Genomic DNA, 209,900 nt, shown 5'->3' with positions numbered 1-209,900 from the left:
GGATCTGTATTGGGGAAGAATAAAATCCTCATCTTGACATCCCTAAATATCTAAATGTTATTAAGGCAATACTTGAAGATAATGTCAGTGAACTTGTGGCTAGTTTATGCAGAATCTTCCATTTAATAGGGAGCTATACTGAAAAAAACCTGATGCCCCTTAAAAATTAGACTTAGAACATTTTAGCTGTCTGGAGATATTTAGGATTGTCAAATCACTGAGTCAGCTATGAACTTATAGTCAGGCCCACAAAAGTGACTTAATCAAATCTACAAACTGTTGAAAATTTGGGGCATGCTGTGGTGGCGCAGGGGGTTAGCACGCCCCACATTTGGAGGCCTTAGACCCGCGGACGTCGCGGGTTTGACCTTCAAAAGTGGCGCCGGCTCAGCTGGCTGCTTGCAGACGCAGCTCCCGTCGTGTGTGTGTTCTGTGAATCTGTGTATAAAAGATTCTTGCTGTAACTGCGAAATAATTTCCCTGCTGGGATGAATAAAGTAATTCTTCTTCTTCTTCAAATTATCTGCTAAAATATAACAATTCTTAATTTCCAACACAGAGTTACACGAAGCAAGGCAAACGGATGGGTGATGTGTTAAGAATCCTGTTATCCTGGAAATGAGTTGAGCTACAGTGTTTTGAACTTGTTGTAGGTGATAGAAAAATATTTTGACTAATATTCAAATATTCACACCAGGACTTGATGCAAGAGTGGAGAAACACATAATGTGCATACTTGTTTTAATAGCTGAATATTGTTAGAGCATTTTTTAGAGCTGTCATTTTAAAACAAGAAGATTTAACAATATGTATAGCATCAAGGCAAAATTACAAATAACACGGCATGGCTCCTGTCAGCAACCAGTCACTGGAAAGACTCCCTACTCATTAGCAAAAGTGATTGGTGACAAAACATGTTTAAATTTTGTTGTTCCTGTTTTTCTCAGAAAGTAAATAAGGCAAACCCCATATTACCAGTTACCACAGAAATGCCTTCAGGCAGCACGTCAGATAACATGTTTCTTAGTGGCCGCCTGCAGCTGAGGACTAAGTGTTACACCGAATATGATTTTTATTCAGGTTGAGTTTGCTTGTTTGGGCAAATCAATGCTTGCTTGTAACTTCCAGAATTGTGTGTGCAACAATCCTGGTGCGATGACATGATGCCCTCATGCCATTAATTATTTAACTTAAATAACAACTACAAAAAAGTTGTTGTATAAGCAAACTTAGGAGACAGCAGGAACATTGATTTTCCACAGTGTCTGAGTCACATCTCCTTCAATAATTTTCACCACCAGCGAAATTCAAACCTCACAAAGCTTTCATGCTTTACACTTTGCTCAGCATCTCTTAAAGTGACAACACTCACCGATGGAAATAGCTGGCGGGAGAAATCATATTATCACTTTTACAGTTTTTATCTTGAGAACTTGAGTGACAGCACAGCCTGTGGTCTGCACAACCCACAGGTTTTTTGCACTTCTAAAAGGAATTTTTAAGTTATAAAACAAATCCATCTCTTCAGAGCAAATATGACAATTATTCATTTACCCCTCAAGATATTGCTAATGTTTCCTCTTTAGAGGCAGAAGCAGTTGATATTTTTCCATGTCATCAGCCTTCTTTTATTTTTAACTTGAGAAAATGTAAATTCATTTTACTACACATTGAAGTGATCCTAAGTTGAGAAAGAATATTGCAGATATTCTTTCTTGACGAATCTCTTCATTGTCTGCTTGAGATTAATAAAGTATTTTTAATTTAAATTGAATCTGAATTGAACTGAGGGGAAGAAAAACAAGAGCTGAAAGATGGGAAATGATCCAAACCAAATCATTATGCATTATCATGCACAGACACACTGTGGCATATTTCTCAAATGAGTAACTATTCTGTGTCATATTATGTGTTTATAGGGGAAAAAAGAGGATTTATACTAATTACTACAAAAAAAAGATTAATTATGATAAGTTGATAATTTTTTACACAAAAGTTTTGAAAACTACATTTATGCACAATTCCAAAATCAGCATGGTTTGAGAGAGGTAGGTCCAGAACCCATCCGTCACTAGAATTCAAAAAGTTGATATACAAGGTATCCATGACACCTGCAGAGATTCCACCAGAGATAAATACTGGAAATAGATCCTTATTCCATCATTGAGGGACTGCAAGAATGATCAGTTTACCTTGAACTAGTTCTCTGTTTAAGTTTCAAGTATTTTTAGACAGAAAGAAATACGGCACTATTGTCAAATAAGCTTTGAATAGGCAGTTTTACCCTCTTAATTAAAAGTGTAAATGTATACAATGGCCAACAAGCCCGCCTACAGTGAAATTTTAGCACTCAAAATGTCATGATCTGTGTCTTTCTGTGTTTATTTAGAGTTTTCTGTCCCCTTAAGTCTCTTCGTTGTCCTGTCCTCCCCTTGATTGTTCCCAGGTGTGTCTCGTTTCTATGATTACCCCCAGTGTATTTAGTGTCACCTGTGTGTCTGTTCTTTGTCGGGTCCTTGTCGTTACTTGCCGCCCTTGGCGTTTGTCGTGCCGTTCCTGTGTGCCCAGTCTATTTTTCATCCCTCGTTTACCGGTTGCTACCGGCGTCGAGCCCTGGCTTTAGCTCGGCCGTGCTGCCCGGCATTGGGACTGTTTTGGACTGTGTGTTGCCTTATTAAATTCCTTATTCATCTTACCTGGGTCCACTGCATCTGCCTCACCACTCTCACCACCCGCACTCGCTGACAGAAGGACCCGACCAATTGTACGGTGAGGCACGCTAATTACATCATGGACCCAGGGGGCTTGCGGAAAACCATAAAGGACTATGTCGAAGAGGTGGCAAGGCCATACTCTGCCCGTCACCGCCTGAATATAGCCACACGCTTGGTGATTATGCTGGACGAATGGATCCCGCGACTTCCGCATCTGGGGCTGGCGGAGTTGCAACAGGAGGCAGAGAGGGAGTGCCTGACGGCGGCTGCCGTGCTGAGAGGTAACCCTCTGCCTCCCAATCCGCACAGTTTCTCCGCCAGCCCAGATCCAGCTCCAGCTCCGGGACCAGCACCCCCAACCGGCGCAGCCGGCGCACCCGAGGCCGTTTCAGCCGGCGTTCCAGCCGGCGCACCGGAGGCCGTTTCAGCCGGCGTTCCAGCCGGCGCACCGGAGGCCGAATCAGCCGGCGTTCCAGCCGGCGCACCGGAGGCCGAATCAGCCGGCGTTCCTGCCGGCGCACCGGAGGCCGAATCAGCCGGCGTTCCTGCCGGCGCACCGGAGGCCGAATCAGCCGGCGTTCCTGCCGGCGCACCGGAGGCCGAATCAGCCGGCGTTCCTGCCGGCGCACCGGAGGCCGAATCAGCCGGCGTTCCTGCCGGCGCACCGGAGGCCGAATCAGCCGGCGTTCCTGCCGGCGCACCGGAGGCCGAATCAGCCGGCGTTCCACCCGAGACCCTGACCTCCAGCGTTCCACCCGAGACCCTGACCTCCAGCAATCCACCCGAGACCCTGACCTCCAGCGTTCCACCCGAGACCGAGACCCTCAGCGTTCCTCCCGAGACCGAGACCCTCAGTGTTCCTCCTGAGACCCCGACTCCCGAGACCCTCTGCGTTCCTCCAGAGACCCTGACCCTTTGCGTTCCCTCCGAGACCCCGACCTTCTGTGTTCCCACTGAGACCCCCTGTGCTCCACCAGAGACCCTGCCTCGGGGGGCTCGTCGTCGCCGTCTGTGGGCGGCCCCCGGGACTCTCCGTTGCCACCTCCGGCGCCGCGGACGGCCGCTAGACCGCCTCCGGGGTTCCCGCCTCCAGCGCCGCGGGCGACCGCCGGACCGCCTCCGTGGTTCCCGCCTCCAGCGCCGCGGACGACCGCCGGACCGCCTCCGTGGTTCCCGCCTCCAGCGCCGCGGACGACCGCCGGACCGCCTCCGTAGTTCCCGCTGCCGCGGACGACCGCCAGACCACCTCAGTGGTTCCCGCCTCCTTTGCCTCCGCCCACCCTGTGGGTAGTTTTTTTTTTTTTTTGTTGTTTATGGACTCTTGGCCCTTCTTGTTTTTCCGCCCACGACTGTGGGTTGTTTTTTTTTGTTAGTTTGGACTCTGGCCCGCCGTCCGGCACCCCTCCACCCACCCTTGTTGGGTTTTTTGGGTTTTTTTTTTTTTTTCTTGGGCGTCTGGTAGCCGCCCTTGAGGGGGGGGTACTGTCATGATCTGTGTCTTTCTGTGTTTATTTAGAGTTTTCTGTCCCCTTAAGTCTCTTTGTTGTCCTGTCCTCCCCTTGATTGTTCCCAGGTGTGTCTCGTTTCTATGATTACCCCCAGTGTATTTAGTGTCACCTGTGTGTCTGTTCTTTGTCGGGTCCTTGTCGTTACTTGCCGCCCTTGGCGTTTGTCGTGCCGTTCCTGTGTGCCCTGTCTACCTTTCGTCCCTCGTTAACCGTTTGCTACCGGCGTCGAGCCCTGGCTTTAGCTCGGCCGTGCTGCCCGGCTTTGGGACTGTTTTTGGACTGTGTGTTGCCTTATTAAATTCCTTATTCATCATACCTGGGTCTACAGCGTCTGCCTCACCACCATCCACACCACTTTCATGACACAAAATGAGTTAAGGGGCTGCAGAGAAGACAATTTATCACACACCAAAGCTCTAAAAATAAGCTTTCTATTTTTTTTTTGCCTCTTTCCAATGATGAAAGATCATGAGCAATTTAGATGTTGGGTGACCTGGAACACAGTTTTTGCTTGAGTGGCTTGAAAAATGGCACACTAGTTTATACTGCATGTTGTAGGCATGAGCCAGAATGAGACTCTCCGTATTGTAAGGCATAAGAAAAAAAAAATATATATATATATATAATTTATAATGTGATCTCATTAGCAACTGCTACAAAACATTAATTATAATAGTAATAATAAAGATATGTGTAACCTTTATTTATTATTTTAATTTTCATGCACAAATGCAACATAAGAGAACACAGCTGACAGCAATATATTTTGGAGCTGGAGCAAAACCCGGTGTTGTTTTTTGTTGCTTTAGCCCAGCTGCTTTAAGAGTTGAGATATTGTCCTTTCAGATATGGTGTTGAATTTACCTTGGTGAACATGCTTTTTATAAGCAACTTTCATTACTATTATCTGGAAAGAGTCTTCCCTCCGACCATTGACATTAATTATTATCCATGGAACAGTCGCTCATTGGATTTCTGCAAATGTGTTTTTGGGAGGGTGGGCAGGGGTTTTGTTTTTTGATGATGGGAAATGTTTTGAAATGGCTACATTTGTCTTTTTTGGTAATAATATAAAGGTTTACTAAACTTTTTTCAGTAAGATGACCTGCAGTGCAAATCAGTATAGGGTAAAGGGCCTAAAGCTGTATAAAACCCCAGTCATTTTGGCACTTTCCTTTAAAACACTCGCGGGTTGTGAGAGAAGGGGAAGACATGCAGCAAAGGTCATCGGGTCGGGACTCAAACATGTGACGGCCATGCTGAGGACGAAGGCCTCCATACATGGGTTGCGCTTCATCCCCGCGTCACTGCCACACCCCAACGATTCAGTTGTTATAGTATTTACTGCACTATGTACCTCATAGTTATTCTCATGCTGCCTTTTGTTTTATTTTGCTGTTTGAAGTTTCAGAAGAGCTGCACAGATACCACACAATGTTGCTTACTTTTGGATTACATCTGTAGTGCTTGTGTTGATATCTACAAATATTCACTCCCCAAACATTCTGGCCACTGTTCCTTCTAAGTATTTTTCAACCATTAAATGTGCATAAGCTCCTTAAAGCAATGCCTGCATCTGTACTGCTGAGCTGAAGAATCCTTCCCCCGTCACCGCATCTAAGCCACTTTGCTCACCTCACCAGGAAGAGAGAGAGACAGAAAAGGAGAGAAAGATGGGGTCGCACTCCAGGATAATAACAGCTGTTAAGATTTTCCAACTAAAAAGAGATTATAGGCCACATTTGGTCTCAAAAGGAGAAGGGGCCATAGCATATTTTAGTGAAAAAAAGCTAGGCTGAAAATAATTTAAATATCCTAACAACAAGCATGTGAAGAGTTTGTAAAATCCCAACTCAGCTTAAGCTTTTACATATGCCAGTAAATGTCTGACATTTTGCCGTAGTGCTCTGACTATCTTCTTATGTGCGTAACTGTTCAGGTAAATGTAACCACTGAAGTCCTGGAGCGGGAGAACAGCAGTATTCGCTAATGAGAAGGCGTGTCTGTTTCTACTATTAGATACTGGAGAAAGCTTCATATTTAATGACATTCTCTATAGCACACTCAGCACTGTCTAACACGCTTCCACACTTCTTCCTTTCTTATCCTGCTGTCTGAACTACGCAATGAGTTTATTCTATATCTGACTTAGTTGTGTTTGATATGCATTTATTCTGTACCATGAGAAACACCACTGAGGAAACCTACACAGGGGTTTACTTTAGAACAATGGTATTCATCACTAAAGTGCTTTGGTGTGAATTGTAAGCCCCTGAAGCCATTGTTATAGATCAGAATCATCCCGACTATAAAAAGGATGATTTTTTTTTTTTTTTTACCACAGCGGGTAAAAAAAGACATTAGCATCAGTACATTTCTTTTCTTTTTTGTCTTTCTGGTCTAGCAAAGCGACCAAAACTGTTACGTAGGTCCTTTTGGAAATTTGGCAAAATTTCCAACAGAAAATGTCCAGCTTTCCTATTTGTATTTGAGACATATTTAAGAGATTTGAAATATTCAACAAAGTAGTTAAGAAAGAGCGTAAACAATGGAGGGGTATTTTTCTATTCACATGAGTGAGGAAAGTATTCTCTCAAAATGATCATACGATTGATGACGTCAGAAATGTCAGAGTCCAAATTGTACATGAAATAAAGTACATCCTAGATGTGGTAAAATGTATACGACAGATGTTAATGAGACCCACATATCAATATCAGACCAGAAAACATTGGCATGTTGGCAACTGAATAGATGAGCTGTTGTTTCCAGTTCAGTGAAACAGTTTTTTTAGATTTAGTGTCAAACCAAATGCTCTTGAGAAAGAAAGGACTTTATAAATTGCAATCGAAACCATGTTTTTAATTTTAAGAAACAAAGATTTGACCTCAGCAAATTAGCTAATTTTAAATTCCCAATTTAGAATGCTTATGCCTTCAACATCTATAATACTTGAGGGAGATGGCTAGTAACTCAGCTGCAATATTAAAAAACAAAGGACTAATTGAGCATCTATGGTGAATACCGTAAATGTCATAATTATGATTTCCATTTTTTTTTACCTCTCCTCAGCTTATCTTTGTTTGATATTAACATTTTATGATGATCTAAAACACTGAGATTTTAAAATACCAAAATCATAAAAATCGAATTTAATCTATAGTCAGCGTATCACCTCACTGCACTGTGTTCCCTGTTTCTACTGTGAGAAACCTGAAGAACAGTAAAATTAAATTTAGTAAAAATTGAACAACTTGTCCTCATTCCCAGGGTTTTTTGGCTGCTTTGTCAAAAGCCACTTCTTTGCTTGAGTTCTGCACAACGTGTCCTTTGCAAGCAGTGCCATAAAGATCTGGCTATAACATCCGCCTTGTTAAACAGGCAACATTGTCCACATAAAACAAAAAAGGGTAGCTGTGCAGCCTGTTATAAAAGATTGAGACCCCTCTCAATTCCAACAATTTGTTTAAAATACATTCTTTCACAACACAGACACAAACATATGATGCTGTCTGACACCATAGAGTTCTTCCTATTTGTTTTTTAAAGAACATATTGGACTTCCGATTTAATTTGAGTTGCATATTTTTCCGTCTTTCCAATTTGAGATGGCTATTTGCCCAGTCTAACCAACCAATATAAACTTCCAACGGGTGAATAGTGCCAACTTCATTTCTTTAAGCCAGATATTCAACATAGTGTGCCACTAGAAGCCTGAGCAAGTTATTTTTTTGTTGTTTTTTTTGCACTTCATCATCTAACACAACAGCAAAATTGGATACCGAGGGTGTCAGGCTGTCATTATATTTTTTCCACCATCGCAGCTTCTAAACCTCATGTATAATGTAGTGTTGTCTCAGGAACTTAGACCTTAAGACAAAGACAAAATGTGTATTCGGGTAAACGTGAGAAGGTATTGTTCTTCTGTTCTAATTAACTGTATCACAGCTGTGCCAAAAATACACACAAAGACTAATTTGTTTGAGGTATGTGAAGATGGAGAAGAGGCAATCTTTAGATACCACCCAGATCTGTGGTGAGAAAGACCCTGAAAACCTGCATAAATTACTGCAGTATTTTTGCACAGAAATCCCTCATTCCTCAGTGTAGTGTGACCTAATTCGTTGTACCTGGGGGACCCAGCAGCATCTTTAACTCCCCCTCCGTCTCATATTCAAACTCATGTGAAGGCAAAGCTTTGCAGCAGAGCGCAGACCTTGATGATGTGAAGTGAAATGCAGGTCGCAGTGAAAAAAGAAAAGACGTCGTACTTGTATGGAGTAACTGGAAACTGATTTGAGTTCAAAATGTGTGCAATGTGTGTTTGCTTTTGATCCAGCAGCAAACATTCTTCATGACCCCATCTCTGTACATCATGTACTGAATGAACAATGTTTATTGTACTGTTTTCACTTATGTGTGCAATCTTTACGTTTTATATTAAACTACAACAAAGGAGCCCCTATAAACAAGTATATATTCTTCATCGAGCCTTTGTAGGTACGGATACTTAGATTCAACTGTTTGCAGAAAAAAACGATGCAAATGCAGAAAACAAAGATTTGCCTTTTATCCTCCTTCACTTCTACCTTATGTACAGTGACACTTCATGAATGTCCCTGTACATGTTTTCCTAAAAGACATAATTATGAATGATCCTTAAACTCTATGTCATTATTTTATATAAATCTACCACGCACCAGCAATTAGGACTTGAGTCTTGCATTTTGTGGGGGCTTGCCGGTACCCACAAAATGATGCCCTGGGTGGTTGCCCATGTTGCCCCTATCAGAAACTGCCACTGGTGCCCGGTCACAGCAGGTGAACTAAATTGCTAACAGCTAATATGACAATGGCAAATGAAGTTGTTTTTTTTTGTTTGTTTTTTTCTACTTGAGAATTTGGACACATGTAATTGTGATCTTCAAATAATCAAAATATGCAACAAATTTGGAAGGGATCAAGGTAAAATATGGGTTGGTATGTCTGTTTTAACAAGGTGTGGCTAAAAAGTCTTTATCATTGTAAAACCTGAAAACACAGAAAATAATTTCTCTAAAAGTCAGCTTTCCTCTCAGACTAGTTAAACTGCATCACTGCAATAGGTCATTACAGATTTTTTTGTCCACTGATGTGAAAAATGGCTGCCTCCCACAGCTTTAACCTCACTCCTGCAGATTTCTTTTTGCCTTTCTGCTTTTCAAATCTATAGGTGATTCAGACTCACATCTTCCACAAATTCTCAGGGGACACAGAACAAAACCAAATAAACCTAAACATACACAATATTGTGCTCAGAGGCTCACCATTTCTTGTACATCCTTGTTTTAAGGCTCTTCAAGCTTAATTTCAAGCTTTAATTTGGTTAAAAGAGAATATGCAGCAAGTGAGAAATGTCAATAGTTCATGCAGTGGAGCTTGATGCTTCAGCAGAATAAGTCCCTGAGAGCAAAGAAAGTCTACTTAACATGCTTAACAATACTGCAACTTCCTGAACCAAGCAATAGGAAGGCTGTAAAGACTGAGAACTTGATATGCAGACAGGCATGGCAGGACAACAGCAAGCAATAAACATGCTAATTTAGGAAAGTGTAACAACCACTTATCTGGAGCCAAAGAAATGTCACATCAAAATAGCTCATAGCATTTTCTGCACATCTGCAACCAACAGAGAGGCAGGAGCTCAACGCTGCAACAAGCACCCAGGCAGAAGGTTGAGTGTTTAGTTTTTTGCCGTCCACCCACAACTTATAAAATATTAAAGGAATATTTGATTACAATAACATGATCATCACTTCTGGCATTTACATATAAAGTGTAAACTTTCAATGGAATAATGCCTCTGCCAGAGGACAGGATAATATTGTTGGTGGAAAATATCTGGAGCCTTTTATTTCTTTGGCCCGTCACTACATAGAGTATGAAAGATGGTGTGTGTGTGTGTGTGTGCGTGCGTGTGTGTTTGTAATGTGTGCCTTATTAGAATACAGACTATTTCACTTTGTGAAAAGGAGAGGAAATGTGGAGAAATATTAAACTGGATATTACCACATGCAAGCCAATTGAGACTTTGCGTTTCTTTGAGGACTTCACTTGAGCATATCATCTATAAATATGAAACTAGGTATTTCTATACCCAAGTCTTTTGGTATGTTTAAATCTTTAAAAGGCACTTGGCATTGATGGAAAATGTATGCTGTAAGCATTGAAAATTATTTCTCTCACTGAATAGCAAAGCCACAAGTGGTTCTTCTCTGGAGTGAGATATGATAATTCTTATATCTTCCCAACGAAGACATACTGTACATCTAGAAGAGAATGTTGCTCATAACCTGGTGATTTGAAAAGCACGACAGAGACGTTACAGGATTCCAGAAAGAATCACAAATCATGTCAGATAAATTTTGGGTGATTCTGAAAAAGCAATTGTGGGATGATGAAATGGCAGCATGATTGCTGGCCATCAGTTTGTTTGTTTCACTACATTGACGTCCTTGAAGAAATAAACGGGTATGCATGTCTGTAATGCATACCAGAAGACACTAGAACTTCCATCCATCCATCCATTTTCTGTGCACCCTTGTCCCTAATGGGGTCGGGAGGGTTGCCGGTGCCTATCTCCAGCTACGTTCCGGGCGGGAGGCGGGGTTCACCCTGGACAGGTCGCCAGTCTGTCGCAGGGCAACACAAAGACATACAGGACAAACAACCATTCACACACAAACACACACCTAGGGAGAATTTAGAGAAACCAATTAACCTAACAGTCATGTTTTCGGACTGTGGGAGGAAGCCGGAGTACCCGGAGAGAACCCACGCATGCACAGGGAGAACATGCAAACTCCATGCAGAAAGACCCCGGCCGGGAATCGAACCCAGGACCTTCTTGCTGCAAGGCAACAGTGCTACCAACTGCGCCACTGTGCAGCCCACACTAGAACTTATGCTATAGATTTCTCTTCTGACAGCTAGAATCTGGAGGGTGAAGTTCCAGTAGACCGCCACAGTACCTCCTAATAGAATTGGAAATGTGCCACAAGAAAATAAACAAGGAGGTCTTGCTTTAGGGCAAATATTTTTCTGTACTGGAACATATATTGTTAATAAGCACAAAAGTCTTTGTCATCTGAAGAATTTTGAACAACAAACCTATAGAACAGCCAGACTGTACACTGACACTGGGGGGATTGCAGAGAAAAAACCCAATAGGATTTTTTGATTGGCTGTCATTTGTGAAACAGTAATACAGCAATTCCTGTCCTTGTCCAGCTCTTTTTTCTCAAACATATATTTATTGAATTTTTTTGTAAAGCAGGTACAACATAAAAGCAGTCCCAGTAACAAGGCAAAAAATGCAGACTAATCAAACAACATATAATAAAATCCATCCATCCATCCATTTTCTAACACCCTTGTCCCTAGTGGGGTCAGGAGAGGTGCTGGTGCCCATCTCCAGCTAACGTTCTGGGCGAGAGGCGGGGTTCACCCTGGACAGGTCACCAGTCTGTCGTAGGGCAACACAGAGACAGACAGGACAAACAACCATACACACACACACCTACGGAGAATTTAGAGAAATCAATTAACCTAACAGTCATGTTTTTGGAAAAAAATATAATAAAATAAAAACATATAACTGAATAAGCAGCTGACGGCAGTATATGTAAAAAAAAAAAGAAAACAGAAATAAATTACTATGTTAGGTAAAGAATGGATCCCAAGGACTATAAAATAAAAAAAGGCTTATACTTCAAAGCTTTGTGCTTCAAGTGGAATCATACCAGCCACAGTCTACTTCCACTGACTGAGGGTGGGGGCTTTATCACTGACCCATATGGCGGTATTTTGTTGCGCAGATCAGCAGGAAGCTCCTCAATCAGTCCCAACAAGAAAGTCCTTGTGCTCAGATGCAGACTCTGCTTACAAATTATATCAAACCGTTGAGCTATTACACCCCAGAACTGTTAAATGTAAGGGCAAGTCCACAAACAGAAAATAGATGATCCAACAACAGATTGACATTTAATACAGAGTTCTGACAGCACTGGCTTCATCCTGTATCTGGCCTCAGGAGTGAGATATGTAGCCTATAAAAGATCTTAAATTGTCTCTCCCAATAGGAGTTAGACACCAGAACCTTTGAGGGCCGCACAAAGCCTCCCAGCTCACAGCCTCTATTGTACCCACATCCGTTTCTCATCTGCCTTTTACTTTTACAGTGAGATTGTTGAGGGCCCTATACACTTTCTGAGTGAAAGATTTGAGTTGTATATTATTCACCAATAGAGATTCTATTGGAGAGGCTTTTCTTAAAGTAATTTGAAAATGGTCAAGACAGTATCACAATGAACCGATCAGGCAAATTGATTAAGTTGGTCATCTCCACCTGTCTAACTACAGAGTGGTTACGGAGAGATTTGTCTTAGAAAACGGCAACAATCAGTGGTTCCTTGTGAAATGCAGATCGTTAGTATCTGCAAATGTAGCTTTATATTCCACTTTCATGTGTAACTGGAGACCATTTTCTCTGTGCTGATTTAAAGTGAACAATTTTCTGTAATTCCTTCATTTATTCTTCAACAAAAACAGACAACAGGAGAACATGCAGATTATGGACTGCTCACCCCAACACTGAAGCAAAACAAAAGTATGAAGACACAATACATAGGGCTCAATGTAATTTCAATGTCTTACCTTGACACATTTGAGTTCTGTATTGGCAGACAAGCACTACATCTGATGAGCAGTGTGATTCCCAGCTATGGTCTTTTCATCAAAACTCTCCAGAGGAGTGTGCTCAATTTCCCTTTAAAGTATTCCAGGTGTTTTGCAAAGACTGAACATAGTTGCCACTGTAATGTTAAGTATATTGTCACAAGTGTCATATTCATGTTTGGCTCATGATTAGAAAATTTCATGATATGAATCTTGACTCCTGCTGCAGAGGAGAGAAACTAATGTGAAGTTTCTTTCAAATAACAATGTGGCCCCAAAATATGAGAAGACAGAAAGTAATGCCAGTAAAAAAAAGAAGAAAAAAGCAATAATAGTTAAAGAAACTTGAATCAGAATTTATTCAGAATCGGTTAGAATTGGTAGAATTGGTGCAGATAAGAATTTGACTTAATTTTCCTACACTCAGCTTACAGGCAAAAGTCAAAACGATTGGTTTAGAGCTTCCAGACCTTAGAAAAGATGTCTGGCAACAATTGCTGCCGGTGGGATTAAATGGGGTAATGTCTGTAAGCTTAACAATGTATTAACTTCAGACAAGATACAAAACTCCAACTTGTAAACTTGTGTTTACATATACAGTATGTGTATGTAAGGGTGTACATACAATAACTGAAAAAACTCTTGGGCATACTTGTTTAAATAACGTTCATGCACAACACTGGGGGAACTCAAGGATTTAGTAGGTTGGGGTAGAAATCAACTCAAAACTGAATCACTCATAATAATTCTTGCCTTTTTTTGATGTGATTAAAAGCACTGGAAGGAAAGCTCATTAGAATATTAGCCGTGTCAATGCAATCAGTGGGATTTGTGCATCTGTCATCTCAAAATTGTACATAAATACATAATCATGTGTCTTCAGTGTAAGCAAGAATATTAGCCTTTTCCTTCGTAGCAAGTGTTTGATCAGAAGAATAGAATAGAATAGTGTTTATTGTCATTACACCCTGAAGCACAACAGAATTGAGGTTGCTCCCACTAAGCCACCCGTAGCCATCGAAGACAAATAGTCATTAAAAGGACAAAAATTGGCAAAAAACATGAAGAGAACTAAGGAATAACATATTTTTTTTTTCTTTTTTAAATTGGTACTTCCCTAAAAATAAATGAAATTGCTGGGAAGCGTCAGATTTTTGCTTTTTTTTTTGTTTTGGGGTGTTATGGGATTCTGTTTTTACTTGACTGTGTCTGTCAATGAATGTTAGCAGTTAATGATGGTCCAGGAGAAGAAGTTGTTGGTTAGTCTTGTTGAATGTGAAATGCCTCGCAAAGGGTAACAGTTCAAACAGGGCAGAATGTGAGAGGTCTCCTGTGATGCTGTAGTTTTCCTGAGGCTACAGCATGTTGCAATATGCTTCAGGGTGGGCAGAGGGCAGCCAGTGATTTTTTTAGTCAGTGCTGGTCTAGTCGGTGACAGTTTCCACTCGTATGCCATCGATGAGGAGAGGAGCAGGGTCATTTTTGTTTTTTATAAAGTCCACAATAAGTTCTTTGGTCTTTTTGGACTTTCAGAGTCTGGTTGTTTTCTGGTGATCAGGTGGATTTTACTCCTTATCCTGGATTTTATTTCTTGACCCTCTTCACAGATAGGCTGACTATGGTGGTGTCATCTGCATATGATGCATTGTATTGGGTGGGTATGAGAGCAGCCATAGATTGTTGTTCTACAAAGTATTGATTCCAGGGGATTAAATGGAACGAGATGCCACATTTTCTGAAATGTCTTTTATAAAAATCTGTAAATTTGCTCCAGTCTTACAATTAAGCTCCTTTTTTTTTGATGGTCTTTCAAATAAAGCCACTATAAAACACATATACAGCAGTTTTTGGTTGTAATGTTACACAGTTTGACAAAAACATCAAGTGGTTTGAATACTTTTGAAAAGCAATGTAGAAACCTAATTGTCCTTCTGAATCTAATACTGTTAGTTTATAGCACAGCTATTCAAAGAACATGAACAAGTGACATTATATTTGGAAAAGAAATGACTAAGCATGCTTCAAAAGTCTGCAGCAGAGAATGTCAGATTGCTCTTTCATTAAACATCACAAAGATCTTGCGGTTACAGTTTGACATAATTTCTCACTGACGAGAAATCACAAGAGGTTTTCTCCAGATCAAAGTTCACTCTCATTCCAAAGTCTGACAATCACACATTTTACTCAGATTTTTTTATCAAAAAGATTAATATTCAAAAATGCTTTTGTGTTTTATTTCAAATTTCCTGTATCAAAATAAACCTCATTTTAGTGGTCATAGTTGGAATGATGGTTTGTGTGTTGTTAGGCCGGGTGGGGTTGGATGGTGTGGGATTGACTGATATTAAGTGGTTTATGGAGGGTGTGGGACATGTTGTGCTGCCAGTAAAGTGCTTTATCTGTGGCCGTAATGTTCTGTTGTGAAATGTTCTTGTTCCAAAACCAAACACAAATGTTACATTTACAAAAACAAATTAAATAAATGTAAATCTTTTCCACTTTTAGCAATCCATCAATTTTGTGGTCACCATTGAACCACCAATATAATTTGAAATTTGGATAAGGAGCTTCAGTCTTTTGAGATCACTGACTGTAGTTTATTGTAAGTCAAACAGGCGGAACAATAAACTTTTGGTCTGCTCCACTGTTTTTCCATTAGATGGAGAAGCACTGAAAATCTGCTCAGACAAGATAAGAGGTTTCTCACATTGCTTCTGCTTGAGCCACTCATCAGTTATTCGTGTGGTGCTTGTCCACCTCCCTGCCAATGTCCTCAGTCCTGGCAGAGAACCAACTATTGGTGACTTAATTTCTTCTCATGCATTGTACTTTTACCAAAGAGACTTAAAGAGACACATATGGTGCCGCACTGAGTCACAAATTCAGCAATATTAATTTACGCGAAAGCAGTGTAAAAATTGTCGTTTTCCCTCAAATGAAAACTATTAGTACATAGTATATTTTACTTCTTACTTTTTTGGCTCAGTAATTTACTTCCAGACATCCTTCCTTCGAGGATGTCTCCAGCTGGCACTCACTGAGAGCCTCTGTAATCAGAACTGTGACTGTAATAATAATAATAATAATAATAATAATAATAATAATAATAATGGAGGAAGTAGGTTGCAGTCTAAGAGAGAAATTCAAATGATTGATTTGTATAAGTGTATTGCCTTTTCTGTTGACGGTCAGAATATATACAGCATATAATTAAGTCGTGTGTAACTTGTGCAGTGAGCAGAAGAGTTATTCAGGCTTCAAAACACATGTGGTGCTTACATACAATGTCTTATTTTTGTGTTTGCATTCAGGTTTTGCAGTGGAATAAAATCAAAATTTTCTTATGATCTATATTGTGCGAAAAAAATACTGTACAAGTGAGCATTTTGACCCTGCCATACATTATATGTATATTCTCCAATATGCATTTTATATCCTCAACATGTGAGGTGTGTAGCTGTCTTTTAGTACTTCAGAAATTAGCGAGAGTCAAACGTTTATAATCACATCTCACCAGATGTGATTTATCTGATTTTTTTTCTGTAGAAACATTTAAAAACAAGCTTTAGAACCATCCCTGACTGCCATTTGGACAGAAAACAACAGAAAACAAAGTAATGTTTTCTGTAGGTTTACTGTATGTTTTTCAAAAGGACAAACATATAGTAAGAAGATAGTTCACAAAATAACAGCAGCACTATCTGAATATTTTCCAATAATACTAAGTAGAGAGTGAACACAGCAAAGCAGACAAGGTAGTGTATATCTCCTGTGACCTGTGGCACCATAAATATAGACATTGCACAAGATAGTCTAATAGACTCTTACTAATAATAACCTTTATCAAAAAGGAAAGCCCACCAATGACCTGCTCAGTTTATTAGCCTCAGGCCAAATCCAGTCCTTCAGACGAGCTAACATGGAAATTGGAAATGAAATTTGTGAAAGTCTTAATTCTGCACTGGAAGCCAATTGTGCTTCTTTTACTTGAAACAAAAGAAGAGATATGCTTTTATTGCAAGGCCACCGTGTTCCTGAATTCAGTAGCAAAGTGAGCTCTCTTGTACAGTCCTCCAGCAGTGCTGCATTTTAACTAGGCACTCTGTACACAGAGACAGAGAGATGTGATTTTCTCCAAAAAATGCCAGCTTGGGCAAAAAAAGAAAGCTTAATGTGGAGTTTTTAAAAAGACATGCATCTATGGATTTATTTAGAGAAGTCAAAGGTAGAGTACTGTGCTAAGGTTGTGGAAAATAGTCAAACTTATTCTCAACTTGCAACTTGAATTTAAAATATCAGACTTAAACACACCATGAAGTACAAAGCCTTGCTTATTTTTGACTGTTATTTATGTACATGATAGATATTTTTTGTATAGTAATTACAAAGTTTCAGTTGTCTGTGTGGTGGTTTGCATTTTATTATCCTATAAAACTCCTAAACAAATATTCTATTAACAGTATACTTTAAATATGTTCTTAGTTTCAGCCAGTGGCTTGGCACATTTGTTTATGTGACCCTTTGTGCAGATGAACTGCCTGCACCTGTCCTAGTGTATAAAACTCCCTAATCAAAACTGTGAGCTGGTTCCACAAGTCAGGACCTGATAACTAAAACCTGTCTATTTTCAGATTTTTCCTGGCACTTCAAGTAAACCTACAGTCTGAGAATGAGTTGTTTTCTTAGGAATATAGAGAAGAATGGTTTTGCTCAGATGGTTCTATATTTTTCGCTGTCTGAATTCGTACCTTTAAAGAAGTAAAACATTTTTTAACACTGGCCTAGTTGTATTACTCTATTAAAAACTGGATAAATATAATTTCCTATTTTAACTCACAATAGAACTCTCAGTGCAGTATGTAAGATCAGCAAACGGCTTCTCAGAGTTTTTCTCTATTTTGACTTAACATAGTAAAGATTTACTATAGCCACCACAAGAGTAACAAATGCATTGACTAGTTTTAAAGCACTCGGGGGCATGATGTTCCATATTAGGTGATGTTGGATCAGTCTGATGTAAAGTAGAGAAGAAACCAACCTATGGATGAAAAAATACACTTTCAGTAGCACAGTTTCACAAGGCTGTTTAACCTTTTGTACTTGTAGAGAGAATATAAATATTTTGAGAAAAAAAAAATCTAGCTGACATTTTGAATACAGCAACCATCTTAGTCTATGTATTTTTGATGGTTTACTTCTATGGTGTAGTCTGCTGTGCATGCAGATAAAAGCAGTTCATTTTAGGGTGATAAAAACATGAAAAAATTAAATTAGCAAACTAATTACAGACAAATTGAAAACTGTTTATTTCTCAATATGTACATCATCCCATTAAATATTGCTTGTTGCAGCTGCAGGGTAAGATTAATCCATTTAGAGTGATATATCTTAATGGTTAATTTTATATGCATGTGTACCAACATTTTCATTGTTGTAGACAAATATGTGTTTGTTTTGAAATCGCAGAAAACTCTGTCTCTCTCTAAAGATTGCTAATGCAAAAGAGTTTGGGAATATTGAATCACATTAGGATTAATATTTCCTAATGTGGTGAATGACTATATCCATGTCCAACTCAGGTCTCAAGTCTTTAGAGACTGAAATGGACATTCTCAGGTTGCTATTCTACTTCTTTTGCCCAGACTTTACAAATGCCAGTGATTAATGCACCCTTCTCTACCAGAATACCTGCACCTCTATCAAAACTGTGATTAATGGTACTGTGAACTATGGTGCTTCAGAGAAGACAAAATAAATACATTACTTAACTAATTTATTCTTGCTGAGTTCTTATTCTTCCACTGCTGATTACGTAAAGTAAAAATTGTTAATGGCAGTTGTGTCCCAGATCTCAAGTCCAATTTCTGTCTAGAGTCGAGTTGGGAGGCCAAATCTGATGTCTTTGGATTTGTAACTTAAGTGCAACTCTTTTTACCTGTGACTTGTTTTAAAATTGTACACAGCAGCCATAACAAAAAGCAAACATTTTTTTAATTTTTATATGACTCCTTTCTAACCCCTTTTTATTCTAATTACACCAAAAAACAAGGGAGGAAGGCAAACCTCCTCTTGTCTAGTTTACCTTTGGATACCAGGGTCTCCAGACATAATACTGTTCAGGAAGGAGACAGGTTCTGTTCCATAAAGTAAAATGTGTTTTGTTGTTGTCAACCCTTGAGCAAAAGTAAAAGACATTTTTAAGATTCTGGCTGACGCTGCTGAGTCATCATCCAAAGCAAAACGAGTTCTGTGCCAACATGATCTGATAGGCCAGTCAGAAAAGCAGAACTTCTTCCTCCAAAAGCAACATAAAAAAGTCAGATTATAGTTTGCAAATGCTTTCGGGGACAAGGATTTTGAAATTTAAAACATGCTGAAGTTAGAATTTAAGTGTTTAACCTAAATAATCATTGTAAAAAAAAAAAAAAATCGGAAAGCTTGTTCATCTAAGGTAGTGGTTCCCAAAGTATGGGGTGCGCCCCCTAGGTGGAGTGCAGTGCCATTGCAGGGCGGGCGCGGGAACCGGTATGGATAAAGGAGAAAAAAAAAACACAATTATACAGAAGTGTTTCACTGTAAAGATGGTTTGTAGTTTGTTTTGTTGCAACCTGAAGTGTGAAATAAATGATGTGTACAGGTTTATGTCTGGTTGAATGATATGTGTGCCCAGTAGATTTTTTTTTTCCTTTTTTTGGGCGGATTTTTGGGAACCACTGATCTATGGTAAGAAGTGTCGCTTCAGTAATCAATAGGTCCATATTTTTCCATTCGTAATCCCTTTGGAGGCTGTAAATTATCTCACACGGGAAAGCTGTGGGATACAAGAGGGACAATGCCTTCTGGGATTTCACATTGGATCATCTGATCTTTTTGAGTTACTGCCTCACTTTTGGTTTGATCAGGAGAAAATCAGACAGACTGTGTTATTAATAAAATCAGTGTGCTTGTCAGGGACATTAAAGGAAACTGAACAATTACATGTAACCTCACAGTGAATTTGAAAAGAAAGCTGTCATCTGTGACAGCTTTCCGTCACTCATGTTTTACACCCATAAGATGTTAAATACTCCATAAATTAAAATATTTTCGGTAGCTGTAGATATAAGCTTAACATATTTGTTACAAATAAAAATGAGATAGTGATTTAATGGTTGTGTCAATGCTGGATTTCTTGTTCAGTAATGAGCTACTTTTATTTTTTAAACAAGTGACAAAACTGAAATATAAGATTCTATTTTTGGTTATAAAAGATCAAATTGCACACTAGTCAGTACCTCACCAGTCATAAACTTTACTGCATGTCACTGCTCCCAAGACTCTCTTCAGACCATTTTCTTTAAACCAGAACTATTGCTATGCGCACCAATTTCTGAAATACTCAGATCAGCCAGTATGGCAGCCATGTTCAAAGTAGCTTAAATCCCATCTCTTCCCTATTCGGAGACTCAGCTTGAACTTTATTAAGTCATCTTCTCCCAATTTAGATGCTGAAATGCATTGAATTATTTTCATGCAATTGGTTGTTTTACTATCTCTTATAACAAACAATTGAAAAAGTGTGTAAATTGAGCAAGTGTAGATGTTGACTCATCAAAGAACAATGCTAAATTTCATCCAAGCCAAGAAAATAAATCCACCCCTTGACTGCAAGGCAAATATAATTAATTCTAATTCATTTACACCTGCAAACTACATTCAGATGTAATTCCGCTATCTCTTTGAATGCAAACACAAACTCTGCATTGGCCTGGAAATTAAATAATTCTCCACATGCCTGCATTAGCCCTAAAACCTACATGTCTTCCCTTATCAAGGCTTAGGGAATTATGTCATGCGTTATCTAACTGGGGACCCAGTAGCACGCCAAAAAGACAAACTCATTTACATACCCACATCTCCTGTTTACATGGCACCCATTTATCATCAAAGACAACTTTATGGATAGGTTTTTCAGGCAGTGAGCGATATTAATCAAACACAGATCTAACAGGAAACAGAGAAATCACAAGCCAGAGGGCAGCAGTTACTTATCTGTATGTTGGAGGCCCATGTCGGGTAAAGATTCCATGCAGATAATGTGCATAAGTGAGCAACAGCTACGGGAAGAAGACAGAAGGTGTTGCAGGATCAAAGTTGCTTGAGCTTAGGCATTTTGGCTTTTCCTGCTGTGCTAGACTGCATAACATGGATCATATTTAAGAAATAGATTATACAATATGTTTTCATGAAACATTATATGTTTTAACTTTGCCTGGGATATCTACAACATCAAAACTAAAAGAGCATAATAAAACCACCTGCTGAGTTTGTTGTATTAGTTACATTGCAAACATATGGTAGATGTGTATATAGTGTATGTTTTCATATTACGTGCTGATACAGCAAACTGGCTTTCTAAGATTTATTAAGGTGATCTACTACACATTCTGAACTGCAGCATTAAATAATCTGTGATAAACATTAGAAAAGAATGCCGAGGAGCATAGCCCACAAACTGTAAACATCCATTGTTCTTAGGATGTCAAGGCTCTGGGGGAAAATCTTTCAAAATGCTAAGCGAGAGTAACTCCTGCAGATGGGGAAAAGATAGCTACACCAATCTCTGTGGGACAAATGGGTAAGGTCACTCTCTGGCTTAAACTCAGGAAGTAAGATTCCATTCTAAATAATTGTAAAATATATAATACAACATGTTTTAGTGCTTCATCAGGCCTGGAATTTTACAGATGGAAACAACAAGAAAACACTTGCATAAGGTCTCTGTTCACAGAACCAGCAACATCTCTCCTGACACCCACCGCCAGTCTGCTGTATTGTTCACATGCTGTCCCCAGAGTGAGTCAATGTGAGCTAGGAGTGAGAAACGAGAACAAAAGCAAGGAAGACAGGCAGTGTATTACGAGGGGGTATTTTTATTGTCAGTATATGTACATCCATACAATAAATTAGAATATTATTGAAAAGTCAATTTATTTTAAAAACTTTATCACTAAGAAAATACACTGTAATGATTAACTACACACAGATGGATATTTGAACATCTTTATTACTGTTAAGATGATTTTCTTCCTAAATATGAAAAAAGGTTTAAGAGTATATACTGTATATATTTATTTAAAAATAGAAATGTGGGCTTTATTAACAGTATGTTTAATACCTGCTTAAAAGTGCTTTTAATCTGACAAACGAGATTCATCAGGGCGTATATTTTATTTGATTGAGTGTTTTTTTTATTAGATCAGCATTGTTTCTGCTTTTGCTTTAGTTCTGCTCTTTCTTAGTGATTCTAGTTTATTGTTTATTTCTTGCCTCTAGTTATTCTTTTAAACTTAGTTTAATTGTCTTTGTATATCTACTCATTCTTTAGTGTTAGGTTTTTTTCCTAGTCCCCTGTGTACTCTCCCTTGCCCTGTGTGCCACTTTCCCTCTCTCTCTCCTTGGCCTGCCTTCTGCTCTCTCTCCTCACACCTACAATCAGTTAACCAACCAGCCCAGGTCCATTGTTCCACCTTCACTCTCCCAGTACCTACACACTTTTGCTCCTCTCACTGTTTGCTAGTTCTTCCCGTGATACTCTATTAGATAGTCTAGTGGAAAGAGTACATGAAGTATTTTTTTTTTTTTTTTTTGCAAAAAGTGACTTAGACCATTATTTCAGAAAGGTGACAATATACATTAAGTATTTTCCACTTCGATTTTGAAATTGAAAACAATCTGAAAGTTGAATCAAATTGTACCTGAGCAATGGAAGCTGGAGCAGCTGACAACTCAATCAATTATAGAGAAACAAAACAGGGACTGAATGTCCAAACCTGCTCAGTGCTGATTTGATGTTATGCATGCAGATAGATTGGAAATAAGCCACCCATCCCGAAGATGAAATGGGTAGGAAAACATCAATTTCCCATGTTTGGAGTGGCACTCAGTCATAATTACTATTTCATTTGCCTGACGAGCCTTCTTGAAGCCATATGCCGACGTTACTGCCATATCCAATAGTGGTTTTATGTATCAAATGAATACATAGAGATATTAAACAATGTGGTGCTAAAGCTTGGATCTTCATTTATTTCAAATAAAGCTGCTTACATACACTTTAATTTGCATGAGAGAAGTAAAGACTCTCAATTATTTCCCCCTAAATAACCCTTTTCTACATTCATCAATATTATTTTCTAATCCCTGAAATGGCTCCAGGGAGTGGTTTTGATTAGAAATCTGTAAACAAATAAAAAAAGGTAGCAGAAGACTATAAATAAACCTAAAAAGCCTCTCGAACTCATCACCACACACTAAGTGATTTCACTCTTTTTTTGGCTTGTGGTAACAGTGTGATAATAGTTTGATTTCTTCAATTTATTTCAAATGAGTGGCCAAACATTACTCAAGTGATGTGATACTTTTATTTAGATATAATGAAGCCACAAAGTAAAGCAAAACCAAACAGGGTGTTCAGCTGGTGTTGCAAACATTTTGTTTACATTTTGTTTATTCCGTCACAATTCTCAGTAATGCAGTGAGCAACGATCCAAAGCATGCCAGAAATCTGACATCTGAATGGCTTAAAACAAATCCCAATCAATCAATAAAATCAATCAGTGCAACTTAAAATTCTTCATAGAATACATATTTTACCAAACCACAGACTCTATTTTGACTCTGATTTCTGTAGAACATAAATTGGGACTTTGACATAATGTTTTTGACATGTTTGTGGTTGCAGAAATGTTGGTCTGATATTATTTGTGAAATACAGAAAATATTAGGAATATGTGTACGAATGAGTCTTTTGTAAAATTGTGACCTTGAATGATAAAAAGAGAGTGCATTGCTTACTTTTCCTGCAAGGAAAAATATCTTGATGCAATGGACTAGTGCGAGAGGATCTACTGTTAAAGTTTGGCAAAGAGTACTGCAGGACTTAGTGCCATTAGAATATTTGACGTGTGTCTTACATTGTAGGACAGAGTTTTTCCTCATGTTTTGGGAACCATACTTGGACTAAGTTGGACAAATCCATTATGCTTCAGGGATTTGTCTAACTTAATGTACTTTTGTTGTTGTTCCTTATCAACATCCTCCTGTGTTTTGTGTGGCACACTGGGTCTGAGCTGTTATGTTATTATTTTCTGAGTTATGTTGTAAAGTTCTAAAAATCAAATATATATGCAAAGAACGTCTGGGTATAATTGAACTAAATCAGAAGGAATTAATCTAAACAGAATCAGAATACACTAAACAAAATTGAAATGAAATTATTCATGGCCTTGACGTGTAACGGAAATCCTATCCATCCAAAAGATAAAATTTATGCTGCACAAAAATCCTGCTGTTATAGCTTATAGAAATAAATTGAAGTAATTGTGCCACAGTCTTAATATTAATACACATGTTGCGTAATTACAATTGACTTCATTTTATGTCACATTTATTATTTTGCCATCTTTAATGCTCTGAGTTGAAATAACCTTTATTTCATTAAGGACATTTTACCACTTGTGTTTTCATTTTTGTGGCCTTGCAAAAATATAATTCAGACAAGAACTATGACTGAATGAAGAGATAATAGCATTAAGGCATTAATTCCCTTGAACTTTAAAATAAGTTTCTTAGAATAAAGATTCATTGCATAACCTTGTGCTCTGTTATGAAGATCCAGTGGTTTTTTGCTGCTCAGGTTTGTTGAACATGAGAGAAATGGATTAGCTGGAGCCAGAGGAGTATAATCTCTTCTGGCTGACTAAAACATCCAAAATATAGCCTTATGGCAGACCCCTTGATCAAGGCAGAGAACTGAAATAACAGGTAGTTTGTGTGTGAATTTATTAGACTTGATGGACAATTTAGTGACAAAATGAATAAAAAGTATAGCTTTTTTGTCTTAAGGGCTTAGTTTAAATATTATATTTGATTTATCTTCTCATTCTAATGTACTTATGAATTTGGAACAGATAATCATGAAGAATTTTTTGTATGTTCACATTTCTGACTTTGCTGTCAGCTGTTGTCATAATGCAGTTCCCTATAAAACCGTCTGCATGATGCTGACATAAAAAAAATGGTCTGATATTGAGGGGTTTAAAGTAATGTCTATTGTATGTGTATGCATTAACATATGGGTTTGCATACACACTTGTTTGATAACTATTTGTCTGTTAAAATATGTAAATGAGTGTAAATATGTAAGCATCAACCATATGGACTCCTAGCATAACCCACATGTGTGCAATTAACTGTGGTAAGGAGGCAGAACCAAACTGTGACTCGGAAACTGTTCATCTTTTTTATTTCATGCAGGCCCCCTAAGATTTGTGGTTTCTATGGAGATGAGTGTGGGTGGAGATACTGAGGACTCAAGAGAGACCTTTTCCTTGCTCAGGTTCTGTTACACTAGTGGTCCAGCTTGCATTCAGATTAGTTAATTAATGTGTTTGAGCTTGCATAATCATGCTCATCATCGTAAAGCAGATCATTATTCACATACCTCCAATGAAATCCACAAGATGCATATATATGTATATATATATACAGTATATGCATTTGTCCAAGTGATGCATTTGTTTAACTTGTGGTTAGCCTTAAGTTATCCTTTTAATGCGTCATTTATAATAATCTAATTTTTGGCCTATGTATTTTTGACCACTTTTGGTTATGAACAGAAATGTAAATTCTTTTTTCTTTTCTTTTTTTGCAATATGCACTTTTCAAAAGAGTCATAGAAGGAGCTAAAATGCATTGAGACATTGCAATTATTGATGTACCATGCATAATACTATACATTTATTGAACACTTTAAAAAAAAATTAAGTAATGTTGTATCAATGCAATGTTGCCACATTGCAATATCACTAACAGGATATTTGTCAGTACACCTACAGAATACAAAAACAATAATCCCACTCTGAAACATGACCTGTTTGATCATCAAGATACCTGAAACTTTGTTTTCTTTTGTCCTTGAGCTTTACCAGGCAGCAAATCCTCAGTTTCTTCAGCATCTTAAACTATTTCAGCAACCTTATCCCTTAGTTTTCCTAACTCCCTTGTAAATGCACTGTCACTTGCATCATGCTTATCTGAAAATAATATTAGCCACACTACCTTTCCTGTAGATCTATCTGTCAAGTACAGAAAAGCCATGGAAAAAAGCTAGGTGTTATTTTCACATTTGAAGTAATCTACTCTAAATATTGTTTTGGCTGCAAAGAACAAAAGCACAAGTGACACTCTATTAACAAAATTTTTTAATTTTTTTTGCAACAATTACTTCTAAGGTAAAGCTGCACAATGTCCACTTTAATGAAAAGATGAATAATTGCAATTCATTCAAACATAAAATAAATATTTTGTGAAACATCAAAGGGCTGGATATGAATTTGGGAGGTGCTCCTCATTTCTGTCTGACAGCTAGCCATGTGTGTTTACATATTTTTTTCATGAACTTACACTGGTAAGCCAGCAGGTGACAGAGTGTGGGCTCATACATGAGCCTGCAGTGTACCACGTACATCCACACAGATTCAGGAAGGACTAATAGAGTTTGAATAGTTGTCTGCTGTAATGGAGATTTTCAATGAATGGATCACTTTTATTTTCACCAATACTCTGCAATTACCGAACTAAACTTTAGAAAACGTAGATAGATAAATATTAGTAAGTAATCTATACATATTTTCAATTTGTTTGGTATTTTAATGAAAGTATAAATGCTGTGCTGGACCAGTAGTACAAACTTTGCATTTGCAGGTTCTCTTACGCCATCAGTCACAGCTGTTTTTCAGTTCACTGGGAATAAAAAAAATAAACTTGTGGAAACCTAACACAACTCCAGAATGACTGTTGGAAAAAGAAAATGTTAAGCACCTTCTTTGAGAAGACTGACACAAGAGAATTTGACTTTTTCTATTACAAAGAAGAGTTTCTGACTGTCTCTGACACAGCCACAGCCAATGTAGTTCTTTTACATAACATCTGAATAATTAAAATACTGCCTAATCATTACTTACATTGGAGTAGGGCAAGTATTCCTTACTAGTTGTCATATTTCACTGATCACACATTCAGTAGGACTTCAGCAAGCTGAGTTGGTGGCACCTCTGGAATTAGGGAAGCTGTCTGCTGTCAGGTTGGTAGGTGGTGAAGGTGGAAGGTTAAGTTCTATTTTATGGTAAAAAAAATAGTTCCCAGGTGTCAGTAGCACTGTGAATCTTGACAATGTAGAAAGCCTTTTCTGCATCAGTCAGGGAAAAATTATGATAGCAGTGCCTGGAATTGTATTAGATCTGCAAGATTTGTTGTGTTTCCTTTCTGCAGCTCTGAGGTTGGTGACTGCAGGATATCGTTTTTACCTGTCCAGTTTCCAAGACAGCAAGGTATTCTAAGGTGATATATTTAGTTATCGATAGCAGTTGTTTGTATTTCTGTTGATTAGAAAGTACCAGGTCTGTTTGACCACCTCACCCAAATGTACAAGGGGTTTGGGAGAATGTACGGTTGTCCCAAAGTGCAGCAAGGGTAGGCTTGTTCTTGGACCTGATCCAGGTCTCAATGACGTCCAGGATATTAAGTAACAAGTGGTTGACATCTGCAGTAATCAGCTCTGCTGACTTCCAATAGGCAAGTCCACTGTCCTACAGACAAGTAAGTGGCACAGAATGAAGTGTATTTTAGCATAATGTAACCCTGCTCCTCAAGGCACACTGACCTGCATGTTTTAGATGCTTACCAGCAATTCAGCAAATGCCTGGACCATCAATTGAAACCATGTGTACTAAAGCAGAGAATGGCTAAACATGTGTCTTGAGGACCAGGGTTGAAAAACATTGATTTTGAGACAAGAACTAACCCCTCAACCTAGGCTCACAATTGGATGTAGCGATTCAAACGATAGATGATTGGACTTGGCTGAGTAGCCACATAGTTCCTTGTAACAATGGGTTTCAGACACTTTTTCAATGGCATGTTTTAGCAAAGTCTTTGAGAAACTTAGTACGCTACCAGATATTCAAGATTGTTCCATCTAGTTTCCTAATGATAAAATGCTGAAAAAAACTAACTTTGAAAATCAGTGCCAGATAAACAAACCATCCTTGTTAATGAGGAAGCTTTGCCAGAGTTGGCTTTGTGCTGCAATGTAATTTTTTTCTGTTGATAGCTTAGCTTAACTTAAAAAACAACAATATTTTATTAATTGTCAGTTTGAATAAAACAGCGCCCTTCACATAAAATCTCAAATAAAAAAACTTAATTATCTTAAAGGTTTTTCCTTGGTTTTAAGGTGGTTAAACATGAAATAGGACAGACAGACTGACTTTGTTAATGTGACCTTAACACACATTAACAAAGTGTTAATGTGTTAAGGCAATAAAAAACAGCAAAACTTATCCTCAAGATAAAAAGAAAACTGTACACCATTTCTCTCTTATGTGGTTTTAGTGACTTTCTTAATCCCTGTATGCAAAGTTACACACTAAGTCTAAGAGATGTGTTTCTTTTATTGCCATGAAATCCTGGTATGAAACAAATAACACCTATAAATGGTTTTTAAAGCTAGGATTAATGAGGGTTACAAGTGTAATGATGTTTTTTTTAGTTTTCCTTTCATTCTAAAATGTAGCTTTATTGATGTGTATGTATGCCAGTCATTGCACTTTCTGTAACATAATGGTTAGTGTGTAATTATTGATATACTAAATGTATTTTTTCTGTGATGACTGAATAAAATGATTACTATTTGAACAACTGCATTGTTATGGTTAAGATCAAAGCACATTCATCAGAACGGTCCAGTCAAAATCCAGGCTCAGATTTATCTTAAGAATATGTAGGTAACTTTAAAAATGCGAATAGCAATTTGAGGCTCTTTTGAGGCTCTGACTGAGATTGAACCGATTCTCTGAGAAAAATAAGTCAGGAAGAATGAATACTTTTCAGATATTTACTTTTAAAAAAAACAACAAAAAAAAACATTTATCCTTTTTCATTCCATTTTAAAATTAAGTCCTTCTTTTTGTTAACTATCATGTAAATCCAAAATTATAAAAACATGAAAGAGATAAAATGACAGTTTTCAATGCACCTGTATACTGTAATATTAATATTACATACTGTATAGTTTTATGGAAACACTGAACTGATCATAAATGTTTACTAAATAATTTTTTTTTTTAACTTTATAGACTCATATTATCCCCAGTAGATGACCTCTGAGTTCTTGGGAAATCACAATTTATTTTTGTATTATTGTAGCACATGTCAGTCACAAATAAATCTACTGCATGAGCTAAAGGTCATCATCACTCACACAGAGAGTGACTAATCCATTTGTCTGTCTCTTGGAAATATGGACTTTAAATCAAACCACAAGGGAATCCAACTTCAGGAAAAAATAATTTCAAATGAAATTGCTTTATGACTCATGGTCTTCAGACTCCTGCTCGCTTGTAGCTGAATAAATTAAATATGTGTCTAGACCAGGGGTTAGTAACCTTTACAAGCCAAAAAGATGTTTTCACCTTCACGCCAACTAAAATAAATTTTTTCCTGAACCGCACAACCTACTTGATCGTTGGAATGACTTTAGAAGCTTTATGTAGGTTCTCTGTGTTTAGGTTTTGAAAGAAAGAAAAACATTGAGCTTTTCTTGAACAGAATGAGACCCAATGAGTCCTTTTGGTAAAGAAGAGACTACCGCTTAAAAGATCAATGTCCAACCTGGTGAAAAAAGAAGACTGAACTAGAAAAACGATTTCATCAACAATGGGATCATATTATTTTCCCACTTTATAAAGAAACTCAATGTGTAGGCACTGACGATCTCTAAGTTTTAGGGTCAGAGGCTACAGATCCCTGATATAAAGGAAGGTTCCAGAAGAAGGCAGACAACAAGTAACAGATTATTACACAAATCCTTCTGAATCTTTTTTAAAAAATATGAAAACATTACAGTTTTAGTGTTTCCATGAGTCACAAACATAATTTTCCATTCAGACTCTAGTTTACATATTACAAGTTGGATGAATGAGTCAAATTGCATCCCCTAATTACACTGTGGTGTTTGCATCCATCAAATTACTTAATTACAACCACATCCCTGAAAACACATAGTTTTACAAACATCTGTAATGCACCACAAGAGAGGATCTTCTTTGTATCAACAACCATCCTGTTTATAGCTGTCTCTGCTGGAGCAGATGCTGCCAGATCTTGTGATGGAAACAAACAACCACAATCATAAAAACTAAGTCTGGAAGAAGAGACATGATATCTATAATCACATGTCTTGGGGTAAATGGGTTACTAATCCCCACAAACATGTTGTTTTCAGCTATGTTGTACAGTACCACTGCCACTGACCAATACAACATCAACAGATTCCTCCAAAAGAACTTTGGCTTAAGGTAAAATAAATATAAAAAGTCTGTCATGCACTTATATAGTGTCAATGTTTTGGAAGTTGGAAGTTTGTAAAACAGACCAATATATGAACATCCTCCTAAACTGACTGTCAACAAAAGGAGAGCATTGTGTAGCTAAGAGAGCTTTGATTACTCTATAAGAGTAGCAGAGATTCACAGCTCAGGTGGGAAGCGGCATCTGTAGAAAGGAAAACCAGCTGCACACTACACAAATCTCTCCTCTGGAAGAGGAACAAGAAGAAAGTCATTGCTGGAGTAAAAGTATTAAACATCATATTTGCCACAGGGTATGGAAGAAAACCTCATTAGGTCAAAATTAAACTTTTTACACGCTAAATAACACTTTACATAAACCTAAACACGCCATTCCCAAAGTGAGACATGGTGGTACCCTAATTATGCAATAATAGATTAAAACCTGTTAGTAATTCCACAAGACTGGTGGCTGGGGTGAAGGTTTAGCTTTCAGCATAGCAACAACCTTAAACACACAGCTAAAATGACAGCTTTCAAATCAGTTCATTTAATTTTATTTATGTAGCACCTGTTCAAGATTTTACCAGCTCAAAACAGGCAAACATCTACTTCTGTACACTGTGTATACAAAAGATATAGTCATTTCAAGTGCTTTAAATAGGCAGATTCATACAATAAATATATTAGCTTTGGTCCTACTTATAAAACAGTGAAGTCAGCTTCAGTTTACAATGTCAAGTGTCTAAAATACTAATTCTAAATTCTGCTGGTGTACTTTGCAGTATCCCCTTATAATTAGCAATCATGTGGTGACGGTGAAAAATTATTTTTTTCTTTGTCTTGTGATATTACATAAAATTATAATGAGCAAATCTGAAACAAGTTTAAAGAGGAGCAGTATATCATAAAATATGCCAAGCAGTAGTACTTGTGGGTGTTTTAATATATATACTGAATCAGTGATAGTCATGTTCATAGTAGAGCTTGCAGGCAGGATTTAATGTCAAATCCCAATAACACATTAAAAAACCCTTTGCCCCATGCAGAAAAAAAAAACAACAACTTATTGATTTGTATACAGATACAGCCCTATTTGGTGGTTTGTGTTTATTGCAGCAATCTGGTCTGAACAATACAAGGTAGAACACTCATTAAATTAAATCATCATTCTCAAAAATGAACATGCATTTTCTGTCCTCACCTTTAACACTGTTACAGCTCTTTTATCATTTTGGAATCTGTTTACAAAAGCCTTAAAGCTATGCTGTGAATGAATTTTGTTACATGTATTCTGTACTCAAACATAGCAAAATTACAAAAGGATAAGCCAAACAGTGTAGATGTTTCAGAGCTACATAATGCCAAAATATAGCATAATGTAACATAACACACTACAGTCTCTTATCAAATTTTTAGGTTTATGTTTGCTTTCAAAACTGTCCAGATGTGGGCTTCACAAAACCTTTGAAGGTAAGCTATTGTATCTGACACTAAGCTTTCAACAACAGATTCTTTGATTCCTGTAAGTTAACTCTGTCAGTAGACTGAGATACGTGGTATTTAGAGGCCTGGTCAATGCCTTGTTCGTCAAGGATATATAGTAAACTATCTATTCTTAGATAGTTTAGTATAAAGGGTTACATTATGCTAGTTTAGTGATTCTTTTCAAGGTCCTACATTTTTACAGTTGCATTCAATATATTTAAATATTATGAAAAAAAAAATTTCCATAATATTTGTACACAATAAAAAGAGTAATTATACAAAACTAATACTATGTTTTCAAGCCTTTATTGTAAATTGTGATGGTTTGCTGCTCACAGCTAATGAAAACCTGACATTTAAAATTAGAATATTATACATACAAATAAAATACAATCAAGCTTTCACAATAGAAAAAGATGAGATTAGAGAAAAGTATCTTTAAAACCTGCTTAAAAGTCATTATTCTCAAAAGGTGCTTTTAATCTGACAAACAAGTCTCTTGTTCTTGTACATTCAGTTTGATTGGACATTGAAGTTGTTTCTCCCGTTGCTGCCCAGGCACCAAACACAAGTTCATTATGCATTTTCCTTCATATTATGTTTTAAGAACTGCCAAATATTTTCTGCTAATTGATATAAATGGTCATAAGATTTAGATCATGACTGGAAAATGGGATACCAAATTCAAATAATTGAATTGAGCTTCCTCTGTAAGCTAGTCTTATCTTGGTAGACCAATATAGGTTAACATACTTTCTGGTTTACCTCAAAATGAAGGGTTTTTTCCACTGGAAAGAAACTTCTGAGCAGACCCAGATGGCACTCAAGAGAATTTTACACCATACTGGCCTGGGAATAATTCAACATACCACAATGAGATAGGAAATGTCCCTGGGGAGAGCAATGTCTGGGTTTTCCTCCTTTGCACGCTGTTTTAAAATATAAAAATCACGGTAGATTAAGTCAATCCATGTTAAAGCTCTTCTGGTTCAAGTCTACTCTGCATCCTCAGAATTTGAACCAAACATGGAGAACCAGCAAGCAGTTCTATGGTCCTCTCATCTTGATTAAACTTCCAGAAGACTCAAAAAAGCTGAAAGAATGAGTTCCTTTGAATCAAGGCTTGAAACCACTTTGCTTAAAATTGCCTTTGATTAATATTAACTGAACGACCATTAAATTAGTCTATGTTCCAGCTTTCAATTACTTTCCTTACTATGCCACTGCAGTATAATGTTTTTTGCCAAATATTTCATCATGTAAAGCATTTTGAATTGCCTTGTTGTGATGTGCTACACAAATAAACTTGCCCTGCCCTCCATAAAACAAGCTCCATAAAACAAGCTCCACAAAAATAGCCAGTTTAATGGCAACTCCTAAGTTGTAAATTAGACACCAACTTCAGAGTCAGCAGCCATAAAAGCAATATTTTTCACACATAATTATCACAACAACTATATTTGTTTACAGTTTTATAGTGGGCACGCCACAATAAGGCACACATTCTTAGTCACGGAACATGTGGGTAAGAAATAGAAAACGCCTTCAAGGCAGAAGTGACAAAACCATCTAACCTGGGTGCCCTGTTAAGAAAGCCACTCCATCCACATCAACACCCTTCATCAACTGTTTGACATTGTACAAAATATTTTTTTTCTTCAAACAGGAAAAATTGTTTACCATCATGATTTTTTTTTTTTTTTTTTTTCAGTAATCAAAAATTTTCTGAGCCACCTCACCCATTTCAACACCCTTCATCAACTGTCTGACCTAGTGGCATGTCTACTTACATGCCAATAGGTGAACACTGACAGAAGCAGAGGTTTTACTACAACAGTATTAAGGATTTACAGTAAGAAAAACCCCCAAAATAATCACTACTAATTAAACATAGGTTTGCATCCATTGTTGGCTGAGTCATTTAAGGTAAGGTCATTTTATTTACATAGCACATGTTCAGCAGCAAGGCAATTTAAAGTGCTTTACATGAATTTAAAGGAAATACAACAAAATAACAAACCAAGGGAAAGAGCAAAAGAAGAAAAAGAATCTAATAATGTTGATTCAAACATTATCAGTTTATACATTAGTATAAACTAGATACTCATGTCTGTGTATTAAGCCTGCAATAAGGTAACCTGTCCAGGATGTACCCTGTATATTCCTTGATGGCATCTTGGATAAGCTCCATTGTCCACCTCACTCCTGAAGAAGACAAAGAGAAAACATCAACTTCCTGCTTTATAATTTTGGAGGTTTTCAGTAAAGTTCAGTATTGTATTTATTTAGATTTAGATTTTGTGTGCAGTGTCAGGTAAAGTAATTCATTCAATAGAAGCTGATACGTGTCACTGTATTATGCATGCAGCAGAAAATGAGAAAATCACTGTAGAGCAGAACATTAGAATAACATATCTGACTCTCCTACAAACCCAGTCACATATTATGATTTCTAGCAATTTATTCCATCTGAAACAATGTTTTCTGGGTCCGGAGAATTGGGACAGAGCCTTTGACAAACATTGATACTCTGTAGACTTTTTAGTGGAAGAGGATGGAACAAACAATAAAGCTGTTATGGGATGGTCACACTATGGAAATTGTTCTTTGGACAGCATCTTAAACTCTAAGAGGTAGCAGAAAGATCTTTTGTGTTTCTTTTGCTATGTACACAATTATTTATTATGATTTATGATTAGAATTTAGATTTGTATAACCTGAATAACATTTTAAAATAAAGCTGCTTCTCTGATTTTCAGTACGAATATGTTCACATGAATATCATGCTTTTATTCTGAATATCACAGTGATGGGTTCTAACACAATGAAATTGTATTACTAATGAAGCTCTAATGTTAGTATTCAATGTGTTTGCTTCAGGAAAAGCACAATCCTAAGTGGAATGCCAAAGAGAGAAAAACATGAGCTGATGCCAGCTCTATCCGTCACCTGGGACTAACAGAAAACAGAAGAGAGAAACGAACAAGGCTGGTAGGGCAACATAACTCTGCTTGGTGTCCCAATGCTCTGAACGGAGGGAAGAAGAAGATACAAAGCAATATTCTCTTTGGAATTAATTCACTGTCTCTTCTCCAAGAGCATCTAATTTAGTGTTGCTTGCCTTCCTTTCTGGATCAACATACCCCTTGCTCTCTGTCTCCTTCATCGTCTTCATCTGTCTCCTTTAGTATCTTGGGTTCTACTGCTCTATGACGTCCTTTCCCTGTTTCCACCACTGCATTACTATCTTTCACTCTGTTCCTGTGGTGTTCATTAGGACATCTGTTGGAGCCATAGAGACAAAGAGAGAGACACTATGAGAAGAAGCAGGAGATGTGTGAAGTAACAGAAGGTGTGAGTAGAAATGGACTTGTTAGAAGGAAAGGGGATGGGAAGGAAGAGGGAACATACTGTTGGAAAGCGTTTCCTACTAATAAGCCTAATAAAAGACCGTCCTAATTAAATCCTGAGGAGTGTGTAGATTTCAAGGCAACATTGCATGGAAAGCCTTTATTCTCCAATTTGGTTTCAATCCAACGTCAATTCATTTTTTTTTTCTAAATGGTGCTAAAATCTTTTTTTATGTGGATAAAAGAATTAAATGTTTTGTTCTTCACAAAGTGAGAATTATTGCAAGGCAGGATGGATTTGCCACTCCTATTCCAACTCAAACTTTTACCAGAAATTAAAACATAACTTGCAATAAAAACAGCAGTAAATGAGTCAATGAGAAGGTCACTGTGATTTTCAGACTGTTGCTCATCCTAAATGCTTCCCTGTGGTCCAAATGAGGATGGATGTGGGAAAAGAGGGTCCAAATCTCTGCCTTTCACAAAAGCCAGAGGAGACACAAGGGTAGAAGAGGCAAAAATGAGCTCAAAATAGAACTAATTGTAACTGGGATTTACAGATCCCAGTAACAGCTTCTGCATTTGCTGTGTAAGGTGACAATGAGGGAGGAAGTTAAGGGGCTTTTTCTCAGCCTCACCAGCTTTGATGCCATTGGCTAGTTTTCTTTGATCCTTTTTCTCCATTTCTCAACTGTTTTTCTCTTTGTTGTAGGCTCGTTGTAAACTAATGAGGTACTTTGTTTCAGTTTCATGATTATCATGCACACTTATATTATGCTTTCCTTTCAACAGCTGGTTTCCAAACCAGATCCGGACTACTTCATTGGCAAAACATGACATTTTAATATATATCTTCATATAGTGCCTTGTGACAGGAATCACACTCCCTGAACTTTTTTACTACAGCAACACAGTTCAATGTATTTGTTGGAGATATGTGGCCAGCTGTCCATAACAGTAAATTCTAAAGTATTTCAATGTAGCTCTTGCAGAATCTTTAGGGTTGCTGTACTGATAGAAGGTGAGTTTCCAGCACAACCTCTAGTGTTTTGCAGCCTTTAACAGTTTTCCTCTACTTTCTTTACCTATATTCCCAAAAGCTCTGACCAACTTCCCAGTCCCTCCTGAGTCCCAATCCCATGATGCTCCTACAAATGTATGATGTATTGAGGATACTGTGCAATTTCAACATGTTTGTTCTGTCCCCTAAATAAAGTCATATGCTGCCATGTAACTTGCAAGCAGTTTTCATTTGGAGGACATTTTAATATATCTATATTTATTTGCATTTTCATTCTCAGTATTAATAGTCCACAGTAATTTTATTTTTCCTTTCGTAGAAATTGTCAGCTCCAATCAGAATCATGTTGCAGGGAGACACAGGAAATGGAAACAGTGGTGGGTGGTGTTTTGGTTGTAGGAATTTCATTAACATGATATTAAACTTGAGTATACCTTCCTCATATGATTTATTAGTCTCCGCCAACTGCGTAGCTCTTTATCTACATTAAATCCTGAGACACTTGATGTGTTAAATGATTCATGATGATGAGCTTGGACACACCTCAAGGTCAGACTGATAACATCAGGATGTTGGATGATGACATCAGATTAAAGGAGACATTATATATCCTTAGTTTAAGAGTTGACATACTTTCTTCAGATCCTGTTAAAGACAACAGGTGTTCGCAACATTTACAGGTGGTACTGTAGACTTACAGTACCACCTGTAAATGTTTCTTTAAAGTCTGTTTCAGGGCACAGATTGATAAACGTTTTTCTATTATGTAGTTTTATAAGCTGCATAATGGAAAAACAAGAAAGTTGGTTTTGAATATTCACTTTTGTTGACCAAAGTTGTATGGAGAGTTATTTAAGGCAGAGGTCAGAGGTAGATCATAAGTGGACTTAAAAATGAATAGGCCTAACAATAATTTTCTAAAATATGAAGCTGAAGTTAAAATGAACTAAAATCTGTCTGAATGACATTTTCTTTATCAAACCAGGCCATGAACAAAGAAACACATTTCAGTTCTGTTCAGTCAAGTCTTTGTGTCCAAATCCATCTAACAACCAATAACATACAATTGGGTTCACAAGAAGAATTTCTAATTTATTGATGATAGAAAACGATTATTTTTAATTTGTGGCCAGTGATTACATTTGCTTATTTTAATCAAGAATGTCAAGTCATTCCCAAGCCCAGTGTCCTTAAAGTTCATCAAGTTCTCTATGCTTTTGTTGCTTGCCTACCTCCAAAACATCAACAATCCACCGTAGTGTTTCTAAGTCAGAATAGTTTACTTTTCATCATAGGTCTAGTTGACTACTCTCCAATCATAACATTTATGGTTGTGACTAGAATTGTAGAAGGTACTTCAGAAGCTGTTTGGTAAAGTAATCATTTTTTCTGCCGTTGCAATCATGTAGTTTTTTTTTTTATCTTAGAGTGGCTACTTAATGTTTGTTTTACATTGTCTTTTTGTTTTGAAAATTGAAAGTACCCTCACCAAACAACTAAATGGCACATAGGCAGCTGTGATATGCTGTATTTTCTGGTTGCTCGGATTTTATGCAATAATCTTTCTGCCTCCCACTGCAGAGTTGGAGACACAGTTCAGTTTGTCATGATCCTGGGGTGTTTGGGTTTTGTGGATTCGCCTGTGTTTGTATTTTGATTATTATTTATTCACACAGGTTTTTGCTTAATGTTTTTTTTTGTTTGTTTGTTTGTGAGGAACATTGTGATCCATATGTCTGTAATGTAGGGGCTGCACAGTGGCGCAGTTGGTAGCACTGTTGCCTTGCAGCGAGAAGGTCCTGGGTTCGATTCCCGGCCGGGGTCTTTCTGCATGGAGTTTGCATGTTCTCCCTGTGCATGCGTGGGTTCTCTCCGGGTACTCCGGCTTCCTCCCACAGTCCAAAAAAACATGACTGTCAGGTCAATTGGTTTCTCTAAATTCTCCCTAGGTGTGAGTGTGTGTGTGAATGGTTGTTTGTCCTGTATGTCTCTGTGTTGCCCTGCGACAGACTGGCGACCTGTCCGGGGTGTACCCCGCCTCTCGCCCGGAATGTAGCTGGAGATAGGCACCAGCAACCCTCCCGACCCCATTAGGGACAAGGGTGAACGGAAAATGGATGGATGGATGGATGTCTGTAATGTAGTTAGCTAGAATAACATCATTGTTGACCAATGTCTCACACTCCATGCATGAATCTGTTGTTCAACTGGAAAGTTGCATCAGTCACTTCTGCATCCTAGGTACACAAAGGCGCATTACTGTGGATCCTTGCTGATGTAATGACCATCACTGCTCTCAATAAGATCAATAAGTCTTTGTAACTCTGCTATTTGCAGTTTTCTCATCAAGTAACATTGCTGCTCTTATTTACACATCTTTGTTGTTTGAAGAGTGTTTACTTCCTGTAAATAGTCTGTTATTGTTTTTTTCTCTTTTTGCACTTATGTTCACACGTCTTGTGCATTTCTCTTCTCTAAATTAAGTCGGCTGCACATGACATTTAATTGGTATGTTATGTTTTAATAATTTCTAGGTATCATTGTCATTAAATGTGTCCTTATTGTACAGTCTTCTATGCTTTTTTTTTAGCATATGAAAAAGCATATGCTAAAAATGTGCTTTATTTTTAACATATTCTAAAAACACGTGAATTTGAATGTCCTCAAATACCTTAAGTTACTGCCCTGAAAAACAGTGGTATTGTAAAATGTAAAATTGTAAAATGAGAATGCAAGCAAATTCACTGTGAGAATATGCTGGCATTATCTTTAACCACTACTGACTTTTTTGGTGTGTATCATCTGATGGCACAAAAGACAAGCACAGTCAATTACATCTCTATTGTTCTATGATCTGTTATATAGCTGGCAAAGCTTCCTCTCCACCACAGAGCCACAGATAACATGTGGCTTTGTCAAGCTGGTATTCATTGTGACTCCTCAGTGTTTTGACACTTTGACTGGGATCCAAACAAACATGTTAAAACATTGATCGAGGCAGTGGTAGACAATTATCTCCTACATGCTGTTAGGCACAATGACAACACAGGTAATATTTTTTTGTAAAGAGTCAGGGGTCTTTAATGACACAAGGACAGCATTTCCAGTAAAGCCATCTGTCTAACAGCAGGATAAAATGGTAAAAAAATATTGATAGTAAATATTGATTTTTCTTTTAATCTATTTCTTGCTACAACTGTCCACATTATTATTACTACTAGTGTGTAGGAGTATTCCTGCCTGTTTTGCAGAGACAGAAGAACCAAGCTGCAGCCAACATCAGGTTGCTAACTGTGAATAAACACTTTTTTCTGACAACACTTCTTCAAAGAAATCAAATTATCACTTTCTATAGTTAGCATCAATGTGTTACTGCTGGCTAGCTCAGTCAGAGACCTTGTAAAGGATCCAAGCATCCACTATTCAAGTGAGCTGTGATGTGCTACCTTTTTATTCCTTAAATATACTTGCTAAGTTATTTGGCTGACAGATCAATTTAGATTTTAAACTGAAAACTGCGAGGTGTGATATATTGCTCAAGGGCACTTGAACATTAAACTGCATTGTAGTGGTTCTAGGGGGATTGCTGCCGTATTAGATACCAAACTAGAAGTTTACTTAGGAAACTCTGTCTTCCCCAGTCAGGATTCTGACTCCATTGGCCAATGTTGCTATATTTCTGACTCACAACTATAATGTCCAACTCAGAATATCTGACTTTAGATTAAAAAGTAATTTTTTTTTTTTGATCAATCAATTACTTTATGTTTACAAGAGCACTATTAAAATTTCAGTGTTCTGTACCTACAGGGCTTAATAAATGTTCTGATCACATCGACTAATATTTATGTCCATTGATTAAAGAATAGAGCAACATTCCATGAAGGGCTGTGAATAAACTGAACAGAAGAAATTTGATGCGTTTGGAGTTTCCTGCAGCTGAAGATATGTCCATTCACACCTGGATAGAGTGTGATGGGACAGCAGAGCCTAAATATTTTTATTTAATGAGTGGATGCACCTTTTGTGAGTTTAAGTAACAACTCTTAGAAATCTGTGTGCAGAATTTATAGATTCATAAGGCAGGGTTGGGTCACAGTCGAGCCTCGGTGTTTTTAGAGTGGCATTTTTTCCTAGATTTAACTAAGATTGACAGTTTCATCCCCATGTCAAACTGTGCTTCAGCACCCACGTTGACCCTGATGTGCTCAGTGATGTGTGACTGTGGCAAAGAAAGTGTTACATATGTGCCAAGCAGAGCTATGCAGCACCCTCTGTATTTATTGACTGAAAATGTGCTATAAAATAACCCTTTCACTTCATAAACATAATCTCATACTGCAAAAATAATAAAAGCCTCACCTTTAACTTATGTTATTTTTATTTGTTTATTATGGATAAACATCTATTATTGGTAGATGGTAGATGTGGAAAAAATGTGTTCATGTAATGATTAGGAATTGTTTAAGATACTGCGGTCCATTAATATTGGTTTTAAACAGAGCAAAAAATATTACTATCTGAAAGTCATGAGTGAACTGTAGACTCAAGTGACCAGGAAATGTTTTATTCCAATTTCTTGATGTCCAACTTTTATTAACCTTTATGAATTGTAGCCCTAGTTTTCTATTATAACCTGATTGAAGTGTAACTTGGTGCTCTTCTGCCACTGTAACCCATCTATTCCAAAGTTCCTTATTGTGCATTCAAAGGTGGCTTTTGATTCCAAACACCATGCCTGTAACAGGAGGTTCTTTGAGATGTTTTTGCCTTTTATTGTCTGTGACCTCTGGCGTTATGTTATTTTCTTCCATTTTTTCCCCCAGAGGTCGTCCAGAGCACCATTAATGAAGAAAAAAACAACAAAAAAACATCACTACAATCTTTACAACAAATTACAACAAAAATGCACGGTTTAAAAACCTTCGTTAGACTATTTATTTATTTCTATTGCAGAGTTTAGATACAGGAGTTAACATTATTTTCCATATTCGAACCTTCATCGGATTTTATTTTGTAGATGCAGATCGGAAGTAGCGACTCTCACGACACCCGAGGGCTTGACGGCAGATGTCCGGGAGCGCGGAGCGCACACGTCGCTCTCTTCACTACATCGCACCACTGCGGTAGGATCGGGGTGGCATCAGCAGAGGAGCAGACGGCAGGTAGCCAACACAGTTCACTTGTTCCTGCTCCGCGCAACCCCAGAGGCGACTTTATCACTTAGGAGGTACTTTCCCTTGAAAGGACATACTACAGCTGCATCTCCCAGGTTTGTCCCTGCAGCCTGGCGAGAGCGGGGGAAGGAGAAGTTTTGATCGTGTGATTTGTGTGTGTGTGTTTTTTTTTTTAACCACAATCCCTGTAACCTTGGAAGACTCACCTGATTGCTGTGCGAGGATGGGACCGCTACTCCCTTTCATCGTGTTGTGTTTGAGCGCCGCTGTCCCACACCGTGTGAAAGGTGAGTGGGAGAGTGAAGCTGTCATTATCTCATTTTGCGTTATTTTGAGTCGAAGTAAGAGACTGTGTGCAAAATATATTAAAAGTGCTGAGAATTGTAGTCAAAGAGAAGAAGATGCACGAAACGTTATGTGGGTCTGTATTGTTTGCAGCACCCTGTTGTGTTAATATGTATACACGTTCACGACCCATTAGTTAATGGGGTTACATGTGTTTCTAGGACACTTTTGATGCAGTCAGAAGGATGAAAACATTTCTTTATCCATGGATATTTTTACTAGAGGGATGCTTACCGCGTTAGGCGCACATAGTTCATATAAAAATGGGTATTTCTGCGCTCCCTTCTCGAAATGTGCATCAGCTGCTTGTCTGGATAAAATATGCTGAGCGGTCAGGTTTAACTGCCTCTACTAGACGATCACCCCCTTCTCCTTAACAAGCTGGTTTCTGAGAAAATGAAGACAGATAAATAAAAGAAAAAATGTTGTTAGTGGAACAGAGAAACTACCAAAATGAGAATAAATTGCTCCTTCCTTGGTTGCTGCAATGTTATTGACCAGGATGACATCACGAAAAGGTCAATTAGGCACTTTACATCTAACCTGGAGTTTTAGCATTAACAGCCAGACTATCTTCCCTACAGAGGAAATTGCTTCGTGCTTACAGATTGACCTATACACTTTAATATCCATTACAAATCAATCCACATCCTCTTCTTCTTTTAAGCTTTCCGTTCTTTGGATGTTGGGAATGTTTAGGCTTTTGCCTGCCTTAATGTTGTTCATGGTCAGCACAAAAGCAGTATACCTGTGGGATAGTATGTGAAGAAAACAGTCTGCAGTTGCGCTAATGGAAGTGGGTCATGCCATCCTCCTTGTCTCTATCCATTTAACGACACACTTGCCTCAGGAGTCACACATGTCAGGCAGACCTCGGTCTCTAAACAAGGAGTCTGCCTCGAGCAGACTTTCTAAGGCTCCCTGAGCCACGGTGTCAACTCAGTGTCAACCGTTGCAAAACATAATACTCCCTTGTAGACTGGCATAATGAGTCTGGAGGAGAAGAACAGAGCTCTGGTGCTTTGGGTCGACTTCTTCCAAGGCTCGGAGAGTTAAAAATATACCTTGGCGGTACCTTAATTAATCCCAGTAAAAATGTTTGACATTATGAAGTGAAATTCATCTAACTAGCTATGAGCTAGAATGAGATTATCACAGTATGATAACCTTGAGTAAAAACACCAAGGTTTCCTGATGTTTAGACAAAAAATGTTTTGCATTATTGTTTCTTTTTAAAACAGAAAATCAACTATTTTTCATACAGCTGCTAAAATATTGCAACATATGTAGCATTCTGTTGGAAGCAAACCTTTGAAAAAATGGATGTTTTCAGGAAATGAACGTCTGATCAAAGTTACATGCTCTGTTTAATCATTTTAATCGGAAATCTAGCAATGACGCCTGAGAATTATTAATTAAGTTACACTAGGAAACAAAAATGTCTAAAAATGGAGATGTAATGATTCAAGGCTATCTTCTTGGGTCATAAGTCTACAATCTGCCACTTTACAGACATTCAGCACTTAGTTTGGCATCTGCAGTTTCAAATGTAGACAAAGCAAGTTTAATTGTATCATTTCTTCACTAGGAAATTCAAAGTGCTTTATAAGATAAAGGGTAAAGGTTTTTCTCACAACTCAGTTTTTTAGGGAGTTCGTTTTAGAACTTAATGTTACCTCCTGCTGTTTTGAGGCAGCCCTGATACAACCAAGTAAAAAGATCTCTGAATACCAGAGGTGTCTAGATAACTGGCGAGAAATCTGGATTGTATTCACTGCTGATGCTCTTGGCTTTTAGTCCAATACTCAGCACTCAAAATCACTTGATAAGATTCACTTCTTTCATTTCCATGCTTGTGTTTTATGCAACCACGTACATTTCCAGTTGACCAAATTTGTCTTTCTTGAAAGCAAAGATGTAGAAGTTGTGCCTTTGCTCGCTGGTCAGTGGAGGAGGGGCACCATTGTTTTAAGCCGTTATACTGATCAGGTTTAAAGAATAAACAAAAATCAATCTGGCATCTCAGTAAAAAATGGTAAAACAAAAGTCTATGATCTGCTGATGTATGTATGTCCAAGGAATGTACATGATACAAGATTAAATATCCTTGAAGGCAACATTTCCTGTAACATCAGATGGAGTCCCAGAGATACAGAAACCCTATGTAGATCGAGGAAACGTTGCACTTATCCGCAGTCATTACTCAATGATAGCTGGTGCCTTCAGAGATAGCCCAAAAAACAAACACTATTGGTGATGTCACACAGTGCCACTGAAATAAATTGATGTGCCAGAAACATTGCCCCCCCAGGTAAAAACAGACTGCATTGTTCCAAGACTGTGCGCAATACATCACATCGTCTGGTCCTGGTGCTGACTCTCACACATTGTTTGGTATTCTGCCTGTCAAGCTTGGACAAAGCACAGGGTTGCACTCAGTGTGTGGAAATATAAGATGCTCTCCTCTCTGTACAAAGACCTAATGGAATTTTTTGTATTTTTGCTTCAGGTCGTATTGTAATAATGTACAATTGATGGCTTTTAGGCAAATGGTAAGCCATCTTGATTAGCAGCGTAATTGTCCACATTCAACAAATTATGATTAACGGTAATGTTGCTGCTTTGTTTTGGTCAATGGATTCCCTCTGAAACAGACAAACATTTTCACAATCAGTCATAGAAATGTCATTGCTAGAATATTAAATAACTTCTTTCAGCTTAAGTCTGGATGGATTTTCAAATTCAGTTTAGTTCAAAACTACTTTATTAATCCAAGGGTGAAATTAAATGTTATAATTCACATGATCCAAGTTTCTTCAAAAAGTTGTTTTAAACACTGATGACCTTTGGGTAGAGATGACCTCATGTAGAGTTCTCTATTACTACAGATCTCAAGAAGCCTCTGACTGAAGACACTGTCGTTGTATCAGTCTGATGAAGAGGATTCTGTAATGCTCATTTTATGAAGAATCTTTCTTTGTACACTAATCTCCAGACGTTCGATGGCAACCTGCTTGTAGGAGTAGGAGAGCCTTGAAAAAGATTGGTTTGACATCTTGGCACCTACCAAATACTGCCACTGTGAGTTGTTACGTGGGAGAAAATAAGGCTTTATTTTTAATGTGTGCTTTATGCTGCCAATGTCCATCCATCCATCCACCCATTAAGCTGAGTTCAGCTAATAGGAATCTGATCTACATGTTTTGTTTGTTGGATTATGTTTTTTCATCGTGACAGAACAAAACATTGCAAGCATTTCTGCAGTTAAGAACTTAAACCATCTAAACATCTCCTGTTCTTTCCTACCACCAGCTGCGAACCTGACATCAAAATATTTAAACTTGTTGTATGAGGCAGAGACTGACTCTTGACCCAGAGGTTGTAGTACACTTCTATTCAACTGAGAACCATGGCCTCAGGATTAAGCTGAACAAATAGGATTAATGCTAATTATGTTTGCCAAATAATTACTAGTTGTTGTACTTAACAATTCATATTCTGCACTTCCCTGAACAGAGAGATATGACTTTGTTTACTATTTAATTGCTAATTCTTGAATACATATACATCTAATAGGAATTTATCTGAAACCTCGTTAAATTTCTTGGCCTGTGCAAGTTCTGGCTGAACTTTGGATAACGACTTGCAAACCCTGTCCAATATGCCCTTCATCCTGGTTTTAGATGCAACAATCTTCAATTATGGAATAAAGGTCAGGACTTTGTCAGATCACCATCCCTGATAACCGCAGGAATCAATGTGACTCAGTAGATGCCATCCTGTGCATAAGAAAAATTCTCCATAGGAAACTGTGATGCACTGACATTGGCTTAAATTATTTTGGGATATATTTGTGGAACTTAATTGGGCTATTCATCGTCCATTCACATGTTCCTTAATCCCCTTAATATTTGACGGAGAGGTCATTTCTCTCTTATGGTGACAAGTTAATGGATAAAGTGCTACTTATGTCGTGATGTAGTCAGACCTCTGCTGTCCTGCCTACATTTCATGCTCGACTTAATAGGAGGGCACTAGGGGGACGGTTATAGGGGATTCAAGGACACTCAGGCGAAGAACTTTAATAAAGGTATGGCACGAAGGTGGCAGTGTTGGTTGGAATATATTCTTTAAATCAACACAGCTTCATGTTAGATTTTGGAATGAATCTAAATAGGTATGTGAATATTTTTGCTGTATGTTTTTATCTTATTTAACCTCCAGTAATTGAGTAAGCACGTGACTATTCCACAGTCTCTTTTGAAATGCTATGCTGGGCTTCAGGCTCATTTCTCGCTTTTTAAGGTAACTTGCAGCTTATCAGTTCCACGTTTGTACATCAGACAATGGAAAAAGGAGAAATGTTTAAACTCCTCTCATGGAAAAATAGGCTTATAGGCAGTAAAAATAGCTTCTTTTCATGCACAACTCTTCTTGTTTTTTCTCCCCTTTCAAATCATTATCTGCTCTTATTCACACGAGTCTGGAAACATTGATTGTAAAACCGCTCAGACATGTTAAAAGTATCATTTACTGATAGCAGCAGGCAGCATTATAATGGTGGGTTTAAGCTGTGATTTTATTTTTTTCTCCCCAGCATTATATTAAAGCCGGTGTCAAAATTCAAACCGTGGCTCTGCCAGGAAAAAGAGGACCCCTGAAAATAGTAAAAAAGATTATATGAGTGCTCTTTTTGTAGTGTCAGTTCATGTTGAGTGTACATTAGTTGTTCTGCTAAGAACATGGAGCAGCCTATCATCTCATAGCTCAAGCTTTCATAAGACCGCACACTGGTTTTAAGTAATCCCACTGGGTCGTGATAAATGACTCAACTGTGAGAAGGCTCACAGTGTGTGTTTAGCAGAAAAAGAAAAAGAAAACAGATAAGTTTTATATAGCCCTGTCTGAAATATATGCACTGTGGAAATCTTTGTGTGTGGCTTTGCTTGCTCAAATAAAATATCCAGATTGTAAATACCAACAATCCAGATTAGTTTGAGTTTAGTGGACAACAGTCATACTTGTTTGTTAAAGCCTAAATACAAAGTAAAGTACCCAGAGCTGACCGGACAGAAGCATTAGTATCCACATAAGAAGAAATATCAATAGAAACAGAAATACCTTTTATTACCCCACAATGGGGACATGTCTGACAATGGGGAAATGTCTGCTCAGATATCAGTATCCTCCCCTTCATAAGCTAAGTTGCAGTTTTTTAACTACTTTATCTTTATAATCTTAAAGGTATCAACATTTTCAAAAGCTCACCATAAATTCATCACAAGATAGCACTTTCTCTGTCAGAGGGTTGAGTCTATTCTCTCAGTTTGAGCTGAGAAATCAAATACATTACAGTTTTTACATCACATTTTGCTTTATTCTTAACTCTGTGATAAGAATGACATTTTTCTGTCTATTTATTGTTATCAGGCATGGCCTGGTTACCAGTATCAAGATATAACAAAGTATTAAAAAGTTAGTAAATAATTTATCAAACTGTTTTTATGGCTTCCAGTCCTTTCAACAACATATCAAAGTGCCAGGGTGAACAGAAGTTCTTAAGCTCCGTGGAGCCGAGGGGATTGCTGCCCTGCTTCTCTCTGACCAGTTGCTGTACACTGCCTGTCAGCTGGCTCAAAAAGGACATTTTTCCTTACAACATAACAAATTCACCTGCTCATAGAGGGAAGTTAGAAATATTTCTTAAAACACATCAAAGCTGCAGTTGACTAGCTAGGAATGAGTAATTGATGCAGAGTCAAGGACACAGTCCTGTGGGCTTTCTTAGGTAGACAATTGTTCACTAATTGTCATTATATAAACATCATCTGAATTTGACTATATTCTAATATAATTATAATCAAATCATATCCTTTATGAATGAACCTGAATCAGTCTGACTTGGTCTCATTAATTTGATTGCATTGTTGTAAATTGGATTTATGTATTCCTATATATTTCAATTTGAATTGAACCTATTTTGTATAATACAATATATACAATTAATAGAAATACATTTAAATATATTAAATTGAATTATAAAACTGACCTGAAATAAGGAGCAGAATGACAGACCAGTATAATTATTGACTCAATGAATCTAGTGTTCTATTTTTTTGCTTTAAAATAAAGATAAAATCTAAATGCATGAGAAAATATCTTACTGTAATCACTATGTAAGCAGCAATTGAAAAAATTCCTGCTTTTTTGTTTCATTTAACATGAGTGTGTTAATTCATGCTGCCATTAAACCATAGTAAAAACTACTCTATTGTCAGACCATAAGAATCTCACATATGCAGGTATGCTAGTTTGGTAGATGCAGCAACCAATGCTAAAACAGAAGCTTTTTCAACAGTTTTACCCATTATGTCTAAAATACATCAATTCCACTGAAAGACATTGTTTTAGCTGCCAACAGGGATGAAGACTGATTGGAAACATGGGGAGAATGAGTGGATCTGACAGGAGGCATGAAAGCAGAGATGAGACAGAGAGTGAGCTCCTATTCTAAACTGTTGCAGGAGTTAGTTGGCAAAAAATAAATAAAAATAGGGCCCTGGACTGTCAGTGGTACAGAAGTGATGTGGAGCCTCTAACAATGATGAAGTATTTTTCCATCCTCTTTTAGTGCTTAGACTATTTTTTTAGGCTTGTTCCTGTCAATGTCACTGAATATTTTTGTAATTATTTTCAGATTACTTTAAGTTTTTCACAGTGATGTGTACACTGTTGGCCACAACTATTGGCACTCCTAATAAAAATGCATGAACATTCTTAAAGTGGCTGTAGAAATAAAGACTCTCATATCATATCCAAACCTACAGAGAAAAAGAAAAGCCATTAATACTAATTAAAAGTTTCTGAATCTCTCATTATCCTAAAATGTAATGCATAAATTGAAACAGTGCTTCAATTTTACTTGGAATTTATTTTAAAGGAATTTGTTGGATTTCTTCAACCCAGCTGAATAAGCTCTACTGTGGTGCAAGAAATGCAGAGATTGAAGGAGATTGTGAAGAAACTCAACATAATTAGTCCAACCATTTGTAGTGAAAAGCATTCATAACTCCTTTCATAAAACATCAAAAGATTATATTATTTTGTAGCTTAGGAATTACATGAATGTAAACATATCTTTTTTGGTGAAGAGGATTGATCATCTTTCATGATCAAGTTTGTGTCGAGGCATTAAGTTTGTTAGTAACATAAAGAATTATGGTAAGCACTAGCATGTATCCTATTTGTTTCTTTATGCTGACTGCTTTTGTTTATTTATTTGTTTTGCTGTGGGAGTGGTTGCTCAGAGCTCTGGGCCTGACTGATTTGTTGGAGTGGTGTCACGCCAGCATCAGCCTTTCTTTATCAGTGTTTACCAGAAGTGTACCTTCTCATAACAGATCAATAAGCAGAATAACTGATTTTGGATTATAGTGTAGAACCACAGCAGGTTCTTTAAATCTGTGGAGGAGGGTAGGTACAGCTGGATTAAGTTTTACTGGCTGACTACTGCTTTGGGAAAGTGGGTTTAAGACTGCACAGTAGCTTTTTCTGAGTTAATGCCCCACGCATAAATGGTTAGATGAGGCAAAAACCATTAAATGTTGCATGCTTAAACAGAAAGTTGGCTAAATGGGCACATTTTAGGGATGTTCTTTGACTGTGAGGACATGAAGTGTTTTAGTGCTTGAGTGTGGGTTAGTATTATCCTTCCCATCTCTGAAATTTTCTTCTCTAGGAATACTTGAAGGTTTTAAAAAACTCTCAAGTAATTAGGGATTCTTTTTTTTCAAAGTTCTAATGATTTAAGATTTGGAAAGGATTTTTATTTTCAACCATTTGAAACCAAGGCATGGAGCATTCTGCTTGTATTTATTACAAATATGCTGCAGATTTCATATATGGAAGCATTGCCAGACCAAGTGGAAATTAAGGTCACAGCAGATAAATTTGGTTTGTTATGATAAATTTTCCCCAGTTGGATTTTGCAACATCAATACATTTTTAGTCATCTGATTTTAGATCAAATGATTTAGCATGTTGTATTCTGAAATTATTACTAACAGTAGGAGATAAAGAGATACAGGCCTCCACATTCATTATGTAAACATTGATCCTGGACAGTTAATGGTCTTAACAGTTTTTTTTCTTCTTTTGACAAAGAAGGTCTCCCCTGAAATAAAGTTTGGACAAAGCTACCATAATCCTTCCACAATGCTGTGACAAACATATAAAGTGTGTTGCAAGTATTCACTCCCCTCACAGAAAAATGTTTAATCCATCATCTGAAAATGGAAAGCGAATGTCACAACCGCAAACCTACCGGGACATTATTGTCTCCCAAAACTGATAGAACTGGCAGTTCAGTTTGAATTTAATTTAGTTTCACTAATTCAGAACAAATGTCACCTCCAGGCATGACAAAACAAACGGCTACAAATCAAGGAGAGGATTAATCACAAAAATTACATAATAACTGTAAAGGAGCTGAAAAGGTCCATAGATTAGGTGGGAGGACAACTTTCAATTGTGTTCTCCACAAATCTGGCCTTTATGGAAAAGTGGCAACAAGAATGTTATGATTGAAAGGAAGCTATGAGAACCTCTGATGAAAATGTTCTTAACGTAATGTGGGCTACATAAACATCCAGAATATGGTGCTCTCATACAATGTGAAAAAACTATATAAACTGCCATGAGTAGCATTAAAACACACACCACCCCCATGAAGACAGTGGTTGCAGCATCATGCTGTGGCATTTTGTTTGTTTCATCATCATCTGGCCGGAGCCTGGCCAGATGATGATGGAACGATAGATGGGGCTAAATATAGGACAATACTGGAAGAAGATCTGTTAGAGGCTACAAAAGACTTAAGAGTGTGAAAAGCCTTCAAAACTGATTATCAGAGCAAACGATTTAGTCTGACTGGGATAGAGCTAATTTGCTAGGATGAATGGAAAAACTTCAATCTGTAAATGTTCAAAGCTAGCAGAGTCGTACCCTAAAAGAATTGTAGCAAAGGTGGTTTTGCCACAATTACAAAACCATCTTTTCTAATTGTAGCAAAAGGCGATTCTACAAAGTCTTGATTCAGAAGCGCTGACTGCAAATGAACACAATAATGTTAGTTTATTTGTAACAAAAATTAAAACTTAAAAAGAATATGTTAATTTAATCTCTTTCTACAATTATGCATTATTTTTGCCCCATCACACAAAATCCTGATAAAGTACAAGGGAGTTTCTGGTTATTATGTGACAAAAATGTAGAAGAGCTCAAACAATGTAAATACCTTTGCAAGATACTGTTGCTGTTTTAACTTATCTTTGAGCTAATGCTGGATGCAGGCTATGCATTTGTGATTTTGTGTGTGCACTTCTGCGTGGGTCTCTGTTTGCAAAGTTTGAAGATGTAACCCAGAAATGTCACTGCAGAAAGTTAAGGCAACAATTCAGACTGTTTTTGCACATTGCTGATGTGAATCTATATTTCTCTCATTTTCAAAAGCACAAAGAAAAAAAAAAACACTTTTATTTATCATGCCAGCCAGATGGGGTTTTCTGATATTTCTTTTAAATAAACTCCATTTTGAATTGAAAGCTGGAGCCTTGTGCTTTATCTTAAATATAGATAAGCCTCTAATGTGTTTTTAGGAGGCGTATTTAGGGTAATGGCATACCTACTGAGAGATGAAGTGCAGTGTTTAGGCAAATATCTTCAGCCCAGATGTTTTAAATTACCCCTTGGGATGCATGGTGCCATACAGGAAAATAGAATGAGAAAGGTAAAAGGCTGTGAATCAGGATGAAAATGTACTCTAATGTGGAATTCAATGGACGGAAAACACTCATCGTCAAACATCAAAGTAGGACCCATTCAAAAACTGAAAATTATTCTCCAGTGTGGAAAAAGAACCCGTCGACATTTAGAAGTTAAGGCAATAGTTGCTACCAGTTGCAGCATCTTTTAGTAGTAGAGTGCAGAAATGAACCTAATAACCTCTTTCTTCTTTTTCTTTATGTATTTTATTTCAGTAATATTGTACATTTTGTAGGCCTACACAATCCTTGAGAAATTAATAGGCAAGTAGTCATGCTTTTTTCCCATTTTTAAACGGAGGAATTTAGAGTTGTATAATTTTTTGGAAGAAAAGGAACAAGAGAAGGACAAAGTAAGATCATGCCAGGCATTAGAAATGTTATTTTTTATTCGACTATATTCTGTTTTGCCGCAAGGCTTCATTTTGCTTCAACCCCGTAATATCACCAAGGGCAAGCTAAATTCTTTTGCAACCACTTGTGTAACTCATACCACTAAGTGATAAAACTCAAAAGAATGGAATGAAGGGTTCCTCCCAAAAGAGAAGAAATGTCCCAAAAATTTAAAGTAACGGTTTTATTAAAAGATCATGCCTACAGAGAGGTCAGCATAGCTTATGTAACTTCAAAGGTATTTTGTAAACAGCAAATTAAACAGGGAAATTGAGAAAATATTTAATGGATTGCTTCTATTTTGGGTATAGTTGATGTGTTTTACCTCACAGAGATTTAAGTCTACCCTCTTGAAACATCAGAAGGAAACATTTAAAAAAACATGTTATGAAATGCATTTTTTAGAGGTGCAGCACTAATTAGTACCTTTTTTTTAATTGAACATGTCTTTAATTAATAGGAGTCCATATTGCCATATATTCTACTAAGCTTCCCTGAGTTTTCTGAAGAACAGGCCCACAGTATTATGGATTATCGTAAAAGTAGCCATGCAGTGATTCTGATATTTTCATCCTTTGTTGCACAACTGACACACCCTCAAGTCAGTAGGGTTAATGTTGTCATTGAAGAAAAGCTCACAGTTCCTGGCAAGATCCTGGAAGTATTTAGTGATCTTGTCACAGTAATAATTGTGATAGTAGATCAGAAAAGGCCTTTTTCTGACAAGCCTCCTAAGCAGCTGATAGGTATGTAGTTAGCATCTAATTGTTGTTATTTAGACTCAGTGACCCCAAGATGCTGTTACACTACCAATGTTTTTACTATACAAGCAGTTTTCAATTAGTATTATAATTTTTTTAAATGAAAAAAAAATTTAATCAAAACCAACATAGCACTGGAAAATGTGCTATGTTGAGACTCTCTCCTCATTAAGTCCTGAATCACGTGTGAAAAATAATATTTGGAAAGCTGAGTTAAATCTCACAATCATCACCTCGAACTGATTTCTGCAAGGAATCATCAAAATAGACTCTTTCTAACAACATGAAGTAGGCTAGTGGATCTTAAAAAAGGAAAACTCAATACACAGGGAAAAAGTGACAGTGAACTACAGAGAGAGCCATTATTGACAATATTTCCATTTATAAATTGAATTATATTTGCAAACAAATTTTTGTAACACGACACTGCAAGTCACTGTTCCATTTTTAACAGTTTATTATTACTCTATTGGTGGATATGGAAAAACTAAGCCCGGGATTCGTGAAGATCAGCAATATACGGTACTTTAAATGTTCTCAAGTCTTTCCCATTTGGAATCGTTTCTAAAATAAATGAGCCTCCATGATCATATTGGCCTATTTAGTGCCAATATGAGGGGCACTGATGAATACATTGACTATAAACGGAGTTTTTTTTCTTAAATTGTTAATTTCTCAGCAATTTCTTTAAGGCATTTTATAGATGACTTAGTAACTGATAAGAGTTAATAGCGATAGGTCTTACATTCATTGGATGAGGAAACAGGAAACACAAAGTGTTTAAATGTTAATTGGAGTTCTGTAGACCTCATAAAAAGGTTTGATGTCATAATTATTGTATCGGTTATTATATAAAATTAGTAAATTTCCAAATGGAGTATTTATTAAGCCCTCTACTTCTAAGGTTTGTCTTTCTTCTTCTGGTTTGCTTCTAAGCTAAGTCTTTCCACAGTTTTGTCTGTGTATTATTTACGGGTATTTGAAGCTTATTAAATATTTACTTGTGTGACCTTTCTAACCTGCCTTAGTAGTCTTAGCCTGGAGTGCTAGTACATTCTGAAAATAGCGTGTTGTATTATAATCCTGAAACTGGCAGGAGTTTAACAAAAAAATATGTCAAAGGAGGTTGAAAGTTTAAATACTCAGTTCACTGTATTAAAAAAAAGGAATATTTATAGCATTTCACATCCTCTCTTGTTTCCTCTCAGTGTATTACACACAAAGTAGATATTCCATGCACAACACACCGATGTGTGATTTAGACAGAACATATCCAACTGATCTTGTTTGATGTTATGAATAAAATAAGTGACTAGGGTTTGCCTGGAATTTGGATTAAGCTTGTATATTATTGGGACATGAGATTGTTTATTTTTGTCTCACAGTATTTACTGTGCAGTAAATCCTTCAGTCATTTCAAGGATATTTGCAAAGACTAAATTATGTTCTTTGCACAGATTAAAAACAGACAAGAAATTATAGAGTAGAAGCTGTTGCATAATGTTTGAAGGTTTGATAATCACCTTGTAAGACACATCATCGCACATATAACCAATGCATACATGGCGTTTTCTCTTTTTTTTTCGCTCGCTGGCTTTCTGGGAAGGTCATGGCTAGAACATAAAGCTCAGTGAACGAGTGGGTAAGCAGGATCAAGAAAATTTAATTTGTCAGGCTTGCCCTTTTCAGTACATACAATGCACAGCTTAGGCCAGTGGGTTTGATATATGAGGGCAACAAATAAGAAAAGATGTTTTTTTTCTGTAACTCCATCCATCTTTAATATACTTTTGATGTTGCAGAGGAACACCGTGCAGTATCTCTTTAACATTTTGGGCTGACTGGGAGTTTTAAGTTTAACAAATAAGCAATTTTGCTCTGTGAATGACCTGCCAAGTAGGATCTTGAAAAGTGAGGCGTATTTGGTTTGCAACCTTGACCCAAACCATGATTTTAGGACTATATGTATTCCCAATGTGAACTTTATTGAAAGACAACAGAAAATTGAATAATTTTCTTCTTTGTTGTGGATGTAGTGTGTGTCTGCATCATTATATGATGTCATGCTTCTAAGATAATTTTCTTTTTTTCAATCTTTTGAGTATCAGTTTTCTCTTAAATATATCTTTAACACGGCACCTATTGACATGAGTGACAGGAGCAACATGGCATACAAGAGAAGCTGTTATTTTCTTACTGAAGGATATGACAGTGAAAGCTTTAATCGGTTTGATGTGTTTTGGAGAGTGGAAAATGTGGTCACATCACATTCAACTCAAAATGGAGAAGTACACAGTAGTTACATTTCATTTTAAAGGGATGCACACATTTATGTTTAATTCATGGTGTCTTAATGGGTTAAAAGCCTCCGTGCTCTAAATAAATTTGGGTGCTTCTTCTGATCAAGCTGCAATGATGCTTATTAAAATTAAATGTTTGTCTGGGGGATTTTGGTTACAAATAGTTTAGGGCTGAAATGATTTCTTGAGAGATTCGGGTACCTCGATTATTAAAATTTCTCGAGGAAAATTTATTGTTAAATTATATTTTATTATATAGCGCACAGTGTTACAGCCGGGTTATTACTTGCTCTGCGCAGAGCTCTCTCTTCCGCCTGAGTTGTTGACGAAAGCTAAATGTTAGCAGCATAACGTCCAGTTTTCAAGTTCGGCCGTGGGGATTTTATTGATCGGTGATAATGTCTGGGTCTTTGTCGTTTTTCGGGGGACCAATAAACATCCTTAAAATGACTGGCGCGATGCCTGGAGTACGGCAGCTTTTCTCCTCTGTGAGCTGCTGCATGGGGCAGTTCAGAGCGAACGGCGGGGAAGAGCTGTAGGTGTATTTATACAGGTGAGTGGATAGACTGAACGCTGCAGGCGGCTGCACATTAGATGATTAACGTAAGTGTAGCTTTACGGACGAAGCGGAAAATTTATTTCATATCATTCCGGTCTCAACAAATGTGTGGCGGAGTGCATTGTGACGGTACATAGCTGGTAGATGTGTTTCTGTGTGTGACGAACGAAGGTGTCAAATCCCGTCGCTAACATGAACACAAAAGCTATAAATATCTGGGCAAGGTGAGAGTTCATTTATTAAATTGACTGAAGATGAATACAGAAACGAAAAGCTGGAGTATAGGCATGTTTTCATTTGCATATTTGTGAGCCTGCCTCTTTATTATTAAATTGAATATAATTTCGGATTTCTGTATAACCTTTCTTCAGGTTAACTTAGAAAGTGAGCTATTATTGTTACAGGTTAATTTTCTAAACTACAGAAAAGTTGTTAGGGAAGCTCAAATGTAAAAAATTTGACTGATATTGATATGCGATAGTAACACTGCTCTTATGTTAGATTTACCAATGTTTTTTTTTTTTTATTTCTTGATTAATCGTAAGAATAATCAATAGATTACTCGATTACTAAAATATTCATTTACAACAACCCTAAAATAGTTAACAAATTTAGTCAAGTGTGTTTGTGTTTTGCACTAACAAAGAGACTTGAACAATTAAGTCTTTTTATTTGGTATGTGGGAATAGGCTTTATTTAACTTTTAAGTAATTTGACATAATCAACTCTTATTTTATTGACAGAAAACTGTGATTGTAGGAGAACTACTGTATATGTAATGACGACAATCTGGTGGTTAGTTGTCATTATTAATTGGCTGTAGAATACAGTGAATCACAGTCGTCATTGCAACATCAATGTGTGCTTTAACTGAAACCAAAGGACTGCCTTGATGCAACATTTGGTTGGATATTATATCAGTGCCATGCATGAACATTCTGCTTGCCACTGATACATTTGACCAGTTGGACATATTTCTAGCAACCAAGATGCAAAAACTCAGAAGGTGATGAAGAAAAAGCATGAAAACTGATAGAATCTGTTATAACTGTAATGTTCTCCAATACTATCACAGTTATTTTTTTTTTTACATCGTACTTAAAATAAAGATTCCATACATTTCAGACTGTCTTTAAAGTAAATTGTTTATTTCCGATTTGATACCTCTGCATCTCAATCTATAAAGCACATTTGCTCGAATGCAGCTGAGACTGAGCAATAAATCTCCGCTTGAGATTCACCAAACAACAGAATTGAGATCAGAATTTTCAGATTTTTCCTGACTAGTCATTGTTTGGTTAAATTGTTCTATTCCCTTACTTATAAAATGCATCAAGATTAAGAACTCTTACTTATTCTTTTAATTAATGCATCAAGCAAGAGCATCTACTATGTTGGCTTTTTTCAGTTTAATGGAGATCTATTAAAGGTCTACTTAATGCATAAATAGGCATAATGTGTAATTAGACCATCCTCTGTTGGATTAAAATATTAGCATGTCAGTCAACAAACACAAAGCACTTTTTTCCCTTTTATATTGTATAGACCTTGAAAAGAACATAATTGGCACTTCAGACTTCTATGGAAGTTGGACACCGATACTTGTAAGGAACAACCTTACTAATGTATCTCTAATGACTGCAGTTAGTTTTTTATTAGTATAAGATGCACTGTTTTTGCATTAAAATAACACTGAAATAAGGAGACGAATGGCAAATTGACCTGGACCCATACTATTATTCCAATGTGTTTTTTTTCAGAGCTTAAGAAGATTTTGTGTTTTATTATTATGACAGCTCCTTAATATTGTCTGAGCTTCCAAACTAACTCTTGACCAATAAGTAGTCTTGCCTTTGAACATAATTTAAAAATGAAACTATAATTAGTGACCTTAAGAGGTGTTTATACTTGAATACTATTTAGACAAATATTCCCCTCTGTTTGCTTGGAAATAATATGAAACTGACTTCAGTGTACATTGGTTGTCCTTGACAATAAAGCTAGGATGTTATTTTAGCATTGCATTTTGACCATTAGGAAATGGCTATCATGATTTTGGATGATAGATTAATCAACCCTGTGATTGGTTGTAGGAAATCTAAGAATTATTTTTTTTGTAGGCTGAATATTTCAATTTAAAATGCTGCTGCATCCTTTGGGAATTGTGAATCACAGTCACAGAATTTATTTGTATGCCATAATTTGCCTCTCATCCAAAACGCTACATGGGAAACATCACTGAAACAAGAGTGCTAATGAGGGAAAACACTTAATGAACAGGGTCAAAGAAATGCCTCTGTGTGCTGTTAAATATGTATTATTTCTGTGCATTGACGCAAACTGTAACATTAAATGTGTTTTCCCCTTCCCTGTTTGACTTTCCTCGCCGGTTAATCCGACGTGGCACTTTTCATCACTGGCACCGTCTTTTCCTTCACTGTGAAGGATTCAAATGAGACGTGAGTGCTGCTTCTCCATACATGTTTCATGAGTCTTTTTAGGCTGCTCCTGGAATGAAAGCGCAAATGTGTGAGATCTTGTCTGGAAAAAAGGGTACAAAAGATGGGAGGTGTCCAAGTTTGTAATGAGGCTAGCAAGATCTCCTGGCTCGCAAGCAAACTAGGGCATCTGTAATGAGTGTGAAGCGATATGAGGAGATGTGGGGGACAGGGCAGAGACAGAGAGGTGTTTTGCAAGCCTGCGTTCAGCCACACGCTGTAATGTCAGGCGTCCAAAAGATGCCTGGAAGAAAGCAGATGTCAATCATGCTGTCGCTCCCACTCAAAAGAGATACTGGAAGCATTGGTAATTATGACTGTCAGCAGAGCCTAAAGTGTCGTTTTCCCACAAACTCTGCTAGCATTAGCCTGCATGTGATGGCTTGAGTCAGTTTTTGTTCTCATTTTTTGCTGCTTATTTATCAATAAAATCTTTTTAAAATATTTAATTTTGAAACTGAAATTATTTAAAATGAAATACCACATTGCGAAATTGGTGAGGAATAGAAGCATATATTAGGAATCAGGTGAAATAATTATGAAGGCTTATCAGTTTTGCTGGCTCCTAATTAGTAGGGACCTGAAATAGATTGTTTGAGGAATGATATTAATTATCACAATCCATCAAAGGGCGTTGTTGTTATTCTTTCTTGCCAGGATGTGATTTACAACAGAGAGGAGATTGTTTATTCACTTAGGCCTCTTGCACCTAATCTTGCACACATTTTGAACTGGCAAGTTAGGAAAGTACATGAGTCATAACCTAAAAGTAGGCTTATTTTTTCACTTTCCTTCAATCATTTTTGTTCTAGTTTGTTGTATATGTTGTCATCTATTTTCTATGTTGCTTTGACAGAGCTATGTTGCAAGTTACTCTTCATAATTTCAAAGGTTTCCATCACTGTTCAAATGATTTCCATGGTGATTGCATTCTGTTTTGGCTGAAAGGGATAATAAATACTATCCTATTAATATTGTCCTTAAATGGGTTGCATCAGTTGCAATTTGGAGGCTGCATGAAATAAATTTCTGATTGAGAGCCAGGAGACAGGGTTAGGGGTCACGTAACTATCGACTTTTCTTGAGGAATCTGTTTGATCGTCATCCAGATATCGCCTAGTGGTAGTTACTCAAAATACACTTTTGATTTTAGAGAAATGTCTTATACTGTAGCTGTATATTTTGAAAACCAATGGAAAGGCTTGTTAATGGAAAAGGTTTGTTTGTGTTTAACTTTCAAGATTTCTTGATGTTTCATCTCAAATATGTTTGCCATTTATGATACATTTGCAAGGGAATTGCTCAAATGCATAGAACTGTGTTGAACGTGTTAGTATGTTGAATTTCACTTGATCCCGTTTAATACTAGAAGATCAGGAATAAAAGTTTTAGACACAGGATCAATATTACATTGATAATTCACATACACTGGCAAATCAAAACACTACTGCAAGTACTTACTTCACAACATGGCATGGCAAAAAAAATATTCCCTTTACTCCCGTTTCAGAGGAACATAAAGCCTTAAAAAGCTCAACATCTGATATGTCTCTGTAGTTATAAAGCCCTTGAACATCTGACTTCATGGTTCATACACATACACAGGTTATACATTCACCTCAAAAGAGTCGGAGTCCCAGGTTGCTTGAAAATCTCGTGAACCCTTCATGCCCTGGGCTGAGTGCATTATCCCTGCCCCTTGCCCATGATGAGGAGAGGTATTGATCCTATGCTGAGACAAAACCCCTCTGTGCACCTTTGCAGGGCTTAAGGTTGTCGGAGGCAGGATGCAGAGTAATGAAAGCACCAGAAAGCAGAGACGGGACCAGCTTAGACCCAACCAGTATTGAGACCTTACCACTAAAGAACAATACATTTTGGCATTTTTAAACCCCTAAGTCCAAGTCATTTTGTTTGTTCTTTCTCGGAGCTTAAATACACACATTGTACTTTAGTTTTTATGGTCATAAAGATAATTTAGGGCTCTTGTGAGAACATACGTCCCAGGAATAACTGTGCTTTACTCCCACTATAAGGTCGAAATACTAGCAAGAAAAGGCAGCAGAGAAGGAGACGCAGAAGAAAGCATCTTGTGGCAAATAAGGTTGATTAATGCCAAGGACTCCAGATTTCTTGTGAGACGTTTCTTTGTGGTGGTGATAGCATTTATTGAAGCATCAAACCTTTCAGTGACCAGAGATCAAACTCATATTTCTGATAAGCGATGCTCATTAGAGCTCACAAAATCTCTATTTTGTGGTGTGGCTTGCGTAGAGCAGAAGAGATAAAAAAAAGAAAAGCAAATTCATTGCAAGCATAAGATATGTTTTGAGAGTGAAATCATTTAATCACATCTTAAAGTTTACTTAACACTGTCAGAGACCTATTATCTGTCCGTGAGTTGGTACAATTTTCAGAGTTATTATTCAAATATATCTTACATGCTTTGCTAAAAATGCCACAGATTTATAGTATATTCCAGTTCTTTGCATATATTTTGACATGGCACAAGATTTATTCTAGTTTCCATCACACCAGCCTTAAAAGAGATGGAATGAATATTCTCATATCCCTGCAATGATGAACATCATATGATTTCTGATGTACACTTGAAAAAAAACCCACGTCAAAGGCAGGACTCTGTCTCCCTCTTTTTCTCTGAGCTGCAAATATTAGGGCCTTGATGTTTCAGCAAAGGGAATACCAAACATCCCTGCCCTTGTGGATCACTTGTGGCTACAGCCAGAGCTTAATACTGCCATTATCTCTTCTACACATGCCTTGTTATCCTCTGAGGTAAAGGAACTGGAGCGGTGAAGGAGCAGATTAGCTCTTAAAAAAATTAAAAGGTTTGTCAAAATACAAAATTTTTTCCATCCAATAACTAACCTGCCTCATACTCAACCTGTATTTTGTAAACTCTATGGGGAAATGAAATGTATTCATGTGAAGATAAAAAGCTGGTTTAAATTAAGAATTTGAAAGTAGATCAATTATTTGTATTTTGGAATACATGAAAAAAATAAAAATGATAATTCTTTCACTATTTGCAGTCTGATCTAGCATTTATATTTCTAAACGAATCTCGTATGTAATAGCCTACCTTAGACTAGGCAGATAGCAAGCTGTGGGCAAAATAACTGAACATGAATTCAACAATTTTCTATTTATGATGTGACGACCTAGCATAAGTATGATTTGAAGATACAAGAGTTAGAGCTTTGTGGGCAATTTCTATTTTAAGTTATGATAAAACATCTTAATGTGGTTTGCCCTAAAGAACTACAGTATTACAAGATATGAGAAAACTTATTTTATAAACGCCTTCTTTCCGTGAGTCTTCATGAATTCTTTATATTAGGAGCAAGTACATGGCCAAGTTGCCTGTTTCAGTCAATTGTGTTTTACTATTTTAAAATGTCTTTTTTTAACACTGTTTTAGTATCTTATTCTAATGATTAGGTTTGTGCTTCTATATCTCTACGTCTGTGTGTTTATACTATGTATAAACACACAGACATTTTACCAACTTATTTTATGTTTTATCTTCACTTGCCCTTGTAATAACGATCTAGATTTATTCTATTTATTTTAAGACCTATAACCCCTGAAAATGTTCATCTGCCTTGCAGGAGAGCGAAAAGACTATACCTTTTCATGCCTTGTATGTGCTCATTTGCTGATTTCTCAGAAGCCCATAGGTTTATTGACTTTGTTTTTTCTTTTGCCTTCAAACTCAAGAAAGAAACACTTGTAAAACTGTCTGTTTGAATCAAGTAAAGTAAGTAAATATCGATAAAAAATATGGAATGACTATACTTGTGCTCAAAATAGTACAATGTCTTTTTCTGTGTTTTCATGCAACTAACTTGTTTCCTGTTTGTTGTCAGTTGTAATGGTAGTCATTTACACTGAACTGAGAATTAATAATAATAATAATAATAATATTTCCAATATATACCATCATTGATTTTTATGATTATGTAGGATTGACAGCCTGACTTAGGTAAACACTTACACAGATATTTGATGAAGAACATTTTTTAAAGAATGACATGAATGAATAAACTGTATTTTTAGGTTCTAGCCTAATCATGTGGCTAAATGAATTAAAATTTAATTAGATTTAGTTTGCAGTGTGGTTGCATCATCGGTGAACAGAATCTTAGAGAGGAGGCACAGATGGAGATGAAGAGTGTAACAGAGAGGATTCCAATGAGATGAATTGGAAACTGTGCAGAAACTGTGACCTACTCGATTCAATTTGAAAAAAAAACTAAGTAATTTACAATGTAGATGTTGTTTAAAACCATTTTGCATATCACTGTCAACAGTGTCAGGGCTCCATATTTCTCCTTGGTGTCTTACTTATGCTGACAAAAATTTAAATATTAAATTTAATGTGGCTGGTGTCCTTTGTTCATTCTGGTAAAGTTAGGGGTATTCAAATGAGTAGTGCAGCCCGTTTTAAATTCATTTCAGATTTAATTAACCTAAATACAGTGCTACTGTTGTCTGAAATTCCCTTTTTTTTCCACGGCTGAGCTACTGTACATGCCAATGTTCTACGAACACGAGAAAAAAATAATAATACCAGATCTATTTAATTCAAATTTATTTGTTTTGATTTATTTAAAGTTTTCTGAACATTAGGCTGTTTCCGTTGGCTTACTAAAATCACGCTGTCTTTTTAGCCTTCTAGAGAAATTTAGCATTTTCAGCCTTCTCTAAACATCTCCTTTGTCTTCTCATTTCCCCCACCCTTAGGCCAAAGCTGGTTTATTCCCTCTAGCGATTACATCCAATTAGGAGCAGCAAGGCTTTCTCCCCTCCTCCCTTCCCACACTCACAACGTGGAATACAGTGCAGTGAATCAGGGCTTTCTCCTCTTTGATGTGAACAAATTACACTTCATACACACACTTGGCAAGGAAACAAAGGTTCAGTTTTCTCTTTCAAGTAGGGATTCTTTGTCATTTGGTGAACAACACGATGCACAATGAGAAGAGAGACAATTTGATGTGGATTGATGATGATTTTTTTTAATGGCTGCTAGTTTCATATTGGATGTGGATAACTGCAAAATACATAAATGTGCATATTCAGCAGAAATTGGAACTCAGTTTGGTGTCTTAGACACTTGACTTGACTTAGTCGTAACTCAAAACTTAACTCAAACTTGTCTTGAGTGTAACTCAAATACTTGAGGAATATTTTTGATATTCACTAACTCACCAATCACAAGTCTGGTTTCTGAAGCACATGCTTTTCATTTATTGCCAAGAACATCATACATTAGGGTGTGTGAAAGTATTAGTGTTACTTCTGTTCACCATTTGTGGTTTCCCATTTTAATATTTCTTTCTCTCATGCAGATTACTCTTTCTTTACAACGAGTTCAGTTGAACTTAACGGGTCAGTGCATATGAGGAATATTCATGAAAAGCTTCAAACAACCCTTCTTTATAAATTCAAGATCAGTGGTAGCAAAACAACTTAAATTATACTCCTTTTACCGTTTTCATTTTTTTAAACTGTGAAGTAAAGGATTACGATGTAAGCATTTATGAAAACCACACTTTGCCCTCTTTAAGTCTCCTCATTATGTAGATGTGTAAGTTAAAGCCATGACATTCCTGCTGGTAGTTCCTGCAGATGTTTGCATTTAGTGTATCCAGAGTTTATGCATGAGGTTCTCGTGCTGCAGGTGTTAAATTATTAAGATAAAAACTGATTCAAATAATAAAAGATCGCAATCCTCACTATCTCTGTTTAACCTTTAGAGAGGTCTTTTTAATTTTGGTTTTATAGTTTTGTTTTTTTATATATTTATATAATATGAGGTAACCTTTTAGAGCTCATTGCTTAATAATTGAAGTAAACATTAGTGTGAGATACAAAAAGGGTGGAAATTACCATAAAATTTCTGGGAACGGCTTGTGCTGGATAATAGGCTCCATGTGCTTCGGCATTCAAAAAGCTCATTTGGTTTTGTTTAGTTGTGTTAAACACTTCTGAATTTGACCTGCATACAAGAGGCGGGAGGCAGCAATTCTTTTCAGTGTCAATAGCTACTTCATGATAATTTCTTTTTTAAGGTTCTATATTGTAAAGGTTTTTTTTTTTTTGGATAACCTACAGACTTAAAATTGTATCTGTCTGCTATAAGCCTATTTATTGGGCCAAGAAGATTAGTAATTATTAGTGGCCAACTGGGTCCTACATCAGAGAATACAAAGTTTATGGATAATGCATCTCTGAAATGTTATGTTAGAATTTGCTGAATGTTTTGTCAGTATTTTAGATTTGACCATTTAATTGGGACTTTCAGTTATTTCATTTTCTGATGTGTTTCATATTTGTGTACACTTAATAAAATAAGTGTTGATCTTGTTATCTTTTGGAATATTCTCTGGACTGTTCCCTGTATTTTCACACAAGAAAGATTCTTATAAACCTTGTAGTATATGAGATATATTAAATTTTGTGGTCGGACTCAATTAAATAAAAAAATAGATGTAATTAAATAATAGTTGACTTCTGTGAAATTGCATAGAAAAAAGTAGAAAACCTCAAAAATAGCCAGGAAATCACTCTGGTGTCATTGGGGTATGATTTTGGGTCACCTCTGGTAATGAATTGTGGTACCTTTATTGGACAGTGTTGCATTAGTGGCATTATGCATCCTCTTTTCTTACTCCTTCTCAGAAAGCACGAAGGTACAGTCAATCAAAAAGTCAACACCTATTCAGACATTATGTTTGTAGACTGTCTGTATCTTGATAAGGTCCTTACCTGCACAGACAGATCCCCCCTCAGTGCCCAATTTAACGCATCAGGGCTAATTTTGTTTGCCCCTTTTGACCTAGGTGAATCTCCGGGACCTCATAGAATAGATGCAGGTTCTTGCAGGAGAGAATACAAAGCGTGAACAGCTTCCTTCCATACAAGTTCAAAGATACAGACATTATCTGTGTACCCACATTACCATTTGGCAATAAGGTCACATTCATTAAAATATTCATAGTCATTATAACAGTAATTTGTTCTTTCAACACATTTAGTATTGTTGTTTTTTCATAACTCCTTCTGTGCACTTAGCAGCTTCTGTTGGCATGTACAGTGATGAAGAAAAACAATTAGTCATTCCACGTTTTGTTTAAATGTCTTTTTTTTTCTAAATATTTGCACTTTAATGTCACTTTATTTTAAAAAAGCTCTAAAATGAAATATAACGCATTCTTGTAACCCAGATGGGGCTCAGAGGCAAAAAATAATTGCAATATAATTCTAACATGAGGTGTTTCTTGTTTCGTCTATAGCGATGCGTCAAAGAGACACTTGTTAATAGAGGTCTAACCTGGTTGCCTGTTCCTGACAAGAAGGTAAAATGAGGATGGATGGGTTATTTACTTGCAAAGAGATGGTGCTTAACACTTCATTTGACATGCCAGGGTACCCTGCTGCACCGCCTTGCCATTAGTTGGTACAGTTAATGATAAGGAAGTGCCTCAACAATGCCTCCTTAATTATTGTTGGTACTGTAACTGTGAGTCATTTCACAGCAAGCCACCCACTCCATACCAAGATGAGTTAATGTTAATAAGCATGGCTGTGATGGAACAAACACTTTAAAGGGTGATAGTATGTGGGAGAAAAATGCACGCAGAGCATCTGTTCAGGGCTGGGGAGTAGCTTTGTGCGTGTGTGTGTGAAGGAGGTATGAGAAAAGGTGATATCTGTAGTGCTAATGTGCAGCACATACAGTGACAATGCTTTGTGCCTGAGAACAATTTAATTCTGAACTTTTAAGACTATTTTTACTGTTATTTATTGGAAAAGAAAGCAATGTTCAAATTATTCTGTTGTTCAGTTTATGCAATTTCAGTTCTACTGCTGTATAGCAAATTAATTGTAATAATTATAAAGACTTGATAAATATGCACAAATGTATACTCACTGGCCATTTTATTAGGTTTCTTTTGCTAAATGCCAGTTTGCTCCACCTTTTTGGCTTTCAGCACAGCCTTAATACTTTGTAGCATAGATTCAATAACATTGTCGAAATATTCCTCAGATACTTTGGTCCATATTGACATGATAGCTTGAAATAGTTGCGAAAATGTTTCATCTGCAGATCCACAGTATGAGTCATCTGCTACACCACATCACAAAGGTGCTCTATTTAAATTAAATCTGGTGGAGGCCATTGGAGTGCAGTGAACTCACTGCCGTGTTCAAGAAATCCGCTTGAGATAAATCAAGCTTTGTGATAAGGGGCGTTGCATTGCCGGAGGTAGCAATCAGAAAGTGGATACACTGTGGTCATCAAGGAATATACATGGTCAGCAACAAAACTCAGGTAGGCAGTGGTGTTTAATCAACACCATATGGTACAAAGGAGCTCAAAATAAATAAAACAAATGCCAGATATTTATAATGTGAGACACTTGACACATGTAATCAGAATGTCAGTTGAGTATTTTTTGTCAGTTCTGACGCTATTCTGCTAACTAGGAGTCACAGATCCATTACCTAGATTGTGTTTATATGCTGTCATGCACTCCACTCAAACCAGGCAGGATACATTTGTCTGTGTCTTGGTGCTAGATGTAGCTGGCCCTTTTGTATGGTTGATTTTATTTGATTATTGATTTATACAATCCTTATTAATGTGAGAGAGTATACTTATTTTGAAGAAGTATACTGCTACAAAAATGCATGCAAAGACACCAGAGTAAAATCTCACACTGCAACCTGCTGTCTGGGACCATTTGCAAAGTTGGAATAGAAATTATGTAAATGTGCTTGGGGAATGGCTAATGTAGAAACACCTACTGAATGTCAAAAACTCTGTCCTGGTAAATAAGTGACATTAAGCTCAAGTCCCTCTGCAACATTTCCACAATCCATGAAGAAAATGTAACTTATGTGGAGATGGCTGCTATCATAGTTCCACCTGCTGCAATGATTGTTTTGACCCTTTACTCAGACAAATGGAGACATCAAAACCGTAACAGGGCTAATAATTATGATAAGTAAACGACAATAACAGTTCAATGTGACTATTTAATGCAAAGTGACCCTGCTGATAACAGTCCACATGCATTGCATTAACCTTAACAAATGACTCTTAGAACAATTAGAATTTGACTTATCTCCTTTATTCACAGTATCAATGGTAATGTAAATTATTTAATGTAATTCCATTTTTCCAAGTTAGTTCAAAGTGGCTTGTGAGTCACATTTAGCGATGATTGATACAAGAACTTATAAGAAATGTACTTTAGTTTTTGATTTTCTTCTACCTTTTCAGTCCATTTTATTTGTTTGTAATGACTTAGTTTGGGTAATCTCGCTGAAATCCACACTTTAACTTCCCTACATGAGTTAATTTGTCTTAGACGTCAAAGCTCAAAGCTAGAAATGATATAGTCGAGCTGAATACATTCTGCTTTGAAATCATAGTGGATCTGCCTGTTGTGAGAGTTGTGTTAACTTCTATAAGTTAACACAATTAAGCTTCTCATAGTGTATTTTTGTTTGTGTTAAATTGACATGTTTAAAATATCAAGTTGTCCACTCCTATATTTTCTAATGGTTTAACAAGATATTAAAGCTGCAATCTACATTGTGTTTTATTTATGTGGGATCCCAAAGATTTGACTTTAGGGATCTTATTATCATTTTGACCTCCAAGTATGAATAAAGCACACCATTAGTTAACATTCTTTATTTTCAGCTGACACCAAAATAACAACTTCATCTTATATTCAATAAACGATCCTGTAGCTTTATTTCTTCATTCACATTCACTAATGCTTAACTGATTGCTACAAAAAAAGAACCCACCTCTCTCTAAAAGCATTCAAGTATGGTTTAATTTTCTAAGATGCATGTCATAAACCACAAAACCTTAGGAGCGATGAGCACAGTGGAGATATTCCTATTGACTATTTCTTTAGATTGCACATAGTAGCATGGTGACAATTTTTTATATAATTTCATAAATGATACAGCATTTTCAGCAGAGGCTTTATACCACATCTCATATCACTGCTGCCTATAAAATGTTCTTAAACACAGGAACAGAATGAGGATTCATCTCTTCGCCACATTGTACCACTATTTGCAGGCTCAGTAGACAGCATTATTCCCAGACACTGGAATGTCCATCTTTATATAACTTCATGCTGTGAAATCTGTGATTGCATTAAAGAAGTCTTGCAGTGTGACAGACAGATGGGTACACTCTGAAACAAGCAAAGTGTTTCACTTTCAGTGTTTCAATCATTTGCCTTTGATTTAAAAGGCAAATCTGCCTTTTAAATCAACCCACAGTTTGTTTGACTACTGTTCACAGTGTTCCAGTTTGTCAGATGCCGGGTTTTTATACATGAAATATTGGCTAGAAATATGTCATTACTTTTCACTGTCTGAAAATGAACGTCATTATTAGATTGCATATTAACGCTAATATCTATCTGGTATTTCACTAACTGAAGCAGCACACATTTATATGGTAAATGAAGATGCTCTCTGGTTTGAATAGGACATACAAAAAAAGGCTTTTTAGGATTAAGGGGCTTTCATATTTGAGTGTTAGAATGAAATATGTCTGCTAAAGAAAAAAAACTAAAGATTAGGCATAATCACACAGAAGAGAGAATTTTAATCTTAATTCTTTGAATATTCTCACACGATTTGGCTAATAGATGAGCAGTATTTCAATGAAAGACTAAAATATCTGATTCTCTACGGTAATTAATTTGGTTCTGCTTCTCACTTTTGGTAAAATTATAAAACTATTGTATCTAACTTTCCCCTGGCATCTGAGTTTTTTATTTTTTAATTTCTTTAACAATTCTTTACCTTTTTCCTGGAAGAGTTTGAACAATTTTGAAGATTTGTATCGAGCAGATAAAAATGTTGTCTGCTGTTTGACAACGGTTGTTACTGGTGGTCATGACAGTGTTGTGCATAATTTGGTTTTTAGCCATTTAGTTGTAGGGAAGCCTATTCCTTTAGCTTATAAAGGCATTTGGGGTATGGTTTATGGAAAATGTTGCAATCTCCATCTTTGCTTCGACTGCTTTGACACAAAGTTTTACTGCTACAGTGGCTTGAGCGGCCCTAAGCTGGCCACAGTTGATTGCTTCACTCTAGTGTGCACCTTGAGTGTGATGCACAGCCTTACTTTGTTTCTGGACTGTATTGAAAGCTCCCAAGACTAGACATTTAACTTTGGTAATTTAGTCAATCATCATGACTCTGCTTATAATTTGTTTCATTATGAAATGAAATAACAGGTTTTTTTCCCTGACAATATTAGATAAAGAGTGGTGCTCTTATCCACAAGAGATAAACCTTGTGATGCAGCGTATGCTGCGTGATTTCACACATCTATGTTGAACACCAGCCAAGTGTTTTGTGTGCCTAGTGTTCTTTGCTATCTTGTGATTCACTACATCAACACTTGGAGAGAGAGAGAAAAAAACACCTTCATGTTCTGCTTCTTTATCTTCTCTGCATGTGTATTTATGTGTGGGTGTGAAGCGTTGTCTGTGCTCGGAGGCATATGTTTTATTTTCCTCTTATTTATTTATTTTTTTTACTTGTTCATTTGCTAGTGTGTAATTATGTGTGTATACAAAACATGTCTTAAGATTTTTCAAGTTTCTGCCTTGACCCCTTGGTAAGTGAGGAGGGAGAAAAACTGCAGGAAAAAACCGTCATGAAGCGAAACATGGAACGGCTTGGTTGGGGATTACGCTGGTCCGAATGCATGAGGAAACACCGAGGGGAGCTTCTGCTGCCAGACAGATGAGAGGCTGACAAAGTGCTCAGGCTTTGTATGACTTTGGTCTAGGCTTTCACTCACATGCAAAGCAGTGTGAATGGCTGTGGTCCACAATTACATCTGGTCTTTTTAAATACATGGAGTCACCTTTTCCTTTTTTGGTATGAAGGACTTTGATTTAAGAAGCAGCTTTAGACTAAGTGGAGGTCTTGACAGATATGTCATTACAGAACCTTTCTGCTGAGACTGATTTCTTGAAAGGTCCATGTTGTGGCTTTGTTTTGTTTTTTATTTTTAGAAACTAAATTCTGAAACAATCTCAATTTCAAACAGGAAAAATGCAATAAATACAAATATAAAAGAGGCAGAGAGAAGAGAGAAGAAATAATCACCCCATGCTGCCTTTCCTCATGGCTGGATATCTCTCCAACTGCCTGCTTTGTGTCTTATGCAGACTTAAGCCCTCTATATGCTAATATCTGTTTGGTATTCAGTTTAATTAAGCAGGCATTGGTAAGCTGTGTTACTGTCAGTGCATTATAGAAAAACTAAAGTCATGCATATTTTGCTCGACAGAGCAGCAAATCCTGTACATTCAGCCCCTGTTTGTTCATCCATTCATCCATCCATTGGTTTATATTTCTTATCATCTCCTATAAGAAATGCCATCTTTCTGTTATCCCTGCATCTAATGCCTTTAGCTTAGTTCCTCTGTATCAGCTTGCAAGCACAGTTTTTGGAGCAATTTCATGGGTTATGATAGAGATTGAAGATTTTGTTAATGATGGTAGACAGGCCAAATCTCAGCTGTGGAACTGGACCAGAGCCTCAAATCTCAGGATGGAGCAAACAAGTGTGAATGCCACAGGGGCTAATCCTACAGCGGTTCTCAGTGATGAACGCTTATTAGTCAAATGCAAATGACCAGGACTGGGAGTCTAAACGAGGGGGTGGGGGTTTATAGGGCCTGACTCAGTGCCAGGTTATGATTTAGAGTAACTTAGTGTTGCTTTAGTAAATATGCTGCTTTGCTGATGCAGCGCTCTACAGATGGCAGCTAGGTCTGGTTTTGCATATGTTATGCTCATGGGAATCGCATGCTAAATGTGCATATGGCATTGCAGTATATGGTTAATAGTGTAGCCAGATCAGCAGTGTTGCATACAAACTGCTGTCCTGAAAACTGTGACACAGTCGTAATAAAGCTAACATATATTTTTTCATCTTCCTCTCCTTTCCTTTTTTCCCTATACAGCAGCAGATGGTGAGGAACCAACTTCTCCAGGTAGGGAAGTTTTAATTCTTTGTAACATAACCTCTGTAACTTACTCACTTTCTGTTTATTTATTTGGGCTTGTTTGTGTGTTTGCTTTTATGCCACATTAAGGTTGACAGGAAAATAATCTACCACCGGGGAGCTGGAGAGTGAAAATGAGAGATTACAATGTTCTATGTTTTTCAGATGTTTATGCACCTCTTGTTCACTTGAGCATTTTAAAAACATCCATGATCCATGTGGAGATTGTAGACGTAGAGTTTGAGGAACTAATTCATGATGACCTTCTTTGCACATGCTCAGTGTTGCTTGCTCTGCTGGACACTGCAACAGTCAATGAGTAAATTTCACAAGTCGTTTGTTTTGCTTTGATAACTATATGAGATATGTGCCCCAGACAAAATTGAAAATACTTGGACTGATCAAACCAGAGCTTGATTATTAAAAGAATGGATTACCCAGGACACCATTCATGTGAGAACTGCATGTTTGCCATTTTAAAGACTTCTTTATGTAATAGATGCCAAGCTTTTGCCACCACTTTCCACATCATGAGTATTTCAGTATTGTATTTGATACTTTGCTCATTGTTGATGGAGATTATTTATTTAAGGACAAAAAAAAATAAAAGAACTTGATAGGTTAAGATTATTATAGGATTCAGGATTGTGGGGACTTACTGTATTTATATATTAGGGTATTGAGTCAAGGAACTAAATGTTTTTAGTTCATATAACATGTCTATGAAATTCTCCCTAAGTTCTCTCTTACTGATGTTTTATCTGCTGTAGTCAACTTGCAAATGATGTTGAATCAGGAAAATACACGATTACATCATTTTTGCAATTCAGTTCTTAAAACTGTCCTGTTTAGGATTTATCCAAACAGTAGACTTGGTTAATGTTTTATCTTTATCGCACAAAGTCTGAGTTCCAGAAGTTCACATTTCAACTTTGTCCTCTGATTATTTTTTGTTTGAGTGCTCACATTTTTTTTCATTATCATCAGAGCAGCAATGGGATATAGACATGTTTGAATCTTCACTTTGCATATAACAGCATTGTGGCCATTAATGCATGCCATTAACTTCAGTCTGGGTACAAAGTGTGTGCTTTGTGTTTTAAGTCAGCTCTGTGCACCCCAGTAATGTTTAAGTACAGAATGCAAATTAGAGATGCTGGTCTAATTTTAATAATATAACATACATGTGTGAAATTTTTTCTATGAAAGCGGAACCACAGCAAATTAAAAAAAATAAAGTAAATGCTTTTAACTTCAGCACTGATATGGTTAAAATGTAAACGCAAGAAAAAAAGCAAACATACAAACTGCATCTTCAGCATCTGTTTGTCTTTATCTGCAAATGTCATTATTCTTAATCCCTGCTGCGTATTTGAGATTAAGTTGGTTAAATCAAGAGGGATTGGACATAATACCCATGGAATCAAAATAGCTTGTTTTTCTAATGCAAAGACATGTGTAATCTGTGACTCGAATCACTTAAAGGATGTGAGAGAACAAAAATTAAACAACAGCATTGTGGGAAATTATCAGTTAAAACACCTAATATTACTTATTTTGTCATGTCAGATTATTTAACATTATCATACATACATATTAACAAGAAACTTCTGTTGTGAGTCAGTCACAACAAAATAATTATATTAAATATAACTTGTCAGTGCAAAATTATTCCTTTGAGGAACTTTTCTCTTTCAACACTGAATATATTTACAATATTGAATTATTATTGCAGTTATGTTTTGCCATTGAGCAGACAAAAGCTCCACGTGTATCTTAAAAACAATCAAATAAAATATTGCAAACAATAGCAGGAATGTAAACACTTCAGGAGTTTGTTGGGAGCAGTGGTGGTTTTAATTTTGTGCCCACTGACCTGGAACTCAACTGTAGGAGAAAATAGGGCAGATTGACATGAAAGGCCAAATTACTGTTGACAGTTTTGAGGAATTAAGCAAATCAGGACCAACATATTTGTAATCTGCATAATCAGATCCTTTGATTGCACAGATCAATCTTATTTCAGGGGGTAGGAGATGTGGGGTGTTCTCTGTATTTTCTGTTAGCCAAAACTCTAACTCAAAATTGGACTTTTTTATTATTAAGGAGACCCTTGGGGGGTAGCTGGGTATGGCTTTGACATTTCCATGGCATTTTCCAACTCTTGCCTTCCTCTCGATCCTCCTCAACTGCCGGATGATCCCCAGCATGACCCCTCCTTTTGGATATTTTTTTGACATATTTCAAACAATTTTGTTTCTGCGAAATTCTTACCACCGTCACCTCTGAGTGTTTTTTGTTTGACGCTGTGAAATGCTGATGGGTTAAAATGGTAGATTGGGAAAGGACCCTGTGAATAGGAGGCCAGGAACTTTCTAAAAGCATAAGCATGGGGTGGCACATGCTGAGAGCCTGGATGTAATATTGGTGGTACGATGCCAACTTTCATCAGAGGAGGTGCAGGATGGGTGCATTCACCAGGAAACCTGTGAACCAATGAAGCCATCATGGAAAAAAGAAGCTGGGTTAAAATAGATTTGACACAATTAGGCCATGTTAGATTTCTATGTGATGTTGATGAGTGCACAGTCAGATCAGAGGATCTTACATGCAAATTTCACACTCATGAGACAGGTGAAATCTGTGTGTGTGTGAGAGGGGGTGTCTGCGTGCGTGTGTGTCCTTTGAATAAAGATTTTCTGAAAGGCTTACAAGGTTTTTGATAGGCTGGCTTACCACTATTAACTCAGCACTTTGTAAGACGAGGAAAAAATCTAGTTAAATCCGAAGCAGAGTTTCATATTCAGTTATGCTTTCAGTGAGACTCTTCAGTTTTGGCTGCTAAATCTTGTTGAAATAACACATTTTCAATCTAGAGGACTAAAGTATTATTCTGGGCAGCTCTGTTCTGAATAATATTTACTCCTCTTGGTTAGGATTAAGACTTATTTTCAAGTGCTTTTCTTCTGTAAAATCCAATATGACCTTGTGTCCTCTTTTGGGAATAAAACTAGCCAATAGCACAGGTGGGTCTTAATACATTAGAATATTACTAAACAATTTATGTATTGCAGCAAAGTCATAACCATCAAACTAAAATGAACTAAAGGCTTGAAAGACCACACAACATTGTCTGTAATCAATTTATATATTGTGACTTTTCTTAATTGAATTACTGAAAACAAATGCTTTTCAACATTACTGTATTCATTTCTGTTTGATAAATTGTTTTTGGAGTCTTTCTACGCCACCTGCTAGTCTGTCATATTTTTTTTTGCAGCCACAGAAGAATCTGTAATTCTGTTTTCTCCCTAAGAACACCAGCAGTTTTTGTAATGTCAGATTTACAGCAAAATGTTTGTGACAGCTTCCAGCTAAGATGTAAAGCTACATATGCACCCTTAACCTTGAAAAAGTTAAGTCCTCCTCATTGATCCTCAAAGGAAGCAGATAATGCTCTCCCCTGTTTAACCATTGGTCAGGTTTTTGCAGCTGATTGATTGGCCTTTGTTTTGCAGTCAGAAAAGAAATCACAAAGCCAGCGCTGGAAAAGACACAGGATCCCATCAATCTTTGAGCGAGCATTGGTGTATATATCACAGTAGCAGCTGACATTCACACTAGAAAGCCTCTAATAGTTCCTCTGGACATGCACCTCACATTCATTCATCATACAACATACATGAGTGGAGGGAGCATCCACTGACAACATGCTATATACCTTTCTAGCATTCCAGTTTTGCCAATAATGACTTTTAGTGTTTGTGGGTCATTAATATTGAGGAAGGATATCAAAATATTCCACATACTTAGGTGTTTGCATTTTCTGCAGACAAATAATTGTGTGTTGCATTGATGTCTGACATCTTCTTCACAAGTTCAAAATTCAGACGTGCAGCATTTATATTCCAAGTTTCCATGTTTCCCCATGCATGTGTGGGCCTTATTCATCTTTATTCTATTAATCTTAAAATTGTCCTGTGGCTCTCTGACTAATTCACGCTGGAAGTGCAGTCGCACGACTTGTTTTAAGGCAACATGACTGACCTCTTCACCTGTTTGTGCACATTGGCCATTCGTAACAGTTTGCTCTCAGTGTGTGTGGCACTCGCCAAACAGAGCAGCAAGGTAGTGACTGAAAGCATGTCCATTTTTACAGGCTTTAAGCATGGTTTAAGGGAATGCTTGATCGCTAAATGTTTGATGACAATGGGCCAAACTTTTCAGTTAGAGTTGTATCCAGAATACACTTCCTCTTCAAACTCTTCTTCTGCTACTATTGATCTTAGGGGGCTTTTATTAGCAGTTCAGAATAACTTATCTAATGTTCAAAATAAGAACAGTTCCAGTTTATTTCATCCTGGTTTTCCCTCACTCCCTTTTAGTTACAGCTAAGCTCTGCAGGAAGAATAATCGCTATTATGATACAGACTAATGGGGATCCTTAAATAAACAAGTAAACAAAAATTCATACCCCTGCAAATTTAGTCTCAGAAAATCTTCATTCAATCAAGAAGTTTGTTTCTGATAGGAATTTCTTAAAAGATATCTTAAAAGATAATAAGAAATAAAAAAAAGTTTAAATTTGAAAAAATCACTTTGCTTTTATATATATTCTGCGAAAATATCACACCTTAAAAGATACGTATGCCTTTTTCCACAATAAAAAAGGACAATACTTATTGCTAATACAGCAGCTAAACAACTTCTATAAATGCTGGCAAGGTTTCTTTGCATATTTTCTCTGGATAATTTGACAATTTATCCTTGTGATGAGCTTTAATTCTTTGAGGTTGGAAAGCCTCCTTACCTCTATCCTTATCTTCACCTCCCTCCAAGTTTTTATATTTTATTTATCTTTAAATCAAATTTAAGTCAGTACCTTGATTGGGCTGCTCCAAAACATTGCCTCCAGTTAGATAAAACTTAATATAAGTAAATTTATGTTAAAGCTGCAGTGGAGAAAAATCAATATGCCTGGCATTGATGCTTATTTTTTCATGCATTTTTCTGCTGAGCACATCTTCAACCAACACTGTAGACTTTTTCAAGTTGACGCACAGCTTCCACGGCTCAGCAGATGACAGTTCAAACCTCTCCCCTTTTTTGTGATACTGTCAAATTTTGCACTTGTGGCTTTTAATTTGTCACACTAACTTAAGAGAGCACGGTAGTCTCACCCTTGGGACATTTTGTTGTTTATCACTTAGAATGAAATAACAGCCTTGTCAGAGCATTTTATTTTTTTTTTACCACTGACATGTGCCTTTTCAAAAGCAGAGCTGAAGAGGCACAAAAAGGAGGGAACTTCAGAAAAAAACATGCAGTGGGGAGAAAAAGAAATACTGGCTTGTTTTGATTTTCATGTCAACACATGTTTTACCAGCTTTGAATTAAATATTGACCACCATATGAACCCATATAAATTTCCTTTTATATCAATGTGTTTATATTTAGATGTATTTGTTGCTATCATTCAGAGATGGACTTTAGAAGCTTTTCTAGCCTTAGTTCTGAAGCAAAAAACCCCGACCATGTTACCATGATGTGCTTAATTGTATATTTGGTTGTTTGTTGATTAAAATATCCATTTAATTTCATTTTTAGGAGAGGAGAGTAAAAAACTTGCAAGTGGAAAAGTGTTCAGATATTCCTTTTTTTCTGATTTGCTATGCACTCACGGCCCTGCTATTGTTCCCTGCAACCGAATAATAAAGCAAAAACAATGGTCGTGATGAATGGGCCAGTGTGTACACAACCAGTATGCATATACCTAATTACCATGAACATGAATTCCCATGCAAATTAGGGATCACAACAGCTTTTTGTATGCCAAGCTGTACTGACCAGGGATTTGGCCAGGTAAAACATAAACAGCCACTTCTTTTCTGCAGGCAGGCTGGAATTGTGTAGCTTTATTGTACTATTTTTTTGTTTGTTTGTTGTTTGTTTGTAACTTTAGTTTAATTAGGAAGAGAATGTTAAAACAAAACAAAAAAAATAAGAAAGATAAAAACAAAAATCTATTTTACATGATTGTTCTGGGCTATACAGGAACAAAACAAGAAAGACAAGATAACTTCACCCAGTTTAGGATACAGTCAAGTAATAAAATTCAACATTTTTGTCAAATTGAACGGTGAAGTGCCAATAGAGCAATGAATGGGCCATTGATACACCTGGGGGCAGTTGTTCACTTTCAGCAGGACAACAACCCTGAACATACAGTTAGAACTACAATGTGAATCCAGTCAAAATCCAGAAATAAATTCAATTGAGAATCTGTGCCAAGACTTGGACATTGATGTTCCCAGACACTCTAACCTACCCGATTAATTTTGCAAACTTCAAACTTACAATATTCATGGCATAGGTGTGGAAAACTGGTACAGACGTGCATTAACCACTCTGTAGTTGTAAATGGAGCAAAAGCTGATTTTACTATGTGTTGACTGGGAACTGAATGCATTCCACATATTGTTAAAAAGCAGAAAACCATGGGTTTCTTTCCTTCCACTACATGATTACAGTCTATGCTCAGTTAGTCCATTACATCATATCCTAAAAATTGGAGGTTTTGGGTTGTAATGTGAAGGACTTCAAGGAATGTGGATACTTTTACAAAGCACTGTATGGTATCAAAGATTTATTTATTTTTTTGTATTTATAATCAATGTGAAGTCAAGGACTAAGCATCCTGACATAAGATATTTCCATAGCCATTCAAATGTTTGAATGTTTGAAATTGTAAATGTTCATGTTTAAATGTGTCATTAAGTTTTAACTTAAATGTCTAAAACTATTTTGGCAGCAACGGTACTCTTCTTCCAGAATGATACTACAGCTTGGCACAGCCAGTCTTTGAAGTTTTCTTCTCTTCTTTATTGAAGAAAGATTTTTTTTTTGATCTGAAACATCAGCACATTTTTATTTTCAGGTCCTTCTGGGGCTGCTTTACAGCACTATAATCCTAACTGGGTCATTCCAGGACTTTTACAGACTCTTCCTGAAACCACTCCTGTGTTCTTTTGCTAGACGTTTTAAGGAACTCTCAAAAGGTTTTTCATCAACTTTTTTCCCCCCTATATATTTCTGCCTCTCCCCTTTCATCCCAGTTAAATTACCTAATGTACTTTTTTGTACATTAGTATGTACATATTATGCGATGATATTATTAATATTATGCGATGATATTAAGGGGTTGCTATGAAGGGCCTTATTTTCTGAACACAAGTGGTTGGGAAGTGTGTACACATGGTGGCACATTTTCTTCATTTGCAAAGAGGATTTTGCTTTTTGTGTTCTGATGTTCCCAGAAGAGCCTTTTGGCACCTGAGTGGCTTTGTGGATTTTATTTATTGAAGGGGAACGGCTTCTGTCTTGCAGAAAAGTGCAATAAATGCCGTATTGCAAATGGCTGCCGATATAAATCTACTTGGCTGCTGACTAAGCTCTTTTTCACATGGATTATTTCTCTTTTTCTAGTTTTACTTCAAAAAGTAAGTTCCATGTAGCATACATTTAAAATTGAGGTGTTAAATATTACATTTCAATTGCACATGACATAGGTAGGAAACATCAAACTAAGTGATCAAAATTGTCTTCGGTCTGTAATTTTTGTCTTCTTTTTCACCAAACGGTGAAGCACTGCTAAAATTAGGATTGCTTTATGATCCAATGAAAAGCAATTTATAATAGCATCCACTCTCACACGAAACAGGAATTTTTAGTCACCTTTGTAGCCAACCTTAATCTGTTGGATAACTTTCTGCAACTATGGTGTCTGTACTGTTGGATATTTTTCAACTTGCCCGTCAAACACTTTTTCTACTTGCATGTAATCTTACAGGGTATTTTTGAATAAATGTATGTGTACAAACTTACTTTAAATGAGTTTTCAAAGCTCATGAAATATTATATGCTTTTCTTTTATGTGGCTCTTAAATCACTGTGTGGGTGAGGTTGTCTACATTTTTACTCATTTTATTGTCAGAGAGAGCTCATAATGAAACACAATGCACTCTGACAGAGTAAATATATTACCTATTTGCAGTATGTTTTTGTAGACTTAGTAAATGAGAATGTGATAAATGAAACTGTGTATGTGTTTTCTTTCGCTCCTGCACAGGTCCTTGTCATCCAAACCCCTGCCACAACAGAGGAACTTGTGAGATCAGTGAGACTTACAGAGGCGATACGTTCATTGGTTACGTGTGCAAGTGTCCACAAGGCTTTAGTGGAATTCACTGCCAGCACAGTAAGTGTGTTCTGTCTTTAACATCCAAACTCAATTTGGCATAATCAATAATTGAATAAATACAAACAGCATGTTTGTAGAGATTCAGATAACTTCTGCTTTCTCTGCAGCACTGGTGTACCAGAAAATATATTGCAATTTTTCTTTTTGATCAGTTTTTTTCCACACAGCGAATTACCTTGTGCTGTGGATAATTTTGAGAGATCAGTCTTAGCAGAACATGAGGTTGGTTGAAGAAAAAAGAAAGCTGAGCTCGCTTTTTTTTGTTCAGAATCAGACTGAGTTGGCTGTGTTGAAGTAGTGCTAAGACTATAATAAAAAAATGTGTGCCTCAGTAACAAGTTATGAGGAAAAAAGAGTATTTCAACTCAAAATATATCTTGACTACTAGAATCAAATGTTCTCATATAAAAACAGAACAGATGTGAAATTAATTGAGTTTGGAAGATATTCTTATTAATAGCAGCTACACTGTCTAAAGTCAGTAAGGTCTCCAAGCGTTATGTAATCACACAGTTATTTCACTTTGTGTTCTTCACAGTTTAATGTATACATCTGTGCTTACAGTTTTAGTTTTTTTTACTTCTTTTGTATGTAAAAGTCACGGAGGCCATCGCTGTGGGATAAAAGCTGTTTGTCAGTCTGTTGTTGCTTTATCTTACTGTGTTGAATCATTTTCCAGATGGAAGCAGATGGTTTCCTCAGTACATGATGTACATGATTATGCTGCTGCCCTTCTTTTCTGTAGTCTGATTGTTTACTGAGTGTGTTTAGGTTTGGTAGCTGTGGCTTGATGGTGTGCTAGGTTACATTCACTAATCGATGGAGGTGATGGCAGCTGGAAAGCTTGACAAAAATGAATTCTTAAAATCGACCTCAACCCACATTACTTGTAGACAAAAAAGCATCTCTGCTTGTATAGATTGATCATTTTCAGCTATTTAGGAAGTAGAGCCTTTGTAATATTTTGAATAGCAAAATTTAATTTGTTTATTTGGTTGAATAATAATTGTGAAGTAAAAAAAAATAACATGGGCTTCAATTATTATTTTTTTTACAAATACTTGATTCCAACTGTGTGTAATTTAACCTCACTGTTCTCTAAAGGAGATCAAGAAATAATAACTAAAATTGTTTTTGCATTCCATTAACTCTCACAGCTTCAATTCTGTATTAAGGCTGCAAAACAAATTTAACAATAAATGAAAGATGTGTCAACTCCATCCACTGATCCATTATGTATACTTTCTCAATCCGACTCAGGGTCATGGGAAAAGGTTAATGCTAATCTCCTGCAGTCAGTGGGTGAGAGACAACATACACCCCGGAGGGGACACCAATGAGTCAGTAACAGGGCCAGCATATATGACAAACAGGACAAACCATCCTTTACTCCCACATGCAGCAGAAGAACAAGCAAACCATACATAGGAATGCAAATATAAATTATGAAAGGAAATAAAATCCTTAGCTCAAAGGATAATCAACAAACCTACTTTAAAATATAATAACATGGAACCTACATTAATAAGGTATTGTATAATTTTGAATCTATGTATTTGACTGTGTCTATCTGCGATACAATCCAGCGTCTCATAAATAGACCAGATTTTCTGGCTTTCCCATCTGCTTGTGTGCTTCGATGAGCATTACAGAAGTTTGAATAACACAGTCGTCTTTCCCTGCAGGTGCACTTTTACAGTGTGCAGTGACAGGTTGAGGGTTTCATGATGCAAACCTTGTGCTCAGATGTGTGCTTATTTGTTTAATAGAATATGAGAAATAAGCACAGAGATAAGGGGAGAAAGAGCGTCTCAAAACATCAGCTTTAATAGTTAATGCAAAATGCGAAACAGTCTCTTACAGTAGTATTTTTAATCATTACGTATTTTCACATCACAGTTATCTTTTGTATTCAATTTCAGGTGACAAAACATAAAATTGGAGACACCGTATAAGCTGCATGTCATTTTCTTTATTTATACCTCAAACTGTGGGAAATTGGCTAGTGCATCATAATTCATTTATTGTTTCCTATTAAGCCCTAATGGTGGTGAAAAACTGATTTGATATGGGCTGAACACACATTAATGGCTGCAAATTTCCCTCATGGTCTTTACAGTTAAATGAGAGCCAGTGTGCCTGAATACATTAATAACCAAATCTGTGTCAGGGTAATTCCTCCCAATAAATTATCAGGGCATTAGAATTATTGTTTCTCCTGGAACAGTGGTTCTCAGCCCCTGTCCTCAGATCCATTGCCCTTCATGTTTTAGATGTGTCCTTGCTCCAGCTCACCTGATTTGAATTATTCCATTGCCTCCTCAGTATGGCATCAAGTGCTGCAGAAGCCTGTTGATCCCCGTATTCATTTAAATCAGGTGTGTGGCAGCAGGGGAACACCCCAAATATGCATTGGGTCCAGCATTAAGAATCATGGTCCTCATAGACAGATGAACAGTCTCTGCATGGTCTGGTATTGGTAGACCATACAGAATGAATGGATGAATGACTATTTTTGTTATTTAGTTTAAAGGCCATTGGTGGCGCTGGACTTTTATTTAGGAGTATCTAAGTAAAAAGGGACTCAATACATATTCACTGCACACTTTTCAGAGTATAATTTGTAAAAAAATAAAAATAAATAAATAGATCCTTCCACTTCATAAATATGCACCGCTTTGAGTTGGTCCATTACATAAAAGCTCAATAAAATTGTGTTAATGCATTTGGTTGTAATGTGACAGAAAGTTTGAAGGGTATGCATGCATTTGGAAGGCACCTGTATAGAGAGTTAAAGAAAAATCAGGCACTTGCAAGGCGGAACAATAATGATGGGTTTTCAGTCATACTACAATCTGGAATATCTGGAATTGTGTGGAGCTTCAAACCTTTTTGATATAAATTATCATCAAAGTTACAATCGTGCTTGTGAAAACCGGGGTTAACGGGTTAGTGTCACTGCTTGAGCCATGATTATCACCAAGTCATTTATCTTTCGAATAGTGTGGCGTCATGTCCCCGTGGTGACAAGAGAACAAGTGTGCCGTTATTGGGCGAGTAGCCAAACGCTATAATGAGCTGTCACAGTGTGAAGATTGGGACTGATTGCCTCAGACGTCATGAGGTTGCAGATCATTTTTCGGGGACGAGTTTTCAGTCTGTCAAGGGCAAATGCTTTGTAATCTGCTGGAGATGTAGTTTTTCCAGGCAAAATGTTTTTTGCTGCCATCTTACTACAAAAACAGTTTGATGTTTTGATGGATATAAACAGGATTGATGGGATGTAGTTTGCCTGATTCCCCTTGGTTTATTTGTGATCCCTGCTATAAATCATACTATAAATTTTACACTTGTTTTGATTGTTTTCAAAGCTTAAAAGCAGAAAAAGAAAGAAGAAATAGTCTGGTTAAATTTGCTCATGGAAGACAATTACTCACCTTCTTCCTCAATATTTCTCCAACCTTTCTTCTCCAGCAAGTTCTTTGAACAGATTCCATCTTGGCTGTTGATCAATGTGTCTTGAAACACCCCAGCAGAGCAAGATTGATTAAGGCTAAATGTAGGATGTGTGAAGTGCTTTCTTTTTTAAGCTTTGCCCCAGTGTTTGATCCTGTATTGACAGTCGATATCATGCTGCCTGATTAGTCCTGTTGCTTGGACAGGGCTTTTTGTCACATTGAAAATCAGATCCAGTTTTACAGCTTTAACGTCATGTGAAAGCATTGAGAAATCATGACTGATATTCAGTCCACATGGGGCAGACTATGGGCTGACTTTCATCAGGCTGGAAGAAAGAAAGTGACTCTATAAAGACTTGCTGTGTGCTTATTTTCTTGTGCCCTGTTTAGCACTGCATCACTGAATTGCTTAGTGTACATTGCACCTTCAAAGAAGGAATCCAATGGTGACTCCATTTTCTTTTCTGGCAAATTTTATTCCCTCTTTTGCCCTCCAAGTCTCTTTGTGTAAACTGTTTTTTAATAAAACAAGAATACACACCCCTACAACCCAAGGCTGTACTGAAACTCAGGTGTTGGAACCTATGCATATTTTAATCCTTATATACAGTATATATACTGGCTTGGATTGATTACAAGAAAGCCTATGACTCAATGCCGCATACTTGGATCATTGAATGCTTAGAGTTGTATAACATCAACAAGACTCTGAGAGCCTTCATTGCAAACTCGATGAGGCTGTGGAAAACCACCCTTGAAGCCAACTGCAAACCACTTGCACAAGTGTCCATCAAATGTGGCATATACCAAGTAGATGCTCTGTCCCCGCTACTGTTCTGCATAGGCCTGAACCCCCTCAGCCAAATTATCAACAAGACTGGCTACGGATACCGACTCAAAAATGGGGCCAACATCAGTCACCTTCTCTACATGGATGACATCAAGCTGTATGCCAAGAGTGAGCGAGACATCGACTCACTGATCCACACCACCAGGATCTACAGCATGGACATTGGGATGTCATTCGGACTAGAGAAGTGTGGTCGGCTGATCACCAAGAGGGGGAAGGTCATCCGCACAGAAGGGGTCTCATTCCCAGAAGGAACAATAGCAGACATAGAGGACAGTTACAAGTACCTAGGTATACCACAAGCAAATGGCAACCTCGATGAGGTCACAAGGAAAGGAGCCACAGCTAAATACCTCCAACGAATAAGGCAAGTCCTGAGAAGCCAGCTCAATGGCAAGAACAAAATCCGTGCGATAAACAGCTATGCCCTGCCAGTAATCAGATACCCTGCTGGAATAATTAGCTGGCCAAAGGAGGAGATAAAAGCCACGGATATTAAGACTAGAAAACTACTAACAATGCATGGAGGGTTCCATCCCAAATCCAGCACCCTGAGACTGTACACGAGCCGCAAGGAAGGAGGCAGAGGACTAGTGAGTGTGAGAACCACAGTCCAGGACGAAACAACTAAGATCCATAAATACATCAGGGACAAAGCCTCAACAGACAATGTGCTCAGTGAATATCTCAGACAACAGGGAACGGAGGTTGAGGTGCCAGAGATACCATCATGGGAGGACAAGCCCCTACATGGGATGTACCACCAGCAAATAACCCAAGTGGCTGATATCAGTAAATCCTACCAATGGCTGGAAAAAGCTGGACTCAAGGACAGCACAGAGGCCCTCATCCTGGCCGCCCAGGAACAGGCCCTAAACACCAGAGCAATAGAGGCCCAGATCTACCACACCAGACAAGACCCAAGGTGTAGGTTGTGCAAGGAGGCCCCTGAGACAGTCCAGCACATAACAGCAGGGTGCAAGATACTGGCAGGGAAAGCGTACATGGAACGACATAACCAAGTTGCAGGCATAGTGTACAGAAACATCTGTGCAGAATATGGACTGGAAACCCCGAGATCAAAGTGGGAAACACCCCCAAAGGTGACGGAGAACGCCAGAGCTAAGATCCTGTGGGACTTCCAGATCCAGACAGACAAAATGGTAATGGCGAACCAACCAGACATTGTCGTAGTGGATAAACAACAGAGGAAAGCCGTTGTGGTAGATGTAGCAATACCAAGCGACTGCAATATCAGGAAAAAGGAGCACGAGAAACTAGAGAAATACCAGGGCCTCAGGGAGGAACTGGAGAGGGCCTGGAAGGTGAAGACCACAGTGGTGCCTGTGGTCATCGGGGCCCTCGGGGCAGTCACCCCCAAACTGGACCAATGGCTACAACAGATCCCAGGAACAACATCAGACATCTCAGTCCAGAAATGTGCAGTCCTTGGCACAGCCAAGATACTACGCAGAACCCTCAAGCTCCCAGGCCTCTGGTAGAGGACCCGGGCTCAGAGGATAAGAACCACCCGCGGTGGGTGAGAAGGGAATTTTTTTATCTACAACAGCTTTAAACGTTTGACGTTAGTAAAACACTGCTTGTAGGAACTCTTTCAGAAACACTTATCATTTCTTTCACCTGCAACAGAAAGCGAAGGGATTTCCAGCACCAAAAACAGTTACTTCTCAAACCTGCCACTACGTCACAGGAGGTGATGCTGCACACTAACTGCACATATACAGTATTTTGTGATTGCAAAGGAAGGGAGAGAGACTTTGTTAGCAGGCAACAGGACGATGCAGTCTCAGAGGAAGGGGGGTATTTTTGGGTTTGCTGATTATACTTCCTCTCTCCATGATTGAGGTGGTTGGGGTTTTTCTCGCACTGTGAAGCAGCGCTGTTAAAGTCAATCTAGCCAAGATCGCGATGAAGCATGAAGTGCTTGTTCTTCTACTGCTGTTGCTTTTCAATGTTCATGGTATATCACAGACCTTTAAAAATTGGATGCAGGTCTGAAAAACCTTGTTAAAGTATTCAAATCTTGAGATTTTTCTAATATTTTCACATTACAGCAACACATATCTTTTAATTTTCTTTGACTTCCATATGATAAGAGTGTCATGATCTGTGTTTTCTGTGTTTAATTTCGAGTTTTCGGTGTCTCTGTGTCTCCGTGTTATCCTGTCCTCCCCTTGATTGTTCCCAGGTGTGTCTCGTCTCTGTGATTACCCTCCCGTGTATTTAACTCCACCTGTGTTCTTTGTTCTTTGTCGGGTCCTCGTCTAATGTGCGTTCGTGTTGTTCCGTGTCCATTCCTTTTTACGGTTGCTACCGGTGTCGAGCCCTGGTTTCCGCTCGGCCGTGCTGCCCGTTATTTTGGACTGTGTTATTCTGGACATTCTTTATTAAATTCATTATTCATCCTACCTGGGTCTAAAGCGTCTGCCTCACCACTCCACCTCACACCGTTCCCTGACAGAAGGACCCGACCAGAAAGTACGGTGAGGCGCGCTTTTTTCCCCACCTGCTACCATCATGGACCCAGCAGGTTTAATGAAAACAATCGAGGACTATGTAGCGGTCGTGGCAAGCCCGTATTCAGCCCGTCAGCGACTGAATATTGCCACGCGCATGGTCCTCATGCTGGACTCCTGGATCCCGCGACTTCCGCACCTGGGTCTGGCGGAGTTGCAGCAGGAGGCAGAGGGGGAGCGCCTGACGGCAATCGCCGTGCTGAAAGGTAACCCTCTGCCGCCCAAACCGCACAGTTTCTCCGCCAGCCCAGATCCCGCTCCAGTTCCGGGACCAGCACCTCCAGCTGGTGAATCAGCCGGCGTTGCAGCCGGCGCACCCGAGGCCGGATCAGCCGGCGTTGCAGCCGGCGCACCCGAGGCCGGATCAGCCGGCGTTGCAGCCGGCGTTGCAGCCGGCGCACCCGAGGCCGATGCAGCCGGCGTTCCAGCCGGCGCACCCGAGGCCGATGCAGCCGCCGGCGCACCCGAGGCCGATGCAGCCGCCGGCGCACCCGAGGCCGAATCAGCCGGCGTTGCAGCCGGCGCACCCGAGGCAGGATCAGCCGGCGTTGCAGCCGGCGCACCCGAGGCCGATGCAGCCGCCGGCGCACCCGAGGCCGATGCAGCCGCCGGCGCACCCGAGGCCGATGCAGCCGCCGGCGCACCCGAGGCCGATGCAGCCGGCGTTCCAGCCGGCGCTCCTGACGAGACCGAGACTCCCAGCGTTCCTTCCGAGACTCCCAGCGTTCCTTCCGAGACTCCCAGCGTTCCTTCCGAGACTCCCAGCGTTCCTTCCGAGACCGAGACCTCCTGCGTTCCCCACGAGACCGAGACCTCCTTCATCCTACCTGGGTCTAAAGCGTCTGCCTCACCACTCCACCTCACACCGTTCCCTGACAAAGAGGAAACAATGAAGATAAGTGGTCATCAGATTTCTATACAGAAGAAAACTGAAAAATGTGGCTACAAATTCGTAGCCAGCCCTCCAAATTTGTAGAATCAATATCACTGTAATTACAGTTGTAACTAATCATTATTGAAATTCTTCTGAGCAAAATAGTTAACCTTTTTAATTAGATTTGATGAAAACCCCTATGAACTCTGCATGTATGTTTACAGTAATTCTACTGTGAGCTCTAAAATCAGCTCTAAATTATGAAATGTTGTAATATAATGTTGTGTGCAAAACCATAAGGGATATCAAATGAACCAGGAGTCAGTACTGATCAATCTTATTGGTGTTGTCAGCACATCATGCCATAGATATATTTATTTGTGGATATAGATGAATAAATAAATAAAAGGTAAAAAATATATATATACTGTATAATACTGCATAAGAACTTCCCTTCACTTAGTTCAAAATAATTCTTCATAAGAAAAATGGCTTGCACATAATGAAATGAGATGTTCATAGCAGGTTTAGCCCTTACAACATGTCCACTTTTGTTTTTTTATTTTTTTTATTTCATCCTTTCATTCATCTTATCTTGAGAGATATTTAAATGTAACTTTAAGCTTATTGCAGCACTTTTTCAGTCAGTTCCTTGTCTTTCTATCCATTTTGTCTCAGTTCTGCTTCAAGTTGTGAGCTTTTTGTTTACAATTTGATTGTTAATAATTTACAAGTCAGTATTACTTTTATGGACATTGATTTAAAAGAAAAGGTAAGCTGAGCCTGTACATCTGTGATGACAAATGTGATCAGATTGAAAATTTGGGCACACAATAAAGTTTGTATTGGTGCACCTAAGAAATGAAGTTAGGTCCATCAGTGCAGTAAACAAACAATTCTCTAAATCACTTCTAAGGACACAGACACACAAAAATCTATAACAAAACATAAACAATGGAATCATTAGCATATATATTATGGGAACATATAGAAATTATCCTTGAAATATATTTCTCAGATGAAAATATTCAGAAAAATTAGTTTAATAACACAGCCTCATTCAAACCTTTTATAGTTTCTATCTGTAAAAAAAAAGCCTGTTGTCTTTCAGTGCTGATGAAAGCCTCAAGTTGAAATAAATTCAGAACCTGAAGATTAATCTAGTACATGCATCAACACTTTCTAACAAATCTGAGGGGGTTTCACACAACAGCTGTATTCTTACTGAATAAAACACATTGCACTCTATCTTTTAAATGCAAAGAGGAAAGAGGATGTTTCACAGTAAATGTTGCTGGACACAAATTCACCATGTAAATTTTTATTTGCAAATAAGTTTTTTTAAACTATTTCTTTGCACTTCACAGATGGGCAAGACTATGTTTATCTGTCGCATAAACTCATGTATTGACATTTGGAGTTTTGACATGACTAAATTCAAAAATATATTAAGTGCATTGAATGATTTTAAGATACTTTTAAATGAGAACATGAGAGCAAGAGTTCTCATGCAATGATAAAATTATACCTTTTTTGTGAAAGTTTAACAGATTAAAGATATGCAAGCGGAAAACCTGTTACTTTCGACATTTGGCCTATACAATTACTATTTTCAGTACTGAATCTTCCAAATTGTTGCTGTGCCCACACAGTGGTGTTCTTATTTATCTCCACTGAGAAGCCTCTTAAAGTTGTGCCGCTATTTAGTATATAGCCCCAAGGGAAAGTTGCTCATTTGCCCAAATCCACAAAATTGCCTGGATAATACAAGCAGTTATGCTAAATTCTGATTAAGCGGAGATTTTCTCTTCAAGTTTTCGAAAACATTATAGTCCTGGAGCAAGCTTAGCTTAATGGATTATGATAGATTTACGTATAAGTTAAGTCGGCAGAAAAGTTTATTAAGGACAAACTCTGTGAAGTCCTTTTTTTTAAATGGAGAAAAGTTAAACTGTTCTCCAAATAAACAGAAGCTCTGGTTTATTCATGGTGCCTGAGGTTTGCACTTGCAGGTATGAATTTGTTTCATTTCACCAGCCTTTGGGTTATAAGAGTTGATAAGTTTTGCTGCAATTATGCTAATCTCCATGGCAGCCGTGTTTTTGGTGCATAAATTAGCAGGAATAACGTTTTAGCTGAAGTCTGTTCACTTAGTATAAATTGGTCTGTGCTCAAATGTAGTCAGATACTTAACATATTTTTGTCGTACTTCAATTAAAAAAGTCGTAACAGCATAACAAAAAAAAAATATATCACTGTGTCAGTTTGGATGATGCACTAAAGAGCCTGAGATTTTGCTCACAGATGTAAAAGTGTCCCAGCACCATGGGGTTGCCTCAGATTGAGGTCGAACACTTTGCCTCAGGGCTATCCCTGCTTTTATATTGGTGTGATGCCAAGCTGTGTAGTGAATGCAGGACATTTTCAGGGCCGTCTCCACTTTGCATTCATAAGCCCAAGTCCCACCCACTGCTTGCAGTTTGTGGCCACAAAGCTGTATTTACAGGAGGAAATGAATGTCTGTGGCAAGGGTCTGAGACCCAGCAAACCAAAGTAGTGACCACAAGCGAACAACCGAACTGACAGACGTTAAACATCAACAGTCTTTGTGAGAGACAGTGAGTGTGTTTGTGGATCAATGTGGAAAGATGAATATAGCTGGGAGGTATCAGTCATGTTGTTTGAGCTGCTGTATATTTGTTCTCAGATTTTTCAAAGCATCGCCCACTCATGACTCTGGAAACAGCATAGCTCCTCTTTATGCAATGTTTCTCACAGAGAAGTCAGTAAGTGGAACTTAATTATCCCCTTTTATGTTTTCCATGTGGTTCTAAATCTGCAGAGTGCAAAAAAAACAAAAAATGAAAACACAGATGCAGAGCAGGATATAACCTTCCATGTAAGGCATAGTGTGAAAGTATGTAGGAAAAGAAACAAAAAAGAAAGAAAATAATAACCAAAATGTCAGTATTAAATAGTTTTTGCTGTAGGAATTGCAGCAATATTCTTATCTCCTAAACCTTTTCAGGTTTTGTCATATTGAAACCACAAACAATGTATTTTTGAGGGAATCCTATGTGATAGAGCAACACAAAGTAACTCACAAAAGTTAATTTTTCAATTCAATCAAGAAGTTTGTATGATAGGTCAGGCATCTCTCCAAAGATAAAACAAAGCACGAGGAGTGTTGATTATAGTCCAGATATGTTAACATTACTTTCAGTAAGAATAGATATCCACCCAGGTGTCCATCCATTATCTAAGATTGGATGGACGCAGGCAAAAGGTGGGGTCAGAATAAACAAGTTGGTGAAATTATCTGCAATTACCATTAAAGTTTTACGATGTACACATGTTTTCTATTTTTTCTTTAAACATATCAAAACCTGATGTCTTTGTTTCTTATTATTTGGCATTGCTTGGTGTTTTTCTGTACAATCCTAATAACACACATTTCAGTCATGAAGATGGATTCAGGTAATAATCAGCTTGAAATATCGATTTCAAAAAAATTGTTTGTCATCTAAGAAAACATATCTAAGTTGTTTCTATGCATTTGTGATAGGAAAAAAAAGAAAAGTCAGTGAGAGATGCCTTTGTTTCAGTATTGTTGAGGCTGTGAGGGCGCACTTTGTGTATATTCAAACATTTACAAAAGCTAACAGGGGAGCTCTCATCCACTTTCACTGAGTAATAGACAGTTTTCTGAGCCCCCTAGGCTGACAGGAGCATTTGATAGTGTTTTACTAAAGTCATTTGTTGGAAGCAAAGAGTCCTTTTTACAATATGTTTTGAGCTTACACAAGAAATAAACAGTTGGGCCTCAAGCCATGAAAGACTGACTACACAGGCTGGCGTAAAAACTATTAACATCACAGTGAACTGGATGAACCTACTTTCAGTTTTCAACAGGAATAGGAGGAGTTTCAGGAAGGAAACTATGATGTCATGGGGACCTTATAACCCCACGACTAGGACAAATATGCCCTTTTCACAGCATCACTGCATCAGGAAAAAATCTCCTCTTGCACTGGTAATTGGTGAAGGTGACATCAGGGAGAACTGAGTGTGCAAGCCCCCCTTTTCTCACTGGCTTAGAGAAGGCCTCATTCTTGTTCAGGAGCTCAGGATCCATCAATACAGGTTACTGTTTGAGTATCTGGTATCTACTTCCACCAGAAAGAAAAAACTTTGATTCTTGTTTTATTCAAAATTCTGCAGAAATTAGAGGTTCCCCAAAGGTGCTATCAGCAACTCCACACTGGCTGCAAACCCCCCGATGTATAAGAGAAAGCAGCCTGATGTTGTTTGAGAGCTGAGAAATGCAGTTTCACCGAGACTGGCCACCTGCCAGCTAGGTGCCACTGATGCTGCACAAACCAGGGCTAAGAGGATGCCCCAACCTTCCAAGCTGACCTTCCATAGCTGCTGCTAAATGGTCTGCCGGTTTCTTGGACCTGAGCTGAGAAGGAGATTCTGGGAGCAGCTGCTTTTTCCACCAGCCTCTAGGAAACAAACCCTTGACCAAGGGCTACAGCTTGTTCAAGACCAGAGCTGAGGCCACCCACATTCTTAGTAAGCATTGTCTGGGCAGAAACAATAGCTTAGGAAGATCAGCTCACGTTTTTTTAATTATGTATTTTTATGGTATTTTAGTATTATTTGTTGCTTAGAGCTGTCCCAAATGAACAGGCCTCAGAGCAGATTTTTCTTTCTACATAACATAGCCTCAATAATGTTCTAAAATGTCTAATTTTCCTAAAGCTAATGGCAGCTGGACTAAATGTGGCTAAAGTTGCAGCATTCTAAGCGTAGCTTTTCCCTGTTTGTGCAGTCAACCATAGAAAATGGCTAACTAATGTTATTTACAGTACTTTAAGCTGCCATTCTGGTATTTTAAAAGATAAAATTATTAATAACTGTGCTAACTGATGAATAGATTAAGAATCAGTTCTCCAAAGTTTTGTCTTTGCATTATGAAATGGTATTTGAAATACATACTAAGTGTCAGTTGGTGCAAACGTCTCGTAAATGAGCCTGGTTTCTCAACATTTATAATTCGCAGTGAACTATGACATCATTGCATCATTCTATTGATTTCTATTTTACCTATTTTTTGTGTTTTTACTGTTTTGCTAGTTTCATCATTCTTTACCTTTTCCTGTCGTTAGGTAAGTGTTGCTAGCATAACAAGTTTGTTGCTTAAAGCACTTAACTTTAAGGTCGAGTTCTTTTTATAATAAGCTCTTGTATTTTAAAGTTAAGTGTCTCCAGCAAAATAATGACCAGCATTCTCTTGTTGTTAAAAAAAAAATACAGTACTGGATTTATGCCATCAGCTATTATTTTAAAACATAAGCCTTACCAGGAAGGTATTTATGGACAACAACTGACACTGAATTATTTGGCTATTATTTCCCTGATAATCAGGTGCTCCCCCCACTTGGTAATTTTGATCTAAATTACAAGTTTTAATAGTAATTTCCCTAAGCAATTGTTTGTAGTTATTGATGACCAAAACTAGACTCCAATTGCGGCAGAAGATAGATGTTTGTGGGCTACATCCACAAAAATCATTAGGCTTAGAATTATAAGCCTAATGATTCTAACTTCGCTAAAGTTAGAATAATCAGGCTTATGAGATAACAAATTAATGTTCACAAAATTTAAGTTTTAATTGAATACTTATTCCTCTGTGAAATAAAATCCCCTTGGGAAATTCATGTTTAATCATGTGTAATAAAGACATTGTGGAATCATACACAAACAGTTTAATATCTCATAGATGTTGGTGCTGTGTTATGAATTTCTTCCACAGCAGAACAAAACATAAGCCCTTTGAATGGATAAAGAAACCAGTTTAATTTCTCTACACCCATTCTGTCCTGATTTGGTCAGAATTTGTATCACTAATGTCAGAGTCCTACCGTGTGGGAAAACTAAATATTTAGTTTACGTCCGGAAACACAAAATGTATTTGTGTCTTAATTGCAACAAAAATGCTTCTTTCAACTTCTTTGTGTTACTTTGCTATTTTGCTGTTCTTTAAAAATTGTTTACTCACTCATACGTCCACAAAGAATAGCTAAAGATTTCATAAGCCTTGTACGGAGCCTTGTGGAGGAAGCCCATTAAAATGCTGTCTACATCGTTTTAAATTGTGTGATTGTGAGCGTGAGTGGGAATAAAAATAGCAATAGGTATTTTGTTCCATATAACACAGTAGGAGTGTAACAGGTAAACCTTCTATGGATGCAAACTCGACTAAAATCCCACCTGTATAGGATTGCATTTAAAACGTAATCAATTACAAATTTATTGATGAAACTTGACTTAATGTCGTGTTTTGATTGTTGATTCTATGTTGCATTGTGTTTCTGTGTTTGATATGTTGTAAAGCACTTTGAAATGCCTTGCTGCTGAAATGTGCTATACAAATAAAATTTGATTTGATAATGAAGGACAAGGGTTTTATAATATCAGCCCGTAGTCTCTGGTGAATACTGTCTTTTAGAGCTCTATCACTGCTCTCTGTTGAACTTACTCTAAATATTTTTTTAAATATTGAGTGAGCTGGTGCTGCTGTTAACCACTTATGTTGTTTCCATAATTTTAGATAGCATCTTTCAAATTTGATAGCTTTCTATAATGCCGCCCTGAAGATTTTTTTTTCAATGAAGTTCTAATAAATAAATGCAGTCTTCTGCAAAACAGGGTCAGGGGGTATTTTATTTATTTACTGGTGTAATGCAGTTTGGTTGCTAGTTCAATCCCTTCTCTGTCCAACTCTGCTGTTGTGTCCTTGGGCAAGACACTTCACCCACCTTGCCTGCTGGTGGTGGTCAGAGGGCAACGGTGGCACCAGTGCATGGTAGCCTTGCTCCCTGTCAGTGTGCCTCAGGGCAGATGTGGCTACTACCCAGTAGCCTGCCACTATTTGTATTGTTTTCATTTCTGTGGACTATGAAGTCTTGTTAAAAACAATGCTACAGCATCATCCTTTTTACTTATCTGGTAGCACAGCATTTGCTATTTCATGTCCAGGTTAGCCAAGCAGCCAGATAAACTAACTTTTATTGGTCTCCTCATCTGTATTGCATCTCTTAGCTACAATATGCGCCACACAGTGTACAGTTTACAATGTAAATTGTACTAACATTATCCCAATATACAATCAACATGGGGTATGCATATGTGTGTGTGATATACACACACCTTGTTTATGGGTCAGAACTTGATGTTTCACAAAATCAGCTTAATTTCCTAACAGTTTATAATAACATATGTGGCAAGATGACAGACTACAAAAATAACTACAGTACTGCTATGCTGTCTTTAGTTAGGTTTGCGTGCAACTGCTTTAACGAGTGGAGTTTTGATCAGCAGAGGGGCTTGATAACTCTTGACAGACCTCAGCAACTTAGTGGTTTCAAAATGTAACGGCAGGCTAATTTAATTAAGCACATTTGTGGGGTTAGGATGATTCATTTTTAACATATTGGTAATCTGGCATAATTGTGGTATCACGGGGTAGTTTGGCTTGTTGCAGCACTTGTATCTGGCAGTACTTGGCAGAATGTAGATATAAATACACTGTACAATTCAAAGCTTCTTAATTGGATTGACTGCAACCCACTAAAGATGCATTTTTTGTCTTTAGAGTAAAATAAGGAGTTTGGATGTCTTGTGCTGTAAGTTCTCGTGTTTTTAGTGATTTACTTAAAGTGAACACAGCTCATCTGTATAGCTGTAGTGTCTCAAAGGGTGTCCGTGCAAATGAAATAAGCAGGTGGGTGGAAACATAGTCTTGGAACAACAGAGCAGCAATACTCAGACTTTGGGCAAATAGATTTCATGACTGTTTACCCATACCAAGAAACCACCAGTATGTTAACTCCTGTGGTGATCTTAGAGATAAGGCACAAAGAGAAAATTCATTGTTCTCAGATTTACAAGTTCCATTTGGTATGGTTTCTGCTACTTCTTGTGATTCAGATGTTTTCTAAGCTGAATGTACAGAAATGTACAGTTAAAGTGAAAATTCTTCCCCTTTAACTATGGAGGCTTGTAAGCCATGATAATATAACATGACAATTGTATGTTTTGAATATTAATGCTTTTTGTTGGTAACGTGAAGTTTTTGTGTGCTTTCAGGATACAGGCAGGTTCTATTTAAGAAAGACATACAGAAGGAGGAAGACCCAGTTAAATATTGTTGTTGAAAAGGTGTTCCAAGAAAAATATCTATTTTCTCAGTTATCTTGCTGCACTTTATCCCCCATTCCTAGAGTTTTAAACGCCATCTGTTGCTCAGAGGCCAACCATGAAAACAAGCTAAAGTGAAGGTGTTTCAGAGCACTCTAGGTACCCCACGGACATGAGTGTTTACTTTTACTCGTGGAAGTTAAAATGCTTCATCAAAATGTTTTAGTCCACATCATTTGTTTGCATAATGAAAAATAAGAATGTATAATGAGTTGATAAGACTTTGGCAAGATGTACTTTAGATAAAAAAAACAAAACAAAGCAACAACTTTATTTTACAGTTTTTCCAAGTCTGAATCCCCAAGACTTCACAAGTAAAATTGCCCCACAGCTTAAACAGCTCTATTTCCGATTATTAGCTTAATATAACAGCTATTTAGCTCATTGCTTATTAATGGTTGATACTAAAGTTTCTTGTATTCCTTTTTTGTCTTCTGAGCCCACTAGTACTCATTCACCTGCTCTATAGTTGATGTGTACGAGTTGTAGAGAACGAGCTGTTACCATGGCCTAATTGTGTAAGGTCTTCCTCGGTCATTTTAGCTGTATTGCTACTTCTTGGCCCCTGCAGTAAGGATGGACCTGTTGGCAGATGGCCAACGCATAAATAGAGATGCGACTCCAAATCCCAGATGGGAGAAAAGAAAACTCTCGCTCAGCCTTGCCCGAGGCTTTTGGCTGTCACTGAAAGTCAAAGCAGAATGCTGGAAAACGTTCTGCCTGACTACACAGAGCTGCATTAATTCAGTACAACCAGTGTGGATTAATTAGTAACAATTTGATTTTACTATTGATGGTGTTCTTTTACTGCCGTTTACTGGGTTGATGGTCATGTTAAATGTCTAACATCATATTTGTATTTTGTAAAGTGCCATTATTACTTTAGCTTGATGTGTTGTCTTAGATTTAACTGGAAAATGACTCTGTATGGGAAAAAAATCTAATCTTTTGAAAACCCTTTCCTCAAGTATTCATGCAGTGCTGAACAAAAGTTCAGTAGCCACAAAAGAAAGATCAGGAAGGAAATGTATGAATAAAATCTATGTGCAATTTACTTTCTTGAAACCAATCATGCATTGTAATTGGGCAACACAATTCTGTAGAAAACCTTGCGTAATTGATTCAGAATCTAACCCATTCTTTTTGTTTTAATAGATATAAATTGTAATGTAAAGTTTTCTTAAGATGTTTAATTGCTTATTAAATTCTTTGTGGCAGCTTAATTCCACATTTCGCCCTTGAACATTAATGAAATTATAATTTTGTATTTGATGTTAAAGATGTTTTTGAGCCTTGCAGTGAGCTTAGAGGACAAATGAGTCACCAGTTTCTGCAAACATTGCACATTTTGGCCAGAACAATAATGATAAAAAATGTACCAGAATCTTTCATAGAAAAAAAGGTATTATTGTTGCAACAGTTAAACTGAAATACAAAGCCAGATTTTAAAACTTGAATCTCACAAGTGTGTAATTACCATCAACAACCATGTTAGGTGCGATGTCAGTTTGCCAGTCCTCCAACGTTGGTTCATCTTTGCACCTTTGTGACTCTCTTTCACTGCTCTCGCTTGGAATGAACAAGATGCTAAGCTGCTACTCAGTGGTGATGACATGTGCAGTTAAGGTGACATAAGATTATGTGGCAGTAGTACACATTTCAGAGCTTTTCTGCCCACATTCTTCAGTGATGCCTAGATTGTGCCAATGAAATATGTCAGATATTGGATACTTTATCTTGGCTTCAAAGTGTGCACCATAAAGTTAAAGACCTGTTTCCTTTCAAAACAACAGTGGCCCAGTGGTCTTGTGATTACTGATGACTGGTGCCACCGAATATTTTTCTCCTTCCTCTGCATGGAAATATATATCAAAGATTCACATTCATATTACCCAAACTCAGTTTTTCTATTTTTTTTTGTGCAGAAGGTACTGGTCATATTTTTTGCTAAGCTGTTATCTTGTAACTGCCATGAACTCACCATGAATTATCTTGGAGCTTTTCTTGTGGACTTTTTTCAGCTTGTTTCCTTTAAACATCGGTCAAGCAATTAACTTTAAGGAAACTGAGCTTTGATATTTGTGAATGGATTCAGAATTTGATGACTCTACAAATGCATTTTACTTCCCACCCATATTGCTAATGTTGGAAACCTGTGTTTAGTTTCAGTGGCAGTAGTTAAAGCTGTATCTGCACCTGTATAAAGTACTTGCATTCCCTATTTCATTAGTATTTAGAATGAAAAAGTCAAGGAATGATTTGTAGTGGTAATTTTATTAGTTGCACTTTTACTTCTTGGTTTTACTGATTAGTGTTACTCTGCACAAAAACAGAAACTGCAAAACAAAAAAATGGAAAATAAAATACTGTTAAATTTAGTAAACTGACTGCAAAAAAATTCCAAGTTCAAGATTACCACTAAAGTCCACTAAAGAAGGGGTTTTTTTTATTTCTCCTTTGTGTTGAACTTTATAGATTTTTGTTCATGAATATCCTGCACAGAATAGCTTAGTTTGATAGGGTGGAGGTTTTGATATTACCTTTTTGTTTTGCCAAAATGCTCATCTCTGTAGTTGCCACTTTCAACTGTGTTGGTCCAGGAACATTTGCCTTCACATGAGGAAACCTTCCTTACAAGTTAAGAAATCTGCTCTGTTTCTAAGGATAAACCTCTGCTAAAGTATCTGCACAGCTTTGAGATCAATAAAGCCACACTGATTTATTAAGTTGTGAGAGTAAATACTCTCAGTGTTTGTCATTTTGTATTTTTTTATTTCATTTTATTGTCAAACACTATGCCCTCAGCAGATATTAAAGCTGATAAAGCCTCATAGGAGCAGACATCTTCCTGTTTACCTGTCACCTCCTTACACAATTTACCTACATGTCATTTAGGCATTAAATTTAGGGTGTTTTGGTGACGGTAAGGAGCTTTTGGCTTTGGCTTTGTTGTCTGAGATCCTAATTCCCCTCACACACCTGCTACTGAGCCTCCATCTCTGAGCTTAAAATGACACTTAAGGCTTTCCTCTGAATGTCATTGTGCTCCCAAGCTGAGGGCTCTTCACATTCTGCACATCCCAGCTCTGCCGGATCCCCCAGTCTGCATGATGAGTGTTTTGCTCCTCTGATACTCCAGCCTCTCTGCAATGCATCCTAAGATGTCTTTTCAAGGGCTTCTGGAGTGCCACTGTGAATAACTTCTTGCTAGGCTAATCCCACTTCAGAGAACATGTCCTTGCAATACTCCAGTCCTAATCCTACATTCACAACCTCATGCATCCTCACCTCTCTTGAATCATGCAGCATGTGACTCTGTAAAGGTTATATTGTGATTAAAAGAATAACTTTTGGATACGTCACTAGAATCAATGCTCATGCTCAGCCTAGATGACTATGTTGGACCTCACATATATCAGTGTAATAACATAGTTCAGGGATGTGAGGTTACGTGATTCCACCAGAGCCCAGAAACAAATCCTGTCTTATGAGATGATAGCCGCTTCAGTGACACAGGAAATAGCAAGGGAGAACTGACAAGCGTGGGTTGTCAGGGAAGACAGACACTTCCTTGTTGTTTCTTCTATATTTGACTCAACCTGTTGAGAGAGGGCATGTGTCGACCTCATATTGTGAGGACTAGACACTTTTCACTGCTCTAGGACCTGTCAGACAAAACATCTGAGGCTGGTTGACTAGAAGATGCACTTTTGAGAACAAGTCAACACCTCTGAGTTCAGTAGCTTTACAGATCTTTTCAGCATAAAGTTATATTCATCTAAGACAAGGTGTGCTGACAATACTGGATGTTCAAGGCTTATAAATTGCAGACTAAACCCACCATGAGCTTCCAGTTATAACATTTAAACTAAGGAGCAATGCATTCAAGATACTGTGATTAAATACAGTGGGAAACACATTTTTATTATCTGTAAAAACAAAACTGTTTTCTTTGCACACACTGATGTGTTTTTGTTTATCAGTGTTTAAAACTAAGTGTGAAGAATGAGGAATGTCAACAATATAAGCAGAAATACTCAGGCCAGACCAAACACTTCTACAATGACACAGTAATCTCTCTGTCTATTTTATTTCAGTACTCCTTACGGCATTGTTTTTTGAGCAAATAAGCAATATTGTCTGTTCTTTATTGCATTGATAGTTTACAGTACATGGTACCTTGCAAAATTGTTCATAACCCTTAAATCTTTTTCACTGTTGTGACAACCACAAACTGTAAGGTATTCTATCAGTATTTCTTGTTGTTTTACAAATGAAGATCTAAAAAAGAGTGTCATACATTTGTTTTAATCCCCTGTGTGCTGATATTCAAAACTAAAATCAAACTTGATCTGCCTGAGAAAGTTATTTATTCATTTCATAGACTTTCACTGTATGCAATTTAGTATGTCTGTCTTTTAACCTCTGAGGCCTAAAGTGAACAAACAGCATTACGACGACCAGTGGACAAACCAGACAGATCATGAATAAAATTTTGGAGAAATATAAAGGAGGGTTCTAAAACAATATTTCAAGATTTGAGCATCTGATGTAGCACTGGTGAACTCGACATCTAAAAATGTAAAGTGTAAGGGACAGCTGGATAACGGCGAAAACACAGCCATCCATTTTTAGAGTGACAGACTGGGCAAGCAGAGGATTAATCACACAAGTGGCCAGGGAGCCCACGGCAACTCTGGAAAAGTTTAAAAAAAAAAACTACAGTTCAGATTGAAAATTGGTTGACAGGACAACTGTTAGACATACCACCAATATGGCATTTATGGAAGAGTGGCAAAAAAAAAGTAAGTATTATTTATTTAAAAACAGATGATTACTTCCAATAATGTATAGCGGTTGGGATTAATTACGCAATAGGCATAAAAACCTTGCTGCCTATCTATCGATACCTAATGACATAGGGTTGAATCAGAACGATCAAAAGACAAATAAATCAGTCTGCTTTTTAATGGAGAAAGAAAAAAAAATAAACTCCCCTGGAGATAATTATGCATCAGTACATGAAATATGTCAATATAAGTTTCTGTAATTCTCTGACTTATACTCTGTACTATTTCTAAACTGTATGGCTGTTTTGCCAAAGAATAAAAAGGTCTTTATTGAGCTTTACCCGGCCTCTGAGTGTAATTTAATGAATGAAGTGGCTGCGATGTAGAAGCAATACTGCAGGGACGCTACCTTTCATTTAGCTAATTAAGTTTGGGGGCTTTATGAGTGTGAGAGGATTACAAGCTATTAGCTGGTATTTATTTCAAACACTTGTGTGATTTATGGTATTGTTTGGGGCTGTTTAGACTTTCCAAAGCAATTACATGAATCTGCATATATTCCAATTAAAACAGATCTAAATAAAACCCAGCTTTGAAAATTACAATTGCTTTGTCTTTGACTGTCAGTCGACACAGCGGATGGAGATGGATGGAGATTGTCCTTACTGCATTTTAGAGTAACCTTCAACCACCCCCACTTCCCACCATTAAACACAATACCTTTACAGGTGAATGAAGTGGAAATCTAATTTGTTGGTCTTTGTGTTTGTGTGCCAGTGGCAGGTGCAGGAGCTGAGGAGGTTAGCACACCGGTGACCCCCTCCCTTTGCAACCCTTTTTCCTGCTGCTCCCTGGACACAACACAGTCAATTTAGCTCTCACTGCAAAAGATACTTCTTGACAAACGGCACAATTCATTGCTTTCATTATTGCTCAATTGAGACATTTGAGGTGCAGCAGAGGAGTAAATCCAGGTAACAGGCCAATACAGAGAATTGATGAGAGCCTTACCATGAAGCACTGAAATGCTTGTTTTATTCTTTGAAACCTTTATGTTTAACATGCCATTGTTAGACATATGGGGTTATTTAAGAGAGTGATAAAACAAGATCTTTTATGTTTCTATCAATATTTTTATTGTTTGAAGTTTGTTCATCATTGAACCAGACGTTTTAGTTCTGTCTCAGAATTGTGTATCTGTCTAATATGTCATTGGTTTAAGGAAATATTCTGCCTTAGGAAAATAACTCTACAGCATCAGCCTTCTTCATATTACCACTGTAGCATACGTAATTTGATCACCAGCTAAGCCAGGCAGCCATGGAGTTTTGGGGAAATTCTGCTGCAGGAGTCCCACAGCTGTCACACTGCATGAGTACCACACATTTGCCCTGTTATGCCATTTACACAACTGTGACTAAATATTGAAGCAATGTGCTAATATCAACATTACATGTAATACTGTGCAATAGTTGAAAGTAACAGTGAAGCTGACCTCCAGTAAGTTTTCTTGAACTTGGTTAATGATTATCAGAACATTTGGGAGCATGTATAGAGCATTGATATTTATTTCCAGATGGTCACTTGATTTGTTTTAGTATGAAAAAACATTGTAAGAGTGACATAATGACATTAGCAACCTAACATCATAGTTTAAAACTTTAAGCTCCTTCTCCTTAATCTCAGTACTCATGCACTATTCAACAGCAACATGCTTCAAAGACAAGATTTAATATTTCACATACCTTCTTCATTTAAACCTATGTACCATGCAGTTTTCAATGTGGCACCATTCAAAGGAAGACATGAGTGTAACATTAGTTTTAGATTACTTTCTTTGACCAATTTGTGATTATCTGACTTTATCTCTACCACAATATAATTATATTACCCTTGGAATGCATATTTTTAAATTAGAATTGATATGAATGGTTGGATTTTTATCATGAATTTGACACTTCAAATTAATTTGGACTGGTTTCAATTCTACATACATTGGTATTAATTGAACATAGTTGTCTTGGAGGGCAGAACTATTAAAAAAACAAAACTTTTAATTTAACTGATAGCAAACAGAAATACAAGGCACTGCAAAGCTGATAAACCTTGTGGATGTTAATTAAATTTGATAATGTCATAAAACCAACAAAACCCTTTTTTTACTGTCACTACTATTAGGGGATGTTTAAAGGAATCCACTCTATTTAACTGCCATGGTTTTTTACTGTTTAGTGTGTCCATCCATTGTAGAAAATCTTTAGGAGAGCCATGTTGTTAAATTGTTACAACAACTGTCGATAAACTGAACCTCTTAGTTGCTTGATTTTATGATCTTTAATGCTTTGATTAAAAACACCTACATTTAGAGTAGTAATTGAGTTGCAGAGAACTAATGTTTTAAGGACCTCTCTGGTTTTGTCACATTGATGGTGTTAACAGTAAACTTAGTTTATTTACCCACACTACTAATCTACACAACTGTGTATTTTTCTCTGTTTCATCTTCCTTCTTTACATTGGTTTCCATCTCTCCTCTTCCATGCTTTTAGTCCCATTTCTAATTTGCAGCAGGTTGATTTAACAGCATCAAGTGAAGTAATTCCCTTTCTTTCACTTGATTTAGTGGCAAGTCTCACCTTCCCCATACTGATCTCCTGGGGCTGATGGTTTCTCATGAAAGTGCAACGAGATGAGCTAGCTGTGTTGTCTCTCCTTCAATGGGTTGTGGTGCTCCAGGCTGTTTGAGTGGCCTCTCCATTTGGCTTTCATCCGCATTTGATCCTGGTGGTCTGAGCAAAGAAGAATATGAACTGAAACTTGACAAGCACATTATATAAGAAAGTGGTATTAAGACTAAAATGAAATAAAAGTGGCTTGTGCTGTTATATCAGCGGTCTTTAAAGTGGTTGTATTTTTTGACTTTCTCCAACTTGCACTGAAGAATTCTTGATCAGCCTAGGAAGCGCTTTACAACATTTGTTTATTATAAACCTTAAACTCCTCAGTGCGAAATAACAGATGGCTCTGCAGGCACTCAGTACCAAGAATATGTTTTCCTCAGTGTTATATTAAGTGGCCATAAAATCACATTTTGTTTTTATTGCTCCACCTGGTAATTAGAAGAAAGCAAATATCTCTGTACAAATTATTGTGAGATTGTGACAGAAAGGCATGCTCACGAGAGTTCTACTTAATAACTGTTTTAATTTTTATTATTTTCACCATAACTGCTTAAATAAGGGCTTATTTAGGCCTGGCAGTAAAATAAATGAAACGCTTCAGAAAGGTTTATCTAATGTTTTTCTGGATGCGCTGGAGTTAAGCTAGGAAATAAGTTATTTTTCACAGTTGAACATTATTGCAAGCCTTCATGTCTGTCAGACTGAATCCCTCTTGATCAGCTTCCTTCTAATTTTCCCATATAAATAGTTTGTTATTTAATCTAACGTCAGAGAAAATCAATGGAAGCAACAATGATATTGAAAACAAAATTTTTTAACCAGATTTGTCTACAGCAGGTGTGCTCAACTCCAGACCTTGAGAGCTACTGTCCTGCAACATTTAGATGCATCCTTACTCCAACAGTCTGGGATCAAATGGCTGAATTTCCTCACCAGCAGTCGTTACGAGCCATTCATTTGATTGACGTGTGTTGGAGCAGGGATCCGTCTAAAAGTTGCAGGACTGTTGCTCTGGAGGACTGGACTTGAGCAACCCCGGTCTACAGAATAGTTAAATGAATAAATTATTTAATTACAGCTATAGGTGATGTTAAGATGACCAAACCCTTTTAGTACGTGTTCCAAATGTCACCACAGCATTAAAGAATAAAATGAAAATGAACCCATGATGGTCTGAATTCAGACCATCATGGGTTCCATCTGAATTCAGACCATCATGAACTGTGCAGGATTCAGATTATGACACAAATGTAACCCTAAATCCAGACTCTATCAAACATGATACCAGATAAAAAGATTTTAATTTACTGTTCTTTACTTCATTGCTGTATGTGATGCTTTGAGAAAATGTTGATTAATTTTACGATCTGAGTGAAAATTTTATGTTTGTTTCTGTTATAATGATTCTAATTTAGGAAAGGTGATGAAAACCCAAACTTATAACATTTCCATGTTACATAACGTAAAACAAGAAGACAGTTATGCAAATGTAAGCAAGTAATTTTCTTTGTATAGTGACTTTCACTGATAAAACGACAAAGTGCATAAAATCACAGAATGCATAAGAAAAGAACATTAATTAAAAACTTGTCTGCACAAATATGGGTTAGCTGCATCTTAGCTCACTCTCCTTGTTGACTGTTTCACTGAGTGTTTTGCTGGACAAGTCAACATTTTTCCTCATGCTTCTTCTGGCCATAGCTTACATTTCTGTAAAAACAAAAGATAGTTTTTGCATTCTTCTTAAGTATAAACAAAATTTCAAAGAAATTGATTTGTGTGACTGCTGAACATAGGCACTGGCGTGTTCAGATAATGGATGGATGAATGGATGACTTGAATTGTGTGTGAGCCAAAGTAATATAAGCATTGCTTTTGAATTGATTACTAAAATACATTAAGACTTTGGACCAGGTGTGTTTTTTTTTCTTATAATATCAAATATTTTGATCATTAATGAATAAGAAAGTATTCAGTTCATTTCATTCAGTTTCAAGTATTCAGTTTGGAAACTGGATTTGTAGAACACTACTAGAAAAATATGACCAAATGATATTTGTTGAATATATTTTACTGAAATTGAACTATAAACTCAATTTATTTCACTGCTCTGAAGTACACATTGTTACACCTAGTATAAAGTTCTCAAATTAGGCTGCAAATGCAAACATTTGTTTTGGATTTCATTGTATAAAAGGACTGTTTTTCTGTCTGGAGCTTCTATTTTGCAAGATTGTTCATGTTTTATCTGGCTCTGCAGCTCAGTGGTTCTGGATGAATGCATCAAATAACACAGTTTAGAGATAAGAAAATTAGCTTCTGACATCTGGCATGTCCAGTACAACAAAACCTGAGAAAAAAAGCCTTTTTCTGTGTAAAATGCAGTTTCCTTTTATTACCCAATTGATAATGAAAATGTTGCCATATATAATGGTGTGGAAATTAGAACTTTCTTTAGATAGGTTGGAGGTTGGAAAATGTTTTCGGAAATGGTGAAAAACATTAAAATGCAGACAATAAACAATTTGTTAAGACAAAATGAAAACAACTGAGACTGAAGTAAATCCTATAAATATAACCACAAACTGGGAATGAAATACATTGAGCTTCTTCGTCTCATTTTATAAAAACCTTAAAAAGTATAACTTAAGAATATTCTTAAATACCTTCAACTCCTCTTCAGTCTTTTGTTTTAATGTGATTTTTAGACCACTATCTTTAATAATCTGTCGTATTGTTTATTCATTAAAGCAGCAGACAGATGGTTGTATTTAAAACTGTTGACTTAGACATGATTCTATTCTCTATCTAGCGAGAAGGTATATTTGTTCTAAAATATACATCATTATTTTAAAAACTTCTTCAGCAATTTACTTTTTTAGTGTTGTCTTGGGTTACAAATTAAACACATTAGTTTCTCTGGTCACAGATGGTTATGTTCAAAGATAAGACTGTAAGACATTTCTGAAAAAAAAAAAAAATAAAGAAAGAAAGAAAGACCACTACAAAAGTGCCCAACTGATTTAGGATCTCAGAGAGATGAGATCATTTTTCACTTCCTTAAGCTTTCTAAATCTATGACCTAGTTACATATTCATGAATCCAAACTGCACCTTTGAGTCCCACACTGCTCAAGGTATGTTTTAGAGGATTAAAAGTCTTTTGCAGCCATAGGCAAATTTGGAAATCATTACAGATTTATTCAGAAGTGACTGAAAGTTCACTTCATTCCCATCCCTCCCCATTTAAATCACTGCTGTCATTTCATGCTCTTATCTATGCTGATAACAACACAGTGAAAGTATGTGTAATGGAGTTGGGTTCAAGTTCTGTCACCATGGTTATTTGAATGAGAGTTATTTCACATGGCTATTATTGAGGACAGTTGACCATTGGCACTCTTGATACTTGAATTAAATGAAATTAGTTAGCTTGATGAAGAACATCTGTTAAAGATGCTAAATTCCCTTTTTCATTTCAGTCTTGGTATTTGCAGTCATTGCAGATGTATATGAGATCAGCTGGTGTGAATCAGACATAAACAAAGGCTGCTAGAATTACTTCTTTCTGCATAGAAAAGAGCATAAAACACAGTGTTTTTTTTCTATAAATTCTGGAACAGTTTCATTTTTTTTCTCACAAAACAAACTACATTGCATCAACAACATTAACTTCAAATGCAAAACATTTATGAATAATAGATGGCAAATTCCAGGATCTGCTTTAGATATTGTTGATATAAACTCAGTCTGACAGACCACCCCAAGTTATTCTCGACAGATTTTTATTCTTTAACCAAACTCATTAAAATAAAAAAAACATGTTATCTCCCAAAGTTTTTTTATTATTATTTGATTTGATTTACAAAAGAGAAGTAGCCAGTGTCAGTCTATTGGAAAAAAAAAACTTTAATGATGTGTATCATAATTGTTGCTCTCAAGATTTAAAAATTGTACCTAAAGAAATTGCTTTGTTGACTGATAGATTATTGTGTATAAGGCTGCCAGAGTCAAGGTTGTGTGTTTGTAAACCTGGGAACACCATCCCACCTGTGAAGTATGGAGGTGGCAACATCAAGAATTGGGGCTGTTTTGCCAGAAGGAACTGGTTTATTTCATAAAAGTAGATGGCATCATTAAGGAAGAACATTAAGTGGAAATATAGATGTCTAAAGACATCAGCTAGGAAGTTAAAGCTCAGTATAAAATGGGTCTCTCAAATGGACAGTAAACATACCCATACAGCCAAAGTGGTAACAAAGTGGCTTAAAGACAGCTAAGTAATTTTTTTAGCATGAGCATCACAAAGTTGATCCTACTGAAAATTTGTGGGCAGATCTGAAATGTGTATGCAAGTGAGAGTGACAGCCTTCGAACCTGACTCAGCTACACCAATTCTGACAGAAGAAATGATCCAAATTTCCAGCAAACTATCGTGAAAATCTTGTGGAAGGACACCTAAAACCTTTGACCCAAGTCATACACTTTAAAGGCCAAATACTGTATATGTAAACTTGTGATCTTGAAAACATTAATAAATAAATCTCTTAAATATTTTTTCTCTCTAAATTGTGGCATTTTGCAAATAAAAATAATTTTGGTAAATCTAAATGACCTAAGTTTGTTAAGTTTGATCCGATTTATCTTGAAACAGTGAGAAAAAATTGTGTATTTTTATTCAGCGCATGTAAACTTCTAGTTTCAACTGTATATTTAATTGTTTCTACTTTGATAGGTGAGTAAACTGATATGATGGACTGATTGATATGTTTGTTGTTCTATCACAGTTTTTTTATTATTATTATAAGATGCTCAACAGTAGGTTGAACTTGGGCTCTGCCAACCCTGCTGGTTTCACGGTTCTTGGTTTGAATATCACCAGAAAAGACTAAACTCCCAGATGATTGTGTAAAATAAAGGGCAGCTGCTAGGCCAGCTTGTCAATTTAAGTTTGTATCAGCTGAACTGAGGAAAATAGACAGGACAGAAATTGAAGTGACAAATCCCTGAGATTTCCTTTTGAAGTAGTACACATGGGTGAACAGAACAGATGCAGGTGTTAAAACTTGGATTAAACATGTTGCATTAAAATTCAATCAAGGCGTCATTTGATGATTTAGTTAAAAGATAGCACTGTATTTGTATGAAGGTCTCCACAAATCAAGCAACACTAAGGAAAGTCAGATGGTTCTATGCATTTTATTTTAATCTGCGTCAAGCCCATTATGTCTGATTATCTGTGCTAATAAATTAAAGGAATATTCTTTTGTGTTTCTTGTCTGTCCTCTCTTCTAGATATCAATGAATGTGAAAAGGATCCTTGTAAGAATGGGGGGATTTGCACTGATCAGGTTGCTAACTACTCTTGTGAATGCCCAGGAGAGTACATGGGAAGGAATTGTCAATACAGTAAGTGATGTTTTCTTTTCACTTCTTTAGAATTGCAAGTTTGTTAATGAAATTAGTTTTCTGTCTTTAGCAAAGCCATCTACTGTATATTGCACATCAATTGATGGTGCTTCTACAAGATGCCCATTATTTAATGAAGCTAAGTTCATACATTTCTGCTTACCTTCCTATTAAAGGTGTAGGCTGTGAGACAGAAAAAAATAATTAACTGTGTTCATCTTCACTTTTTTCCCCATTTATTTTTGTACAGGTTTCTCTTCTCATTTTATCCATCGCTGTCATGTAGAGGATTTGTGTGTCTCTATCTAGCAACAACACAAGTGCTGAACACAGCAACCACAGCGGCTCTCACGCAGATTACTTTTTGGCTGCAAAAATATGGATGTGGAGCTTGTGATTTTTGATTTTCTCTTGCACCTAAGACATGTCAAAGAAATTTCATTATATGAACTCAATAGCAGTTTGGGGCGTATTCTGAAACTTTAAATCCTGACATCCTACAAAATGTCATTTTTTCTGAAGTTAAGGTCTCATGAATCAATCTTAAAATGTGGTTAGCAAAAACATGCTGTGTAATTAAAAGCTAAACATTTGGTTTGTGAATGAACTATTTACATGTCAAAATTCTGCTTCTGCAAGTAAACCAAATCAAACCTTTGAGAACTCAGGCAATGTGTTAAAAAAATATATTTGTTTTTCTTTCCCAGACACAGTTTTGTCTGTTCCCACAATCGTGTGCTGCATCACTATCACATAACCAAACAAATACCACATGACCAACCTCCTCCACTCTCCCTCCAGAAACAAATTTCAACTAGATAGAAATAAATTTCAGTATTTATCGGACTGATGCCTCTATGTTACAAAATGAGTAATATTGGTGGATAACAATGTTTATGCTGATATATACATCCATTCCTCTAATGTTTGAGGGAAATTACTACTTTTTGAGCTGACTTTAAAAAAATGAAGGAAGGGAGCAGAAAACCAGTTTTCACCTGAAATGAATCAAAATACTTTGAGAAGCTTGATTGTGTTAATGATTAAAATTACATATGACATTCCACTTAAGTTTACAGTACACAGAGGGATTCAGCATTTTACCCTCAAATTAGAGGTGGAGTGGGATTATTATAGTTTACTTGGGATTTGTGTTTAAACACATTAGATTTGACATAAAACAATGATCAGAAGGTGAAAATGCAGACTCTCAGCTGTAATTAGAAGGGGTTTACACCTTTGGAAGATGAAGTGTACAGGAAGGATATCTCATTAATAAGTATCCCAGAGGGCTAATGTAACTGGGTCTAAAAGTCCTTCATTCTCTTGCTAATATAAATATCAACAACTCTTAATAACCCTGAAGCTAGAAGTCTGTACTGTAAATGTATTCTCTTTGTGCTTCTTTGATTTAAAATTTGGTGCTGCAGGATAGCCAGATTTGTGTTACTCGTCTGTGTTTTCTCTCTGTAATATTCAAATGCTACTTGATGTTGTTAAACAATAATATTAAAAAGGAGTAGCTGTATGTGTTGATAAACTCTCTTTAAATGGTCTTTTCCAAAATTGTTTAAACATCTGTTTTGAGGTCGCTTTTTGACAGAAGCATCAAAAAGCAAAATGAACAATTGCTTTGAGCTCAAAGCAATTGTTCATTTTAAGCTTTGCTTTATGTTGGTGTCAACAACAGTGAAGAGTCAATATAAAATATCATACCAATTTAAAACAAGTACATATTTAACTGCATAGCCATTTTAAAACATATTATACTTTAAAAAAATATTGTCTAATTGCAAGTGTAATCAGTCCAAAATATGTTTTCTTGATAGAATTTTGCTACCAAAGTTTGGTAGCCATTATCAGTTATGCCTAGTTCACATGGCAAGATTTTTATGCTGATTTTTGTCCCAGTTTTTCCCTTCTGGCCCAGTTATCGGGATGACTCTTAAGATGATCTTAAGAGATTTTCATGTCATGTGTGGTGTGCTAAGAGTGATCTGGTCCACTCGGATGGACATCATGACTGCTCCAATCTAAAATTTGGGATTTTCAACATGTTGGATTGTCTTGGCTTGACATGTGTATGATGTTCCTCCAAGAACAAACAAAAAAATAGCTTGTTGAATGTGACGTTTAGTCAATCAGAAAGCAAGGTGACATAAACAGAGGGAATCCAAAATACAGAAGACACAACACCACCAGAAAGCCAGTCTGATATATTGATTTTTCTCTTTTAAAAATAGTTCACAAGCTATCACATTTGCTTCTTCCCAGTTGGCCATGTTTGTGAACTCTGAACACTTATTTGGTATCGAGAGGTTTTGTGAAATTTCCGTCTGACCTTTGAATGTTGGTGAATGAAATTGGTTTGTGTGGCTTGTTGCTCGTGCTGTGTGGCTATAAGACCAAAACTGCTATACTTAAGTCATTGTATCGTTATGTATGTGGTCTCAGATTTTGAAGATTCAGCATCAATTTTAAATTCACTTCCTGTGAACCAGCCATCAGCAGCCAAAAATGCAGTTTCTGGCTGTTAAAAACTGATTATCACTATTTTACATAATTTAATCACATTTCACTAACTGAATGAACTGGTTCATATCAAGGCTACTAAAACAATCAAATCATAAATCCACGCTTGGTGTTACATGTTAAAGTCTGTATGATAGGAAGCCTCTGAAATCAGTAATCAGCAAAGCAGACAAAATGTTGTACTTGTGCTTCTTTATTAATAAGTTTATTCATTGTGGAGCTGTATGTGTAAGCTGAAATATTTTGAAAAACCACTTCGGGACTCTATCCACAGAGAGGAAATAATATCAGCTTTGTTTCATGATTTATTACAGCCATGTGCAGGATACCATTTACTGGATGACCACGTCACAGAAATGTGTCTATTCACTAGAAAGAAGGTTATTAAAACAAGCCTTGGATAGAGTTCTGCTACTGCACACCATTTGATGTTTGCATGTTTAGGCTCACTGGTCACTTTATTAGGTACTCCTCTTTAATTGCACAACACAAATAGAAAATCAACCAATCACATGTGAAAAGTAAAATGCATTTAGCCATTTAGATGTTGTGAAGACGACTTACTGAGGTTCAAGCTGAGCAGCTGAATAGGGACTTAAATTACTTTGTCTTAGTTGCTGGTGCCAGATGACCTGGTCTGAGTAATCTGAAAATTGCAGATCTGCTTATGAATGGTGCAAAATGAAAAAAATATCCAGTGTGCAGCAGTTGTGTGTATTAAAATGCCTTCTTGATGCCAGCGGTCAAATGAAAACAGCCAGATTGCCTTGAGATGATAAGGTGGCAACAGTAGCTTTAATAACAACTTGTTGCAACCAAGCATATCTGAATGTATAACATGCCAAACCTTGAAGCAAATTGGCTACAGCTGCAGCAGTATGCCAAGTGAAACTCCTTACAGTTTGAAATAGGAAACAAAGGCTACAATTCACACAGATTCACCATGATTGGACATTACCAGCCATATATAAATAACATGTGAAATCTTCTTGGTGGTCAGGATAACAGACCAAAAGTTGGTTTATGTAAAGTGAGTTATTTGTCTCTTTTTCTTCCTACCCAAAGATGGGAAGTAAAATGTGATTATTAATCATAATTGAGCTTGAGGAGGACATGATTGTGAGGGGTTGTTGTGTTTTACAATGCTTTTGTGCTTAATATGTTTATGTGAGTGGAGTCAAACAGTTGTTTATATCTGTGTAACACATTGGTATCTATTTATACATTGACCAGTCTGGACAGCTTTTGCTTTTTCTGGGGTTCATAATTTGTTTTTTTTGCCACCAAAAATCAGCGCAAAAGTTCCTTTGTCTTCTTTTTTTTTCCTTTTTATTTAATTTATTTGTGGCCCATTAAGGTGTAAAACAAACTTAATTTTGTACATTTTCTCTAATCAAAATGTGCATTTAGTAATAATATAATAAAATGTGTGTAAATCAAATCCTAGATGAATAGATTTAGATAGCATCTACCGTGCTTTGATATGATAAAGATTTATAACACTGACCTTTTGAGATTCACTCTCAGGCATAGGAATGTTGAGGTGTCAGATAAAATTAGACTTGTGAGGAAAATGTATGTAGGTGGAGGGGATCAGGTGTGACTGTGTAACAAAGCAGTTTTTCTTTCTGCATATCCAGAAAAATGTTGTTAATATAACTGATAAAGCATGTTTCCCAGATATGTGAGAGCCAAGGATTGGTTGTGTTCCAGCCTTAGGATGTTCCCTTTTTGCATCCAAGAAAAACACAATGTCATTAAAATGTTCTGCCTTTAAAAAAGCAGGATCTTCTTGTGAGGGTTGTTTGTTTGCTTTATCCCTTCTGGAAAAGATGAAGACTGTTTTAACTGATTGAATATCTGATATATGCATCTGATACAAACACATGTCTTCTTCTCTGATTTGTTCCATAGGCCCACCACTGTGTGTGGGCAATGGTTTATGCAAATAGTGCATTTTTACACTCTATACTTCTTTGTTGGTGACGTTGTCACTGTTGCTTGTCATATTGTGACAGAGATCAGTGTTTTAGTAAAGATCTCTGAGTTAATAAAAATGAAAAGTAAAAAGTAGTATCAGGTCTTTTAGCTGCCAAGACAAACCACCGTTAGATATGCAAGAAACAAAGTATAATCATAAAATAATCGCTTACAACTGTCCTACATTATCTTGAATCTAATGACTCAATCTAGCATCTAATGAAAACTGTCTTTCTATATAATTTTGCAGAAATAACATGTGATTGAAGAATATTAATATATAGTTGTGAGTTTACTTTAGAAAAGGAAGATACCTTATCCTTTGGTAGGGCCTCTTTGATTAATAACCTTAGGGCATGCAACTTTTTATTTTCCTATTTTGCTATTTTGTTAAAAAATTTTAAGTGACTGCCAATTGCCTATCAGATTTGAAAACTTAACAGCACATAAATATATATTTTTCCTTTTCCCCAACCTCATTTGACACATGTTGAAGCCCCGCTATATGGCTGACATCTGTTTCATCTGTTATCATTCTTTCCCTTATCAACTCTTACTGCTGCATGCTCATTAGTATTGTTATGTTGGCATTAATTTCAGTTGGGTAGTAATTTGTTAGGGTCTAGGCAGAGCTTGTGGGAGATGGATTCAGCTGTCACTGCACGCCAGTGTTGGTGTTAGCGATGTGAGCTACCGTGAGGCTGATATATGCTTAGAGGGCAGCAGGGCAAGGCCCGGGGGCCAGCTGCCTCTGCTGCACTGACGAACGACTGGCAGGCAGCTCGTTAAGACTGGCCCATCATTGCCACAAGGTGAAAAGGAATGTCGCTTTGCAGTGGTGTCTTGTCACAACATCCACATATTATATCCCATGAGAGTGCTACCAAAGAGGTATCTAGGCAAATATTACATTACAGTGACACAGCATAACATAAGTCCAATATGTCAGCCTGCACAGAAAAAAAGACCCTTGTTTTTCACCTGCAGAATTTCAGATTTAGGTTGTTAGCATATTAAGAACTACCACAGCCAATGAGAGCAAGCCTATTGGAGGCACACACTTAAAGTCAATCAAATTGGAAATACCTACTTAAACTTGTTTCACGTGATCCCAAACGTTGCACTATGCAGTACAGTTAAAAATCCTTCATGTCTCTAAACAATTCTTCACATTTTATCACATAGGGCCACACACATATTTGTTTAATTTTTTTGTGATGGACCAAAATAAAATAGCACATACATATATAAAAGGATCAAGTAACATGTGTATCACATATGTAATCTGATTCCTCCAAATTGAATCTATTGAATCACTGTCAGAAAATTAAATAAATAAAAGTATCCTGAATGTCATCATTGGTGTATGAGTTAGAACTCAATCACAAAACTCTAATGGACAATGTAATGCTTAAAAAGTGCATTGAAATATGAAGAAGTTTTTTTGTTTTGCAACTTGGACTAACTTAACTTTCATAAAAAATGTTTGAGAATAGTCTATTACAAAATGCTTGCAAATAATTTTCAGGCAGTTTTTGAAAGACAAATTATAACTAGTTCCAATAATTCTGGGTTATCTTTCTATTGAACTGATAACTTTGGAAAACTTTGAACGGTTTCAAGAATATTAAATTGGAAGGAAAATTGCTTAGGCAGCTCCCTTAAGGCCTCTTTGCACTACAGGGCGTGGTTGCGGTCGCCCCGTCCCTATGTTACTCTGGCTCTGGTTGTGTTTGCATTGAGGAAAGCGAGCAGAGATCATCATATTTTTAAAAAATTTGCAACGGGGGTAGGAGTTCATGCTGTAATTGATGAGTTCCCTGCTTCATATATCTCAGTTGTTGTGTCCTTGAGCAAGACACTTCACCAGTCTTGCCTGCTGGTGGTGGTCAGACTACCCAGTCGCGCCAGTTCATGGTGACCTTGCTTCTGTCAGACTGCCCCAGGGTAACTGTGGCTGCAATCCAGGAGCTTGCCACCATCAGCATGTGAATAGGAATAGTGTGAAGCACCCTCATTGTCCTGCCCAGCTCCAATAATTGCTCATCAGCAAGGATACTGAGGAAAACATTACCTCAGCATTACCCTTCGACTAAATCAATAATAATAATAATAATAATATTAATAAAATTCTCATCTGAGTATCATTTCTGAGCTGGACTTGGGACTGGTGCAGCTGAACCACTGCTGTGGCTTTCTCCCACTGAAGCAAGGGATTGCCAGATCAGGAAACCCAGAATCTTGCAGACTTGAAGATCATTTGAATTAGGTTCCCTGATTTCAAAATTCTGGCCAAATGGTCCTTGTAAATCCAGTCTTCTTTGTGGCACAGAGCACCTCTAGATAAACATCCAAATTACGTACAAGTGGTTTGCACAATTCAAATCCTCTTCTATTTATTCTATAGGCCCTTTTGATAGAGTATACATTCACATTTGAGATTGTGACATTAGGATGTTTCTCATGCTGCAAAGTTATGCATAAGGTATTTAAGTGATGCATTCTTATTGTCATGGGAGAGAATAATGTTTCTCAGTTTTCCAGTACACTTTTCCTAATTACTAGCAGTCTTGAACCTATGTTGACTCATGTAGATCTGGAAACGTGTTGATATATATTGTTATTACAAGTGCAATTTTCTGTAAAATAATTTCATGCTCAAATAAATATATGCACTGTTAGAATTAATACTTCAGTCTTCAAACACACCATTAGGCTTCCTAACTGAGAGCCAGCTTGCTCATTATTGTTGAAAAATGGTAGATATATATTTAATGGGGGAAAAATAAATGTAAACTAATTTGTGCTTTATTTTGGCTCTTTAGAGTAAAGATGTTTGACATTTAATTGAGGAAATGTAATGTATCATGAGTCAGAATTTGTTGGAATTCACACTAACACATCATTAGTATGACTATTGTGCAGGCTTATTTATGACAAAAGAGCTTTGAAAGATCCTACAAAGATATTAATCTTTCCAAGCCTTTAATTGCAATAGAGATAGCATGTACAAAAATAAAAGCTTCTTATACTCAGACTTTTGAAGAGGTTCAAATTAAGTTGATTTATCTGATATTGAAAGATCAGCTGGCTCTCAGAGCTCCAGCAGGAAGCCTGTGTATCCACTTACACCAGTCTGGAAGCAGTGAGTCACATAGAATGAACCACTGAAGCAAGATTGATTTGCCATGCTGGAATGCATGAACACATCTCTCAACTGTGTGTACACACACCCCTACACGCGCACACGTTTACTCTTGTTATATTTCCCTATCTTTGCAGGGACTTTTCATTGACTTCCATTTATTTTTACAGTCTAACCCTGGCTGTTACCCTAACCCTAACCATCATCAGTACATATCAAACCCTAAACCTAACCTAAACTCAGTTCATACTTTAGTCATGAACTTCACCCATAACCCAAAAACAGTACTTCTTTTAGGGCCTTAGCTTTGGGCTCCATGAGCAGCAGTATTTGTTGGAAAAATGGTCTTACAAAGTATCAAATACAGGGCCACACACTATATACATTTGGATATTCTCTTACTTCTCCTACAGTCTATAGTGGACACTCCCTTGACTCTCTTCAGACATTACTCAGTGTCTCCCAAGACTTCTGTTGACTAAGACCCTATAGTCTTAGCAGCTGGATAAGTTGTGCTGCGGTTGTTTTCATTGTTCCATTCTTCCCTCACTCTAGACTTTCCTGCATGGGTAAAGCTCCCTTACAGCTCTCTATGCTGCCAGTTTCATTGTCTGCTGGTGTGTGTGCATGTTCCCTTTGTGTGTGAGCACAGAGTCTGAAATTCTGTAGGAGTTTTGTTTTAATAGTGAAAGGTCCATCATAGCTTTCCAGTGGCTACAGCTTCAGGCATCCCCTTAAGGCTGTTTTGTATGGACACAGTTCATTTGCAGTTTTCACTTCAGTCTGTTTGTTCCACCTGGGCTCTGACTAAAGTCTGACTATGACATGCCTGCACTCTTTTTGGGAACTTTGAAGTTAATTAAGTCTTCTCCGTCTTTGTAGCTTAGAGCAGATTTGTTTAAGTTGGTAGGCAGAAAAACACTAGCAGACAGTAGTCAAATAAGTTAAATATGCTATATTTAGAGACAACACACTTCACAAAAACATATATTACCAAAACTCAGTATTCTTATGACTTTTTATTGATTGCTTGAGACCCATTATTCAGATTTCCAAAGTCAGGAATAATTTGGGGAGCCATGCCATCTACTGCTCATCCCAGCCTGTTTACTTAAGTCCTAAGTCAGAACAGTCATCTAGCAATCCCATTTAGCCCCCAATGCTTCTCCAACCTTCTTGAAGATATAATTCATTTTCCCGTAAGACTGTTGGTGGTGAACTTTGGGTTTTCATCAGCTGTAACTCATAATCATCAAAATGAACATAAATTAAATCTTCCAATATTGCAATATAAACTTTTAATTTATATTGCAATGTGTTGATATGCATGCATTCATTCTTGAACAAAGTTCAGCTGTATAAATTGAACTGAATTAAGTTTGGTTTTTTTAGGTTCATTTTCAGTTTCCTTTCCATGACTTTTAGCTGTCAGTGAGAACTAAATGTAGGAAATACTGAAACAGTGCAAGTATTGCCAAAGAACATGATCTAGGAAAAAAACAATAAATACCAGTACCCTTCTTCAGTCTGACTGAACTGAATTATTCCACCAACGATAGTCAAAGTATATGAGCTATTTCAATGGAAAGCACCAGTAGCGTTTATTTGTTGTGGATGTCTTTTACACTTGATTTACCTTAAACATAGTCTACATTTCAGGAGAGAACTGACATTATTGCTGAGAATGCAGTATATAACGTTTTTATTTGAAAAAATCTCTTCCCATAATTCTTTGCGTTTATGACAACTATTTACATGACTTATGGTCTAATTAAAACTTAAGCATCTGTCACAAATAATATGCCTAAGCCCCAGTAAAGCTGGGACGCTGTTTATGGTGGGAGCTACTGTATTTTGTCAGCTATAAGAAGCAAAAAGATGCCAGGCTTTTCCTTAGCTTAAAGGCTTTGAATTAGAATGTGCTGAATGTAAATGCAGTGTATTACCAATTATGGGTGAAAAAGTAAAATATCTTAAATGAAGCTTTTTATGATGAGGCACTGAAGGGAACAATTTTATTACAGCAGTTATTTCAGGTTGGAAGATTCTTAACAACTAAAGTGATGCCTTATATACTTTTATGCCAATGAGCTAAACTGAACCAAAACTTCCACCAAAGCTGAAATTTAAGAGCTCTTCTAGTATGATGTCTTATTGATGTTTTTAAAGTTGTTTTGTAACCTTTAAGATTAAACTGTATGGTTTGAAAATGGTTTATTTTGGAGGAAAAAACTGTTAACTAGTATAGATTTAGAAAATCTTCTATGTTCATGAGGGAAGCAAAAGAAAAGAAAACCTGTTTTCCAAGTGAATAATTTGTTAAACCTTTTAATCTTCTTTGTTATTAATTGTGTAAAGAATGTGCCTCCCTGACTCTGTCTCATACCTAAGTGTCTTCAAATTAACCTTACCAAGTTGCCTTTTTTATTTTACTGCAGGCATGTTTAATGAAATGCATAGCATGCTCAGACAGCCAGGATTAAGGGTGAAAACACAACCGGCTGTTCTCTTACTTAAAGATTCTTGTCTCTTTTCTTTCTCACTTCAATGCTGTGAATGGTAAGATGCTTAACATTGTACAAATAAGAAGGAAAGAGTTGGGCAGCCTTAGCCACATTTCCTGTGGAGAATAACAATAAGGACTTTGTTCTAGATGGAAAAACAATATGGAAAATCTTTCAAATAGTTTTGTAAAATGTGAACAGACAACTTTCATTGTTTACAGTTTTGGCTTTTCAGGACTTTGCTATATTTAAAATAGTGGGAAGTTTCTTGTTTTGAGGTAAACCTACATTTATTAACACAGATAAATAAACAAAAGCCCCTCTTGTGGATGTCAAAGGCAAAAGCCCGTCATATAGGCGCTAACTCCGTTTTGCAGCTTTCAGATATGTGCTGTTTTAGTGAAGTTATCGGTTCCGTTTTGAAGAGCTGGCATTCCACACAAGTATGGGGAAGACTGCTGACTTAACACTTGCTGAGTATACTTTCCACTTAAAGGAAAAGCCACAAATGGTAACTGCTGAAGAAGCTGGCAGCTCAAATAGTGCTATGGGAAGTTGAATGGAAGAAAAAAGTGTGGCAGAAAAATGTGTAGAAGCTTCAAATAACCAGGACCACAGTTGGAGTCAACACCGACGTATACGACATGGGTTATTCTGTAACTGTTCAAGTCCTTGTGTTAAGCCATTCTTGAATCAAAAGTATCAATGTGTAATTTAATGTTCATGATGTCACAGTGGATCGTTGATTGGCAACTTTGATCTAAATCCAGTCTATGGGATTTTATCAGAAGATGAAAATGAGAAATAGCAAAACCAACAGTGTGAATGAGCCACCTAATTCATGCAAAATGACATGGACATATTCTTTAGCCGATCGACTTTTCTGTCTGAATTCTTGTTCTTTTGGTGTTGTGAAATATTAAAAATAGAGGTGGTAGATGTTATGATCTTAGTTTGTGATAAGAATTAGAAAATGTTAAGACAAAGCAAAGACATTGTGAGATAATGAATAAGCAACATTTCATATGTGCATTACAGTTCCATGTTCTTGCTCAGACGCAAGTTTTGTTTATCTTCTTTTTCTTCAGCTACAAACAAAAGATGGAACTGGGATAATGGCTACTGGTTTCAATAAATACCACGATTGTAGTATAATACTATTACAACTGAAAATGAAATGATTATTTAATTATATTTAGTACTTTTATTTTTTTTTTATCAAGTTCATTCCTGCAGCATATTCAAGCAGAAGGCTAAAGAATAAAGAAACACAAGAGTGCTCAAACCCCCAGATACCACCAAGTGCTATCTGAAGCATAAATAGGCTTCTGTCTGGATGTTTGCACTCTTCAAAATTGTCTGGTTTGCCTGTTTAATTGGTTATAAGACTGTCAGATTTATTGTGTCTGAAGGTGTGATTGCTCTCAGCAGGGCAGCCAGAATAAAAATCACAAGAATTTATGTTTTATTTATAGAGTCAATATGGCAAAACCTTTGCAATCAAACACTTATCCACACAGAAACGTTCTAAATGTCAAATAGCATAAAGCTAATTTAAACATCTTACAGTAACCTCCTTGCTAAAAAAGAAAAAAAAGACAGTCTAAATGCAGATATATGTATGTGTGGTCTGCTGTAATTTTTCCCTGACTTGAAGGATTTAATATGGAAGACATTGTAAGTTTATTTTGTTGGTGAAAGATAATGAAATTATGAATGAAATTCATATGAAATTCATAAAGTAATTTTCACAAAATTACCTAAATTATTGCTACTGCCTACAAGAGCCTCCCATAATAATAGTGACATTGATGATTAATTGGTAAATGAGATTAATACAATAAAGATGATGAAATACTTTGATGCAGTTGCATATTAGAAGGTAACATGTTGCTAAAAGTCAGAGGACAGTTTGAAACACAAACTACTTTTTGTGTTGAAAGCGACATTTCTTTAATGTTCTGCTTGACATATGTAGCAGAAATTAATATGAGTAGAAATTCTCCTTGCACTAAGAGACGGTGTCTTATGTTTCTTTTTGTCCTTAAGAGCTGTGTTTATGTGGGAAAACCATGAAAAAATTGTGATTGTGACTTTACTGCAGAAAATTATGATGTGATATTTTTTAGAATGTCCACTGTTAATTCAAATTTTCTAAAAAGAAAATGGGAGTTTTCATTAGCTGTAAGCCATATTAAATAAATACCCATAATAGACACTTGGAATGCATCCCTCTGAATGTAATGAATCTATTTAATATGTGAGCATCACTTTTCGTCGTGAGATGCTGAAAGAAATGACCTTTTTCACGATTATCTAAGCTATTGAGACACAGGGACAAAGATTAGAGAGACAATAGTTTTAATTGTGGGTTGCACAGGCTCAGAAAAATAACAATTTGTAATTTTTCTTGGGGATAAAAGAGTGTAATAAAACATCATATGGCAGAGAAACTCAGTAATCTATCAGTAATCTTGTATTTGGAAAATCAAATGTAGTTTGCTTGCACTATTTGCAAGTTTTGAAAGCTTCATTTGTCTTTCCTACTTTCTTTTCCCAGAATGCTCTGGACCACTGGGCATGGAGGGTGGTATAATCTCCAACCAACAGATAACAGCCTCCTCCACCCACCGTGCTCTCTTTGGCTTGCAGAAGTGGTACCCATACTTTGCACGCCTCAACAAGAAGGGCCTGGTCAATGCCTGGACGGCTGCCGAGAATGACAGATGGCCATGGATCCAGGTAAAACACAGTGACAGGATGGCCAGCACGCAAAGCCAGCTTAGGGCTCGAGAAAACTACTGTAAATTAGAGCACAGGTGCAGTCTTAATTAAATACAGGCCCCTAGTTGGTTGTGTCTTTAAATAGTAAAGTTTTACTTGGATTAGAAAGTTGACTCCACACTTATAAAGACCCATAAAAAGGGCTAAATGGAGTGCAGAACAGATGCAGATGTCAGTTATGAAAGTGATTGACTTGCTCAAACACTTTGAGGTGTTCAAATAATTTTAATTAGAAAATTAAGTTTAATCTAAATTAATTCTTGACTCCAATCTCAAAAAAGCCACTACAATGTATGTGAATACTCTTATTTTCCTTGAAACAGGTGAGTTTTAACACTGAAGGCCCTGGCTCCCTGCAGTTATTACGTGAAGTACATACTGTAACTCAACGAGACCCAACCACGGAAACTGTCTGATATCTGAACTGCAAAGGATTTGTGAAAAAATATTTATATATTGTCAAATCTAATCAGGTCTTGCATGCTAATTTCAGTCTTCAATTCATAACTTTTTCAATTATGAAACCTTTAGCCAGTATGTATTGACCAAACATTTTTAGTTTTTATGTTGTAACCCGAAAATCATGTGGTATCTTTTCTTGTGAGGTGGGTGTATCGTCCCACTCCTATACAACTCACCTAAAAGTGACATTTCACAAATCTAACTTATAATTTATACCTCAAGAGCATAATATTCTGGATAATAATTAGAGCTTGGCAAGGTTTTTAAGGTTAAAACTAAGACACTCAATATAGAAATAATTCATTACACTGATATGATGAGTTCTTTTTTAAATATGTGAAGTTTGCTCTGTAAATTAGTGGGCAAATGGTGATACAGTTGATGTTTGATCCAAGTTCTAACAGTGTAATTTTCATGTTAAAATCACAACTTTTTTGCCTTTTGTACTGCAGTGTTTCACTAACCTCCTACGGGGCTTTTATCTACAGCAATCATACAATGTGAAAAGATATCCATATTTATTGCAAAACAAGCACTGATGTTTAAAATTCTTCTTTTTCTCTGGCTGTGTTGAAGTTAACATTCTTGCTGCGCTATTAGGCAGTGCTTATTTTCAAAGCACAAAATAGATCAATAGAAGTTGCAAATAGCCTCCCTTGTTTGTGCCCTTTTCCAAGTCCAACTCTAAGATAGTTTGTGTTCACTGTATGAGACAACAGTTTAAGAGAAATCGATGAGAACATGGAGTCTATGTCTACATAAACAGTGTACAGTTATATCTTCTTTTTCTTTTTGCTAGAGACTCAATTTTTGCACACTAACTACAGAGTCATCAATACATAACTTTTTTGGTTTGTGAAGCCTTTAGTTAGTTTGTGTAAATCAAAAAATGGGGATTCTTATTTTTCTCAAAACCATTTCTAAATATTGCCTTGTCTGCATGCCGTAATCCCAAAATAATGTAGCATTTCATATTGCTAGCTGGATGTATTCTTACACCCCAATTGTAAGGGGTATAAGGGATGAAGACTAGTAAATGTGACATTTGATTTCATGCACAATATAAGAGTCGTGAATAACTTCTATTGTTTTTGCCTTTTTCCAATTCTGTCCAACACATTAATGGTTTACATTATTTGTATTAGAAAACAGTTTAAGAGAAATTGATAATCAACATATCAAATGTACAGTGATATATTCTTCTTTTTCTTGTTCTTAATTTTTACCATTGGTATTTGTACTATTTGTTTTACTCTTAGTAGATTAAATAGTAACATTGATTAATTGTATGCAGGGCAAAACAGGTTTATTTGATTTGCTCAATTGATATGTTACATAATTCAAAGTGCTTCATGGAAAAATAAAGTAAGCAAGATTAATAAAATTAAATTACATATAGAAAACCCATTTCACTAACATTTAGATGTTACATAAAATGCAAACATTAAAATGTTATGTTTTCACTGCTTATTTGACATGAAGCTGTTCAGAACAAATGATCAAATCCAAAGCAGATCTTGCTGTGGTCGTATACTGTAAAAAGAGGCAAAAGTACATATTTTACAAAAGTAACAGATGAATTTAGAAAGCTCTCACACCTCTCTGTCTCTATTGTTCAAAGTCAGAAAGTTTTTTCTATCTTGTCTTTTTGAGTACGGAAAATCGTTCTTTGAAAAAATAGTTTGAAAACCTCAGCATGTCGAAAAAGCCATTGCATCACAGGTACATTCTGTACTTGATAAAGGTAAAAAAAACAACTTTTGAAGCAAATATCACTGACGTTAATCTTTCGATTTCAAAAGCATGAAATGGATAATCAGTGAAAAATCACTAACTTACTATCACACAGCTAAAACTCACAATTTTAAAACCAAAGTATATTTGCCAATCATTTTTCAGAGTTGTGATCTCCGTCTTCATACGGTAACAGTCATAAACTCATAAATTAACTCTGACAGCAGCTGCACAATTCTCCAGACTCAGGAGTTTCTGACAGCATCACCAAAGTGACAGATTAACCAGCGTTATCCTAAGTGATTTGTGCTTGAAAAACAAATTTAGGGTTTCTCTTCATCACAAAATAAGATGCAAACTTCTTTGAATCAATCAAATAAAATTCCTGTTTTAAAGAATTGTGCATCTTGTTTTATTTTATGAAAGCATAGTTCTAACAATGAAGCAAAGATAAGGAAGTATGACTAAAACAATACATAGTGCAAAATGTTTGAGTGGGATGGCATATACAGATATTACCATTAGCAAGTCTGATCGTGCCAAAAAATAAAATAATATTTTGAGTATTATACTAATCCAAAATTTATAATTTCATTTGTAGTAGCTGCTGCAAGATCTGGCTACAATCCCATGACCAAAATCCAATTACATATTCATCATAAACAAATAAAATTGAAGAGTCTTAAACAGGGGAGCACTTAATGTTCTGTCCAGGTAAATATGACAGAGCAACAAAAAAGGGAGAGAAACGTAGCTTAATACAGAAAATAAGAAAAACATAAAGCTTTCTTTAAAATATAAAAATTCCCACTACAATTTCAAGATCAAAACCAATGCATTAAAGAATAGCAATTTCATTTATTTATTTATTTCCAATAAGAAATTAATTATTGTGTTAAGCTTTATTACCTAATATTCATGAGAAATTTACCAGAACATCAAGGTGTCCAGAATGTAGATTTTCAGCCCACAGACAGGTCAATCCTCCATATAGAAGAATAAAACCTGAAAACACTTGAAATTAATTTTTGCGTCCCTGTTTGAATTTGTTTGCATGTTTTAGCTAGGTTGAAAAAATCTTGAATAACTAGAGATTAAAGCAAATTTTGAATCAGGAAAACACTTTTCTTCGGATATGTGATAGTCAGTGAACAGTAAAAGAAGGAGAAGAATGCTAGGAAAGCAACGCAACACAGCAGAATGGTGGGGAAAGGTAAGCTACATGTAGCAACAGGAAATTAGGAAAACAAAATAAAAATTAATATGTAAAATAAAAACAGGAAGAAAATCCGGCACTGTACAAAGGTGAGAAGGAAGGAGTACAAAACATTGACACTAATAACGCCACTTATAAAACACAACGGTACGGATATTTTGTGTTTCTGTGGAAGGCGTGTGTAATTGAGACATGAGTGCAGAGGTTTACAGGCATGAAAATGCCCTGACATTAGGCTAAACAGTCAGTGTTGTGCCTTTGTGGAGTGAAGTGATGTGGGACATGCAAACAGGCTAATACTGTCAAGTTACAACCTTGTCAGGTTTTATTAGATTTGCTTCTAGCTTGTTGTTTTTGGGTTTTGTCTGATGTGTCACCCTAAACCTTTTTACATTACCTAATTCAAGATCCACCACTTAGAGCTTCATCAGTTTTAAACCAAAGTAAAACATAATTTCACACGTTATGGAGCTTTAGAGAAAATGTGGACTACATATGCGTTTATTTTTGTTTTGTGGGTTTTTGATTTTTGTGTAGTTGCAAAAGGTTTACACACCTATGTAGTGAAGGAATGTGAGTTTTTTTTTTGTTTTTTTTTTACAGCCTCGCCATATCCAGCTTGCAAAATTGCATTTGAACACTCAAGGGAAATATGCTGCCGGTCTCACCAATATCAGCAAGATATTGCTTCAGCCAGCTGCGTTGGAAAAATGAAACAATACAAATCACCTCTGACGGCTAAGCGAGTGTACACATATTTTGATGAAAGTTACATGGTTAAAGACATAATGTTGGGATGCTGTGCTCCGTTGGGTTTTGTTGTTTATTCAGATTCATATGACTGGATTTACGTAGTTGGGTTGATTGGTGTGAGACCAAAATCAGAAAAAAATAATTTTGTGTTTATTCCACTGTTATTTTGCAGTTTGTGTAAGTTTTAATGGTTGTTTCTTACTGCTTTGCACTCATTAGAAAATATGTTGCAATTATTTGAACCTGATAAAAAAAGAGATTTGGTTGATTATTTATTAGTTTTGCCATCTTGGTCAAATCATATATATCATATACAGTTTAAATCATATATTAATATATCATACTAAGAAAAAAAACATTTCTAAACCAGAAATGTGAGCTTAATGAAAACTATGTTTGATACCTGCTTAAAGGTTGTTATATTCAAAAGGTACTTTTAATGTGGCAACGTAGCCTCATTGGAACCCATATTCTAATTTATTGAATATGACTGTATCTGCTGCTCAGTAAGTCACAAAAAATAGTTTCTTTCTGGTCTTTCCTGCGCCAACGTAGAATGAAAAATCTTCAGTAGTTGTTTTGTGGCAGAAGTGTGACCCTGAAGAAAGTATTTCCACTGCGCTTTATTTTACAAATGTACCATGACAGTAAGTGACTAAACGCTTTTGAACATGCTGGTCCAAGGATTTAAATTTCCCTACGCCTTGCTGAACACTGCAAACACTTAGACCTGTAACCTGATTTGCTTTGTGTGGTATTCATCAGTTTGACTCAGTTCTGCGGTTGCTAGTGTAAATCATGCTTTGCACTGCTGTTGGAGCAAACTGTCCCATAACGTTTTTGTGTCTCTATATGCCAAAATGTCCTTGGGGAAGATAGTAAAGCTGTAGTTGCTCCTTATGGATGACAGGTGCCTTTCACTACTGAGAGCATAGGTGTGTTAGTAAACAAGTACATAGAAAATACTTCTTCTATGTACTTCTATGCAACCACAGGAACTGCTTGTGACATTGCTGATTAAACATCCTTGTCAATTTGATTACACAATTGTCTCCAGTTCCTCTGTAATCACAAAAGAACAACTTCAAGCAGATAAAGCACTTTTTTGAATCCTTTTTTTTTGTTACATATGACTTATAAAACCAGTACTTACAGTAGGTAATGCATATGTGTATGTTATGATATGATAATACTTCCAAAGACAATATCTATTGTTCACTTCACCACCTAGTTGCACAGCAGAAGAAAAATAACATTAAAATACCAAAGCTTGTGTTCAAAGTCTCACTTTACCATAAACTATGAGTTTATTTTTTTCTGGTATGTTTGGTGAAAACAAGTTTATTCTTTATTTAGTAAAATTACTCACAGTTGGTAGAGGATAAGATTAGTGATATTTCTTAATAAGGTTTACTCAAGTAAAAGTAAAATATTTTTTTTCTAAAAGTTACTAAAGTAGATCTTACTAGATCGTACCCTTAGTGCCACAAGTTTTACAGAGTTTCAAGGACAATCTGATTATTTGAGTAATTCTGCAGTTGTAATATCAATGCGCAATCAACAAATAGTGGATTTCTGTGCTCTTATACCCTTGACCTTTCTATGCTTGTGTCTGTGTGTGGGCTATGTCTTGCTGGTCAGCATGATTATACTGAATACGGAAATCATTTGTGGTCGTAACAATCCACGTAGGTGAGAGCCAGGTAACGAGAGGTCAGCGCTCCTTTTTCCAGAAGGCTGCTATTGTAAAAACTAATTCCTCAGCCTGTTAAAAAATATGAATAGCCAATGGTAAATATAAAAATACAAACAGTTTTTCCTATTAGTTTTTTCATTATTATTTTTGATGTAATTTCATAAAAATCCCTTCTTTGATGGACCATTTGGAAAGATATAATGTTTCAAGACTCATGCATGCAAACTTTGCATGTTAATAATATATTTAGGTTGTTTGATGGTCTTTTAATGTCCTTGATGCCTACACTGTTTATTCATTTAACTTGCAGCACACTTTTGTTGACACCGTTCCAAAATTAGAATTGTGTGTGCACAACTGAAATGCATCACGCAGGAGTTCCATGTTTGCTTGCTTTCCATACATATATGCAATTTTTTATCACAATAAGTCCTAGTTTCCATGCCATTAATCTCTTCCACCTGAAATCAGTCACAGAAATGTTAAAAGGTTAAACAGAGGGTTCAAATTATCATCTTGACAAGTTGGACAGATTGAAGTCAGGAAAATGTTGACATATTGCAGCTGCAATCATTATTAAAATATTCAGCAACAATATTGTGTCATTAAAAAAAAATCAACAATAATACTGCAATTGCATGACTGGGGAGTATCAACCATTTATGGTAAGTGTATTACTTGCCATAAAGAAATAAATTGCTTTATGCATTAGCTTAAACCAGAAGACCCGGAAGATTCCAAATCTCTAAAACCAATAGTATGATGAAAATTATTTGCTGTTCAAACCTTTTTTTCCACTGTTGTAAAATAAAACAAATGTGGCATCAATAATTGTCACATTTACATTCTAATTTGTAATTCGAAGTATATATTTAATAATGTTTACCATTATAATTATGCTAATTTATATATTGGGTGTAGATAGAAAGGCAGTTGAATAATAGGTGCATTGTTTATACAGATCAAACTCTTGCACAGTTTTGCACAACTCAACTTTTGTATAAACAAAAATGTCATTTTAATTTTTAAATATTTTTGCCTCTTTCATTATCCTCACAATAAGTTCCGTAAAATATTTTCATATTTATTATTGCCCATCTCTACTCTTTAGCAGTCATTTTTCATAATTGTGTGACATGTATTTTAATCAGTCTTTGATAAAGGACTGTTAATTTATTAACACATTCTTGGAGGCATAAAATGTTCAGTCAAATACAGTCCATCTCAGGATGTTGTAAATATGCTAAATATGAGCTGGTTACAGCAGTGAAGGCAAAAGCATGTGAATTATAAAGTGAAAACAAGAGTTTTTCTTTACTATGAGAGCAGAAATCATTTGATGAAGAATCTCTTATGTAGAGGCTTGTTTTTATTCTGAGAACGTCCACACACTGAAACTCTTCATGCATGCTGGGAGAAGAGGAAATGTAGAAAAGTGGCCATTTTCAATTTTGCAACGTGTTTTCTCTGTACATGTTTCATATGTTTTTCTGTGAATTACTAATTGGCATATTATGCATATTTTCACTCTGTGGCAAAATAAGGAATTATCCACCACATTTAAAATATATGCCTTACTGTTGCAACATACATTCTGATCTCTGTGAAGCTAAATTGATCTTCTAGTCGATTTACTCCCTATATGCGGAGTGAATATTCATCTAACAGAAAATATTGAAAGAATATAAAGTAACTAAAATCATTACCCTTGCACCAGCGGCTTTCCAATTTGTATCTTAACACATGAATTCAGGAAGTTGTGTAACCCAATCTTTAGTTATTTAGTATTGTGGAGGAAATTATATAGTACCCACAGTCTTGACATATTTCGCTGATTTAGAGACTTACTGTACACAGTAAGGAAAAGGATTTAGTAACACTTTAATCTGAACAAAAACAAGCAACAGTTTTTGAGTTTGAACAAATAGGTTGTTGTGATTATATGTGTTTCTGAGAGGTTCTTTTTTTTATTTCGTACAAACATTTAAGGTATTTCAGTTCTTCCCATCCAAAATGCCACATGCACCTGCATGTCTGTAGACACACAGTCCACACATGTGTGACACTTCTATTGATGTTGAATTTAAACTAGGAAATGAATCTCTATTAGCATTGAAGTGACAGAGGTGCATTTCTGAGTGGCCATTAAACATGTGAGGGATCACCAACAATTAGCACAGCAGTGGCCTTTTAGTGACAAGGCTTCTAATTAGCGCAAGAGGTTCTTGTCTCTATGGAGAAAATGGAAAAGAGCAAAGAAATGCTATGAATGTGAATGTAAGGGTCAACAGACTTCTGAAGCTATTAAAGGGGTTCCTACTGTATGTGTAAGTCAAGTTCTCTGTTTAAGCATGGATAACATAACAAAAAACGCCCCATCAAATTGAAAATAGTTTTGGAAGAAACAGAAGTTTTCTGTTAGGCTTTGATTAGTCAGTCAACATAAACAGTTTGTTTTTCTTCCTGATCTTTCAAAGGCTAATGTCCTTCCAAAACAGTGGATGGTTGTTGGTCCTGCATGGCTATATGTAATCCTGTGATAGACTAGTGATCTGTTGTATATCCATATCTATGTCTAACTCGCCTCTTTCACCCAGTGACCAGCACAGAACTTGTTCACAATACACTGATTTTATATACTATTTATATTTATCTTCTCCACTTAATACCTGCCATCAAGCCAGAGGGAAGATGTTTAGTGAGAGAATTGCTATTGCAACGAGGTACTTCTGTTTTATGGTTTTTAACACATGCTCACCAGGAGTGCCAGTCAGTTCTGCAAGTGCTGGATGCGTTTCATAAATAATGTACAGAATTGCAACCATAGCTCAAAGGTAGACGTTTCTGTATTAAGGTGAGGACTTCCTTTATCTCCCTCTCCAGCCATTGTCTGTGAGGATTTTCTGAGAACTTCAACAAGGCACCAGTCCTTTATCCCCACAGGCCTTCACATTTTTATCAGAAGATGAGAGTTGTCATCAACTGACATCAGCTTTCTCACATTTTCATAAGCTTGCCAGAATTGCACACTACATGGCATTATTTTCAACAAGCTATGACAGATTGTGATGAAACAGTGTAAAAAAAACATGGATGTTTCACATAATGCTGTCAACTTGAGTACTAAGTACTGTAAATGTGATGAGTTGAGTCTTCTATAAGTTATTCAAGAATGCCTTGACGACATGCGGTAAACAGCTTGGACGGGCAGTCTATCACATTATGTCATACAGAGACAAACAACCATGTATTACATTTTGACGTAACATGTTAGTTTAGGAGTTTATCAGGAAAGCAGAAACTTTATTTTAGAAAAAAAAATAAAATACAGCATGCAAATTCCCCACAAAACAGCAACTTTATTTTTGAGCTAGATTTGATTTTTGCTTGGCAGCTGCAAATTCAATATGCTATTTGGTAATGGGCTCCTGACATGTGAACAGAATTTCATTGTTTATGCTAAAACGGTTCGTTTTTATGTTCTGCAAGGTAGAAAAATAATTGAAACTGTGATCAAAATGTTTTACTTTTCAATACTTATGTAATTCTGAGTTAATTATTCTCATTGTCTAGCCAACAAAGAAAAATATAAAAATGTATGTTATTCATGTCACAAAATTGTACCAAACAAGAAATTTATTGTAAATTCTGGTTGTACTTTGTTTTATTTCCTTTTCAGAATAACACTGTAGATTTTTCAGGATTCAGGGCTGAAACTAAATCACAAAACTGTTTTAATAGTGCCTTTCTAATCTCACTAAATATTTTGTACTCCTAAAATAGCCTTTCATGCCACCTAAACTTCTGCCTGACTCTTCTTTTCCATGCTGTTGTTGAACAAGCTGGATCCCATCTGAATGCAACTAAATTATCTAGCACCATCTAGAATTTAATCACTGTACTTAGCAGCATTTAAGCATCTTTTCATCATGCGATGAAAAGGACAAGCATTTGATAATGCCAATCTCTGAGCTTAGCATTATTGATTATAATTATAATATTATTATACGCTCCATGCAGACTGAGCTGTCACTGAGACTCGATGACAATGCCTATATTAGTGAAGTGTTTGCCTGTCAGTTTGTCACAGGTAGTCTGTGTAAGCGGTGACACTGTAACTCTGACTAGAGCTATTATATATTTTTCGCTAGTTTTCAACAATGCCTCATTAGTTTATTCTGGTGATTTTTTTTTTTAAGTTGTCATGGCTTCATGACACCATTCCTCTCTCTTCTAGATAGAGATACTTCTTGGGCTTATGCCCACTATCTGCTTTTCCTCTGTCTGTCATTTATAAAATCATTACAAATACCATCACAAAGATGCATATGTTGTAGAGCAGTTGTGAACAGTTGTCTCTTCGCTATTGCCATGGCTTATAGCTGAAACATGGCCGTCTGCCGCAAACACAGCAGTCACAAACATTATGAAAAGAAAGGGGAAAAGGTTTCCTCACTGACAGCTCCAGTTCTTGATGGAGAAGAAGGAGCTATCAACCTCTAAATGTAAACTGTCTGTGGAATTTTAGATAATTGTACATTTATTTAAAACAAGGGACAGTATGTACACAGCTTTAGAGTACATCCATAAGGTATCGACATTGCTTTCCTTTTTTTCAGATTTGTTTTTTTTAAATAAATGTTAGTTCTTGGTTTTCTTTTACAAAAAATATGCAAAACACTCATAAACCGTTTTCCAAATTGTCATAGTGGGTTATTTGTGTGACAAATTTTAAGGAAATAGTTTAATACAATGCATTAGACTGTAGTATAAAATGATGAAAAAGTAAAGCAGTGTGAATACTTTCTAGATTCATTAAGGCGAGGCTGAATGTGTTAATTCAGAGACAAGCACAGTTTTGTGACAGGAAACATTTAGGTCCAAATATTTTGTTGATGTGACTGTGAATTACTGTATATGAAAACTCAAAATATGTTTTGCAGAACATGGAGTATCATCCAGAGAGAGGAAATAGTCTCAAACTAAAAATCACAAAGTTAATTTTTTTACCTTAGTTTTAAGAGTGTGATTTATATGCCATGATTTGTGTTTTTTTATGTTCAGGTTTTGACTTTGGTTTTTTTTCTTTCTTTCTAATGTCACATGCTTGAGTTATATGAGTTTAACTTTAATTTGTTTGACTTATTTTCTTGAACATAAAGAAAGCTGTTTTAAATTATTATTGTCACAGGCTTACTATGTAATTTTGTTGTTAGCTCTCTGTCACGCAGTATTTCTCCCACTTGTACTTGGTTTTTATGTTATTTTTATTTAGTCTTTACTGTTGGGAATGAATAATGTAAACACTGTAATGTAAATACTGTTTTTATGCGCCAATTTTTAAATCATGTTATGTGTATACTTATTGTGTCTATGTTAAGTTTTCTGTCTGGTGCATCACTGCAACCAAATCGATCAAATGGTATAGATATTGTTGACTGATTCTGATTGATTGATTGATTTGTCATGACATAAATATATGAGACTTTACATAACCAGTGTTTTTTGCACTGTTTGAGAGCCATGACAAGAGGTATTGTTATATCCTCCTTTGATTTAAAAACGACAAGCATGCTGCAAATATAACAGAAAAACATAAGAAAAATGTCCAGGTCTGCTGGAATGCACTTTGTCAATATGAAATGTTTGTAAAACTCCATAAAATTGTATGCACTTAGAGTAAAGATTCACTTTGGTGTTGCCAGATAGCATCAGTGGCAACCATTAATCACCTCCTTCTACTGCAGCTTCACTCTCTTTCTACTGGCTCACCAAACTTCTGCACATCATATTGTCTGATTGCAGATTGTGGGTGTAGTTGAATGTGGATCTTGAGAATTGATTAAATGTTTCATTTGATTGTAGGGTTTCTGAATAAGATAGATGACCTGACAGAAACAATAGAATAGGGCAAACTGATCTCCATGACAAGCATGCTCTGTCTGTTTGTGACTGCAGAGACCCATCTGATGTGTGTATGAGCCATTAAATTAGGAGGGAATTTGATGTTTTTGTATGCTCTCGTGGAACTCTGCAGATAAACCTCCAGAGGAGAATGAGGGTTACAGGCCTGATTACCCAAGGTGCCAAACGTATCGGCAGCCCAGAGTATGTCAAGTCATACAAAGTAGCCTACAGCGATGATGGGAAGACCTGGAGAACATACAAAGTCAAGGGCAAAGATGAGGATATGGTGAGTCTCGTGTATGCCTACCTTTACCAATTGCCTCTAATTCTGTGACACATTGATGAAGATACATACTCATACACATGTTCACCCAGAGAACAGAGACTATAATATTGAAGGGCAAGGTGGAGGACATGATGAGATGGATTTCTAATTAGCTTGCACACAGGGTCCATCCTGCTCCCCTTTATCCCTATCCACTTCCAGGAGTTTAAGATTCAATTTATGTACTATTTGGGGATGAACGGCCCTCAAATAGTCTATGCAGCATTCTGTCATTCTTGACAGAAATATGTGGTTGCTGTCATCTTATTTAATTTATAAGATGTACCTTTGTTAAACTGTCCTTGAGTTCCTGTGATTAAATCTGTTTTTGCATTCTAGAATTGAGAAGAAAATACAATTCTGTACTTACTTTTTTTACTACAAGACGTATTGGGATCACATTATTCTCAGTTAGTAATTCTGGAGAAAGACTAGAAAAATTACGGGGGCTCTAATTTAAAACACATTGCTGTTTTTATGAGTGATCAGGTTCAAATGATGCAGGAAATTGTTAATTTTTTTCAGTAATTCTCGCTCGTTGACCTGGGCTGACGGCAATTTGTCCACTATGTGGTAAACACTGCAGAGTGCAGTAGATTGATTGTCACATTATAGCAAAGTGATCTGTTTCACCATTCTCTCTGCCCTCATCTGTGGGTGTTTCATCCTGTTCGACAGATTTTCAGGGGAAATGTTGACAACAACGCCCCATCAGCCAACTCTTTTACACCTCCCATTGAAGCCCAATTTGTGCGCGTTTACCCCCAAGTTTGCAGGAGGCATTGTACCTTACGCATGGAGCTGCTTGGCTGTGAGCTGACAGGTATTTGGTCTTTACTAATCAGATACATTTTTTATGTTTTGGATGCACTGATCAGAGTCTCTTGTTTTTGTAAAAAAAATTGGCCTGTGGATGCTTATTTTCATTTCACTCAAAGAACTACGTTTTCTTTAATTATTCACATCAAACTGTGTTCGTAAAAGAGTAGTTGCTGTAAAATGGTGTTAATAACATTTGCATGTGATCACAAAGTACAGTATTTTTTTTAAGTCTCTGGTGATTAGTGCTGACAAGTCTGAACATTCTGGTCAAAACCCAATTTATTTTCACATCCCTTCATTTGTGAATTTACATCATGTAAAGTTTGGAACAAACCTGTCTCTTTTTGTTCGTTTAAGGCTGTTCTGAACCACTGGGGATGAAGTCAGGCCATGTCCAAGATTATCAGGTCACGGCTTCCAGCATTTTCCGAACACTCAACATGGACATGTTCACTTGGGAACCTGGAAAAGCCCGTTTGGACAAGCAGGGCAAGGTCAATGCCTGGACAGCTGGACACAGTGACCAGTCACAGTGGCTACAGGTAAAATTTAATCTGATTTTAATCTCCTATTTCTATATGTACGCTACAGAAAAATCATTATACTGGTTTGGAAATGAACACCCTGCAGAAAGCTGATATAATATCTTATGCAAATGAATTTAGCTATACTTTTTCAGAAAAAATATGTTGCTAAAGGATGCATTCTTAGCTTAGGCTAAAGACATCCTTCCTTTGTTTTCAATTTTTTACATACAAAGTCAAGGGCAAAGATGAGGGAAAGGGGAAAGACCTAGAAATAAGTCCTTCTATCTGTTTATTTATATGTAAGCTTTTTTCAGCCTAACACCTTGGCTGAAAAAAGCCAAGGTTATCTTTGGCCATAATCCAGGTTTTCAGTCTGGATTGCAACCATTTAATCCTATTTGTTTTCATTTCAGTACATGCTTCTTGAAAAGGATAACACACAACCCTAAATGAATGCTTAGTTCTGGATTTTTTTTTCAACAATATGTGAACTTGAGGCTGAGAAAGTTCAGGTTACACATCAACTTGGAGTGCATCATTCCTAACATCCCCTCACTTATAGCCTTATGTATTTTAGTTTTCCCTGATAAAAGGTTGCTAATCCACTTTTCTTTAAGGTTGAGAAACCGCATCTCACTCCAAGCTATAGAGTTAATGGCAAAGAAGAGGTTGTCTTGTTGGGAATTAAAGATTTATTGAACTTGTTAGTGGCCATGCCAATGTGCATCCAAGACCTTAAAAATGTTCCTTATTTCTCACTTCACAAAATTAGTAAATAGGGTTCAGTTGTATGTAATTTCATCTCCCTATAAATCCAGCTGTTCGGTGCAGGTTTCACATGTTAGTTCAATAACATTAATGAAAAAACAGGACTATGTAAGCTAAGAAACACATAACACAGGTTTGGTGTAAAGAGAAAACTGGTGTTATGTTGTAGGGGATTCTTTTCTCCAGTGGAAAAGAGAAGTGGGAGTTGGTGGAGACGTAAAGCGATCTAAATACATTTCAATTGAGGATGAAAACCTGTTATACACTACAAAAGACTTCACAGCAACTCTAACAGTTTAGTTTGGAGGATATCTGTATTTTAGAATAGTCAAGCAAAAGTCCAGGCATAAATCCAGTTGATAATCTGCTGCAAGTGTTGGAAACTGATTATCACAAATGCCCTCCATCCAGTGTGAGTTAACTTGAGATATTTTATAAAGAAGAATGATCAAGGCATTGCTGTCTTTACATGTGCTAATGCGGAAGAGATATACCCCAGGTAAAAATATAAAATCACTTTTTACCATGGAATAAAAGTGATTTACCAAAAGTGATTTTACATAGCATTGACCCACAGGGCCTGAGTTGAACTGCAGGTCAAACCTTCCAGATTTTCATTTCACTACATGCATAAGCACTACTTAGCATTTTTCTGTAATATAAACTTGCAATTTATTACAGCAAAGATTGTGGCTGTAACATGACAAAAATGTGAAAAAGTTCAAGTGATACCAATATTAGTGAAGCACACCACACCTGTGCCACTCTTCACATTCTGCTGTCATAATGATTTGCCAGATATAATTGGATTTGGTTCATTCAGACATTTTGTTGCAATTATTATCATGCTTAAAGCTCTTATCAGGGGATGATGACATGCAGGGATGTATGCTCAGGGAGAAAAGCACTCAGAGAGGCCCAATCTATGCCATGGATCTTGGTTGAGCAAAATTGATTGCTGTAGGTAAAAGGAAAAACTTGCGGTCTCATATTACATGCTGTGCTGGCAGGGAAGAGGAGATGCTACACAGATGCTGTGAGAAAATCAATGGCTTCCATTTCCAAAAACTGTGTCTTTGCACACAGGCATATATGATGTCTTGGCTCTCAAAAGCAAACATAGCTAGTCATATATCACAGAGTGCCGTTTCACTTTTATAGTGATGCAACAGTTTCAGTTGAGTGGTTTGTGCATTAAAAAAACATCTTATGTGCATTTGTTACATTGCATGTTGGATATCTACTTTTAACTGGTTGCCATGGAAGATAATTAATACTCAGCACTAGTACTAAATGACTTCAAGTGTCACAGACTAATGGAATTAATCAGCCTTAATGATGAAATAAGTATTCCTATTAATCAGGAAAGTATTTCCATTATGGAGTGGAAACAGGAGGAATGTTTCCACTCCAAACACTAAAAGATATAATTTAAGTTCATTGATGGATGAAACTGGTTGAAAGTCCCTGCAAATAGGGAAAGTAAGTCGTATATCTAAACCTCTGCCAAGAAGGCTATTTGTCTTCAACAATCAGTCTGATTGAGAAGCTTACATCTGAATACGTAATACATCTGAACTGCTTTGTCTGTGTAGGTCAAAACAAAAACTGAGTCCCAGATGTTTTGGGTATCATCCAAGCTAACATTTTTGTGACATGGCTGGAGATGAAATTACTCAGAGGGGAAACTCAAAACAGAATCTTTGAAGATGTTTTCAAGAGTCAACTGAATCTGTGAAACTTAGCTGCCAAATGTTCCAGCTGCCAGAAGCAGCTGGAACATCTTAAGGCTAATTATGAGCCTTAAGATGTCCACACAGCAAAGAGAAATTTGCTGGAGATGCATCAGATCGTTACATGTTTGACATTTTCCCTCTGCTAACACAACTATACTGCATTTTTGCTTATGAAGTTTTGTATTGAACCTCAGACCTCACATAAACAAGACCATCAACTGGAGTAGAGTGATGTGTTTCCATTTTTCACATCTTTATAAAAGAGCCAAGTTTTTGAAAGACAGAGGCTTTAAATTGATGCAGGCACTTAATGTGATGTTTTGAAAGAAATTCTGAAATATCCACTTAATACTTACTATGTTTCCTCTTAAGTTTTCTCATGGATGTTGTGCTATTTATTAACTACTTTTACATTAGCGGAGATGCTCTGATCCAGCTTGTTTTGGTTCTTATTTTACTCCAGTATGTGACTTTATTCATGTTAAAAACTAAATGTGAATCAATAAAAAAAAAGAAAGAAAAGCTGTGACAGAAGCTGTGATGTCAGACGCTGAGGTGAAGGAACTGTTCCTTTGCTCTGTTCCTAAAAGGCTTTTATTTTAACATTTAGTGCTGCTGATAGTTGTGGTATTGTATAAGTTAATATGAATGACACTTTTATGCTGGAATTTGTGCCTCTGTGTCTAGTTATATTAGCAAGATTAACATTTACATCACATCAGATTGATCATAATATAACACGTTCCTTTTATCTGCAGAGCTGCAAAAAATGAACAAAGGGTTGTTGAGAGGGGGGAGGTGAGGGCATTTATGGACCACACAACTTAACAGTCTTCAAAACAGTTTTGAAGAAGAAAGAAAACAAAATAATTGTTTTCAATGTCCAGTAACTAGTGACTGCTGAAAACCCTTAGAGTTTTCTCTTCAGTTATCATCACTGTAAAAACAATCAACATATGACCAGCAAACAAATCAACGATGTCTGAAATGGGGAATGGATTGGTGGATTTAGCCCAATATGTAGTCCAAGGTGTTGACTCTGATTTGGGTCCCTGTCTAATGATTTGATAAAGTTCAAAGTTACAGAAGGTCTTCCAGTTTCCCTCTGCCAGCTGCTCCTCTTCCTTTCCTCCACTCTGCACAGATTACATGCAGATCCCTGTCTGCAGGCATAGCTCAGCATGAGCTTTCAGTTTAATGGTTACCTCTAAAGCAGGGCAGAGGGGGATGCACTTTTCCAATAATAGGTTGTGAGAATGATATGAGTACACAGAAAAGTGTGTAACACCTGTGGCAGTTCTAAACAATTGAACCTACCTGCTTCTTCTGACTCACTTGCACACATCTGATCCAAACACACGGCAACAGTATCTAGAAACCAACCAAACAAATAAAACCGCTGAGTGATGACTGCTCATCTCATGTTGGGTCAGGTAAAAAGAAAGCTGTTCATTTGAGAAATCACAGAAAATATGATCATCTTTCACAGACTCCTTAATCCACAACACTGCAGCGTCGCATATTAACTGGAATGTAAATCGTTTTGTAGGCATGGCCTTGTGAAAAAACACTGCCAGAACAAACTGCATCACATCATTTCCAACCTGTCAAAATTATTTACAGCTTGCAAAGGTTACAAAACAAGACTTGATCATAATTTCCTACTGGTGGTCCATTAGTTATCCCTTGCCTCAGAAGTTTTCACAGCCACTTATCTCCCTAAAGTGATAAATATGTGTTTTGCGTGTCTGTGGCACCCGGATAATCCCCTCATGCTTCCAATGACGACAACAGAGTTTGTGTGAAATTGTTGACTGTAACTGTGGATGGCCTGCATACATATGGTAGATTTATAACAAAATAGTAATTTCCAAGTACACATTAAAGCAAATCAGGTCGCACACAACCATTTGTTATAATTTAGCTAAACTCCTGCATTATATTGTTTGTTTGTAGATAAAGGATTTGCAGAATGTTCCTGAAAGGATATTTGTTTTAACCACATACATTTACAGACAGTTTTGCTTCTGTCACAGGCATCTCTCAACACGGAGATCATATTCTCAAAGTGACATGTAAATTTTGAATTTCCTTTGTTTTGATAAATTTGTATTTTTTAATTACCTGAGAAAAGATTGATGTTTATTGAAAGATTTTTGCAAATATTGTTGTGCCGTTAATCTGTGAGATCTGCAAGAAATCAAGATGATCTCAAAAATGTGTGTAAACATCAAGCAATATTTGCAGAATAGACATGATTAGAGAATTACAAGCGTGGAAGATTTCTCAGGAAGATGCTGGAAGAAAGAAAACGGCGGTTTACCAGGTAAAATGCACATTGGGATCAAAGGGATTCTCTGCAGGCACATTGAGGACCGAGAAGAAAGCACAGCGGGGGATTAAAAACAGAGACAGGGAAGCAAAGGGAAGAGACATGACTAAAGTGACCCATCTCTGCGATTTCAGGGAATTGTTCCACAGGCTCTTGGTCGAACCACCAAACACTAATTTATTTGCAGAGATTTTACCATATGCAGAGTAGTAGTTCATTAGTTTCTTCCCAAGAAAGACTCAAAAGGAGTACAGTCTGATGTTTATTTATTTATCGCATGTGCTATACACAGGAATGTTTCCGTATGACAGAGAATAACCAAACAGTTCATTTATTTCAATCTTTTAGTTTAAAAAAAAATTTAACTCAGGTATGACAGATTTATTGCACTCATTTTTGAAGCATTTATTTGTTAATTTTGATGATTATGACCTTCAGTTAAGGAAAACCTAAAACTCAGAAAATTTGAAAATGGATCTTATGAAATTATTTCATATTATCCATTTTGAAATAATTTTTCAATTATTAAAAAATAATAATTTTTAAATTATTATTAAAATAAGGACTGATAATTATCTACATAATTATGTAGAGGACTGATGACTTGACGGTTTTTCAGCAGTCATGTAAAAATGCCTCGAAAGCTCATTGCTAAGGAAGCTGGCTGTTTACAAAGTGCTACGTACAAACATAAGAATAAAAAGATGAGTAGAAGGAAAAAGTGAGGAAGGAAAAGGGCCTCAAGCAGAAGGGAGATTCTTAGGGCTTGCAGTGCCACTTATACTGAACATGGGCTACTACTGTTAGCCACTCCTGAACTGGAGACAATTAATGTTACTGATTTATCATCCTGAGTGACCAAGATCTTAAACTTTTGTGTGGTGATTAACTTTTTCCTTTCCACTGCTAAAACACTCCAATAGTTTTAAGAGTTTCTATGAAACTTATGAGGAGGATCTAACACAACAAACAGCACCATAACAAATGAGCAAGTTTTACAGGCAGAAGTTAGCAATTCTTAAAAGATGCTACAGCTGTATGACAGAATTGGGTTGGAGCCATTTATTTGCTGCCTTAGGCCAAATGTGTCTATGCAGTGAGTGGTCTCTGGAGACATTGAACCCCAATGAAGTGACTGCTAAGCTACTGAGAGCACTTTTGGGATTTGACCAAAAGAAAGGGGGGGGATTTTCATCACTAAAGGATTTTTTTTTTTTTTACTTTTGTTGATTCCAGGCAAGTTTGAATCATTTCTCAGATAATTTCTTAAGGAAAAGAGTCTAAAATTGTCACATCAGTGACCAGAAATTAGTATCTTGCACAGTTGTATCTTAGTTATACATTATAACATGACCAGATGTGGTGGAGTTTTCTCTTTCCACCATACTCGCCTGTTTTCCAGACAGCTATTGGAACTTATAGAGCTACAGGTTATTTTGCTGTGTTCACAGTCTGTTTCCTACTAGCAGTATTGATTCCCTTTAGCTTTGTCATCACTCTTGATAAGTATATGGTGTGTCTCACTGTGAATTATGTAGTTTGAAATTCAAAGTAGTTTGACTCAACAATGTTCAGCCAGGAATCTTTTTTTTTTCAGAATAACATGAAATCTTTTTTCTTCATCTCTCGGTTGTTGAATTTGTTGAGGATATATTGATAATACACTATTTTTTTTTCATCCAACACTGATGAGTATGTAGACAGACATTAAAGACAGTTTTACTCTTGTTGGAAAATACTACTCAGCATATTAAACACTGCATAACAGGAAGTAATCCTGCATAGGTTGCATAAAAATGTTCTGTCTGAGCTCAGTAGCACTAATTTCATTACTATTAGTGAACAACCGTTACTTGAACACATTCACTACAACCTTTGTAGTTGGCAGGAAATGGTACACAGTGATCTCCATGGTCACTGAATTGATTATCCTTAGTTATTCTTGTGATGACGCTTTGCAAATGCAATGAATAAAAAAACATATAATCCACTCATCCATTCATTCATTAATGTCTGCATTCCATGTTGAGGGGCTTCCTGTAAGACATAAGTGAAGTAGGTGGACAATAATGTTGATCATAGAAAGCAGGATTGTACTTTAATGTTTGGTTGATTCTTTGAAGATAGATCCTTAAATATTATTTATTGGAAATACTTTCCTGATAAAAATAAACATTTGTTAAGTTTTAATCCATTTGAACAACTGAGAATATACAAGAGGCAGGAATAAAAGTCATAAAACATTGCTCAATAAGGGCAACTGCATATGTTTAATTTATGAGACAAAGCTCGATAACATCAAGCTTTCTGTTGGTCTTTTTTGGCAGATATCACCATGGCAGAGCTAGTCAGCAGGCTGACAGTGACAGAATAATCGTGTAGTGTCTCTAGCTGAGGACAGTAAATACATAATATCAGATGGATGAAGAAGAATCCAAAATTAACCAACATGATAAGACTTCTACTCTGTTCCTCTTTGCTTATCCATGTTTTAAGAGTCCTCTCTCTCTTCTTATTCTCATTAATAAATATTCATGACAGCAAACACACGGTTATTTTGGCGGAGAACATTTGCTTCTTTTAGCTAGCTGCACATAAAACATTTATGTTTTAAACAAAGGTTTACTTGCAAGAAGGCAGAGGTTCAGTTAGCTCAAGAATCACTGGAAAACAGACCAGACCCAGCAATGAGTCCCGAACCAGTGAGGTATTAAAAGAGCGTAAGGGCAGAGGAGAATGCTGTTAGACAAGCTGAATTCTGCTTTACATAAAAAAGTCTGTTTGAGTTAGCAAAGAACATTAACAAAGTGTGGCTAGCAATTTAAAAAGATGAGGAAAAATACACCTGGAATCACCAGGGATCCTGCAACATTTATCCTCCCTCCATCTGAAATACATACCATGATGGATCTATTGATTCCTGTATCAGTTTAATCGTCTTCAAGGTCTTTGGTGGATGGATTCTGCTTAAATTGTTATGAGAAGAAAATGTTCATCCCAAGTGAATCACAAGTCTGTTACAGGGTTAGTAGAAAAGAATAAAAACTTTCCTTGGCATGCATGGCCTCTGATTGTGAATGGAAACAAGAAGAGCAGGAGAAATGGTTTTATTTTATCATTTGACCTTTGCATGAATCGGTTGGCAAAAGATAAATCTTCTTTTCAAGCATCTAATTGCATTAAGTGTTTAAGAGTTAAATTCAAAATATCCGTCAGATCAACATCTGTATATTCTGCTGATGTACACCAGCTCTTCTACAATTCATCTTGAACATCAGTGCCTTTTGATTCTTTACATAGATTGTTTTCTCATGTGTATCACAGGCTAGAAGCAATAATTAATAGATGTGATGCTCAATGGATTTCTGCTCGGGTTATGAGCATGTGCATAGCGTGAGATTGAGTATCAGTATTATTTAGTCATTTACATATAATTTGTAGAAATTACATTTATGCTGAGTATATGTCATGTCTCTAAGATGTGACTCGCACTATATCATTTTTCCAACATGTTCAAAAAGCATAAGGTACTCTGTCTTTGCAAGAGATTACATCCTATAGTATCAGATGCATGGAAAGATGACACTGAATCATTATTTAGTCAAAGCTACAGATACTGCAATAATGTGCTTTTTTGTTGTTGTTTTCTGTGATATTATTTTTCATCTCCAAAGTCTAAAAAGGAAGGGCAATTTTAAGGAAAAGTTTAAGGAAGTCTAATCCCTATTAACTTGGATAACATGATTATTATGTTTATTTGAAGAACAACAGTATAATAGTTCTAAAAGTCCTTGGATGAAAAAATATAATAGTTTGTAAAAGCTTCAGTAGAGTGAGTAATCGTCTTTGTCCTTCAGTCTGCAGCATACAGAAGGTATCCTCTTAAGTTCACCATTTGGTATTACTGTCACATTGTATTGATTTAGCCAAAATTATATGAAAGCCGTTTTTCAGCACACTGGACTACTTAATATTCTGGTTACATGTTTTGGTTATTTTTCATGAAGCACACATTAGAACTAATATTAATAACAAAAATAACTAATCAATTTGAAGAGTGTTTGCTGCTGAACAAAAAATGTATCCCACAGGGTTGACATCTTCACATTGTCATTAAAAAACACAACCACTTAGCTTTGTGCAGAAGTGAGAAAAAAAATATTTACCAATTTACAATGAAAAGCTATTAGGTTTTAGGTCTATCAGGTACTAGGTCCAACAGTTGTTTCATCCTCTAATGCAAAACAGTAACATGTTCAACATGCTAGATATACCAGGATTAACCAGGATATTTCACAGTTCAATGTCTGTCAGGTTGGATTTCTCACCATTCTGTGACTCTTGATAGACTCAGATGTTCAGGTAAACATCTGATGTACTGTTATTACCACACAGTTCAAGATTACAGTACTAAGCAAAAGTTTTCATACCCAATTTTTTTATACTTTTCACATTTATCCATTGCCTTGGAATCATAAACCTCAATATTTTGTAAATCTGTGTATCTTAAATTTTCCATTTCACTATTGTATACCATTTATACTGCGTCAAATGTGAAAAGTTCAAGAGTTACCAATATTTTTTGGTGTACTTTACAGTTTGTATGTCCAATATTGAATTCCTTCAGATCTCCACAATCTTCTAGTTTTGTATCATACGTAGATTAGTCACTTTATCTTTGAAAATGTGAACAGGCAGAAAAACTTTACTTTTAAGGCAAAAATTATATTTTGTCCTGCAAATTTGAGGTTTGTGCAGCGTGAACAAACATGATATTTCATAGTGATGAAAGCAGCAACAAGAGCCAACTAACTTAATCACAGCTACAAAGAAATGGTACCACCAATACAGAGCACTGAAACTGAAACAGCATCTCAGTACAATGTAATATTGTGGTAATTATATAAACAAAAGGCTTTTAGGAGAACCCCTTTGGTTTATTTTCTGAATTTATGTCAAAAATACATTAACATGTTTGTAGCTCACTTCTCTGTTTTAAATAATAAAAAAGTACAGTTTTAACAAAAAGAACTTTAACCTAATCATGTTTAATACTTTCTTTTATCTTTAAAAGGTACCTTTAATCTGATAAACAAGCTTAACTTAAACGGCAAATTCTAATGTATTGAATAGAACCGCAGTAGTGTTTGAGCATAGATTTTATTAATGATCAGTATTAATTATTTTTGTTGCTTTGATTTTGTATACAATTTATTTATTGAAACAAAGATGCAAGCATGTGCATAAGTTAACTTTAATTAGTGCATTATTCAATGATGATATTTGTTTTCTGTCAACTTTGACAAGATCTGCTGATGCAACTCTTGGAAGCTAGCATAACAGATGACCAGGACTTGGATTCTGGCTGCCAAGTTTTGTCTTGGCAGATGCGCCAGCCCACTATCAGAGAGGCACAATTAAATTTTCAGCTTGTTGCCATGATCAATCAGTGCAAAATTTTAAGATTTGGCAAGGTTCTGTTAGTGTATGTGTGTGTCCAGTAATAGGTATTTTGTCACATTATGAGTCACACAAGACTTCTTTGGAAAATATTTTCAGATGGGACTAACATGAAACTAAGACACAACCCATTTGGACATACAAATGTTGGTATGTCAGTTTGAAATGCCTCCCCTCTTATGGCTGCTAATTCAATTAGCTTGCAAACATTAACCAACAACTTTGGAAGGATCTTAGAATCTGCACTCATTTGAAATAACGGGTGATGTAAAGTTCATTAGGGAATTATCGCCAGGGCCTGATTTTAATCCTGCCCAATATGGCTCTTTCTTTTCTTCATTTTATTCAATTTCCCTGCAGCTTGCATGCTGATTCAATTAGCATCCAAATGAAGTTTCAAAAAGCATAGTAAGTCCATCTGCTTTAGTTTTCCTTCCTTCCCTCTGCACTCTTATATGTATCAGTCTGGAATCTGTGTAATGCATGTATTTTGTCTTCATTATCCAATAAAAAATGTTTTCCCTCAACACTACAACCTCATCCTCATCTCTCTCTCTCTGTCCCTATCTCTCTCACCATCTCTGCTATGCTTTCAAACCACACTATCAGCAGACACTGGTTGCATTTATCTGCTTTATCATGGGATGATTGATCCATGAGTCTGCAGTAGTCCCTGCTGTAATCAGGGACGATCTGCAGAAACTGTCAGAAGTGAATGTGCCAGATGTTAAATTGGTGCAGCAGAGATTAGGTCCAGGGTGCACATGCATATCTTTGGTTTGAAAGTGTGTAGAAGGGATCTTTGGACAAGCAGCGTTTCCTGCTGATCACATTGCCAGATTTAAAACATCTTTCTAATTTAACCTGATTCTGGGAAGTCCAAAGTTACGCGGAAGACTTCCTTCGTACCAGAGCACTTACACTTTCTATTCTTTGTGGAGGTTTATAGATACAAGCACTTTAAGCCAGCCTCTTCTTCCAACTCCTTCTATGGTATGAATTTAACTTTTGTTAGTATGTCATAATTTCCTACTTGGGCACAGTGGTATTTGAGTTTTTTGAAGAAGCAGTATCATGTAAATGCCAGGCACCAAGTGCCATTTTATAGCACAATTAACTTAACTATGTAACCTTCAGTTATAAAAATGCTGTATTACATACAGTATATATATATATATGTATATATATATATATATACACATATATACATATATACTAAAATATGACTTAAACAAAATTTCACTTTGCAATTTAATGCTTTTGTCTTTTTAAGAGACTCCTTCACTTTCTGACACTTGACCTTCAGCACATTATCACAAAGTTTCTTTATTAATCTGCTTCAGTTCTTTGCAGTATAGAAAAGATCAGCTGCAGATGTTCTTTGCTATACTCCAAAGAACATCGCTTGGGAGGGGTGTTCTGTGAGGCAGAAGCTTGGCTTGGAAACTGCAGCTCCGTAGAGGAGCTGCGGGAAAAAGGCGGTGCTTGGTGAGAGCAAGCATATAGACATCCTTGAATGGCCGCCATAAGAGATTAAAGCATTTCTCATACGTGCATGAAAGAATCAAAGTAACACTCCAGGTATGTTTTGATGACAGAATAACATTGTAACATGATATAAAGCTGAAAAAAGTCAATTTTACCTATCCTCAATACCCCCTAACCACATGGGGTCAATATAAGAATGGGAAAGCCACATTTTAAGCTTTTGCATTTTTATTTCCTCTTTTATTCTATTTAATTGAAAATTATTTTCTTACCTTCTTTGTAAATGATAGATTTGATTTCAAAGATCACACACTGAGACAGACTAGATTTCTTCTGCAAATTGAAGTCCATCAGATGTCTTGTCACAGTCAGCGTTAAACAGTGTGTGAAATTCCCCATGTGAATGATCTAGTGTGCTGCCATGGAACATTTTTTATGCATATGAATCCTAATACTTCACTTCAGAACCACTAAAAGTCAGAAGCACCTGAGTAGTTCCAGGAATGCTTTCCTACTTTAAGCCCTTGTGTTAAGTGATTGAAACCATTGTGTCTGATTTATCTTCATGTTTCCTTTGTCATAAGTAATATCCTTCATTGGTTTCTGCAATGAACTGAAGTCTGAACTTGTGTGGCTTAGTTTTAATGCTGTGTGCTATGAGAGGCTTGTCAGAGGCCTTTTGAGTTAATCATTTCAGTGTTTAGTGGTACAAATACCAATTTATGCATGGCGTGACAGCAAAGTCTTTGACAAATCATATAATGTACTGTTTCTCTCTTGTGTTTTTAACAACACCCTTAACTAACCTAGACATAAGGCACTTGAACAGTATCTTGGATTTGCATCACTTTTCTTCCTTGTATTTTTCTTTTTTGTGTTCTGACCTTTACTGGTCATGTGAAATTATTTTTTTACATTCATCAGATACTCTCCTTACTCTAAAACTATTGCAACATAAATGCCCAAACACCGGAAGTCAAAGTTTCAAATTTTGTTACATTGTCATGTGATGAACCAACATAAAGGAGTGTATAATTATGAAGTGGAAGTTTGTTTCTTTTTAAGTATTTTTCAAAAACTAGAACCTGAAAAGATGGCATTCATTTAGACCCATAACTCAGTACCTTTAACGATGAGAGGTCCAGTTCTTTTGGGATCTATCTTGGTAGCTTAAACCAAAAAGAAAATGCAGCTGTCTGGATGAATCCATTTGTTCTGTAATGTTCTGAGGTCTTTAATACATTCCACAGATGTTGACTCTGTGGACTTCTGTGGGCAATTAGCTGCACTGGATTTTATTTTTATTTAAGGGAGTAAGTGTGTATAAGGAACCTAAGCAAAAATACATGCCACACTTTTCACATTTTTATTTTAAAAATGTTTCAACTGTACTTCATTTTTCTGTCACATCACACTTATGGTCTAAATTGTACGGAGCCCCTAAAAGGACACTGAAGAAAAAATTTAACTAACTTGTGCGCACCACGTATCAACAGGTGCTCACCAATTAGTATATGGTATGCACCAGAGAGCATGTGGTGTGCAGGGGAAAGTTTAGTTGTATATTTCAACAACTCCATAGCTCCTCTTGAGAACTTTTAGACAGCATGGATATGCAGGACCAAGATTGAGCTGCCAGGTGGAGTGAAAGTTAATAAATTCTGTCCTCTCTCCATCTGCAGGTTGTAGTGTTCATCGTTGCGGCCCCATGCTCAACAAAATTGCCAAGTTTACCTAGATTTTATGCTTATACTACAGTTGGAGCCCAAGCCAGCAGATCATCACAACTTTGCATTGAACAACATTTTTATTTTCCTGTCACATTCAAAAGCTGTCTGTTTTCAAGTGCAATAATGTTCTTTGCAAATAAATCCAGCTCAACAATTTTCATGTGCAAGCATCTCAAAGAGGTTCCAGGCCATCTGATCAGCTATTTTTTTTTTTCTATTGAACAGGTGGAAAACCAAAGCACACATCATTGAAGAGACCCCTTAGTCACAAATGATTGACAATGTTTTCACTGAAAGACTCCAGAGTTTTATAAAATTATTTCCTGAAAAATTTGCCAGTGTTATAAATAGTAAATAGACTGCGTCTATCTTGCGCTTGGTCTAGTCCTATAGAGTCACCTTAACCACGTCACGCCTACAAGCTCTCACACATTCACTGAAGTGGTAAGAGGGCTTGAACAGAACCTATTATTCTAAAGCCTGTGAGCTAGCTTGTAAGGAAGTCACAAACAGAACAGATCACTGTGCTTCAGTTAAGGGTAGTCGTTAAATAATGAAATAAATTTGAAAGATGACATGGAATATTGTTGCTTTGTTGGTGATTTGTGAAAGTCCAGAGGCGGCTTACAGGGAAGCTCGTCTTTGTGACTATGATGGAACATTTTGAAAGAAGCTTTAAATCCCGGAAATATCAACATACAGAATAGTTGTTTCAGTTTCATTGGTCAATTCCATGTCCACAAGATGGCAGTTTTGAGTTAGTTTCCAAATTAAGAAGAAAGTTTTAGACAGCAGCAAACATGGCAACGATGAAGAAAGTCTTGATGATTTACGTTCTCAGAGGAGAAATACAGTCACATTACAGTAGATTTATATGCTTTGTGTGGGGTTCTGCCATTTTTGTCATCGTATGTGTCTCCTTCTTCGTACCTCTCTGTGAGGAATTCACCCTTCTTCCCAACAAGTGCTGTTTTTATGACCATAAAAAATAACAGAATTTATGAATGTATTTCTTTTGATTTATGTTTTAAGGATTTAAATCTGGTGGATCGGTTTAATAATTGAAGCCGTTTGTCTCATCACTCTATCCCTATCTATGAGGTCATGTGATCATGTGTTGCCATGATAATTGCTGACAAAAGTCGTGTGTGTTCAATCAGCCTCACTGGATCAACCACCTAGACTGGAGGGAGGAGAAATAGCTTTGATTGTGTTTTGGTTTAGATTATTGTTTGGCTTTGAAGTGAAATTTAAAAGGTTGATTCTGATTATGTAAATATGGTTTTTGAAAGATTTAATTTAGTCAAAAAAGTGTTTATGTGCATAAAGAATACTTGAATTTTGTCTCTCCCCCTTGAAATTAGCAGTGGTATAGGCTGAAATGTCTTAAAAGCTGGATGATCTGAAATAGCATGGGTTTTTTTGTATTTGTGGTCAAGGGAAGAGATATCCGTGTTCCTTGACTGTAAAAAACACTGTAAGAAAATCTCTTTAAAAAAAAGGTGTATATATATATATATATATTTATTTTTTGTCTGTTTTGTTTTGTGGGTTTTTTTTTGCATCTTTGAATCCTGTTTTTTCTTTTGGGGGAAGGGGAGGTATATTTTTTGTCAGCCTGTTATTTGACAATGCCTTCAAATCTTACATTTTCACTGACTGTACATGAAATATACCAAACTACCCCTAATTACCTGTGTTATCGCAAGGTCCACCGTGCAGACAGACTAAAATACACACAAACTGTTGTTTATTATTAGTATTATGTCTTTTATATTCATTTAAATCACATGTGAAAGCTTAGAACACAATATTACATATCTAGATGGACAAACTTAATATATTTCAATGAACATTTGTAAAAATGTTACATCAGCTACACTAACTAGCAATTTTTCATGCAAATGTGCTAGCAAGTAGATTAGAGTGAAGGGAAGCAGGAAGGAAGTGGGAGGATGTTTAATGCATGATTCAGTTCATGTATAACTGTTTGGCTGTCAATTTTTGTGGCTGCCACCAGTTTGCTGTTTACTGTGAGTTACTGCAGAGTGTTTTCCCTGCAGTTATATCCCCAGCAGTTTTGGCTGTGAGATGTGACTCTCTCTATATACATCAAACAATCCATCTTGATCTGTGACCGAGCTATTTATCCTCATAACTTGACAGGAAATGCTACACGCAGATCTGGCTTTAAGGAATCTACATTTGACTTACATTTCACAGCCAGCACTTTCAGGAACAGTGTATACAAGTCAAATTTGAAAAGGAGGAGAATGTTTAGGTTCACGCTGGAATGTTGTCAGAGCTGACCTGCCTATGATGCTTTACCACTGTGACATTGCCTTTTCTATGCTCCATGCTCCGGGGCAACTTCAGACTGCCAGCACACCTTCCCTTCACAGTGTGAGCGCTCAGCAGGCATTTATACCTTCTGACATCCCATCACCCCGTGTGGAAAAACACTGATCACAAGAACCGTTAGAGGGGAGATTGCCTCCGTCTCTCGCTGCCTCCGTCTCTGCGTGTTTGTGTCTACTGAGAAATTCAAGCAAGGACCAAATATTTTTTCAAAAGTCAGATCATGGACGGTATGCAAATATGGGAGGATTGTTTATTTGTAAATTGGTTCCAAATACTATATGGTGTGGCAAATTACTAAGTGAGAGAGAGTCTCAGACAAACAAATGAGCAAACAGCAACAGAATGAAAAATGGAGTTCACTGATTTTGTGTGGGTGGATAGGCCCCAAGGAAGAGAGACACAAAACGAGTTATAAATTAGCAGTGGAACATGAGACTTCCTCACATACATTGAAACAAGTGTAGCATTTAGCTTTAACAAGAACATTCTTGTTGCATTTGACAATATTTTCTAACAGATTTTGTAACACAGTGTTACAATCCATGTAGATTATGCAGCAGTGAGAGATGGATTTTATTCTTATCCAAAATTTATTGCATGAAGAAAATATTTAAAGTCTAAAGTTTTCATGCAACATCAATGATTTATAAAAGCTAGAATTGGGTTGAAGTTTGAGTTTATTGTGTGTTCCCTTGATCAAACAAAGTCCAAACTGTAGATTAAGGCTCAAATATTTGCATACACATTCTATAATATTTGGGTAAATGTCTATTTGCCGGTCCCCTACTGCTGCTGCATCTAAACACTATTTTTGCTTACTAATTGACATGCAGTTTGAAGCAAAGATAGGTGGGTTTTTTTGCCGTGGAAGAATTGTTTTTCCTTCTTATTTTATTTCATTTGTTTGATTTCACTCTCAAGCTGAACATGTGGGTTTGTCGTTCCACAGTTTCTTTCATCTGAACATTTCGTAGTACCTGATGCTAGAGACAGCCTGAGGGTTATTTACTCCAAACATTTACTTTTTTTTTTTTTTTGGTCATGTGCAATCTGTTAGCTATAATAAGTCATTCATTTTTATTTTCAGTGTTTTATTTTTTTCTACATAGCTATGACCAGGAGGAATTGTAACAGTTGTAATTGTTCTGTTTTCTGTAGACACTGTGGAGTGCTCTTGTGTTTCTACAGATAGTTCTGTGTGCAAAGAGATCTGTCCTAGTTGATTCAGTTTGAGTCTAAGCTTCACCTAGCAGACGGTTTAAAATTTATACATTGATTGCTCATACCATGTCTGCCGACGTTTTGTCTTTTTCTCAGATTTTTTGTGTCATTGTAAATGTGCTGCTAACTGCATCAAATTGTGAAGATCATTATATTTCATACATCACATGGACACTTTTGGGGGTATTACTGTGCTTGTCATAAGAAGGCCGGAGCCGCAGTTATGGCTGTCTTTGCTTTATGTCTTTAAGTGTGTCAGACTCGTTCCATGATCCAGAGTTGTCCCTATGGTTGCCATGACTCTGTGACTATCTCTGGAGGTAGATTGGGAATGTGAAAGTAAGGCTCAACCTCAACTCTTTATGATTTATCAATAGCATTAACATAATCAGAAGGTATGCAGGACATGCTTACAGTTTGAAAGGATGATTTGAAAGGCCATTTAGTCTTTGTTGATCAGACTTCCTGGCTCAGGAATGTACTGCTTCCATTTAGCTGAAGTTATCATTTATTCTAGTAGAATAGAAACGTGACAAACTACTTTATGTTCTTTGAATAGATTAAAAAATTTTTAAAAATGAATCATTGTAGGTTCTTAGCTATTGAAGTTGTTCAACCTGAGCAAATGTCCATTATTGGACATTAGTTAATTGAGAAGATTTGGTATTTTCACTGAAATGGCATTAAGAATTAAAATTAGAACATATTCCACCACAGTATTACTGCCAGGCATCGTGAAATAACAGCAAACTATCAGAATGCATCACTTATGTGTACTTAACAGTATTCTCCAGTAGCTTAGTAGCATTGCATCTTAGCTTTCTAGAGTTGTAAAACAGATCAGCTCAGGCTTTCAAAGTAAGAATATAACGTTTATGTGGCTATTTAAAGCCTGATGTGCTTGGGTTTCTTTAATAAATCTCTTTTTTATTATCTGATCTCCTTAGCTTGTGTCGTACTTCATTGTCTCATATTTTATTCTATCAACCTGCAATAAACTTTAGATAAAAGGAAATGTATTTTTAACTTCATCTGGCTCATTTACATGCCAGACTCATTTAATAAAGGTTTGTACTCCAGACTACATTTATGAAGAATGCTTTGGTTGCCAGTGTCAGAAGTAGATAAATACTTTAGTGGATTAGAAAAAGCCTGATACTCTGTACTGTATTAGTTTGACTGCAGATTGGTATGTATGAGTAATCACATTAACCAAATATTTTCCATCTTTGAAGAGTTTTTTAAAATGGTGACAGACACACCACCAGGTGTGTGTACTCTGTAATTTGGACAGATTACACACAGTTGACCAATTGGTCCAGACGCACATAAATTTTCAAATTTACACACTATTAGAAGAAGATAATAATAAATGTACAACATCTTGATAATGTTTTCTTTCAGCCCAAAGGAACGCCAGCATAAATAATTATTTCAATTCAGGCTCTGCAGCTACAAGATGCAGTTAGTCAGATCAGAAACGGAAACAGTATCTAGTGAGTCAACATGCCATCCTGACTAACTAGATGCTGACTAACTAGTTACAGTTAGTCAGGATGGCATGCACCACAACTCACCCACCTGGTTGCTGTCATTGCGCTCTAATTACAACCATATGTGCAGCACAAGATCACACATGTCCACATCTGTGTACCGGTGGCATGCTGTGTATCTTAATTGTGTTCTAGAAGCAATAAAAGTAAAACTCACCCCATGAGAAACTGAAAAGTATTTCTGCAGACCTGATTGCCTCAGATCATGTAAGTAGTGCTGGCAAGTTTTCTTTTCACTGATGTTTTTACTGCTACATAAAGCACAGAGTGGTCTCTTCATGACTTCAACTAGTATAGCTTGCAAAAAACAAAAATCACATTTTTCTCAGAAATTGGTGGTTTTATCGTTTTTCTTTGTTTCTGATCTGGCTAATTGTTTCAAGTTCTGCCATGGTGCGTGACATCACTTATGCAAACGCAGCAATTGGAGCAATGCTATTGGTAATCTGGGCAGTATTGCTCAGTATATCTCAGCTATGATCAGCAAATGGAATTAAGAGGACAGAAATCAGGAAACTTTCCTTATAAATATCACAGTGTATTCGATGGCTGCACAAACCACCTCCATTTACCGAGGTACCTCATTTTATGTCTGTCTAGTAATGTACATAATCAAAATGTAAACTACCGCAATGTTTTTTATTCTCTGAAATTTACCTCTGAATTTGGAAACTCACTCAAACCTGCCCTCTAACTTAATAAACAAATGAAAGGCATCTGGGCAGTGACACTTGTCAACATTAGCAACGGCTGGGTCTGTACGCTAATGTTTCACTTTTTGTTTGTGAAATTGGTTTTAAAACATACTGTAACCAGATATCTGAGAGACAGGTAAAAATGAAGAAAACATACTCTGGCTAGACTTTACTTTTACCTATATATCAAGCTCTATGTTAATGAAGTTCCTGGTTAAACCAATAACATGCAAACCTGCACCAGTTTGAAATTCATGGACTGTAAAGCTGCTTACTGCATCATGCGGGAGAACTTAATTAATGGCCTGAAAGTATTCACTCTCTACAGCCAGCTGACTGCTGTGTGTTTATGATGGATTGTGCATGTTTTACTCTCTGCATATATGCATGACACAGAACTTCTTTATTCAGTCAGAATGATGCCATACTCATTTGAGAAGCTTTTATGAGCTCTTCTGCTAGTTTTGGCATGATAATGACTCCTGATAATGACTGTTGTGGTGGTGGCATAGAAGATTCATATTGAACATAAAGACAAAGTCATGCAGAAGCGTAAGATGTAAGGGATTCTAATGTATGATTAAGCAAATCGACCCAATAAAGGTTATTAAAACTTCCTATGGTGAAAGATGCATTGAATGATAGTATTATCATCCTCTTGCCGTAGCTTCAAGCTGTAATGATCACTACACTGATATGTGGTTGATGAACCATAGCATCGTTCTCCTTATTTCACTGCCAGTTTTGCGCACACATTTCCGAATTTTTCCCTGAGAGCATTGAGTATGTACTGAAATTATGTATTACACAGAGACATTCCTCCTGAGAGTGTGAAGGTTTAATTATCTACACCACATAAAGTAAAATCAACACTGCTTTCATAAATGCATATTTAGTGCTCATTCTTAAAGAAAACTTGGACTCATTTGTATCTTTCAGGGTCACATATATTGTTTTCATCTTTTTTTTCCTCCTTTGGTAATAGCAACAGCTCTGTTATTAGAGAAACACGATTTATACATCAACTCTGGCAGATGCCATAAAGATGTTTGACAGAAATATCTTTACAGAGGCTATGTAGCAACTTAACAGCAATTTCAAATGACAATCCAATCACTTTCTTTCTGTATATAAATCAACTTAATCTTATCAATAAGATAGTGTCATCTAAACAACAACTCAAGGTTTTAAATAGCCCTTTAAAAAGAAAGGTTTTCTTCTGATTTTATTTCTATTCAATTAAGTATGGGAAGCTTTATTCACTCTATAGACTAACTTGTTATTGATATTATGAATAAGACAATTACTTTACAAGACTGACAACTGGTGCTCTTTTCTATCAGAATCTTAGCCTAAAAGGGAGTCTAAGATTAAACAATCGAGATTCTTCTTATTCTAAAATAATTATAATAAATAAAAATCATACAATGAAACATACTTCTTGTCATTACATGTTGTGGTAGTGGCAGGTGAAAACGTAGTGTTGAAGTGAGTATTTAATGGAACAAAAGACAAAATACAACTTACAAAGTAGTACATCCGAGAGAACTCAAACAATCCAAAAACTGAAGACTTGAGGGAATCACAGGAGAGCACAAAGAGAAAGACAAGGTGAGGAAACAAGACAATCTGGCAACTGGTAACAGAGAGAGGAGCTTAAATACTGGGAAGGAGGGTGTGGAAGCAGTGGGCTGACAGATGAGAAAAGATGCACCTAAGGTAATGCACCTAATGTTTGCCAACCGCCATAAAAATGAGAAGAAAAATAAGAAGAAGGTGGCACAGGGGAACAGGAAATAATTATAGCACTAAAGAATAACTTAGACTAAAGAAACTCGATACACTAGAACAGAAAATAACTAGAAACAAGAAAAACATCACTAGAACCACTAATGAAGGGCAAACTAAGCTTTTTTTAATTTGCCGTTTTAAATAAAGAAACCTAAGGAATACCAAAAATAACAAAAATCCAAAACTAAACTCAAACAACCCTAGATCCCAACATTTCTATAAACCAACACTGAACTTTACGTTGACAATGGGTTATTTTTATTATGAATAAACATAATAGTTTTTGTTTGTTTTTCATTCAATTTTGTTAAGTACCTTACTATGACATGTGCTGTGAAATGGTGCTGACTTGACTAAATTAAAATGAAACAGTCCAATGTAGCTGCAGCTGCTTTTGATACAAAAAGAACGACGCAGCATTCCGTTGTTTTGCTGACATTCCAAATTTGAATGGCAGCAAAAAATGTTTTAGCAGATTAGCTTAGTATTTTGAGAACACTATGTTGGCTAAAATAAAGGTCCATTTACCACTACATAATAAGATTTAGCAGAGCGCATAAAGTGGGCAGGAGAAAAAAAAAAAAAAAGAGTATTTGGAGATGAAAAGTCAAAGTTGAAGGTTGGCTTACCCTACTATAAACAAACTGAACCTAAATTAAGTCCATTTTAGGATTTTAAGGACAAATGAAAATCCCGATCTAAAAGCTTGTTTATTTCTTCAGAACGTCTGTGCCACAAGCAAAATCCTTACAGAGCCTTTTTGCTATTCCAGTTTGTCTGGGTTAAAAGCTCACAGAGGAGCGACTTGGATTGAGAGTGTGATGGAAGAAAGAACAGACGAAGGGGGGGACCGGAGGAAAGACCTTGCTTTAACAAGCTTATCTCGCTCCGTAATTCAGTTTGGGCCATCAAAGTGCTGAGAGCTGGCGTCGCTAGGGGCAGTCGTATTTTTTGACCGCTACCTGTGACAGCAATTACAGGTTTCACTTCAAGCGTGCCTTTGTTTTTGTGGCAGACTTGACTGCTTGGGTTCAACAAGATTACCTCTCTGCTCTGCAACTGGAGCATAATCAAAGCCTCCTGATGCGAGGTGTCATGCCCCTTAGAATCAACCTCACAGCATCTGCTACCATTTCCTCCTTGCCCCTTTATTCCAGGGGTTTGTATTGACATTATTGTCATTGCAACAGAGCTGTTGCTTTAATTTATTCATATATATCACAGGAAATTTTTTCTCTCCCTGCTGCCACAGCTGAAACAGAAATGAGCTTTCCGTTTATATGCAAACGGAGGCGAATGCAGAATTTATTTGATGGGAAAAACTCCATTAATAGTGAATTCACATCAAATGAAGCATGTATATATGCAGTGCAGCATCTGCATAAATGCATGGCTGTAACAGCAGCATTATTAGGTGTGCACACGCAAGCTGCGGTCCCACTTTTCTTAGCTTTGCCTCGGAAATGCAGAGTTAGGTGCTAAATCACTCGGGTGGCTTTCAAAGAATCAAACTTTTATTTTTTCTTATATACTCAGCAGGGGGTCCGTATTTAAGAAAGCATCCACTGTGCCCCAGGAGTGAACCTAAATCTTCAAATAAGTGGGAAAGGTCTTCTGAAGCGTTGCTGAAACTTTATGAAAGATGAAAACTCTTGATCTTATATTCACATCGCCATTTTGAGTAACACCAATGTTGTGTGGGGTGCTGTTGTGCTCTGCAGTATGTCAAGCCCTAAAAGGATCCATGAATTCATACTGCAGTAGTATTTTTCTAACAAAAGCCTTTCTTTTTTGTTGTTGTTTTTGAGCAGGACACAGGATTTGTTGCCGCATGAACAGGCCAATTAGTTTGATGTATTGCTGTCCCAGTATTTTATGTAGCATATTCTGCTAAAAAAATAAAACCGTATGTTTGTCTTGCACCTCTTTCTGTGGATCTAAATTTTCCCACAGTTTTTGTGAAGACATATTTTTCATCTTTTGTTGGTGGCAAATTGGTGCTGCTCTGATTTGTCTGATAGTTTAAATGCCATTGGATAACTGTCTAACCCATCAACATCACAAAGCGGTGCTATTAAATATTTAAGATCTGTCCTCTGACGTTAATGAAAAAACAAAGCCCGTCACCAGAGACAGGATGAAAACCACATCATTACTGCATGAGAAGCCATATTAGATTTTACACATTGAAACAGTTTACGTTTCCCCATACTCATATGACATAATGTACTTTAAAACAATAAACATTTTGTGTGACGTGCTGCAAAAAGGTGAAGGAATGCTGTAACTTGCAAAATATCTATACCTCCTGAAATCTTTTTGCAATTTCTGTTACAGCTACTCAAGTATTTCAAGTGACAGATCAACACAAAAAGAAATGCTACATTGTTCTCGTAATTGTTTTAGAAATAAAAATCTAATAAATGTTCAATACATATTTTTGCAACCCTGGGTTAATAAGATGTAGAAATACATTTTATGGCAAGTAGAGCTGCAGATCCCTTAGGCGTTGTTTTTGCTAGCATTACACATTTTGGGCCACGACAAAGCCAGGACCAAGTCTCCATGGGGATATTTTGAGTTATATGCTGAATTTGAAAGTATGGATTTTAGGCTTTCTGAACATGTCAGGGAAATAAATTAATTTAAAAAAATTTATGAAGATATGACCATACTAATGTTGTCTCTGCAAACATTAGTGAGAAAACAGGCCTCAAAGTTTCAGAAGAACTATAACCAGGATTAATGAGCTACCTGGGACGTTCACAAAATCTTTTCGTTTACATAACTTTGCAAAAACCCCACAGCGTCGACTGTCTAGAAATGTGTTCGGACAAATGAGCATTTTTCATAAGAGTTTTTGTCAAGCCAACCTAGTAAGAAATGTACCGTAATTTCTGAACAGTGAGCCTGTACTTCTTTCACACTAGTGATGGCTCGGTCGTGAACATATCGGCTTTAAAAGCTGGCTCTTTCAAGTGAACGACAGGGGCTACCTCCCAACTGAGAGCCTTTTTCCCCCCTTTTTTTCTATAAGCTGCACAAGGATGTGTGGCAGCACAGGGGGTGAGAGAACTGCTGAGCGGGTTGAGAGGGCGACTGATACAGCAGCACAGCGAGGACTCAGTCACCCCATGAGAGGGGGAGGGCGAAACTTCAAGTAAGTTTAAAGACGCAAGGACCACCTAAAACGCCACGTTGTTTGCGACTCACACGCTTAACGCAAACTTTCAAAAACCCAACTCAGCCTTTAGACCGAGGCAACATGCTGGGTATTTACGCTTAAAAGCAAACACAGCAAATTAAGAACACATCTTCATGTGAAAGACTTTAAAATGTCTTTCACATTTTAAGGTGAAATTTTTCACACCAAGGCAGAGTGTAGCCCGGGAAAAGTTAAAATTGCTCATTGAGCATTATAAACAGTATACTCAATATGTGATTTAACCCTTTTGTACATTTCAGTTGCCTTTCCTTTTAGTTGTATTTTATAATTTATTGTGTAGAATCCTGATGTCCTGGTATTTTTTCAGAAGCTGATGCTTATTTTTTGCTGTGCCACATAAATAAATATTTGATATTTGTTAATTATATTGACATTAATATATTTATTTATATAACTATTGTCTTTTTTGCTAAACAGCTCAAGCTAAATCAGGTTTGATGGAGAGTCACTTGCTAAATGTTGTGAACTTGATTAAGGTCTTTCTTACACATTCATGTGATGTTGCTAATTTTACTTCAGTTTCGTTTCAGTTGTGTCATGACAACCACAGTGAAAATGTATAAGTTCAGCAAAACAGTGGGAATATGAATGCAGAATGCTTTGCCCTTACTACCAACAGTGGCAGATATTATCATTGTTTGCACTTTATGGCTTAATATATATTTTAGCCTCAGACAAGTAGTGATGAACTTTTCAAGTAAAAAAAAACAAACAAACATAAATAATGAAATTTTAGACTGCAAAGCACTTTAAAGTATTCAAGGCAACAAATGAGATCCTATTAAGAATTAACCCAAATGGTTGAGTGTGCGTCTGAGAAGTTGCTGCTGCGTGCAGTTTCTGTTTTGCTGAGGCCAGGCTGTGGACTTAGCCTTGTTGTTCAATATTCTGTGAATAATTGAAAGTGACTTGAATTGCACCCAGTGTCTTTTCTCAGTAAATCTGCCGGTGACATTGAAGGGAAATAAAAAGATGCTGACTGTATTGTGAGAACTGGGCATGTCAGTTCACTTCTTAACTTGATTAATTTCTCCAGCTATGAAATCCATCATTCCGTTTTGATTTTCTCCCTTTTTTTTCTCTGTTTCTCTCACACTGTGGTTTTTGCTTCTCTTAGGTGGACCTGCTTGTGCCAACCAAGGTTACAGGGATCATCACACAAGGAGCAAAAGACTTTGGCCACGTCCAGTTTGTTGGCTCGTACAAACTCGCTTACAGTAACGATGGAGAGCGGTGGAGTGTATATCAAGATCGGAAACAAGGAAAAGACAAGGTAAGTTGTTGTTTTGCATCTGCATGATAATCGCAGTGTTTCTTCATGAATAGATCTTCATTGTCAGTGTAAAATAATAATTTTTAAAAATATAGAAAAAGACTAATGGCATAATATGGATCTAGGTACTCTGAGAACAGTAGGTTTGAAATATTTATAACCCAAGCACAGACAAGGGCATCTTCAGTAGATGTCAGAAACCTAAAAGCATAGAATGAACAGAAACCCTAGGCAGAAAAAACAACAAGCATAAAAAAAAACAGCCATTAGCTGTGAGGATGTCCATTATGAAAGCTGTCTTCTGCTCTTCACCACTCGTTTGCATCTTCTTATCTTGGGCTTGAACACAACCTGCCTGGTCTGTGTTCTTGCCTCTGATGGGTTTGGGATTAGATAAGACCCCACTGTCAGCCTGGCTCAGGCGGTACTATGCTGACAGACCTGTTTACGGCCCTTAAGCTGAGTTCACATGTCTCTCGCAATTGTCCATAACCACAGAGACAACATGGAGCTGCTGCAGCCTTTCTACTGATATCATAAGAGGTGCAGTCACAGAATTTTGAAGCACTGAACCTAAAGCCTCTTGTCTTTCATACATGCTGTTGGCAGGAGATGTGCTAGCTGTTCTTGCTATCAGTGTTATTAAAAGATAAACCTTCTTAATCTTGATGCAATTCTTATGTGTTGCCTGCAGGAATCAAAGCGCAAAATGTACATACACCTAAATCTAATACAGACTTCTTTTGGTTGCATTCATGTACACTGTATTTGTAGGTTCTGTCTCAGGCATCCACACTGTAAAACATTAAAATCCTATAGTAATCTTTAAGTAAAGTTTGGAAACAACAAAGAAAAAAAGCAGTGCTGCACAATATTTTAAATTATAATCATCACATTTCTTAGGTATCAACTCTACTTAAAGATTTTTTTTTTTATGAAACCATTTAAATGTTCCTGCTTCACCTCAGTTGGGAAATGTAATACTTCAAATTGGATATGATATGGCAATGGAATGTCTAAAATGTTTGTCCTGGACATGTATACATAAGCAAATGTCAAATAAGAAGAGTTAAACATGTAAATAGATTAATAGGACAATTTGACGCATTAAGAATGTCTTTTTGCATGAGTGTAACATTTTGATGCTTTTACACACAAAAATGCAGTAAAATATGATTGCATGAAACTAAAATAAAATTTGAAAGTCCATTGTTGTGTTAAACCAGTGGTTCTCAAACTTTTTTCAGTGATGTACCCCCTTAAAAATATATTTTTAGTCAAGTACCCCCTGACACGGGCAAAACATTTTTGGAATTAAAAAGAGGTACAGTGCTGTAAAATCACTGTCTGATTTATTAAAGCCAAACAACTTATATCAGTGAACCTGACAAATACATCCATATTGCAAACATTGCATGGTTAAACAAAAAAGAAAAACAGAAGACGGTGACCACCAGGAAGGTATAAAACCAGTCAAACCGTTTTATTTTAAAGGATATTGAAACTAAATACTGAATATAAAATTCAGTGCATGAACACACATTTATATTTTATAGAACTTTTCACAAAATAATTTTTCCCAAGACTTATTATGAGGAGCCTACTGATTTTTTAAAGATATTTTGAAAAGCTTCACGTACCCCCTGCAGTACCTCCACGTACCCCAGGGGTACACATACCCCCATTTGAGAACCACTGCCCTAGAGCAACGCATGGAAGGAGCAGAGAGTAGAAACGGTAGAAAGGTACTCAACTTTTTCTACTACTTTTACACGACTTCACAGGCCCTCGCATACAGGTGCTGGTGCGAGCGCTTTCACAGGCCAGGGCCTTCAAGGATCCCGGGCCTTCAAGGATCCCTGGCCTTCACAGGCCATCGCGTCCACGTGGCGGTGCGAGGGCCTTCACAGGCCAGGTCCTTGAAGGATCCCTGGCCTTCACAGGCCCTCGCGTCCACGTGGCGGTGCGAGGGCCTTCACAGGCCAGGTCCTTGAAGGATCCCTGGCCTTCACAGGCCCTCGCGTCCACGTTCGGTGCGAGGGCCTTCACAGGCCAGGTCCTCGAAGGATCCCTGGCCTTCACAGGCCCTCGCGTCCACGTTCGGTGCGAGGGCCTTCACAGGCCAGGTCCTCGAAGGATCCCTGGCCTTCACAGGCCCTCGCGTCCACGTTCGGTGCGAGGGCCTTCACAGGCCAGGTCCTCGAAGGATCCCTGGCCTTCACAGGCCCTCGCGTCCACGTTCGGTGCGAGGGCCTTCACAGGCCAGGTCCTCGAAGGATCCCTGGCCTTCACAGGCCCTCGCGTCCACGTGGTGGAGCGATGGCCTTCACAGGCCTTCACATTACCACGTGGTCGTCTTATTCAAGCACTTCTGAAGGAACAGCCTGCGATGTCATTGATGACATCACGTTCGTTTTGTCGGTCTGATGTCATCAGTGACAGTCAGGGACGGACGTGATGTCATTGATGACATCGCAGGCTGTTACCTCAGAAAAAATATTTTTTATACCTATGTTACATGTCTCAGCTGTATTGAAACAGTTGTAACAATTGGTGTTTGTTTTGTTTTGTCTCTTCTTCTCCTTTCTTCTGAGTGGGAAGCCTGTAAACAAGAACAGCTTTAGCGAACGAAGAACGACCGCCGTTTTCTTCCCCAAACTCTGTCTGTTTTATTACAAATTGTCAAAATCATAAAATCATGCAATCATACATTGAACATTCCTTTGTGCATTCATGTCCATGTGTCCTTCCGTTGCTCCAAAACAACCATATTCCATCTACTTCAATAAACAACATCAGCCCCCACCAGCTGTGACAGCATCCATGGGCCAAATCAAAACAATTCAACAATCGATTTAAATCTTACAGATTTACATAAAAAGAAAACTATTCCTCAAGTTCAGTGAAATTGTAAGGCTACTAATTTCTTTGAATTGTAATAACTCTGAAAAATGTAATCATATTATTAGTTCTATAATTTAATATGGGCATATTTAGAGGACTAGATCTAGCTTAAGCTAGTACAGTAGAATCAATTACAGGGTAGTAGGGGAAAAGTGGTAACGTCTAATAAATGTTTGAAACTGATGAGAACTGATTTCCGGTACATGTAACAGAGTAACTTTAACACTTCCTATCAAAAGATAACACAACCCGTCAGGATACCACCGAAATCTTAATAAGGTTGGGTCGGAGAGTGTATCGAAGTTTAGATACATGTAGCAAACTTCTATAACGGCTGTTTTACGACCGTTATAGCTACAAACCGTAATTATGAAACAAAATCACTCTTTTTCCCTCGAACGTCTAAACCCGTCTAGCAAGTAATTACGAAATCAGCACCGAATGAACTTGTAAATTTACATTTTAGCGGGGACAGTTTCCACCAGCTTCACACTACTAACCTGTAAACAAGAACAGCTTTAGCGAACGAAGAACGACCGCCATCTTTTTCCCCAAACTCTGTCTGAGGCGCAAGGGGGAAAGGGGCGGGGCTCCTCACTCTAGGTCTCCTGGTGAAACGCTGTCTATAATTTGGCTCTAACAAAACTGGAAACATCAGTATGAGACCTGAAAGAGCGTAGGGACACCCTAGAGCAGTGGTTCTCAAACTTTTTTCAGTGATGTACCCCCTTAAAAATATATTTTTAGTCAAGTACTCCCTGACACGGGCAAAACATTTTTGGAATTAAAAAGAGGTACAGTGCTGTAAAATCACTGTCTGATTTATTAAAGCCAAACAACTTATATCAGTGAACCTGACAAATACATCCATATTGCAAACATTGCATGGTTAAACAAAAAAGAAAAACAGAAGACGGTGACCACCAGGAACGTATAAAACCAGTCAAACCGTTTTATTTTAAAGGATATTGAAACTAAATACTGAATATAAAATTCAGTGCATGAACACACATTTATATTTTATCGAACTTTTTACAAAATAATTTTTCCCAAGACTTATTATGAGGAGCCTATTGATTTTTTAAAGATATTTTGAAAAGCTTCACGTACCCCCTGCAGTACCTCCACGTACCCCCAGGGGTACACGTACCCCCATTTGAGAACCACTGTGTTAAACCATCAAATCTTTCAAATATGTTTAAATTTTTTGTACAATTAAGGTACAACAATCCTTTTACCTATGATGGATGGATGTTTTTTATTTATTCATTTATGTTTTTTGGGGTTTTTTTTTACCATGGAGTCTGGTTTTGTCATACCAATGTACTTTTTAATGTAAAGTAGCTTTTACTGATCTGTGAATGTAAAAAATCTTCTTTCAAGGTTTCCTAGTTATTTGGTCCAACTTAATAAACATAGAGCAGTCCTTAACAGAGCAAATTGTTCCAGCCGGTTTATGCACTTATCCTATTTGTGTGCGCAGTGCTACAGCTCATGCCAGGAAGCATTTCTTGGCCTCTCAAGTTCACATAGGTTGCTTAATGATTTGATGACTCTCGTGAGAATCTATGGCTGCCAGTGCATACTCAGCATGATTTACACAATTCTGCGTATGGAATGCTTTCTGCGAAAACACTTGGCAGACAAGGCTAAAATACCGGTGACATCTCAAAAAGGCAATAATTTCTTTTCCATTTTGATCAAGGCACATTTTAATTTATTTTACAATTCCCTCTTTGTGAAGATTAATAATCTGCTCTTTCATTATTACACCATTTCGGGCAGGACCTATGATGCTTAGAGTATCATACTTTGAGCGGGGAGGCATGTTTAGCAAGACATCTGAGAGCCAAGTGGCTGTTTAACTCTATGATTCCTGAAGATATTCTCTTCTGTCAGTCAGCTAAAGCAGCCATTAATGCTGGAGGACACATTTTGCTGTTGGCCTCTCGAGGCTCCTCCTGGCGCTTCACAATGCTCGACTTGGCAGGGATATACTGGGAAGGCACGCGTGCCTGTGTGTGCGGCTGAGTGTCTGGCTCGAACACAGTGGTGGAGGCTTGTAAGTATTCTTCTCAGCTTCCCCCTCCGGCTCCTGTGTGGCAGAGGCTGCAGGCAGTTAGATCTAGATTGAGAGAGGAGGCTCTGTTGGAATACAGATGCTGTCAAAGCAAGCCTCAGCAGCACACACACAACATCCCTCTACAAAATCTATAGAGTAGCTTGTTTGCCTTCTCTTTGCACACAAATCCAATAAAGCCACACTGGTAGCCGAGACAAGTTACAGCACTGCCCACAATTTAAACATTACAAAATTCCTCTTTTTCTTCAGTACACAAACTTCCCAAGCCTACATCACTGTGTTGACTAAACCTGTAGTATTGCTTTTTCATGACGGTCAGTATTTACACAGCCTGATAATGGGGAGCCAACCAGGCACAAAAGTAATTGATTTGTGTTTAATAGTGTTTTACAAGTGGCATGAGGTTAATTAGTCATTAGAACCCTCAGTTTCCTTCAGGTTAGAGGTTAATTATGAATATAATAATTGAAAAACTTCACTCTGATGGTCATTTTTGGGTTTTGATGACCCTAGGCCTAAGTATATGTCAAATTAGAACACTTACCAGGCACTCGAAGGAGTGTTTGCAGAGAGAAACACTGCAAGACTCTAAGATGGCAGACCATTGTTGATAAAGTTGAGTTTGTCTGTTTCAATGTAGCCATGTCAGAGAGAAACAGAGCAGAGGGGGAAAAAGATTGGAGGAATCTGATCCCTTAACCTCACCAGCGGGTTTAAATAATGGAGACTGGGTACTACAGTTGTTGTCCCAGAAGTGCAGAAGGCCTGTCCTTGAATCTGTGATTTTGACTCTGACAGCCAGGAAAATCAATAGCTGGGAGCCGTGTTATTCCTGGTTTAGATTGGGGACACACCATGCATGGAACCCCCCTTTTTAATTCACAAAAAATAAGGTTATTGTGGTCTAATGTCAGTGCCACTTTTGTAATGGTTCAGTTACAATTTATGTAAACGTGTTCATGCTGATAAGCATAGCATCTTATGACCTGTGATGTATTCTGGGAGTTCAGTCAAATTTGGGGTACTCAGCAATATGTATGAGTCAAAATATAGCATGTGGTGTGAAATAAAACCAAAGGTCAAATGTTTTAAGCTAACCTGAACTTGAGTTATTGAAGTGCTCCAGAGATGTTAAGATAAATACTAGACCTCATATTAAACACAGCACCAATCTGAATTCTTTAACCAAATTCTGATCTTCAGTTTTCATAAAACTCATTTTTTTACATAAAGCATTAGATAGACATGTACAGCAATAACGTTTTAACTAGTAGGAGTAATTTGGTTAGGTATTCCCCATACTGTAAACAGTTATCTTAATTTGATTATATGTGTGGTTAATTATATGTTGTCAAAATGTAATAAGTGCCTAAATGTCTGTAACATAACTTGCTATTTTGAATTTATTCATGAAAAATACACAAAGTACTGTGGATGTACTAAAACATTCATTTTCCACAAAAGTAGTTGTGTATGGGTTGAATTACTCATATGTATATTTCAATATCAATTTCAGCTCCAAACAATGAAAAAAGATGACTTTTTTTTTAAGCTTTCTGGCTGCATTCCACACAAAGTATTTTATTTTGCTCTATAAGTGTGCTAAGTGTCATGTGTTTCCAAATGAGTAACTATGTTTATTACACTGTTATCGATTTTTTTTTTACATTATCAATTTCCTTGTGTCGCCTATTTCCTTAAGTTGCCTTCCTACAGACATGGTCATTATTGCAATCTTTGCTCGTCACTTTTGAAGTACCAAAATACTTATTCATACACTGATTACAGCATCATTAGGCCTGACTGGTGATTGCAATGATTATGATGATTAACGTGGCAAACCACGTCCATATATTGATAAAACTGCCTCCCTGTAGTGCTGTCCTCTAAAAATGTCAGAATACACTGGTCGACGGTTCATGTTAGAAGATTCACTTTATTCCAGTAATCTAAACATTGGGTCTGGTTTTAAGAGAACAAGAATTATTCTATGAAATATTTTCCCTAAATCTGTTGACAAAGCAACAAAATACTTTCTAATTTGCTATTGTTTATAACTGTCTTTATCTCCCTCACTTCTGTTCTCATTATCTTATGTTATCATTTTTCACATATCTGTCTGGAGAGAATCTATTTTAAAGACATTGCTTCTGATACTGTGCACGTCTCCAGACAGTCTAGGAAAGGACCTTGTCATATTTCAAGGATCTGCAGGTTTTATTGCTGTCAGGCCCTTCATTCTGTGCTTTGATATCCCAGAGATGTCACCTTACAGTCATGGCGATGCTCCGTGTGACTCATTTTACACCTTACACCACCAAAGACTTAAAAAAAACATACCTTTGCTTATCATAATATGAATTATCAGTGCAAATGTTGTGCATATGTTTTCATAGTATTAAATAAGACTTAATGTAAGTATGCTACATCAAGCCTTAACTATGTTATACAGGGCAGGTCCTCTTAAATATGTGCTATTTTTTTATAGCGAGTATGACTTTTCATTAGATCTGATGATTAATTAAAGACTGTCATAGTAAATGTCACGCTCTATGGGATATTGAGAGCTCTTTTAAGCCCTGCTTCTTTTCAAAATGGACCAGGTCCAGTTCAATCGACACTAATTAGGTCAGGGTGCTATCATGTGGGCTTCTAGGCATCGGAGACCTTTCCTAGGCCTGTAATGACTCAGCTCTTACTTGGTTGTTTTGAGTGGAAATAAATGCAGTAAATTTATGTAGTTGTTCAGAAAACAGCAGTCTAAAAGTTTACCTTGTATTTGTGGACAGTTTGCTGTATTTTACCTAAAATCTAATCCCAATTTATTTGGGGGGAAATAGACTTAATGCAAATGGTATTAATTCTATTTGGGTAGTGAATCATTGAAGAAGTTACACTTTTAAAGTTGAAACTCAGTGGAAGTTATGTCATTTATATGGAGTATACCTTTTTAGTTACATTTGAAAAAAACATTGGTAAAATACAAGGGAAATTAAAATGTCTGTAGCTGTATTTGCGCAGAATGTCACAATGCATAATTATCTGCATGCTTAGCATCTAAATATAAACAGCAAAGCATAAGAGCACCTGCATAAGGGATAAAGAGGAAGAAACGAGAGCAGATTGTGATGAAGTTTTCTTGCTTGGATATAAATAATCTGACAAGCTGAATTTGACACGGCAGAACGATTATGATGAAAAGTATATGAGAAAAGTGTGACCTAAAGTTGTTGAAAACATAAAAACAATAACATTTATGAAGCTGCATGTTGTTTACAATGTTTCTCAGACCAAAACAATAGAAACTTGCACCACTCATTTGAAAGTAAAAACCTTTAAAATCTTGACAGTTACATCATGTCACCTACTTCCAAAGAATCCACAACTAAAGAGTCAATAAAAGTGTTTCACAGCTAAACTATTTTTCATATCACAGCCTATTTATGAAGATATTTCAAGAAAGCCTAAACCTCTGTAGCAGTGGTTTAGGCTGCTACAGTGGCCCCAAAATCTTTGGGTTTTAGTGGGTCTAAAACCCAAAAACCTAATGGGTTTTTGTATCAAAGACAAAAATTGAGAGCTTGTTCTGCAACCTCTTAGTTTGCGTTTAGACAAACCACCAGCAGTGGCTGTTCTAGACCAAATTTATTCAGTCTCAGGGTGGCACCAGTGTTTTCTCATGGGGGTATAGCACAAAAAAATTAAAAACAAAAATACTTTGCAATGTTTAAATGTTTCATATATTAAGTTCCACTTGCAGCTCCTGAGCTGAAGGTTGCAGAGCTCTGATCTAGCAGATAAAAATTGTGGACCTATCTCAATACGGCTAAACCTAAAAGTGCAACACCTTAGTTTTGTATTCATTGTTGAAGGAAAACTGTGACGGTAGAAAGTTTAATGGTTCCATGGGAGCAAATAATTACAGTTTCTGTGCCAGCAAATATCATAAAAAACTGATTTAGTATCATCTTTTCAGTACAGGGTCATAACAGGAGCCAGGGCCAGTCCTATGCAGGCACTGGCCCCTGTGTTCATAGCCACCAGTAAATCTGATCTGTGAGCGAAATAACAAATATATTCACAGCTTTTAATAAAGAGTAATTTAAAAATACATTTTGGATTTAATAGCGAGCTGGAGAAGAGATGTTAAAATTGGAGAAGTACAACCTCTCCATTGAACTTTTATTAGCATTTTTACAGCATTTTAGATCTGCAGAAAGCTTTTTACACAATAATTTCAGATAAGTATTTTAAGTCATACAAAATGCAAACTTTTGGCAACTGTTGAACCAGCTGTGTTGACAAATCTTTGCAGAAATGTATACTTTTTTAAGTTTTACTCAATTCCCAAAGGACTTTATCCCATCTTTAAATTTTTACAAGTGTTGATTTTGGTGAGCCTGAGGGAATTTAGATATTTTCTCCCAGGCTATAATCCACTAGAACTCATCCACAAATCTTTTGACGGGTTTAATTTGATTTTTTTTTTTTCTTATCTTTTTTTATTATTTTAACAGTTGAAGTGCAAAATATGCTCCACACTTTACGATTATTCGCTCTAACCACACAAAATCTGAATCACCGTTCTGCCAAATTTCTCATGCTCTTATGAATATTTGAAAGGGAATTAGCCTAAAATGAAGTCAAAATATGTAAATCCCAGTTTTCAGCACCTGTTTGGATTTATCCCACTGCTTTTCTATTCCACACCAGACTGAATCCTATTACATCCCAATTACACAGGCATAATAATAAGTGTTAAATTGACATTATCAGATTCTTGAATGAAGCACCCCCTGCAGATGCACTTATTTCTAATGTACTTCATCTTGCTCTCATTAAGCACACATTGAACCTTTTAATAATAAACCAGAGAGCTTGTGTCCCTGTGTGGTGAATATGTATTACGATGGTCAAATTTGTTAAAAGATTTATTAAAGGGAATATTCATAAATTTAGAAAGGGACTATGTAAAGATAGTTTGCATGACATGGATGAGGAAGAAAATGTGTTGCACGGAGATAATGAATATGGTCAGCACATAAAAATGTCATTAAAACATATACTGTAGGTGCAGCTCAGTAAACTTAAGTATTATTAAAGAGCTACATTTTTGTAATTCAGTTGTAAAACTAACACAGATTCACCAGAGTGATTTGTGGTAATTTTTTTAAAATTATATACATACATACAGTACAGACCAAAAGTTTGGACACACCTTCTTATTCAATGGGTTTTCTGTATTTTCATGACTATTTATAAGGCAAGAAATCCCACTTATTAACCTGACAGGGCTCACCTATGAAGTGAAAACCATTTCAGGTGACGACCTCTTGAAGCTCATCGAGAAAATGCAGAGTGTGTGCAAAGCAGTAATCACAGCAAAGGTTGCTACTTTGAAGAAACTAGAATATAAGGGGTATTTTCAGTTGTTTTACACTTTTTTGTTTAGTGCATATTTCCACATGTGTTATTCATAGTTTTGATGCTTTCAGTGTGAATCTACAATGTCAATAGTCATGAAAATAAAGGAAACTCATTGAACTAAAATGACTTGTCATAAATGTTGTGTGTCTTGTCTCTATGCTGTAACTGCGAAGTAATGTCCCTGCTGGGATGAATAAAGTAATTCTATTCTATTCTAAAAGGTGTCCAAACTTTTGGTCTGTACTGTATATATTTTTTAAGCGCACATACTGAACAGTACAGTTAGTACATCTAACCCCATGTTGCCTTCTCTTTCAGGTATTCCAGGGGAACTTTGACAACGACACACACAGAAAGAATGTGATAGATCCCCCAGTCTACGCTCGGTTTGTGCGGATCCTTCCCTGGTCGTGGTACGGCAGGATCACTTTGCGTGTAGAAATACTGGGATGCACAGAGCAAGAGTGATGTCTCTCCCTTCTCCATCTTTCTGTCCATTATCCCCCTCTTCTTAGGAATACTGGAATCTATCAAGCAGTTGCTCAAAAATAAACTGTTCAACCTGTAAAAAGAAATTAATTTCCAATATTTTTTTTCAAGGAATAAGCATATAGGTTGTGGTGGGGTCTTGTTAGTTCTTTTGTACAATGATTTCAAACCTGCCTCCCGTTTCACTGTTTCAGTTTCCTACTTAAAAGCGTGATCTTTGTCTTTTTATTCCTCTCAAGAATTGCCATCCTGTTTGGAATGAACTTCTGTAAGATATTTGGGTCAGGGTTAGGGGTCAGAATGGGGTCTCACTGTGGTTTTACTGTGGAGGCTATTGTACAGTGTCACTTTTTAACAAAGACGTTAAAACTGTCTGTCGTGCTTCATGGGACATTATTAACCGACTTTGTATCATGACTAAACTGTCCAAGGAAGAAAATATAATAAAACATGTTTTTAATTTCATAATTGAACCCCCTTCAAGTCATGAATACCCTCAAAGGAAAACATTCATCACAATATTATTAACACACTTGTATTATATGTAAAAGATTAAGAAACTGCATGGTACGTGAATTATAAATGTATATTACGACAAATCATGAAAAACCTCCAGTCCTGAGAGCAAATAGCTTTGAATTAGGGACCTATTTTTATGTGCATTTTTAAATAGTTCTGACACATTACACTTATAAAGATTAGTGCTTTGAGACAACAAGCAAACACTGCGGGTAAAGCGTTTTACTGCAGCACTGACACTGAAGCTTACGGGCTTTATTTATTTATCTGATTTATTGCTCCCTATTTCTGATTATAGCTGGTCTTTTTCTAAAACGTTATCCTATGTGCTTATTCCTTTTTTCTACTCTATTGTCAGATTTATGGAATATGTTGTAATGTCCTCACGTTGTCTTGAAGATCTAAGATGATTTGATTCAAAAGCTCAGGATAGATATCATTCACAATACTCCCACATATATAACCACTTGAATAATGTTCAAGTGGCCAGCTAGGCATACTACAAATTTATTGTACACAGAAAATAGCAGATGAGGGAAAGAAATTACCGAAGTCATCAGCATAATGTACATACATCAAATAGTAAAGTTTTTTATGTCTTATAATGAAAAAAATATTAATTTGCTAATTTTCAAAAGAAAACAAATGCAGACTGCGTTATTAAAAGTGTGTAATTTGCTCGAACATTGATGATGGGCTATACCAACAATAGAGAACTCTGGTGTTTATTGCAGGGTACCTAAGTATTAAGGTTTTGTGTTAAAAACTGTACCTTTATGTAAAGTCATGCTTGCAGGACACAAAACTACATAAAATAATTACATAGGCTTTACAGATGTGCTATAACACCAGTCGTGTCAAAACCCTATAACTTTGTTGCACTCTTTTGTGTTTGATTTGCATTTCACAAGAGATGCACTGCTTTGGGTTAAACAACACTATTACAGCATCAGTTTCCCACATATACATACTGCGAGATCTCCAACTAAGAAAGGCTGTCATGGTTTTCACAAAGGACCAGGCAGCATACATACCATACATACATAGGTCCTAAATAGCTGCAGTTATTACTTATTTTCATACTACGTTATGTTGAAGAAATTCAGTCTGCACTAACAAAGATTCACTCACCTTTTCAGACTGAGGTGAGAGGTTCTCAGTATTGGGTCAGACCTGTTTTTATTAATTAAGCTAACAATTATTTGACCAATTGGGGGTACTCACAGATTTTGTATAAAGTAATGAAATTTCATTCAAAAATGGGTAGATAATCAATAAGTATAACTTTAAAAATTGTGATGATACATCGCAGCAAAATTAAATTACTCTGCACCATCAGAACTTAAATTTTACACCATTTATCCCAATAGACTGTACAAAATGGAGACTCATTATATGGAAAACATATAATGTACTTCAGAAATTGGACAGAGCTTGATGTTTCAGAAAATGGTTTTCATTTTCTCTACTTTAATAGGCATAGACACCATTTTTTATTATGTGACAAAATATCTTGCAAGTTAGGAAACAGTGTGATTGCTTCTTTAACATTTATAATGGGGTTTTTTTCTACATAAAGTCGCTTTTTCTGTTTGGGTAGATAAATAAGCTTTGTAGGATATTCTATGGTTAAAAGTGGGTCTGTCAAAATTATTGAGTGCTATATTCAGATATGTGCCACATATGATTTGATTTATGGTTCGTCGGCTCTCAAAATTTCTCTCAACAGCCAAATAATTTGTCTGCATGTTTTTCTCTAATGACCACAGTTGTTTACATTATTTCATCTGAAAACCTGCAAGTTAAAATTGACTCCAAACATTTTCCTACTTAAGTCTGTTCTAAAATAATCAAGAGCACAAGTGCAAAATTTCAATAAGATTTATGTAGTGTGGTTTTGTACCGGGAAATTTTTTTTGAAGTAAAAAAATCTACCAGTAATGTTTGTAATAAGTTGGAAAAGTGGAGCTGATCCCAGCATACACAGTATATAAGACACTTGTGGGATACCCTTCTACTCTGTAATGTCGCTGATATAAAAGGAGTGATTTTGAACAATTCACTTGTGTAAGTTACACTGAATGCCTTTGCTGTAGATTGTCATTGTGTGAAAACTGTTCTTAGTGTGAATCAGTGACTGACACTCTGTAGGTTTGTGGGCAGAGAATAAATGCATTAATTGTGTCTTCACACTATTTTTTGGCTATTTAAATTGTGATCCGTAAATGCTTTATTGCCAAATAACTGTTGTGGCCAAAATCTGCACTGATCAATCTTTGTAACCGGCTTTTACTTTCAGCATGTATGGTGGAGCAGGGCTGTTACAAAGTTTTCAGGACGTTTGCATGATGTACAAATGAAAACAGTGCAGTATAACAAAGATGTCCACACCACACAATCTTTCTTCATATATATCTGCAGTGTAACTCCTTTTTACTTTACACCTCCTGTCAGTTTGTCTTGCACATTGTAAAACTTCATTTAACATGTTCAAAATGGAAGCAAAGTGAGAAGCCATGCTGTCTTTGTATTTCTGTGTTATCTGTTCACAAATTGTTTCTTACCTCCTATGTCTACATCTAGAAAAGTAAGCAGTTTGAAAACTGGTTAGGTTTAAGCCTGCATATAGGGGGGAGAGACTGTACAGTAAAAAAAAAAATGTTGCTTCAAACAAACTCTTTCAGTTTGACAAATAAAAACATATGTGTGAAAATAGTGTTGACTTGTTTTAACTTGATAACGTACCTTGTCATTCCTTTAGTAAAGTTAATTGAAAATCTATTCATACTTTTTTCTTCAAATTTTGTGCAAAACACAAACTTCCATGTATTTTATTGAGTTTTTCTCTGATAGGCCAACACAAAGTACTGCGTAATAGCTGCACCTCACTCAGTCATTGGGAGAGAGGCGGAGATCACCCTGAACAAATCACCAGTCCATCTCAGGGCAACACAGAGATACATAGGACAAACAACCACACACCTAATAGCAATTTACAGAGACCACTTAACACTCATAGTGCGCCGTTCAATCCATCATCTTAAAATAGAGAACTGCACAGCTGCACACCTCCCAAGACAGGGCCGTCCACCTAAACTGACAGGCCAGGCAAGGACAGCACAAATCAAAAAAGCTTAGGGGAGAGACTGTCAACTATACAATTATTATCTGTTCACTCAACAAATCTAGACCTCATGAAAAAGTGGCACAAAGAGAGGCTTAAGAAGTCATATTTACAGGTTGCCTTGAGCCATGTGTGGCGTCCTGGGTGTGGGGACAGAGTGGGGGTACCACAAACATGGAAGAAATCTCTGATTATGATACAAAAATTTTATTTTTAGTGCTATGTACACTAACACTGTACACTACCCTGAATACACAGACTTGTGACTGGCACAGTACAATGCAACGAAACATTCAGCCAAATATACAATGTTGTGGTTTCGATTAGAGCAAGTAACATTCCCTTCCTCTTAAAAAAATAAATACTTTGTGTTGATGTCTCAAAATAAATGCTAATAAAAACACTGAAGTTTGTGGCTATGCTGTTGTATGTGGTAAAGTTATGAATATAGGTCTAATACTTGCATGGTACTGTATATAAAAAGCAGAATAATTTTTTTAAAATAATCTTCTTTTTTCCTTCCCCATTGTCAATTTGCACCTACAACTATGTATGAATGCAGCTACTTGAGGTGCAAGGTTCCCTATTGATGTTCCATCAATAGAAAAATAAAACTGAAGCGTAAAACTTGGCTTCAAATGTAATTTGTTTTGTTCATTTGCTGCTGTTAAAGAATTACAGTAGTGGCTTTTGATTTTATTGTTCCAATAAGATATAGATAATAATCAAGGGGAGTGTTAAAAAAAAAATCTTGTTTGACAAAGAACAGGGGTGATATTAACAATGTTGCCTTTTGCAGATGATTTTAGGTACTTTTATAATCAAACTGTTTTTGGTCTTGTGCATAATAAACTATCTTACTTTACAGATTATCTCAATTGTGTAAGTGGTTATCAGGCATTTATAAATTATTGCAGATGCAAAACCATTATCACCTTAAAATGTGAACTTTGCTAATTCTTCTCTGCCACTTAGTTATCAGTTCACTCCATTTACACTGTGGTATTATTAAAACATGCAAATCTGTGATGGCTGAAATTCAATCTAATTAGCAGTCAGAGCTGTGATAGAAAGGCAGTAAGTTCAAGCAAAGAATAGAGCACCTGAAGTGCATTTTTGTGGAAAGGAGATCGGTGTAATTAGCACAAAGATCCTGCTCCGTAAACTAACTTGATGTAAGCACAGAATGTAACACAACTTGATGATCCAGAGACTAGGTAGCTCATAAAACCAACCCAGCACCAAGAATCCTGCAGCAAGGTCATGGTCATAGATTTTTACCAAACCCACAAAACACATGTGGACTGAACAATCAAGCTCTTGTGACCTCTACTGAAACTCCACATAAATAAAAAATTGAGTCCACATCTCCACAACCTGGTTAAAGGCCATGATTTTTGTCTGATTCAATTCTAGAATTGCGTCTCTCAGGGTAGCTGCATGTTTGCATTGATCTGTTACCTAGATCCCAAATTTTTTTCTTCTTTAAAGCTTTGATTTCTGTGTTTCTAGCAAGAAAATTAAATTTTGTGACAATTATTCTCTCTGGGTTTAGATGCTGTCCAGCTGGGTAGACATTTGCAAATATTTATTTTTTTACTCTGCTCATTTGTTAGGATGATATGTAATTATAACAACAAAATGGTTTACAAGGATCAGCTAATTACCATTGCAAAAATTTAAATGAATTTAAAGCAAGAAGACCCAGACGAGTTGAAAAGGAGGCATTATGGATGCACAGCAGGAGCATGGAGGAGAACAAGAGGGAGGACGTTCAAATTGCCTCTCCCATCAATTATAATGGGCAACATAAGATTGTTGGCTGTCAAGTTGGATGAACTCCAAGTTCTGACAGATATCAGGAATGCAGTAGTAAGTGTTTTACAGAAGTGGACTAGCAGTGCTCATCAGTAACAGTTGGTGTCATCCAGGATATGCTACTGTGAAGTGTCGTTTGTGGAGTCCAAACAGTGAATTCTTTGCAGTAAGTTTTCATCCATATTATTTACCAAGCGCATTCACCAGTGTTATTTGGGCAACCACATTCATTTCACCCTCAGCTGTTGCCAATAATGCATAATCTGTTCAGTTGTCGTAACATCCATCCATCCATCCATCCATTTTCTGTGCACCCCTGTCCCTAATGGGGTCGGGAGGGTTGCTGGTGCCTATCTCCAGCTACGTTCCAGGCGGGAGGCGGGGTACACCCTGGACAGGTCGCCAGTCTGTCGCAGGGCAACACAAAGACATACAGGACAAACAACCATTCACACACAAACACACACCTAGGGAGAATTAGCTTAGCTTAGGGGAGAGACTGTCAACTATACAATTATTATCTGTTCACTCAACAAATCTAGACCTCATGAAAAAGTGGCACAAAGAGAGGCTTAAGAAGTCATATTTACAGGTTGCCTTGAGCCATGTGTGGCGTCCTGGGTGTGGGGACAGAGTGGGGGTACCACAAACATGGAAGAAATCTCTGATTATGATACAAAAATTTTATTTTTAGTGCTATGTACACTAACACTGTACACTACCCTGAATACACAGACTTGTGACTGGCACAGTACAATGCAACGAAACATTCAGCCAAATATACAATGTTGTGGTTTCGATTAGAGCAAGTAACATTCCCTTCCTCTTAAAAAAATAAATACTTTGTGTTGATGTCTCAAAATAAATGCTAATAAAAACACTGAAGTTTGTGGCTATGCTGTTGTATGTGGTAAAGTTATGAATATAGGTCTAATACTTGCATGGTACTGTATATAAAAAGCAGAATAATTTTTTTAAAATAATCTTCTTTTTTCCTTCCCCATTGTCAATTTGCACCTACAACTATGTATGAATGCAGCTACTTGAGGTGCAAGGGAACATCAATAGAAAAATAAAACTGAAGCGTAAAACTTGGCTTCAAATGTAATTTGTTTTGTTCATTTGCTGCTGTTAAAGAATTACAGTAGTGGCTTTTGATTTTATTGTTCCAATAAGATATAGATAATAATCAAGGGGAGTGTTAAAAAAAAAATCTTGTTTGACAAAGAACAGGGGTGATATTAACAATGTTGCCTTTTGCAGATGATTTTAGGTACTTTTATAATCAAACTGTTTTTGGTCTTGTGCATAATAAACTATCTTACTTTACAGATTATCTCAATTGTGTAAGTGGTTATCAGGCATTTATAAATTATTGCAGATGCAAAACCATTATCACCTTAAAATGTGAACTTTGCTAATTCTTCTCTGCCACTTAGTTATCAGTTCACTCCATTTACACTGTGGTATTATTAAAACATGCAAATCTGTGATGGCTGAAATTCAATCTAATTAGCAGTCAGAGCTGTGATAGAAAGGCAGTAAGTTCAAGCAAAGAATAGAGCACCTGAAGTGCATTTTTGTGGAAAGGAGATCGGTGTAATTAGCACAAAGATCCTGCTCCGTAAACTAACTTGATGTAAGCACAGAATGTAACACAACTTGATGATCCAGAGACTAGGTAGCTCATAAAACCAACCCAGCACCAAGAATCCTGCAGCAAGGTCATGGTCATAGATTTTTACCAAACCCACAAAACACATGTGGACTGAACAATCAAGCTCTTGTGACCTCTACTGAAACTCCACATAAATAAAAAATTGAGTCCACAGCTCCACAACCTGGTTAAAGGCCATGATTTTTGTCTGATTCAATTCTAGAATTGCGTCTCTCAGGGTAGCTGCATGTTTGCATTGATCTGTTACCTAGATCCCAAATTTTTTTCTTCTTTAAAGCTTTGATTTCTGTGTTTCTAGCAAGAAAATTAAATTTTGTGACAATTATTCTCTCTGGGTTTAGATGCTGTCCAGCTGGGTAGACATTTGCAAATATTTATTTTTTTACTCTGCTCATTTGTTAGGATGATATGTAATTATAACAACAAAATGGTTTACAAGGATCAGCTAATTACCATTGCAAAAATTTAAATGAATTTAAAGCAAGAAGACCCAGACGAGTTGAAAAGGAGGCATTATGGATGCACAGCAGGAGCATGGAGGAGAACAAGAGGGAGGACGTTCAAATTGCCTCTCCCATCAATTATAATGGGCAACATAAGATTGTTGGCTGTCAAGTTGGATGAACTCCAAGTTCTGACAGATATCAGGAATGCAGTAGTAAGTGTTTTACAGAAGTGGACTAGCAGTGCTCATCAGTAACAGTTGGTGTCATCCAGGATATGCTACTGTGAAGTGTCGTTTGTGGAGTCCAAACAGTGAATTCTTTGCAGTAAGTTTTCATCCATATTATTTACCAAGCGCATTCACCAGTGTTATTTGGGCAACCACATTCATTTCACCCTCAGCTGTTGCCAATAATGCATAATCTGTTCAGTTGTCGTAACATCCATCCATCCATCCATCCATTTTCTGTGCACCCCTGTCCCTAATGGGGTCGGGAGGGTTGCTGGTGCCTATCTCCAGCTACGTTCCAGGCGGGAGGCGGGGTACACCCTGGACAGGTCGCCAGTCTGTCGCAGGGCAACACAAAGACATACAGGACAAACAACCATTCACACACAAACACACACCTAGGGAGAATTTAGATAGACCAATTAACCTAACAGTCATGTTTTTGGACTGTGGGAGGAAGCCGGAGTACCCGGAGAGAACCCACGCATGCACAGGGAGAACATGCAAACTCCATGCAGAAAGACCCCGGCCGGGAATCGAAACATATCCAACATATCAATGCGTACATGGCAATATCTGGTGATTTTAACCATGCCTCACTCTCTGCTAAGCTACCAATGTTTCAACAATTTGTCAGCTGCTCCACCAGAGAAAACAAGGTATTGGAATTGTTTTAAGCAAATGTCAAGGATTCATATATCTCCAATGCAAGAGCTCCTCTAGGAAAATCAGATCACAATCTTGTTTTTCTATGCTCGCAATATGAACAAATATTCAGAGATAACCTGTGAAGAAAAGGAGAGTGAGAAAGTGCTCAGAAGAAGCTGAAGAAGCCCTGCAGGGTAGTTTTGAGGCTACAGACTGGATTTCTCTTTGCCAGCCATATGAAGAGGACATCACTGCCATGACTGAGTGTGTAACTCCTACAGAGCTAAGCCTTGTGGGCTGGGTTGTGTGCCTACCCTTTTTATTTCCTTCTTGTTCAGGTTATTGTGCTATGGATCGGAACCTCATTCCATTTCCTCCTTCCGGTCTCTCTCCAGGCTCTCTCTCTGCTCTGCCAGAGCATGATGCATGGCATTCTGCTCTGTTGCTGAGCCTCATCTCCTCCTCATGCACATTTGAGTTTATTTTTATTTTTTGCATCCCAACACTCAAATACATGTATTTGCATTACACCACTGATTCTAGCATTCCCACTCCATTGTAGTTTTTATTTACCTTATTATTGATCTTTAGTAAATATTCCTTCGTGGCATGGTCTCCCATTTTCATCGTGAAACTGAGACAGTCATAACACCAACTATATACACTTCTTGTGGACACAATCCCCACCAGAACACCCCGACACCTTTGTGCTAAACCGTGGATCACCCGAGTTCTGAAGGAACTGTTAAACAAGAAAAAAAATGTCTTGTAGGAGGGATAGAGAGAATTATTAAGGAGAATACAGAAACAGCTCAAAATCAAGATTGGAGACAGCAAAGAGAATTACAGGAAGAAGCAAAAGAACAAACTACAAGGGAACGATATCAGAGGTGCTTGGTCAAGGATGAAGAAGATTACAGGCTTCAAGCAAAAATAGGATCAGACAGATGGGAATCTGAACACAGCAAATGAAGTGAACACATTCTCCAACAGGTTCAGTTCAGGAACAAGCTCAGATTCCTTCTCTCCTTTTCCCAACCAACAACAACAACCTGTCTAAACAGATGGTCAGCAACACCGGAGAAGACTGTACACTAAAAACTCCTTTTCACTCTGTACACTGCTTTGTGGCATAGTGTGGGAATAAAATATTAGAATACCTTTCTGAGAGGCATTTGAATTTCTCTCCATCCCCATTTCTTTTAAGACCATCCAATTTATCACATACACTGAAGACATACATTTCACAATCCTAAGAGGGATAAAAGCATTAATTCTAAATTTTACTTTCAAGTGACTGAAAACAAACTGGTAAATTATAGAGCTGTCATTGACTGTTTGACAGAAGAAAATAACCACAGACACTGCTTCACCATGATCAACCATTGGCCAAATATTGATGCTCATACTTGTAATATTATTATTCCATGGAACAACTACATGAGACATCCTTGGTCATTGTTCTGGCCCATCTGGGAAATCTTTGGTGGCCCCTTGCATTTTATATTTGGAACAGTACAGCATTGCTACTGTTCAATCTGTAAACAGTGCTCCTAAATTTATGGGATAAATTCATTTGCATTTGTCTATTTCTTGGATTGAGTATTGAGGGCCAACCGGTTTCACATGTCATGTGATAATGTTATCTTGTTTGTGAAGTCTTTGGGGGGTATTTTTAACAGAGCTGGGCCAGTCTTGTGTGGACAATTTTTCCCCTAGTGAAAATGGTACATGTTATTTTTGCTCCAGTTGTACCTAAGAGCATTTAAAATAGATGATAATTGCTAAGAAAGAGCATGAAAGCATGAAACTATTCAGGGTTCATCATATGAGGTTTCCGCTAAAACACCCCGCCGCAAAGCACCACAAAAGGCATGAGATCAGAACAACTACACCTAGCATTAGTAGCTAAAATGAATTAGTAGAAAGCAATTTGTGATCTCAAGTGACGAGGAAATGCTACAAAAAAAAAATTATAATAGTAACAGCATCCTCTGAAAAATAAGTTATTATTTTTAGTGGGGTTGTTGACAAGACTCAAGAGTGTTTAATTTGGTAATGAATGATTGAATTGTTGCACAGTATCAGTGAGGGGTTTTAAAATGGAACCTGTATTTTCTATGACATATTAAGAAAATGTTGGTAGTAAAAACCTGATTAAATAAAGGAATTAAAAAAAAAAAATTTTTTTAATTTAGGGTGCAAGAGACAGAAAGAGCAAGACTTTCAGCTGATAACAGGAAGTCTGCACATACTGTATTTAGCTACAGTATGTTTTATTCTTTGGAGCTTTCAACCTCTGTCACACAATGTACAAATGTTAGATTTTGTTACATTAGTCAGGGTTTTGGAAATTGCAGAATTAATGTAAGGTACAGGGGACACAAATAGAAGAACTTCTGAAATAATTATAACCAAACAAAACATATCTAATCAACTTTTTGAGAAGCTAAAGACATCTTAAGATGTTATTATTTTTGTGTTTGTTTTTATAGAAAACAAATACTGTTTTAGTTTTGAAGGACAGAAAGAAGGTGACTTTCTGAACTAACATTAGCATTTTAGCAGTTATTCTGGCTTACAAGCTTATTGTTTATCAGCAAACTGAGCGAAGTGTTTTCTCTACACTGGAAAATGCAAAATAAGGGTGACTGAGAGCAAGTACAACACAATCACATAGCAAACTCCCACAGCTGAACGAAGGTTTCCATATGACATCTGTTTGATGCTCATCCTCCAAAAACCTCAGCATTCCCTAGTAAAAAGAAGCTTTAAACCTGTAGTTTTAACCTCTGAATGACCTGAATTTTAAAAGATAACCCTTTAATTTAGACAGGTGTTTTTGTTTTGGAAAAAAAAACAGGCTCAGGATAAAAATTATTTTATAAAACCTTTCTGAAAATGTAAATTTTCTTTCTTCAACACTTTGAAACAATAGCAATCACTTTTATTCGCTCAAGGCTCTACTGTTCTCTCAAGTAGATCCCTAGATGGAAAACATATGTTTCAGGTATAACTGCGTATGAAGGAGTGTTTGTGTTAAAAATAAAAAAAAATCAACAGATTGTGACTTATAGGGGGTTGTTAGGCATCTTGGATACCACTGTTACCTCACAGCAAGTAGTTCTCCGGTTTGAATCTTGGCTCTGCAGGCCTGGGAGAACTGATAGAAACATGTTTCCACATATGTTTTCTCCACTTTTACTCTGACTTCTTCCTGTATTTTTTATTATTCAACACTGAAATCACATCAGTCTTTTAAAAATACATGACCAATGGATTTACTGATTTTTCAAAAATACAGTATATTGATTCCTTCAAAGAGGCTTTGTAAAAAATAAAAAAATCTTCTTGTTCTACAGCTAAAAGGGAAACAAACATTTTAACTGTTACATATTCAACATCATTTAAGAACAAGAACCAAATCTAATGCGAGCTAAAAAGACAAAGAGAGAAAATCAAACTTAATAAAACAACAATCTGAAAGATCTTTGTCAATAAAAATTATTTTTACTTCAGAGAAATTTCCATTTTGCTGCCTAAAATTTATATAAAATAAAAAGTTAAGTGACATATAAAGAGACATGAAAACTTAAGACAATTTAAAAAATTAGTTGGTTTGAAAGGTACCAACTGTTTTGTTTTTTTTACAGATACAAAGTAGCAATTCTAAAGGCTCTGTGTCTTTTGAAGATCCATTTAGGGCATTAACCACAATCAGCAGAACCTTGCAATAAACTGTGTGACAGAAAGGAAACAAATCCAAAGACATGGGGAGTGAAATGTTGCAATTGTGTTTTTCAATACCAGTAAGAGCTTTTGTTTTAGTTATTTTGGACAAGCTGCAACTGTAATGATTAAGACTGAGGAAAACCCCTGAGGCATATAGAGTTAGCATGGTATAGCTGTTGTTGAATGACTACTTCTAGACAAAAAAGTATTCAAATTTTATTCTTATTAGGTGATAGCTATATTTTAATGGTAAAGTGGAAGTGACTGAGTTATCTGTGATTATAGACAGATTATCTGAATCTATTGCTTAGCTGATGGGATGCGTTTACCTATTTAGTTGCATGTTAATGCACTAACATGATCTGATCAGTGAGGACAGACTTTGACGCCAGGTGTGAATTATTGTTGTTGTTAGGCTGATCCATTTACATCTAAATCACCAAAGGAACTTACAAGGTCTGAATAGAGACAGTGTTAATGATGAGGTACATTTAAAAGAGCGGCTGATGAACCCAGGAAAACAAATTACATCCAAATGTGGAGAGCAACTGCCTAGAATCTCTTCACTGAACTTTATGGAGGTGTTGTTTATTTCTTGCTTTAACTCTTCATAGAGCTACCAGATAGGGAACAAAAATATAACTCCAGATTTCTGCCAAAAGAGAAGACTTGTGGATTTGACAGCTCTGACTCTTAACCTGGGAACTGGTTTTAGATACTGGCAGCCTCACACTGTAAACGTGTCAGTCTCTCATGTTTTCTGCTAAATTTTTAACATTGCAAGGGAAGTAAATGTTAAAAACAATAGATTTACAAGGATAGAAAACACAACAGAATAGTAAGGTGAGGGAAAGAAAAATAACTAAAATGTCATGCCATCTGGAGATGACATCCTTATTTCCAGATTGAATGAGTGATAAATGGGTGATGACCACTCTGGGAGATGGAGGTGACAAGAACTTTGCTGCCGTGTATGAAACATACATGAGTGAACCTCCAGTGAGCCTCCAGTTCTTGTCGACTAATAGTCAAGAGCCTCTGAGAGACACCTGTTTCAAACCATTATAATGCCTGAACAGAAATCTGTCCAAAAATATTCAGAACTGCAGGCAATACCTGCAGCCTGGCGGAAAGTTTCAGAAACAGAGAATATGGTCCTCAGAGACTTGAATATATCTAGATGTATGCATTTGAGACTTCCTAGAGAAACTACAAATTACATTTTCCAAAGTTATTAATTAGAAGTGGTATAAGACTTGAAGATAAACTTAAATTTGACAAATCACAATGATGAGAATTATCCATTTTATTTTTCACTTACTTAATACACTGTGCTTTACAAGCAAAAATACCTCTTCAAATGATTCACAGCTTCTTCAAAAGAACTACATTTACAGGTTTTGCAGAATTCACTTTTTATCTTGCTTGTATGCTTGAATATGTGTGTAACCACTCCTTAATCGAATTAGCAATGAATGCAGTAGTAAAGTTACTTATAGGGTGACATGGAAGTTTTAACAACTCACGTTTATCCCCCCTTCCCCCACCAACAAAAGTAATACTCCAGGTAACACCAATTACCAACAAATAAAAAAAATAAATAAATTATCCACCCCTAAAGAAACGTTCAAAAATCAGGGTAGTTTTCTAAACTGTAGCAATAAAGCTCACTTCAACATTTGTTTTCCAAGGATTAAATTCCAGTTAGTCCTTCAATATAATAGTTCAGTCAGTCAGCTCAGTCAATGTGCACATAAGTTGTCAGTTTTTAAAAAAAGTGTTTATGAATGACTAATATGTGGAAAGAAAAAAAGAGTTAAACTGGGGGCCCCCTTTTTGTTCAATAAGCTTACTGTTGTCCAACCAACACATCCAGCTCCAGCAGCACCAGCTCCTCTGCGTCCTCCCAGGCTTCAGTCCGAGTCACAAAGATGGCGGCGGGACCCTCCTGCTTCTGGACCTCCACTGGCTCATTCAGATGTCAGCCGTTTAAAAAAGCCAGCCTGCATGCAGAGCGTTAACCGATTATGCACGGAAATCAGCGAGATCTTTCAATTACTTATTTCTCAGTTAAAACTAAATTAGCGTTTAAAATAAACCAAAAACGCTCAGTGATAAAGAACTTAACATTAGCAGAAATGGTTGCAAACATTACTTCACTATAAAACACTTTCATTTCACAGAGCTATGCTACTTACAGAGCTACACTTTATACTCCGGTTGGGTTTTTTTTCCAGTTCTAAAAAAAACTGGGCAACGTTAGCTCCAGCTAGGTAGCCATTCTACGTAAGTAAGCAACTGAAAATAAAACAACAGACTCACCGGAGGAATCCCAGAACAGAATGTATATCGCCCAGTTAAATAAACAGAATTATTTCGTGTAACAGCAGCACTTATGAGTAATCCCAGTAAAGAAAACGTCTCTACTTCTGCTTAAACGTGCTTAGTCTATTACATAGTCGGCCATTTCTTTTTCTTCTCCTTTCTGCCTTGCTCTTCTTCTCTGACCGACATGGGAGAATGTGGGTCTAGAGCCCTCTACAGGACATTCAAAGAACTAACAAAAAAAACATACAGACAGATCTGCACCATTTATGGGGGTTACATGTGGGTAATATTTTAAGCTGTACATCAGTGATGAGCATAACATAAAGGTCGCACTAAAAGATTTGTGAATGAATCCAGTTGCCATATTTAATCAGACATTTAGATAATTTTTTATATTGTTTCACAATTTCTTGCTAAAGCATTTATACACCTCGACTATTTCCATATTTTTTCAAGTTGCACTCACAAAGGGTCCCTTTACTCTGATCAATACAAAATCCAGTGTAGCTGCCTGCCTTCACAAGCCACCTAATTGTAAAACAGAGTCCAATTATATGTAATTTGATGAATCCAGTTGTCATGTGAAGGTCTCAAAGATTTAATTAAACAGAGAGACAGTTAAGAGTGCAATTGTTACTCCAGAAGATTTGCAGAGATCCACAGCTCAGTTTGAATTATTAGTTGTGCATGTTACATACTGTGTCAGGTGAGTAGTGAGAAGAAAGACATTGTTGAGGCCAAGTAATCGACAGTAAATACAGGATAACTCAGTAAGAGCATTTGTTGGAGGCCAAAAAAGATTTGATTCATAAATGGAAGTTCATGTTTTTGCAGGATGAACCAGAAATGTAGTTTCAATCCTGAGTGTCCAACTCCAGTCCTTGAGAGTCCTTGAGAGATACTTTACAGTATTTTTAGATGGCTCCCTTCTCTTATGCACCACAATCAAATTAATCACTTATTACCAGGCCTCTATGTCTAATAAAGGTTAACATGATACTTGCTTCCCACTATGTCCATGACTCTGTGGGCTAAAAAAGTCTTTCTATTTTTCATACAGTAAATTTGACTATATGTTTTAAAAACCCAGCCTATTATTTGTAGCTGCAGAAAAAGAAATACTCACAAGGTCGTTTGCTCTGATCCAACCCCATGTTATCAGTGAATGTTGAATGGTGTTCTGGACCTATAAATAAATGCAGAAGCTTTTGAACATTGTACAATTGTGTTTGCTATTGTTGCCCATAGGCTTATAAATGTTCTTATAAAAAGCTTTTTCAGTTGGTGGTTCAAATAGGCCTGCCCACTCTGGAGCCCCCTGTGGACCCAATTAGAATCAAACAACGCAAACAAATCCCCTCTCAATAGTGTTGATGTGGATTGGACATTTTTATCTGCACTGATAGGGTGTGCTGAAAGCCATTATCAGCAGATTTATTTTGAAGCAATACATTCGCCTCTTGATTCACCTCTTTATTAAAAACATCAACTTTGACATGTAAACACACACCATGTGGTTTTTGAGCACATGTACTCACAGGCTTTTTTTTCTGCATAGATTGTTTTTATTCAATGTTAGACTTGTACTTAAGAAGTTAATATTTAAATGGGCATGGGCATGTACTTTTCAAAGTATAATATGATGGTTTTGGAAGATTGTTTTTAATGTGTCTTGACTTATTTGTAATTTGAACAGCAGTTTAAAAAGTATTAAGATAATCCATTATATGTTGATGGTATAAAAGCATAAAATTTTTTTTAACATTACACCAAACTAATGTGATGTGCTTCTGGTGTATCACAAAAAAGTAACTCCAACAGAACACCGATTAGAGCTTCGCAATTTCTTGCTTCTTCATGGCATCCCCATTCTTCTGAGAGACGTGCTGCTTGCAAGGCGATGAAATCCAAAGTTGACTCATGTGTCCCTGGCATTGCTCAAGATTAATCTCATAATTACACTCCTGGTAGCAGACGGCATGTTATGTGGTGGTTGAATTGTTGTTTGGAGTTTGCAGTGATGTAAATCACTGGCCAACCAGTCTGCTGTCAGTCAAACCCCTTGTATGTGGTCCACGGCTTGACACGGCTTGTATCACACCTGAAGTGAGTATGAAAAACGGAGAAGAGTCTTGCAGAGATTAATCCAGCCCGGGTGAACTGAGGAAGGACAAGTTAAAAGTTGCTCTCATGGAGAAGCAGCTATACAACATCATACTCAGGCTGCTGCTATCCATCTGTTTCATTCCGTCCTTTTCTTATTGAAAATGGGAATTCATATCCTTTCTTTCACTGGTTGTTTAAATTCACAGACTGGAGTGACCAAATTATCATCCAAAAAAGTGAAATTTGGTATGAATCTGTGCCCAAAATCAATCTTGAGAGGCATTGGAGGATGATGAAGAAGCAAATGTGTAGTACGGATATAACGGGAAGAGGAAATAGCTTTGATGCCTGCAATCTCTGTCTGGTCAATCAGCAATCAGAGTTCGCTGGAACACTAATGAGAGCTTTTCTACTCAGGATTCAGCAGCACTGCTATGGATGCAGACGCAGTATGACAGTTAAATCATACAGGAATTGGGCTACGTGGTGCTCTTGGGAAATGAGCTGCAGTGTCACTGATTTGAAGAGTCATTTGAGGAAAAGACAATATTGTATCCCTACAGGTACAATGTCATGCAAATCAGAGGAGAGTAGCAGGCAAACGATATTTATTACATTTTAAAAAACGTCTTTTGGGTGCTTTTTTCATAATATTCCAAATTTTATAAAATAATATATAAGCTGCGATGTCTTGTCCAGATTTTAATGTATGCTTTTTTTTGTCTGTTATTGTGTAGTTTATCATTTTAAATAAAGTGTCATACACTTCGACTTTGTGTTAAAAATGGTGAAAACCTCTACTAACAATAAACAAACTGAACACCAGTAGCTGGAGCTGTGGCTATAATATGTCCAAGTGTGTAATCGGGCCATCTGTTTGAAGCTGTACCTCTGTTATTCTGGTGAAAATAATTCGTCTCCACTATATGGACCACAGAAGAAAGAGAAAACCCTAACAATAACTGCATAAAATGTGCTGGTAAAATGTGCAGAGATAGTGTTTTAATAAAACCGTCTCTTTGTGTACGTTTCTGTGCTTGAAATCACTGACTGGGAAATGTTTGAGTGAAAGATCAAATGTGAGGTATGCTTAAACAAAACAGTCTACTAAAATATGAACTGAATTTGCGCAATTCCTCCTAGGTGGTCAAATGTTTGTTACTTGAATTAATAAGAATGGAAGCTGCTGTCAATTGTAGCCACTTAAACATTTGCCAAAATGAAATGTTTTAATTTTCATTAGTGCAGACAGAACATCTGCATTGTCAAGAAAATCCGAGCTCATCCCACTTCCCCATGCTGGAGATTTTAGTTTAACAGTAATAATAAATAAAGTTATCTTTAAAATGAATCACTCAAGTGACATCAAGGCCCAACAGTAGACTTAAGTGTCAATAAAATAAATCTGGTTGTGTGTGTTGTTTTTGTCTCATGCAAACTTTGCTTTAATTCTACTTTTTTCTATCTAATCATAAGAAATCATAGTCAGTCAGAGAGAGTCATTAAACAGGAAAAGCAGGTTTCCTGGAAAAAGAGGAAGTTTCCAGCCTGCAGATTTATAAAAATAGCTGAGACTATTCCTTAGTTTAAAGGTAAAGTTTTAAAGAATGAAATCTAAACATTATTAGTAATTGGATAAGATTCAAAGTAAAATACTTATATTAATATTGGTTTACTTGTAATAATACTTACACTTATATTTGTGGGAACACTTACAAGAAAAACAAGTAACTGTAACTTTGGTATCAAATAATTAGAATCATGGATTATTCTTGGTTTCTTTTCAGAAAAAACATCTGTAATAACTCACATTAAGATTATAATAAGTATAATTAATAAGTTATGGTTATAAAATTATAAATGAATGCTAAATCAGAGAAGCTAAAGAAAATAAATGTGATATAAATGTGATTTTGACATTGAACTTGAAATGGTGTAAAAAGGTGTAACTGCAATTGAACATCACTGATATGTTGGAGGTAGATGGTAGGTGAAAGGTGAAAGGATAAGGGAAAAAGGGGAACTAACAGGAGAGCAGAGATGATCAGCGCCTTATTTAGAGAAAAGGTCGTGCAGGCAAGGGACACAGGAGGTTGAGCAACCCTGAGACATTAGCTCAGACATCAGGAAATGTCTGTAAGACAGTGATGGATATGAGATCATCTGTCTAAGCAGACAGCCAATGAAACAAGCCCAGCAACGGTGCTGGCCGGTGCAGGCGCACCAGGGGGGTGGATAAACCCTATAAAAGGTGGGTGCAAAAGAGGAACCTTTCGTTGGATCCTCCGGGCAGCTTCGAGTCAAGATCGAGATGGACAAAGAACTCTGCAGCTGAAGAAGAGCCGGGGCCACAGAGCCGAAGACTGTCCTGCTCATGGAGACCAACCCGTCTGGCCCACAATCTGTGGCTTCACATCACACTTCTCTCATCGGCTGGGTTCAGACCCCAAAGACAAAGATGAAGACAAAGACAAAGGCAAAGACAAAGACAAAGACAAAGAAGAAGAACTGGTGCCTTTTTTCCTGCCAGCACCAAGTCCTGTGTGACCTCAGCATCCATGCGGAGAAGAAGCTCATCAGACCTACAGAGATCCCTGCCTTCGCTGATCAATTTTCTCCTCCTGCTGCAACACCTTCTTCATCATCAGGCCAGGTCTGGGGTTCGAAACGTCAAACTCCGTCCGTCTTTCTCAAAGGTTCCCTTTTTTTAGTTCTCAGTGTCAGCAGTAGGGAAAGATAGACTAGATGACTGATTTTACTTATTTGATTATTTCTGCTACTGAATTAAGCTGTACTGACCCTTGCAAAACTGCCTTACTAATAAAATATTTAGCATAAAGAAAATCTAAAAGATGTTGTGGACATTCAGTTAATGAGTCACCTTAAAGTTCTTTGATGGTTGTAAAATAGCTGATGTTTGATTCTGGAGAGGAAGAAGTGGAAAATGTTTTTAGGTTGCTGGTAGCCCAAATGTAAAACATCATCCTTGGGACTCGCCCGAGTCACTAAAACCTACCTGGTTCAATAACAAATGCAAGTTGTAAAATAGAGAACGAGCGACCGTTAACAGGTGTGCTCTGTGAAACTAGTTGGCTGTAGGCTGCTCAGTCTGGCTAATTCACAGGGGGAAGAAGGGTGGGACACCTGGATGTAGGCCGTTAAAAATCAGGTGAATCGTTTCTCGAAACCAGCTTAAACAGAGTTTGCTTCAGTTCTGGACAGGGTAAATCCCAGCAGATTTAGGAAACTCAATTAACCCGTTAGAAGGAGAGCTGGTAGCACATCTCCCCTCTCAGAAGAGGAAGTACGAGAGTGAGAGAGTAGAGACAGAAAGGAGGGGGGGGGGGGGGGGGGTGTTGCGCAACAACAGCATACAGTGACATGGAAGCAACAGGTGCTATTATTTTGCTGTGTGCTTCAATATATTTCATATCAGTGGGGACAGTGTGGGGTTCAAATAGTATTTGTCATATGTGAAGCTCACTTCTACCAAATTTTTTAATGTGTCCTAAAAAACATGAGGCCGCCTTTCTTCCTTGAAGGTCACATTACTGCTGCTGCTGTATGAGATGCCTAAGAAGGTTTTCAAGAACAATAAAATGTTGTTTGAAGAAGCAGTGCCTCTACTGTGAGCTCACCTTGATGATGGAACTTCTCATCTTGTCAAGGGTCAATCCTGCCACCCTCTGAAGGAGCCTCATTTTTGCCACTTGTTTTCAGGATTTTGCTCTTTTGGCCATGATCCACATGACATGACCATAGGGTCAGAATTTAGATGAGCTGGTAAATCAAGAGCTTTGCTTTTTTGGTCACCTCTTTCTTCTCCACAACAGATCCGAACAGTGCCCTCATTACTGCTGACGAAGCCCCAATCCGTCTGTCTATTTCCTTCTCTATGGTATTCTCACTTGTGGACCCAGACATTAAGATACATGAACTCCTCTGCTTGAAGTAGAGCCCCAACCCAGAGAGTACAGCCTGCCTTTTTCTGATTGAGAAGAATGGTCTCAAACTTGAAGGAGCTGGTAACTTCCATAGTATTAGTAAGTCCCAAAGTTTCCCAGCAGAACTCTGCAACTTTTATATTACAATGGATTTCTAAGCTTAATGTAATGTGTGGCGCATCCAAACCAGATTATAAAAAAGAAATGTGAATCATGAAATCAGATCACTTTCTTCATTTACATAATGGTTTGCTTTTGATGCTCTTGCAAGTCTTTTCAGAGGTGGGCACTTGTAAGCATTCCCATACTATAAAAATGCCTCACACAATATGTGACACTGTGTGTTATGGTACTTTTCATTTTTTTCTCTGAAACTTTTGTACAGTTTTTTGTGTTTTGCATTTTCATCTCCTTTTGGACCAGGCTATACAGCTTTTCTGACCAAGTAATCATTGCTTGCACTGGTTCATAGCAACTCTTGAACAAACATTTCATGCATAATATTCTGTAAAAAACAAACTAAAAGCTTTAAGGAAAATAAAAAGCAATAACACAAAATCTGTTTGTACTCTCAAAAAACAAAAGAAAATGCATTCAGAAACACAAAACCTACAATTAACTCCAAATAACTGTATTTTAAAGGTACATTTATAATTAACAATGAAAATATGTACTACAGGCAAAGTTGTCTTGCCTGTTCAATTTTAACTAAGACATGAGCAGAATCTAAATTTTGCTCTTGCAAATGAGGGTTTATTTTTCACTTCTTTTTTTTTTTTTTACAGAACTTTAGATTTGCAAGTCATAAACTAGATCATGTTATTATCTCAGTTGAACCACAGCATTCCACTCAGAGATGTGAAATGTTCATTGCAGCCTTTAGGGTTCAATAAAACTTTATAGTTTATATTCAGACTGGTCACCGGGGGGAAAAGTGAAAAAAAATGACTAAGGTGATTTTTCACCTGAATATGTCCTTCTTGTGCCTCAAAGATAACTTATCTGACAAAGAGAAAACCTCTCCTCACTGTAATTCATGAAAACAAGTGTCACTATGGCTTTTCTTCTTCTGCTCATGACTGGATCTATTGTTTCCTTTATCGCCTGTGTGTTTGGCACTACTCTCTAAATGGAAGTACTATAAAAGAAAGATTTACAGGGTTCACTGAGAAGTGGACATTAGAGTGGAGTCAGAGAAATAAATTAGACCTTAAATAGCTAGGCTGCAATCACTCAGGAACCTAATTCAACTTTTCCACAGTTTGGTACATTTTCTTGAAAATATCTGGTGGTACCACCAAAGTTGTTTTTGAAGAAAAGTTTCTTTTGAAATGCTTTTTAGATTCTATAACATTAACCACTACCTTCAGAGGGTCTATTCACACCTACCCCCATTGGTTCAGATCTTTTGTACAGATGTGAAAACAAAACACCTGCATGAGGTACTGGGCAATAAAAGGACATTTACACAATGACAATAAAAGCAGCATGAAACACAGACAATTAAATGTTCTGACAGTGGACTGATATAATTTTTATTAATGTATTACATTCCAGTGGATTTCTTCATATTGCCTGACTTTTAATGTATTTTATTACAAAGAAGTAAAAAAAAAACAAGAATATAGAGGCAGACTTCCACACATATTTCCATGCTACAGAAGTGCAATTTCATGGTGAAAGTAGCAAAAAATATCAGCTTGCATTTCCAGTTATAACACCGAATAGAAATATAAGCCTGAAAATATGCCAGCCTTTCCCTCTTATTATGTGCATGATACGAGAAATTTGTGTGTGCACATTTTAAATGTTTGTTTTCACAATATCTGTAATATATATGTGAACATTACACACCTTCGTCTATGTGTGAGCGTGTGTCTAAGGCGTGAAGTGAAAGGGCCATGAATCATCAAAGCAACTAATCATAAAACCTAATTTACTTCTTTAATGAGATATCTGCATGAGGAGACTATTCCTACAAACCTATCCTGGTACTGCATAGAAGAAATGTAATTGGTTAATTGTCAAACTGCCGTGCAGTCTGCTTCAGCCACATATCCTATTATTGAGATAGCTGATGTGTGAATCGGAAGGAGCATGTGGCGCTTTCTAGAAACAACAAAACCATATCTCCATTGCAGGCCCGTATTAGGAGCTGTCTGGGAGGTCTGATAAGACCCCACAAATTAATGACATTTTAATTACTGAGTCATTTGGAGTCTCTGCTTTTGTTTTATAACAAGGGCACTTCTACAACCTTTAGGATGCACACTGTCTTTATGGTTCCTGTTTTAAAAATGACAACAATGTAGCAACATTAGTGATAATGTGGTACAGTACTATTAGCAAAAAAGAAAACATCAGCAGTGAGAAGGAGAACAGTGTCACTTAAGGACACTTGTTATATAATTAATGCTTCATTTTTGTTGTTCTGGAGTTCACACCTTCCTGAGCGCTTCAATATATCTGCCAAGGACTATTTAAATTTATTCTAGCAGTTCAGACTTACACTCTTCATTAGTGTTATATCACAGCAGTTCTTCACAAAGCCGAACGGCGGGATGTTTCTTGATATGTCACAGTCAGAGTGGATTTTTACTCTTCTCCAGACAGAAAGAAATATATGATGGTTGGTGTTTTAAAGCTGATTTGCTTTTATCAGATATCTTTGGTTCAGTTTTACATTCCTACCTTGGTGTTGCTGTTTCCTGGAGCAATGTTTGCTCAATTGAACCATTTTTGTGGTTTATGAGATGAAAAGCGTGTCTATATCACTTACTAAAAGCATACATCTATGTAGCTGAAAAACATTTAAGTATAGAACAGCTTTAAAGAGATTTCTTTCTGTGTTTCTTTCTGTGGAATGTATACCAAGTACATAACCGAGAAAGGATTGTGATCATGAATAGTTTGATGCTGAAGTAAAAAAAAGAAGCATAAATAATATATGCTTTTAAAATTACATTTATTAGAATACATTCATCTTAGTTGGAAATTGTCTCATCTGACCTTGTCATCTCAGCCAAAGTAACTCAACACAGAAAAACAGATATTGTTCAACTTTAGCAAAGGTCAAATGTAAAATCAATAGCTTTGTGAAATTGTTGATAGATAATATCCTCAAACATTATGTTCAGGTTTTCCATGCCACACAACATTCAAGTGTGTAATACCACACTCTGGAGGGACACCTTGGATGCAATATTTAGTAGTCTATTACATTTTAAGTGGCATGCATTAATGCCCTGCATACAAATTACAAATTATTGAAGATATACAATGCCTTGAGTAATTTTTTATAGAAACAATAATTTCTTAAAATGGTATGAACACTGAATAAATATACGCAAATTAAAAGTAGGATTTTGATCAGACGTTAGGTGTGAGATTCTACTACAATAACGAACTAAATTTATTACGAGGGATTTTACAAATCTTTATAAATACTGGCCATAAATGTGGTGAAAATGCCTTTGTTACGGTCCACACAGGACAAATAATAAGGAGTCCAGACCAATTTACATATACAGTAACGAAGAGGTTTTTTTCAACCCAAGTATGGACACAGAGGTACTGGGAATCGTGGCAAAATAAACAAAAGTGTGGGAGAATTCACGAACCAGCCAGATGTTGGCCGTCGGATTCAGGCCGCTCCCCTCACTCTGCCTCACAGGATCGCTCACCCTACAACCAAAAACCAGAAAACCCAGCTTAGCCTACGATTCCCAGACCAAACAACACAAGCAGGTGGTTAAAGAACAGAAAGTGGTAGCGATTAAAACAGGAGCGAGGCTCAGAGTCACACGAGCACAAAGGTGCTCATCCAAACTTCCTCGCTCACCTGGTGGGTGGGGCTTGATCATTTTAAACCCCTCCCAGCCAATCGACTGCAAGGAGAAAACAGAACAATTAAACAGGGACTCATTCACGAAAGGTGACGGGGACACGTCACAGCCTAAGAGGAAATTCACACAATTTTCTTTGCTAATGCAACTAGTTAAAGGAGATGAAAAAAATATATTTTTTGCAAACAGAAATGAATGAATATCAACACCTTGAAAGAAATAGGAATTGCGGTGTCGTATATTAAACATTCAATAAGGAAACATTTCTGAATAAGAAACCAAACAAGAAAAAAACATTTTGCACTGAGACCTTCTAACCAAATGCAAGCTGAGAGCCAAACTCAAATATTCATGTTTCACCCTGCTGTTGTAATGGTTCCATATAAGTTATAATCAACAAATTTTAAACGACTGCAGACTTTTTGTGTCAAAAATGTTTTTTATGCTTATAGACATTGCTGTAATATTGCAATTTACTTTGTAAATAAAGTGGCTGATAGAAATATCTTATACTGTCATTGCATAACAACTTCACTCCTGCACCAACTTAGCATTTTCCTAGTATACCAGTTTACCATAGATTTTAATAGAATGTGAAAAAGAAGTTGAGGTTAAAAATATAATTTTCATAAAAATAACATTTGTGAAATTGCAATCAGGTGACACAGGCTGGATCACTCTTAAAGTGTAATTCTCCAGAGTGAAAACCAAGGCTATATCTTTGAAAGGAGAAAGAGAGACGATAAAACCTTTCAAAGATAAGATGTGCAGTCATTTTCATTTTTCTTTTTTTTCTGTGTACAGTCAGTTTTCTCATATTGTCTTCAATTTTTGCTGTTGTTTTTTCCTATACTCCTTATTTCATTACTTATTTATCTCTTGTTTTTGGCGTAGCGTGTTCTGGGATTTCTGTGCTGTGAACGGAATGACTATGAGCGGCTATGAAACATTTTAATGCACAGAAATATTGGGACTAGTTTGCCAAAAATAAATCTAAATGTGAATCATGTCAAGACAGAAAATGGTTGTCAGTAGGATACGTATATCTGTCTACAATGTTGTCTTATGTCTGGTTGACTAAGAAACAGTACTAATCTAAATAAAAAAATGTAACTGTATATGTGAAACTTTCTCTTCTTGTTTTGTTTTGTTTTGCTATTTCTTTTTAAATGTGTTTATACACCTCATAGTCATGTGAAATTATTACTTCATACTGCTTGGTGTTAAAATAGAAAGAGTGGAGTAACAGCTTACTCCAATAAAAACAGTAAATCATGTAATGATTTTGTAATTTCATGGATTTTCTAAAATTACAATTATGTAAAAATTTGCAATAAAATGGTAATATTGCAGTACTTTCTGAACTCTGGAAGCTTGCATTTTTATTTCTGAATATTAAGTTACTGCTATAATATCACAGGTATTTTTCTATTAACAAATTGCATCAACAAGGATATTGCAAACAGAAAAATATATGCAGGTAACTATATTTACTTAGTTTATGATATGATATGCATTTTCTCTTCTCTGTGTGAACCTTGCAATACATTCTTAATCATCCCCACTTGAGGAGCACAATGACCACTTTATCACAATTCTAATATGATTAAAGAACCTTTCAAGTCACTGGTCCATAAATACCACAGTGAGGGCAAAGTCATCAGGCAAAATTAGAATTAGGCTGACAAAAAAAGACTCACTCTTCTTTGGTATCACATTGGGGCACATGGAACTTTACTAAGGGGAAATGGTCAGGGTAAAGAAAGAAACCAAGTACTGGGGTGAAGGCCACAATTTTTTCTCTGTCTGGCACTGGAGATAAGAGACAGATGAAAGATTCACAGTGTCCAGCTGGTTAAAAGGCTAATTATTAGGGGCTCCACACAGTTCTTTGGGTACCACCTCACAAAGGCAGCCTAGAGTAAGAATATCCAAGCAAACTTCTGTTTGCTCTTTGATCATTTGTTTAATGTCTGAATTTTTGCAGAGATTCATTGGTTTCTCATATCGGCTACATCCACCCTGCTGCCCACATAGGAAGTTTATGTTTAGGCTTGCTGATGAGTTAATTTCAACAAAAGACTGCCATCGATGTAGCAGAAAGTCATACTGACTTTTTCTGTGCCTTTCTAATCTTACTATTGAAGGGGAGGCTGGAGGTCATCCTTGTAGTTCACAGGTCACTAATTTCTTACTGTATCAACATAGGGGTATTATATACTACTATTACTACTACTAGTACTGCTACTAATAATAATAATAATAATAATAACACATTTTATTTGAAAGTTCACTGAACAAGTAATGCATAACAGTAAAAGAGAAAATATAAAACAATAAGAAGGTAGATATAGAACATCATTCTGGTAATATTTATTTTCACACCAGAAAATTCCATTGCAGGAGAAGGTTAAACCACTTTTCCACGGGCACGGTTTTAACTGGGTCTTCCTCAGTTAAGCCTCTGCCAAATTTGTCTCTATTTGGAGATCCTGCAAGCTGCAAATCGATAATTCCATTGTCAAACCCTGAGGTCCAAATGTTTTTATCAGTTGTGGAGAAACAGCGCCTACAGTGTCAACTAGACAGGTTAATCCCACATTCCATGCTCATAGTAAGAAACACACTGCCAATCGAGACAAATCCAACTTGGCTAAAACTGAACCAGTCAGAGTGAGACGTGACAATGAACATGGGACTTCCATCCATCCATCCATTTTCTGTGCACCCTTGTCCCTAATGGGGTCGGGAGGGTTGCTGGTGCCCATCTCCAGCTACGTTCCAGGCGGGAGGCGGGGTACACCCTGGACAGGTCGCCAGTCTGTCGCAGGGCAACACAAAGACATACAGGACAAACAACCATTCACACACAAACACACACCTAGGGAGAATTTAGATAGACCAATTAACCTAACAGTCATGTTTTTGGACTGTGGGAGGAAGCCGGAGTACCCGGAGAGAACCCACGCATGCACAGGGAGAACATGCAAACTCCATGCAGAAAGACCCCGGCCGGGAATCGAACCCAGGACCTTCTTGCTGCAAGGCAACAGTGCTACCAACTGCGCCACTGTGCAGCCCGAACATGGGACTTTTGAATGAAAACCTTAAGAAAATCCATGAACAAACGGGTGTTCAAGAAAAACTGCAAATTACATTTATTTTAAAAGATTAATCTTCTGTTGATAATTAGACGCATCATCCACTCATGCAATCAATAACAGTAAGCTAATTCACTGTCAGTAGTGTAATTCAAATAAAAGAAAAAAAAAAAAACTAAGAAATTTCCCAGGACTGAAAATGTTCCATGCAGCTGCTCACATCCATGTTGTGATTTTTAATCACTGAAAAGGTTTTCCGAACGCATTTGTTGGCTGGCAAAGAACAGAACAACAGATGGAGAGATCAGAGACTTTGCTCTTTACAGTCATTGGGCACTAAAGTGCAGCCCTCAGTCTGCCTGCAGGGCCTGAGGGAGGGGTACAGTCACTGTGTTGAGAAAAGCTTCTCTGTTGTTTATGCATGCAAAAAAAGTCACGCAAACATGTATAGTGAGCCAGTGCATGCTGCATAAATAACAGTTTATTTTCTTATGCAAATGTGTTTCAAATGCCACAGACTAAGCTTTGTGTATGTCTGTGTCTGTTTATTAAAGTGGCGCAAGCTACCATAAAGAATTGCTGTGTAAAACTGTATTTGTAAGTGTGAATATCTTATGGTTCTTTTTATATCCAGCCTTTTCTTCCTCTCTCATGCATAATACATTTCTGTCACCTGTGCTCTGACTGAGTGACTAACTCTTTATATCAAAGAATTTTCTGACCTACAAAGGACTTTTCTCCTGCTTTAGATAACTTTTGCTGTATATCTAGGCTGGCTGTGGAGCTTCTATATATATTATCTTACACATTTTTCTTGTTTTGATGTCTTTTTTAGGTTTTTGGTTATCATGCTGCCTCACTGCAGAGGGTAAGCCCTGTAAGTGTACTCCAAATGTACCACTCTCAACTTTCAGTTCTTAGTTTTCCCATGCATGCACATTTTTGGTCTCGTTATAGATTCAGTAAGTCAAAAGTCATAACATTACACATAACAATTAATTTAAAACAAATATATTCTGTTTTGCATGCCTATGAACAAGTGTTTGTTCTCAAGAGAAGTTTTTATGTTTCCATGCAATTCTGCTATATCCCAGAAAAAAATATTTTATAAATGTTTATTACACAATAGGATGGATTCAACTGATATATCGACGTCAAACCCAATATAGAGTCACCAGTGAAAGAGGTAGGATTTTATAAAATATGGTTCTGAAGAGAAGCAATCAGCTGTCAACATCTTATTGATTATCCAAAACAACTCTGATCTCAGAGATTGTATAGCAGCTTGGCTAACGCAGTTTTGGTTATGAGGGCTTTCTTGCCTATGCTAGGCTCCCTTTTGAATATCTGTCTGGTGTGGAACATGTGGGAAAGAACAACAGCACCTGTCAGAAGATTAACCAATGGTCTGCTAATAAACTCTGCTACTCTGCTGTTTGTGCAGGTTTCTAACTACTGAAATATGAAAAAAAAAATCCCAAAACTGCAACATTGTTGATTTTTACCGATGTTCACTTTGGCCACCTGATTCATTTTCTGTAACATCTATTTCATCTAAAATAGTTTCCATAAGCACGCACACTCTCACGAGAACTCATTTTAGTTTATATCTGAATAAATTCTAAATTCAAAGGAGACTTTAATGTTACATGCATAGCTATGCTCTTCAAATGTCTATTCTGAATTAAATTCTTGCCAATTTGATAAATTTTCTCTTTCATTCTACATGCTATTTGTGCTCAAATGTCATGAATTTCAATTTGCCTAAATTTACACAATGATTTTCTGCTTGGCAGATGGAATAAAACTATGAAATTCAAATTGAAAAACAGCGTGTGAAGAATGCATTTTAACGGTGGTCACTTTCAAAGCACAACGAGCTTTTGTTCCCAAAATTTGGAATTTTTTTTCTTACTGTCCCTATTGCAGCAAATTTGCTTCATCTTCCTCTTAACAGTCCTACATGCACATGAATACTCACTATTCCACTACAGAACACATGATTTTATAGGGCAGATTCATAGATTAATTCAGGTCCAGAGACCCTGTTGAAATTCCATAAAATAACTTACATAAGTTATGTAATATGTACAGTAAATTTTGTCTGGTTATTTGTGCCACTTCTTCTCCTACTTAAAAAGCTTGGTATTTATTTCTCTGTATCCCATCAGAAAAAGTAATATTTTCTTCGTAAGATTCTCCTGTTTAATAACCAACATTAAATTCTAAGTGTCAGTCTACTTTGAATGTAGACACTTCATACAATGTTACCAATAAAAATGTTCCCGCATCGGATATACCATTTATTAATACTGGTATAAGCCAATCATTAATATTCTGCTCATAGTGAAGCTGGGAAGTACTGCCAGTTCATTGAACGTGTGGTGCTTTTATATGGCTGGAGCTGACTGCACAGTCTGAGTTCCTTTCAGTTTGGTCTGTGGAGCCAAACATATGCGTTGCATCCAAGACAAACAGAGTTGCTTCATGTTCCACACATAATTGGTAAATTCTCACAGCCTCCAGGCATGAATTCTGTATGTCACGAAATGAGATGCCAAAGACTCTGCCTTATCAGCACTCTTCATTTCTTGTGATGGAAAGACATCAAGTTTGGTGCTACATTTTTAACCCTGTTTTTTTTTTTCTACAACCTAATATTTCTGTTTTGCTGCCAGTAAAAAGTCATGAAAAATAAATGCTGCAAAGCATTTTTCATCATTATTATCATACCTCCACTTTGCCAGTGGATATTTGAATCACCCCCACAATTTTGTTATTGAAATACTTCTAAATTTGGCCTATTAGTTCTGAAACTGTCTAAAAAAATTTAATTGCAGCCAAAAATGTTGGCAGTTAAAAATGAAGTTGCAAAGTGTGTGCAACTGAAACAACTGCAGGATGAGAAGACAGGGGAAATCAAGCACCTGATCTTATCTGTAACTCCATCTGGTCCTTCCCTCATACTGAGCAGCTCAGTCACCAGCAGTGGTATCGCCGCACATACAAACACGCCCGTTCAGTTATCACCCTTACTTTCCAGCTCAGTGTCTCCTCATGTGCCAAGCTAAACCTCTCATCATCTAGTGCACTGGTGTGTGGCAGCATCTGAATAATGACTCATCTGTAAATACTTGCATATTTAGGTTGAAGTTTCTCTCTCACGCTGTGGTGGGTGCTGTAGAAGTTAGCACACTGCCTTCTTGAAGCCAGAGCTGCCAAATTGGTGTGTCTTTGTCAGTGCTAAACAGCAATCCAGGCTCCACAGATGGCACATTTATACGCATTTCATAAAGCCTGCACAATTCAAAAGGATGTTTCCTTATACAGGAAGTGTAATTCTGCACCAGCTTAAATCTAAAATTAGATTTAATAATATGTACATAGATAGCTCCATAGAGTGCTTTGCAAAACTGCTCACACACCTCAGTCTTTTTGCATGTTTCCTTATTTTTAGGCACAAACTGCAATGTGTTGTATTTGGAACATTAATGAACAAACACCATCGTGAAGACAAAGGAGTTGCAAAGATCCTCATCTCATTTGGCAAAACCTGTCCATAGGCCATCCGTTGGCTGTGCACTCCACCAATATGCCCTTAAAGAGTTGCTTGAAGAAAGGCTTTGTTTAAATAAAGCCATGAAGGAAGTGTTTTCATAAGTAGATACCAAAATTGACAGGAAAAAACTTACACAAAAACAGAAATAAACATGCAATTCTAAAAGAAAACAAAACTTAAACGTTGCTAAAGATCTGAGACTAGAGCAGAGGTTCAACTTTAGGACAACAACCCCAAACATGCATGAGCTACTGCTGAATGATTCAGAGCCAAACAAATTTAGAATGATCCAGTCAAAGACCAAATCTCAATGCAAATAAGAATCTATGGCGAGGTTAGTAAGTCATTTTGCAAAGTAGAATGGGAAACTATGTATGTCTCTGAGTGTGCAAATCTGATGAAGACATATATCAAAACAATTGCAGCTGTATGTACAGCTGCATTTACAGCAAAATGTGCCACAATTTTCAGATTTTCATTTGAAAAAAAAAGTTCAAGTTAAAACAATGTAACCGTGTCCATTCACTTCACAGCCATGCATGATTTTGCATCATTCTGTAACATAAAATCCCACTACAACGGTTATAGCATGATAAAATGTAAGTTTTTCTGCTATAAATATGTTTGCAAGGCAGTGTGAAACACAGGAATCTTTAAAAGCTGTACCTTGTATTTTTTTTCTTTCCTTTTAGACATTGTCCAGTTTCATTGAATTCAGTAAAGTTCTGTCCATGAACACTCCCTCTGACCTGGCAAAGGTTACAAGGTTTAATTGAACTGACATTCAGTGTGATTGTTCTTCCAATGTAAAGTTCTTTAAGCATTGACATCAAACACCAGACTTAAAAGTCACGGTCTGGCAAGAGTGAAACCCTGTGAATAAAACCCCCCTGATGGAACAAAGTGGTGAGGGAGAAATCTGACATTGGGAAAGCAACAGTGTGACATTACCTGACCTGCGCATTGCAGATAGTGACTCCATGGTCTAAGCAGGATATTGGATGGTGTGCTTATTGATGTGTGGAGGCGCGGAGAAGCTCTTGGGTCTTTAGAAGGAAATGTTTGATGATCTGTGTTATTTAAGTTTATATGTTTAGGGTTGCAGCAGGACTAATACACCAATGTGTTTCCTACATTGATAAAAAAAAAAATAGTCACAGGACAGGACCACAGGAATAAACAAGTTTAATTTGCTCCCTAATGTAACTCATTTTTTTCATTATCATTAGCTGAAATGGATTGGGGTCCTTGAACTCAGCATGGCTGATGTTAAAAGGATCTCTTTGCAGCTGATTAACAAATTTTCTGCCTGCTTGTCACAGAACGGTCCCGACCCCGTTTTAAATTTTTCCTATCCCTTATAACTGATCCTGATTCTGCGACTCTAACCCACTGTCTGGCCCTCTGGCCTTTGGTGCAGCGTGTTCAATAATGCAGGGCTGGGTGTAAGCAGCAGTGCTGGAGCTAGAGAGCTGGAGAAGGAATGACAAGGATGAATTCATAATGTTCCTGACCATCATTTGACTCCTGCTTTGGAAAAAGGATGAGGATGAGGTGGCGGAATAGCACTGAGGAAAAATGAAGTCTGAAGCCAAGATGTACAGAAAGATTTACAAAGTGAAAGCTGAAAATATGATTTTAAGTAAAAATCAAATAATAATAATAACAATAACAACAATAACAACACTACTTTCTCTTATGTGTCGTCCAGTCCGTTGGAGGGAGTTTGTGTGGGGGTTTTTTAAAATCAAACCAACCATGTACATTTAATATCATGGCCAAAAAGAAGCAATTTCCTCTTACTGAAGTGAGAGAGGAGGCTTTAGTTGGAGCTCACTGACCTCACAGCTGGGTTGAGCAGCAGGGAGAATTTTGGGTAAAGAATGCTGAGCATCGCCTGATGCTTTTTCAGACTGACCAAAGACCCACAAGGCCTTAATAACTACCATTAAGCAGGAATTTCACAGCAGCAGACTGACTAATGGAATTTGTAATCACCATGTTTTAACACTGTGGTAGGAGATGTGCACTTTTAGATACATTTGAATCGGACTGGTTTGCTAGCTCTGAATAAAAGGTTTAATCAACTTTATGTGGATTTAGTAGTTGTGATTGATTTTCATAGGAGTAAAATAGCTAATTTATGAGATCTCAGCTCCATTTAATCACTGAATGACTGCAGCCACTGGATCCATCTTGAAATAATTTATATTGCTATAAATATCTAAATTCAGTCTCTCCTGTATTCATCTTATACCGCCATTCACTCTTCAAACACATATTACTTCTATCCAAATCATTTATTCATGCTCTTTATTTCTCCTCGATTAATTTACTGTAAGTCAGTTTTCATTCAGCTCATTATTGCTCTTTTCAAATAAACTCATTAACTGGATCTGTTGTTGAGTAGTCTCTTTAGATAGAACAACAATGTAATGCAGTCTCAGCACATGCCACACTATATTTAAAAGTTTTTCCAAAGACAGAAAGAAAAGTCAACTTCCATCATATGTGAACAGTCAAAATAAGATTTTGCCTCCAAAAGCAAAGATCCAGGTATGTTCTTGGCACTAAGGTCACCTTCTCTGTTGTCTTCCAAGCTGTAAAATGGATTCAGGTAAAAAATATTCTTACACAATATCTTTTGAGATTTGTTGGTTATTTGTTAACCAACAAACCGTTTACAGTGTACAATATTAATGTTTTACATTATCTTTATTTTATAAACATTGCTTCCTTTTTTTCACTTGTAATAATTAACTTCAACACTTTACCGTTTACACATTACTATCCATCACTTAGATGAAGACAACTACTGTAAAGTATAGTGTGCTAAACAGGATAAATTAACAGTTATTAAAGCCCTCGTCTGCTACTCAACTTACAGTATATCTCACTTAATGTCTGTAACTGGTAAGACAGTGTCCTTATCCACAGTGAAACATGTCCTGTACCAACATGGGCTGATAGGCCACTCAGCAAGGAAGACACCTTTTCTTCAAAAGAAACATAAAAATCCAGTTTGCTGTTTGCAAATGCACACAGTGACAATGACCTCCACTTTTGGAGACATGGTTTATGTAATGGTTTGGTGTGGCCATCACAAAGCCCTGACCTCAGTCCTGTGGAGAAGTTGTGGGAAGACCTGAAAAGGCCTACAAATCTGACTTACGCCAATTTTGTTTGGAGGAATGAACCAGTATTCCAATAAATTATTGTGAGAAGCTTGAGGAAGCTAACCTAAAAATTGTTCTCAATACGTTTTCTAACATTTAGCAAATTTAAATAATTTTGGTAATACTGACTGACCTAAAACGACCAAAGTTTGGTCAGATTAAAAATAGGTTTATGTGTTTTTTTTGCATTTGTATTTAGACTTCTAGTTTTAAACCCAGGAACCTCTTGTTGCAAGGTGACAGTGCCAACAACTACTCCACTGTACAGCCCTGATATTCAATAGGTACATTAAAATAACATTTAAGCACAGTACTTGAGCAGAGTACCACTAGGGTAATTTTCATCACTGCCTCTGGAGATAAAAAATATGAAAACACTAATCTGCATTTCTGTGCTGCACTATTCAAAACACTGAGCCTCGGTTGAACCAACCAATAAAAAAAATAAAAAAAAACATCTGAGGGTTGATTCTTCAGTGTATGCCATCATACTCAGGCTTTCTTGCGGCATTGTTACAGCATGCACGCATGTGTATAATGATACACCCAAGTATAACATTATGCAATGCACCACATACTGGATGTCTTCGGTGCGCTTGATAAGTATACACCCCCACCCAAAGCCCGTCTCTACCAGCCTCTCTTTTGTTTATCTGCCTCTTTGATGTACTCCAACTTAGATTCCTATAAAAACAGACACGAGCTGCAGGTGTCAAAGGGAGTGTTAAGAGTGAGGCACACCATGTTCCTGCTCTTCTTTAGGTTAAGAAAGGAAAATGCATTAAGGCCAGGAGAGAGGCACCGCTATATACACATAATGAACATCCAGAGAGCACTGATGGCATCCACCTACACCTTCCAGTCCACCTCTGCACTCATGCACATTTTTGCATGGAGAGAGGAAAACAAGAGACATGATATGTGCAATGGCGCCATCTGCTGTTCACTACATCCCACTGCAAATGTCTACCATCCAACCTTTCATTATCTAAACACCTTTGTCCTTGCAGGGTGGTGAAGGAGTTCTGGTGCTTCTCTCCAGCGGTCATTGGGTAGGAGACAGGCTGAATCCTGTGTAGGGTTATGGTTAGGGTACGATATATCCATTACAGGGCACAGTTATCCATCACGAAGCACAACTATGTTTATTTTAGAATTAATTTATAGGCAATATGTCTAAATAAACATGTCTCATCACTACAGCAAGGGTCATGAATACAACTGGTGGTATCAATATCACTCTGCACAGAAAACCATACAGTTTTGTCATAACTTATCTTGGAACACTTTTTGTACATTTAAGTTATGAAATCATGACATCAATTTATCACACACAACTGTCATTGGGTTCTGCAAAAATAAAAATAAACCTACTGTACAGTTTCATGTCAGTAAATTAGATATAATTGAGAAGTTATTTATTTTAGTATTTAAGTTCAAACAAGAAATTATTTAGATTTATCTCAGGTAAAAGGGTATTTTTTAACAATTTTCTTTTTGCTTTAATGTTGATGATTATGGCATACAGATAAAAACCCCTCAAATTTAGCTTCTAAAAAAATTTATTACGTAGGACCAATAAAGAAGGAATATTATTACAGAGTAGCTAGCCTCATCTTAAGTGTGTCCAGGTACTGTATATGTAATCAATATTTAGTCAGAACTCTTTTGCATAAATTATTGCATAATGTACTGTGACAAGGACAGGATCAACTTCTAGCTCTGAGATGTTCAAAAATTATAGATTGCTACAGTAGCTATCTTCAGCTCACGTGTTATTGAGTCTGGTATCTTTAGTCTTTCACTCAAGAACTATGTAAAGGTCAGGCCAGTTTACTGACTGATCAAGCAAAGTTATACGGTGCTTTGCACGTTGTGGATAGTTTTGAAAGAGTGAGTATGTTCCAAGTCCTGCTGGAAAATGAAAGCAGCATTTCCACAAAGCTTCTTTGTAGAGGGAAGCATAATGTGCTCTGAAATTTCTTGGGAAACAGCACTGCTGACTTTAGACTTGATTTAAAACAGGGGACCAAGTCCAGATGGCATGGATCTTAAAATGCTTGTGAAAACGTTATGCTGGCACTCAAGCAATTTGGGTTAAGTAGTGTTTTCCAGTGCATGTTCACATTGGCCCAGGTGAGACACTTTTGATGTTGCCTCTGGTTCAGATGTGGCTTCCCTCCATAAATGTCAAACCATCTTGTGGACTAGTCTGTGTGTGTTTTTTTCTTTTTTTGAGTCCGGTGTGGTTGCTTTTGAAGCACAGCTGACAAGTGCAGTCCGTGGGATTTGAGATTGCAAATTAACTTTGTTTCAAAATCCTTTTAAGGCTTTTGCTATCCTGATGCTTGAGTTACTTTTGAATATTTTTCCTTCAGCATCACTTTCCAAAAATGTACTTGGAAACAGAATTATTTAAACAGCCACCTTATTTAGCAATGCTATTTTCTGATTTAATCCATCACCTGTCAGGTCAACAGTCTAAAATTATAGGCTATGACAAAACAATTCAAAATTAAAATCTTCTTATTAGCAGTTTCTGATTTTCCAAGAAACAGATTTTTGAGTTTTTATTAAGTCCTAATAATCAAAATTGACAAAAACAATTTATTAAATATCTAACTAAGTTTTTTATTTAATTTATATAATATATACATTTTATAAAACTAATCAACTTACCAACACTATTCCAATTCATTAGGATCCACCTGTATATTTTGACAAGTTGATATTTTAAGTATTTATTAATGTTGAAGTAACTATTTCTGAGCACATAAACTGCACAGACAGCTCCACCTGCTGTTTAGACTTTATTCAGAAGTTAGAAGTTAGATGCAAAATGTGTAGAGTAAAACTCAATCTAGAACTTTTCTTGGAGTCTTTTAACGTGTTATCCCTTTGAAAAGTAATATAGAGTAGCTGCATAATTTTATCATTAACAAGGAAATGTGTTTTCTTTGAGAGGTTTGACGAGCATCCCCCTCTGCCAAGGATATTTTCTCTTTACACAACATACACAGATAACTTCACATTCTTGTTTTTTGCCTTCTATCTTTTTTATTTGGTATATGTGTTTATGACCTATCATATTATCTTACATTATAGTATACAGTATGTGACAATAGTAAACCCCGGTACCAAGACACAAGGAGATATTATCCCTGTGGTAACACCTGTACCAGATATGACCCTTCAGATACAAATGAAGTCTGGACAACGAAAGGAAACAAAATGAAATAGAGGCTCATTAACAGGAGAGAATGAGGGATGGCATTCAGAATTTTAATGTGACTTCAAAACTTACCATAAGGCTTGTAATGAATGTCTAAAGCAGGGGTCTCAAACTCCAGGCCTCGAGGGCCGCAGTCCTACAGTTTTTAGATGTGCCACAGGTACAAAATGCTGGAATGAAATGGCTGAATTACCTCCTCCTTGTGTAGATCAGTTTTCCAGAGCCTTAATGACCTAATTATTCTGTTCAGGTGTGGTGCAGCAGAGGCGCATCTAAAAGTTGCAGGACTGCGGCCCTCCAGGACTGGAGTTTGAGACCCCTGGTCTAAAGCATCTTTCTGTGTGGGTAAGAAAAGGAGGATGTCCAGGTCTAACAGTTTGACAATTTTCCTAACAAACACTATGTTGTGGGGACCAACTTCTATTTATGGGACCCAAAGCCCAGATATCATAGGAAGAAGTGCTGTTTTGGAGATAGGGGTAAGGTCTAGGACAGGGGTGGGCAATCCTGGTCCTCGAGGGCCGGTGTCCTGCAACACTTAGACGTCTCCCTGATCCAACACACTTGAATCCAATAGCTGAATCACCTCCTAAGTGCAGTCAAGTTCTCCAGAGTCCTGCTAATGACCTCATTATTTGACTCAGGTGTGTTGAAGTAGAGTCTAAAATTTGCAGGAGGCCGGCCCTTGAGGCCTGGAGTTGCCCACCCCTGGTCTAGGAATAAGCTATGAATTGGGTTTATGTAAGGCTTAGGGTTAGGCATGTACTGATACTCATTTGGTTTAGGGTAAGAGTCAGGGTTAGGCTACAGAAGTGAATGAAAAATTAATGTAAGTCAATGCTAAGTCTTTGTAGAGCTAGAAAGAAATAATATGGGTGTGCAGGGATGTGTGTGGGTGTGTGTGGCGTGGGTGTGTGTGTAGTTTCTGCTTGTTGAAAAACAACCCTGAATAATCGTATCTGCAACAATCTTTAATCCACAGTGGATCAGCAAGTCAAAAAAGAGAAAAAAATGGTGGTTGCTTCCTGCTGTTATGTAGCTTTGAACCCACCAGATGTTAGTTATTTTCTTTATCTGTCACATTTTCAAAAGCACATGGTAGTAATTTGTTTCCACAGAAAACAAATCAAGTCTTGTATATTAGAGCTGATTTACTCAAACGAAGGGAGAGGAAAAAAAAGATTCAGAAAAATCCGCTGAGGTTTCCCAGCAGGAAGAATTTATGTGCACAGAG

General features: G+C 36.9%; 1 protein-coding gene and 1 long non-coding RNA gene across 9 annotated transcripts; one reads left to right on the top strand and one right to left on the bottom strand.

Moving 5' to 3' along the window:
• The first annotated feature begins 41,253 nt into the window (after nucleotides 1-41,253).
• Nucleotides 41,254-174,418, top strand: edil3a (EGF-like repeats and discoidin I-like domains 3a). Of its 8 annotated transcripts, none has more exons than XM_028033496.1 (11): nucleotides 41,254-41,416; nucleotides 41,564-41,650; nucleotides 71,099-71,125; nucleotides 79,266-79,394; nucleotides 108,146-108,259; nucleotides 120,981-121,162; nucleotides 133,103-133,258; nucleotides 133,976-134,120; nucleotides 134,477-134,661; nucleotides 160,125-160,280; nucleotides 171,013-174,418. In XM_028033496.1, exons 2-11 carry the CDS (start codon nucleotides 41,587-41,589, stop codon nucleotides 171,160-171,162), a joined length of 1,308 nt encoding a protein of 435 aa, XP_027889297.1. In that variant the 5' UTR covers nucleotides 41,254-41,416; nucleotides 41,564-41,586; the 3' UTR covers nucleotides 171,163-174,418. The 8 variants fall into 8 exon arrangements, with proteins under 8 accessions (XP_027889297.1, XP_027889296.1, XP_027889300.1 ...); XM_028033495.1 differs by having other exon boundaries at nucleotides 41,254-41,458; XM_028033493.1 differs by having other exon boundaries at nucleotides 41,255-41,416; nucleotides 71,096-71,125.
• A 10,466-nt stretch (nucleotides 174,419-184,884) lies between these two features.
• LOC114155231 (uncharacterized) lies at nucleotides 184,885-185,837 on the bottom strand. Its single transcript, XR_003597705.1, has 2 exons — nucleotides 185,698-185,837; nucleotides 184,885-185,378 (listed from the first exon to the last, which is right to left on the bottom strand). It is a non-coding gene; the product is annotated as an uncharacterized LOC114155231 (long non-coding RNA).
• Between the last annotated feature and the right edge of the window lie 24,063 nt (nucleotides 185,838-209,900).

The sequence above is a fragment of the Xiphophorus couchianus genome, chromosome 12 (genome assembly GCF_001444195.1).
Source record: "Xiphophorus couchianus chromosome 12, X_couchianus-1.0, whole genome shotgun sequence".
Taxonomy (NCBI): Eukaryota; Metazoa; Chordata; class Actinopteri; order Cyprinodontiformes; family Poeciliidae; genus Xiphophorus; species Xiphophorus couchianus.
This window is presented reverse-complemented; position numbering and strand designations above follow the sequence as displayed.

Bases quoted from the DNA above. Each gene is read 5' to 3' on its own strand.
- edil3a (XM_028033493.1), top strand. From the start codon at position 41,587: ATGGGACCGCTACTCCCTTTCATCGTGTTGTGTTTGAGCGCCGCTGTC. The intron at 41,651-71,095 runs GTGAGTGGGAGA...TTCCCTATACAG, and splicing joins TGTCCCACACCGTGTGAAAG to CAGCAGATGGTGAGGAACCA. The intron at 79,395-108,145 runs GTAAGTGTGTTC...CCTCTCTTCTAG, and splicing joins TGGAATTCACTGCCAGCACA to ATATCAATGAATGTGAAAAG.